This window comes from Cyanistes caeruleus, chromosome 1 (genome assembly GCF_971803275.1).
Source record: "Cyanistes caeruleus chromosome 1, bCyaCae1.hap1.1, whole genome shotgun sequence".
Classification (NCBI taxonomy): domain Eukaryota; kingdom Metazoa; phylum Chordata; class Aves; order Passeriformes; family Paridae; genus Cyanistes; species Cyanistes caeruleus.
In genome coordinates this window covers 38,953,610-39,241,967 of record NC_141701.1, presented here as the reverse complement: position 1 = coordinate 39,241,967, position 288,358 = coordinate 38,953,610, and the positions used below count along the sequence as shown (strand labels likewise).

Genomic DNA, 288,358 nt, shown 5'->3' with positions numbered 1-288,358 from the left:
TGGGATGTAAAGTAACCAAGCATGCATATTCTGATTTTTTAACAGCGCTAGGTTTTCTGAATATGCTTAAAAACCACAGATGTTTTCCAATTCCTACATAATTTTTTACAAGATTTGACGCTCTCAGGTAACATTGAGAAGTTTCTTCATTGAACTACATAAATAATCCATTTCCTTCTCCAATAATATTATTTTAGAGGAGTCAGGGTGACACAGTGTGAGTCCAGCTATAAACCATCTGTCTTGTTTCCTTTATTGCAGTTTCATGCATCTGCCATTCATGACCAGCCAGTCTAAGCTGTGCAAAGAACACAATATCTAAGCACCACTACAGCCTTTACTCAAATGGTCCTTGAGCCTCTAACAAACCTGAAGAGGGGTTGCTTTTTCAGGCTGTGCATCATCTAAATAATTGATGACTCTTCTCAGTCTTCAAGCACCTCTAAACAATGGCTAGCAGGGCACAGAAAGACCGGTTACTACTTCCCATTCTTCCCTTGTATCATCTGGGAAAAATGTCTGGTTTTGCCCCTGAAACTCAATGCATGTTGGAGTATTATGGTCATAATTCTGTCAGTCAGCAGCGGGTCAGTCCTAGGAAAGCTTCTGCCCCTTATAAAGTCAAAAGAGCACCAAAACACCTTTCTATGAACCAGGATTTAGCCCTAAATTTCAGGTGCACAATTCTCATGCTTGCTGAAGTAAGTCAGTAATGTCACTTTTAAGAATATCATTAATTTAAATTACTGGCAGCAAAAGCAGTATGTTTTTAATTAGTACATTAAGTTGATTTGATTTGAAAGAAACAAACCATGCCTTATACTTTTCTTGCAATATTATTCTTCCAGCACCTTTGCAGCAAAGAACTATTCTTAAGGCACCATTTTTAAAGAAATCCACAGTCAGCATGTAAATTGCATGTAATTTAATTTGCATATAAATTAATCATTTGCACACCTAAGCAATAGAAAGGTACACACAAACTTTTATGTATCTTAAGTGACAATTTCTGGGTTCATAAATTTGTCATTGTTATTCAGCCTGTAACCACAAAATAAGTTTCAAAGCAACCTTTTCATTCCTGCCCCCTCCTGAAGCTGACCACTCACATTTGTGCTGTTGTGGCTACTTATGGCATTACCCTCAAAACTGGATGACTTAAATGATCAAGTTTTTTAAATTGTTTCTCTCAAAGGCTTGCTTCAGATATTTCTGAACATGAGGTGAAGATCAAGGCATACGGGGGAGACAAAAGAGAAGATAAGCCAGTGTTGCAACTGAGTAAAAAGTATGTAGGTGACACCTTTATCCATTAAAAGATCAAGGTTGGAAAAAAATATAACCAATTAAAATATAAACCAATTAAAGAAATTTTTTTAAAAAAACACCCTAGCATTCCACTGTCAGTTCTTTGTAGATGACCATATTGATCTTTCAAATCTGTATTTCTCCTTTAGACTCTGCTTCAGCAAAATCCTTAAACAAGTGCTTGGCCTTAGGTATTTGAATGCTTTTATTGGAGCTTATTATACATTAAATACACCTCTCTTCAAAGACTTTCCTAAATGTGGGTATATTTAATTGTTTTTAAAGTTATATTCATCTATGCATTCAGCTGAATCTCGGCACTCTTAATCGTCCGTGCTAGGGACTATATAGCTGATGAATATCTTTGAGCACATCTTATGGAACAAAAGATCTTATTTTTTCTTGTTCAAATGGAATTTTTGAAGGTAGTCCATCAGAATTTTTAGCCCTGCCAAAGCAGACTGTGTACATTTTTAAGATAACAGTGGCCTCTGATCATTGGAATTAAACAGCTGAAGCCACAGAAGATGCTTCACACAGAGATCAAAACAATGCAACACATTAATTCTTTTCAAAGCATTTTTCTATTTAGTATTTTCTCAAAGTAGGAAAGTGAAAGTAACTGTTACCTAAAATTCGATTTTTCTGTCCAGTATCTCAAGGAATTCCCACCAGTTTAAAGTCACATTCCTGATTAAGTGCTTAGTTCTCACACCCTCTTCTTGGCACTTCTACCTTTCTGTTTTCTAGTGGTAGGACTTTTGGGGCCACACAAATCCTCCTAAAAGTAATGCTGTGCATGAAAAAATTGTTCAATTTTTAAACTAGGTCATCTTGCCAAACCACCAATTGCAAAACTACCCAAGGGTTTCTTCTGGCATAAGGGAGAGAAGCAGTAAAAACTATGGAATAGGCACCTGGGAGTGCTGTGGAGGAGAGGTGGGAAAAGATCTCACTCTTGTTTTCCTGTAGGAAAGACTTCCACTTTCCACCCAAAATACTTTATTTAATAGGAAAGCTATTAGTTAAATCAGAGGCTTGGTAGGAGAAGGTCAAATGTAAAAATATTGTGAGAATATCTGAATGTGCTTGAATGAATGAAACCAAACATTTTTATGTTAGAAATGGTTTGGCCAACTTTACTATCATTAGGAAAAACAAAAATAAGGAATTGAATTTTCAGCTACTGTTCTTTACAAGGTCAGGACAGTAACTTGTTTTGTGCTTCTGATATCTAGAGAGAGCAAAGGAGATGCTGAGATAAAGACAAATCACTGCATGTTTTACAATTTTTCCTCTGGTCTTTTCACATACATCCAAAAAATTGTTTTCAATGTAAAACAAATAATTTACAGTGTGAGCTATTAGTTAACAAAAAAAGCAAACTTTGAGACATAAAGTCAATTGGCAGTTGAGCTAAAAATACATATTTTTATGCTCTTTAAGGCCAGTCCTGTCTGGTCTGAACAGGATTCTGTCTTTATTTTAGTCCTGTTGGTTAATGGCTCATTTTCACTGAGCTTAGCTGTGTAAAATCTGAATCCAAACACTTTTCTATGTTTCCTTTTTACTTGGTTCCCATTTTGAGTGACCTGAATCAGCTAGAGAATAGAATAATGCAGAGTTCAGCATAATAACTCTAAAATGACCAATTTTCAGTGTAGTCTCAGCCTCTGAATCACTGCAAGAACCTCCTCCCTACCTTGTTTGCACCTGAGATAAAATAAAGACCATAATTTCCCTTATCCAAACCTGCACAATGCACTCACCTCAGTAGTGTCTGAGCAACTGAACACTCTTCACAGAGGCCCAGCAAGGATTACTTATTTTGCAGTTTGAAGAATAAAATGATTTGCTGAGTTGTAAGGCACAGTGTAGGCATTGCTCCACATGTTGAGTTCACCAAAACAAAAAGGAAAACAAGCTGGAAACCAGCCCTGTTGCCCTTGGCACAGTGGAGTCCCCATGCTTTGCTGTCCTTAGTGCATGGACCCACCTCAGCCTCATCTGGCTGCAAGCACCAGTCTCTTCAATGTTCTAAGGCCAGGAGCTTTTGTAATTCAGCTTTGTGTTCAGCTTTCCCAACTGGTTCAGCCCGGATTCAGGCTGTTAGGGATTGCTCCTTAAGCGTCTTCCTTGTCTTGTTTCATACCTCTCCAAGGCCAAGAGCAAGGGATCCATCTCAGCACTGGGAATTGCACTGCAAAATTCAGCATCACTGAGGACTGAGGGTGAAGTTTTCAGTATAATGTGAGCTATACTTTCTAAGCAGTTTCCAAGAGACTTAATTTCCTCCTTTGAAAGGATGCTACCCTACTTAGCCTGATCACTTTTTATCTTACATCTACACAGCAGCCTCTAATGTTCTCAACAATAGGGTGAGTTTTGCAGTCTGTTATTGTCTGTCAGCTGAGGCAGCAGCCAGCTTAAATGATTGTCCAGCAGCTTCTTCAAATTGAAAGATTATTTACTGGTTTTGATACCAGGGAGTGGGACTAGACTCTACTTAAACCATAGTCCTTACAAGCTTCTACATCTGGGCAAGTCTCCTCATTGTGTTTGGAGTAGTCAGAATCCACAACAGGGTCTCTTCCTGCTTAATTTTAGAAATTATCTCTTCCTGTATTTGCTTTTTATCCAGAGTAACAGCGCACAGCTTTTTCTTCTTACCTCTGTTTCACATTAAAGGAAGATGATTCCAGCTAAATAAAATTAATACCCCGTTTTCATCAAACACAAAGTCTAAAATCCAGGATCCCTAATTCCTGAATCACCATTGTTTACAGGACTTAGAATATATCTCAAATCTGTTTATTCATGGCCGTTTAATTTCTATACTGAAAGAATAACAGGTTAATAATAATGATGGTTATCTGGGCTATGCTGTGGGGGTTTCTTTCCCTGGAAAAGAAAAGAAACACACACTCTTCTTTAGTTTTACTGACAATGAAAATCGATGTTCACTAAGTTTAAAAATTCAGATCTGAAGTGTCTCTTTTTGTCCACTCTAATTTTTCATCCCATGTTAAATGTGAGCATCCTACTTCTTCTGAAGATGCTTATCTTTGAAAGGTTTTTGTAACCTTGGATATTTGGGAGTATTAATAAGCTCCTTGTTCATTCTTAAAGATGGCATTTTTAAGAGTAGTGAAGGACAAGACAGGAAAGACAAGACCTTTTGACATAAGAAGGTCACCAGTAATGTTGCTAATGCTTTACCTGGTAAAAGTAATCATAAAATAAGGATTTCTCAGGCTGTTGAGAGTATCAAAAAATCAATATTTGTAATGCGTTTAGATGTGCACATGACTGTTACCTTGAAATAAGGATAAATAACATAGCCTTAGATGAGTAACTTGGCAGAGATTAATTCTTCATTTAAGATTTTATCAGCAGCACTTAATATCTTACATGGCTGCAAACTACTGAGTCTGCCCACAAAGAGCCTGGTTGATCAGAGTCAGCACTATCAAAGAAACTCTTAAAAATGAGTCTGATATTCCTTTAAAAAATGCACTAGAGAGATTAAATGTTACCTTTGAATGATGTAACCTTCATTTAGCAATTCCAAGCGTTCCATCTGCTGTATAATTCCTTTTAACAGCTGCAATGGCAGTGATGATTCAATCCATGCCATGTTTATCTGATCCATGCTCAACAGGTGCATTTGAGCTGTTTCACATCCATGCAGCGCCTGAGTAGTGCACTGCATCACTGTGTTTACATCAGCAGCAGCTGAGAAAATCAAGGCAGCTTCTTTTGTTACCTTTCCAGAGCAAAGAAAAGGGTTTACTTTGCAAAGGCATTGCTAATCCACAGTGGGTAAAGTGTAGAGGAACGAGGGGAAGGAGAGATTAGCCAGTTCTCACACATGAGTTGGTAAAACGGCTGATCTCTAGGACTTTATTACTGAGCCTAGTGCAACACCCATTTGTACCTACTTAACGTCTGACATGGCATTGCTGTTAAAAGGGATTTATGGTGATGGACGGATGGACGGATGGACGGATGGACGGACGGACGGACGGACGGAGGGACGGACGGACGGACGGACGGATGGACGGATGGATGGATGGATGGATGGATGGATGGATGGATGGATGGATGGATGGATGGATGGATGGATGGATGGATGGCCCAAGGTTTATGCCAGCCACTCAGTGCATTGCCCCAGTATTGCAGTGGCCTGCAGAAAACCGGGCCAGGCTGTGAACACAAGAGAAGACAGCATTGCCCTTTCTTCTGCTTCTGGCAAATGAAAAATGGTTTATTGCCACGTGTACTAATCAGGTATTCATCATGCTTATGTACCAAAATATTGCTGTGTCCCCACTGTATCCCAAATTACTTCCATAAATCAGCTATACTTGTAACTGGGATTTCTAGAGGAGTCTGAAGTCATTTGTTCAAAATTGCACTGAATTACTTATATATATACTATATATATCCTTATATAATATACTTATATATTATACTTAATGTTAGCTGAATCATTTAATATTTGTGGAGAAATACCATGCTTACATTTCAACTACTTTTTCTATACAACTTTCAAATGTTAGGAAAAGTCCTTTTGAAGTCTCTATACAGACTCATTGTTCAGCTTAATTGAAATACTTGTATAAAAATGAGACCAAATCTTTAGCATTTAAGCATTCAACCAGAATATCTATATTTTCATAGCACCTCTAATTTGCTTCTAAATCTGACCTAGTCTGGCTCTACTTAGCTTATAAAATCTTCAGAGGCAAGTATGAAAAAGATCTAATCTCTAGTAAGTTGTGAATAAATCACTGTAAATAAAGTTCATTTACAGTTATGATGTCAGCTTACACTGGCAAATACAAGCAGTTATTATTAATATTTATATTTCATGTTTAATTGGAACATGTAAGCATTCTTACATAAGGGCCAGAGATCCTGAAAGACTTCGTCATAAAAACTTATCATTCTTAAAGTTATTAACTTGTTTTGTTTTAAGCTTGGATCAATAATATGTTGTGCATCCCATTAGGAAGTATATAAGGAGGTCATCTCGCAGCTGTGCCTAGTTTTCTACAGTGCTGCAAATCTGTATTATTTAGCTCAGGTTGTAGAATTGTAGTGGGTTTTTTATTGTTTTTTGGGTTTTTTGGTTTTTGGGGTTTTTTTAATCTATAGTGTTCCACAGTTTAAATTCTCAAGGGTGTGGCCAGCATGGGTATCCTTTTGGCGGTATCAAAATACTTCAGCTACATAGCACTTCAGTGATAGATACTATATGAAACTTTAACATTATAAAATAAACAGCTTACACTTTCTTCAGAAACTGTACCCAACATAAGAATGTGAACAGGACTCATGCACAAATCCAACAGAAAATCTTAGGTAAATTCTTTCTAGTTCTGTAACTAAAAAACAAAATGAGTTTTTAGACTCTAGGGTCTCTCTCTGATATACCTTACTACAGATATTCCTGTCAACTAATGAAAGGTGGTTGTTAGTTTAAGAACACTTTTCCACACCTTGATGACAGTCTGATAGCCAGAATATAAATCAAACAGAGCTTTGTGCCTTGGGCTGTGCCTCTGTAAACCTTACTGTTTAATTAAGCAACAGTATCAGAGATCATCCACATCATATAAACACTGTATTACTTCTTTTAAATATTTACCTGGTACCTGAAGAACACTTGGGAGTTTTTGAATCAAAGAAAGATCAGAATTGGAAATTGACCAGATGTTTGTTAGAAAAAATACTTATCACATTGTTATTTGCATTTAACTCTTCTTATATAAAAAGCCATTTGGCAGTTAAAATTTGCTATGACTGCAAGACTATATTAATCCAGACCAGAGAAAAATAATACAGTTTGCCACTACAGTTTTTCCTATTAGTATATCTTTGATGCTTGTAGATGGGACAACCCTGGAATGAATATCAGCTTCAATTTCCATTTAGCATTCCCAATGAGTAATGTTTACAATCCAGATGGATTATAATGCTTCTCCTACCAAGCCAAATATTGTATTTTGGGCGACCAGATGCAGAATTTTCCCTGAAATGATGCTTTTTTCCTGTGATTTAATTAATTCAGAAAATCCCAAATTCAGTGGCCATGAAGCAGCACTACAAGTTTATGTGTTTATTGAAGTCATATTCTTGGTGAATTATTACAATGGCAATTGGGAATGGTTTTTCTATTGCTTGCTTCAATAGCAGACAGTACAATGTTATCTTGAACATTTCTGCAACTCGTTCCCGTCTTTTATTCTTCCTCATAGACTTGCAGATGAATAGTCAGAGAAACTCTCATATGCATTGGCAGTTCCCCACATCAACAATGGTTTGTTTTGCTGCTCACAGACTGACTTGGAAGGCTGGTCCCAGTGGTCATTAGCAGGGCTTTCCTCATTTAGTTATTTTGTAGATAAAATATCTCAGATCTATGCTACCCTCAAAACAGTACTGAAAAGATACCAATCTGATTGGAATCTGAATGTGGAAAAGAAGTTGCATGACCTATTTACCCTCTCCTGGGAGCAGAAGGCACGAGTTACAGACACTGATTCTTGCAGGGCTCTGAGAAGCTGTGAACTCTTACTGTGAAAGGCAGTGCAGGTCCAACAGGACGGGTGACACGGTTCTTACTGTTCCTCTTTTGTCCTCGGGCAGGACCTAATGAGTAGCTGCAGGTAATTGCTCTCCTGTCATGAGGTCTTTTTAGTATGGATTACAAGTAGATGTGGTGTGCTCACAGCTGTGTGGTGTTCTGTAGGAGCCATACATAAATCCATCGAGACCAAAATGTGATAAATGGAGGAAAGCTCCTAGAGATAGCAAGGGATCTTACTGATACTAGCAAACAGGGATGGCACAATTTGTATCACAGGTGTGTACAGTAGTCTCCTTCTGCTTTGGCTGCCTATAACCAACTGCATTTCCTTGTGCTTTTAGGGCATTTAAGTACAGTGTCTAATCTCACGTTGTCACTGCAGAGCTCAGTCTCTCACCACACAGCAGGCACAAAATAGCTCAGGAAGCAAGACTTCTCCATGTTCTCCCTTTCAAGTAACATGCCAAAACAACAGCTGTTATCACTTCTAAGCTGAATAATTTGGTGCAACCCATTTCTTACTGTTGCAGCTGGTATTGCTGAAGAACTGCCCCTCCATTGGTAACGTTTGTGCATTTGGCAAAATGCTCTTCATTATGAACTTCTGAGCTCTAGGCTGCATCTCCTACATGATTAAGGCCTGTGTTGCCTTATAAACTCTCTGGAAAGCTCATCTTTGCATAACTTTCTTATAGAGGGATCTAGGCACAGGTCTAGGATTATATATTATGACTAGGATTTTTTTTTATTTTTTTTTTTTGTCACAGCATCTGTTGTTGACTGAGGGAGACACTAGATTGATCATGAAATTAAATGACATGAAAATGCCCAGACCATGGGATGGAAACTTATTTCTGCTAAGAATCTTAATAATGAAATAATTAGTAGTTCTTCTCATTCAAGCAATGAATCCTACGCATGTTTTTGACAGAAGCACATTCTATCTACTTACTGAAAGATGTATTTATGACCCATGAATCAGAGTTGGCCTGGCCATCAATTACTGGCAAACAGGGAGGCAGAAAAGCTAGACTTTATATAAGATATCTTCAGTGAAATTATATTGAAATAGGTCATGACTTGCCTGATAAAAAATCTAAAGCTTCATTAGTGCAAACGCTCCTATTGCCACACTTGTTCACCATAAAGGAGACTACTTCTACTTGCACTGCCTGACTGATGTAATAGATGGCATAGTGGATCAGAAACATGCCATTTTCCCTATTGAAGAAATGTATTTCTTTATAAGATGAACATTGATGTGCTGAGCAAGGTGCTGCCAAGAACCAATAGCAAGGTAAGCATCGTAGTCTATTCAAATACCAAACCCTTCAGACTCCATACAATGGAGCTGTATTATTTCCAATAAGACAGATTTTTCCAGATAGAAAGCTCCTTTTTTTTTTCCTTTTCCTAAGCTGCAGACAAGGCTTACTGAGGTAAGGTGTTTTCTTAGCATTCATTGCTACATGCTATAATATAAAAGATACTAAATATGTATTTTTTTCTGTATATATTTTTAACTGGTTGTGTATACTACAGTGTACATTGCTCTCATTGCAGAATTTCCCTGGTGATGAAATTCTGCAAAGGCTACAAGTGACGGATTCAGTCCCTATGACATATATATGCATAGCACCTTTGTTAACCAGTGGGGAAATTTCCTATACAAACCATAGAAATATGTGCATGGAACTGCTACAGGATAAGAAAAACTTGTTGTGTGGACCCTCATGCTAAAGCACCTGTCAGTAATACTTGCCAAAACTAACTGGGACTGCTGGTCCAGAATACAATACCATGACAGCTCTAGGACCTGCAGTTTTTTTAAAGATACCTAATTGCCAAAATTTAACCTAGAACCTTGAGAAAGCAGGATTTAGGGACTTTGAGGGCAGTAGGTTTTGTACACATCCTGTTGATTTCACCATCAATCCAAAATAATCCCTCCTCTTGCAAGAAAATGTCAGTTCTCCATTCTTATTTTCTGGAGGAAACCAGAAAAAGTAATCTAGTAACGAAAGAAGTTCAGGTAAGCAGGTTTAACAGCTTCCTTTTGCTTTCCATTCAAGGCCACTGTAAAGGTACATGTTGAAATTATATAGGGTTTTTAACTGTTTTCTTTTTATTCTTTTATTTCCTTTTATTCTTCTTACAAATGACATCAGCAGGCCTCTTGCCTCAAACTTCATTGGTTTGTAAACAGATACTGAGTGACTGATATACTGAGGGCTTCCATTTTATCATGTTATTTCCTGTGTCTATAAGAAATACATGCAGACCTTCTGACTTTAGTCATCCTGGTTATCTTCCAGTTTCTTCCCTCTTCAACATCTGATGTATTGGTGTGTGCTGTGATAATTGTACAGTCTGAGAAACTGAGACTAAAGTAAGAAAAATCTCACATAAAATTTTCTGTTGCTTCTGCCAAAAGCTCAGTTCAGATGAGTCGAAAGGTAACTTGGTTTTGTTTGATGCTGGTATTTTGTCCTCCAGAATTTCAGTTTAGTTATATCTAAAGTTCCTAATTCCTCTAGTTATCAAGTAAAATGAAACAACTCCAGATGAAGAAGGTGATATGTGCCTGTGGTTGCAGAAGTTCTGAATAAATGGTATTGAACACTGTGAAATATCTTCAATGTGTTGTCAGGTTTTCAGTAGCAGTTATTGAACTGAGACCACTCTGAAAATTTCACTGCTCTTTACGGTGTATAAAAATGAAGATTGGAAAATAAATAGGAAGTATTGTACAGGTAGACATTTTGGGTTGGTCTCATCTTTAGGGAGCTTCTGAAAAGCTGTGTCATCTTTCTCCCTCATCTTTCTGACTGGAACAGCCCATTGTGCAGCAGGAAAAAACCTAACGCTGGCTTTTGTCCACCAGGGATGAGTCAATCACATGGTGCCTGATTCAGCTCTGCAGTCTCTTTGTCCCAGTGGCAGCTCCTCTTCTCTGGAGAACAAAAGTAGATGCATTATTACACCAAAGACATTCAACACATATGGGTCGTGTTTGCAGCCTTTTCTGAAATCTGACAGCTCACATGATGTATATGAAATAAGAACTTGTGAGTGCAATGAGGAGTAACCAGTGGTTTGCAGTTACTTTTGATACATTGTCTGATGACTAAGAAGGGAATTTAGCAGATGGTACATTAAGAATGAATAAACAGATGTAGTTTTCATATAGGGTATATTTAAGGTGCGAGGATCTTCTGGGTGGTAAATGTTAGACAGTCCAGAACAAAGCTGAGAGCAGTCATGAAAGAGCATTGAAGGCAACTGACACAAAATTCACATTTGGGGAAAGAGAGGAGCACAGCTGTCCTATTTGTGTACCTTTCCTTAGGTGACGGATCTGGGCCATTGCCAGAGGCTTCTTGCATCTTTGTCTGAGCCTGTGTGGCAACTCTACCTCCTTAATCTTTCTTCATTGCTGTTTATGTTTTTCTCTTGCTATTTTAATAATAAAAATAATGACTCATTAACACTTTTCTTTGCAGGTGATCAGGTACTTTAAAAATATTTGATAAAATCGGGAATTATCACAAGATAATTTCCGTGTCTGTTGAATCAGCCCTCTAAATATCACACCTTTTCTGATACTTCTCTCAACTAAGCAAAAAGCCCCTTCTGTAGGACTCATCAATGGCTATAACCTCTCAACAGCAAGGTGTAGGTTTCCATCACCCTCATTCCCTTGCCTCAAGGATAGCATGTACTCCTGCAGAAATTAAATCAGCCATCTGAAACTTATCCTAGCCCTAATGATAGTCCTGTCAGGACCATTGTCTTTGAGCATGCTGCCTCAACACCATCATGGAGTCAATCACACTCATGTAAAGTCAGGGGAGCCAGCACAGCCTGTGACATGATTTACCCCCAGGCAGGCACCAAGCCCACGCAGCTCCTCTCTCGCTCCCCCACCAGCAGGATCAGTGAGAGAATTAGAAGGGTAAAAGCTGGAAAACTCATGGCTTGAGATAAAAGCAGATTAGTAATGAAAGCAAAAGCCATGCACACAAGCAAAACAAAACAAGGAATTATTTCAGTGTGTCCCATGGGCAGGCAGGTGTTCAGCCATCCACAGGAGAGCAGGGCTTCCATCACATAACAGTGACTTGGGAAGACAAACACCACCACTTCAAACATCCCCCCCATCCTCCTTCTTCCCCCCTGTGTCTATACTGAACATGATTCCACATAGTCTGGAATCCTTTTGGTCAGCTGGGGTCACCTGTCCTGGCTGTGTCTCCTCCCACCCTCCCATGCACCCCCAGCCCCCTCACCAGCGTGGCAGCACAAAAAGCAGAGAAGGCCTTGGCTCTGCTCAGCAATAACAAAAACATCTCTGTATTATCATCACTGTGTCCAGCACAAATCCAAAACACAGCCACTGGGAAGAAAGTTAACCCTACCCCAGCCAAAACCAGCACAGCCTGCCAGAAGGAATAGGTGAAGCACGGGGAGACACGCACACACAGGGGAATGGTGCCGCAGGGCTGGGCAAATGCTGCACAGTCTCAGCCATACCCTGCAGAACCACACACCTTACCAGCTGGTCTGGAAAGAGCACACTGGAGATAACTTAGCTTCACTGGTAAGCCAACATTGGCCTGTATGGAATTTGCTGGTCCTTCTGTTTTAGCCTGCACAAGGCAGAACATTTTTCTTCTGAACTAACTTTCTTTTTTTAGTAACCCTTAAGGACAGTATTTTCTTTCAAGGCTCCTTTCTGACAAGACATTTTTTAGACTGTTATAAAAACACCATACAAGAAAAAGAAGTGTGTAGATTTGAACTTGGGGGAATGAATATTCCTTATTTTTTGGTGGGTTTTTTAATATTTTAAATTTTTTAAATACTTTCAATGATCAGATGCCATTGCTATTACATTTTTATGTATCAATCAAGTTGAACAATCTGATTTTGCAGAGAGTTATATGGACAGGTTGTTTGCCTCTCTGAATTATACTTTTGTGATCATCACAACACATTTCTGTGAAAAAGGATATTGCATATTCTCAAACATATTTAGTGTCATTAAGAACAGTTCCAGGGGTCCTTACAATGACCCTGAACAAGGCTGCTAATGTAGGAACAGGACAATTCTACGTGGTATGAATAAGGATATATAAACACTGGCCTACCACTTCTCTTTAATTCACTGGACATTAACAAAGCAGTGTATTTTTATCCTAGACTACATGTGACTGGTATAAGTTATGCCTTATCTTTTGGGTGAGAGATTTTTTTTCATTTCATTCTTGCATCTTTGTCTCCATGGAATATGTTTTCTGAAATATCACAGCAGTGCATATATTTGCAGACTTATTGATGGGCTTAAGGCAAAAATAATGACGCTTTCTATAAAATATTCTTGACCACAAAATTATCTTTTCTTCTCAGCAAGAGAACATAGAGCCCTGTAGAACAGGAAGGACCTTTTCTACAGGACTCTATGGGAAGAGACATGGGAAAATGGATTAATCTTGCAACTTCTGGAGGTCATTATGCTGGTTGGGATAGTTGGAGTTTCATAGGAATTAAGGTCTAACTATATGTCCCCAGTCATTAAATTTTACCTAGATATCTTTTACCGAGGACAAAGGCTTGAATCAGATTGCATTTGGTTTCTAAAAATTCCTAACCTGGCTGCATGGAAAGAATGAGATGAACTAATCGTTCATCACTGCCAAGCATTAAAAAAATTCTTAAGCCACATTTCTTAAAGAAGTCTCTCAGTTTTTAATTTATAAAATGAGAATAGAAACATAATAATACTTTACAAGGATGTTTGAGGCTAAAAACTGAGGGAACATTAACTGAGAGAGTTGTTTGATAGCGTAGGCTCTATTAGCTGGAAGAGGAGTGCATACCAAACTGAATTTACTGACACTCAGCTCATATTTGCTTAGGAGATTGTCTCAGAACAGATGAGTGTGAGACATGTTTATTTTAAGTCTCCACAAAATTAGACCTTGAAAATCTTTCTGAGAATTTTTGCATGCTTGTCTAGAGTGACTAGGTGCCTTGCCTTTTTAACTAATACTGTATTTAAAACATATTTATAATAAATGTACTTGCATGCTATCTAATATAAATAATTGATTACTTAGAATAAATATTCATGATCTCAGGCATAAAACTCACTGAGGACTAAGTTGTGAGCTTGTTCCTGGTCTTAACATCCATATCATTGACCTTCCTACACTACCCTGCAGATATTCCATCCTATCATTTTAAGCTGTGAATTTTCATCCCAATAAGCAACTGTCTGCTTTTCTGACATACCCACAGCTCTTCCTCTTGTGTTGTGTTCAGCCAGTTGGCATCCACAGGATGTCAGAGCATATCACAAGTGAGGAGGGTTAACCTTTCAAAACTGTTTACCTCCATATGTGACCAGTTTTTGCAGCAATGCAGTATTGTGGCACAACCTCTAAGTATAGCCTTTAGATGTGTTTCTAGGAACATTGGCTTATAAATAAATACAGTTGACAGTCTGCTGATCACAAGCCTATATTTACCACAGAGAAGTTGACATGATGTCATGAAGGATTTGACAATTAACCTTGAAAATTCCCCAAGTTTGTTCAATATCTATTGACATTTTTTTAAAAAAAAACGAAAAATTTTTAAAATAAGAAACTTACGTCACAGGATTTCTGGATTACAGAAGATAATCACAAACTGTAAGGGGTAAAAAGTAATTTCACTTTCATCAGAATCATGGATAGGATTTTCACACATGTTCTGAGCTTGCTATTTGGTGTTTCAGCTGGGTAAACATTAGCGAAGCAGTTTGCTGTACTGCTGCTTCTTCTGAGCATTTGTATTAAGTTAATTCAGAAGAAAAGTTGGCCATGTCTGCTTTCCCTCCTGGAAGGTCATTCTAATGGTGCTTTAGCCTTATCTTGGATTTTTGACTGAGATCTATTCTTTAAGTCAGAGCTTCAGCACAGAAGAAAAGCAAGTTTGTGGGTGCATGACTGACCAAAGGAAGAAAAATGATACACAGGTGTCTCAGCTGGATAGAGCCCTGGAAACAGCGCAGGAAGCTTTTAACAGCTAGCAGAAAAATACTACTGCTGAAAACACAGTTCAAGTCTCAGGAAAACTAATTTTCCCAGACAGGCAGTGAACAAGTTCTGAGCAAGGGACTGGGTCAATGTGCCCTCAGGTTACATTTCCAAAACTGTAACTGAATTGGAGCTGACACTAAGGATTCAACATAAGGGTTTATTTTGTGCAGTAGGAGTCTTACAGCAAATTTAACATCAATGTTATGTTTGGATGTGGAGATCTTGGCCCACAGGATTTCATCTGAAGTTCTTAATGTCTAATTCTCATTGGCATCAGGGGGGTTAAGCACTTAATTACTGCTGAAGGTTAAGTTACTTTTGAAACTGGAAACCTGACATTTCACAAATTTCTTATGATGGATTTAACATGACTCAAATCCTTTGATGCATTTCCTTTGCACCTCGTCGTACCAAGAGTCAACAAACAAGAAGTTTTACCCCTAAAGTGAAATGTTGGCAAGTACAACCAGCACAAGAGAGAACTGTATTAAAAAAACAGCTCTTTATGTTCCTCAGGAGTATTCTTTTCCTTCTGTGTGACTGTATGCCTCTACTGAAAAACAGTTCTGGTGAACCTTATTTTTCCTCACAGGAAGACTCAAAAGACTCACAAGTGCTTGCTTTCTTTCTTTTCATTGTAGTTTACAATGCATTAAACCTTTGCTCAGATTTCCTCCCTCCCTTACTGTCTTCTCTCACAAGCATTTAACTTAGGTGGTTTTCTAAGGCTTTGATGCTTTGCAGCTGAAGAAAGCCCTGCACTGCTTGGCTGACCTATTTAACAAGCACAGGCAATTACTCCCACCACAGAGCAGCCCTTCATTCACAGCCAGAGACTCCAGAAGAGCTTTCTGGTGTGCAACAATTCCCTGATGCCCTGGAAGGCAAGCAGCTGCTCCCTCCTGTGCAAAGACTGTGGCCTTGGGAAAGGCAATGTGGCTACACTCCTCCAAAGCTTGTCAGCTGAATCAATAATCCTTTAAAACTGTCAGCAGCAAAGGTAAATGATAGCCACCTTTAATTTATGCCAGGATAAAGTGTTGGCAAACTCCCTCAATCCATCCTCCTACTCTGAAGGCCAAGGACCTACATTTCCTATGGTAAATATGTGTGATTATGTAAGTGTCTGTCTTCAAAAGTGCAAAGGGTTCTTTCATTAATTTCAGCCTGGGAAAGCAAAAACGAGCAAGCTAATTATATTAGCAACTTATTTAATTAATGGACAATTTAGCCAAGGTATGTGGTGCTTGCCTTTCAAGGCATCCTGTGCTGTGGATTCCTGCTGCATCGAGCCCACCTGGATTGGCATCCCATTTTTCCTCAGTTCTATTATCATGCATGCCTTATAAAATAATTTATTATACAAATTGGCTACTTCAACTCCTTTTCCTGGATGGTGTTTGCATTTTTAAAATGAAGTGTGGAGTGTTTGCTCATTAGTCAGTATTCTTAAGCTGTCACTCAAAATGGCTGCATGACTTGATTCCCTTCTGGTTAAAAAAAAAATTAACAATGCTGCTGCCAGTCAAGTTTACCAAACAGTCCAACAATAGAGAAACTGCAAGCCCAGAATATTCTCCAATTTCTGTAATTATACACTGAGCAGAGTAATAGAATAATTGACATTCATTACATGAGTTTAAGTGTCCACATTATAGATTTCTATTTTGAGGACATTGTTACCATGCAGTAATAATTCAACTCAGGTTGGTGATACCTAGAATACAATAGCTTTTGTAGAGTTAGTGAAATTTGTTAATATTCTACTTGCAAATATGCCAGTAAAACTGCTGCTTGATTCTTAAAGATGCAAAAGAAGTTTTTATAGAAAAGTGGCAATCTTGAATATTTCAGAAAATAACTGATTTAAGCAGATATAGACAGTGCTGCTATTACATTGCTATTTAAACATCAGAGCATATATCCTGTATAGCTCAGAAGTTCCAGATGATGATGTGGAGAGTGCCATTGGCCAAAACTAATTCAAGTTGCAGTGTTTGAATAATTGTACTGAGTATATCAGATACTTTAAAAAAGGCCCATAAGGGTTTAGTGAACCAAATTCTGCTAATGACCCATAGAATTAATGCTCATAAATACCTAGTCCTCAAGTCTCTCAGATGAGAAAAGCCATTGGAACTTTTACCTCTGCAAAGCTAATCTAAGAATTGTTTCACCTAACAGTTATTGCCAGTGAATTAGCACGAAATCCATTAGAAATTTGTGTGCACAAATGTCAAGTCTTGAACAAATATATCACCAGTGTGATAATCTTGTGAATGGCACATAGGGTTGGAAAAACTCCAGGAAAACGTCTCTTATAGTCACCCAAAGGCATGCCAGTGTTCCCAGCAGGCATTCTCAGCATGCTTGAAACACTGTGGTTAAATGCTGTCTTGGGTGAGCACAGGCACAAAGCATCACCTCCAGATGTAAGAAGATAAACTTCTTGATCTAGAATGCAGAAAGCTGTTAAGTTGGTAAGATAGCTTGATTTATATCACTCTTGAGAAATGGCAGCTGTGATAATTCTGACTTGTACTTGCTAGCCAAGTACTTGAAAGGATGAAATAAATACCTGTCACTGCCCACAAGTGTAAAAAGCATAATTCAAAAACATTCTCTCCTTCATGCTTTCACCTATTTTGAAACCCAGTTACTTTTGACAGATTAAGTGTGACTCAACTGGCTTCCAAAATATACAAGTTGTGTATCTTTTTGGCAAACTGATTGTTCGGGAAAGAAGTTCCTGAAGGTCCATCTCAAAGCTGGTGAGCCAATGTCTGCAGTGCAGGCACAGATTGTAGTGCTGGCTCATGGGCAGCGCTGCTCCGGTCCTCTGATAAACCCAGCACCAATGCAGGCAGATAATTCAGTGTTTGAAAGTTTAGCCAAGGAGTCTGCTGCAAAGTGATACTGAGGTGCCATTGAAGCCATGCTCTTTGTGCCTGGGATAATACACTCTGCTTTAAGACTCCTGGGTTCCTACTCTTGAAAAGGCTTTGTAGGTTGATATTTCAGGCAAATCATTCAGTTCCTTTTTCTGTGGTTCATGCATCGGAAAAACGGATGTCATACTGACATTCTTCATCAGCTATTTTAAGAATAGTGCTATGAGTACAGAGAATACTAAAATATTATGAGAAAAGGTGTTAGATCTGCAAAGAATTGTTAAATGTCCCATTCACGGGAATATGCACATTCTGAGAGCTAACGTTGCTCCTCTTGAAGAGCTTAGAGGAATACAATGGAGCTATAAGGGGAAATTTTGTCACCTTTTCAGCACGGATAAAGGAGAGGGAACCTTATACAGGGGACAGAAATAATGTGTTTTACTAACTGAATATTGTCAGACACCATTTTTTGTACAAACATCACTTACATTTCCCAGAAGCCTCTGAAGTACCCCGTCTGTGAACTCTGTGCACTGAGAATAGGCTGTGTTGAGATCATGCCTATGACTTTATCCATTTTAATGTTAAATTATGAATTTATGGATCTAGGTACTCTGTGAATAGCGTAAATTATTTTAATGCAGACAGGAACACAGTGTGACAGCAAATAATTACAAATATATTCCTGCAGTCTATGTAACCTTACCTGATTACTTGACTATTGTATTCAGAGTTTCCTCACCTCATTATGAGAAAGAGAGGTAATAAAAATGTATAGAGGAACAGGGCATGGGTTACTCTGATGACATAATTTAGGAAATAGGAGTGCTAGTCAGAACAGAAGAAAGTGAATTGAAATGCCCTAGATAATGAAGGCTGCTTTGGAAAAACTAAGAAACAGTGAATATTCTTTCTGACTTGATAGTTACTCACACAAGCAGACTTTTGTCCTCAATATGACATCTTGTGTTAAAATATGAGGTAAGTAACACCGCTAAAACTTTCTTTAAAATTAAGAAGAATATTAATTTCCAGTGAAATTCATTGCTGTCACAGGATCTTTTAACAAAAAAGTTTTTAAAGATAACCCCAGTTAACAGGACTTATAAAAAACTGTCTGTTTAAGGAAAGCAGATGAGCTGGCTTGGGGGGAAAGCCTGAAGAGCGAGTAAGTGTGACCTATGTGTGTGTACTCACAGGCTGGAAAGCAGAGCACTGAGTTGCTGGGACAGGATGCTGCTGCCGAGAGGAGTGAGCGTGAGAGGGAAGCTGTCTGGTTTTATGGTGAACCGCAACACATTGCTGAACCAGACAGCTCTGGTCTCAATGCTCCAGCCATCAAGTGGCTTTATCAAAGTCCAGATACCTGGGCACCCTGTCCTGTTGCTGGGATGGGTACAGGGATGTGGAGATACCAGATGAGATGGACATAGGAAGAGAGGAGGAGTGCTAAGAATCTGGAGCACCTCTACAGAAAACAAATATATGAGTTGGGAAACCTGTGGGAAAGCAAGAAATATAAGGATCATTGGGAAAAGAGCAGTTGGAAAACCTTGCAGGTGAGGTGACAAAGAGAAAAGGACAGTGTTTCAGGGAGCTTTTGGAAGGGATGGGGGGAGGTGATACTGAATCCTTTTGGGGTCAGAAAGAGTAGAAGGAAGATATGTAAAATTGAAATGGACAAGACATTTAATCTATGGCTTATGGTAGTTATTTTGTGAGAGGAGAGGAAGAGCTGAGTATCTAAGATAAATTAAGTCACTCTTTCCCCCCGACAGACATTCCTTTTCAAGAACAGAATAAGGAAAATATCTAAACAACTTTGTATTCATATACTGTTCTAGACATGATCAAAAAACAATTTCTGTCTTCTGTTTCCCAGATCAGGTTAAGATTTGAAAAAAATTAATAATTTAAGTATGGTAAGTTAAAGTATAACACTTTAAAATGCAAAAGTGTTGCATTTATTCCTTGGCTAGTATTAATGCCCATAATATGTTGTTTGAAAACAGTCAGAAGTAGCAATAGAAGAATCTGAAACTCATTACAGTATAACCAGGCCAGAAGTTCCAAGAGATCAAATTAAGTGCTAGGAGCTCAAAATATAATTTATCTTGGTATTCTAACATTAAAACTGTGCAGAAACATAGAGACAATCTATGTACATACTGAATGGATTTCGGATTAATGTGAAATATTTTTTTCCCACCTCTGCTGGAGTGTTTGGAGAAAGATGTTTGTGTGTGCTCTAGTAAGAGTCACAACAATTAAAAAAAAATAAAAAATTGCCTAACCTATTTATTTCATCTCTCTGTGGAAGACCATTTACTCAAATAGATCATGGCACTTTTTTCTCTAACTTCGAAATGTATTTTTGTATTTCCTTTCAAATCTCAAAATGGGGTATTAACTTGTCATGGTATTGGTTTTTATTCTTTGTTTGGTAGTGTGTTCATGGCATGGCTCAGAGGGCTTTCTATGAACTCTGTTTTCTAAAGAATTGTCATGTTTATAATTGACTGAGAGGGATGAGTTATCTAAGTGCAGTAGTAGCAGAGATAAGCTATTTTTCTGCAGGCTGAATGAGGAGTCATTCACAGTTGCACATCCAAACAACTACCAAAGCTGAAGGGAAATAGCATATCATCACCTTCCCCCAATCCAGGGCACGCACACTATCCTGTTTCCAAATCAAAATTAATAAGGTGGGCCAGAGTAAATTTATTCTATTAGTCTAGGATATTCACCAGTAGGTTTAGAACTACTGCTTCTGGGCTTCTCTCAGTTGTCACTACTACTGCTGAGGTTGAGAAAATACTGGATTTTTATATCAAATTGTTTACTTAGGTAACTGTTATATATTGAATGCTTTATTATCGAAATTATCTTTTTTAAAATGCCCTAGTGATGTGAATTGATGACTTCTTGATCAGTGTCATAAAAATGCCTTGCTAATCTGCTGTCACACTTTATCAAAAAAACAATAAATCAAATAAATGTTAGGTATGTAGCTAACTGTCACTTCTCCCTTTGAGTCTGCAGAGAATCTGATTTACAGTCACACTGGTGTAAAACTAATACTCATTTATCTGCACTTTGAGGCAGATGTTCAGTAATCTTTAAAACATGATCTCAGCCTTCGCGTTCCATTTGCGGGACCTCTTTGTGTTCTGCGTCCAGCCCGAACTATATCATGTTCCAGCCTGGAGGACCCTGTCATGTATGTCTGCATACACTGGAACATTACATTTTAACAAAATATTGGAGAAGTAGATGTGTGGAAGAAAAGGAGAATGCCTATTAATATATGTTCTTCAAGTAGCAAAAATAATGAAGCTTCATTTCCTGCCTTAACCCCTGCCTTAAAAATATACCCATTTTTTTCTCAGATCCCCTAGGTTGTCACACTGTGCTGTTGACTCCCTGCTTTATTCTGAGTTCTCTCTCATGACTTTGGGTTTGGATGGCTAAGAGGCAATATCTGCTGGGAATAGCTCAAAGTTACATCTTCGTGAATTTGCCAGCTGCCAGGGACATATTTATTCACTTACTAATTGGTCCCTAGCTGTTGCAATAAAAATGCCTGAAGGCATAAAAATGCCTGAAATTCAGGCATAAAAATGAAATGCCTGAAGTCCACTATACTCTAAGTAGGAACATTTCTTTGGGCCCTTCTCTAGCTGCCATCTTCCCTAAACCTCACAGAACTTAGTATCTTTGAGACATCTGTTTCTGTGTCGAATTCTGTTGAAATCAGCTGGTCGTTCTTAACAATTGCCACAGAGCAGACTGATGTGAAGATGCATAAAGAAACAAATCTAAGATTTTAAAAGGAAGTGAGCACATAAATAAACATTAGTATAGATTATCCTGACTTTAATTCAGCAGAAAATAATAGGAATGTCAACTGGGTACTCAGGTAACAAAGTAGAAGATAGTAGAATTCTTCAAACCTTTGTGTTTTTACTGGATATCAGGTCTTGTTACCCATACCTGTTATCATTCACTGACAAGCTCAGAAATTAGAATGATGACAGAAACCATAATGAATAATGTATAATTTTTTTTTATAAACTTCATGTGACTTATAATCACATGAGATCTTGAAGCAGGAAGGAGTAGAGCTCATACAAAGTGTACTAAAATCTGTCATCTAGAAAGATATGAAAATTAGGAAAGAGTAAGTGAGGGAGTGCTCGGGAGCACCAGCTAAATGCCTGTCCTTGCTCTCATCTTGTTTGATAGCCTTATGGATGATGACATGTATCATTTGCCAGCTGGGTTTGCAGGGACTGGCAATGACACTGTTTTTGCACAGAGATGTGAGGGTAGCTGGTAGTGCTTTCAGGACAGCTGCCATCACAGGCCTGTCTGACTGATTGGTCAAAATTATCACAACCAACTAATTATGGTTTAATACAGGAAAGTGTACTTTACAATCAGAAACACAGACTACACCCATAGGATGGGAAATTCTCTGTCTCAGAAAACAGTAATTCGGAAGATGGCATAGCAGGAGAGAGAAGAGTTTTTCTGTGAGATCTCGGTGTCAGGTTGAGGCTTTGAACTTTATATTATCCAGAGGAAAAAAAATTACAGTAGGCACATTAAAAGAGATCAAACCAGTCTGAACATCACCAGTAAGACCACTGTTCCCTGCTCTGTGACTCACATTTCCTGGAGGAAGGAGCGACTCAAGGAAATTCAAAGGACAGGGGAAAAAATGTCTCAGAGGTCATCAATCAACCACTGGGTTATAAGTCTTTTAGGAACTCATAAGCCTAGAATATTGGGGAAAGACTGAAGAAGTCATTCAATCACTCTCTCTGGGTACTTATACATTTAAAAAAAAAAGAAGCTTAATGGCAGGAGCCAGGAACTTTTTCAATCTTCTAGACAAGCAGGAGAAATGGAAATTGGATTCATTTAAACTTGCAACAAAGTGCAAATTTTTGGCACAAGCCACAGATTGATTTTCCACAGATTGGAAAAGCTTTTCAGAGGAAATTTTGAGTCATTATTTTGCTTGGTATATTCAAATTGCAACAGCTTTTCTGTCTGCATGTAGTATATAACTCTAAATATGCCATACACACAGAATCTGCGTATTACCTGCATACATCATGTGTATATATTCCAACTATATCAGACATAGGTAGATATATAGCTGTAGAGCTTCCTTACTGATAATGAAGAGCTTTTCAACAAATATTGAAGACAAAGATGTAAATATGAGACCTAAAATAATCCAAGCATGGCATGAGCTGGAAGCAGAATTAATCTCCAGAATAAACTGAGTATTCTTCAAAACAGTTTGTTAAACTTTGCTTCAATTTACATTATCTTCACAGTAGGTGAAAATATGGATTTTCTTTTGAGATGGAGAAGAGCTTAGTGATTCCTTTTCCACTGACAGAAAAATAAGTCTATTTAATGAATTATTGTGAAAATACACTTGAACTTTTTCCAACTGAAAGAAACATAGCAAAGAGTTTGATCCAATGGAAACTTCTTCATGTACTAAAATGAGCTAACAGCTCCAATTTTTCCTTTTCTGAGTGGGATTCAACAAATACTAAATTGATTTCTTTTTCATAGTGGCAGTAATTGTGTTTTGTCCCAGATCACCATATCAGGCATAATCCTCAACATCTCTTGTGGGCTTAGAGAAGTTTAAAAGACAAACGCAAAAAAATGCTACATATACAAAATATTTCTTAGAGAAATGGTGTCAAATAAGGTACTAACTTCAGGCCAGTTTTAATGTGCAAGTGGGAGAAATATCAGTTCTTTAATGAGGGCTGAAATTTATCCCCTTTCAGAAGGCCAGTATGAGCCTATGAACCACTGAAAGCCAATCCTAAAATCATGACTTAAGGAGATTTAAGGGCCCCATGCTATCTTTGTGTGGCGTCAATATTTTTTTGCCAATGACCTGGTTCCTTATTATTGATTTGTAATAAAACTTAGTAAAAGATATTTGGGATATTTTTCATGCCAAAATGCATTTTGGCTTCTGGTCTTGTCTGTGCTGGATGCTGGACACAGCAATATCTTTAAAAAAAAAAAACAAATCTCTGGTGTATTTGAAATATTAATTTAACTTTTCCTTTTCCAAATCCTCAGCAGACATTTCTAGACCCAGTGTGAAAGTGTTATTTGTAGTTTAAGATACTCACTGTGTCTTGAAAAAAATACTCAGAAGAGATAGCTTGAAGTTGCCAGATACTATTTCTGATATTTTCCACCATATTGCAACCAGTATGATCATTTCAAGCTGTTTCACTTGTGGGATGCTTGTGGAAAACACATCAGAAATCTTGGTTAATAGTAAAAATATGTATCTTTCTTCAGCTCATTTCAGGCTTGGGAAAATTGTCTTCAGCTATTTAGTACTGAGAGCTTCTTAGTAAAAAAACTGATGCCCTGAAAATATTTAATTTTTAAAACTCTGAAGGTCCATGAAATGTTATCCTTAAGTCATTTGAATGCTGCAGAACTTCAGCCAAATCAGTGGCTGAATACCAAAGATAGGTAAATTCAGACTGAAAAAAAAGAGCATATTTAAAGTCAAGGCAAATATCTCTTGGAAGGAGGTTTTGTCCCTTCTTTGAAACTTTAGAATTCTTATTCGCTTCTTTGAACACAGTTAAAGGATTCACTCAGTTTTCATGATGCAACACTCTGTGTCTTGTATTTTACACTGATTTTTACTGTGCTATCTCACTTTCAATATATCTATCTATGAAGCAAATTACTGAAGTATCAATTTTTTTTACATTTCACTCAAAAAATTAAGATGGTGAATTTGTTGTGACTATGTTCAACTAAAACAAAAAAAAATTATAAGCACTTCCTTTTCCAGAATTTCTACTTTTCTCTATTGAAAAATCGAAAAACTGTATTTGTAGTAACTTTCCAATTATCCCGGGTATTCAGCACGTTCTGCTCCCACATCCTCTCATTAAATCTCAGGAAATAATGTGACAACTTTGATATTCTCAGACATCCATTTTTGAGGCAGCCAGTATGTTGTAGGTCACTGGCAGGTGGCAAGACACCCGTAAGAGGAAAGAGGGTTTTGAGACCCTCTTTGAGAATTTTGAGGAGTGTTTCAGGTGCCCCTGTGCAAGGGGAAAGTAATTTTCTTGAATGGTCCTCGAAGGAACAGGTACAACCTGGTCCCTAAAGCCATGACCATATGTACAGTTTGTGCATGCAAATATATATTGGTGTGAGGTGATTCGTGTGATGGGTTGAGCTTGGGCTGCAGTCAGACACCCACCCAGCTGTTCATTCACTCTGCTTCCTCAGCTGCATAGGGTGAGAAAAGAGGATAAAAAACCTTTTGGACTGGGGTAAAAGTTGGTACTTTACCAGTTACCACCACAGGCAAAACAGATTCACTTTTAATATAATTTATTGCCAGTGAAAACATATGGGTAGTTAGAAACACAGATTAAATTAAAAGCAAGATTTCTCCCCTGTATTCCCTTTTTACCAGAATAAACTTCATTCTTTCATCCCTGATCCTTCTGCCTTCCCCTTCCATGTGGCACAGGATGATGGGGAATGGGGAGTAGCAGTCAGTCCACACCATTTTCTCTCTCCTGCTTCTTTCTCCTCACACTTTTCCTCTGCTTCAGCATGGTATCCCTCCTAAAAGGTACAGTTCCTTCAAGATAAAACTGGTCCAGTGTGGTCTCTCCAAAGGTCATACTTTCCTTCAAGAAATATCCCTAGGCTGCAGGCTGTAAATACTCTCCATCATGGTCCTTCCTAGGCAGTTGGAAATTACCTGCTCTACCATGATTCTCTCCCAGAGTTGCCTGAAGAACTTCATTCCCTTCCCTCTTCTCTCACCTCAGTGCTTATACGGCTGCTCTGTCGTCCTTATTTCCCTCCCTTCTCGAAGATATCGAAGAACAGAATGTCTGTTCTTCGATATCTTTTCCAGGGGCACCAATATATTGGCTGATGGGCTCAACTGTGTCCTGTGGTGGCTCACTTTGGATCTGGCTGGAAACTGGCTGGAATCACCTGTGTCCCACATGGGACAGGCTCTGGCCTCTCCTCATGAAGGCCACCCCATGTGTCCCCCTGCCAACACATGGGCATCTGAGACCCAATTAGAAAACAGTTAGAAAACAATTAGAAAACATTTTCATGGAGAATTGATTAGGAAACCAATAGTGTTTGTAGCACCACCATGCTTTCAATTCAACAGATCTCTTTCCATATTTTGTACAATCTCAGTTCCAGTTTTGTATCATTGCTCTGGGAGTTGTTTGTCCAAAGTTTTACTTTCTTGCCCTTTTTTGGTGTGTGGGTTCAGTCCACACCTGCAGCAGTGCCAAGCCAGCCACCAACATCTGGCAGGCCCCTGCCCTGTGAGCTGAGAAGGCACACCAACCTTGGGGCAGGTGACACAGTGACTTAGAAAAAGAAACAAATGTTAATACTATTTTCCCCCTATTCATGCTTATGCACTCTCAAAGACTAAATACAACATATCTGCATGTATATGTGAGTGTGTGTGTATATATATGTGTGTGTGTATATATATATGTATATATGTATATATGTATTTTAAATTGTGTATTCTTTAATAGAAGACTTAAATCATCTAAATAGCATTTAGGGGGGTGGGGAGGTGGAGGTGGTTCATTTTAATGTTTTTCCAAATCATTTCCAATAAGAAAAGTTCAAGTTGATCTTGTTAGATGCCATAGAATGAAAATTTGTGTGGCTGGTTCCTCCAAATTAGTGAACTATGCTAGGATAGAATTGGTACAGAAGCTGCAGAAGCAAAAGTGTATAAAAGTTCAACAGAGGAGTGCCAGTGAAACCACAGAAATGTGGACCAACAGAAAGGCTTTTCCTCAAGAGTTAAGTTCTAACAGGATTTTTTGCATGTCTAGTAAGTTCCATCTTTTTCTCTTTCTCCTGCTGGGTGGCAGGGAGAAGGGCTGGGAGAATCGGCACTGTGGAAAGGTGTCTGTGCACGCAGGGCATGGGACAGAGCGGTGCAGGTGGAGCTGTCTCCCATAGATGGTGCCCTGCATTTAACTTAGCATTAGGTTGTCATGATGTTTCTTAAGAGCTAATGGCCGGGGGGTTTGTTCTGCTTGGGGTTGCTGTATCCTCCAAATAATCCCTTGGTTTCTGCAAGCTACTTGCAGCAGGCTCAAGCCATTGAAATCTCTGAAATGTAGAAATCATGGAAATGAGCCTGGAGTCAGTGGGTATGTTTGTGCTGCACATACCTCCCTGGAATAAAAGACACCAAATTACCTAACAGACAAGGAGTCAAGCTGTGAAAGTACAGAATCTAAGTTTAGATTCCTAACAGGCAAAATGATCTCATGCTGTCTTGCCAAGCCTGGCAGCACACAGACTACACAGCACACATGAGTACCTGGAGGTTGTCACTGCCAGTGAAGGACTGAACTTGATGGTGGCTAATAAGGACTCCTAAGCTGAAAGTTTTAAGTATAGCACATCTTTAGTAGAACAAGAAACTAACAAATCTTAGAAAAACATATTTGAAAGGGAAGAGATCACCCAGCATATGAGCTAGTAACTGGCCTTAGCTGGGGTATTCTGGCAGTGAGACTTCCATTCCAGTATCTGAAAAAACTGATTACTTCTACGGATAGAGGAGGAGGTAGTGGAGCTTTGGGTGTCTGTGAAGAAAGACTTCAGTTACTTACTATGGTCTTTTGAAAGACAGGAGAGAGCCAACTTTCATGGTTGTGGTCCCTGCAGTACCAAGTTGCCTCTCTTTATCTGTTTTGATTTCATTGATAATTTTTAATACAAGTCCTGAGACATTAACAAAAACTGGGTGAAAGAGTTAGTTTGGATTCAGGGGCAAGGCAATGGGAAACTGTGCTTGATTTTATCTTGAAACAAAATTATGACCATCATCCATGTATTTAAAGCTATGACCAGGACTGCTGATCAGCAGAAGCTTCTCAATGCTGTCTAACACTTAGATTTGCCAGTGTGGATAAGACTCTGAGTGCAGCAAGAGATAAATCATTAGGCAGGTGTCCTGTACAGACCCTAAGAAACTGCTAAAGATACATACAATAAGCCAAACTTTTGCCAGTTGACTGTGGTCCTCTACACAGAGTCCAAACCACTGCTGGTAAAAAATTAGGAGTAGGTAAAATGAATAAGGTTGAAAGTGGCACAACACGTAAAGTATTTCTTGACTCTTAGGGCAATGGTAAGTTGTTGTGGAGGGGCAAATTAACGAAACAGCTGAAAGTTGTCTCACCAAAATTGTCTACTGAAAGCAGCTTAGAGCAATCACAAGAGAAATTATTCCTATATACATGCTAGCATGCTCTATGAGTACTGTGTAACACAAAGGAGAAGTAATATCAGGTGTAATTCTGACTTCAGTGAGGAAGAGTTCCTGTCACCCATTATGCTGCATTAATCCACCTCGGTATGCAGTGGGAGAAAATTAAGCTGAATGTTGGCAAGCTGATGAAATCATCTACGTTGCCTTGAAAATCCGCAGCTATGATTGAAGCCCGTTGCAAACACTGGAAATGTGAACTACTGGAGACTCATCCTCAGACACAGACAGTCCCGTGTTTGTGGGTAGCGAACAGTCTGAGTGTAAAACCACAGGAGTGGGACATTTCAGTAGGGTCCCGTTTCAATCTAGACACAATCAGATATAGTGGGAATCAAGAAAAAAGAAAAAAAGTCCTTTTCTCACCTCAGCAAGCTTATTTCAGTACAACATAAAGCCTTTGATCTTGATTTAGGATTACTAATATATGACAAACTTGCTGAATGGGAACGTAATAGGATTGTTTTGGCAACATGTTTATGGGGAGATAGCCCAGGTGAGGGCAAGAGTTTGTATTGTTGCCCCTTTAGAAAATAGGAACGCATTAAACAAAAGATTAATCTTTAGGTTTCATCTCACAGTATTGGTCAGGGAATGAAATCCATGAGCATGAAACACATACTGATGACCTGGACACATGGCCCTTGATATGACCAAAAGCTTCTCTTAAAGCCTTCAAAGCCTCCTGTGTACTTAACCACATATGGAAGCCCAGTATGTACACCATGGTATACATTGCTGTCATACACTGTGTTTGGGAACAAAAGAATTAGTGCAGAAACACATAGACTGTTGTCAAGCTGCCTGCAAGGCTGCCTCCACGTGAATCTTTAGCTTGTGCCAGTACTTGCAGAGCAGAGGGGCAAAAGATGTACAAATATAGCAAGACATTTTCTGAAGCTGGGGGGATGCAGTCATGATATGCTGTTCCCTAAAGGACTAAGATATGAATATCAGAGATCCTTGGCTTTGATTCAGAGAAGCACCTGGAAGCTTGGATGCATGTAGTGCCCCTTCTCCAGCTGAGAAGGAAAATCAAAAAATACAGACTTTCTTAAAATAATGTTTTGAAGTCTCACATCCCAGGCAATGCTGTCACACCTAGATGTCCTGCTGCATTTGGTATTCCTTCTTTTAGATGTATTTACTCCTGGAAGTGGTGAGATGAGTACAAGTTTTAAAGGAAGGATGAAGTAGACAGATGCCTTGGCAGGAGTTTGATTTCTGAAATAAGGTTTAATGTCAAGGAGCACTTTCTCTGATCAGTTCATTCACTTGTAAGACTTCCAGCTGACTCGAGCTGCTCTGTCCTTATTCTATATAGAACATATGATTAGAAAAAAGTCATTTGTGGATGCAGATATGCCTTTAATCTTTCAAGTCCAAATCATGTTTCTCACTAATGCCACTGAGGAGAATTCCATTGATTCTCATCTAGTTATTGGTGTGTTCTTGCTTCCTTGAAACAATATTACATTTGTGAATATATTCATCAATCTTTCCCATCATATGCATTTGCTTTCACTTGTGAAAGTCATGTGTGTGAGTTTTTTATCTTGTCTTTAATGAGCTGTAGTTCATTGTAATTTATTATGTATTATATTTAAAGTATCCATACTGAAATGCCACAATCTATAAAATGTAAGCACATATATACAAAGAAATTAATAATTTCATGAAAATAAATTAAAATTATGATTCAAAGCAATTCTTTTCTTTATTAAACAGAAAGTCTGATAGACTCTCACTTTGCTAACACCTGGAACTCATCTATAATTAAAAAGATGTCATTCTTTTATACAAATAATTAAGTAATGCAAACCATTCACAGCATAAAAGAGGTTAAATTGTCTTTTTCAGTCAAAACAGATTATAATTAGTTCCTGGCAGAATGTTGCCCTGATACAATGCACTATTTTCTTGCTGTTGTGACTATTGTGGATGGGCTGTGCTGCAAAGGCTGAAAGTGGTATGTACGCTCCCACTCTTTGCTATTTAGAGTATTTCAGGTGTCCGCTTTAGAACCCTACAAAAGCATCTTTTTCCTGATCCAAATTGTGATGTTTTTCCTGTGCAAAGCCTGCATTTCTTTCCTCCTCAGGACAGAAATTTAGAGATCAAATCATATACTGTGGAAAGTGTTTAACGTTTCAGCTTTAGAAAAGAAAGTAATAGTTGCGTACATTCCTGCTTCCTAAGGCCATTTTAGAGGATCCCTGCTTTCCTGTTCTTGTAACAGTCTGTAGTGGATGAGCATATAATTGCTGGTGTATATATTCACTGGGAATTGCTATTTAGTCTTAATTTCCAAGATCAAGACCCTAAATATAAGACTCTTATAATACAAGAAAGTCAAATATGCCAGAAAGCTGCTGCAAGTACCCAAAAATTGTGCAGAGACTGCAGATGATCAAGTGAGAGAGCTGGTTCTTGTTCTTCATGAGCAGTGGCTCCACAGATCTTGTCCAATCTCTGTTTCTGAGTGGCAATTAAGTCTTCCTGACTGCACCTGCACTGCTAAAATTTTTGTTTAATAGTAATAGAAATTTATTTTAGTTCCTCTTTGAAAAAGGGATAAAGAGGTTTATATGAACATATACTCAGCAAATGTATCAGTATATTCTAATTAATGCATTATCCATTCAATGCTACAATAATTCACTTTATTTCTAACCATTCCCAGTGAATTATTTATGTAGTGACACTTATTAGCAAACTGCCATTTGCATCACTTTTGCATCACTCTTCTCATTATTAATTTACTTTCTATAATTCTTTAGTGCTTGATCTCATCAATATAGAAAAATGGATGGAGCCCATGAAGCATTTATCTTAATTCTATATCTCTAATACTATTACCAGTAGCCAAGAGCAGATACATAATATATCAGCTGGCAATTCTTCCCTTTTGTGTATTCCCTTGTCTCCTTTTCTCTCCTGTATGCCAGTATACCTGAGTTCTGTAAAAGCAGAGGATGATTCCCCATTAATGACTATTTAAATAACAGAATTGCATAGCTATTTGCTATGTACTTGCTTCTTTATGTCCCAGACAATGACTATGAATTAATTAGCATTAGAACAGTGGAAATTCCTATGAATTTAACATTATATTCTGTGTGCATTATTGAATGATTTTACACTTCCTAATGCAAAACTGATGATATCTCTACAAACCTCTGGGGGAGTGTGTCATTAAAGTTAGATTTGCAAAGAAAATATATGGATTTCTCACTCACATTATTTTTTCCTGCGCTGATAATTCTATTCTTGAGCTCTTATTCAGAGTGGCTTGTTTGTATTGAAAGAATCTTTATCCTATTCATCTACCTTTCCCAACTTTTCATTTCATGAGGGAAATGAACTGTGTTTTTTCAATACTTAAAACATTCCTACAGGAAAACAAGAACTACATTTTCAGCTCCCAGGGTTGTCATCAGAGATAATGGATACAGAAAGGCAGCCCAGTGTGAAAAAGCAAATATATGTGTCAGAAATGAAAGCACCAATTTATAACGTCTCTTTCCTGTCTTCATTGCTGATAGCTTGTTTTATCCATGAAGGAAGCATCTGCATGGGAATAAAAAATATGAAGTTTTATTAAAAATTCTACCTGGTATCCCAAGTTTGCTCTGTATTTCTGCTGATTGTTTGTTATTATTTTTATTTTTAAAACAAAGGGGTTTTCAAGTCATGGATTCATGGGAGCTCACAACATTACTGACACCCTGCCAGAAAGGGAGAAACATTGGCAAACGCAATCCCTCCTGAAAGCAACGAATCTCTCTATATTACTTACTGAGCAAAATCTTAGTTTGTTATGCCAAGTGAATTGCTGAAATAGACTTTATCTCTACAACTTACTTTCTTTATTTTTAAAATAACCTTTCTTCGTTTTCTTTCAAAGTGAATAACAACATGTATGTAGGCTTAAATTTACTATTTTCTATTAATACAATTTCTTAAAATTTATAGTACTTAAGCAATATATTCTTTATTGTTCAGTTCTAAAAAAAGCTGTTTAATAGGGAAGAAAAATACTGGCTATGCATCCAAAACCAAAGATTGTTGAAATGATTAAGCAGCTTTTAACAGCAGACAGAAGAAATGTTTTCTTCATGTCAGTTTGATTTACTTCAATAACTAGTTCAAAGTTAAGGAACTGCTTAGAAATAGAATAAGCTGAAACATCATTATCTTTAAATGGTCTATGAATAAATTCTCAGTCTGGGATCCTGAGACTTATGAATTCATTCATTAGCTGTATGTAAAATTAGCTTTGGTAGTAAACCAGTTTTAAATATAAAATGCTTGATACATTTTTCTTCTGTATGCAACATTTATTGCAATTTTATTTAAATAACAAATACACTTGAAAGGCAAGGATTTTGCACTTCAATTGCAATTCCCATTTCCGTCCAAAGCAGTTGGATGCAAGTCATAAGCAAATAAAAATTAATCTTCTAATAAAGAAGAATTATCATTCATTTCTACCAGAATGCTATGTAAGTATTTATCACTTGAAAAATTAGGCTGACCTATACCATTTTTGAAACAGGAATGTAAGGTGTTTTTCTGGTAGTATATGGAAGCAACAGATTAGTTTAAAAGGCAGGCTTGTTTCAAAGCCAATTTTTTTTCCCCAAATTTGCCTACTGACAAGAATGAAATTCCCTTGAGGAGAAAAGAATAATAAACATTTAAAATGAGAATAGAAAGGTCTATTTTTTTTACAATTGTTTTACAGTTTTTGTATTTTCACAAAGCGGATGTTTTAAATCTTATGAGAAATAATTTCATCTTGAATGCTTTAAATATTTGTCAGGTTTTACTAAAATGTTATAGTTTAGGGCCTTGTAAATAGGCAATTCTGTAATATTTTGGAGATAGAATGGCTATATAAATTAAAATACATAGCCCCCTACTTTAGGAGCATCTTTACTCACAGCTTTAATTTGGTAAAATTTCCAACATTTTTAAAATAAAGTTAACTTCCAGCTGGAAGAAAATAAGTTCTGACATTTTCTGTTTATTGAAACTCTATTTAAAAGTGGTGAAAATATCAAAATGGGATATTTTTTCTTCCCTCGGCAAGAGTAAGGCAGTTCGTTTAAATTTTGATATAAAAAGAGTAACATAACTTTATCTATAACATATAGATTTATGCTCACATTATTATTGATTTAGTTTTTATGTAGATGATGCTGGCATTTTAATTAGAAATACTTGGTTGCTTTATATTAGGCTTCTTTAATGACTTATCAAAATCAGAAAATTCATATTCTTTCTGAAAGCAATAACCACAGTAGGTTCCCTTAAATCACACAGCTGACAGAGACACCTATTCCCGACTTGCTCAAAGTTGTGCATTAATTAATTTGTTTCAAATACGTGATTGCTGGGGAAGAGGTTCAGAGCGTGGTTTAATAGCTGCTCTTGTTTGTGTGTACCCAGCATCAGGCAATGAAGTCCCAGCAGCAGAGGTTCATTTCTCTGAGCTAAAGGGGAAGGAAGAGGTTTTATTGTGCCAGTGGTGGAGAACATATTTAAAGCAGCAAGGATCTCACTGTTTTCAGCAAAGTGCTGACATACTAATTATGCCTTAACTGCATCTCCTGTTTCCTCCTAGGTCTTACTGCTGCAGCATCCCTTGTATCCCTGGCTTGGGCTTTGGCTTCCTACCAAAAGGCCCTCCGTGACTCCCGCGATGACAAGAAACCCATCAGTTATATGGCCGTTATAATCCAGTTTTGCTGGCATTTCTTCACCATTGCAGCAAGGGTCATTACTTTTGCTCTGTTTGCCTCGGTTTTCCAGCTGTACTTTGGGATCTTCATCGTGCTGCACTGGTGCATCATGACCTTCTGGATCGTTCACTGCGAGACAGAGTTTTGCATCACTAAATGGGAAGAGATAGTTTTCGACATGGTTGTTGGGATAATCTATATCTTCAGCTGGTTCAATGTCAAGGAAGGAAGGACACGCTGTAGGCTTTTCATTTACTATTTTGTCATCCTTTTAGAAAACACCGCCTTGAGTGTTCTCTGGTATCTGTACAAGGCCCCTCCGATCTCTGATGCATTTGCCATACCAGCACTGTGTGTAGTGTTCAGCAGCTTTTTAACAGGCATTGTTTTTATGCTAATGTACTATGCCTTCTTTCACCCCAATGGACCAAGGTTTGGGCAGTCACCAAGCTGTGCTTGTGAGGACCCTGCCGCTGCCTTCACCCTTCCCCCAGAAGTGGCCACAAGCACACTACGCTCCATCTCCAACAACCGGAGTGTCACGAGCGAGCGGGATCAAAAATTTGCGGAGAGGGATGGGTGTGTGCCTGTGTTTCAGGTGAGACCCACTGCACCATCCACACCTTCATCCCGGCCACCAAGGATTGAGGAGTCTGTCATTAAAATCGATCTGTTCAGGAACAGGTACCCAGCATGGGAGAGACACGTGTTGGACAGGAGCCTGAGGAAGGCAATCTTAGCGTTTGAATGTTCCCCTGCTCCTCCACGGCTACAGTATAAAGATGATGCCCTTATTCAGGAGCGCTTGGAATATGAAACCACATTGTAAACAAAGCAAAAACACAGCTTGAAGCAGCTCCGACATCACAGTCCAAATTAAGGGTTGACAGTAGGGCTGTAGGAACAACTAAACTGCGTACTAAAAGTAGAGCAGCAAGCTATAGTGTTCTTAGTCTGGCTATCATCATGATTATCATTTGATCCACTGTGTGCAGTCTGTCTGCAGGACACTGATACAGCAGCATCGTCTGAAAGCCTCAAAAAACCCCACACCCTGACCCACACATACAAATAAGTTACATCAGCTGGGGGAACTCACCCACCACCCCTTACCGCTATGAAACTCTGACTGCACAGTACTTACAATCAAACCAATAAAAAGGCTCTGACCAGAGCTTTCAACTTCAGCCAGTAGTGCATTTTATTTTAAAAATGAATGATTGATATTTCCATAATCAATGACAAAAACAAAAAAACACACCTTTTCAAAAATAACGAAACTGTAGCACACGGTGTTGCTGTTAGGAAAACTGTTTTCTGGAGCAAAAAACAGGAGCTTAGTAGTCTTCAACATTCCCATAAATCAACCATTCAGGTTAGAATAGGTTTGCAAAATAGTTCTTGATTTAAAAAAAAAATGTCATCATATTTATAAGGCTGTCAATGGGAAATAAACTAAATTCTGATTAATTAGGTCATTAAAATTAACACTACCAGAACTGTTTGTTTGCTGTAGAATTTCAAAGTCTTTTTAAAATGCAATTTAACTTCTTGATGTTATTTTCAACAGAAACTCTATGCAGCTCACTTCTGGTTTTGAGGAGAAATAAGGAGCTCTAGCACGTAGTGATATTCATTAAATGATAATCATGATTCAGTGTTCAATTTGCAAAAAAAAAAAATTAAAAGAACAAGGAAGTATAATTTTCATATTCTAAACTTTTCGGAGGACCCCATTCAGCTATTTCAGAAGAAGCTACAAGGAGCTGAACACACTGACACTTCTCTGTTTCAGGACTGAGAATGCATGATTCAGTGTGTGAATGTATGCAGGTGTGACAAGAGACTGACATGCCATACCCTTCTAGTGCCAAACATTGTATAACTGCAAGGTTGATATTGCCCGAGGGACACAACAAGTGGCACAAGCCCTACCGGAAAAAGAAGCAGGAAAGACCAACCAAGCTCTCAATGTGTAGAGACAGCTCTGATTTTTCCCACCCAAGGTGAAAGTGATATCTTTTAAAGGCTTTCAGCCACCTCTTAGTAAGCATATTCACTGAAGCATAGTATAAACAAGTTATGTGGAAGAGCCTCTTCTGCCTGTTCAAGACTGGAGTAGAGATGTGTCTAAAAATTAGAATCTCTTGTAATAGAGTGCTTTTGCTGCAAGCTTTTGGGTTTTAAATACCTCCCTAAATCTAGTTAATGGTATTATACTTTATGTTAAAAGTATCCCCTGATGGTGCTTTCAGATGCATTAAAGGTGCAAGTCAAAATTTGATAGTATTTTTTTTAAAGCTGGTGCAGAGTGAAAAACTCATGGATTATTTCAATATTTTTGTAAAGTAAAAATATGGTATAAAAGGTTACTTTTTATAAACCTCAAATCTTTTAATACATTTCATTCTCTTTATAGCTTAGATTTTAAGAATTGGTCCATGAATTTTATCAAATGGCTTTTGCAGGTTGACATAAACCTGGTTTTCACACATTATGGATTTGTTTTGCAGTGTAATGCCATATGAAAGCCTACATGGGTACTTTTAGAATACTCTATAAACTGTGGATCCTGCTTCAAATGTAAGTGGCTTGTAAAGACACCAAGTGATTCCATGAGAAACAATTTGCTATAACTATTTCCATCCATTTTAGGAGAGCGAAGCAGAACTGAAGAGTTACTGTTGTAAATGGCATTGTCAGGATGGAGAAGACCTGATAATTGGTATTGTAATCTTCACTGTCAGATATATCCAGTGTAGTCATTGCTGTGTATGCTGCTGGGTGAATTTCTGTCTTTCCTATTACCAATATTTGTACTATGAAATGGCCAAGGTTACACAGACTATGTTTATTTGTACGCGTTCAATTAGCCATTTTTAATGTTGACTTTTTTTATTAGTGAAATATTCGATACCTGTTGTTCTTTGCTGGGGCGAGTTCCTCAAAACAAAAACCTGTGGAAGTGCAGGAATCTGCAAAGCAGAGGGAACTTTACACAGATCAGAAAAAAACTATGCTTCAGGGGTTTCTTAGGTATTTTCAAATTAAATAATGGCCAACTGCCTCTATAAATTTTTTTTTTTAATAAAACAAATCTTTGATAGTCCAGGCCTGAAGCTTTTTACAAAGTGATTATCCTTTTCTTCATGGAGAAACAGCTCATTATTCAGAGAAAAGCACTCATGTTTTTTCAGAAAATATACCACTTCAAGAACTGCTAAAAAGAGATTTTGGGAGCAAGTCCTTTATCCTGTCATACTCAGTAGACCCTTCGTCTCCAGAATCAAATTCTAGTTCGCACAAGGGAATTGCTGTTTTTCTTTACAAAGGAGGTAAATGTAAGCTCTGTGATCCAAAATGTGAGGGTTTCTTTTGGAGACAATTTGAAGTGCTTGCTGCTGCTTTAACAACTTGGAAACTGAAGCCTGAGTGAGGCACAGTGAGCAGCCTTGTCAAGCTTCAGTCTCGCACCAGCACCTCCTGGGGAGAGGGGCAGCATCGCTGGTGTCAGCAAGGCTCTTCCTCTTCTGATGTCCCTCTCATCCTCTCACTCTCCCACAGAGCTGTGAGCTTACAGAATTGAAGAAAAGTTGCTTCATATGGAATTTAAAGGGTTAAGGTCTTCACCAGTGCTTGCATTGCAAGGTTTCTGAAGAAGGTTTGGGATGAGTTTATTTGATTTGCTTTTATTTGGTTTTGGAAGGAAAGACACAGGTGTTATTTATCCATGTGGTTTTTCATGCCTAGCATTTCTTTTCCTTATCCTCACAGCATTTTTAATTTTTGTAACTGATGTTTGCAAAAATGTTTATCATAAACAAACTGCTGCAGGGTGTGAGTGCAGAATGACGTATATGTGTGTGTGTTTGTATATATATTTATACATATATATGCAGCACTACATACACACACCTTGTACTCAGAATTAAATCTGGCAGTTTGAGGCAGGGGTGGAAGTTATGCTGCACTAAGTCAAAATTTGCTCTCCAAAATCTTGCTCTCTTACATTCATAACATCAATGTTACCTGCACTGAGAACAGGGCAGTGACTGAAATCTAAACACTCTGATGACTACATGGACAATTTCCTAATTTGCATTGCTGTGAGTAGTCACATTAAAAGCTGTAAGAATTTTTTTTTATAGAAATTTCCAAGATTAAACATAGTCCGTGCTGTAATTCCATTATGGCCTTATGGACAGTTAATAATCAATATGCACTCTTCTTTTTGCCACAGACAGTTCTAAATTCAATAAAGTTCAACTGAGACAGCAATAGCAAAAATAAAATTAAAATAAAGGACTTGTAAAAAACCTGAACTTTTGCTTTTGAAATAATGAAAACATCAGGCCTTTTAAATTTCATTTCAGAATACAGGAAAATAAAAAAGCTCATATTTTCATATTTGCATTCTGGTAAAGAAAAGCAATCACATCTATTTGTTAGAAGACTTATGGGAGCATTGTTCTAATGAACCAAACAAACTTAGCAGCAGACTTAATGGTAATTTATCTGGTTAAAAACTTGGTCCTAAAATTTTGAGAGTTGTGGATTTGTCTGTTGCAGAGAAGACAATTCAACTACTATCACTAATTAAATAAAGGTAATTTATACCCATGTTCATTCAAAAAACATGCAAGAAAATGTAAGAGAAAACTTTTTACTTATTTTAAAAGCTGTTTGTTCTGTAATGGGATAATTCTTCTTTAAAAAGTTCTTTACAAATATGTGCAATACTTTCCTTACATGCATATTTAATAATGAAAAAATTGATTTCCAATTTTGTTTATGTCAATTTAAATATGCTTCTTGTGACAGAACAATATTTCTTTGCTTGGGTTATATGGGCTTGATGGCATATATACAACATTTTTGTTGTCAGACCAACAAATTTTCTATTAATTAATTTTTATAAAATTGGAGAAAGTTTTCCTTCCAAAATTTAATGCTAGGTGGGCCTCATCTGCCTGATTTTGTAAACTTTTAAGCAGAGGAGGAAAATCACAATTTTATTGGAAATTCAATTTTTAATATGTGGTGAATAGCTATTAAACCTGTATTAGTTTAAAACATATGATGGTCTTTCCAATACATCATTATGCCCCCAAAAGAGCAATTCATAAGTGGTACTAAAAGTAGAAGTGCTGCTTTATTTGGAAAGGAACTCCCAATCATGCAATATGCTCATTTACTTTTTATTGGCCAGCAAATATTTGCAACTAGACTGTTGGGGTTTTTAGAACACAAACGAGTTTAAAGTGTTTGTGACTTGATCCTATCACTTCTAAGGAGCCTTAAAAGTGGCACTGTACTGAGATGTAGTTGGCTCTGCCAGTGATTCAGCTTCCAAAGCCACTGCCCTTTCTCTGCTCCCTGCCTGAAGCTGTGCAATCCAGAGTGACTGAGATGCTGTGATTTACTCTGCACCCCCTGCACTGCCTGCACAATGCCAAGGAAAAGACTTCAGCAGATTCCTGGGGTCCTACTGCTGCCTCTCTTACTCCTGTGCACGGAGGGAAGCAGAGTAAATTGCACCTGTGCATCCATCTAAACAAGCCTATGTAAGTTAAACCCCTACAAGATGTCCATGATGAAAATAATCACAACACATGCCCATAAATCTACAAGCCCAGCACCACAATTACTAATTCTGCAGTGTAACAGTGCAGGACATGGGAAGAATTGTCTACATACACAATAAGCCACTTAATTTCGCTACTTGTATTGATTATACTAGCTCACATAGAGCCCGTGCTCTCAGCAGAAAGCCAAATGGAGTAAGTGGCAAACAGCCATTTGTGTACCAGAGGCATTAAGTTATAAAATCATCCCTTGATTGTTTATAGATCGTTTATATCTTTTCATTACAGCATTGAATCCATTCCTCTTTATTCTGATAAGAGAGATAAAATGCAAAATGAGAATAGATTATTTTATATCTGGGAATTAAAAAATAAATAAAAAAAAAAAGAGCAACACAACAGGTTACTGCAGTTAACATATAGTGATTTTTTAAAACAAATTCTGCCATCATTTTCACTTGGCTGCAAATTGCTGAGTGATATTTCTCACGTCTGGTATGAGAAGATTTCATTGCAGGAGAGACAGAGATGACATTACAAAGCCTTGTCCATGCAAAGTTAGGAGAATGGTGTCACTGATGACATTTACACAGCTGTTTTAACACATGAGGGATCCCCTGGCACCATTTGTTTTACCTCAGTGACCTCAGTGCAGAACTTTGGTGAGATTTCTTCACTGGTATGAATATGTAAAATCAGGCCCTGGCAAAGAGTGAACTACATGAATTCAGGCCATGGTAGCAGAAGTCTTCACCTCTTCACTCCAAACTGAACTCAGCTGGAGATTTGTTTAATGCCAAAAAGCCTCCATGGCTCTTGGCACAACCTGAAATACATGCACTAAACTTAGGGCTGACTCAGCATGAATCAAAGATTTCTTATTCTTTCCTTTTTGGTTCAAACATTCAGGAATACATCCACTTTGACTGAGTTGCTGTTCTGTGATCCTTTTAAGATGACTTTGAAAAATGTCTCTGAAACCAGTCTTCTCCAGTGATTCTCACAAAAGCCAGTTCCTGACCAGTGCATTCATTAAAAGGAACTTTTTCTAAGTGTGTGAGCTTCGGCCCTACTTACATTTTGCTCTGAATACTTAGTATTTCATTCTTACACAGAGGATCTTATATACCCATTAGTAAACTGTGTGCCTACTCTGAATCCTAGGGCAAAGAGAACAGATATGCAAGATTCAGGTCAAAAAATCCTCTTCAGCACACTTACGTGGTGATTTGCATGAGCCAGAGAAGTCCAAGAGAAGCTTGTGGATAATTGTAACAGCCTTATACATGCAGTTACTATATTCATTGAGAGAGATTTACAAGAAATTGTGATATAAGTGACCAACTAATCGAAAGATCAAATCTCAACTTCTACATGCAAGGTAATATTAAAATAAAATCAGCCAAGAAACTTTAAAGTGTAACCAAAAATCTCATTTCAAGGAATGGTTGGAGTAAATTTTAAAACGTAACAGATTTGTCAGTGTAACAAAATGCAACATTCATAGAAAGACAGGTAGGACTGCTGTAAGGTTTCCCTACCTGTAGGTTTCAGCCTCTTATTATTGAGTTATTTCAGATAACTCTGGAAGCAATTGCTTCTGACATGCTGCAGCTCTAGGAATGCAAGCAGCTTTTCTACATAAGATCTGTTCTGTTATAGGAAAGTCCACATCCTTTTAACAAAGCATTGAGTTTGGGGTCGTTTTTTGCACTGAACTAAACCTCACAAAAGCATTTTTCAGCATGAAATAGGTGTGTCCACTCAGCCACTTAGTGTGTAACAGTACTGCAGAACAGAATTTCAGAAATCAGTGATTTCCTCAAGGTAAAAAAGCTGCTGGTTGAATGTCTAGAAGAGCCTGCAGAGACATAACACAGTGCTATGGCAAGGCATAGACTGTGTTTGTGTGCTACAAGTCTGCTCAGGGCAAAGCCTGGTCACCGTCCAGCACTCTTTTCCCACCTCATGCACCAAAGAGCTCACAAAATAGAGGAAAACCATGTGCATGAGCTGGATGAAAGCCACAACACTTGGGGGCCTGGCATGCTTCAGCACAGGTGCAGAGGTCGGTGCAGGCACATCAGGGGTCTGAGGCTCGTACTGTGTTCCTCCCAACTGCACCAGCTAGGAGCTCCTGAACATTTCTGATGCCACATCACCAAGGACGTAAAATTTGCCTCCTGGGCTTGGTCAGATACAACTTGGTCTTCACAGCACAGTTAGCTCAGCTCCTCTCTCCCACCTAAGCCTGCCAGGCTCACACCTCTGAGCAGGTATTCTCCTGCCCATCTTACCTGGAAGAATTGGGTCCTCTGTGGTGCTATCAGATGGAGCTTTGCACTGAAATACTCATGAGGACTCTTCCAGCAGTAAATTAGTGGTAAGCAGAGAGCTAGGGAAGAGCCAGATCCAGTGATCTCTTCAGCTAGCAATGATTCATGTCTTTAGCTGCTATTTCTCAGGGGAAGGATATAGGGCTGCATGCAGGTGAGGAGAAGGGCAATGCTCCCTGCCACATATTTTGAACTGTTCTTCCTCTCTGTGGAACATGTAAGTGTGGACATACAAATGTAGACATGTGCAGTATAGACATACTTCTGGCATTTGATGTGTTCAGTCCCTTTGGTGTTGAGGATTCTGAAACTGCACCCAGCCTGCAGTAAACATCTGGGGCAAAAGCAAAATCACTCTGCTCACTTTCCAACCTGACCAAAAGCTGTATGAACATGGTTAGCACTGTGACAAAACCTGAATCTCTACATGCTGCCTTGAATCAGGTCTATTAATGCACTCACTCTGTGCTGCTCTAGCCACGTTCACATGGCTTTTCTTTGGAGCTCAGACAGACTTTGTACAGACACCAGAGCTACACTTGTAGCTTATCTGTCATTCCCTGAGCCCAATTTCATACACTTTGAGATGCCAGTTCCTTTGCCAAACAAAGGTCAGTTTGGGCTGAGCAAAGGGCAAACAGGTCTGTGCTATCTAGAAAAGCATGTGGAGCAGACATAGCTTCTCTGGACAGTACATTTGAACCACAGCTGTGCACAAATTGCCCAGGTTATGGTGAATGCAAGACATTCAGTATCCACAACACATATAACGAATACTCTGTGTGAAGGTGTTTGGTTTTATCATAGTAAAAATAGTAGGACCTTATCTCATGCTTGGGGGCAAATTTACAGTTTCAAATCCATTTATATGTGTGTGTGTGTGTGTGTGTGTGTGTGTTTCTGTATACACATGACAGTGAGTCCTGACATTCTATTGGGATTCAATCTTACAACTCATTTAAATCCTAAGCCTAAAACAATGAAAGGATCAGGAACATTGTCATCAAGGATAACCAAGTGGGAACTGCAAAAAATAAAATTATATCCTTGGAAAATACATTCTAGTCATTATTGGAAACAGCCTTGTGGTTTAGTGTGCCAGCACTTTAAGAAAAAATTATGGAGAAAATATGTCTAATGTTATATTTCATATCTTAAATATTTTGATATAAGAATAGTGTAGTGATAATTGTGTGAAATGAAAAAAGGATTTATCACATTTACTTAATCAAGGAAAAGACCAATCATATAGAAAGAAGGCAAAAGGATCAATTAAACTTTTTCAGGTAATTAATGTTGGTTGTATTTGTTTCATTATCAGTTATCACTGTCAGTAGTTTATGAAGGAAATAACCTGCAATAATTAGGATGGTTTATTTTCATTTTGATGACTGAAGAAAAATAATTAGGTTTGTTATCCAACACATATGCAGCTTTCTGATGCAAGCTGTCAGAAGGAAAGATTTGCTCTTGCACAGATTACGTACTGAATATAATTTTCAAATGCATGTATTTGAAAACAATACTCCTGTCAATTTAAATGTACCATACATATCCAGTAACTGTTTCTGAAATTCTAACTACTGATGCTTTTTTCAATATGTTCTGCATTATTATGTGCCAATCCCAGACTGTTTCTCAGACAATATTTGATGAGAATTAATTTAAAATTTTATGCAGCTGAGGAAGAGACTACTAGCCAGTGAAGGTGCTTGCTTCTCTGAGGTTCACATTTAGATCTAGAGTTCCTGACCTGTGTCACCATTTAGCATTAAGGACAGTCTGAAAAAAACTAGTAGGTTTCCAAGGAGATCTGTTACATGGTCAGAGAGATCTAAAATTGTCGTGACTGGGTAGGACAATGGCAGTAACTACAGAGGAAAAGTTCAAAAGTAGTCACTAATGACTTTCAACATCATTCCCTGAATTTCCACTTTGGGATGCACATTGTGCTCCTGTCAGCCAGCATCCACATGTGTTGGGATCGCTCCTGGCACCAGCACCATCATGTTCACTCTGGCTGAAAGTGAAGACAAGCAGCTCGTTTCCAGCTCCCTGGGTTATTGGGCTGGCCCATGGGACATATTTCACTGAGAACATTTTAGCTATCAGTGAGATTTCCACACCAGTCTGGGCAGGATTTAGCCTTTAAAATGCACTGTATGGACAATGAAAAATCTTCCTTTGTCAGCAGAGAGGGCAGCTGCCACTATTTATAGTCACAAAGTGCCAACATATTGTCATGTATTTGTGGCTGCTATCGATTCCTCCTTTTTTATTTTATTGGAACTGCTTGGAACTTGTCGAGCTGCGCCTAGGTTGATTTGCAGCTAATTAATTCAACAGACATTTTTAATCTTGCAAATCTGTGGCTTGTAATACAGTAATCAAGGTCCTGTGAGCAAACATTAATGAGTTCAGGAGAAAAAAAAAAAAAAAAAGCCATTGTTAGCTGTGTTCAGTGAGGTGCTCAGACTGGAAAGAAAGATCTAGAAGAAATGCAAAATTAGTAAATTCATCCTAGCTAGGCTTTCATCATTTATCTTGTGTAACATTTATCTCTTTTATTTGTTTCATATATGCAAGGAGTTGTATTTTAAAGAGGATTTCTAGGACTGAGACAGCTTTAGTTACAATCAAAGTTAAACTGGCCAAATATCCTTCTGGTCATTTATACTTCTTATCAGCCAAAAAGTCATTCTATCCAGCAGCAGTGCAATTTCATTCCTGAGATGACTGCACTGATTGTGCAATTGTTTATCCTGGAGAAATTAGTGTAACAAAAAGCTTACTGCATTTAGCCACAGCATTAAGAACAGGGTGAATGAATGAAGAAAACATTGTTTTTCATTGCTTTTTACACATAGGTGGATTTTAGCTACTTTGACATAAAGCAGAAGGTAAAAAAAAAAAATAATGTTGCTCAGAGAGATATCTGAATAATGGGAGGCTTGTGATCAGCAAAGCACTTAATTTTTTTCATCATCAGAAACAGTGTAGGTTAGTATACCTGCAGTTTTATAAAATTCAGCAAGAATGGGTGGGTGGTTTAATATTTAACTTAACTCTGGTACTACTAGTAGGAACACAATTACAGCAACATGGGACTCAGCAAGAGCTCTGACTTGGGACACTCCTGATACAGAATTTTCAGGTGAGATGATATCACAGCCCAGTCAGGCTGCACAGGGCACACATGTGACTAATCTGTACACACATTTTATTGTGGAAGCATCTCCTCTAGTGACCTTAACAAGGAGGCCAGAGATCAAAAAGACATGAAAGCAAAACGATGATTCCTCTGGTCAAGATTAAGAGATTTTTGTGAAACACAGTGGAAAAACTGCCCCTGCTGTTTCAATGGATAAAAGGAGGAGCAGAGTCTTTTAACAGCAAAAAAAAAAAACCCAAAACTCAAACAAACCTTGATGCCAAAATCCTATTTATGGTGCAATTACTCTCTCCCCGGGGAAAGACCTGGACTGAGAAAATTCTTTGTGTGTTACAAACCAGCTGAAACACACAGGGAGACAGGGAAAGATACTTCTTAGATATAACTTTGTTCCTATTGACAGGAGTTGTTTGTTAGCAATAAGATACAAAAGTGTCTCAAACTAAGGCCTGGGAGACGAGGATTTTGTATGGCTGTTATGCCAGTGATCGTTAGATTTAGAAACTATAGATCTTTATAATAGATTATGGGTCAGAGAACCTTATTGCCTTCTTTATGGAGGATAAATCTCAGATGGCTTCCACAAGAAATATAAGGTTTAGAATAGGCTCGAAAGATGGTCTCTCCTGTATATGAAGTGTTATAGGCTTGGTGTTGCTCAACTGGTTGTACATTTTCTCATGCTCTCAGTTTCTCACACAGTACGTCCATGAGCAAACAGTGGAATTGCAGATGCGTGTTCATTTATTGCTAGTAGTCCTCACATCCACTTCTTCATGCACAGCTGAGGAACACACATGGGACAGTGTAAAGGCATAGAGCAGGAAAAAAAAGAGAAAATGGAGATCAGTAGATGTGGTAGAAGCCTTATAATTAGGAAAGAGCTGTGAAGCTTTAGAGAAGGTGAGCCTTTGTAGAATTTGTTCATGCTCAGGTATACTGTCACTCAGCTCCTCATGGAAATTACTGCTGAAAGACTTCCAGTTATATTACATGTTATCAACAATTCTTGCTTGTTTAGTAGCAGAAACAGTCTCATCCTGATTTCAGTAGAAAACTGTGGAGTTATCCATAACCTCATGCATGATCTGTGACTGGAGCAGATCACTATATACCTGCTTTCTTCTAAGATTTACTCAGAAAGGTTGGCAAAGTTTACTAGACACTGTTCCAATCTTTTTCCCTTGCTTCCATTTTTCTCCTGTGTGTATGAGTCTCATATGCGAACCTCACCAGTGAGAAAAGCTAATGCTCAGGTTATCTAAGAAACTTTCCTTTCTCATGTCATAGTAGAAAACTCAAGAATTCCTTTGCATAACACCTGGCTATGGAATAACTTCTGTTAAGATGGAAAAATGAGTTAAAAATGCAAACACTGAAGTCATTTTTTCAATTGCAAAGCAGTAATTTTATTGAAGACATATCTTGATTTTACTGTCATATCTTGATTTTACTTCAAATCAGCTGATTTTACCTCATCATTTCACAGCCTTGGTGTATGCCCATAGCAACCTAAAAACTGGTATCTTTTGTTTCTGAGGTAATTTCTGACTTACAGAACAGGCCATAATAGGGATCATGTTGAATTAGCAAACAAGGACCTCCCATTCCACTGCAGTTCTTCTTTAACAAGACTGCAGTTCCTTTAAATCAATTCCCATTGATTCTCAAGGGCACAAACTGTCCCCTGTGTAATTTGTTCTGCTTGAGGGGACAGATATTTTTCTGTCTATTCCCCAAGTTCTGTATTATTAACAAGCTAATGTTTATTCTAACAAATGAGAATCACTGTATCTTCCTGCAGGTGCCATTCCGTGTATAAGATAGTCTCAACAGGAGCAGCCGCCTCTGTTGTTCTTCCCATGCTTGCTCACCTGCCTCTTTAATCAAATGTTAACTTAACAATTATTATTTCACATGCTGCAGAGCCAGGCAAAACCCAATTTGACTTCTGGATTTGACCTGTGGCATTAGCAAATGGGAGATCCATCTTCTCACTGTGAGCAGAGTGCATTGAAAATGGTACCTTCTGGGATGCAATAAATACGGTTCATTATCATATTGGTTTTATAGAAATTTTCCAGAGTACAGCTGTCCTTTGAAACTTTGTGCAGCTCTCTGTAATCTTCTTGTATTAAAAAAAAAAAATTAAAATAAAAAAATAAGAAAAGGAGAAGAGAGAAAAGAAAAGAAAAGAAAAGAAAAGAAAAGAAAAGAAAAGAAAAGAAAAGAAAAGAAAAGAAAAGAAAAGAAAAGAAAAGAAAAGAAAAGAAAAGAAAAGAAAAGAAAAGAAAAGAAAAGAAAAGAAAAGAAAAGAAAAGAAAAGAAAAGAAAAGAAAAGAAAAGAAAAGAAAAGAGAAAAGAAAAGAAAAGAAAAGAAAAGAAAAGAAAAGAAAAGAAAAGAAAAGAAAAGAAAAGAAAAGAAAAGAAAAGAAAAGAAAAGAAAAGAAAAGAAAAGAAAAGAAAAGAAAAGAAAAGAAAAGAAAAGAAAAGAAAAGAAAGAAAAGAAACCCCAGCTTTTAATTGTTCTTCCTCAGCATACATTGTTCTCTTGAAATTTGCAGTCTGCAAGGAGCATGTCAGTTAATTTACATTGGATATTTCAAATTAATTCCTACAAAATACATAAATTAACCCAGTAATAATTAAAAAGAGCATATTCTCCATTCATTACAAAATTTATATTTGGATAAGGCTAACTAATTTGTGTGTTCTTCCACCCTCCGTTTCTTAATATACAGAACTCAAAGTCTGTTTTCAGGTTGACTGATGGATTTGATTTGGCAAAAGTGGCTATTAGTAAAACAAGGGAGTCTTCCAAAGCAATTTCACATGAAGCAAATGATCCTAAAGGACGGACTTGATAACAACTGTGCTTACAAAATCATCTTCAATAATCTACAGCTACGCAAAAAAAATGACCAAAAGACAGTCTTAGAAGACTGATGGGGAAACTTTGCCTGGTGTACATGTCAATAAGTCATACTTACACCAATGCTCTGGACAGGAGCATTTATTATACTGGGATTTGCTTTGATTACAGGCAGTTTATAATCATAAAGGGCTTCCCTGAAGGTCCAGCACAGCAAATGGATTACTTTCTTTTGACTTTAGTGGAGTCCAATAAGCCCCAGGAGAAAGCACATGGGCATTTTGATTTTAAATTTTGCAATGCCAGTCTAAGTAGAATTTATTTTTTAAGGAATTTCTTTAGTAGCTACTTTACAGTGCACTAGAACTTTACTGTCAAGTGAAATTTTCAGTCTTTGTCCACCCTATACTGATTTGGCTAAGTTATTGAAAATGTCTGAGGAAGAAATATCAGGCTTTGTATTGAAAAAAAATACAGTCTGCTGGAAATAATGCTAAAGCATTTCTAGGTCTTCCAATTCTGTTAGTCACTGGATGAAGCCAAGATATCTTGCTGGATACCCAGATAAAATAAAATGTCTGTTTAAATTTTCAGATAGCTTGTGAATATATTAATTTTATTTTAATATTTTCTATGAAATAAAAACTGTCACTTGAGCTACATATTTCAGTTTCAAGACAAATATACATCTTTCTGTAAAGTGCAAGTTACTGGGCTCCAGGGAAAAACTTGGACAAGGTGGGGAAGTGAAATTTTATCCTAAGCTCAGGCAAGAGTTCTGCTTTTTCTACCCAGCCTACTATCCAGCCCTCCATGATACTTGCTTGTCATTCTTCACCACTGAAAGCCCTGAAATGGATCCCTGAAATGATCTAGCATTTGGATCCATTTCATCTCATTCTTTAGTGCTGGGTCATACAGCAACTGGACAGATGCAGCTCAATGGTACAAGGATAGGGATGAGGCAGGTGCAGTGGATCCTCTTCTCTGCCAGTTCCTCCAGTGACACAACTCAGTTGGTGATGGGAAGTGGGGCTGCTTCTTCATGAAGCAGGTGTTGGTTATGAGTACTGAGACCTGGAAATATTATTTGTATTTTGAAAGGAAATGTGGCAAATTAAAGTTATGGCACAATGAAGAAGATGTCTACATATGTCAAGTACTCACAATTCCAACACACTGAAACATCGAGCTGGACTCCCTAGGCTACAACACATGCTAGAGCATTGTATTTTCTGTTGTTTCACATGCAGAAAAATGATTTTTACATCCATTGCAAAAATGTGGCTTTTAGCATCTTTGTGTTTTATGAAATCAGACCTGAAAGAATATTTGTTCTCTCTTTAAAACAGAGCATCTTTTTCTGCTTAGGTTTACATAAAGCTATAAAAACTTGACTTCTCTGAGAAGCTCCCTCTCATGCTCAAAAATTCTGAGCAACTGAGCAGAAATTCCTGACAAACATTTTGGGGAAAGCTACAATATCATTCCACATCAAGAAGTCTCACAGTCCAGTCTCCTAGTTTTTCATCTAGTTCTAGCAGGAAAAATTTCAAGGCCATGATGAGCAGGATGTCCAAGAGTAATTGACCATTACCATCTCTGCCACCATAGTACATACATTCATCACTCTGTGAATGTATGAATTCACACAGTGAACATTAGTGACTCCTCATTTTGGGCTGCCAGAGATTAAGCTGGCCAAAATCACACATCACTTTTGAAAATCATATTTACAATACAGTGAGCTTAGAAAGATAAAATTAAAGGAAAAAAAAAAAAAAAAAAGGAAGAAAGAAGGGAGAAAGGGCTTCAGGATTTTCTTGTTTAATAGAAAATAAAAATAAAAATAAAAGATGGCATATGCACACGTCAGAAGTACAAATCCTACTTTTTCACAGGCTAATTAAAAAAAAATTAAAAAAAAAAGAAAACTGCTCACACCAGAACTATTTCAGTTTGTGATGCTCCCTGTTGCAATGCTCTTCAAGCCAGGTGCAGAATTCTTGACAGTAAATTGCACGTACCCATGTTGTGGCCAACAGCAGAGGGATCTAGCAGTAGGGCTCAGAAGAGCAGGCACATTGCACATTTAGTAATGTGATGGTTTTAGGTTGTTGTTAGTGAAGACAGGAGCACATCTCCAAATTGTTCTGCCTCCTACAAGTAGGTGAATTTCAATCCCAGAGCTTGAAGACTTTCCATGCACCTGCGCACCCCATTTGGGCACTTGGTTAAAGAAATCTGCCTGCTTGTCTTTCCAGACAGGAATTTAAGGGAAAGCTGGGCTGCCTCTGTGCCAGGGGCTGTTGATGGAGCTCTGGGACCATGATGCAAGCTGAAATCCTAATTCATCCTCAGTGGACTCAAGCAAACACTTCCTTGGAGACTCCTGTCAGCTGGAGTGGTAACGCTGTCTCTCTCTCAGGATGAGAAAAGGTCCCCATGAGAGCAGAAATGCAATGGTGCAGAAATGCACAGGCAGGAGGCCCAGGAGGAGCTGTGGCTGTGCTCCAAAGTGGAAGCTGATCCTCTCTTTGGTGCACAGGGTCACTGTCTGGGTTAGGTGTGTACACACCAGTTGTGCAGGAGCATCACGTGCGGGATCCCCCCAACACGGGCACATCCCACATGGGTCCAGGTGTCCACATACATCCCAGGCAGGCTCCCAGGACATCTATCCAGCCAGTCCCCAGGAGGCACAGGCACAGGATCCCTGGCCCTGTCACTCTCAGGTGAGCTCAGTAGAGAATGGGCATGTAGAAGTTCAGCCAAGGTGAGGTGGTGGTGCTTCCAGGCACACATGGTGGCATGTCTTCAGGCACTCGCAGGATATTTCTACCTTCCAGGAGCTTCAGTCCCAGAGGTCAACCAGATCTCATGTGATGCCTGATAAAAAGTAAATGGCTTCCTAATACTATACAAAGCCTGTAAAAAAATGCACATGCAAATACACTCAAATACTTGAAATTAAAATTCCAATAGTATATTCTGTTTTCATTTGTATGTTATTATTACTTTTTTTTTTCAGAAATCATAAATTTTCCTGATTTAAGTTGTTGCCTGATATAAAATTAATTCCAAATGAGTTGGTTTTTACTGTATATGTCCTTGTTTTAGTTTTTTAGTTATTTTTCGTAAATACATTTTACATCTAACTACCTCAGCTGCCTTTTGTTTTGTTTCGGCACATATGAAGTCATGCACTTTCTATATCTGGGGATTTGGGGGGAGGAATTATTTCAATTTTGAATAACCAGGTTCAAAGCCATGTTGATCAATTTATAGAGGAGAACAGTTTAAGAAGACATAATTATTGACAGTCGCAGAACATACATTTTATTTTTAGGTTGTGTTGGGGTATAGTTTAACAAAAAAACACCATAAGCTGCTTATTAATTTGCCTTAAAAATGTATTCTCTTTCCTATTCAAGTTGTGTTATTTAATTCTTCTCTTGTAGACAATTTATGTGACAAAGACTAACATAACAGTTGGCAGATAAACAGCAAATTGAACAGAGTGGACCAATAGTTTCTCAGTTGTCTGTTGTAAACTGTTGCATTATACACTGATTGTGCTAAAAGAATTGTTACTGTGCTTATACTCCTTAGCCACCACTGCAGAAATGAAGTGGTGGAAGACCACATTTGTGTTTATGGAACAGTGTAGACACCCCTTCCCCCCTGCCCCAGTACAAGCACAGTGACTAGAGGTGAATGATAATCATTGCAGAACTTGTGCTTTGACTTGTAAACATTGTAAAAATGTATTTGGTATTTTATTTGAAATGAAGAATCGGAATAGTTATAAAAAATAAAAAAAAAAGAAAAAGAAAAAGAAATCTTCCTGTAAATATATATATTCTGAATCCATGTATACAAACATTCCTTTAGAGTTCAGATTGTGAAGAGTGTCTTTATTGGCTAGAGACCACTGCCTCCTGTGGCAGAGGTTACATGTGCTATAGTAAAGAACACAGTGTGTGAAGTATTTGATGTACTGCAGTACCATAGTTATTTTGGTCTGTTAAGTAAGTTGCAATTTGTGATGAAATGAAGTTGAAAGTAGTGCTTCATACTAACAAATTTCCTTGGTTACAACTTGATTTTTCTTGTAAAACTTAAAAGGGAAACTTGAAAATTTTATATATTTGGATTTTGTAGATTTTTTTTATTTTATTGCAACACAAGGTACCAAAATCATTAAATAAAGTACACTGTGGTCATTTTATCCTGTCTCTTGAGTCCTTTTTCAAACACTTTTATCCTAGTAGATCAGAAAAAGGATGAAAGCCCAAAGCTTTTGAGCTTCTGATATTATTAGCAAAGAAGACAAAAGTTAGTCCAGCTTGGACAATGGTTTGGAGCAGATGATCTCTAGAGAGCCTCTTTGCCAGTAATTATTTTATGCTTCTAGGCAGTATAACCACAGGACCTCCCATCCCTGAACATGGGAGAGATGCAAGAGGCTCTCAGGTTACCCCTGGGACTTGGAGAAGACTTTACCTGGGGCTTAGACAACCTTACAGGTGTTGTCCCAGCAGGGACACCCAGGAAATCATGAGACACCCCAGCAGGCATCTCGCCCAGAGCAGCAGAAGAGGGTGCTCTTGCCACCATGGATGAGGCTCTTTGTGCTGTCTTGAAAGGAGACCTCCAAAACAGCTGGCCTTGCCCAGGCAGGCCAGCTTCCATCACCTGAGATGGGCCCCAGTCACAGGAGATAGAAGAAAGTGCTTTGTTGTTTTTAAACCCCCTTCAGACCCCTGAAAGCTTCACCATTCAGTGATACTCACTGGGGATTGGAGAAGGGAGAGCTGAGCCTCGCTGCAGTCTTGGCATAACTCAAATAATTGGGAAAAACTCCGGGGAAGATGCAAATAGTTCTACCTCTGCCTCCCGGGCTAACTGCTTCAAATCATTGAACTATTGCACAAGTTTCCAACGTCCTTGATAGCCCTCTTAGACTTCATTGCCACATTTGTGTGTGCAATGCCACCTCAAGCAGCAGCCAAGCTTTGTGCAAGAAAGGCAAGCTCCTGGATCCCTCAGCCTTTCTGTCCCACAGCCCTGCTCCCACTGCCTCTTAGACGCTGCTTCTTGGCCATCCTCAGGTGATGAAGAAAGGGAGATGAGGGGGAAACAACCCACAAAGCAATCAAATAACTGCCATGGGTTCAAAGAGATGAAAGAAGATATATGGATCTTGGGTAAGTGAATTTGCCAGGAGGGATGATATGTGACTGATAGATTCCCAGAGGGTTTGTTTCTCATGTGTGTCTGTTGGGTGGCTAAGGGTTTGAAGGGAGTAGATTGTTATTTTAACTCGGAAAAGCATAATGAAGGGAGCAGCAGCCCAGCAGCACTACTGAGAATTTTTCATTGAGTCCTAAATCCTCAGTCCCTGTAACCCTGTGAATCCCCACCAAAGGCTCCAAAACCAGTAGGCAAGTATTAGAAACATACTTTTTTAACTTTTTTTTCCCCCTAGCATGGTTACTACTTCTCTCCCCTAATGCAGGCTGCACTGGACACAAAAACTGGGTGGGCTGCTGCCACAGTGGGGTCTAGTTAGCTTGGGGTAAAAGGGATTTATTTTGCATGGTCTTATGCAAATTATTTACCTCTAGGGAAAAAGCTTTCTTCAGGGGACTTGTAATGAAAACCTACATGAAAGAATCAGAGCAGCTTCTTTTTAGACTGAACAAAGGTAGCAGACAGTTTAATTAGATTCTTTACAACAGAAGGGAAGAAAAAATTTGCAAGTGGCTTGAAAAGTGCTTATTCAGAGAACTTCTTGTCTCTCCTGCCTTAAAAGAGTTGACATGTCTATAGTTTCAAGGGGAAAAAAAATCTGAAAAAATACAGGGATTTGGTAATAAAATTCCTGGGTGTCTTGGCAAAATAATTCAAGTTTTTTTCCTACTTTACTTAGTTTGGGAACTAGTAAGAGGCTGAGCTTAATACTGTGCTAATAATGCACCAAGAGACCTGTGTGTATGGGAAGGAGCAGTGTCTTCCTACTACAGCAATGGGAAACTCAGAAAGGTAGATTAGAGATGAGAAGGTTTTATTTTCCTCCTGAATGTTGCACAGCTATAAACTCATTTGTTCAGTGATTTCAGAAACAAAGCTGGAAAGCAGAAAAGTAAGTAGTGATGTACAGTACCCTGTACTACAAAAGTACAGGACTTTTGCTGTGGGAGTGTTTCAGATCCATGGTCAAGCACACATCTGCAGGTGAATTTGATGTGAAGATGGGCTGGAAACCTGCTCTCGGGCATGGTTTTGGGCTAGTCAAACTCTCAAGTTCACTACTCTCTACAGTGTGTTTTCCACACAATAACACATTTTTAAACTACTTTACATTTAGTGTTATTCTCAGCTGCTCTCGTGCACTCCGTTCCAATGGGAAGAGAGCTCAGTTTGCTGACACAAAGCTCTGGAGGACATAGAGCCAGGCTGACTGGAAGGGTGGCTTTCCCTGCCTTTGCTGCCACCTAGCACAGCGGGCTGTGCATGTCGTGGGCTTCAGGGGCTGCTCTTCCTCTCTCTAGGCTTCATCCAAGGCAGAAGGACTTATCATCCATAAGAGGCTACACAAAAAAAAAATTGATGCTCACTATGTCTTTCAGCAACCAGGTCACTTATTTTAAATCAGGTTCTTGTTAAGTGCTGTGAGCACAAGCTTTGCTGCCATGATCACACCCAAGTGTATGTGCTGCTTCCCACTGCTGTGTGACTGCTACATGTGCTCACAGGACTTATTTTGTCAACCAAGTTGACCAGTTTATAGAAGCCAAGATCATTGATAATGTCCCAAAACATGGAAGGATAAGCTTAAGTACATTACTATTATAAATAATTGGAACTGATAGAATGTATTAATGTACGCAATGTAATATTTATTACAGATATTGTGGTCTGCTGCAGGTCATCACCAAGCTATTTCATAGTTTTAAGCATGTTGGTCTTGTGTTCCTATGTCTGTAAAGACAATAAGCAGTCCAAATTTTGAATTTCATCAGTTCATTAAACTCCACCAATCCTTTCAATATGGACCTGACTTCATTTTAACATCCATAACTAGTGGGGCTCCAGCTGCTGCTAGTAGTTCCTCTATATTTTCACCAGCATTGTCCCTACTTTATTATTCTGGTAGCTCTGTGCACTCTTCCATCAGGCCAGTAGATCCATCACTGCAGTGGAATGAATGTAGTTTCTCTTCCCTCGGTGTAGTTCCTCACTCCTGTAGTGAGACAAGAGGCACCATGAGCAGCCTCAGCTCAGCCAGCCTCTGCAAACCAGCTATTTCACAACTTGTAGTTAAATGAAAGTAAGAGGGAACATCTGGAGTCTCCTTCAGACTGAGTGAGCAGCGTTACACAACTCAGCCTCTCCGTATTTCACATTTATCCCTACTGATCTTTTTTCTTGTCTGATGATTTTGTAACTCTTCCAAGATTCTCCCTTTAAGGCATTTTCCTTTTGTATGCATTTCTTCATTTATTTTAAATGCCCATTTGTCTCTGATATTTGTTTTTGTGTCTTCCATTGGGGATTTGTTTTGCTTTGGGCTCTGCTTGCCATCTGTTATGTTTGAGACTACATTTCAAGTGCTGTCACCTCTCTGTGCTGATTTTGATTCCAGATGACTGTGTTGGCTCAGCATTTGTGAGGAGCTCTGTGGTTACATTACAGGTAACATTTTGTGACATTTTGTCAGAGGTTTGATGTCCTGAGGAATGTTCTAGCAATCTCTCAACTTCCCTGGCTGTTTTGTGAGGTACTCTGTGCCATCTTCTGCCTACAGTTTCACCCCAGGGTCTGTTGTGCTGACTTGGAATTACTGTGACTTTTTTATGTGCCCATAGTTTAAAATCTAGAAAAACCCAACCCAAAATAAGGAGACCCTTCTTTAGCTGTTCCATAATACCCTAGAGCATTCACCATTTCCCAAGAACATAAATAATTGCTTTCCCTGCTTTAGCATAAATCATGTAGCATGTCTTAATGACCTTTAATGACATCTCTAAATATCTTATCCCTGTGAGCAGCTTAGTGCAGGGTGCACTGTATTTGAAGCTTCAGTTCCTTGATATGTTTTAAAGGCAGAAATGGGCTGTTTTGCCTCCTATGAGAAGCACTGATGCTCACACAGGGGTTACAGCTCTCCCCTCTCTGCCCCAGTTGATGGCAAGGGCATTATGGGCTATGAAGAATAATTATGCCTCATGGTTATATCTTTCTTTAAAGTGGTATCAACTCCTATGTGTGACTCATAACTATTAATGAATCAAGTTTAGCCTTTAGATGTGCTTTTGGTTAAATATGTGACACACCTCATATTTAAAGTAATAACTATCCAATTCATTTACATATTTACCAGTTTTTTTACATTTGGTCCCTTCATCTTATCCCAAACTGCTATTCTGTGCTGATTAGACATGAGATTTCAGTGACAGCAATTTCTTCAACATCCTAATGGGACAGGATTTCATTATATTATGTGTATATTTGGTGTATTATCTAGTGCATAAAATTATTTTACCTTCCCTGTAGCCTCTGTGAGGCTTTGTGGAAGAAAGAATTTCAGGGTGAAACTTCTATCTTTGACATCCTTGTATGGATGTCTAGAATCAGACATCTTCAGAAAATATACAATTAAATGAGAAACATTCTTGGAAATTTGGGGATCCAAAGAATGTGGTCCTTGGTATCCATTTTCAGTGCTCAGTTGAATGTCTGACCCATCATGATGATGGTGAGACTTTAAAATGTGGCCTGGGGAGCAGGGAATGGAAAGGAACATTTCTGCTCCTCCCTGAACCTGTCTCCCAGCCCCTACAGGAGGTCATCCCTGGCTCCTGCCCATTTTAAAGGCTCTCATGCCTCCTGCTCAGCACAGGACCATTCCTGCTTTGTCTGGATTCATCTCACCTACCATGCAGCCCTATGGAACTGCACAAGGGCAAGCTGGACCTAGCACTCCTCACCAGTGCATGGTTTGGACGGTCTGATCCAGCACAGCACATCTCCTGACTGAAAGTCACTTCACTGCGTTTCCAGTCGGGTATGCCATTGCCCTAGTAGTGGATGCAAGTAGGACATGAGAATCCTCAGTTTTAAATTTAACTTTTCCAACATTGTTTTGAACACAGATCTCCTAAAACCTCTTCTTTAATTAACTTTTCTTGCATAGATAATTCATTTTTACCAGCAGCCAATGTTACAGGATGCTTCTGACTGTGCACAGAGATAATATACTCTCTTTTTATTTCTGCCTGAAGCAGAATTAAAATAGGAAGTGAAGTTCTGGTTGCACTTTTATCCTTTGGAGTAGTTTTTCTTGCGTGCACATGTGCAACCTCTTTTGAGATTACAGCTCTTATATTTCCTAAAGGAAGACTCAGAAAAAACAGGGCAGCCTTCAAGAAAAACAAAAAATCTTGGAAGAACATAAAAGCCATGTCTTCATTACAGTTTGCCTTGAAGACTTTATCTGACATTTCTCTGAAACCTGAGTTATCAGAAGCAGTCATTTGCTCTGCATTATCTACTACCTCGATTCAAAGGAAGTGCTAAAGCAGTGCCATTTGAATTCAGACAGGAAGACAGGCCCAAGGGAGATGCTCTTGAAAAGGCAGCTGGCTAGGGGGAAGAAAACAGAGAAGCTTCTAGGCTCAGGATCTCTTTGTTATTTATCTTAAACTGTCTGGGACAAATATACAGAGATTCTGTGGCTCTGTGTCAAGGCGTGAGTGCACAGATCAAACTGTGCAGCAGGAGCAAGCAGAGCCAGCAAGGACATACAGCCAGTCAGGCATGGTAGGGAGGGTGAGGAACGGAGCTGGGCACCGTGTCCTGCTGCCTTGCCAGAGCTGAGGGTTTTTTTATCTGTGGCAGGGCAGTGCTCCTTGTTCTGGCACTTTCCAGGTCCCACATGTCTGGTTTTTAAGCAGAGGCCACAAAGAGAACTTTTTCATACTGGCTTTTTCAGTCCACATCAGGCTGCAAGAACAAGCAGCTCCCTGTGTGCCAGCTCACATTGCTGCTGGCTGGGACGGTGCGCGGCGCCAGCCTCGGCACCTCCTGAGAGCTGTCAGGACACGGATGCAGCATCTGGTGTGAGTGCTCAGAGGTGCTCAGCAAGTGTTCAAAGGAATAATCTCTGCTTCAGCAATGTGGGTTTCCACTTGTGCCAAGGCAGAAATGCTTTTAAATTCCCCGTGCCCTTATTGCTCCTGACATTGGAAACACTAACTGCAAACTTAATTACAGCCAATATGCTTGGGGGGAAAAGACTGAAAAAACACAGGCAAAAGTGTTAGCAAACCTTTTCACACTGCAAGCTTCCCTGTTCAAAGATCCTTTCTTCCCTTGCCCACAGATGACAGCAAAGGAGATGCAATGTTTCAGGTTTTCCATTATATGCATTACAGCATTTTTAAGTCTGAACTGAGCAGACTTAACTCCATCAGGTGGGCAGGCTTTCAGGTTGGCCAGGGGAAACATCTTAAGGAATTGGGCATATAAAAAAATTTTCCTTTCCTCTTACAAAGGGAAATAACTGCACTATCTAAGCCATGTTGAGATATCATAGAATATCCTGAGTTGGAAGGAACCCACATCATCACCAAGTCCAACTCCCTGCCCCGCACAGCACCATCCCCAAGAGTCACACCATGTGCCTGAGAGCATTGTCCAAATACTTCTTGAACATTTCCAGGCTTGGGGCTGTGACCACTTCCCCGAGAGCCTGTTCCAGGGCCCAACCACCCTCTGAGAGAAGAACCTTTTCCTGATACCAAACCTAAACCTCCTCAGACACAAACTACAGACCATTCCCTGTCACTGGCCATCAGAAAGAAGAGATTGATTCCTGGCCCTTTGCTTCCCCTCATGAAGAATTTGTAGTCTGCAATGAGGTCTCCTCTCAGTCTCTGCTTTTCTAGGCTGAAGAAACCAAGTGACCTCAGCTATTTCTCATACATCTTGCATTTTAACATCTTTTCTAACTTAAGACAATCTGCCTTGCTAAGTAATGTCTGTGGTAGTGGCAGCTGAAGTTGGTGATTTTATACTAGGATGGTTGCAATGGGGCAACACTGCTCACAAAAAAAAAAATAATGTAAAGAAGGAGGGGGGAAAAAACAGCCCAGCAGTGTGTACAGGATAAAATATTTCCATTCCAGATGCGCTGTTGTTACACAAATGGATTCTTGGGAGAAATAAACCTTCAGCTTTTCTGCTAAAATGTAAGGTAAACCCAGCACACACACACAGCAGCAGTATGAGATGCCAAGAAGGGAAATTTGGGTCATGGGCATATAAATTACCTGGAGCCAGTGATGTTTTCATCATTTGACTTACTAATTTATTTCGTGCAGCTGCCAACACTCACTGCACCTCTTAAAATTGACTTCGCCCCACCCCAGCAGTGGCACATTTATATTGGGCTGAATCACCACCACCTTCTCCAACACATCCTGCCTGTGCTCAGCCAAACATCTTTTCCTCTCTCCAGTTGCAAAATAGTAGCTGATCCCAGCGGTTGAGTATTAAATCTGATTAAATTTGATGGAAGCAGGCCCTCATTCTGTCCCAAAAGAGCTGATACTACAGACTCACGTGTTTTCCTTTGCCTGTCTCTGCTGCTCTCTCTTGCCTGGCGCGCTGCCTGGAAAGGAGGAGGGACTGTTGAAACAGGACAGCTTGCCAAAGAAATCAAGCTTCTTCAGAAGAAAAGCCCCAGTATGAAAATTTCAGTCTTTTTTGGGCCGTCCCCTTTCTATAGGTGAAATACGCTTTTGTATTTGAAAATATCAGGTTTCCTCATTGTGAAATCTGTTATCCTGTGGGGTTTTTTTTCCCTATGGTGTGCAGGAATATCCTGATATACATAATACAAAAAATATTTGTTGAGGTGGAGACATTATTCAGAAACCTGAGTTTTCTGGCTTTATTTGCCCCAATGGGAGCATGCTGTTAACACAGGTGCTGTCTCCTACTTTAGAAATTGGAAATAGGGCCCAGATCCTCAGAAATGGGCAAATTAATTAATAAAAACTTTCTATAGACCTAGTTCCAACAATTGCAGAGATTTGCATTAAAATTAGGAGCTTGGGCTACAGAAATAATTATTTTCTTGCTATCTATTTTTGCTGCATGGTTTGAAGGGACAATCTGTTAGAAATCAGCACATTTACAGACACTGCCTGGTTCACCAGCTAATAAAAATGATTAAGTCTAATAATGACAAAGCAAGCACGAGTGATATCATCTTGACATTTGCAAAGCCCAGGTGGATTGAATAATAATGGTCTGCTATTTGCCTTGCATCAGCACTGAAGTAGGTTCCATGCTCCTGTTTATACAAAAAAACAGGGCATCACAAAAACACAATGTACACTTATCTATGCTGCTGTGTAGAGTCAGAGTATCTGGTCCTGCAGCCATTAATGTAAGATATCATGAGTTAAGAAACTAAGGATGGATTGATGCATTCCAACAGCTGAGATTTTTCTGGCTGCCTTTTTAGGTCAGTTCTCTACTCTCATCCTTTCTTGAAGTGTGTTTTTGGGCCCTGGTGGGTGTTTAGCTGCCCACATGCCAGGCTCTTCTGATTCACCTTGCTGCAGACACCAACAAAAGCCATCCTCCAAATTTAAAAGCTTGTCAAACTGTACATCCACTGGCTCAAAACGAGAGCTTTGCAAATGAAGCACTGGGCATGGAGTGGCCAAAGCAATTTAAAATTGGTTTCAGCACAAATTCAGACCCTTTGCTGCACCAGAAGGGTGGAATAAATCATACAGTATAAGTGTCTATTGGTTCATTTATTACAGCTGCTATGCCAAAAGCTTACTGCCTCCCAGAAATAGTATTTGTGTACTGTAGGATGACAAAAAGATACCTAAAGTTTTTTACACAAAGCTTCCTCTCTTGTTTGAAAAGCAGCCTTCCCTTATCAACTTTGCTCTGTATGAGGATCTTAAGGAGGTGGTGGGACGTGCACAAAGACCTGAACTTAATGACATTAGCTCCTCAGCTGTAACTTCCTGTGTCTGTCTGGCCACGCCTGAGCCAGCCCTGGGCTGAACAAGATATTCCAGGGCACATGAGGCACTGGAAACAGGGTGGTTGGGTCAGCCAGGCTGCTGCCTCTTCCTCTGACTGCTCTGCAAAGGCAGCCCAGCGCAGCACCACACCACACACTGCTGCAGGCCAGGGGAACCACAGGCGCTTGAGCTTGCTTCACCCGCCTCGGAAGGCAAAGCTTGAGTGGGATCTGAGCCTTGTCCTAAAGACTCTGGGGATCACCAAAGGGGATGGCTGCAAGAAAGATTTTGGCAGAGACAAGTGGCAGGAATTGGGTAGCAAGCATGACTTCTAGCTTGCTTTTGAGAGGAAAGCAGAAGCCTGGAGGAGAGAATACCTGATGACAGTGTGATATAGCATTGGCTGCTAGACATCTTCGCTGCGTGCTACTAAGTTACACTTTGCTCCAAACAGGCTGCTGAGGGCTGCTGAGGTCCTCTTCTGAGTTTGCTCTTCCAGGATAAGTGCCCTCACCACTGCTCAACTCAGATGGCAGCCTTGGTCCTGGAAATGCCATCAAAGCTGCTATGCTTCTGTGCTGGTGTCAGGTTTTGCAAGGAGAAAAAATATCAGGAAGTTTTGTTTTCATAAATCTGACTCATGATTGTCCAGAATCAGGATTCCAAAAGTAGTTTCAGGTTTGTGTGTGCTTGCTTCAGTGAGAGACATGGTTTATATTTTAATTAATGCCTTCAGAGACTGAGCCAAGCTGCAGTCAGCCTTTTCCCTCAAGCTTGTTATCACAAAGCCAGATCAAATATCAAAATTTCTCTCTGGAAAGTGGAAATCTACGGTAAAAAACATTAACCAAGCAAGCCTGCAAATGCTGTGCCCACTAGTTAAGAAAATTAATCCACTGCATAATGAGCAACAGAAATTAATTTCTAAATGGACAGGATGCTTCAAAGGTATTGGTGGATCTGTCAAGAAAGTGTTTTTCAGATGGTAGGGAGACGTGATAATTGAAGAAGTGTCTGGAGAACTGACAACCCCACTACAGAAATGAGAACTCAAAAGTGTTTCTAAGTACCTTTGGTAGATTTCAAATAGATCAGGGAGGTTTAAGTTGGACATTGGGAAGAATTTTTTCACAGCAAGGGTGTTTGGGTATTGGAATGGGCTGCCCAGGGAGGTGGTGGAGCCACCATCCCTGGAGGTGTTTAAGGGAAGACTGGACATGTGGCACTCAGTGCCACGGTCTAGTTGACATGGTGGTATTGGGTCATAAATTGGACTTGATAATCTCAAAGGTCTGTTCCGGCCTAATTGATTCTGTGATTCTGTAAAAGAGAACAAATTTTTATTGGGGTCTCCATTTTGGTTCCCACTTAGGAAGTAACTGAAAGAAGTTCCTCTGAGCAAAGTGTAGACCTAAAAAAACACTGAAAGAAACAGAAGAGCAAATCCATCTGGAATATATGAAGATTAGCTACATCTGCATCACCACAAATCCTGTATAAAGACGACACAAAATTGGAAATTCCTACCCTCCCTGATGTTTGGGACATGGTGTTTCTCATTAAAGGAATTGGGTAAAAAAAAGTTCCATTTCTTGGCTTCTGTTTTTTTAAACTTTCAAGATCTTCTCTGAATAATACGTGTTTTGTTAGAGCTTCAGCATCTCATGTTTCCAGAGCATGGCATGGTTTTAGCTGGAAAACAAGAGCCCAAGGTGATCTGATGAGTTGTGCTGCATTCACTTGTTACAGTAAGGAACAGGAACTGCTCTACAACAGCCAACTCAGCTCCATGGTGGGGAAAAAAACATTGGGTCTGCTTTATATATGCAGCCTGATATTAATTCCAAATGGCATCTCACCTTGTAATGTTTCACATTTCACATTCACACAGGCAAAAGCAAAAAGTGTTAGTTAACGCTTTAGGTTTTAAGAAAATGCTCCCTACAGTTCAAAAGTTTGTTACATCTTTCTGACCAATTTTCTGACATAAAGAGATAATTCTAACCATTTGAAAATGTTTCAGGAGGTAACATATGGTATGCATGAGATGTATGCTGTGACAAAATTCAAGGTTTCAAGTGGCAAATCTGCAACCATCTGTGCAACACAAAAATATGTAAAAAATTAAGCAGACAAGCAAATACTGCAAATAACCCATGATGAGAAAACTGTCAGGGAATCATAGAATGGTTTGGGTTGGAAGAGGGCCTTAAAGATCATTCAGTTCCAATCCCCCAGTCATGGGTAGGAACACTTTCCACTAGACCAGGTTTCTCAAAGCCCCATCCAGCCTGGCCTTTAACACTTCCAGGGATGAGGCCTCCACAACTTTTTTGGGGCAACTTGTTCCAGTGCCTCAACACTCTCACAGTAAAGAATTTCTCCCCTAATATCTAACCTAAACCTACTCTCTGGTTTAAAGCCATCCCCCCTTGTGCTGTCACTACATGGCCTCATGAAAAGTCCCTCTCCAGCTTTCTTGTACTGCCTTTCAGGTAATGGAAGGTGCTCCAATGGCCCTCTGGCACCTTCTCTTCTCCAGGCTGAACAACTCCTGCCTTCACATGAGAGATACTCCAGGCCTCTGGTCACCTTCATAATTTTGAGACTGTCATTTCTTTTGACTAGTCCTGAGCTTAAAAAAAATAAAAGTGAAGAGAATAGAATAATGTCATCAGATTGTCTCTTGAAGTTTTAGCAGACACATTTTGGAGAATTATATTACTTAACATGTATTTTCAGCGCTACTATGCTCACGTAGCAATTCTGTGCACTTCCACGTTTACTTTTGGTACAGTAATTTTTTGATGCAAAAATAACACCAAGGAAAGCATCCTGGCGTCTATGATGGGCTTAATAGGGATTAAGCACTGTAGAGCTAACACGCTGTCATCATAGCTGTATCTTCTCCACAGAATAATAGGATGAAGCAACATAATGCTACACTTGTACAGCAAACCCTATACCGGATGAGCCACGCAGTCGTGTTGACAGTGCTGATTAACTGCTCTACCTTGCATTTGCAGAGATTAATTTCATGTGAAAGCATCCTAATAATAGATGTTCAGACTGAGCTCTACTATTACACAACAGGACAGTAAATTGGCCAGTAGGAGATTTGGGTCTTGCTGAGAGATAATGATGAATACCTGTCAGTACAGCAGTTGGTCTACTTCCAAACAACCTAAAAATACATATCCTGCTTATGCTGCTCACATGGCGAAACATGTAATGTCTTCAGTCTATCTAAAGGCTAACCAGACAATCAGTGTTAAAATCACTGCTAAAATTCCCTTGAATACTTCCACTTGATGCACAGTAAAACAAATCAGCTAAAAGGATGCCAATTCTGTAGCCTTGTTAGAGTTTCTATCCATGTCTGCCTCTTTTTCAATAAAACAAAGCAGGCAATCATTCACACCCCAAAGCTGTACAAATAAACCTTACTAGTCAGTATTTATGGCCTATTTTCTGTTGCAGAACTTTTAACTAAAGTGGTACTGCAGTGCTTGTAAAGGTCTTCCACAGCACAGACTGCAACTATTAGACCTTAGTGTTTATGTGATTCTTTTTCCTTTATTCCACTATTGTCAGAATTATTTTTTCATTCATTCCTTCTGGGACTTTGTTCTTTCCATCCCTATTCAGAGACTGCAAGGCAAGAAGGGCATCTCAGGGGTAGGACATGCTGCTCAAAACCACTCAAGGTTCAGCAGGACAGGCCATGTATCATTCCATTTAGTTCAAACACAACACAAAACTTCAGAAGTCTGCTCCAGTTGTCAATTTTATTCAAAAGGTGTCTTCTTATATTTTTAATATATAGAAATAAATATGAAAGGCCTATACAAATATGAACACTTAGTACCAATACTGCCCTTCATTTTTTATACTGATCTTTCAATACTTAAAGGGACAAAATTGCAGCAAATAGCCCACATACTTAATAAAATAAATTTTGCAAAATCTCTGATAACAATGTCCGTTCATATCTAACAGAACCTTTTAGACTGAGTTCTCTTTTACATATATGCAACCTCGACACAAAAGTTGTTCAGCTGCCTTTGAGATGTTCACAACATAGACTGATGTACATTTTTCTCAAGATGGACAGTAAAAAAAAGGTCATACTTAAGTTATACTTCAGTGCAGGAATTCAGCATCACTTTTAATGTTAACAGTATATTTGAAACACAGTCCAAGAAAATAAAAGGAACACAATCTTGCCTTCAAGTAAAACCCAAGTCATTTCAAAAAGTTCAGAATGGGCATTTGCTTTTATACACCATGATTCTTCCCAGAGCTTGAAAAAATTTAACACCATGTAAAATGTTTTTGGTATAAAATGATATCAAAATAAGTACACCCTTTGCTTCTTGTAAACCACTTTTGATAGACAATTTCCCATTATGTGATATTTTTCTAACACAGGGCATCACCCATCTGCACTTAAAAAATGTCACTGATTTACACATTTAAAAGAGCATAAGTATGTGCTTAAATGGTGAGAGGAATGACTACTATATTGAATACAACTTCTCCTTCAAATGATGGTTATTTGTTGCTTTTTTTTGTGGGGAGGGGGTATTTTTTTTTTAGGAAAGTTTAAACTTGTCCTGGAAATTAGAAGAAATATTTCAGATATTTCCTATTTGGACAATAAAACCATAGGCTTTAGCTAATAAAAAATACAATAATATAATTCGCTGTAAGTGCACAAAAACCCAATCTTGCAACTCTCTCCTGTTGATTCAATTGTTTTCACTTAAGGAAAGTATACAGAACTTCCCTCTCCTTCATTATTTAACTTACATAATTAACTGTTTAAAGAATATATTTAATAGTTTACCCACATACTAAATCTAAAGGGTATTTGGGAATGCCAGTCCTGTTTTTCAAAAAAACTACTGCTTGTACAGTGTTGTAACAATTTTCTCTTTCCATCAAAATACAAATTTTTGAGCTCATGTTACTATACAGTACTCTCATCTCTACCTCTTGATGTTTGAATGTTTGGCTCATTGTTCAAAAGAGAATTTGTAGATTCACTGAGAAATAAATGGGACAAGTCTCTACTCAAAGGCAGATATCCATTATGTCTCGGCTTGGAATAGCAGTTGTGTTGTAGGGCTCTCATTCACAGCACCGGAGTGGTTTCCATAACAAACCTCCTTGGATCACTGTAGTTCTCTAATCAATTTTCACTCCTCGGAACCCTTTCTGAGCTCACCCAGCAAAACTAAACACTTTGCAACACAGGTTTTGCAGGCATTGGCAGAGGTTCTGCAGGCCAAAAGTGGTGGACTGTTTCCCAGCAGTGTGAGAGTAACAATCTCAGGAAAGTTTTCAAAAGTGTTGTATGGCAGCCCACAAAACCACCTGACACTGAAGAAGGTCAAGACAGTAAGATTCTAGCTCTGCAGAGGGTCTGACACTCAGGTTAGAGATCCATCATGGTGGGGATGGGTGACAATGACAGATCAAAAGGAAGACAGACAATATACATAAAAGCTTGCAGTACCATTTAGAAGAAAAATGCCAAAACAAACCCAGAATCAACAACCCAGACACTTCCAAGGTAGGAATGCATTTATGAAAAATTAAACTTTGCCCCATTATGAATGATTTGAAGTTTGGGTTACTGAGCTTGATAGTGGACAGGGGAAAGGGTAAGGGCAAGTGACTTCTATCTTAAATTATACAGCAGTATCATTAGGACAGTATTTAAAACCTATTATTAGAAGAATGAATAATTTACAAATGTCACTTTAAGAATATTATAACTAAATAGTAGTTATAGAAGTTTAAGTTCAGAAGACCTTAATCTTCTTTCTTTTGTGTTTGAAATCGTTCCATTAAAGCCCTAAATATATTTCCTGGTATTTTCTGATGTTTTTCTATGAGAGCTTGGACTGCTGCTTTTGTCTGTAGGGAAAGAGAAAAGGTTTTGGTCAGAAAACCTCATCTTAATACTGCTCATATAACAACACAATTTCTAGGCTCTTTTTAATCCTTTCAAATACCACAGAACTATTTCAAGTTCAAAATATTGTTCTTCCATATTTAAGCCCTCAGGATGTGATTGTGGCAACACTGCCATGAAACACACCAACAAACTAGTATCTATTATGTCTAGTAGCTGTGTTCACGAGCTGAATTAGTGATACATAAAAGTCAAATGACAACAGAGTAAATTCATGAAGAGACTTAGGTCTATAAAGCTTGTTAAACACCTGCATGATGTACTGCAACTCCAACTCCTGCCTATGCCCTATGCATCAATAACACCATTCCAGTGGGCATCAACTTTGCTTCTACACGTGCTCAGAAGTGGCACTGGAAACACCACTGTCTCAGCATATTTGACTTGTACAAAATAATGCCCTCTGAACCCAAGGCTCCTGAAGAACTGGTCCTGTGACATGCTCAGGCCACTTAGCTGCAGGTGACAGCAGCCTTCACTTTCACTCAAAAAACAAAAAGGCCAAGGAGTGCACAGCAGTTACTGTTATTATATAAAAGCTCTAAAGCGAACATTCAAAAGCAGGGCAACACACAAAAGCTGTGGTGAGAACACACTTGTATTCTGTCTAGAGAAGCACAGGCTACTGAATTCCTAAGGCCAGAAACAGAACAGAGAATTATTTGCCTCTCTAAAGTGGTCAGCAAGAGCAGATGTTAGTAGAATGTTATTTCCTGGAACAAGCTCTCACTGTTTACATGAAGTAAGTGATCAACTGTTAAGTCCTTGGAGAAGGTCTTTATACAAAGTCTAAGTCTAAGTGACTCTACAGTTCTAAAATTTTGAGCTGTATTTCTTGCTCTATATAATGAAAAAATGCATACTGGGCTGTAGCCCAAAATATGAGACACAACTTTAAAATCCCTCTAACTAAATAGAATTCTAGGGAATTCACATTCTAGGGGCCTTATCTAGCAAAATATGAACTTAAGTCAGACGTAAGTGAGGGTTGGCATAAATGTAAGATGCCAATCATGTTTGGAAGTAACTTAAACACATTTTCTGCTGAAAGCCAGCAGTTCTGAAGTCCTGTCAGAGTGACCCCACAAAAGAAACAACTGGTTTTCATAACCAGGGCCTAAGATATTGCAGACAAACATTTTAAGCATCTTTTTGCAGAGACTTAATCATAGGGTAAACAGATAAAGAGAGATAACTGAACTGACACTTCATGGTCAAGAAAAGTCTCTCTCAAGTGAAGTTTTTGGAATATTATAAGTGACCATCTGTGGAGTTTTCAAAAATACCTATTCCAGCCCACTCCATTTCACTGCTCCACTACTTAACTGCTTTATGTCTTTGCACTGTGAAATCTATTAATAATCTGAATGCACATGAGGACCTGAAAATCCTTTCTATAAGGCATCTAAGTCTGAATAAGAAGAACATTTAGAAGTTAAATTGATAGGTTAGAAGCCAGACAAAATAGAAACATACTAGACAAAGCAGTGAAATTATTTACCTTTTTCTTTTATTGCATGTAATTCCAACAGTTTGTGAACATAGATTTGCTATGTTTGAAAGGCTTCCTTAGTATCCTTCTGAAAACACCAGGAAGCAGAATGCTTCCTCTTGGGTGAAGTGCTTCTCTCTATCAACTGAGAGATGTCTTATCTGACCAAACTTCTTCAGTCTTTAAAGCAAGTTGTTTCTCAGAGCAAATATAGGGTGCAATTAACCTTAAAAGACCTAGAACATCTGCAAGTTGTAGCAATAAAAATATAGTATTTAAAAATGATTTTCAGAGTTAGGCAAGTACAAAACTTACCACGATTCCACCCATTTCTGTAACTGGCTCCTAGACAGGAATCACTTGACAAGACTGTTGCAGTGATTTTTATCAGAACATTCAATATTTTAAATTAACATATATAGATATTTATCTTACCTTTTCAGCTAGTTCCTCAGCAGTCATATTTGGATCATATGGAATGGGTTCTCCGATAAATGTACGTAGCTTGACAGGAAATCCCCCGTACAGAGGAACTACTGGCAATCTAATACGCTCATATAGCGACCTAAGTATTTCTAATGTGAAAAAATGTAGTGGAAAGCAGGAGAAAGAAAGGTGGGGAAGGGAGAAGGGGAGTAGGGAAGGGTAAAGGAGGGATGAGAGAAAGAGAGAGAGAGAGAGAGACAGACTGGGATTATTCTGTAAAGTTTTTTTTCCCCACTATGTCTTAACATTGAAACTGGCTTGCAAAGTAATCTAGCCCCCAACCCAAACTCTCAAACAATGTGTCATCTCAAATCCTATCCTACCTTGACTTTCATTTCCTAAAAGCCGCATTAATGCTTATATCAGATTTATTTCTACCCTAACTTGGTGTGAAATCTTTCCTCCAAAGAGTAGCTGAAACAAGAAGAAAGAAGAGGAGACAAAGTCAATAGCAGCCTCTTTGGAGAGAAGGAGAATGCTACACAATACAGGTTACAGGTTCAGGTCATTTGACAGGTTAGCATTAGAAACTAGTATTGGAAAACTGCATGTTCAGTCCCACTGAGATCTACAGGATCAGAAATAGCCTTATCTGCCTAAAAGTCAGTCATGCTACTATACTGAATTGCTCATTCAGATTACATGCTGGTTGCAGTTAAACAATATAAGAGAGAAAACGGGTATTTCAATCAGAGAAACACAGAGAAACTTCTAAGAGAACACATTCTTCTCCACATGCCACCTTCTAAGCATTTATCCCAAATGTACCCAGAAGAGATTCTTTGAAAAATGTGCACTTATATTATCTTCCTCAATTTCAGACAAGAAACTCCATTAACTGGGGTGCTGGCATAAGAAAATCCTTACTGAACAAGATGTGGAATTTTCTGTACACATCCTATAAAAACAAAGATAAAACTACTGAAACTGGAGTAACTGATCAATAAGCTACACTCATCTACCAACTCTGCTGTGCAAGTAGCATAAATCATTTTGGCTTCGATGTCTTCTGTTTGGGATTCTCCTGAACACAGCAACAATTAATTGCTGTTTATTTTTGTACAACGTGACAAATGTGTGAATTATTCTAGCTTCTGCATCTGATGCCTTGGCTCTCTCCACACAATATATAGCTCTTAAACGGAGGGGGAGAGAAACAGAATGGTGTTGCCTTGTGGCCCTCTGAAAAAGGCGATAATGCCACACTTGAGACAGAAAAAGTGGTGTGGAGACTTGTTCAGGCCCCTCTGCTAGATAGTAACTAAGAGAATATAAAAAAGAGGGAGTTTAACACTAGCAAATGAGCAGAGATGTGGGCATCTAATCATCCCAGACCCCTCAGACAAAAGACCCATCTATTCATGTTCTGGCTGCAAGTTCCATAGAGATAAAGAAGGAGAGGTCCCAAATGCAAGGATTTATTTGTGAGGAACCACAGGTCTAGTGCAGAATAGGAAAGCAACTACAGATTAAATGTAGCTCAAACCACTCAAACTTTAAGTACAGGTAAAAGTGTAAGCACAGAGCTGTAGGAGAACAGGAATTACGTGGCAGTTGCTTTGTTTCTAAACAGCAGAAAACTTAGGATTGGCCTAGCAGATATAAGCAGAGAAAAAATTGCTTTAAATCTTCCTGCCTTTTTCTTGATCCTTTTTTCTTTCTTCTACTGCTTGTGTGAAAGAACACTGTTAGGTGGAAAATAACCTCAATGAGCCAATATCACATCTAATGCAGATATTAAATCCTAGCAACATCTCTGAACTCCACCAGTGAGCAAACATCAAGAAACAATGCTGTGTTAAATCTCTAACTTATATGAGAATTATTTCTACAGAGATAGGCTAAACACATACGGAAAAATAAACTACAGAAAAATAGAAAATATCTTACTTATTCCTCCTAATGTCCTAAAGCCTTCTCGAACATTTTGTGTAAACATAGGAATGATGGGCTAGGAGGGAAAAAAAATAATTAAGAATTTAAGGAAGATAGCACTATCTAAAAAACTTCTACCTCACTTAAAACTCAACAGGAAAATTAATTTCTGAAGTGTTTTGCAGACAGGACAGAGATCAAAATAAATATACTGAAGTTCTTCTGTGGCCTTTTGCCATGTTTCAAATTGGAGAATACCACAAGATTTCAGTGAGTCACTGTTTCAGCAAGCCTATTTTCTCAGAGCAGTCCAGAATTTAAGAAACTATGGAGCATTTAGGCATCCCTCCCCCCCATCTAGCAGTGTTTTCACAGTTGTGACTTAAGTGTTTAAACCTCTTACCTAATTTGTAGTTATGCTCAAAGGGAAGGATTCACAGGATTGGGACACTAAACTTGTCTGATTCCTCTCTGCTATGCTGATGGTATTGCTTCACACTTGATGTGTCATATTCAATACATGTCCATGACTTATTTCTGCTGATGAGTAATGGAATGGTGTTGAATATTTCAAGTTTTTATTGCTGTTTTTAAAACTGCGAACAGCTGTCAAGACTTACAAGAACTGTGAGGGTGTCAGCTACCATATAAAGTTTTTCAGTATCATTTTATAGTATGTGCCCACTGTACACAGCATCATTAAAAATGCAGAACTCTTCATGGGATTTTCATTAACTCAGATTATTTTAAAAGTTTTAAAGACAAGCATGGAGGTGAGCGAGCACATGTAATTTTTCAGACATGCATCAAGTTAGGGGTTTTTTGAGAGGGAAAAAAAGTCCGTAAATATCTACAGAGAATAAAAAGAAGTGCAGCTGCCTAAACAGTATGCATACAAATTTCTTTACTCTAGAACAATTTTATTTGGAACATCTTACTTTTGACATAGAGGTAGAAATTTTTGTTTATAAACAAAATTTCTGGCAAAAATCTGCTGAAATAGGACACTGTCAAGAAATTGAAGGTCCCGGTTTTAGACACATTTTACTGATGTTTCTGACACATTCTTCTTTCCATAAGGAGTTCTGCTTATGATTCAAGGTGACTTAAAAGTTCATCTTCAATCTAAATAAAGATATTTTTCCCACTTTCAGCCAGCCTCTGACTCTCTTTCTATTTTACTATGTCTCTCAGGGGTTTTTTTAGGAGGGATGAATCTACAAGACCCTTGTGAGTGCAACTAAAAGGCAACTAAAAACATATCCAATAAAAAAAAATGCAACTAGTACAATCGTAGTTAAATCTTAAGTATGGCCTTTCACATGCTATTACAATACGTTAGTAAAATCTAAACCTGTGGAAAATACCCATTTAAACAGTGTCATTTTCCTTGTGAGAAAAGTGATGCACACTTGGGTCTTAAAAGTATTCTATTTCTGTATAAAATCCAGAGACTTAACTAGTCTGTCTTTGACAGTAACTAAATATAAAACTCCTGGTGTGAGACTTGCTTTTAAATTAGATACATGCAGACCTATGGACATATGCACACATCTTTCAAGTACAAATCTAGAACGAGAGAGACTCTGAAATGATTACTAAAATAGTTGCAATTCAAATGTATCACATACTGTTGTGCCCTAACAACACAACAGTTGGTCCCCTATGAATAACTACCTGCCTGCTGACCAAGCCCAATACTGTACATTAGAACTGAAGAGTTCACACCAGTGACCAGCCCTGGACATCCCTCACTACCATAAAATGCCAAAACAATACGAAGTGCCAGTGAGTCTATACCCTGGCACAGACAAATACATATTATACCACAGACAAATCACACCACATTTTAGTGACAGAAAAAACAGAAACATTGAGTTGGACTCCATGATCCTGATGATTCCTCCCAGCTCAGCATATTCTGTGACTCTGATGTGTAGGGTTCTTTCCCAACCAAGCTGGTCAGGGAGGGCTAAGCCATCACAATACTAACCAAGAATGTGTAAAACAGCACATGCTTATAAGGAGAAACCACCTTGTATTTCATTTCTTGTTCTTTTAAACTCTGGATTTCCTAATCACAGAATTTCCTATTCTTAGCTGACTCTAAAGCCTTCTTATCAAAAGCAACAAAAAGAATCTTGAAATGTAGTTGTTAGAGCAAATAGACTATCCTTGTGACAGTCAGAAATCTAATATCAAATATATGACGATCAAAACAGCTTTATCTGGGAGAAAGTACTAATAACTTCTGTAACTAATAACTTAGCTTACTTTGCTTCTCTTCCATGATGTGTCATACTTACCACTTTTGCATCAATGGCCACCTGAGCGAAGCCCTTCCGATCACTCCACAAAATAGTATACATTTCATCACTGAAGAGTGCCTCCCGCAGCCCACCTGGGGCAATGGCTAACAGATGGCCCTCCTCCAGAGTCCTGACACAAGCTTCTTTTGGTCCATGTATAACTCCAAATACCTCAAGTAGTATTCTAAAACCTGTAGGGTAAGATAATATTAATTCAGAAAATGTTTACTCATACTACCATTATTCCAGATTCCCAGTACAGAGCACCATGCCTGAAAGACAATTGTCTAATAAGCTGTGGCCCCAAGTACCCAACAGGGAATGAAGCATTAAGTCAAACTTACAGATTTTGGTCTGCAGAGTTGAAGATTTAGGGGTTTCAGTGGCTTTTTGTCAGGTGTTACCCCACAATCAGGACTAAACTGAAAAAGAACTGTCAAGCACTCTATGACACCTTTCACATGTCCCTTCGAAGGAGTTGTTTGACTCAAGAGCACTGGCTCCTTGCTCAAGCTCTACTGTTTAAACATAGCATAGTCCAAACAGAGAGCAACAAGAAGCAATACCAGGAAATTGTTGTGGCTTTGTTTTGTGAACTTTGACAAAGAACAGTAGTGCATAAGAAGGAGAATGACAGAGAAAATGCATCATTCTCTGCATTACGGATCACTGCAGCAATTGACTCTGGTTCAGTCTGTGAGCACCTGGATGGCATTTCATACAGTGAGGCATCTGGTAAGCCTCAATTGGGTACACTCACATTCTGTTAATATAGTTACTGGAGTTTTTCACCTAGGATTACATAAACTCTGCATATCACCTTGAATTTGACATGTCATTTGGACTGTCATTCAAGCATCACAAGGAACATATCTGATCAATTTAGACAGCTAGCCTACTGTTGAAGGACATAACTACCACCGACCTCTGTTTGCAGGAAATATGTCCTGTTCAGTTGGTTCAATAATTTTTAAATTTATACAGTATTTGTGAGCACTGCATACCAAAAAGATAATTTGGATGACTGGGCAGTAAGGGAAACATTACTTCTCTTTCATGAAGTTTCCCACTGAAACAAACAACCACAGTCAAATCAGCCATTGACAAGGAGAAAGAACTGATCTACTTGAGTTTGCCTCCTAATAACAAATTAATAGCTCTGACTATAAACACACATTTTTTACATACACACACATGCTAAAGAAGAGCCCAAACAAAGTTAAGAAGGCAGATTCCTGTCTTCTATTACAGCTTGCATAAATGAAGGGCTTGGGAAGAAAAGCATGAGGCAACACATTATTAGTTTATTCTTAACTTAAGTCTAATCTCTAGCTAGTCTTTGTAGCTGGTGTGAGTATAACTACTCCCAACTCATCTCTACACCAAATCAGGATCTGTCCATGCACATGGCAACAGAACACAAGCCGCATTACACATGCCTCATATTTTGGTGTGCCTGCCTCACACACTGCTGATTATACTCAGTCTTTATCTAGTAACACTTGCATGGAGGAACATCTGAAATAGAGTATGCCTAATTTAAATTAATTTCTTTCAGGTGCTTTTTTTGTGAGATTTTTCAATAGCTGACTTTTTACAATGCTTAACATTCCCAACCTAATTAAAGCTCTCTGAAATGTATCTGGTGGTAAAAAGCTGCCTGTCTCTAAGTCCTTTCTGTCAGTAAGTTCAGGAGACAGACAAAACAATCATGAAATGGGTTGAGATGAACAGGAAAAGAGAATCCAAGGAAACAAAGACCGTGACAACATTGTTCCTTTCTACACTGGATACACTGGGGAAGGTGTGTGTGACAAAGCAACAACATGAGTCTGTCCAGCTCATTTATCATTAAAACAGAACAGAATATTGACAGAATACAGACAAAAAAAAATATAGTTGTCCATGGAGGTTTCAAGTCTTCACAAAATTTCTCAGCTGTATTTCTTCCCTTGACTTTTACTATCAACTTTACATTCTGAGCTGTACTTCATAGACTTGCCAGCAGATCACACATTACTACTGATATCTCTGCTTTGGTACCAAAGAAGAACCTGGCTCCCTTAAAGCAGCTGAGAGACAGAATCTGACACAGTGACCCTGGAAGGACAGCCACGATACCTGTGTCCAAGGCAAAGGTCATCACAAAGTTACAAGAAACACCGGGGTAGTACCAGGTAGCACTGCATGAAACAGACCAAGAATCTGTTTTTCCATTTTAAAAAACAAAACAACTCTCAAAATTATCTAAAGACAATTTTTCAGCCATCCAGAACATGTTCCTCCAGACACCAAGAAGCTCAAACTTAATTTTATTCCACGGTTCAACCTGAACTCTGCCCTTTACCCAGCATACTCGTCTCCTATTTTCCACAAGAATGTGTTGGCAGAAATGTTTGAAAACCAGTTGGAGACTACCCAGGAATGCATGTAACACTGATCTCAACTTGTGCACTATGTACATTTCTCTCTTGGCCCAATGACTGTAACATCAGAGCTGTCAGCTGATATCATGACTTTCCCAGGGACCCCAGACAGAGAGGAACCATTCAAACACAATTCAATGGTCTCATTGAATCCAGCCTTCCATAGTTGCAGGTAATCACATATGTATATCTGCAGAGCATCTTGTCCACACGATGCTTTGCTACACCTTGTGCGTTTAACAGACAAGAAGCCAAAGCTTCTTTCCTCTGGAACATTACAGTAAAGGGACTGTCTTAGTTACATAAAATAGCAAGCAACCTTTTAAAGAGACGTCCCAGATGACTTTAAGAAGCAAAAATGGCCCATATTATAGCAGAGGATAACGGAAAAGAACAGAAGTGAAATCTCAGTCCTCTCTGAATGCTTTGAGAAAAGGCTTTCTCCTAAACTTAGAGAAGTCAATGTACTTCTGAGCACTACGCAGCTAAGAGTCTAGAGGAATCAGAAACCTGGAGTATTTGGGCTGCTTTTCCCTGTTACTAACCTCTAGTAATAAAAGAAGGAAAAAAAAACATTCACATGACAGTATTTTATATCCTTCTCCTCCAGAATGCAAGCAAGGAAAATATACTTACACAATACTGACACAATTCTGACACATCCATGTGTGTCTAACAGACTCCCCAAATGCACAGCCACCCCTTCCCATTTCCCCTGCATTGATCATAATAACTTTTGGTTAAAACATCTTCTGAAAAGACATCCAATTTAATTAAGATCAGATAGCCTTAGTATTAGGATAAAATTACGCAGTCTTTCTGGTTTGATTCACAAGAGAAGCAGCATCCACCTGTATTGCCAGTCATAGATTACTGTGCTTATTTGCTTATTTTGAAACCGCAACATTTTCTGGGCTCTTTGGGCTTGTCTCCCCAAATAGCCTTAATTCCTTCACAGAACCAGAGAATTCTGTAGATTAGAAGGAAGCTCGGGAGGTCATCTAGTCCAGCCTCCCACCCAAAGCGGGTCCAACTAGATCAGGCTATTCAGAGCCTCACCCAGCAGAGTTTTGAAAATCTGCAGGGATGGAGATTCCTAACTTGTCTAAGCAATCTGTTCAGCTGCCTGATCACTCTCATGGCAAAATATCTTTCCACATGTCTAATCAAAATTTCCTGTGTTGCAACTTGTCTCTGTTGCTTCTCAACCTATCGTTGTGCACTTGTGAGAAGAGTGACTCCCTTTTTTCCCCACCCTCCCACTAGGTCGCTGAAGACAGCAATAGTATCTTTCCTCACCCTTATCTGGTACAAACCAAACAAATCCAGTTCTCTCAACCTCTCCTTATACACTGCATGCTCCAGACCCCCATCATCCAATGAACATGCCTCAGTGTGTCAGACAGTGTGTCATTTACCCTGTACTGGGGAGTCCAAAACTGGACACCATATCACAGGATGTGCTTGCACAGGTGCCATGCCAAGGGGAAAAACCTCTTCACTCAACCCAGTGGCAACATTCATGCTAATAAAAGCTCACTATGCAGTTCATCTTTGCTGTAAGGGCACCCTGTCGACTCACATTCACATTGCTGTCCACTAGAATCCCAAGATCTTTCCTGCAAAGTCCCCTTTTATCCAGAGTACGTGTAATAAACGTGCACAGAATTGCTCCGTCCCAGATGCACATTTGCTTTTGCTGAGCTTCATAATATTTCTGCCAGTTGAATTCTGTGAAGGCACTCTGAGAACAAGCTTTAATGCTCAGTATATCAACAGCTTCCCCAGTCTGGTATCATCAGTGGATTTCTTGCGCATGCTCCAGCTCCTCATCCAGGGGTACTATAAAAACACTAAGCAGCAGTGGTCTCAGTATCAATCCCTGAGGAACGCCTGTAGCTGTTAGCTAGATGTTGTACTGCTGAAACCAGTTCTTCAAGATCAGCCATTCAGCAAGATGTTCCTGTAATGCTACTTAATGATATTTGGGGGGACTCCTAAGTATACTCACACTTAGAGCCTTATTTTAAAGCAGAAAAGGAGTAAAACATAATGCCTCATTTGATAAACAACTGTGCCTAAACAAATACAATATGGAGCCAAATCTGCATCATGAAGTAGGTTATATTAGTCATCTGTATGCAAAAGATTTGGTAACTGCTGACAAATGACTCTGTTGGCAAAAGCAGTTGTAGAGGCAAAGCCATACTGTGATCAGTATGAAAAGTTTGCAGGGACTAAGGCTGAAATAAATCTATACCAACAAAAAGACAGTTTTCTTATATGAATTGGTTCCACTAAAAGCACCACTACACTACAGAATGCTCCTTGTAATTCATTTTGTGAATTGACAGACCTTTAATCACAAACCGAACTAGGGAAAGAAAGTGGGTACTACTGTGTTTCACACAGACAAAAAACAAACCCCTCACATAATTAATTCGACCAACTGGCAGTTCATTTCACTAGGCTGTCTGACAAAATCTTGCCCTAAACATATTTTTCATTTTCTACCTGCTTCGCCTCATGTTTCACACAAACACATTAAACATTTCTCCAGCTTTCCTCCAAAACAGATTCTACTCAGAACAGTCTTCCTGGGGACAGGTTCCACTGTCCACCATCCTCAGCTGGGTAAGAGTAGGTAGGGTGCAATAAGAAAATACATTGTCTCTCCAGACTAGTATTCTTAACTTGTAGGGCATTTGTTCCAAACAGTTTAATTCTTAGTCAGTTCACACCACTTATTCTGCCTGTATTAATGAAAAATAAACATCTTATTGAAATCTTTGCTAATGATTAATACAGAGAACACTGCTTCTCCTAAGATCTCCTTCTCTTTGTTTCTAAACACCTTAGAGTCATTGGAAGGTATTGCTCAGACAGGACTATGTCCCATCCTTGCATGGGCCAGTCTCATTCTTGTTTGTAAAGAACATGCTGTATTTCAAAACTTACACTAAATTTGTCTGAATGTCAGTTCTGAAAGCTGTGTTCCTGCAATGTGATTTTTACTAATTACATGATTAAAAAATTGAAATAAGAATTCCAAAACTGCTTGTTTATAATGGAGTATGTTACCTGGTAATCTGAAGACAAAATGATCAGCTACTACGCTGCAGCGTCTCTTCTTCATTATATGAAGTCTAGCTGAGAAATAGATATAATCAACAGGAGTAGCTCCATGATAAAACACAACGAGTCCTGGTCCTTGAGGAATATTTTCCACACCATGAAGCTCATAACCTGTTAGGAGTTAAAAATGTAACAGATGTTAAATTTTTACACAATTCTATCCCAAAGAAACTAACTTGCAGCAAGCTGGCAAACTGAAACTGACACAGATTGAGAACTGCTAAGAGCAAAGCAACTGATAATAACAGGTAACTTGCAGAATCTACAGGAAATACAAATTGCTTCAGAGAGAATACAAGTTTCATTTAAGGCACCACACCTTGAGAAAGAGCAAAAAAACATTAAAACAAAACACCCAGTCTCACTATCTCAAACTGTGTAATTTATCCTTATTTTTTCAGTTCAGTTTTCAAGGGTGCAAAGTCCTCAGAATCAATCATTCAAGAGAAATCAAAATACCGACTGGAGTGGTGAAACAACTATTTCAAGTTATTATTAACCTTTCAAAATTTATTGCCACCAGTGACTGTTTTAGAAGATTTGACATGACAGCATGCATTTTCATGTCTCCTTTTACTCCAGGATATGAAGCTTACCTTTGCTACTTCTCTCCAAGTTATACCTGTTCCAGCTTTCCATCACTATATACTAAAAGCTAGTTGGGACTATATCTGCCTAGCTGAAAAATACATAAACACACACAAGCTTCTTCCTGACCTCATATTTCTAGTCTACAGTGCAGAATATATTTAATTAACACAAAATGCCAAAATGCATCAGTACAGAACATACTTAGTTAAAACCCAGTAGTACTGTTTCAGTATCTTTTTTAAAATAAAATAAGAAAATAGAAAACACCCCCAAAAAAAACCTCAACAAAATCCTGTTAGTTCTTCCAAAGTTAATCAGACTCGCAATACCTATTCCAATAATTTAATTTTGAAGGTACTCTTGGTCCTTCTCCCTCAATTTCACTTTGTATATCTGTGTAGCTGCAACACATTGCAAGTGTATCATCTGTCCCATCCCAAGGGACCCCTAACTGTGCTCCACGCCAGCCAACTAACACACATGGTATAGGCACAATACATGTAAAGTTACACAATCAATCACCAGGTTTGGGGCTTTTTCGTTGTAAAGTTGGTTTTTACCTTTCTTTTTTTAATTCTTTTTTTTTTTTCTTAAATGCTGTTAGATTTCAAGATGGAAAGTTCCTCTTACGATATCCTGATGAACCAAGTTGGGGGAAAAAAATAATTAAAAAAACATTTCATTCTTTAGCAAGACAAGTGTATAGATAAGAGGGAAGCAGCTGGCAGGGCAGAAAAAAGTCACAGCTGTCAATGAGGGACTGGATAAGAATCTTCTTGCACAAATAAAATGTCAGACCTTATAAAAGAAAAGTTACTGAAGATTAAAAGAACCAAGGCCTTAAAAATAATTTTCTTGTGAAAAAAAGTAAATAACTTTTTATTGTGAAGTGAGCATTTTAAGCTCTTTGATGTAACTGTTGATTTTGATGTAGTGTACTTTCCCAGATTTGAAAGTTACATCTTAGTCTTACAAAGCCTATCTGATACAGCTGCTGCACCATCTGGTTATCAATGCCTTGAAAACCCTCTTCCCTTTGACTAGAGAACAAATAGAGATGATTTTCAAGGAGGATTTATTCTTTATGTAAATTGCTCTTAAGTATCTCTCTCCTTTAGCTGCATCTAGACTGACTGGCTCTGAAAGAGACTTATGATTTCCTTAGAGAGAAAAGCCAAATCATTTATTAAGTCTGTCTTTACCAAGAAACAATAGCAGAAGGACAAAGAACAGAGCCCTTAGTTTTGACATTCTAGTAGAGAAAGTAGTAGTCAAAAATATAAAGACAAAATAAAAAAGTAGGGTTCTGTAAGTATCAAGTTATTAAGTTAATTTCAAGAAGCAACTAAGTGCTCCTTTTAGCCATCACTTGGTAGTTTATGTAAGACTGGTTAAGTGCAATTAAATTATCCTACCATGTGCTGGCTGACATACTTCCTATCAGGGAACTGGTATTTAACTTCCAGTCTTCATATAATGACCCTGAAATGATACAGTTAATCAATCTAGTTTTTAACACAACACACATTTCAGGTCTTCATCAAATGAGGAAATCCAGGAATTCTTATAAAAAGCAAAAAACAGAAAAAAAGGCAATTAAAAAAAAATGTGAATACATGCAAGCATAACTGAGATCTCATAGCAGCAAAGGAATAAATGTGTAAGACAAAAACTTACATTCAAAAAAGTCTCAGTGCCTTGTTTTTTGTCTCAAACACCACTGACAGTCACTCATAAAACAAAAAAAAACACCTGGCCTGAACTGGCATGCACCAGCAGCAACGATCAGCCATGTACTGATAATCTTGAAAGCCAGATGAGGAATAAGAGCTTCAGAAGCTTTTAATGAAAGGTCAGATCTCACTCACCATGCCATATTCTTCCATGTCCATCCCATATGGTCGCCAACATTTCTCTTGCACCTATCCAAACATCATGGGAATAAGCTTCCTTTATTTCATTCTTCCTTTTATAAATATGAAGCCAGAGAATGGAAACGTAGAAGAGAATGACGATAACTCCTGGAAGTACAAAGACTACTACAAGTGGAAAAAGCAACCATAAAATGTAGAATGCATAACTCAGATAATCTCCAATATCCTCCACACCGGTCCATTCTTCCAGAATGTAAGTCAGGCAAGATAAGTAGGACATAGATGTTGGTCCTGCAGTACAGGATTCATTTCCACCTGTCATCTCCTGTTTAAAATAAAAATTATAAAAGTACATGAATAAATCTTCCAAAAAGATAGATCTGCTTAATCATATAATAAACCTCTCTGATGCATTTTATTTGTATACCATCTACCCCACATTCCAGCAGCACCTATTAGAAACAACAATTCACACAACTAAACTTTTACTTGATCTTTACAGTCCTTTTCTTTTGTGTACTGGTAAATGTTGACAATTCTAATGGAGAAAGATGGTGCAATTGCTTAATTTCAGGCTAGGATTTTATCTTGTTGGAAACTGTTCAACTTGCACAGACCCAGAACATTTATACTGTTACCAATACCAATTAATACTGAATTTTTTAATTTCAGCAAGCTGTACTGATTAGCTTAATTTATTGTTACAATAAAAGAAAACTTCTCAAGCACTAACTACAACAGGAAAAAGCACAATCTCAAATGCTAAATCTCTCCAGTGCTTTAAGGAAAATGTACTGAACACTTCCACTCACTACAACCATAGGACAACTCAGGAAGAAGACTCTCTCAAATAAGAACGTCTTAGCCCTGGGAAGACCTTTATTTGTACCCAGAAATCTACTGATAGCAAAATGTCAAGGCCCAGAGCACGACACTGAGAGGCAGCAGAAAAGACAAAGGAAAAAAAAAATCACAAAAAGTCTTCTTTAGAGTTTTAACTGGTCTGGCTTTACCGTGTCTCTCCACTCCAGTGCCAGCTCCTAAAAAGTTACCAGTCCACAGAAGTCAAGCCTGCAATTTCAGGCTTACTGTAATTCTGGAGGAACACTTTTTTTCTTAGCTTTGTACAATTTAGGGGACAACTTGCTATTCATTTCACCTTACAAATACAGGACAGCCTGAATGCTTGGCAATTTTAGCTACAGTGCTTGAACAGCAAATCTAATAACAAAAATTATTCTAAGCTAGAAAAAACTGGTTGGTCAGTATTCCAAGTTGTGCTAGTCAGGACCAAGAAGAAAAAAATACTGCAACTGTAAAATAGGCTTGTAGAGAGAAATGGATTAAGAACAGTATTTACAAGAATGAGAAAAATCTAAGCTTGAAGTTGCTGTGTTTTGTTTATTAGAATGTGGCTTACAGCAGGTATGACTGCAAAGCCCCTATGCCTAGACAGACACATATGTCTATCACTCTTTTGCTCTGTTTCTGCAAGAAACAAGAGACTAAAATACAGAAGAAAAAATTGCTTTCAGAACACCAGTGCAAACAAAAATTACAAAGTACATCAGTTTTACTCCACATTTGCTAAGGAACATTGAAACACATACTAGAGTATGTGTTCTAATAGAGTAGAATGAATTTCATTTATTTTCCTATCTCAATTTTCCTGCACATTCTGACAGAGCAAGGATGTCTCTTTTCCTTTGGTTTTGGAAATCAGTCTCTATCCGCATTACTCAAGATAACTCCTGTTAAGGAGAAGAAAGCTAATCTTTGCTCCCACAATCCACGCCTGTTCCAAACTAATTCAGGCTTACAACATTTTCTCAGAGTGTTCTTGAGGGTAGTGTGACCGGCAGCTGGTTTATCTCCAGCACACAGAATTAGTGGCATGCCCTTCCCTGATTTTGTGCACCTGTCTTTGGGGTGTGAATTAGGGGGAAAGGATGGGAGAGAGAGTGTGTGGGAGAGCAAGAGAAAGCTCTTTTTCATTCCAGTTGCCAGAGCTGAACTCCAGAACCTGTCAGGCGGCAAACACCCACAGCAAGTATAAGAAACACAACTTGTGAGACCAAGCAAGACTTAGGAGTAGCATTCAACACCACAATATTTACTAGATTGTTATGACTGGACTTCTCCAATGGCTCCATCTACTACCTGGAGAACAACATGGAGCATGAGTTATGGGACAGAAGCATTTCATCAAAACTGAGAGGTGATTATGTAGCTTAAAAGAACGCTTATAGCTATACTCTTCCACTTATTATATATTTTTAATTGTTTATGGCTTTCCCCAAACCCCAAATCCTCCATCAAGTAAATTTAAAGTCCTGTTCACACATGTCAGTCTTGCAAAATATTACGTGTCCTTCAGCCCGTAATGTTCAATGCAATACCTCAAATGCAATCGCCAGTTTTTAAAGTTTACTTGTATGTCTGTGTGCTAACCTGCAACAGAAATTAAGATCTAACATGTTCTGTGCTACCAGCCACAGAGGTTAAGAGCTAAATCACTGCCTTCCCTTAGGAACAGTCAACTCTACCCTGAACAATGCTGCTTCCTCATCTTGAAGAGCATCACAGGATAATTTATACTGGAATTTATACTGTCCAACCTCTTCCTAACTAACCAATTAAGTCAGGTTTCTCAATGACATGTCCAGTCCAGTTTGTAATATCTCCACGGACAGAGATCCCACAGTTTCTTCGGGCCCCCAATCCAGTGCTTGAGTACCTTCATGGCGCAATTATTTTTCCTCATTCTAGTTCTAGAGTTCCCATTACTACACCTTGTGTCTGCTGCCTCCTGTCCCTTTGCTGTGAAGATTCCCCCTCTGTAATCACTCATTAAGAGCAGCAGTAGGGTCATCCCAATGTGGGTACAATGGCAGTGAAGAAGGCAAGACAGATTATGACCTAAAAAAGCCCAGGAATTCCACATTGAACACAGGTTCAACATAGTTCTTACATGCACCTAACAGATGACGACACTGGTCTGTTCCACCTTGCTGTTGAGAAATTCGAAATACACATTTTTAAGGTCTAACTTGCTAATGCAGCAGCTTACATTTTTCCCTAGTTCACAAAGACGCAATTTCTCATTTGACTAATGACAGCAGACACCGACTTATGCATACACTTCAGGCTTTATTGATGTGGAAACAAGGCTAACACACAAGTCCCTCCACTGACTTCTAGCACATGACCCAGAAAATCCTTAACTAAACTACAGCAGAGGCCTTCAGCTGCAGTAGACAGATGTTGGGATAACTGGGACCCTCCTGATCACAACAGAAGGAGCAATTACAGACACCAAGACGCTCTGCTGTAAAGCACACACAGCACGATTCCAGCATACATATGCAATGTGTAAGTGAAACCTCTGGAGGACATCCCAGTGTTTCCAAACTAGAAAGACACTGAAAAGCAGCAGCTACGACATGTCCCTGCCAACAGAAACACAGAGCTACGGAGGGCGTTTCTACCAGAATTAGCACCGCCACCACAAGCACACAAAAAAAAAAAAAAATCCCAAATAATCGAAAGATACCAGAAGACCCTGATAATGCTGCTAATGTCACCTACGACAGGAGAGACCCTAGAAGTCAGAGGGTGGTTTAGCCCCTGTTTTGGCCCAAGAACTGGGCTGGTTTCTGTGCCGGCTGGTCAGCGATCCCTCCGCCGGCGGCTGGAGGGGGTCGAGGCTCGCTTTGCTGACAAGAAGGGCGCAGCCCCGGCCCGGCTGCCCCCACAGAGCGCCGCCGGCTCCCGTCGCGCTCCGCCCGCAGCCCCTGTGATTAAAGCAAGGCCCCGAGCTCGGCGGTGACAGAGGCCGCCACGGCAAGTCACCTCCCGCCCAGGCACCTGCGGGGTGGCGGCGGGGCCAGGCCCGGCCCGGGCCCCTCCACCCGCCCGGCAGCGCCCGCTCACCTTGCCCTGGCGGCGGCGGGTCCGGATCCAGCCCCGCGTCCCTGCCGGGGCCCGCTTTTACTCTCCGCCCGCCGCCCCCGCGGAGGCCGGGTGCCCGCGGGGCGGCCGGGCCGGGGCGGCTCCCGGCGGCGGGGCGGGGGCGGCCGGGCGCCCTGCGGAGCGGGGGCGGCGGCGGGGGCGCGCAGGGGAGCGGGAACTCCGCGCCGCCGGGGGCGCGGCAGCCGCCCGGACCCGCGTGCGGCACGCACCGCCCGCCGCTTCCGCCGCGGCGGCACGGGCCGCGCGCCGCCAGGGGGCGCGCGTTCGCCGCGAGCGCGAGGGGCGGGGCGGCGGCGGCGGAGGGCGCCGCCTGGCGGCGCGGGCGGAAAGGGCGGGAGCCCCGAACCACAGAATTCCAGAGGGGATGGGGCTGGGAAAGACCCCGAGGTCATCGAGACCGACCTATGGCCCAACACCCCCATGACAACTGCACCACAGCACTGAATACCACGTCCAGCCTTTCCTTCAACGCCTCCAGGGACTCCACCACCCTCTGGGCAGCCCATTCCAATCTCTAATCTGTGAAGAAATCCCTCCTAATGTCCTACCTAAACCTCCTCTGGTGCAGCTTGAGACTTTATCCTCTCATCCTGTCGCTGGTTGTCTGGGGAAGGAGGCCAAACCCCAACCAACTGCAACCTCCTTTCAGGGAGTTGCAGAGGGTGATAAGGTCACCCCTGAGTCTCCACTTCTCCAGGCTCAACAAACCCCAGCACCAAGCACCCGCTGTTCACCCTCCTGCCTCGAGCATCACACACCTCCCAGCCGCCCCTTCCACGGTACCTGCCAGGTGGGTGCAGTCCTCCTTCTCCAGCCTCGCTGGTGTCACCGTGGCAGCAGCATCCATACCTGGTACCCACTCATACCCACTGCAGTGCGCCAGCCTCCAGACACTCTGTGCTTCGGACATTCACCGTGCTGGTAAGGCATTCCTGACTGCCCGACAGCTGTGGGTGTAATCCCTGGATTTACACATAGAAATAAAAAAAAAAATAATGGATTTACTAATAAAAAATCAGTCAAAGAAGTAAGTAGTGCTCCAGTGACAGCAGGTGCAGCTCCAAACACTCGGGTGTCAATGCAGATACCCTACCTGCTAGGACGACATGGAACGCTGCTGCCATGGCTGCACCCTCAGCCTCCGGTGGGATGAACTCGGCCAGCTCTTCCAGATCCCCTCCTGCTGTGTTTTTCTGACCAGCTCTCTTCTACACCTACATCATCTGCATCACCTCAGATGAGCAGTTGCACACAGTTTACTGTGTAACTGTTTCCATTGCCATCCAATTAATAAATGCGCAGTTGCACATTTTTTGTACACTCTTTACTGTGTTCTACATTAATGTACACTCTTTACTGTGTAACTGCTTCCACTGCCATCCAGTTAATGAACTGGTCACAGCCCCAGGTCTGCCAGTGTTAATTTGGACAGGCAGATGGTGTGACACTTGGGGCTGTCCTGTGCAGGAGCTGGAGCTCAGTGATCCTTCTGGGTCCCTTCCAACACTGGATATTCTTTGATTTTATTAATTTACTGTGTTATCAGTATGATATTTTTCCCCAATGCACAATCTTGTAGTTTCAGCTTGTTACACCTAATACACAAAAAGCTACAAAACCAGAATTTCGCTGCATTATTTGCTGGGCAAACTATACCTAACAAGAATCATAAATGCTGTTTTCATTTTGAGGCAGGTACAGGTCATTTGCTGGTTTTCATTTCTTTTTTTGTTGTATGATGGAGAGGCTAAAAAATAAGTGTAGCAAGGGAGTGATTTTATCTGCAATTACATTTCTATTTGTATGACAAGAACTCTAGTTTCTATAACACCAGTTTTTAGTTCTAGTTTTTATAATACTGCTCTAAAAAAGAGCAAAAATTTAGCCACTAAAATAATATAATAACTGCTTATTATTAGAGCAGTACTATAATGTTTCTGGGGAAAAAAATTGTTTACAATTTTTATTAGAAAAATTACATACACCATTCAAAATCCCTCCTGTTTCTCAGTAACAATTTTGTCTATCATCTTGAGACCCCATAAAATACTCTTAGACAACTGTGACAGAAGACAACAAAAAGAAATTATTTTGTACTCAGAGAAGCTGCAGATAATACAGTGGTGCTGCTAAAAGGTGCAATAGCCTGGGAAAAACTTAAACCTTGTTAGAAAATATTAACAGCTGTCTGAAATAGAGCAGAGAGAGACAGAAATCTGTTTTGAAAGATAATCAGTGCTCTGATTACGTATCTCCTACCCAAGGTTAGTGCTCCATTGTGAGTTGCAGCACAGCTCCTCATGTGTCAGAGAACATGGCATTAAAAAGGCTGTGCAAATTCTGATTAATGTAGTGGTTAATTGCTCACAGAGTGAGAGTCATTAAGTTGGAAAGGAAGTTTAAGACCATTGAGTCCAATCAATAACCTAGCTCTGCCAAGCCCACCACTAAACCATATCCACAAGTGCCACATCTACACATCTTCTAAATAACTCCTGGGATGGTGACTTCACTGCCCTGGTCAGCCTGTTCCAGTGCTTGACAACCCTCCCAGTGAATAAATTTTTACTGATATCCAATCTAAACCTCTCACAGCACAACTTCCTTTTCCTCTTGTTCTGTCACCTATTACCTGGGAGTAGAGACCAACTCCCACCTGGCTGCAACCATGCTTTTAGGTAGTTGTAGGTGATGGTCCTCACATAGGCTCCTTTTCTCCAGGCTAAACAACCCCGCCTCCCTCAGATTTTCCTCAAAAGACCTGTGCTCCAGACAATTTACCAGCTTCGTTGGTAACATTCCACTTCTTTGGAAACATTCCATGATGGTATTAATGTACTTGAAAAACAGGACAATCAGACAAATACAAAGAAAGCCTTCAGATTCTGGTTACTTATAATTCCTCTTACTTCTTCATCACTGTCCATTTTAGTGCTCTATAACCTTTTCCTTTAGTTCCTTTTCTCCCTTGGTTTAAGCTCAGGCTTTGAATTTTAGCTTGTATTGCTGCAGTGCGGCATGTAAGACTTCACGGTTTGAATTCCTGCTTATGTCCAGGCATATCAGTCTGCACCATGATCTGCTTTAGTTTATCATCTCCTATGCATGCTGAGCCTCTGCTGGGAAAAAAAAAAATCTTTCTGTCTGTTTACAGCAGTTATAGTTAAGGTGTTCATGTAAAGACTCCTGTATCTTAAGACAGATTTGAGGGTTTTTTTCAGGACAGTATTCCTGTCTTTTTGGTCCAGGAGAATAACTCACCTGTCTATTTTTCTCCCTTCACCAGATGTGCAAGAAATATTTGTGAAGAGGCAGGGTCAGGGAAGAATTTATTTTAATCCAAAGAGCAGATTGTCTTCTACTGAAAAATGGGCAAACATTACATGTATTTCCTTAGATGCTATGTAACCTTTTAGGATGTTGAGAGGAAAAATTATTTACATATTAAAAGTACATGAAGGAAAAATGAGGCACAAAAATTACCTATCTTGGTCTTTGAAGTTAAGACTTGGTTGCATTTAATGGCATATTGGATAGATTACACAAAGTTGTCCCACTCCCACCAGCAACAACATCCCACAGCCTGTAAAAACATATTCTGCCTTGTACTTTCAGTTTTCCGCAAGTTGCATTAGGAAGACAAGACTGCCTTTCCAAACAGGCATTTTGGTTCAATCTATACTGGCAGTGTTGCAGTACTGCATTTTTAGGCAAACCACCAGTGATGATAAGCCTGAAAGATGCATTGCCTAAGAAAGCTCCCCCCGAGCCTGTTCAGTGGGAGATTTGAGTAAATACAGCACAACCATACTGCACACACCATATCCAAGGATTTTCAGGCTGGGGCAGCCTCATCCACTAAACAACAACGGTGTGGTGCAATAGAGCATGCACAAACCAGTTCAGACTTGAAACTACCTTCTACATGTATTTGCAATATTTGTTACACTGGACTAAAACTTATTTTTTCCCCTTCTCTTAGGGAACTGTTTTCTGTGGGGGAGAAGGCTTGGATGCAAATAGTGCTGCTTTCCAAGGTAGGCACTACTAAGCTGATGAGTTTGAAGTAGTCTAACATCTGTTTTAATGGGATTATGTCTCTTTCCTTAGTCTCTAGGAGAATGGTATAAGCAGTAGCTGATTACCTAAAGCAAGACAGTTTGTTCTGACGTTTCTTGCTTGGGGCCCATCAGGGAAGGGTCCCCCCATGAGGTGGGCTCTGGTGGGACAACACCAGCCCTGAGGCTCTGCTCTGAGACCACACCATGCTCAAAACACAAACACACAGATCTAGACAACACCACTAAGGCACTCAGATGTAAGTACATACTTGTTTCAGGAACCAGGAAAATCTTGGCTGTGTGATTTCTTTTGTGGTAATTTAGCTGTTGCATTGCTATTATACATAAATCATCTTCAGCAATCTTTTTTAGTTCAGGATATTCTCAAAGATATGGGGGAATTTTCTAGAGGTTAATTGTTTTCTTCCATCAAATCTGTAGAAATTTGTAAATTAAACTGGTCAACACCAACTATTAGTGACCAGTGATGTAGGACATTGTTTTTAACTGCATGCTGTAAAACCATTGAAATAAACATGAGCATTCTAATCACTTTTACGACGTTTATCAAATCTCTCCAGTAAAGCCTTCCATATGTTGCCTGGGATTGTTTGGTGCTTGCTTATGAGAGCCTGGACAGCAGCCTTTGTCTGAAAAGAAAAGAGAAATTTGTCTTTACAGACCTATTTTATGCATGGAAGAACAGTATAATCACTAACTTCTCAGAGGTTCAAGAGAGAAAATTCACACATAGCTCTACTGTCAGAAAAAAAATGTGTTTTATATTAACTAGCTGTCCTAATGACACATTTCTTGAAAAAGAAAGGAATAAAACAATGACTGCAGTTTGGGTAGGCTCAAATTATTGAGATTTATAAAATGTGGTCATTACTTAGTCAAAGTAGCCTTTAATACATGCAAACATTAAGTCTCTGCAATCTCCCAACCCTGAGAATGATGGGTAAAGTCTGGCTCACCTCATCTGATCTTATAGCTGAGCTATCTTGGACTAGGAGTTTGGAGCAGAAACCTCTGTCTGTCCTTCCCAACATGAATTCTCCCATAACTTTATCATATACAGCATGCACATAATAAGAAAACTCATAATACTCTTTACATGAGATTCAAATGCAAGTTTAGGAAGAGAATCAACACATTATTCTGTATTTCTAAAATAAAATAATAAAATAAGAAATTGTCTCCTTTTGGTTTCCCTCATGTATTTAAACTTGAAATAAGGGTAGCTACATACTCCACTGATCTACCCCAGAGTTATAGTAGAATATCATTGTGAATATAAGAAAAGAGTAGAAATCTTTCCTGATAGATTCATGTCCTAAATCCTTTGCAGGGCAGGATCAGACATAGGTCAGCCAGGCCACTGCTCACCTCAAACCTCATTTAAGTTGCCTTTTTTTTAAGCAATATCAGCCACAGAGTGGCTAACTAAGTGGGTGGTGGTCAAAGGGGGCAGCCAAAGGCTTGCCTTAGTAAGGTAAATCAATATAATGGGAAATTTCAATTTCACTTTTGTGGGTATACAAAATGCTGTTCCCCTAAAACACCAGAATATGAATAGCCATAAGGGCAGTCATATTGCTTCCAGCCTGCTAAAGGTGCTAAGACCAGACTCTACAGCTTCCTGGGGCTGTTCCCTCGTAACAGACCAAACCTGTCTTTCTGGTTTTACTTTTGTGAAGCTCAGAACAACCTGCAGCAGACCCTTAAAAAAGGAGAAAAGAAAACAAAAGAAGAAAAGCTAGCCTTGATGAATCTTTTGGGGGGAGGGGGCGGGCAGCACGGTGTTTTTTAATAAGTTATCTCTGACTGTTCATTTTTTTATGTATTTATAGGTTGTAGAGAATTATTTTTTTCCTCCAAATCCTCCTTTCATCTTCCATGAAAAATTTTAAAGTTGTCTTTTCAGTTTAGCTTAATATTTTGAAAAATGCTTAAACTCTAGATCTATAAACACCTTTATGCTCCTGGGCATCACTAATTTCATCAAACTGTAGGTACTCAAAATATTTTTATATTTTGGATGCAACTTTTTCACATTTTCATTCTGACAATGAGACTGAAGCTCTAGTAGAATTTTGCTTCTAGAGCCCTAGAATCAGTGAAGATTCTCAAAGTTATTTGTTGTTTATGAAATTTATTTTCATAGTAACTGAAAACTGCATTTAAAACATAATTGATGTCATTTCAGATATCACAGTTATTATCAAAGTTATCAAAGGCATGGGAGAAACAAAGTTAACATAAGAGCTCATACATTTCGAAAGGATGAGAGCATCCCAATCAACTGTTACTATATCAATATTTACTGGTAGGTATTTGTACATTAAATAATCCCAAACCTCAACTGCCCATAGCTTTAACAAGCTAGTAAAAGTGTATTTGTCTTTATCCAAGCATGCAAAAGACTGGTTTCAAGTGCACCTATAGTAGAGGGCAAAGTATGTAGTTCAATATCACAAGGAGAGAGAACTTACCTTTTCAACTAATTCCTCTGTAGTTATGTTCGGATCGTAAGGGATTGGCTTCCCAATGTATGTGCGAAATTTAACTGGAAGCCCTCCGTATGGAGGAGTAAAGGGCAATCGAGTGCTTTCATATAACTGTCTAAAAAATCCTGAAATGGTTTATGGGAGGAAAAAGTGAGATTACAGTCACAGAAAACACAATCCAAATGTGAAATCCGATTAATGTAGAAGACTTCTTAAAAATGCATGCTTTATTTGACAGTCAGGAAGTTGTTACAGGATTGAGGCAACTGTCCACCAAAACAAAGCTTGATAGACTTAATAGGCCAGAGAAATAAGGTTACATTAAAGAACCAAATCACACACACAAACCAGTTATGCACAAGCTATTTCCAAATTTGAGCTACCTCTGACCCACAGCAAGTGTTAGAGAATCCAAAGCAAGCAAAAGTCTGAAAAGCCAAGTCTAAGATAAAAGTAAGAGAAATCTGAGAGTAAGGAGATAAAACATTCCAAAAGAGAAAATATACGTTTAAGTTCTTACTTCTTTCTTTAAACATCCTATAGCCTTCACGGACATTCTGAGTATACATTGGAATGATGGGCTAAGGAGGTACAAAAAAAAAAAAAAAAAAAAAAGTGAGAATGTTATACCAGGTTTGAATTTCTGCTTTAATGATTGTTAGTGCAGCTAAGAAAATCACTCAAATATAGAGGGTAATTATTAGTCAGTTAAGCAGTAAAAAAAGAGTCTTGATTTAAAAAATTCCAGAATATAAATAAAATGCTATTTTTCAGCTCCCACAAACATCTCTTTTAAAGTCACTATCTGTAAATAAAATGACTGACATTGTACTAGGTTTTCTATAACATCTATGCTATGCATTTACTGCAATATCACTGACTGGAACATAAAACAAATTTCCACAGTTTTTCTGTGAGTGGTGAATTGGAAAGTATTCAGTTCGTGAAGTCTTGCAGAAAGCAAGCAGACATTCACAGTTGGCTCACCTCATCTGCTTCTCAAACAGGCATAACTGAACAGTAATGCTTGGATAAAATTTCACTGGAAAGGACTTCTGCAGATCCCTGAGACAAAAAAAAGGCAATTGTGTGTCCTCACTGACCTGGACTACACACCTTCTGGAGGGCAGATCCTTTGGCACTTACAGAACAAGTTCACTTCATCATTGTGACTGAAAAGAAACACGCTTGAGATACCTGCACTTGTCATGCCTTACAGCCTGAGGTAAGATTTCATAGTTTGTAGACAAACTGACAGTAATTGTATCCCTACATGCAAAGAGGTTTTTTTTCTCCTCTATTGTCCCTTTTCCTTTTTCTGAAACTCTAATTTGAACAGGTTGTTGGAACAACTTGTCAAGAAGACTTTTGTACTGTTAAGAATCACTACCACAGAACAGAAACTGCAGGATGAGAAAAAAACAAGCAAGAGAAAAGACCTAACTAGACCTTACCAAACAACTCATAGTGATAGAAGGCATTAAAAGGAAAAAATACCCAAGAGAGAACAAAAGTATCAAACATGCATAAAGTTGTAATAGTAAACCTTTCAGAATGCAGAACTAAGGGAAACTGTTAGAAATAAACCTTCAGAAAGTAATCAGTAATGTATTTTAAAAACATATAAGTACTGGACACTAAAAATACCATACTTTGTTTCAGCTATTAATTGAATACTGTACATCTAAGATGCTAAATGTTTGAAACCTGTCTATCACAAAACACTTTAAATTTAAGGAATAGTACAAGAGTAACACATGGTGGGTTATAAAGAAATCTGGCAACTACAGAAGTTACTGTCATACAATGATCAGCCATCAAGGTGCAGGGTAGGCAGCAATGTTCAGTCCCTAAGCTGGAAAACACAGGTATACACATAAAATCTTACATTTGTAAAGCAGCACAAACAGATCTGCAGTAACCCACATATTCATATTTTCTGTGCTGGAACTGAGCTGGATCACACCCAGCCAGCTTGAAAATCACAGAATTACAGGGTAGTTGAGATTGGAAGAGACCTCTGGAGATCTTATAGTCCAAAACCCTTGCTCCATAGAAGAGAATTTTATAAATCAAAGCTCCCAACCTTTCCTAATTCAACTTGAAGGAATTTTTTGGCACAGATAGAATTCAGGGATCTTCAGAAATTATGATCCCTCCCTGCTAGCCATAGACAGAGAGTATATCTGAAGGTCATGGATGAATTTTACTGAGACAAATATATGTACACTGAGTAATACTATTAAATAGTAACAATCTCTGACTCCCGTTAAGTAGAGCAGTTATACAAAATGAAATGTGGAAACTGTACAGATAAAGACTGAGGCTGAAAATACCTTCCTTGTTTGCTTTTATTCAACTTTTTCAGTGGAAGAACCATTGAACTTCTGTAATATTATATGATGGATGGGAATGTCTATTCATATATAAAGAAGGTTTTGTCTTGAAATCCCTATTCAAGTAATCTGTGACAGGTTATTAACCACCACGTAGTCATTTTGATAAAGTGTGTGTAGTTCTTTGGTTGATGGTTACACTGTATGTAAAGAAATTCTTTAAATACCCTTATAATTCTATCTTGCTTTTATTCATGATATCTGTGTAACTATTAGCAAATTTATATTAATTGCTACATAATAGAACAAGTTATGATGTTTGAACGAGTGTATCCCCAGTGTATTTGGGTTTTGTGGCCAGATTTTGGTAGAGGGGGAGGTACAGATTTTGGTAGAGGGGGAGCTTCTTCTGTGAGAAGCTTCCAGAAGCTTCCCCCATGTCTGGCAGAGCCAATGGCAGCTGGCTTCAGCACAGACAAGCTGCATGCCAAGGCCAAGCCTATCAGAAATGATCATAACAACTCTGTGATAGCACACTTAAGAAGGAAAAAAAATAAAAATATTGTGCATATGTAATTGCAGACAGAGAAGAACAGAGTGAGAAAATGTGAGAGGAACAGCCCTGCAGACACCAAGGTCAGTGCAGAAGGAGGGAGAGGAGGTGCTCCAGAGCAGAGATTCCACTGCAGCCCATGGTGTGGCAGCCCATGGAGGACCACAGCGATGCAGAGACCCACCTGCAGGCCATGGAGGAGACCCAGACCAGAGCATGGATGTCTGAAAGAGGGCTGTGTAGCTGTAGGAAACCAGTGCTGGAGCAGGCTCCTGGCAGGGGTCTGCACACCCACGGAAAGAGAAGCCCATGCTGGAGCAGGTTTCCTGGAAGGACTTATGACCCTAAGGGGGACCCTCGCTGGAGCAGGCTGTGTCTGAAGGACTGCACCCTGTAGAAGAGTGACTCACATGCTCATGAAGAACCTGTTGCCAGGGGGATGGACTCAATTTGAAGTTTGTCTTCTGTGGGATGGACCCCGTGCTAGAACAGGAGAAGGACTTCTCTCTGAGCAGTGGCAGAAATAATTGGCCATAGCCTCCATTCCCCATCTCCCTGCACCACTGCAGGGAAGGAGGCAGTGCCAAGAAAAGAGAGGTGGGACAAGAGGAGTTACTTTACTTCTCATTGTCTTGCTCTGATTTTGTTACTAATAAATGTAATTAATATCCCTAAGCTGAGTCTGGTTTGCCCATAATGGTGTTCCAGTGAGTGATTTCTCCCAGTCTTTATCTCAACTCATTAATCTTTTGCTTTATTTTCTCTCTCCTGTCCACTTGTGGAAGGCAGTGATAGAGAGGCTTTGATGGGTGCCTGGAATCCACTACACCCCAGTCTTTGGTCAGCCTGGAAGACTAGTCTGTCCAGTATTGAAAAGGATGCAGCAAGGACAAGCAATCAAACTTGAAATGTGTCAAAACATGGGATCCAGTAACTACTACAGGCCTAACATTATATAAGAAGTGATAAATCAAGGTTAATATTGCCCCCTCTACTGTTAAATGCACAGAAGACCTGTTTGTTTGGGGTTTTTTTAAAGTGTTTAGTTATCTAAGGTTTGTCTGATTCCAGACTTCCAGAAAAATATCAATGATGCTCAAAGTTCAGTGAAGCTTGCAAGCTAATTACAGCAATGTCTACCATAAAGGGATCTGGTCAGAGTTCCTGACCATAAAAAAAAAAACCCACAGAGCTGAATGAGGGTAATAATAAGAGTTATAAGATATATAAGATATAAGAACCAGCAGCACTGTAAAGGCAAGCCCAGGCTAGTAGCTGTCAAAGGATAATACACTCTCTCTGCCCTCCTGGTAACTGTCCTGCAAAGTGCCTGTTTTACCAAACATTACTCAAAGGGCCACAAGACCCTTTCATACTGCAAGAACCTTACCCTCAAAGAATACCTAGTTCATTAAATAAAATCCTAAAAACCTCTATCAAAAACCAACCACAAATTCTGTCAAGAAAAGGAGGCAACAATTTTAGGTACTACTATTCAGTTATTTCCATGTGCTTCTATATTATGGAAGAGTGGTAGAATCAGGAGAATTACTGGCAAGGATTCTTGTGATGTGTTTTGATCAGGGTGGCAATCTATTTAAGGGCACTCAGAGTTTTTAATTCAATTTTTATTTAAAAACACACAACCTGTTACACTGTATTACGTTAAGGTTCCAGGTGAAGGGAGAACATCTGGCAAAAGTTTGTCCAGATGTTTGAAGTAGCTTGAAAGACAGAGATGAAAGCAAAATCAGTAGAAATCTCCCATGTTTTTTAAGTGACAACTCTTTCTAACTGTTTCAGCATATTATTCATTTAATTCATAAGGAGACTATTAGGAGACAAAATGCCCATATGAATTTCACTGAGTTTATCCCATTCACATTCTGACACTTTCCCAGCAGTGGTGGTGTACAGGCCCACACAATATATGTATACCATATATATATGGTATAATATATGAAGTACCATGACTAACACCTACCCTTTCAAGAGAAAGGGCAGGAAAGGGAACAGAAACACATAAAACCTGACTATTAAAAAACCACATAAGACAAGATCTGGAAACAAGATTCCAGGCCTAAAATTACTTTATCAGTTGGGTAAGTGCCCCTAAGTTTATTCTAGTGTTTAATTATCTCCCCACAATAATTTAGAGATGGAGTTATGAAGAAATATTAACCTAAAGTGTGCATCTTCAGATCCTTTGTACTGGGAGCTACAGCACAAGAGACCAAAACAAGGTTTGAGAAGCATCAAATTGGGTGAGGTTCAAAAGAGATAACGGCACAAAAATCTGAAAGGCATGTTAAGAAATTAAAGTTTCATGGGAAGAACTCAGCTCCCTGTACAGCTTCTCCTATATAGACAGGAAACTTTATGTGGAAAGTCTAAGAGCACTAATTGATGAGATATTCATAAGAATGTGAGGAAAAAGTGATGGTTGTGCAATTCATGAGAAAGCAGTAGAAAGTGCATGGCAGAACAGAGAAAGCCTGGATTTGCACCAGGATTGTCAGACACAAAATACAATGCTAGGTCTAAATTAAGGAAGAAAACTTGTCTTTAGAGGTGGTGATGATGAAGAGAAGTGGCAGTCAGGAAAAAGAAGACAGGGTTGCTGCTCTTTCAGATGCATGCCATCCCAAACAAAATAATTTCCCAGAGACTGTATCAGAAAAGCAGTCTTCCACATAGATTTAGATGCAAGTCAGAGCTAGTGGTAGAAAGTTGTATTTGTAGATCATCATCCATATAGAAACTAACTGAAACCTTGGCCATGAGTACATTGGTGGAGTGCAGATCAAGAGAAGCACATGTCTGGAAGATGCTGAGAATCTGACATCCACATTTAACACATTTCAGTGCTCTGTTTTTATGTAGAACTAATTCTTGTTTGGCATCATTGGCTGAAAGACCATTTGACATGGGAGAGTATTAGGTTCCAATTTTGGTTTAGTTTCAGCTAGAAGAAATACAGCTCCAGTATTCTAACAAATTCCTTGATATGAATGAAAGCATGGTGAGGGAAATGCAAAAACTGCTTCAAAAATGCACATATGATTCATCAGGCACTGATGTAGACAAATATTGAGTTAGTTGATGCAATCTTTCACATATATGAAGAAAGGTAAGGACAAAATACTAGAGCCTACCAGAATAAATGAGAAAAAAAAAGAAGGTTAATACATTAAAGAACAACAATAAAATGGTTGGCTAAGTGGAAGTAAGACAAAAATGTAATTTCTATTAGGATGTGAAAAAAGAATGAAACCTTAGGGCAGTGTGGAGAAGGACCACAGTGAAGACTCTTGAAATACAGTCAATATGAAAGACTGGATGCCTGCACGATGAAACTGTAGACATGGAACCACAGAGATGGTTTGAAATGGCCAAGAAGAAGTTTGACAGTTCCACAAAACTTTTGCTCCTTGTGAATTAATGTGCTCGAGGAAGGAGATGGAAAAAGGAAATGAAATCTTTACTTCCCAACCATTTCTCCTGGAAGATTTTCCAACAAATGCTCCTAAGCTGCATTTTATAATGAAGCAGATATGCAGAAAGCATGTGCTGGGATTGGTAACATATGGCACTTACCACTTTTGCTTCTAGAGCGACCTGAGCAAAGCCTTTTCGGTTTCCCCACATGAGCTGATAACTTTCGTCACTGAACAGCGCTTCTCGAACTCCACCTGGTGAGATGGACACCAAGTATCCATTCTTCAGCGCACCAAGACACTCCTCCCTCGTACCTGGTATCACACCTGTCACTCCCAACAACAATTTAAGTCCTGAAACAAATAAGTAGCAAACGTACATTTAATATAACAATATATGTCCCAAATACTGTTTGCATATCAGAGACAGATTACAGCTAAATTAAAATCTAGTAGCTATATATTTAAGCTAAGACAAATTTTTACGAAGGAAGGAAGACACCTACAGAGTAAATGCTGGCAAAATGACAAATATGTGACAATATTTGTGCCCAATATTATGACAATGAACCATCTTGTCAGGAACATTTCAATTAAAAAATTCTTCCACATGCTATCTTCCATAATTATCACGCAATTTATGTCAACAAAACTTGTGGGTCATAGCTAGAAAACTAAAAATAAGCATCTATTCTTCTATCCTTCTTTTTATATATATATATATATATAATAAAGATTATTACAAAAATAAATATCTGACAAGCAGCTATTTTTGGTCTTCTTTTAAAATGTGATATTTAACACTTTAAACATTGAGGTTTTGAGTTGTTTATTTGAGTATTTTGTGGTTAAATTGCCATCTACAAAACTGTGGATCAAATTGAACTGTCCTAAGACTCTCAAGATGCATGAATGACAAAAGCTAGCAGGGCAATTTCAGCACCACATGAATGAATCATGAATGAATTCACCACAGTGAATCTCCTTCCTCTGTTTCCATAACTGGGAATTCTCTAAAAGACAGCTTGAGACCCATAGAAATACTCTACGCTTTCTAATATTTTCTTCATATTTTTAATATATCAGTTTGGAGCTCTGATAGAAAGCAAACAAGTATTTCCACAATCTTCAAATTCCCTGTTCAAACAGCATAGTTTGAAAATATTTTTTTTTATATTAATAAATAGAAGCAACAGCTCTGGACTGACAGAGGTCTGTGACAAAAACTTTGGAAGACAGTGGATAACACAGTGCTGAATCTTGTAATTTAATTGTATTTAGTCTTATTTAGGGTGTCATGCTTGACAGATCTTTCTGTCAAAGGCAGATGTTGACTTTGTTTAATCCCTTTGTGAACTCAGAAACAATTCTGTTTTATCCTAAAGACAGGAATACCATATTTTATTAAGCAAAGAAGTTCTTCATTTGCTTGGCTTTAAAACTTTGAGAATTATAATGTATCACATGAAAATATTATCACTTCTTTTCCAGGTCTCACAGAATTTCTTATTCCTCAGCCATGCAAGGCTTCTGTCTGATGTCCTAGCTCTTCAAAGTAAGCAGTGCCACACTTCTGAATCATCTTTGTCTTTTTTTTTTGTAACTTTATTACTTAGCAGCTATTCTGAGATGGAGAGAGTTATTAATTCACAAGAAGAATTCTCCTGTAACTGTAGTTAATCCTGTAAATAAATTGAGGTCCAGGATATGCTCATGAGCATTCTAAAGAACCAATATGTGAAGTGTTACATTTCTTTGCAAAAAGTAAGCATAGTAAAGCAAGAGAAGGTTAGGGAGAAATTTCACTTTTAGCCACACTCGACTAATGCAATGGGGAAGTCTAACTTTAATTATTTATAGCCTTTTTTACCAGATGTATTTTCATAGTCCTTTTGAAGGCTGACACAGCATTTGCCACCTTTTGTTGCTCTAGCATGAGTATAATGCAATCAATATGTTATGCACACACCAGTCGTCCAGAAACTGCGCAGCTGAGAGTGTTGCTAACAAATGTGTACTTTATATTTGTAATAAAAATCTGTGCTAGGGACACTTCAGTTTGAACATACCCTCTTATTTATCCTTTAAAAAAGGAGTCTCCATTGAAATGTTTTGCTAAACTTTCTCATTTTTTGAGTGCGCTCTTAAAAGCCAATCATCTTTTGATATTTTCTTACTTCTGATGTGCTCTGTGTTACTCAGTATTTACTAAGTATGCCTCAAGAAAGTTATTGTCATCTTTCTAGGAGTGCCTGAATATGGTTTTAGCATCAAATAGTACTTGCTTTCAGGAAAACTTTGTTTCCTGAAGAGTGTCCTTCTGCTTCTAAATAGCGTCCTTTATTCTCTATATTGAAACAGCTTTTAATTTAGCAGCATAAAAGTGTCTTTAAATAATTCCCTTGCTATTCTTTCTTTACTCTTCTTTATGGCTTGTTTTTCTAAAATTTAATTATCTTTGCTTCTCTGTATCTTCTCCTGACCAGATAGCACTGGGTCAATAGTAGAGTCCTATCCAGCATTTTGTACTGAGGGATGACATTTCATCCCAAAATGATTATATCTCTATTTGTTGGCTTTGGAGGGTTTACCAATGTTTTCACTGAAGACAGGATATGCTTCCTTGTTTTTCCTGTTACATCTACCAACTTTTAATTTAAATTTAATTTAACTTTTAATTTAGAAATGTGAAAGCAGTCTTTTAGTTTAAAAGCTCTTTTTCAAGTACAGTAAAGTACACCAAAACCAGGACAGGTTAGGTGAATCCAGGAAGCTTAAATACATGTTCTTACCTGGTAAACGAAACACAAAATGATCAGCTACTGACAGACAAATCCTTTTTTTCCAGAGAAACAGCCTAGACAAAAAGTAAAGGTAGTCTATAGGAATAGCTCCATGGTAATACACAAGAATGCCAGGTCCTTCTGGGAGGTTTTCCACACCATGAAGCTCATAACCTGTTTGGGATGGAAAGCAATACATTGACAATGATATCTGTAAATCATCTGGCAGTTTAAAGAAAAAAATTTACTGTCCTTTGTTAAATGACCTTCAGAGACTTGTGAAAGCCTCTGTAGCAGCTTTCGAAATAATTAAGTTCTGGATGGATCTTTTGGTCAATAGCATAGACAAAGTCCCTCAAACACCACAGCTTATTACTAGACTGCTTTGTTGGTCAATTAAATCATGAGATCAGACCTGAACCTGACATTTTCCCCAGTAAGGGCACTAAAATATTTATTTCCCATTAGGAACTTTTTGTAAATAGTACAATAATAATATTTTTTAAAAAATTAGTAACTAGTGTGAAAATGCTTCATTTTCAGAAACAGAGGCAAACAGTCTGGATACTTTCCTGAAATCTGGAAGTATGAATCTCCATTCTGTGTCAAGGAGAATGAAAAGTTTGGGATTTTCCATAATAAAGTGTTCCTCTTTTAGAGAAGGTGAGATGTTTAAATTGAGGCCATAATATATAAGAATCCCAAAGAGAGGTTCTCTCCACAAGGGTTGTGTGTTCACTTCACAGTGGGAGGGAATTTCCTCACAGACATGCACTTCTATGAATCCTTGTCATGACTCTTCCTACATCTGGTTTAGGTTTTGGGTGGAGTCATACTAGAAGACTAATGTATACAACAACTTGGGAAAGACACAGCTTTTGCCAACTAAAATCTCTGTTCCACCTTGTCTGCCTTCATTTCCATCCCTGCTACAGCTCCTGCCATGAGCCATTTGGATCGGATTAGAGTAGGCAGAGACCTAGGAGGACATGGAGAAAGTTTTATACTGCAGGATGTTCAAAGAAGCCATACAAAGTATTATAAATGTAACTTATTTGCATCCATTTGGAAAAAAAAAAAATTAAAATTTAAACTTCTGTGAATTTATCACTTACTGTAATTCCAAGCTTCAGACAAGTCATGTCATACTTACCATGCCACACTCTTGCATATATATCCCAAAAGCTTGCTATAGTTTTTCTCATATCATTCCAATCATCACTCAAGGGATCTCCTTTTAACTCATTGTTCCTCTGATAGATTAAAAGCAAAATATTAGTAAGGTAAATGAAAAAGACAATTGTTAAAGGAACTATAAAAAAAACTAATATTGCACTAATTGTCAGTGAGCCAACGATCACATGAAAAAGGTATTTCTTCAGGAACTCCACAGCAGTCCATTCTTCCAATGCATAGAAAAGGCAGCTGAGGTTGGTCATTGGTATCTGCCCTGAAGCACAGGATTCTTTTCTACCTATCACGTCCTGCAGGGAGAAGAAAAAAAAAAACAAAAACAAAAAACAAAAACAGCTGTAGTTTCTCAGTTTAGGAAGGTTTCTGATGATCTACCTGATGCTTATTTTGGTATAGCGCAGGTTCAAACATTTTGTGTCTCTCTGTCATGCTAAAATAACTGCTGGCTAGGAGATTATCCATGTATTTATGGAATAGGGGCTGAAACAAGAAGGGCTGGAGTTCAACAAAGCCTCAGCATCCCTGCAACATGGCTGATCAGATGATTTCTCTCAAAATAGGGTAAGTGGATAGTATTTTTAGCAGCATTAGCCAAGACTGCTGCCAGTGTGGGCTCTCTGCAAAGATATCCTCTCTAGAGAGTCCAGCCTGGGCTTCTTCTCCCTCTCACTTTGGCAGCAAGAGGATCAGACAATGGAGTGAGCAGCTGAAGGGACAGCAAGCAAAACCGAGGAAGTCATGGCTTTTTCACAAGGCCTGGTGGTGTCAGGGACAACACTTGGTACTGCTGTAAGCACTGAAAAAAACAGTTTCCACCCCTCATCCATACAACCCCCCTTTCCTTCAGATCTTCCAGCCCTAGCAAAGGCCAGGAGAGCTCCATGGCCCTATTGATTGTTTTCCACATGCAGCTCCCTAGCTAGCCCATTCCTACAGCTGACCCTGCCTGCCTGACAGCAGGTAGTGGTTACACTGGAATGCAAGAGCACTCCAGCATCGCTGGCTGCTTTTAAGATTCTTGAACATTAGCCAGACATTTAAACATTGCAATCCAGCTCAGTAATCCATAACTGAATACAGATTTTCCTTTCCTCAATCAGGTTGCTACTTGTTTAACGAGGGGATTTTTCTGCTCCAGCACCAGAACAAGTACCTACAAGAAACAAATCCTAAGTTCCAAAGTCAGTGCCAAGATCATGAAATACAGCAAGCTCAGACTTCTCTGACTTTACGTCTTCAGCTGCGTACTTACATGAGCAAACCCGCTGTACACTTTTGTTTTCCTTCTTTGAAGCTTTGAGTGGAATATAGGGGTGGACTGGTGCAAAGCACAGCTCCCTTCAGAATTAGGGATGACAAGGAGTACAGCAAACAGCAACACCGGAAAGCAGCCATGAAAAAGCACTAGTCTAACATGCATCAGGGCAAGCAAGCCCCATGGCAAGCCCTGCAGAATAAGTCGCTGCAGTAGCTATAAATTTGGTCTCACACATGCCAGTGAAATCTGTCCTTATCTCAAACCCTTTGAACTCCACACTGGCCGCCAAAAAGGACCACTTGATTTAACCCCAGCAGCTGAGCACCACACAGCCACTCACTGGCTCCCCGCTGAAGTGAGATGGGTGAGAAGATTAAAAGTGAAAAAACTCTTGGTTTGAGGCAAAGGGCAGTTTCTTAGGTAGGGCACAAGCTGGAAGGATAGTAAACAAAAAGGAAGCAAGCACTGTTAAAAGATGCTCCACATGGAACAAACAAATGAAATCAGTATGAAAAAAAAGTAAAATAAGAAAAAGAATTAGCATGGAATTGCTTATATCCTAACAACTGGTGCCTCACTAAGATATGGGAAGATCTGAACATTTTCACTGAAAATAGATTTTATCAATAACATGAAAGAAAAAAGGAATAGTCTGCATCATTCAGATATTAATTTATGTTAGACAGTGTTTAAGAAGGATAAAACTGATGGTGCAGTGCTACTTTATAGTAAGTTATTGTTTGTAAAGTTCTGATAAGAGCAAGGACTACAAATCCTCAATGAGTGCAAAGCATGCTGTGCTGACAGAGCCCAGGAGAAGGGCATTTTAAGGGGGCTTGCCTCAAGCTACTGAATCAGAAATACTGAGCAGTACCTGGAATAACTTGTTCAGCCTGCAACATAGGGTGAAGAAAGAGTGGATTTTGTATTGTGATTGGGGGTTCGGATCTGGAACACAGACTACTACAGCCAGTAGAAAAAGTGTTCTAAAATCACATGCAAAATGTCTGTATCCATAGCAAGTGCATCAATAATAACCCCTATATGATATGGGGATTAATTTGGATATAGATCACTGATGAACAAGAGATCATACAACCTACCAACAAGATTTAAAATTATTCCAAGCATGAGTAATTGCAGACTCAACAGCCAGATAAACTTCTGGCAAGATAACTGAGAAGTTGGTAACTGATGCCACTCATTCTAATTTTATGGGAAACAGACCTTGTAAACAAATTCACCTTCATTCTTTAAAGAAATTAGAGGTTTAATAGCTTGTACAGGTTTCATGCACATATATTTTTAACAGGAGCTCTTAAAGAGTCATTTAAAGTCTCACATGAACTGCTACTTGAAAGTCATCCTTCCACCAGTCCTTCCCGCTATGTTCTTGCCCCCAGCCTGATCTCCTGCAGGATCCCCTGGCTCCCTGCTAAAGGGAGGCCAGCAAAAATGCTGGCACAAGAAAAATCACTCTTGGGAACAGCCCAAACTTAGGTTGGCATATGAGTATTATGCAAGTATATTACCAATGCCACTTGGCATTTTTATTAAAAAATCAATCTCTTTTAAATGGAGCACATATGCAATGAATGTCGTCATCGACTAGAATGACAATAAAATATCCATCAGTACTGGAATCTCTACCAAAGGAGAGCTGAATCTGTGCCCTACATCATTCAGCATTTTCAGAATTTTCTTCCAATTTTAATAGGATGTTTACATTGATCAATTTTAGCAATGTAACATTCCACTGATTGCTCTTCCTCCAACCCAATTTTTATGTAGTACAGAATCACTTTCTGGCTGGAAAACAAATACCCTTAACTTTGTTAGCTCACAGACTACAGTATAAATTAACATCTTAACTTATTAATTTCTGATTATAAGTTCAATATAGACACCAGAAAATAGCTTTAGAAAGAAAGTAAAATGCACCAATGTGCAAAATCATTTTGTTTGTTTTTTTTAACCTACAAAACAGATTTAACAGTACATAGTTGATCAAAGACATCTGAAAGTAATTGTGTAGGCACAGAGTGGGTTCATCTTCTGCCAGGTAGCTGGATGGGTAGGATTCAAGCTAATTCAGCATCATTCCAGCTGAGTCCAAGGGTAGAAAAAGAATAAATTATTGACCAATTGAGGAAAAACTAAAAGCAGCATGGCTTTTTCTGGAAATTTGGTACTGTGGTTCAGTTTCTGCTCTCGCAGTTCAGTTGCACACTACCTCAAATATTTCATAAGGAAAGAATGAATTCCAATCACTGAAACCTGGACCCCGGTATTTGGACTATATGATGCAAATCCAACATGGTAAATGCATCCCTCTAATGTCAGTATAACATCAAAGGGCTACAACAGGACAGGACTTCTATTTTTCCATGGCTATGTCTCACCAATCCTCTGCTGAAACCACAAGTACAATTTTGAAGCATTCTTTCTATCAAACAACATATATGAAATTATTACAACTATATGAGTGCCTATTGCAGGCCTGTTACTAACAACCTCCTTGACTATGCACTAGGAGACAGTGCAGGTGGGTCACCACAAAGCAAACACATTTACTTATAATGGCTTTGGTTTTCCCCAAATGTAAAATTAAAGAGAGAAATTTCTCTTCTGCTTTTATCAAATCTGAGCCAGGAGCAGCTCCAATGTGCTTTAATACTGAATATCCTCTAAAAGGTTAGCAAGTGGGTATAGTGTTGTGTTATTAAAAAAAAAACAACAAAGAAACATTTTTTAAATAGCCTACATTTTTCTCATCTTATCTAGTGATGGACTTGAAGCTACTGTTCTGAGTGGTTTCATTGTTCTTACAGAGAACAACATGTGTGTTGACATGTGAGGTATTTGTTTGGGCTCCACCTATAAAGCATATCGAATTCCAGAGTAATCACTGTATCTACACCTGTAAAATTATAGGTGATGTCAGAGAAAGACAGAACTACTGTGAAAGGTGCTCCCCTTTCAACAAAAGTCTCTTGTAGTACAAGGCATTTAGATCCTAAAGTCTTGCTGAAGCATCATTTGCTGATAAGGATAATCTTACCAACACTATAATCCCAGGGAAGAACAAAGCTGTCACAAGAGACCTATTACAATAAAATTAAAACCTTATCACTGGCTTTCAGCCATGATTGAAGAGTCATCATCTTGGTCCTGCTGCTCAGTAGTTTGTTCTTGGCAATAAGTGTAGCAGAGCATAGTGAGAAGATGCTTTACCCAGAAGCGAGTGCAAAGCAACTGCAGAATTTTGGAGAGAAAATTTTTTGACACTTGCTTTCTTGTGACAGACTCCTACTCTTCACTTAAACTCAATTGTTCTGTTTCATGAGGGGAGTCATCCAACAATTCTGCCCCTTGCTTTTCAATGTAAATGAAGTTCCAGTTTTATTTTCCCTGGACATTTTGTGGCAATTCCATGGAAAGAAAATAACTCACTTTCTGGTCTCAACCGGTCACCACCCACTTTATTTATCTCCATAAATCCACCTATCTTGTACCCTCCTGTGTTTGTAGAGTTTCCCCTGCCTTCAGCACATCCATCCCCAAAATGAAGAGTCTCTCCCCTCCAGACAGAAACTATCAGCAATTACAGTGCTCAATCCATCAGGTTTTTGCAGTCATTCTACCTTTTATACTCTGCAGAGGATACTAAACCCAGCATACTGGTCCCCATTTACAACCTCAGCAAATACAAATAACTGAATCCCCACTTGGGTTTGATTGAGCATGTGGATATTAGGCACTAGCCCTAGCTGAGCATCCTTGCTCAGCTTGGTTGCCAGAAATGTGGCAGGTAAGAGCTAGAAGAATAATGAAATCATAGAATGGTTTGGGTTTCAAGGGACCTTAAAGAGCATCTGGTTCCAGCCCTCCCTGCCATGGGCAGTGACATCTTCACTAGCCCAGGTTGCCCAAAGCTCAATACAACCTGACCTTCAGCATTGCCAGTGATGGGGCATCCACAACTGCTCTGAGCAACCTGGTCCAGTGACTCAACATTCTTATGGTAAATTTCTTCCAGATATTTAATCTAAACTGCTCTCTTTCATTTCAAAGCCATTCCCTCTTGTCCTGCTGGTTACATGCCTGTGTAAAAAGTCTTCCTCCAGCCCTCTTGTAGGTCCTTTTCACACTAAAAAGCTGAAATGAGATCTCCCTGGGGCTTTCTCTTTATCAGGCCAAACAATCCCAGTTCTCTCAGCCTGTCTTCACATGAGAGTCCTCTGATCATCCTTGTGATCCTTCCCTATACCTGTTCCAACAGGTCCATGTCCCTACCGTGCTAAGCACTCCAGAGCTGGATCAGCACTCCAGGTGATGGCTCACACCTGGAGCAGAGTAGAGGGCCAGAATCATCTCCCTCACCCTGCTGGCCACACTTCTTGGGATCCAGCCCAGGGTATGGTTGGTTTACCTGACCTGTGAGCACACATGGTCGGGTGTACAAAGAGGGAGTACAAGGAGCAGCATCTGGGTTCAGGTCTGGTACAAGTGAAACACAAGAGCCCACACCTACATTTGTCCCTTTACTTCACCTGGAAATGTCATTTAACATTTCCAAACGTCAATACCGCGAAGACTCGGGGGTTTCCTCAGTGCCGGGCGCTAAGGGCCCCTAAGAGCAAGCAGATCGTCGCTGAAGCGCTGGAGCGCGGCCGGACCTTCCCGCGGCGGCGGCTCCGCTTGGGGCGGCTCAGGCTCCCCCCTCACCCCCCGTCCCGTCCGGTCCGGTCCGGTCCGGTCCCATCCCCTCCCGTCCCGTCCGGTCCCGTCCAGCCCCCGCCCCGCTCACCTGCCCGCGGCGGCGGCGCCGTCCCGGACCCCGCGGCTGAGCCCCGTCCCGGGATAAGAGCACCGCCGCCCCCGCACCCGGCCCGAGGAGGCGGAGCAGAGCCTGGCAGACACAGCAGGCTCCGCGCCCACATCTCCGTGTGATTCTTCCACGATAAAAATCCCGGGACGGGCGGCGGGAGCTCCGCCTGGGCTCCCTGGGATGGAGGAGCCGCTTCCCATGGCAGGGGAACCGGGGAAGCGCAGAGCCTTCTGCGGCCTCCGCTTATTGGAAGGAACAAGGCTCCCTAGGACGTGCTTCCAGTCAATTCATGTCTACGCTGATCAAGAAAACTTCCCGGCAGTGTCACTGACTGCTAAGTTGAGAAAATGCACTGGTTTTGCAAAGGAAATAACCTCTTTACAAAGATTAAGAGACTTGGGTGTCACACAGACTCAGGATATAATAAAAGCAGAACACAGATAGAACATGCTAATATGACTAAATTCAGTGGAGGAAACCTGAAACGTAATCAATACCCTTATGCTGTACTGTTGTTCACCTTCCTCCTTATCTAGTGGAGGTCTTATTTAGACTGATACAACTGATAGATATCAATTTTGAAGTTCAGAAAATGGTTAATCCAACCTGTTTAAGGCAGGTGATCAAATTTCATTGATTGATTTGATGCAGAACAAGAAATTGGTTCCCATGAAGTAAAATGCATGACTCTAGTACTTTGCTTCCCACACACATGCAGTGCTAAAGCTGTGGTCCAGGGGAAGGGGACACAAACCTGCAAAAAGAGCATCCACCACTGACGCTTTTCTGTTGGCTTCTGGTTTTTATGGCACAAGACAGATTTGTTCAATAACAGGTTTTCTTGTGAAGGAATAAAAAACTTGATACTCCTTGCCTAGCATGAAGCAGCAAATCATTGGAAAAGTGAAAAAAAATCATTTTGCTGGTAGAGAGTTTGAGAGAATACAGATAGAAAGTATTTAAGAGGTAAAAGTACATTTAGATAATCAGTGCAGAGAGAAAAAAATGTACATAATACTTACCAGCCAACACCAAATGCAGCTGAAATTATTTTGTTTTATTGGCATATGTTTTGCTTCCTTGTGTTTGCATGATGGTGTACTATCATCCAAAGAGTCTGGATGGAAATGCAAGAACTAAAACTACTATTAAAGAACAGAACTAAAATAAAACAGCAACGTGATAATGTGGATATTGAAAAATACGTTGGAATAAAAACTACTGAATAGCATTGTGTGAAGAAAAAAAAATAATTGCATTGCTATCTTTGCTTCTCCTTTTTTTTTTTTTTTGAGAGTCAACTTGAAGAAAAAGTGGCATAAGGCTTTTTCAGAGTATTTTTAGGAGTCTGATATGGGCTTCTGTCAGCAGATTTGCATATGAAGGGAGATTTCTAATGACAGACAAAACTACTCTGAGGAATCCATGTAATTACATGAAATCAAAATTTAAGTATTTGGATCTCATGGAATGGGAAAATATAACAGAGATGAAAAATTTCAACAACGTGGAATTTTTAGGTGAAATAATGGCAAAAAATTTTAGAAGGTTTCCAAAATTCCTACAGATACCTAGTGTACAGTGTGTATTATCAAGACTATAAAGATTCTATGAGAAATGGAGCAAAAGGAACTGATTGGTATAATAAACTGTGCCATGTGAATCAGAAGCATATGTTAAACTTCAGCTAAAAATAAAAGCAGTAACCAAGGTGAGATAAATATAAAAAATTAATACGGCTGAAAAAGTACTTTGCTCTAATTTTGAATTAAGGTAATGAGATGGAGAATTGGCAGATTGATCATAAAGATGAAGGAGGAGAAATAATAAAACGGGAATGAAAAATCAAGGTTCAGACATGGTAAGAATAGAACCAGTTCATTTTCTCAATCTATGCAAGAACAATGTCTATCAGATTTAATTCCTGGCCCAGCAGTAAGGAGTTTCTAGTAGCTTTTTGGAGTTTAGAATACCGTGTGACCACAAATAGCAAATTTAACACTTATATTTGAGAAATTAAGAATAATCAGGAGTCTCCTGTATTCTGCACTACCCAGTGTGTTACAGACCAATTAAGTGTTAAGAAAACAGAAATTCAAGATGTGGAGAAATGGTAAACTCATTTCTTTTTCTAATTGTTAATGTTGCCAGGCAGTCCTGCCAATGGCATGAAGCTATGGGAAGGGTAAATATAACCTTAGGGCTTATCTCACAAAGTTCCGGGTAGGATTACTGAAGTGTTACAGCTAACATTGAAGGCATGGCTGAGATCTTCTCTGAAATATTTCATTTAATTCTATTTCTTCCTTGTTTGCATAGATCAATTTACATTGAAACAAGGACAGAAAACAGTCCAAAGAATGAGGCAGAGGCATGTGGCTTTTTTTAACATATCAAAATGAAATTCAAAATGGGATATACCTGTTGCTGTTAGATAATTTTGGGAGTAAGAAGGTAAAAAAGTAACTCAGTTAAAGTTCAGTCAAAGTGCAGAATAAATGAGAGTTAATGGAAATATAACTTTGGCACATTATATATTCCAGTAAGTTTTCCAGAAAGAAAAACTGAAGTTATGAATCTCTTTACAAAAGAAGCAATAGAGTTTCAACTGCTATTTGAAAGTTGAAAATAAATAGTTTACAGAATTTGGTAGTTCCAGTCTGGTGATACTTGCACAACACTGCAGGTGAGTTGTGCTGCGAGCTGGCTCCCCTTCTTCGAGGATGAATCCAGTAAAACATGGAATGATTAATCCTTTCAGTAGCTGATCACAAGTGATGTTCACCAGGTCTCAGTATTGGGGGCTGCCCTTTTTAATATCCTCACAGATGACCTGGGTGAGGGGATTGAGCGCACCTTCAGTCAGTTCACAGACAATACTAAGTTGGGCAGTAGTGTTGATCTGCAGTATAGTTGGAAGGCTCTGTAGAGAGATCTGGACTGGCTGGACCAATGGGCCTAGGCCAGTTTTATGAGGTTTGACAAAGCCAAGTGCTGGATCCTGCCCTTGGGTCACAACAACCCCATTGCAGCTCTACAGGCTGGGGCAGAGTGGCTGGAAAGATGCCCAGTGCTAAAGGACCTGGGGGTGCTGGTCAGCAGCAGCTGAACATGAGCCAGCTGTACCCAGGTGGCCAAGAAGGCCAAAGGCATCCTGGTCTGCACCAGCAATAGTGTGGCCAGCAGGAGCAGGACAGTGATCATCCCCCTGTACTCAGCACTGGTGAGTCCACCCCTCAAGCCCCGTGATCCCTCTTCTCTAAAGCAACAAGCAAGATGAGATGGTGCCAAGTTGCACCAGGGGATGTTAAGATTGGCTATTAGCATAAATTTCTTCAATTAAAAAGTTTTTCAGGCATCAGAACAGGCTGCCCAGGGCAGTGGTGGAGTCACCACCCCTGGAGCAGTCCTGGAGGAATTTAAAAGTCAAGTAAACGTGGTGCATAGGGACATGGTTCAGTGGTGGAATTGACGGTCTTAGGTTAATGCTTGGACAAGATCATAAAGGTCTTTTCTGCCCTAAATTATTGTGATTCTATTCTTAACATAAAATGACAATTTGTGTTGGGAGGCTATAAAGTTTCTTATTAAAAGAAACTGATTACTTGGTTCTAAAAATCTGCCTCAGTCTTGCTTCCTGTCTCTTAATACTTGCTTGAGTATGTATGCCAGAAACTAGACAGGATTAGCAATTGCTACTAACCCCATTCTGGAGCAATGGAAGTCTTTGTGGGTTCTTAGGGTTGGATCCTATTTCAGGCAGAAATGTTGCAGAGTGATGGGAACAGAGACCTGTTTTGGAGGTCTCAATAAACTGAACTTGAGCCCTCTTTTTTTTTTTTTTAACACTGACATTCTAAACATATCAATCACTGATGTGAAAATGTGGGAATCAGGATAATACCACTGATGTGGGATTATTTCCAGGAAGGCTTGGAAGCTTTAGAGGTGGCTGCCAAGGCAAAGAATAATTAGTTTTTATCTTCTTGGAGAGATGTTTCACTGGTGATGAAGAAAATGTGCTTTTCCTTTAGATCCTGAAGGAAACATCTCCCAGTAACATTCTTGGAAAGCTGTTATAAAGATAGGATTTGCTGAATGTAGATGGTGTAAGAAACTATACTGCTCAGACAGGGGTATTCAGACATTGTGTGAAAACTTGTTCTGTTTATTCCTATGTAAAATCAGCAGAATCAAACCAGATTCTGCCAAGGCTCAACCTTATCCTGTGCTTGCAAATATTGCTACTGTCCTGGAGGAAAACATTAAGTCACTTGACATTAAAATTTAGTGGTCTAAAAACTAACTCAGTTCATTTGCCTTGGAGCAGAAGATGATAATCTGAGGAACAACACAAAGTACTTCTAGCTCCAGGAAGAGCTCCTTCACCTGCATAAGCCATTCCTCTTACATATGCAAGATCATGACAGCCAAGGCAACCTTGCTGCACAAGTTTCCCCATTTCTTTTTCGTATCCCCAATTTCATCCTTTTCTCCTACAGCTGTCAGTGTGGGTCAGCTGGCTCTAGATTCAGCATCTAACTACTGTCAGGAAAAGTGGTGTCAGCCTGCAGGACTGGAGACCTCCTAACCACTGCAGCTGGAGGTTGCTGCTTGACAGAAGGGTATCCCTTCACTAATACCACAAGTTTGCATCCTGCCTTCTTGTCATCCATGGTTTTTAGCACATCATTTGCTGCTAGCAGAGATGTGACAAATCAATCAGTATTTTTTGGGTCAATTTATAAGAAAACATGATCTCTAGCAGCTATTGTTATCTTTCTGCATACCTTAATATTCTGAAAGTGGCCTCTGCATTCTTTTCCAATATATGTGCACTCTACTGATGTTCATATCATTTTCCTGCCTTCCCTTTTTTTCTTATCTAATTTCAGTCTGCATTATTCTTCCTCCCTATTTCTTTCCCAGCACTAGTCCTTAGGCTGAGGTTCTCTCTTTTTCTCTTTTCAACATTAATCCAACTCACTTGAATGAGCCCTGCCTTGTCTCCATCACCGTTGTTCCTAGTTTCTTTTCCCAGTTCATCACAGTGTCACCAAAGAAAGTTCCCTTCTATGATTAGGTGCACTCTTCCCAACATCCTTTCATTGACCCCAGATTATTGAATCTCCACAGCCTCATTATCTGGAAATGCCACTGTCGTTCCCAGCTCTTTGGGAGCTTTCAAACACAATGGTTTGTTTGAAAAAAAAGCAGGTCCCCAGCTTCTTTCCCTCTCTCATACCTGTGAAACCCCACTGATGTTTCACAATTCCCACCTTTCCTTCACACAAACATCACTATTCCCTTGCACTTCTCTTTCCCTCCAGTCTGCTGGAATTCAGCAGTTGCCATAAAATTTCATGGCCTACACTGATAGTCTTGTGCTGTTCAGGTGCCTAGAGGCACGGTAAAAAGGATGAGTTTTCTTGTTTTATTATCATTTTAGTCTCATTAACACTATATATTGAGAAAAAGTATAGCATAGAGAGGACAGAGTCTGGCAGATCAGGGAGTCATAGCATATTTTGGTTGGAAGGGACCTTAAAGATCATCTACTTACAACACCCCTGCCATCTAGATATTTAGGTATTAAAAGGTGACACTTTTCTGAACATAAGCACTCTACATTTTTTACTACATAATAGATCAGCCTCGATTCAGGCCAGAAACATCTAGTGATTTCCCTCCATTCAGTCCAGTGTCACAGTGGATTATTTAGCCTTTGAGTCTATGGCTCAAAGCCTAAATAAGCAGTTGGTAATGTAACCAAGAGCAACATATGGGTCAAAGGATAGAAATACTTAAAATTTGCCTCTAAACCATAACAAACGTGTCACACACAACCTGCTGTCATCAAGACCGGACAAGAGGGAGGAAGAAACAATTTATCCCAAATACAAACAGAGGTTCAGAAATGTTTGCAGTAGTTGCACACTGTTTCCGGGGTTGCAACACCCGCGGTACCTCAACAAAACAACGCACACATAGTTTCTCTGATAAAGCAGTGCCATTCTGAGCAGAATGAACCAAGACCAGTGTGATGTGAACAGTCAAAATACTAGTGATGGCCAAAAGTTTATATCTTTTAGCAGGACTGAAGTGTATTTAATGTACTTGCCCTGTGTTGTTGTTACTGAGAGACACACATGCAAATAATATGGCCATTAGCTATTGCATGATTATTTTCTAAACTCATGTACATATAGATACAGTAGAGCATGGCCTTATCTCATTAGACATTTTCCATTATGTAGGGTTGTAAGGCTCATTCCATGGCTGGACTCAGGTCTTCCCTTCAGAATTGTCTGATGGTGCCATTTCTCCTGATATTGTGAACCACTTCAAGCATCATAAACAGCATTTGCCATCAAATCCCAAAATAAACATCGTAATTTAATTTAGGTCCGGATTGTCAAGAGGTTGGATGACTTTGCTCTAGTTATTACTTCAGTTAAATACTGTAATAATAGCATTCTTTCTATTGCAAGTAGTTGAGTGGGTGTATATGTAGCAATTATCTAAGTGGGTAGAATTTGCACAGATGAAAATGAAGTAGATGAGCTGTAATATCAAGTGTGGGTGACACGCCTCCCTTTATACACCCTTTCACCTTGCCCACACAGGAGGTATATACCAAACAGGGCCACCTCCTGAAGGGCTGGAAAGTCATAAAACCTTAGTGGAGCATGGGTTTTGCTGAATGGATCTGTCTAGGATGCTTTATGCTTCAGGAATTTAAGAGAAAAGTACTTGCTTTTGACATTTATGAAACTGTAACTTCAAATATTCTGCCTAAAGTGAAAATTTTAAGAATGTTTTCTTCTGCATAATTAAGAAAAGCCTATGCGAATTATAATCTTGACTAAGCCACAGCAGATAGAAAATGCTAAAACCTACTGCAGGAGTTTTTTGTTTTGGAGATTTTGGGGGGGATTTGGGGATTCGTTTTGTTTTTTTGTTTTTGAGATAAACAACAGCTCTTCTCATAGGGGAATATAGTTAAAGACAAATGAGAAAATATTGTAACATCATTTCAGATTGTGGATGTGTTCCATTCCTAAATAAAACCGGAAAACTCAGCCTGAAATGTGACAAACGTCACCTGTATGTTAACGAGGAGTCAGAACCTGCAGTCAAGTTTCTTACTTTTTAATGATTTTTCTTATGGTGGAAAGTACAACATATGAATGCCTCAATAACATGCTTGGCCCAGTGTCACTGAGACATTTGAACCATCTCTTCAGTAAGCCACTGAACTGGGAAGGACTGGGTCACCTCAGGAGGGGATCAGATTCATCCCCTTGTTTATGGCAGTGCTGCCTGTGTCCGTGTCTACATAGATGTTTGTTTGTATCAGTTTAAAAAAACCCTGGTGATAGATATTACCCCACAACCCTCCAACACGATAATTAATATTATTATTTTGTTATGAGTCTTCTGCAAAGCAAGCAGGCATTTCAGGAGATAGAGGATTGTCTGTTGGAAGGCATTGAAAGACAATAAATTAAAGCACTTTAATATTCCATTAAAATTAGTGGTAATCAGAGATACACATTTTCTTGGTTGTAATTTTAAATGCTCATTGCATGACACAAGAAAAAAATTTAGGAGCTCTTCAGGAGCATGTGAAATACAGTAACCTACACAATTAAACAATAATAAATCATGATTTCAAGTAATTTTGCAAAGGCAATGCTATTAGCTGAAAGGAACCTAAAAAATGGGGAAAACCTTAAGTTTATATTTTAGTAATAAGAAAGTGAATCAAAAGCACCATACTTTATTAATTAGACTGGCTGAAAACTTTCATCTTCCCTGCATGTTTTTCAGTCCCCTTTTCCTTCTAAAAAAGGACCAATGTGCTTTTTGAACTTTTTTTTTTTCCTGGATTTTCAATTTCTAGATTTTCATCAATCAGCCACACTTTGTACCAAATCAAACAAGGATTTTTCAATACCCCTATGACTAGTAATGAATTAAATAGCTGATTTACAACACAATGACCTTATTCTATCATACATTTACTGTTATCTAAGGTTACATTGTGTCATGTTTTAACCCCAGATGGCAACTAAGCACCACGGTGCTGTTGAATCCAACAGCCTACAGGTAGGATACAGAGGAAAATAGGAAAAATTTGAAACCTGTTGAGATAAGAACAGTTAAATAATTTAAATAAAGTAAATAATAACAGTAACAATAACATCCATGAAAAGGGAGTTAACAAGAAGACATAGAGGAATAAAACCCAGACAGACAAGTGATGCTCATTACAGTTGTTCACCAGCTGCTGACCAATGCCCAGTCCATCCCTAAAGTGGGACTGGCACCTTCCAGCCAACTCCCCCCAGTTTATACACTAGGCATGACATTTTGTGCTATGGAACATCCTTTTGACCAGTTCAGGTCGGTTGTCCTGGCCATTCCCCCTCCTGGATTCTTGTGCACCTGCCCACTGCCAGAGCATGGGAAACTGGAAAGTCCTTGACTTGGGGAAAGACCTGCTTAGCAACAGCTAAACCATCAGTGTGTTATCAACATCATTTGCATACTAAACCCAAAACACAAAACTGTACCAGCTACTAGGATGGAAATGAACTTTATCCCAGCCAAAACCAGGACACATTTGTAGCTGCAGTGGCTACTAATAAAAACTTGTTAAAATACTAGGTTTTTAACTTGGTTAAAAATTTAAAATCTGAAATAGAGTCACCCAAGAAGTAAAACGTACCATCCTTTACATCTTTCAGAATAAAATTTCAGTTTGCTAGACCCACTGCAATGTGTTAAACCGCTTTCACTTCACTCACTGTACCACAGACATATTTAGGAATGCTGCCAATTCAACAGAAGCAGGATCCTTAGTTCTCATCCACATATGAACTCTTTTTATACTGCTCTAGCAGAGTGAGGACACCTGAAAAATCTTGTTATTCATATATCTCTAGGGCTTCTTTACAGTCTTAGAATCTAAAATAAGTTTCCTCTAAAAATACATAGTTTACATTTAAAATGCCCTTCACTTAATGAAAATGTAATTCATTTTAGCTGCAGTTCATTTTGAAAATATGTGTTGTATATTCACACATATTCATTCCCCTGCCCAACATGGGAATGTGCCTGTGCTTGGCCACCTCAGATCAAATAATCTGAATAATAAAAATCCTTCTCATCATTTTTTCTGAGGGTATTTTGTAATAAATACTGCTTTGCTTTAAGGATTGAACAAGTTTCCTTTTCCTGTCTGGATAATCAGAGCATTTTTTTCCAGAGTTCACGAAGTGATTTCCCAGAAAATATTTCTGGATATGGATTCTGAGCCACAGAACAGTCTGTTCAAGTCACTGACCAGCAGGAGATAAGATGGTGTTTCCAATTAATGATGCTAGCCTTGATCTGGACACATCACCTTGATGTAGTTGTTTTTTTTGCCTCTTGTTACAGCAATATTGACAGGAGCTAAAAAGTACTAGCCAAAGATATCATTACTGATTGCTGGCTGTGCCTATGAGAAAACGTTGGAATCTTGGGCAATCCAATATGTTCTTGCATGTCATGATTAAAAGTGTACTTGATAATTTATCATTCATCTGAATAAAAAAGAAGGAAGAAAGTGGCAGGGAGATTTCCCTGTCTTTTTCAGTGAGAAACCCCAAGACTTTGCCTTTTTCTTCCCACTTTAGCACAGAACTCAGTGGTGCTCTTCTATTCCAGCCCAGGGATTCCCAACATAAGGATTCATCTGAATTTGTAGAACGCTTTTTTTTTCCTTGTTAAACTAAGTTTTCCTTCTTCTTTCTAACTATAAAGATGGATCATGATATCTGGTTAACAAAATGCATCAGATTATCAATATAATGTGTTCTTGTCCCTTTCCACCTGCTGATTTTTAATCATTCTGAACTCTCAGTTACAACTGAAGGAGTCTACAATATTCTTGGGTCAGACAAAGACTGTGTCATTTGGTAGCTAATCTGGTAATTAATTTAGGCCACTCCTCGGCATTTCTGTATTTCAGTATTTCTACAAATATATATATATTTCTAATAAAGGCCTGATGTCAGTATTTGCAGCCTTCCTGTATTCACCTGTTGAGCTCTTGGAAATTTATTCATTACATGTATTCAGAAAGGTGTTTTTCCCAATGATAAGTTTCCATGAGGTTGGAAGATACCAAGACAAGTGTGGCTGCTTCTTCAAACATAGCATTCTTTTTTTGGTTGGGTACCTCTGAGACAAATTTTTCCCAGATGTTAAAATTTAATCAGACAAATGACCTGTGCTCTTTCCTAAACTTTGTAACCCTGAAACTTAGACTTCATGTTTATGCTGCAGATGCCAAGAAGGCCATCTCTTTTTTCCCTCTGCAACACTATTTTTTCCCAGGTGGACTGTGTAACTACAGAGCAGATTGCATCAAGGCTTGTTACAACACTGCTAAGGTAGACGGAAGTGCACTCTGTCATCACAGCCCACACCACCAATGCTCAAGAAGTATCCTTGGCCTCAGTGTTCTGAGGATATACTGCCATTCTCACATGGCCCACATCTCATCTGTAACTTTCTGTAACTGCATCCATACTGCTTCTCACTGCCCTGCCACTACTGAGACCTCCAAAAGGACTTGCTCTAGGGATAAAGCCTTCCACATTCCTTATTTGCCTCCAGGATTAAGAAACACATAACTCAGTAACTCTGAACAACTCCTGAAAGTCTCTCATGAAGTTTTAATATGAACATAAACAGCCACATGAAATTAAGTGAGAGTGACTACTCCCGGCTGCAGTCCTTTAAAGTGCATTGCCTTTATGGATATTTGCTTCTTGCCGTTCCTCCTTTCTTTTTCAGAATCTGCTAAGAATCTGGATTCTGGGATTTTGGCATCAGGAATTTGGTTGATGCCAGACATTTTCCATCCCACAAACTCATGCAGCAGGCATGGAGGGAGCAGGGGAGATCATGATTGATATACTTGAAGAGTGAAAACTCACCAAGCTCTGCAGACTGGGCATGTCAGCATGTAAATCTGGATCACACACCTTCAAGATTCCAGTTGCGTTGCTGCTCAGAATACCTTACAGTTGGCAGAGTCTGGGTAGTTCTTAATGCAGCAGCAGCAGCTTTGATACAGGACAGACTCAGGACTGTCTCAGGTTGGAAACAATCTTAGCCTACTGACCTTTGATGGCCAAGAAGTTTGTTAATCCCTAAGGAGTGAAATAATTAATTCTGATGGGAGATTATAAAAATAACTATAAGTTTTTAAATACTCTGTTATTACCTCTGATTGTTAGGTAAAAGGCAAGTGCACTCCCTCATTACTTGGTCACGGTTTGGTATTACAGATTTAATCTTGAATTAATGTCCTCTTTCATCTGCCACCCTAGGCTTTGTGACTGCCTGTGTACTACATGACTCAGTACCCCAGCTAAAATCATTCTTTTTTCTAGCCATCAGGGATACTGGCTGTCCACATAACTCCAAACCTAAAAACTGAAACTGCAAACAAAATACCATTGCTCCTGGTAAGATATTCTTACTCCTGTTGTCTTCAGGTAAGAAGCTACTGAATTTTTTACCATTTCCATTTGCAAATATGTGGTTGAATTGATGAGTTAAACAGTACCTGAAATAAAGATGTCCTTTTAAAGGTACTCTTTAAAATACTTGCTGATCAGTGTGTGCAGCTAAGTGCAGCTGTCATTACGCTGCTGTTTTCTATAACTTGATGAACTATAAGTAAATTGCTAGATAGCCTACTCAGTTAACAAGACTTTCAAAAGTTCTGTCTTCTAGTGATAAAGTCCAAAGACCCCTAACGAAACACTTATCCCCTGTACCCTGTAGGGCTTTCAGTACAGTGTCTTTGAATCATTCACCCAACAAGGCAGCTCTGCTAAATGTGCAGCTGAAAGTAGTCAATAAGAAGAAAAAACAGTATTTGTATAGATTTTGCTTTTCTTGGTTTTCTTGCCTCAGTGGTGTGCCTCCATGCACACTGATGCCTCAGTGAAAAAGCATCTCCTGACCTTCAGAAATGTGGTCAGTATGAGAAGCTCCTTTAAGTCAGGGAGCTCTTCGAGATTCAAGATCCCTTTTTATCCTGCTCAGAACTGACCAGACTCATTGGAGCAAAAGTGAGAGAACAAACCACTAATTGATTTCACATCTGTGGGTCAAGACCATTTTTAAAACCAATAAAAGTGTAATTTACCTAGACATTATAAGTAATAGAGCAGATATTATGGTCCAACTTCATTAACAGTTTAATCAAAGTTATAACAAATAATTAACTCTTGCATTAACACCGCCCAGATGTGGAAATAATATTATTAATCATCCTGAGTAGAGCAGTGCTTGTAAATAATCTTGCATAACACTTGACATTATACAGAGCCTTTCTGCAGAGAATTTTTTTTTAATATATTTTATGTGTCTAGATACAGACTGAGGTTTTGGGGGTTGTTCCTTTTCTAAGAAAAATTTCATAAAAATCCCTGTTTAAAAACAAGTTTTTAGAATAACAAAAAAAAAATGCTAATAGGATTTTTAGTTCCTTTAGTGTCTTGATGCATCTGCAATCACCAACTAATATGTGAACCCTGTGAAAGGAAAATTTTGCCTTGTTCATCTACAAAAGAGATCAGCTAATGTTGTAGTATTGAGCCTGAGATTGGCAACTTCTGATATTATATTAGCAAATATTAACATCCTTTATCTTTAGCCCTTGTTTGTAAAAATTACTTGTGCTTGGCACCAGATGTAGCAAAGGTAGCCTGACTTACATCTAAAGCTGGAAAAATCTAGTAAGGGGGTTGCTCACAACATAAATGGAGATTCTGAGGGAAGATAGAGGCAGTTTGAATAAAATTCATTCTCATACTGGACATCTGCTAGGTTAGAAAATTGTGTTCTATTGACATGCTACTATTACTGTGCAAAGTTCCTAGTAGTCCCTCAGGCATTTCCAAAAGTTATGCATATGATAACTGACACTTTTCCCAATCAATTATGAAAACAAATCTTAAATTTTGGAGGGTAAAATGTCTTTTTCATCTCTGACAATTTATAGCTCATGGCCATAAAAGGATTATCAAGATTTTGAAAAAAACAGTTAGGTGGTCTGAAACTTAGAAAAATTCCTGCTGAGACTCATAGCATCCTGATATCAGGTTATCCACCCTATCACTGTCCTCCCAAATTATCACATCATATCCAAATTATGAGCAGGTTGACATAAAATCCAGTGGAATTCTTGTAAAAAAACTCAACCAAACAAACAAAAAAAACACATCAAAAATGAAAAAAAAAACAACAAAAAAAACCAAACAAAAACCCCACCACAAAAAACCCAAAAACAAAACCACAAAACAGCAACAAAAAAACACAAAAAAGCCCCAAAAACAAAACAACAAAAAACAAACCAAACAAAAAAACCCCCTAACCTGAAATGCATAAAATTATAAAATACAGTGCAGAGACTCAAGAGGTCATCTTGTCTATCCCTGCTCCAAAAGAAGTTCAGCCATCCCTCATTTCTCTGAAAGACAGTCATTTCACATGGAGTCCAGAGGGATCCAGGATTCAATCCCATGACTTCCCCTGTAAGACCCAAGGTCCATCACTAGAACCCATTAAACAAAAGTATTTCCTTATATTACCTTGCTTGTAAGAAAGCTTTTGTAGTTCTCCAGTAACAACATCTTGGCTGGCCAAAATCTTACCAGTCTAAATATATCTAAATATAGATATAATATTGATATATATCTACCTAATATATCTAAATATATAAATATACTGAATTAGTAAAAGCATATTTTAAAGTTGCCCCTTGACCACCAGCTCTGTGATGAGTTCACAGACTTTTCCAACAAGATTGGTAATTTCCTGATTAATTGCATAGGAATAACACGAAGTTGCTTTGTTTCCTTCTCTTCCCCAAAATGTATATTATTGATTTCTAGTTTGGGAAACTTTTTTCCAGTCTTCTTTGTGATTTAAACTGTTTTGTCTAAGGCATTTTGGGTAGATATCATTGACTTCTTGAGATACATATTTGTGAAGCCTCCATGGATGCCTTCATAGACACTTGCATGGACTTTCATGCAGCTCCACTAAGTGCCAAGACACCGACCTCAGACCTGATGTTCCTAGAAAGTAAAAATTGCTCCAGAAGGGAAGTGGCATCAGACTTTACAAAAGGGACAACATATGTTCTCTAAGAGAATAGGTCTCCAAATATATTTTGTGGAAGGCTACAATATTACTTTTAATCCACTATTGATTAAAATATTTTTTAGACCATGAGATTTTTGAGATCATCCTGAGACCATGGCAGTTTCTCAAGCAAGGATTGTGTTAAAAAAACAACTGATGGACTGATCTTACACTCCTTTTGATATGCCAGCAGAAGAGAAACCAAGGGAATGGTTGCACTTTGCATAAAGATTTCTTTTCCATCATGTAATTTCTTATCAGAAGTGTGAACACAGTTCCCTAAGTTCTCACAAACTAAATCTGGAATGCATTAACTGGTTTTAATGAAATGCAATTCTAGAACATCTTCTTTTTTATTTTTTTTTAAATCTTCTATAAATTCATATCATCTCTTCTCATACTATTATTTTTTTCTTTACCATTTAAGTGCAGGAATAAGATTAATTTCTACTGAAAATATCTTTTAAGTCCTGTAATCAAAATTTCTTATACTGGTATAATGTGAGGTCTTCATATACAGCTCCACCTTCTTTTGCTTTCCTACTTGAAGAACACTGCTTTGCTTTTTTTCTCTTTTGTAACTTAATGATAATGAATTTAATGTTAAGTACTTTTTGTCATTTTTCTTCTCATTAAACAACATTGAAGATTAATTGCTTAGCAAAAACCAACACAGACAACAAACACAGGAGTACAGGTAAGAGTCACTTAATCTGTCACATGAAAAAAACATATCAGAGTTTTGAACAAATAAATGCAAACAAAAATAAAAACTAGCAAGCAATCATTTTCTTTTTTTAAAAAGTGGGATTTTTAACCTTTGGAAAAAAATTTGATCTGGCTGATTTTTTTTCTTTCTCAAATAATATATGTAAGTTGGGTGGTTCTTCCTCGGTGGCTTTCTTTTTATACTATTCCTTGAGCTGTAAAGAAACTGCAGAAGAGACATGAGGCTGCCTGATTCCTCGGAACTGCTTCAAAGTCCAATGCTTCCTGTCCACAAGGGACCTGTGGTCACCCTTGCCACAGAGAACACAGATCCAGAACTACAGCTAGTGATCTTCTGTACCCATACAAGAGCAGAAATCAATCTGATAGAATGCTTTTATCTCATCCAATCTATATAAATAAATATAAAATATAAAAATATTAAATAGTTTAAATATTTTAAAAAATATATATAAAATATAAAAAAATATTTTACAGCTAGTCCAGATATTTATCTCTTTGACAGCCCCTTAGCACAGTAACATTCTCTATTACAACTCAACTTTATTCAAATTTTAGCCAAATTGCATATTTTATTGAAAAAACATCAGAACTTTATCTGTATTGAAGAGCTGAAAAGCTAGAGGGATAAAACAGATATACACTGTAATTTCATATCTACTTCTCTTACTCCTTAAAATATCAATTCCTTTAAAAATCCATTATCGTTTTTTTGACTAACCACTGAATTAACTACTCTTCTTCTGATTCTGTTTTTAAGTATCTCCCATTTGATTTTCCAAGTATTTTGAGGGATTCAGAATAGTAGTTCACAACTTTGTGGATACTGGTAGCTAATTCAAGCAGGAGGTGAGTCAGTAATCAAGCACGGTTGGTTCACCAGGTGACATCCTTCTTGAGAAATGCAAGATGTCCAAAAGGTAGGCTGTATGTCTAAATCAAACTTGCTTTGTTGCAACATCTTTCCCTCAAGCCTTCCCAGTGATTAAGTTTTCTTGGTCTGTTTTGTCAAGGAGAGCTGGATCAAACAAATTTAAACACGCAAAATTAGATGGGATAAATATTGCTGTCTTTCTGTTTAATTTCCATGGTGTTCAGAAGAGATTAAATTTGTGCTTTCCAGGGGAAAAAAAGAGCCATTAGTGTGCAGAATAACTCTAATAGGAAAAAGCTACTTGACTCCCTTTTGCAATATAAAAATACAGAACTGAAAAGATCTGTATGTATCCAGTCTCTAGAAAACTCTGGAACAGGCTACTGAAGAAGCCCATAAAGCATCTACTCTACTTGCAATGGCACATCATGCTGCCATATCAGCTAGCTTAAGAATTTTAATAAGAGGTCAAGAGCCATAGCAATTAAGTGTAATAAGACTAGAACAGGACAGATTAAGGGAGTTGTCAGTGACAGAGTTATCTGCAACAAGAAGGAATTTGTTGAAGAAAACTCACAGATAGTGGGAAAAATCTGTAGTCCCTGCCAGACTGACTTAAGGAAAGATTCTCTGTTGACTGCAATTCTGACCAAAAGTGTTAATGCTGAACATATAAGGAGTATGCACTAGAAATCCACCTGTAAGGTTCAATGTCAATAGAAGCACAAAGACATTTTGTCCTGCAAACCCAAGGTTAGGAAAGAGGGGGTAAGGTTACAAAAGAGGCAGGAAGAGCCTTTTGCTCTACTCCAAAGACAAGCAGCAGAAACTGACACATAGATCAACACAGTGTTTGAATTCTCATATAGAAATGTTAACAAAAGTCCCTTTTTCTTACTCCTTCAGAGACAGTAACACATGCAGTATATAAGAACATAATTTTCTCCCTGAGAATTTTCTATATAAACCTTCCAAAATGCTTCAAACTCAGTTTTAAAACCCCTTTAGGTTTTTCACATTAAGGACATTATTCCAAACCATGTTTTCTGATACTGTTTCCAAATTATGTGTATTTATTACCAAGATATGAATTTTATCTTGTGACAACACTGCCCTTTAACTGAAACAAATCTCCTTTATGCTTTCTATGTGATGGTTTGTTTTTTTTTCTTTTATTTTATCTAGGTCAAAGGATCATATACTTTAAGCCGATGAAATTCAATTCCTCACTTTTCTTTCTGTTTTATCTTAGCATCTGGTGATAACCAATTTGGCTGCAACATTCACTTTGACCTGTATGTTGCTAGTTCATTTTTTTCATCAATCTGACTGTATATCTCAGGGCAGATTTGAGGGCAACCTGGGCTATATTTGGTTACAACATTTTTCTTGAAAGCAAGATAAAATCTCACCCAATTCCTTCCCAGCAACTTTTCCACTCATACCTGATGCTACTCACCAGAGCTGTTTTTCTGTACTCTCTCCCTGTTCCCTCTCCTCTTCAGGCTCTGTTTTTCCCCAGGTGTAAGACCTAATAAGTATCTAAAAGCACAGAACTGTGAACACAGTTATGGTAAGTACCAGATAATCACAAAAAGGTCTGCACTTGATCCAGAGAGCAAGTGGAAGGTATTTTCAGAGAAAGCAGCAGAGCAAGTAATAACAGACATTTTAGTAGGGCAAATTACACTATGTATATCAATCACAAGTTGTTTAAAGTAGAGAAAACCAAAGGAAATGGCTGTAAGCAAAAAGTGTAGAAATGCTGGACTTCTTACCTCTGGCAGAAGTGGCTACAGGGTGCACCATTAGGCTGGTTTAGGTAACCACATCAGAATTACATTAAAATTAGATCTGATTGCCAAAACAGGATATGACCATCTATGCTTATCTACCTCCTCCAGTTTTAATGGAGTTTCATTTTAATAGTAAGATTATAAGGGAAAGGCTTGTCTTTGAGGCACAGCTTCCCGGCCCTGTGTTTATCCTGGTACTCCCACCACCTGGAGGTGCAATGAGACAGTCATTCTGCACCATATTATTTTGAAGTATAGGCAATGTTTATCCCTAAGAGACCAGCCTCCTGAGTGTGTTTCTTAACAACTTAGAATGCATACATTTCTAGTATCAAGATTCCTATCTGTCAATGAAATTTTGAAATGTCATTAGGGAGGTACTTTTCCTTCTGGCAACATTTGTCCTGTTTTATTTTATTTTCTATATTAATTTCTTAAAATTTTGGAACAAAGAAGTTCAAAATCAGTTCTAAAGCAAATTCCTTGAACAATTCACAGAGATTAAGTAACCATACAGCTCATTTTACTAAAAAGAGAACAATGAGAACTTTTTTACTAAATGAGAACAATGGAAAATTGTTTGGGATCAGTTGCAAAGTGCTTTTGAAGGAAGTTACATTTGACGCATAATCCCAAAGAGCAATCCTGGCATTAACATTGAAGGTTGCTTGAAATCATTAGCTAAATGTTTACTGGCATTTAGACAACAAGGTAGATACTGTCATTTTGTACTAGTGCAAAAGTATGATGCACTTAAATCTTGAGTAATTTTTATAGTTGATGTAGTCATATTTCACAAGGGCACAGACAAGTTAGAAAGGGCATAGGGAAGGGCAATTGAAATGATGAAGAGAATGCAACGTGTCTTTTGAGAAGACAAAAAACCTGTGAGAGTGCTGTTTCAGAAGAGAAGGCAGAGAGGAATGTAGTTGAGGTTTATTGTGTCATAAAGGCAGCAGGAAAGGAGAGCAGAGAACTCCTCATCAACCCCACAGCACTGGAACTAATGCAAGCTCAATAGAACCAGTAGGGGATTGGTTTAAACAAAGATAAAAGGAAATACTTGATTACACAGCAGACACTGGACTTCTGGAATTCCCTACCAAAGAAGCTCATAAAGGGAAAGGTTATCAATGGGTTCAAAAAGGGTTTAGACAAAGTCATGAATAACTGGTCCTTAAACAGGACAGGCAGAAATGTACCCTGTAATACTCCTAATATTTCTGCATGCTGCAGAAACACACAGGTGAAAGAGAAAATGGCCAGACTCACATGGTCTTCCTGAACAGCATCTGCTATTGCCTCTCTCAGACCATGTTGTGCTAACTGGAATTTCTGGTCTATAGAAGTACAGAATGTCTAATATTCTTAAGAAAAAGCAGTGTTTGTGCCCTCTTCTGGATGCACTTGCTAGATGTTCATAAGTACAATTTCCCTTTCTGGTATTAAAGAAAATCTCTGTGTGTAAGATAACATAAATTGATTGGTCCACTTTTTAGAGGTATTGACTGAAACTGAGTGAATCTATAACATAATATAGTATTATATATGTAAATGAGCTATACTTGATAGCTTTATACTATAAGCATTAGATACTCAATTACTTGAAATACATTCATAGAAGAATGATTAAGGATAAAAGCCCAAACAAAACCCAGTTTTGGTCCTAGGGCAGAACTGTAGGAATTATGGACATGTCAGTTTTAACATCCTCAGCTGTAGCTACAGATAAAATTAATTATTACTAGATTATCTGTGCCTCATCCTGAAATAACAGTTCAACACATATCTGATAAGCAGGCTGATAAAGAATTAAACATACAAAATAGATGTAGATTAGTGGCAGAGTACCAAAAAATGTGCAGTGTGAACCTGATTTGTTTGCAAAAATAAAAGAAGTACCTTGTAATTCTATAGAAAAGTGGGCTCATAGGATCTTAAACCAAAGATTGTTTCATGTAGAGGCATGGATGGCATGGTTCTGATATCTGTTTGCAAAGGGCAAATACAGATGTCAAGCAGACATATGCTCATGCTGTAAGAGAAGTCTGTTTTGCTCTCTTGAGGATTCTTGAGGAATCACAAGGCAGAAGGCAGAATTCACACAGCTTTCCAACCAATCCAGCCACTCAGATGATGAGAGACTGTCTCATGTACATACAGCAGATTACAGAGAGACCCTCACTAACTCCCACTCTTTAGGTTTGGTCATATTTCGTCATTTACAGAGAGATTTTAGGAATGCTATACATACAGCTCAAAAATTAACCAGTAATTATTTATTGGTTAACAAAAAGCATGAATAGTTGGGACCACCGCACAACACTGTTGCTTACCATTTTCTTTCAATTCCCTAATTTTTTCTTGCTATTTTCTGTTGTTTACTTACTAGCAATTGCCACCTCAATAATTACACTTTGCCTGTCTTATGACTTTTCTCATCTTAGGTGGCTATTGCTCAGTTCTTGCAGCTCAAAAATAATCTTCTCAAAGCTCTACATCACCAGTGTAATGCACCAAATCCACAAGGACTCAAGGTCACAGAGAGCCTGAACCTGAATCCATGGGCTGAGTTACATCTCCTGCCTGTGTCATTCTTCGAGTAAGTTGTCTCTGAACTCCTCTTTCTTCTGCCAAGGCTGTCCCCTGTTCCTTTGCACAGTTCTTAAAAACTGTATTTGCCTGTTCTTCTTGTACACAGCAGTGTAACATGATGTAATTACTGTATATAAAATCCATTTGTCATGCTGATGCAAAAGGTTATTTAAAATGGTAGACAGCTTTGCTTGCAAATCTGACATCAAATGATTGCAAAAATAATTAAGTAATTAATTCTCCCAGATGACAAGTCTTTGTCTAAATTGAGCATAAATGAAATATCAAACAGGAAAAACAGGAAATCCATCCTGCATATTGTGCTATGAAGGCTGGTGTCTGAACCTAGATTACAAATTTAGGCTCTAAACATCTTATTTACTGCAGAAGTATTCACCTAGTATCCTGCTGATAAAGTGATCAGTTGCTGAGTGGCAGAGGCAGGCTGTGTTAATGCAGGAATCAACCATAATCTCTAAGAACAGCATCATGGTAATAAGCAATAAGCAAAGGTCCTTCCAGTGTGGTTTCTGCATCATGCTGTTCATAAATGGTCAGGTGCTCAGAATGCAAAACTTCAAATCACAGCTTCAGGCGAGGCATCCTAAAGTGTAACTCCTCACAACACGCTGAGGACACAGTAACTGAAAATACACATTGTCAAGATTCAGTGGGCAGTTAAGAATTAAATATTTTCACAATTATCATTGAGTCTTGGCACTCAAATATTTTAGCATGCCAATGTGGTCAAAATTCTGTGAAGAAAAACCAAGAGCATAGCATATGGCATGCTTTACTTGTGTAGTGTTCAGTTTATTACAGAGGTCTAAAATTTGTTGATTATAGTGCTCCTGTGACACTTATGTAGTTATTACAAGCCAATTCAACAACAGCTTTTTTAGCACCAGTTTGTGTAATTTACGAATACATGAATAAATGTATCATGCTATCATCTGGAATTTAAATTCACACTTAAAAATAACACAAACATAAACAAACACATGAAGCAAGTAAGAATAATTCTGAAGTCAAAACACTGAGATTAATATGAAATTGTCACAAGCTGAGCACAGGAGATTGTCCTAGTGATAGAGTTACCCATTCTTATGATCAAAATTTTCATTACACTTTGCAAAGAAGCTACTTAAGAAATCTGCACCTGAAACTTTATTTTGTCCTTGTTCTATGCACAACATAGTATTTCTGCATACAATATAATCAAGTACAGGAAGATACTTCCTAAAAGAGGTATTAAAATTCATGGGATTTTTCCTCTGGTCATCATTATTAAAAAGAAAGATGCATTGCAAATTCATATCCACAGAGGAAGGTGGCCAAAAAATTTACATTTAATTCAGAAATGGTAAAGGAAGATTCCTAATAAAGGAGCAATTCTAAAAGCAAAACATACACGCAGTTTGAAAACTCTTTATTACGAAAAATGTCAAAAAGGCAATTTACTTAACAGTCCTTTTGTTTGTTTTCTAGGTAGCACTGTGACTGACAGCCTCAGGCAAGACTGCATTTCCATTTTCAGCTAAAATCTCAAGAATTCTCAGAGACTTCTGCAGCATCTTCTGAAGCTTACAGAAAGAAGTCTGAACAGTTACAGACTGCTTGGATGGTTAAATTATCTTGCATTTGGTGACATTTTAGCAACATATCACAGGTGTAGAGGCTTTGGCCAGCTCAAAGAAATACTTTTTTCGGAAGAATACCTAACATACAACACCCTTGGAATGAAATCTAATAACTAGATGATACCAGACCATCCCTTTCCTTATGTTTAAAAAAAAATCTCTTACAGATAACATCTCTTCATATTTAATTCCTAATAAAAACAACCATAAAGGTAACAAAATGTTTTTATTCTTAAATAGCAAAGCTATTTTAAAACAAGTTGTAATCACTCGTTACATATTGCTTAACAGTTTAAATAGCAGTGATTTGAAAGAACATTTCCACAGCAGTTCTTTCAAAATTAAAGTCCATTTTCTGACTTGTTGTCATTAACAGTAAGTATGAAAATACATATGTCACTATAAACCTGCACTAATATTAATCTGGAAATTCTGAGTCAAAATTATTTTAAAGGCACTTTACTAAGAAAACCAAAGAGATGTTCTGAAGAAGTCTGTCAAGCAGGAGGTTATAGCCTAGTGCACTGTTGGCTCTTTCTTTGTTTTTAACTTCTGAACACCAGGTTCAAAGCAGCACAGTTCTCCTGCAAATGCTTTCTCAAAATGAATGAAGTCAAAAGTATCCTGGAAAGGAGGCCAGGACTGCTAAGAGTGATTACAGCTAAGAATGTCATTAATAAATGGTAGGATTTACTGTGCTAAGGCATGGATATGAAGAAGTGTTAAGGGAAAAAAAAGGAAGTGAGAGGCAATAAAAGAACATGGTTAAGGCTTTGACAGGTAAAAGGAGCTGAGGTAAATGAATCCTACTGGGAACATATAAGCAGTAGAAACTATGATCATTTCCCTGCAGTCACTGTGGTAACACCCGATATTCCACTATCAGAAAAGACCTCTGAAAGTCATTGGCAAAACCCCTCCTACTTGCAAAGACCCACAAGCTATCTCTAGTACAGACAGCCCTAATCCCATTGACAACAGCAAGGGAGCTGAGCGAACTGCATAGTGAAAAATCACTTTCTAGGATTTTTCTTTAACAGCTGAAAGTGAAGCACCTTTATGCACAGAACTGCCTTGAAAGGAAAAAAAAAAAAATCATGAACTGCTATGCTATTTATCTGATGTCAGCTTTATATCTCTTCTTATTCTGGTCTTAACACTACAAGACTTGTTGCAAAATCTACTGAAGTGCTGCAAGGGTGGTGTTTCCAGAATAGTCTGCTCAAGTCTGATTTATTTTCATCTTAAAAATCAGTTTGGTGGTCTAATCTCTCATCACTCACATAGGAATCCCTGAAGATTAGTGGGATGTCACTTGCAGGCTTTGATTATCAGCTATTGCACTTCCCTGATTCATAAAGATGTCACTCACTTTATCTGATACCATAGATTCAAATGATACCTTGCCCAGAGCATCCCATGGTACTTGCACATGGTGTGAAATATCCTGCTTTTTGCCTGATTTTTCCTCTACTTTAAAGTCCCTTATTTATGCATTTGAAGTTGTCTGTTGTGTACCCAAGTGCCATGGGCCCTCATTTTTCCCAGAAATATTCCCATCACTTTATCAGAGCCAGCTTGCACCCTGAAGCTGAGCCTCAGAAAGGAGGGAGAGGCCAAGAGGTCAAGAAGGAGATCTTCTCCCTTCAAGGCTGGTAACACCCTGTGTTGAAGGTGTTTCTGCTCAGATCCTTCATCTCCATCCTCCACCCTGGCCTCTTCCACCATCTGCTGCAAAGCTCAGGGGAGCAGCACTAGGGATCCTGATGAGACCTCCCCACCCAGCCGGTCTTCCTGGTGGCGGCTTGGTTTCAGAACATATATAATTCAAGTTTATCAGGAGACCTACAATAGCATACACAGCTTATTGTTTTTTTCTCTCCTCAGTCTTGGTTAGCTACAGTTGGTCATGGCTAAAGACAATGAGATAACACCCCCTTTAAAGTGTCATAACGGTTTGTCCCTTTATGACACTTTTTTCTTATCAGAATTACTGTATGCACATATTTATCTGTGAGTTTCATAAAAATATTTTAATCAAAAATATTTCTTAGCATAATCTCATACAATGAGAACATTTCCCTGGATTTTAACTGTGAAATCACCAGCTATGGAGTGACAGAGCCTGTGCCTCACGCTGGGCAAACCAGCAATGAAGTAGGAGTCACCAAGGATGTCTCCATGGTGAGTGATAGACCATCTGGTGTTTCTTCCACCTCCACGAAGCTCCTCACCTGTCAAAACCATAAAATGTTATAATAGTAATTTTATACCAGTTGAGTTTCAAGGTAACAAAGCCTCCTGAAAGACCTGTCTTGAGGAGTAACTCATTGTATGAAAGGAGAGTGGAAACAGCATGTAAACACAGGACACCCAAAACTGCCTGATCTGAGACGTTACCCAAAACCAGGAAATGAATAATGACAGTGCTTGCTTACAATAGGAATCCGTTGGATTAAGCAGCAACCAGGGGATTACCAAGAGGCTTTTGAGAAATGAGTCATCTTGAGAAGTACAAAAAATGAAAGGAAACTTGTGACTGTGGAGTGAGATGTGGGAGTGGAAGGCACTCAGCACAGCAGTTGGATCCCTGGCTCAGATGCTGCCAGAAGTCACCCCCCTGCCATCGTGTCCTGTATCACCCCAGGATGGGGTGCAAGAGCAGAAGAACCCACAGCTTGGAGTCCATGGAGTTCCTTCTCGCCAGCACATGGACTAGCAGGCAGCAGAGACCTGCACTGGTACACATAAAGACACAGGAACCCCTCCCCAGCAGGATAATATGCATGGCCACATCAGAGGGGTGCACTTGTCACACCCTGTCCTGTAAGAGAGGGGTGTGCACAACTAAGTATGCTCCTGTGGGACTAGAAATGGTGGAGATTAGGGAGTCTAGCAATTTATTAGTGTGTTTTAACATCCTGCAAGTGTTTTACACTCTGGTTTATCTGTCAGCCTGTTGATATTGATCCAGAAGGTGAAGTTCACAGACTGTCAGCTAATTATGTGTCATTAATAAATCACTAAACCACTTAGATCCTGATCTAAGTTAAACCACTTAAGTGAAACAAGTCTTGCCTGCCACAGTCCCTGGTGTTAAAAAAGTCATATGCTATTAAAAACACAATGAGCAATTAGCCTAAGTACACCTGAATTGCACTCAAGTTACAATAGGTCTTTAACTTGGATGATTGACTATTTCATTTCCTAGCAGAAATGCAGTTAGAAGTTAACATTCTTCTTCTTGATGCCCTAATTACCTCAAAGACAGTTGCTGGCTACAGTCCTGTGCATTCCTGTGCCATTCCTCTCTTTATGCTGTCACCCTAATACGAGCTTGTATTACAGAAAGGAAATTTCTTATTTCCAAATCACGTTTCAGCAGGTAGTCTCTTTTCACAAGCATTGGTGTAACTTGCAGCCCAGATGTTGAACCTGGGAAAATACCTCCCAGGTGAACAGTCTCTAATTTCTCATAGTTGTCATTCTATAACTAAAGAAATTAAAACTAACTGATGAGCTGAGAGAGTGCAGAAAGAGCAGAATTAAATAAAAGTTTCCTGTTCAACGAAAGAATTGAAAAGTAAAATGTAACTAAACCTTTTGGATCCTCAAGTATGAGCTGAAAAGCAAGAGGCTTCAACGATTAGTTCCAGAGAAACAACACACCCCCTAGAATTTTATTGAAAATAATAATCATGAAATATGGCAAAAAAATTTTAAAACATGTAATTCAAATGTCCCACAAAAGAAATATACATATAATTGCTATGAATTTAACAGAAAGAAAATAATAAAGCTACTGGTCACCTAAAGTTCTCAATCTAAAAAGAAGCTCTAGCAAGGGGTCAGCCTACCAAGGACATCTTTGTATCTGCAGATCAAGACCTCAGCAGGAACAAGCTCAGTTTCAGAGGAAGATCCCTGCATGGAAGACCTCCTTCCTATTATGGAAGGACTAACATTAAACTGCTTTACTGCAGATAGGCAAGGGCACATCCCTAATTTGCCACCCTGTTTCTGGGGAGGTTAGATCCATTTCATTAGTTTTGTTACCCTGCAGTTACTTAAACCAGTAGGATCTTGTTTTGTGGTTAGTGGTGGCTGTTGAGGTGAAAATTAATGCTTTCTCAAAACACTTGCCTATGGCCATATCCTTTGAAATATCTTTCTTTGACACCATTTTTTGGCCAGAAAGCAGAAAAAAGTCTCACACTCTTCATGCAAAGTTGCTACACACTCTTTAGATTAGAAACAATCTTTTCAGTAGATGTCAGATGTAGATGTTATTAAGTATAATGGGTTTATGATTAGAACTCTCATACAATGCCGAAGAATCCACAAACCCACAAGTAAAAGTTAACAACCAACAAGAGAAACATAAAGTTATAATTTTCAGAGCTATATTGGAAAACAGAGTTCAAATAAAGCACTATAAAACTTACTTATAGGAATATATATAAAAACCCAATTACACGATCAATATGCTTTATGATGAAGAAGAATAAAAGCTACACATCTTCAAACTAATTTTCTAAGATGCCCCTGATGGATTCACAGTCCTATTATGTGGCCCTCTTTGGCTTAAACTTAAAAAGTACATCAGCAGCACTTCCAAAGGTGCAAATGAATAGTGGCCATTTGTAAAACAAATTATCTGGTCCATTATCTATCAAGAGCTATGGAACATGATTTAACTGTATTTACTACCACACAAAATAAAAAAGAGAATAAAAAAGTTAAACCCAAGACTACATTGGCAGAAACAGAAGTATTAGGTTAACAGTGTCTGATAACTGGCAAGACCAAATAGGAACTGTTCCAATTAATTACTCTCCCACATGACTCAAGGTGCTTTGACAGCAGCAGGCACCATCAACTGTTCATTTGGGCTGTGAAGACATATTGAACCAGGGACAATCAAATCCACAGTACAAGCATTAGAAAAGTTATCTGTTAGCTTTGTAGTTTTTCTGGCTTTTGTCTCCAAGTGTGAGCTAGAAGATTCTTTATCTAGGAATTAAAGATGTCAGCAACAACCAGTGGGAATCCCCAGTGCTGCATCAAACCAGTTATCTATACTGTGGCAATTTCTCCACTCTGGTAAAATACTACATATGCTTATTTGACCTGATTTGTGCAGACAAAGAAACAGAAAAGATATCACTGAAACAAACAAACAAAAAAAAATAAACAAAACCCAAACCCACAAAAAAATTGTATACACACTGTAAAAAAAAAACACAAAAGCAAACAAGTCAACAACAAAGAAACTCAGAGCCCTTGACTATATTAGAACAATTAAAATTCACATTCTGTCCTAGAGTCACAGAATGTGGAGCTGTGGCTGAAGTACTCTTTATTATTGTTTTCCAGTAGATTTTCTCTTAAACACTTCTGTTTTGCTCTGTGAAAGTGAAGTAATTACTGTTTAACAGTATTGCTGTTTCACTGTAATTGCAAATACTGAATAACCCATCACAGCTAAGGCAACCACAACAATCACAAGAACCCACAGCTCCCACAGATTTGGCTAATGATACAATCTGAGTATAACTACAACATAATTAGAGGATTCTGCCCGTTACTGGAAGGCTGAGACTTGAGGCGTCTTTAAGAAGGAAATTAGGAGATCAAAAATGCACCGTATAGTAAGAAACAGACTTATACAACCTGTCTGGATACCATGTTTGCTCTGTTTCTTTTTAAATGTTTGGCTCATCTACCATCCAAAAAGAATACACAATCTAACTGAGATGGCTTCATGCTCAAGCTGAGATTTCCTTCATGAGGAAATGGCCTCAAGTTGCACCAGGACAGGTCTAGGTTAGGAAAATATTAGGAAAAATTTCTTCATGGAAAGTGTTGCCAAACATTGGAACAGGCTTCCCAGAGAAATGGTTGAGTCACCATCCCTGGAGGTATTTCAAAGACTTGTAGATGTGGCACATAGGAAATGGTTTAGTGGTGGGCTTGGCTGGGTTAGGTTAGTAACTGGCTCAGTGACCTTTTCCAACCTAAAGGATTCTATGTATTTTGAAATAAAAGCAAAAGCTGAACAAAAATAGAAGCACAAAGTTTTCAGGAGGATCATAGTTTAATTCCCACTGAGATTATATTGCCATATAAAATTACTTTCTCATGTGCCAGATCAGTAATATAGAAGTGTCAAAGGTGTCTCACAGACGGTCACAAAATCACATGTCAAACAACCCTGACCTTTGCATTTGATTAGTGGACTCTCATCCAAGTGCAAAGGAGATACTACTCTGAGACCTCTATCTCTGCAAGTGATGAACAGTATTTGAGCATTTGGTTATTTGTACATCAAGCCAATACCTTTTGAGAGGACTGGAGTGTCTCTAAAGCTTAATCCAATAGTATGTCCTTCCGTGTACATCTGCAACTGCTGAAGTGATGTGTCCTCCATCTTCTTTATTAGAGACTATTTCTAAGCTAAAAGAAAAAACCCTCACTTAGCTTGCCATAATTTTCCATACAAGTTCCACAGATGTCACCATCTGCCACCTTCTGGTCCACAGTTCATTGGAATAATGCCCCTTCAAGCCATCCTTTTTCTTATAAATGTGAAGCTAAAGGCTGAAAAGATACAGAGCACCAGGAAGAAAATATTCAAGTGAAAAGACCATTGTAACTGGCATTTTTATCAGCCAAAACAGAACCAGGGCACAGGATGCAGAAAGTTGCCCAGATCTGAATCAATTTATTTCAATATATGAATTACAGAGATTAGAGATTCTCATGTAGGGAATTCAGGTTTACCTATCCCTTCCTGCTAAGAGAGAATGCAATGCATTGACTTAAACATTCTCAGATATTTATCTCAGCTTATCCACCACATGAAGGTGATAGAATTACTTGTCTTTAGAAACATGTAAATTAGAAAACTTTACTCTGTTAAAATGCTGTTCTTAATTTCTTAATCTTATCATCTGCTTACAAAGGGAGATGTTGATAACTATTTGATTGTTTAATTATATTCAGATACATATCCAATAATTTCCTTGAAGGAAACAATATATACTGTTTTCTGAGAGTTCATCCATAAACATACAAAAAGCTTCATCTTGTTTTAGAAATATTTGCCTTATTTGTCCAGCACTATTCTTACATGGTAAGGGAGATGTGAATGTAAGGGTGGAACTCAGACTTATTGAGCAGGTAAGAGTTACTGCAAGAATATGTTCTCTTTTATAAACATTGCATGTATTTGCTTTTATTTTTAATAGCTAAGGGTGTTATTCCCAGAATCCTTCATATCAGCGTTGTTTGGTCAGTATTTGTCATGGAAGTTAGCTTTGAAAAGGGATTTAAAAAGGAAATAATGAAAAGCTTTAAAGCCAGTTGGGAGGCAAGGTCACCTTCTGAGAAACACAGATAAAAGCAGCAAAGCCAGGATCACTGCAAAGAGGAGATCTTCCCTATCACCTAAGATACAAAAAAAAAATAAAAATAAAATAACAACAGCTAGGTCCAAAAAGGGCTTCGAAGCTGAGCCCCATGACTGCATATATGAGCAAGGAGCAAAAAGACAGAAAGAGGTGGGGGAGTAGAGAAGAAGCATTTCAAAACAGGATGCACCAGAGGAAAGGAAGGGTATGCAGGGAACGGCAGGTGGCCTGGGTAACAGGCTACAGCAATGAAGGTTGCTTTGATGTCATCTACGTGGATCACATAAATTATGGCTTTAGTGGAAGGACATACCAGCCCTGCACCAACTCAGTGTGAAGCAGTGCATTATCTTCCCATAAAACAGGGTCCTTGTCAATAACAAACTTGTACTCATTTCGTTACATACGACTTTTTAAATCAGTAGAATCTCATCAGTGGATAATTTTTAAGGATGGCTTATTTTACTTTAATTTAAACATGCTATTTGCCACTGCAATCTAAAGTGAAACAAGTGTTGTCACAAGCATCTTTCTGCTAGTTTAAGTGTCACATTTTAAAGTCATTTGTGCTAGAAATCACAGCCCAAGTGCATTGCCCTGCCTAGGTCAGAATTATGAGTGCAGTCGTGGTCCAAAGGGGGTATCTCCACTAGGGTGAGCACAGTACAAGTACAGTAAAGAAGAAAAGAAAGCAATGGGGGAAACCAGAGATATAGACCAGCTCCCAGAGCAAGAACATTGGATTGCCAGGGTTTGTCATCTTGGAAGAGATTATAAGGAATATGACTGGTATCTATAAAAACCACTAGCACAGTAGCTGCATTTGGATCAATTGCTCACTTATTTTTCTGCTAAGGGAAGCATCATTTGAAGCTGGGAGAAGCCATGGTCAAAATGGAAAAGGTTCCTTCTGATGCAGCAGCTCGTGGGGTAAACTGGACAGCTATCCTGAGAAGAAATCCACTGTCTTACTAAACAGGCAGAAAACATGCCTTCAGCTGCAGGTGGCTGGGGAATGGGAATGGGAATAGGAATGGGAGAGTATTAGGAGGTATTCCCACAGAGCCTTACCTGATAGTGGCTGCTCCTGCAGGCTGCAGGATATTGGGCTGCAGTATTAGAAAAGAAGAGGTATCTTGCTCTTATACAATACTGCAATTCCCTGCATTTCACTAAAAATGTAGCAGTTTTCTTAAGGAGTATCATAATTCTCAAAATATTTTGCAATTCACAGTTCAACTTTTACGTGCAACATTTGGCTGTTGCTAAACAATTTGTGTTGAAAGGTTTTCATTTTACTGCATCTTCACTTTTGAAATATGAAGGTGATATATCATCCTAATTGCAGATGCAGTTATACCCACGTGAATGCTAGAACTGGTGCAATCTTTCCCTGTATTTCTAAAGTATTTCATTACTGTAGTGATAGACATATTCAAGCCATGACTAATGCTGGCATTTAACATTTTTGTTTATCATCATCAAATGTAAGATGGTGGGTGATTCAGGATACTATTATGATTTTTTTCTGTAGATGGATCGAATTTGTTGTTGTAGTTGTGCTGCTGTCACCTGAACATCCTTCTGCCTCCAAACTCCTCTTTGCATATTTTCCATGTGAAATGTCTTATAAATCCTGAGGCCATCTTGCACCCTCATGAGGCTGTACAGCCTTGCTGTTACCTAAAATACACTGATGCAAATGGAATGAGACAGCACAGCAGACAAACTGCACAGCTTATCATGCACTAAATGCAGGTAACATAAAGCCCAGTATGCCAGCTTGCCAAAAACAAACACATTCCAGAGGGCCTGTTGTGGTTTAGGAATAGTAGTCTCCATTTTAGCACTACTGCAAAAAAAATTAACCCTATCCTGGTCAAAACCAGGACAGGGCCTAAAAGTAGGGCAGATATGAAGGCTACATTTCTTTCCCATACTCTTTCACTGTCCATTAAGCAGCCTAGCAGGTAAGAAGAGATCCCAAAGTCCATAGTTTTTATCTGAGAAAGCCTGTCCCAGTGATGCCAAGGCAAGCTTTGTAACAGTTAGAGACAAGAATTTCATGCATCTTTATCTAGATAAAGTCTGAGTAATCTGAGCAGAACTGAACAGTCCATCTCCCAGTGTTTCATGCAGGAAATCTCCCAAACCTAATGCACCATCATATAAATTCTCTCCAAGAGACAAAAGGATAGAATCTGATTCTACAGGGCAGGAGCCTGTGGTCTGCTCATCACTGCACCTTCCTTTGTCTGCAACAAACCTCCTAAACATCCTCCAACTCTCTCAAGTCATCAGGTCTCTCAATGACGTTTTCCCAGGTTATATATTGAGCTATTGCTTGAAGCAAGACCCCACAGCAAAGAAATCTGTGAGGAAAACATGGTTAACTTTATCACTGTACCCTATCACACATAGCTGCCTCCCAATGTTTTCTTCCCTACCCAACCTCTACCTTCAGAGCCTCATTCCGACCTTCCTGCCTCACCCTGCCTCCTCCCAAGCCCCTTTTCTCACCAGGCTTTGGTTTCATTCTGACTCCTCTGCCCATCCTGTCCCCTCTCTCTCACCGTTTTAAGCTCTCCTGTTAATTCCTTACTGCGAGAGTGGCGAGGCACGGAGGTTTCCCAGAGGAGCTGGGGATGTCCCATCCTGGGAAGTATTCCAGGCCAGGTTGGAGGGGGTTTTGAACAAACTGGTTTAGTGGAAAGTGTCTCCGCCCCTGGCAGAAGCGTTGGTACAAAGTGTTTTTTTAAGGTCCCCACCAACCCAAACTATTCCGTGATTCTGATTCTGCTCCAGTCGCTACTCCAAAAATGCCTCGCTCACTTCCGTTTCGCACTCCCGGTTTTACCGGATTTTGGCTGCTGCTTCTTTTATTGCAGACTTTTGTCGCGATGCCCTTTCCCCCGCTCCTTTTTCCCCACTCCGAGCCCCACCAGCACGCCGGTACTCCCGGCGGGCGCCGCAGCGAGCGCAGGCAGCCCCGTCCCCTCAGGCCGCAGCGGGGCGGGCGCGGGAGGCAGTTCCGGCGGAAGGCGGCGGGCCCGGGCCCGGCGAGGGGAGCTGCCCGCAGCCATGGTGCAGGACCCCGGTCCGAGGCTGGTGGCCGAGCTGCTGCTGCGGGCGGGGGCGGCCGGCGGCATCCTCTGCCTCTGCTCCCGCGCCTTCGTCGAGTGAGTAGCGCCGGGCGCGCCCCGCATGTCCTCGGCCCCGCGGCCGCGCTGGGGACGGGCGGGAAGGGCCGCGCTGCTGCGGCAAGGGGGTGCAAGCGGAGCAGGGTTTTGCGGGGCTGTGCACAGAAGAACCCCGATATGTTTGTCATGTTCATCATTGGCGGCAGGGGACAGAAAAGGGCGGGAGGAGCCCCCAGACGCCGGTCTCGCTGCCGGAGCCCGCTCCCTCCCTGAGCCGGGGCTCGGCGCGCCCCGAAGGGGCTTCAGCCCTCTTCGCGCTCCGCATCCGCAGGGGAGCAGCCGGTTCTCAGCGAGAGGAGGAGCAGCAAATTTAACTCCGGAGTGTACTGCAGCGTTATTTTGAACATCTCTTCTATGGGCTTCCCCGTCAGGCTTTAATGATAGCCTTTTCCAGATGTTGTCTCTTTTTAGTTGTTTCGCGTGTCTGGAGTCACAGGGCAGCCCGTGTGGGAAGGGACCAGGAAAGGTCACTTGGTCCAGCCTTTCATGGGAGCGAAGCCTAGAGGAGGTTAAGTACTCCATCCAGTATCATCTTGAAACGTCCAGTGGTGGGGATTTTATTGCATCCCTGGGGAGGCTTTTTCCACTGAATGATTGCTTTTACTGTAAAAAAAAAAAATGTTTCAGTGGTGACTTTCTGCACCTGTGTCTGTCTTTACTTTTACAGAGATCGAAAATTATATAAACTGGGACTAAAAGGATTTTATGTCAAAGATGACAATGATAGTACAGGTAAGGTAATACAACGTGCTATGCAATGTGATGTGCAGTTTTAAAGTGAGTTATGTGTGGTTATTGAAGTTGTTCCTATTTTTGTGTTGTTTTTCAGTACTTTTGCTGTGGGGACAGAAGAGAATAATAACTTAGAATTTACATAGCTTTTAGGTTACCGTAATCTTGATATAGAAGTCTGTGTCAAACCAAGTTCAGTGCTTATATCTGTCCAGATAAACTTTACCACCTCACATAATATTCACCTGTTGCATGGAACAGCTTATAGCACATGTCCCTGACCTGGTCTTAAATCATAATTTTGACTTAATTCAAAATTGATTGCATAATGGAGGGTCTGTGGATCATAGATGTTTGTCTCCTGCTGTCTCTACCCCAGCCTAGGACATTTGCTGTTGCTAGTTAATATGCTGAGGCAGAAGTAGAGAAGAAACAATAGTACTGATGGGGAAAATTATGATTCACATACAGAAGCATTACAGAAGGAGATTCTAAACTGTTTTTTGTACATGTGTGAATGATTTGTGGTGAGAATAATCAGTTAAAAATTGAAAGGTCTCATGTTACGTGATAATTTGGCAGTAAATGTATCCTGAACAACCAAACCAGAAACCTTGAATGTTTCAGTATTGTCAATTGAGACAAGAGTTTTGATTTCATGATTTCTATCCATGTTCAGTTCCATTTGTAATTTTATATAAATATGTTTTGCTTAGCAATTTGATAGAAGTGTAAGCTTGCTGGGGAGGGCAGAGTTGGGCAAAGGGAAAGTTAAGAGGCTGTGTGAGTACTGCTCAGCAGCAGCCAAAACATCAGTGTGCTGTCCACACTGTTTCAGCCACAAATCCCAAACACAGTGCTGTAGAGGCTGCTATGGAGAATTTTAACTCCATTCCAGACAGACCCAGTCCAGTGCTTTCACTGTTGAAGTTACATTTTGATTCCTTCTGATAGTTATGCAGAAATTGAGCTGTTTATGGGGAAGATTTTTAAATGAGAAAGAAAGAATAACAGGCATGCTGTTGCATTGCAGTGTCAGAACCAGGTTGTATTCATGACTATAACTTGTTAACAGGGGAAGAACAAGTGTCTGAGGAGGAGAACAGTTGTCCCAGTGCAAGATTAAAGGTGGATACTAATCATGCCCTGGACCTGGAAGAAGTTGAATTAGACTCAGAAGCTGAGCTTATGAAGAGCATGGGATTGCCTCTTCAGTTTGGTGGGCAGTCAGCCCACAGGGACTTTGTGGTAAATCTTTACTTGCTTTATTTGTTCTCTTTGTGTTGTATTTCCAGACCTAGCGATGTGCCTCCTCTCAGTTATTTCAGAGATGGCAGTTCATGGAAATGTATCTGAACTGTCTTTAAGCTGCCTGCTTTGCATCCTGGTAACAACACACAGCACCTTGATCTGTCCAGGTTGTAAAATCCCCCTGCCAGTTAGACTAAATAGGGTCAGTGCTGTGCTTTCTGCTTTCATATCTATACTGCTCTCATGACTAGAGAACCCTGATTTAAAACAGCTGTGGTAAAGCTGATGCTGCACATCAGGACAACTAGTACTGGATTAGTACACTCCAGTCCAAGCAGGTATTTTCACATTGTCTACTTTAACCATTTAGCTTTTGATAGTAATGTAAACAGCTAGTTTTTCAAAGCCCCCTTAGAGCTGATAAAGCCAGGCTGTTCCAAAAGGCAGGAGTGAGGGTTTGGTGCTTTGCTTCCCATAGGGAGCATTTGGGCTTTAGAAAGGGCCTGAAGTTTTCACAGATGAGAAAAAGACAGTGCAATATTCACAGTGTCCACTTTATGGAATACAGGCCTCCCTGACAATGACACAGTGCTTTTGTGCAAAGCACTGCATGGTTCCAACTTGATTAAGCTGTAAATAAATAGTAGAAACTTGTATGTGATTTTAATTGATAACTTGTAAATACAGTATACAGGCATCCAACTTCAAACCTGAAGTATATATACAATTATTGTTGCTATGTAGTAATATGCAAATAAGTTGAATGGAAAAATAACATTTTGTTACTTGATTACCACTAAGCATTGTACTTTGGACTGTGTGTACTAACATGAGGGATGTGAATGAAAGATCAATGCCAGTTCTTCAGTTTTAACGTCTTTATAGTCCACCTTACACTTTTGTCAGTGTAACAAACCTAAGGATTGCAGCTGATGGGACCTACATTCAGAGTCCTTTGTCCATGTGAGTTTTTTCATCACAGGAAGTCCCTCTGAAACAAGTGGAGCTGTAATTGATAGAATCAAAAAGTTACCTCAGTGTTCCTTTCAGGACCAGGTTTCTGTCTTCTGTTCTACCGGATAACTGTAGTAGCCGAGTTTGTTGTAACAAATGAAATGATTGCATTGCACAAATGGAAGGGACACCTGTTTGGGCAGGAGGTTGTTGTTTCCTTGTATTTCTGTTGGCCAGCTTGGAGATAATTACGGGATGGAAAAGATATTGTCCCTTCTTTTGGGTTACTCTTTTCAAGACATAGAGAGATTCAGCTGCAGGATTTATAGAGTTTTTGCATACAAAATAATGGGGTTTTTTGTGTACAGTGTCCAAAGATAGCAAGGATTTAACGTTCTCTGAGGTTGAGCATTATGTTTGCTATCCTAAAAAGACACTGAACAGTGTTTGCTGATCAGGCAGATACCAGGTAAAAGTTAGGGTTAGCCATCACAGCCCCATAAAACAGATCCTTGGTGTTACTAAGATACTGTTTTGCTGTTGAGCTCAACCTTGTCACCTTTCAATTCCTGACCAACTTTCCTTTAGGATTTTTTAGTGTTTCTTGTTGATGACTTCCCTTCTGAGCTACTAATGACTTCCCACTCAGCAGCCCCACTTCTGTCATTCTGCTTTTTTGTATGTATTTCTACAGACTTTCTTACAGCTCTTCCTTACACCTTCTTCAGAAGTGTCAGTTGAGGTTATGTAGCAGGGCCATAATCAGACCCAGAAACTCTACAGCCTTTTTGGGGATAAAGCTAACAGCAGGGCTGCACTGAGAGGGAGACTTCCAGTGGAAACTGAAATGTGATTGGAGAGAGGACAAGATTGTATATATGTTGTAGACTTCTAACTTTTCCATTATCATTTAGGCAACAGAAAATTACAGAAAGAAAAATAACATGAAGATTATGAAAAAGAAAAAGAAGAAGAAAAAAGAGTTACAGCAAAAACACGAGGATAAAATGGGGCAGGAATGCCAGGACGAAGCTTGTGGTGGTTGTATCCAGTCTGTTTCTGGTGAGCTGGCCCTAGCTACAGAGCAATGTGAAATGAGCAGCAAACCTCAGGCTGTAATTGAAGGGAACTGTGAAAGTTCAGAAAGCCTTGCAAGTGAGGCTTTATCCAGTGAACTTAAAGAAAAATGGGAGAAGTACTGGAATGAGTACGGAGAGGGCCTTCTTTGGCAAAGTTGGTTGGAAAAGCACCAAGAGGTCTCATCATCTGAGGACATCACAGCCTCTGAGCCTTGGAACAGTCCAGATACTAAGGAAGAATGGGAGCAGCATTATAGTGAACTGTACTGGTATTATTTGGAACAGTTTCAGTACTGGACGAGGCAAGGATGGACTACGGAGAGCTCACAGGGTGACAAGGTGGAAATTAATGGAGTTACAAAGGAGATTGGTTTTTCAGGAGAAATGGGCTTGGTTAGCCCAGGACCTGAGCACAGTGAAGTGCTGAGCTTGGAGCTGTCTACCTCCAACACCAGAAGTGAGGAAACACTCCCTTCAAGTGCTGAGCCCCACAGTGAAGTAATCTCTGGGATCTGTAATTTAAATCTGAATTTGGAGGAAGTGGAGCAGAGCAGTGGTGCTCTAACAGTAGACCCCAAGGATCCTGAAGAACAGAGCTCATCTGACAGCAGAAACCGGGATGAGCCCTGTGATGGAGGAAGCAGGAAAAGGACAGCATCTTGTGAAAATAAAAGTGTTAACCAGTCAGGTAATACAAAATCAGATAAAGTTGGTTATCAGAATTCTCTAGGTGGTTGTATGCAGGAAACAAAGGCATGTCTGTATTATGCCATTTTTAAAAAGTTAATTAGGTACTTTGTGGAATGATTACATACTTGATTCCTTTTTCTGCCCTCTTCTTCTTTGGATGGTTTCTCATCCCTCATGTGTATATTGAATGTGTTCTTCAGCCAGAAGTGATTTTAACTGAACATGTACTTCATAAATCTTCACATGTACTACAGAAATTGGTGAGAGATTACTGTTAGTGCATATTTAATTATTTATCTTTGTCTTCATACTGCAGTTGAGACTTTAGTCTGCTGCTAGTGACTTTCTAAGAGAGGAAGAAGCAGGTGTGGTCCCATCTTGATCCTAGTAGAACTGGAATTGGAGAAGTGAAAAGAAAATCTCCTTTCCAAAAGGAAAAGAGAAGAGTGTTTAAATCTCCTCTTATAAAATCTGTGTGAATATCTTTGCATAGCTAATGAGATGGAAACAAGATTTTACACACAAGGAGGAAGCTGTTTCAAATTTTTTACCTTATAGGCATTTTCTTTTTCTTGGACAGATGAGATAATTTGAAGTTAGTCCTGCATAGGATTGTTAACACTACAGTGTAATACTGCAAACTTTATTAGTCTGTTGTCCCTCAAAGACAGGTAAAAATGTGTTTTTGGCACACTAACTAGCTGTAGCTGCAGGGGTGCTTTGGGGACAGGAAGATAAGGAATTGATTTATGCAGAAGGAAAATATGATGTATCTTTTTTTAGATGTGCAGGAGTCATGTAGCTTGAATTCAAATGAAAAAAAGCAGTTGCTGCTTTATGACCAAGATGAAGATGAGGATGAAGAGCCTCCTGAATACAGACATGTCAAAGTGAAGAGAAGGCAAGTCATGAAATTTACATGAGGTTTTTTCTCATGAAGTCCAGGTCCAGGAGCCTTCTGATTCATACTAACTATAGCTTTGATTGACAGTATGAGTTAAAGTGTCAGTACAAAGCCACATAGTCTTTCATCACTGCGTATTGCTTTGCCTCACAACAAGCAGTGGTTATTTCCTATTCCAGTGCTTTATGAAAACAGTGCATGGCCTTGATGACTGTACAAGGTGATGATACCATTCTTGTGCCACTGAAGTATACGAGATTATTAAATTACATTGGGCAGCTTGCTTATTTAGGTCTTATTAGTGTAGACAGTACCAGAACAACAGTAAATAATCTCTGTTGTTTAACTGCATTGAATGCTGCCAGTAAAATGCTCAGAGCTATGGCAGTCATAAAATAGACAGTATCTGCCTTGTCACAGTTTTTTTCCTTTCTTCTCTAAAAATATATAGTCTCAAAGACGGTGGGATGGCTCTTCTTCTCTAATAAATTTGCAGACTCAAATGTGAAGGAGTGGGTGGGATTGTTACCTGCTGATCATGTAGCTTTGGCTTCATTCTAGTATTTTGCTGTTGCTGCAGCATTAATAATAGATAATAATATAGATACCATGATAGATGATGAAGGTAATTTGGAAATAGGGTGAGGAAATGTCTTCATCATGTAGGGCTTGCCATTAAGTATTTTAAGAGGTCGTTCAGAATAGCTGGAATGTTATAGCCCCAGTAGAAGGGCATTTCTCCATAGAATAGGATAAAGAAACCAAACCAACCCAAAAATTCAGTTTGGTTTGGTTTCAGTAGTGTATCCAGCTTACTTGAAGCCCATATTTCAATGTTTTCAATTCACAAGATTTTTAGTGGTGTAGCTGTAAAATGATTGGTTTCTTCACAGTAAGTAACTTTGTGTTTTTCCCTAGCCATGAGCTGGACATGGATGAAAACCCAGTGGAAGATCCTGAGGAAACCTGCTCTGTGTTGGGTTTCAAGTGTGGCACAGGACAAAAGTAATCACTTATGAGGAACTGTGGGGCTTTTCATAGCAAGTCAGCTCTCTTGTTATTATGGAAATAGACGATTCATCTCCATTTCCTTTTTGTTAAACTTTGGAAGCTGATTCCCAGAGTTAGTCTCTGGGAATAATTTATACAACTGAAAGTACCTTACCTGTTACACCTTAGTGTACTTTCAGTTGTAAAAATGTTAAGTGGCTGGTCAGCTATATAAATTTGAGCTTAAAGGCTGTGAAAAGGAATGGTCCTCTCAGTTTGAAGCCCTGTAAGCTGAGATCATGATTTTTAACTATTTTATATTGGAATGAAGTTCCTTAATGCTAGTGAAATGTTGCCATACTAATGAAATGTTGCCAGGTGTTGGCCAGTGAAATTTTTTTTTAGTTGCATTTACCAGAAGGTGAAAGTAGCTGTTTTGGAGAATCTTCACAGCCACCAAAAAGATCTTTTGTTCTGCTAATCAAGATATTTTTTTAATTTCGTATTTTTCAGGCTGGCCTGGGAAATTGTTTTTCATCTAAAGTTTTACAGCTATTAGGAAAAAAAAATCTAAAACTAATTAGGTTAAGAATTTTCAAATAAAAATTTTTAAAATATTCATGAAGGTACATTGCTTTGCAGCGTCACACCCAGTGACGTATTTTAAATGGAGCAATAAAAAAGTGCTTAAGTCGATATCACTTTTTTATAGACATCAACATTCATATTAAAGCTTCTAAACTCAAAATTAAGCAAGTCCTTACGTATGTATGTATTTATCTATTTGTCTGTCTGTTTTCAGGTATGGTGGAATTCCAGATTTCACCCACCGAAGTGTGCAGTACTTGGAGAAAAAAGCAAAACTCAAGTCCAGATTCTTGGATATGCGTAAACCAAGGAAGAGCAAAAACACACACATCTTCTTTACAGAGGAATCTGAAATAACATGCAAAAAAAGCAAAACTTTGAAGAAGGTATGTTTAGTTGCTAACACTGTTGTAATTCATAGATTTATCTGCTGCCTTAGATGTTGTTGTATTATGAAAATGAAAAAAAAACCTAATTGTCCAGAGTATATGGCATTTTTAAATGTCAGCCCACTTGTCCTTTTTCTTTTTTTTTCTTGTTTTCTCCCCCTCCTCCTTGCCTCCCACCAGTGAGAAGAGTATTTAGATTGGGATGGCTATGGAAAGGTATTGGTGGGCTGTGTCAGGAGGAATGTGAACTTAAATGGCCAAGTTATGTGAAAGTCATTCCTAACATCTGTGTGCACATCACTTAAGAGAGGTGTGTGTAGGTTTCTGTTGTTACTAAAAGTATCTTTGATTGTAAATTGCATGTGAGGCCAGTTGTTAATGCTGGCATTTCAGCAGTAACAGAAAATCTTTGTGTAGATTAGTGTATTTGTTGTAACTCCGTTTTTTTAGTAAATTTGAAAGGGTTTTGCTTATACCTCTACCCTACCTGCATTTATTTTCATCTATAACTTTACACCTCTTCTTTTTTGTGTTTTAACTCAGAAATTGTTAAGAAGTAGAAACACTTGTTCAGTGGAGGTTTTAATCAAGTCTTTCTGTAAATCTGAGGGGACAGATGTTAATGTTATTTCACCTTCTTTTGGGATGCTTGGCATTTCTCAAAATCCAAGTGCAAAGCACTTTTCTGGTGGTGGCTGTACATGTTTAATTGAACTCCAATCACATTGCTATAATTTCTGATTCATTTTTGATTTTGTACCTGGGGCCATTATAGTTTGAGGGCAAATTTAATTATGTGAAGGGGAAAAAAGTTACGAATTTCCTCAGACTTCCAGGTAAGGAACTCCTCCAGGTCTAGAGCTACTCAGAGCAACAATAATGTAAAAAGGAGCATCTGCATGTGCCTTTGAGGAGTTTGGAGTGGTGTCCGTGCGTTGGTTAGGAGCTTATGTCGAGCTTTCTGCTGTGCAGCAGAACCCTTTACCACCTGCACCATTTGGTACATCTTGAACGTGAGGCAACTAATGTGTGAAGGTAATTTCAACTGTTTATCCTAAAAACCTCTTCCCTGAGAGGCAGAGTACATCTCTGAATGCAGATTAGAGAAAAATAGGTGTGAGGTCACAACTTGGTCACCAGGGCTGTGGCAAGTGTGACTATTTAGATATTACATGAGAATTATTTACTGAATTTTCCATTGATCTTTTGGCTGGTTGGTTGGGTTTTTGTTTCTCTTTTGGAGGTAGATAGTTCCAAAAGACATCTTGTTTCCACATATTTTTAAAAGGGGGCATGGTTAAGGACTGTTTCAATGTTTTGAGTCTGGATATTTTACTGTTCTCAAAATACACGTGGTAGAGCATGCCTGCAGTGGCAAGTGCTTTTGAACTGTGAGGCTTTTAAGCTGTGGTCTGGATAACAGATCATCATCTGATTATCTGTGATATTTGACAATTGCAGGTGGAAATGTTCCTGAAGCAGGTTAGTAAACCTGAGGAGGAAGACTCATCCCAGCCAGCCGCCCCTCAGGGTGAAGCAGAGGTGTTGTCTGCGAGCAGCAGTGACTCAGAGGGTCAGGAGGGCATTGCTGCCCCACGGAGTGCGACGCTGGATGCTGAAATCCGAGAGCCACTGTCTTGCAGTGCAGCCTGCACAGAACCTGGAGGGAGGAAGCTTGAGGAGGAGGCACAGGATGCTGCAGCGAGTGGCTCCGATGAACAGGGGGCAGGGAGACCCGAGCATGGCAGTGAGCGGCAGCTCGTCCCTCTGGATATTCCTGATTATCTCCAGCCAGAGACGGAGGACATCAGCCAAGGTAAATTGGTTTCCTGCAAACTGATGAAATGAATTGGCAATGGACTTAATACTGCCTTCTCAAGTTACTGTGGCATGCACTACTTACTTATTTTGTTATTCAATGAGACTCATTAGATCTAAGGGGTAATGAAAGAGCTGTGCTAGTGGAATTAGCTTATTTCTGGAATACCAGAATCCCAGTAATGGTAACAGTATTTCTTTATAGATGAACAGTTGTTGTTTATCCTCAACATGGTCTAACAGGTTTGCAATTCATGCCTTTTTTTCCTCTGCAAGGATGAGGGTGATTAAACCTCAGGTGGCTGCACAGACCATCAAGTTTTGGCTTCAAATGCACATTGCTGTGCTCTGGGGAACGTGTGTTGTTCAAATTATTTTCTAGGATTTAAAAAAAAAAACAGTAATATAAATTTTTCTATTTAACATGAAACAAAGGAAAGCAGGATTATTCAGGTTTTTTTTTTTTAATTTAATCCTTCCTATAGTAGTTCAGTTACATTAGATTCTTACTGTAAAACTTATCTAGATTGGGTTTTTTTCATAACTGATAAAAGGGCATTAAATTGGTCTCTGATCCACTTGTTTGCTCATTTCACAGAGTTTATTGTCTCCAGTTGAAGATTAGGGCTCTTAAATAATGGGTGAACAGTGACGATTTTTAGGACTAATCCCTTGAAATACAGGATGCTATTTTTTAATTTAAAACATTTAATCTTCATAATCTGGCAAACATAATAAAGAACATTTAGCAGTGTTTTTGAATCTTAACACTCACCTACCAATTACATTCCCTAGCCTACAAGAACAGTGACTGTTAACTTTTGCAGTGTCTTCCAGCTATAGATGAAAAAATTACTGCAAAGAAGAAGGAGATGAGAAGAAGAAGGAGGAATAAAAATGCACTGAGAACTGTACCTCCTGAGATTGCTGCTGATCCAGAGCTTGTCAAGTACTGGGCACAACGCTACCGGCTCTTCTCTCGGTTTGATGAGGGAATTAAACTAGACAGAGGTGTGTTCAGTACTAAGTGTGCTGCCTTGGTGGTATATCCAAGGATGTATCCAAATCTGTGGTCCTTCTTGCAGTTTATTACAAATTTTCTTAGTTGAGGAACACTACTAAATGTGTGTTTGCACCCATGGATAAATTCCTTTCCCCCCCAGCAAGCAGGGGAGTAGAAGTCTTTGACTTCAGAAGTGCTTTTAGTGTGGGACATCCCTGTCTGCATGAATCCTTACAGTTGCTGAAGATCTTGCTGGATCCAGATTATACTTTGTCAGGACTTGTTCAGAAACTCAATATTTTTATATTTCTATATTTTATAAAATAATTTCATGAAACTTCCAAGTATGCTGATAGGTCTAGTTTCATTCTGTTTTGTTCTGACTCTCAGCAGTCATTTGCAAAGCGACTTTTTTCCATGTTTACTTGTGAACCACTTCAAGTCATAATGTATAGGTAAAATCATAAATGTATAGGTAAAAGAGCAATTAGGATTACCAGGCATTTTTTGCTGGTTGAGTTTGTAAGCCTTCTGTTTCTAATGCTCTCCCCTCGTAAACTTGCAGATTAATTGGCAGACCAGACATTGCGGTGAAGAAAATAAAATGTTGGATAAGAGAGAATACATTTCTGGTTGTATTTGCATAATCATGATGTATAATGTTTTTCATAGCCCGTAGACTTCTGCTTGATAAACTAGAATCCTTAGCACCAAGGTCAGCAAAGCATGTACTGAGATCAAGGCATATCAGTTAACTTCAGTGAGACTTTGTTTGCTTAGTAAATCTCTGGACTGAGCAGAGTTTATCATTATCAAAGCCAGTATTTCCTGGTGGAATGCACTAAGCCAAAATTCTTGGGATTAATGCTAAACCTTCAGTTTTATGTGGGGCTTGGCTGTTTGTTTTTAAATTAGGTGACCTTGAAATAAGAGGTGAAAACAGATTTCTTCCCCTTCCTCCGCAGAGGGTTGGTTTTCTGTTACTCCTGAGAAGATAGCTGAGCATATTGCCATCCGCGTCAGTCAGGCGTTCAACTGTGACATCATAGTGGATGCATTCTGTGGGGTTGGAGGAAACGCTATTCAGTTTGCATTGACCTCAAAAAGAGGTAAGTAGGTGTTGTATACAGTGCATTAGTTTTGTTTCTTCAGTCTTTTTCCTGACACTATTTGGGTATGTGCTCTGTTTGTTGATTTATTTTGGTTTTTGGTGCTTCTGTAAGCAACAGCAGCTGTTTTACTTCATCAGACTCACAGTATGACCTCTCTGTTTTCAAAAAGGACCGATAAAACTGCTTTTCTGTTTTAGGTCCGAGTTGTGTTGTACTAGTCAACGCTATTTTTGTGTGGCATAATACCTGGTCTGTCAGATACTCCTGAGATCACTGGGAAAAGGGGACTTCTGTCAAAGCTGCTGCTTTTTCCAGTTGTTATTGAAGTCTGTGTACTCAAAAACAGGTTCCACATGCATAGTACTTAAAACACTTGAATGGAGTCCCCTGAAGGTTCTGCAGAACCAAGTACAGAAAGTGATGATAACTTCATGTTAGTCTAATGCCAGCTAATGAAATTGTTGTGAAATGTTGAGAGAACTTCCTGTAAAAACATTTCCTGCTTGATACTCATAGCAGTTCATCTAACTCTGTCTAATGTTTGAGCAAGACAGAGGGTAGATTTTACTGCGTTGTTTGGTAGGCTATGATCCAGTCTATACATGTCACTTGGCTTTTTGTTTTCTTGGCTAAATTTTAATTTCTATTATTATGTACTATTCTTGTATCATCCATCTCCCTTGGGCTGTGTTGGTTGGGGCTTTTTAAACTCAATTTTCAGAACTGTGTGGTCAGCCACAGATAAATTCACTCTTCTCTTTAACAAAGGAGAAGAGTGAATTTCTGACGGACATTACCGAGGTTGTCAGGCTCCTGACAAACCTGGGGCAAGAAGGACTTCCTCTCTCAGGCAGACAGTGCCGTGTCCTGTCCTCGAGCTGGAGTGCGGGGTTGTGACAGCAGCAGGTGTCTCACTGGCGGTGACCTGCCGGTGCTGGGGTGGCATTCCCGGTTCCATTAATCCCTGTGTTCGCCGTCTCTCGTGGGCAGTGATCGCCATCGACATCGATCCCGAGAAGCTGCGGCTGGCGCGGCACAACGCGGAGGTGTACGGCGTGGCCGAGCACATCGACTTTCTGTGCGGGGACTTCATGGCGCTGGCGGCCGGCCTGCGCGCCGACGTGGTGTTCCTCAGCCCGCCCTGGGGGGGGCCCGACTACGCCACGGCCGAGATCTTCGACATCCAAACCATGATCTGCCCAGATGGATATCCTTTCCGAGTCACGCCTTGTGGTGGGCTTCTCCCTTTGCTCTCCTGCCTCTCTTGCCGTGGGGTTTGCATGCCCAGTTTGCTGACTGTGGATGATATGGCCGGCAGCTGGAGTTCCAGATGCAAACTGTTTGTTTAGTCCTCTTCCCCACCTAAATTTAAATACTTTTAATTTTTATTACCAAAAAAACAGTGATGAGGTTTTCCTGAAAGTGAAAAATCCATCAGTGAATTGAGTAGCTCTCAACTTAAAACATGAATTCAGCAGTTTTAACTCCTTTAAATTATTTTATTAAAGTTCCCCAAAGTAATCAAATAGCCATGTGATAATAACTAGTTGTGTAAGCTGTGACCTCATCATTAATTCCACTTTTCAATTGATTCATAAAGGGAGTACCTTATTTAAAATATCATACTAAATCTGTTCCCAGTCATAGCACCTTCCTATGACTTGGGAAATCACAGAAGAGTGTAGGCAAAACATTAACTTTTAATTAATATATAGAATTTTCTGTTAGCTTATTAACAGTGATACTGAGCACTCATTCATCTGGGAAGGTATTATCATAATAGTTTCATCATATATGACAGTGTGAAATTTCTTCAGTCACAGAATAATCTTAATTTGTTTCCTTTTTTTGCTAAAATGTAGCCATATGTGTCTGAGTAAGAAAACTTTGTATGCATGTGTGCCAGATTGATTCCACAAAATAGATTGAAAAACAAATATAAACCAAATATAGTAGCTACAAACTGCATTCAGATTTCTCAAATACTTCTCTGTAGTTCAGTTAAATTTTCATAAAAAGTGAATGTTGGGTGGTTTTTTTCTACTTTTAGTGCCCTAATGGTTAAATAGAGTTTCTGCATTTCAGAAGAGAGTGCTGCTCACACACTCAAAAGACAAACTACAATTTAATTGCATAATAGCTGAAATTGAGACATACTTTCAAAATGAATGAATGACTATAAAGAAACTTTTCCTTCCCCATTCTGTTTTTTTTCCTTTACTGGCTTCTACATTTGAAATTTTCAGACTCTCCAAGAAGATCACCAACAATATTGTGTATTTCCTGCCTCGGAATGCTGATATTAACCAGGTGTGTTACAGGATGAGGTGCTGGTAGTGAATAAAATGCTCAGCTGACTTAAAACTTAAGTATTATAAGCACATACATAAGACTTTTAAGTCTGTTCAGCTGAATGTGGGGTATTTGGAGTTTTTAAATTTGACCCTTGTGTTAAGTGATTTCTTTGTTTGCAGTACTTTTGATGTATTTAGAAATGGGAGTATAAGATTATTTCCATGGTTTTGACACTGTTTCTTCTTAAAGCAACAGAATGGGATATCTTTTAGAAGTTTTAAAGCCAATTGCCAGGCACATACATCATTATAAAAATATCAAAACCTAATACATTTTAATCAGCTCTCACTATCTGATAAGTTGGTGAGTCCCAGACTTTGATGGCTCTCAGTTTATGAAGGAGTTGCAGGAAATTACAGCCTGCAGTCACTGTTCCCACTGATGAGTAGATCAGACACAAATGTCATGCCACCAAGAGTGGTAATGTTGGTGTCCACACAGGTGTGTGGTTCCATATAGGCTGCTTGTGTTGAAGTGATTCATGATAAACACAGAATCTGTGGCACTGGTGTGGGGGTTTTTTGTATTACACAATTTTGGTAGAAATTTTTTTTTAAGCAGTTACATGACTAACAATTCCCCTGAGTGTCTGGTTTAGTTTCCTCTGTGTATTTTCTATGTTAATTATGTCTTGTAGCTTTTTGTAAAAAAGGGAGCAGTTGTTACCTGCAAGATATCACAAGACTTCCCAGGACATTTTCCTGCTTTTCCAAAAACTGTGTCTGACTTAGAGTTGGCAGGGTGTCAAGCCATATGATGGCTTGTGGAATTCTTGGTGGCAAACAGCTGGCTTGAGAAATAGGCTGAAATTCACATGGCCTGAGTATTAGAAGACTCTAAGCCCATGCTATGCAAAGCACTATTGCTTTGGCAGGTGATGATTCAATTCCTTTTTGAGTTTTAGGCTGGTGAAATGTCAAAGTGGCTTATGAATCTTTGAACAGGGACCTTAATTTTAGGTAGAGTTTCTCTAATTACAACATCTTATAACTGCATTTTATCAAATATTTAATTCCCATGATGAAGAGTGACCTTAGAAAGTTTTCTGCTCTATTAATGAGAACTTTTTACTGGATTTCTAAATGGCCAGAAATATCTACATTTCACTTGCACTTCCACAAAAGCATCCAGGCCTGCACCTTTTCCTACAGAGGAGCTGATCTCTTGCAGGTAATGGGGCCAGATATCCTGACAGCTCTACATCTTGGTGCAGTTGGCTCTGAATGATGTTTATTACATTCATGTGTTTGGCTTAACAGAGATGGCTGCAGATTAACAACTGTTGCTCAGAAACATGGCTCACTCATTAAAACTTCATGGCTGAGGTCCTGAGTTCAGTTCAGTTCAGTGTCCCAAGCTATGGGCTACTCTCAGGAAGAGAAATCAGCTCCTTATGCCTTTTTTTAGAAATAGTGTCAGTATAAGAAAAAAAACAAAAACAAAAGGTTGATGATCTGAGAGGGGGAAAGAGAATGTTAATCAAACCCATTGTTTAAGGAAGTGTCTTCATCCTGTGTGGACAAAGGTGTGCCAAACACGACTTTTCTAAATCTGACCTTGGTGAATACTCTGGTCCACTGGACTGTTATGGGTTTGGCTACCAAAATCTCTGGCTGTATTCAAAAATGAAGTTTCTGAATTAACTGCCACTGCACTTCCAGGGCTGTGAAACTCCAGCAAAATAAAATAAATAAATAAAACAAAAGCAATTAGAAGCAGTTAAAAGCAACCTTGCAATAAAAATACTGTTTAACCATTAGTTAAAGTGGTTCAAATTTAGTGGAAAATATGTAATTTTATGAAAGATAGCTATCAGATGACTGTGAGATAGAAAACAAAAAATAGAGATATAGAGATCCTGCTGCTGGAGTGAAAGCAGGGTGGTGGCTGATCTTGACCTAGCTGTGTTAGGTCTTGGTGTTCATTGCCTTATTGGTGGACAAGGTATCCACCCTTGTTCCACATGGTTTTATTGCAAAAACAGCACTTACTACTTCTGCATCATGGCCACTTCTGTGTAGAGAAGATGTTGTCTTGTAGAAACCAATGGGATTCTTTGAATTCCCTTTAAACAGTCAATGGAGTTTAGGTCAAAGAGAAGTGAACTTCTGTACTTCTGCCTCGAGAGGGAGCAGCGAACCAGTGCAAGACATCTGGTTCATCTACAAGAAATGTAAAAACATTTCCCTGAATTGCATCAAATCTCATTATTTACAAACATGTTGGAAAATTTGTAATGTATGCTGGTCTTTTTTTAGGTTGAATTAATCTTTAACAATATTCTTTCTAGCTAAGAATAATCAGGACGAATAATTATGTGTGTGCACGTACATTAAAAAAATATGTATGTTTATTACTGCCTGTTATGTAGCTCATAAATATAATTTATGAAGTGTTTATCAAGCTGTGCTCTGCTTCATTGGGCAGAGTGAGGAGTGTGTACTCACCTCTGGGAAACGGAGTCATTCCGGGTAGTCCAGTCTCTTTCACAGACTATTTTCTGTACCGGGTAATATTTCTGCATGTTAATATTTGCAGCAAAGAAGGAAGAGCCTAAAATTTGTTGCTGTAGGACTTTCTTGCTGATGGTGGAATCTGGTTTTTTTAACCCATTGTAGAAGTTGTACTCAGTTACTGGTGGTCTCTGTCTGGTGGTCAGAATGTTGTTAGGATTCATGATGGCTCCCCCCAATAAACTGGTGAGCTGAAATGTTGGTGACTTGGTCTGTTGTGAGGCAGATAAGCACACAAGCATCTTTACCAGGTTTGGGAGGCAGAGCAACGAGTTGTTTATCACTTACCCTGCCTGTGCATGGTTAGTGGCTCACATACTGGATTGTGCCTTAGTGATTGTTTAAAACTTCTTTGAAGACAGGAATACTGTTGTTTGTGGTAGCTATGTCTCATTTTGTCAAACTGTGCTGTTGTTGGAGCTTTTGCTGTCCTAAATGTTGATGTCTCAGACCTGGCTTATATTTCAAATATTGCCAGAATACAGGAATGGCTTTTTGTTTCTTGTCTAGTGTAGAGTGGCTCTATGAGGCTAATATTAAGCAAAATGTTCTGGACCATGATAGTCCTAAAAAAGATACACATTATGCTGGTACTTTTCTTTTTTTCTTATCTTTGTTCCCACCTCATCTGCATCAATCATTTTGAGAAAATTGGGATTTAGACACTGAGACCTTGTTCTGTCTGCAATATTAGTGCCTGAATGGAAAAATGTTTGGTGTGTTTCTGTTTGGGAAGGTCCAATTGTTAAAAATGACTGCTCAATGAAGGGAGTGTAAAGATGGGTAAAACCCATTTATTTATTTGAATTCTCTCTTTTAGCTATGATTTTAAAATGGAGACCTAGCCAAATAGGACTTGCCGAGCAGAATCATCTTTATTTAGGAGTAAATAGAACAAATGAGCAAAGCAGGGAGTGAGAGGCCAGGAAATGAACAGAGGTTGATTTGACAGTATTTTTAAGATGCTTGGGTATTAGGGGAGTTGGCAGGTAAAACCCCGTGGGTTGATGTGTTTTGCAGGCTGATAATTTCTAAGTGAATGTAATTGCACACACTTCAGCTGTGACTATTGTGTTAATAACAACAGCTTTTAAACAGCCCACTTTAAACTCCTGCATTCTCTGTCCTTGATAAAAGAGAAAGAAGTTACCCACAGCATATACCAAGCTAGAGTGATACTTGTGAAATTCAGTCTTCCTAAAGTTCATAGAGTTCGTGTCAGTGCATACTGAATTGTAGTTTTCCTATGCGAAATAAGAAAAAGATAAATAAATGTCTGGCCTGTTAAAGGGTGTCAGCACCACTGTGGCCATGTCATAATTCTTATGCATACCTGTACATGTTCAGAACTGCTGCCTGAGAGCATTTTATTTTATTATGTTCAGTGTAAAGAATACCATTGCCTTCTTTCTCAGATGGGTTGGGTTTTGTTCCCCTCAGATTTTGGGTTCGATGCAGGGGGAGGGGTTTCTTCATTTTAGTAGTATACTGTAAAATTAATTGATTCACAGTGTCCTTGTGTGACTGCATATCAAGTCAGAAAGCTGGTATTTCTCATACCTCAGAAAAGTTTCTACGAGATAAGAAAAAAATATGATAAATTTTTTGTCTACAGTTATGTTAGTTGGTGGCTGGAACAGATAGGAAGTTACTTTACTAAAAGAGTTTCAGTATGGTTAAAAAAATGTAAAAAGCTCTCCAAAACCAGTAGGAAAACCTTCAAAAGTACACCTGAAGAATGTAAGGGAAGTTTGCACCTCAAGCAACTTGCTTCTGAAATAATCTTCTATGTTTGCTTCCCCCTTCATATTTACATCTTTTCTGATGTCTCCTTTTCAAACCTCTCAGCTACCTTTTTGATGTGTTCTGGCTGTAGCTGTGGACTCTTTTTAGCAGTAGCCACTGAGCTGAAGGATGAAGGTGAGAAGTGAGAGGGATTCAGGGAGGTGTTAACTGAAGCTGCAGCCTCTGCCTAGGGACAGCAGTACAGCAAAGGAGGCAGTATGTGTCCACCCAAGTAGTGTGAGTTTGGGCTAAAGAATAAACCAGGGTAAGGAGAATTGACAGCAGGGAATCATTGTACACAGGAAAGTGCAAAATAAATACATTTTGGACTGGGCAAGTTTTTAAAGGAAATTAAGAATCCTTTCTGTATTCACCGTTGTAGTGCACTGCAAAAACAGGAGATGTTTGTTGGTATCTCTAAAAATAGCTGAGCACGTTTGTTTTTCTCAAAGCATCGTTCCTCAATCTGTTGTTATTTTTAGAGGGTGTCCCTCTGCCAGGCCAGCACACTCCTGAAGCTTGGCATGTGGCAGCCTTCCCCCACTACGCTTTTCAGGGTTGACTATGCCCTGCCTAGGAAAACTTGGCAAGTCCTATTGTAATTATTGTAAAAATTGTAATTAAATTTGCAACCTCCAGCCATTTACAACTAAGCATTGTCACAGAGGATTTGCATTTCTCTCCTCTGAATATTGGGTGGGTTAAAGAGCGTACAGTACCAGATCTGTCACAGTAGAGCTTATTCCCATGTGTTTATTTACATTTTTTTCACCTTAGGGTTTATCAAATACCTCTAGTCGTTGTTTGAAATGAATCATAGTTATCCTGGATTTGACACTTAGAGACCAGACACAGCATATGTAAATTTTCAGCTGTCCCTTGTGGGTGGACACCACCCGTCAGTGATGGGGCATCTTGTTTTACTTGGTCTTCTAAGAGGAATGTTTAGTAAACACTAATGTTTAATATCAATGCATTAGTCATACTTAGATATGCTAGTGATACAAACTGTGCCCAAAAAGCAGGAGTGCATAACCCCAAGACACTAATTTCTAAGTATTCTTATATTAAGTTGACTAATCCAGTTAATATTTTAGAGTACCTAAGCGACATCAGCTATAAAGTGGAAAGCCTCTGAATGCTTTTCAGAAGGGGCATTCCAGCTTCTCCTTGTGAAAAATTTAAAGTTCACATCTTCCTAGAAAAGCTATGCATCACCCCACAATGCTTTGTGGATTTGAAGTAAGAGCAGATAAGTTGTAAAATTAACATTCCTGATCACTTGCCAATTTCAGATTCTTGTGCTATTTATAAGTCAGCCAGCCTCTTGTTTTTTTACTTAAGTGGCAGGTTCCTCTCTTACAAAAACGCAGAGCGTTTTTTCCTATCACCAGAAGTTGAAGGATGAAGAAACTGCTCACACTTTTGTCTGCAAAAACAAAAAAATTAAAAGAGAGAAAATCAAAACAGAAAAATAAATGCTTGATTTAGATAAGTGTGTGGCAGTTTTCTGGACAAGTCAGTAAAGGTTCAAAGTGTAATTTAAATTAATCTGTTATTTTTTCTTGATAGTAGGCTGATTTTTTACTCACAATAGAGGAAGTTCAGCTTGTTTATGTTTAAACCTGCATGACAGAATCAAGTCTCAAGGGTCTTTAGAAGTGCTAGTAGCTTAAAGTTTCAGCTGCTAGTTTCATCTTGGCTTATAGATCAGTTAAAATCTCCTGTGTGCTTATAGACCCTGATAACTTTATGTCTGCCTGGGCAGTTTCCCTGCATGAGGAATTACAGAAATAATTTTCCCGCAGCAGCCTGGGAGAATGGCAGCACAGACCAGAACTGGCTGTGGAGCATGGATCCCCTCACAGAACAGGTCCAAAGTGGAAGGGGAAAAAGCAGGCAATGTTCAGTTTTGGTGTTCATCCTTCTCACTGTGCGGTCTCTCCTGATGAGGAATTGATGGCCTGTAAGCTGTTATCCCTCAGGGATGTCCTATGAGGCATCCTGAGGGGAGAATATTGCGTGCTCCAGTCCAGAGTGCGAGGTCTGCTGTGAAATGTTGTCTGTCTGTAATCATTAAGCATTAAAGGTGTGCACCGTGCTCAGTCCAACAGAGCATGAATGGTGAAATTCTCACTCCAGTGAGATCATAAACACAAAGCTGGGACCAGTGCTGCCTGAGAGGCTCCCCCAGCCTGCTGGGGCACTGCTGCCCCCGCCTTGCCTAAGCACTGCCTGCGACTCCAGTGCATACAACAGCTTTTTCTTTGGTTGTAATAGCAGCAACAATTAACTGGAGCCTTTTTTTTGTGAGTTTCTCTGTGTGCTTGGGGCTTGCAGTGCCACCTTTATGCTTCCTAATTCGAATTACTAAAATTTGTTTTACTCTTCACCCAAAATTTGGGGTGTGACATCTTTCAAGCACAGCTTACAACTTGCTTTTTGCTACATTTGGGTTTCTCTAATGCCAAGTACCCTGCAGAACAGAGTTTAGCATCTCTTGCCTCAGCACAGCATGTCAAGTTCTGAGTGTTTCTCTTTGGTTCTGAAATCCTCTTGTTTTTGTGATTTGGGTGAGGAGGGTTTTTCAGTCACAAGCCACAAACGGCTTGTCTGAGTAAAAGGAGATATAAAAAGAGGATCAGAGGCATTAGCTGCCAAGGAACGTTTTCCACCAGTATTAACAGAGCAGAGATGATTTTTTTGTGATTGTTAGTGCATTAGAAGGTTTGGGGGTTTGCCTCTTTTCCTGTGCATTGATTGGTTTGCTTTTTGTTCTTTGTTTTTCAGGTGGCTTCCTTAGCAGGGCCAGGAGGGAAAGTTGAAATAGAACAAAATTTTCTCAATAACAAACTGAAGACAATAACAGCTTATTTTGGTGATCTAATAAGGCATGACATCTCCTGAACTCCGTGTGGATTCTTCTAAACCCAGCCTCCCTGACTGCTGCTTTGCTTAAGTTTTTGTACAGCTGGCTGGTCAAAAATGACTTAAAGCCATTTTCCACTTCAATTTCTGTTTACAGAAATTTGTTCTGTTTATTGCTACTGTCAATAAATGTTTTGTAATAATTTTAACAACACTGTAAATGTAGAAAATCTGTGAATGTATGAAGAAAGATCTTTGTAAAATGCAGTCTTGCAAGATTCAAGCCCAAACCTTGGAAGTGGGGTTCAGGATTCAGGGTAACTCACATGTGCTACTTTTGTGGTTGGTCTGGTTTTGAGCACCGAGAGGGTCAAGAAAAATAGCCTGAAAGCCACAGGAGCTGCTGTCTGGGCTTGAGAAGCAAAAGCATCTGAGCATCAAGTGGAACTAGAGGGTCAGGTGCACCACAGGAGGTTAAGCCCAGTCCACCTCTCCTGCTCCATGCTCACTGAGAAACCTTTTCAGGTTTTCTTTGCAGGATGAAGATTCACACATTAATTCTAGTGAGTGTTGCAGCTCACAGAGAGAGCTGGGTGTGTTTGTGTCTGGAGGTGGGACTCAACCCTCTGGGTATTGTCATTTTATTTTTTATCTCCCTGCCATTCCTCTTCATTGCAAAGATATGTTGAAGAAACCTTCTGCCCAGAGGTTTGTATCAGTAAGCAGAGGCGTTTCTGTCCCCCCTCTTTCCTAGGCCTTTGGAATCCTCACACAGGCTTCAGGGAGGGCAGAAATAAGCCAGCTTTTCCTGGTGAGGGCTCCCTGCTCCCACTTGTAGTTTGGAGGGGAAGAGTGGCCTTTGTGCAGTTCTCAAAGCAGAAGAGCAGGCAGGTGAGGGGGCATGGTGTTCATACTGAAATACTTTACATTAAGTCCCCAAGCTCAATGTTGAGCTTGTTTTTGAGGTAAGAGTATACAAATAATAATTTCAAAGATAAATTAATGCTGCTTCTCCTCTGCTTTGAGTGCAGCAGGATGCTGAAGGCAGCAGAAACGAAGCACTAAACAACACATTAGTGCTATCCAAGAAAACTAGAATAACCAGAATAATCAAAAAAGAGGATCTATTTTCCACATTAAGGAATGAAATCCAACTCTTCAAAACAGTTAAATAGACCAAAGTGTTTGTGTGTGTATGGATTGTTATGACTGAGTGTGAGTTTGCAGTGCAGTAGAATAGCCCTTGGGAAATAGCAGTTTTCTGGCTTTGCTGTCTTTCCAGAACCAAGCAAGTGCTAAATTGTTACTGTCATATTCATGCTTCATGTAAGGTATTTTATGAAGATACTTTGGCTAATTTGGATCACTGCACTTTGCCACAGTGCTACAGCAAGGAAGAAGTCTTGTGCTGGCTCTGCATCATTAAAGGGAATTATTAAGGAAATAATATTTCTTAGAAGTTTCCTATTAGGTCGTAGGGGAGTTTGGCAGGAGTGCTAATACTACAGGAGCTCTATATCTACTGTGGCAGTGGCATGTGAATGTAATAATGCTGTTAGATTTTCACTACAATCAAAAATCCAAGTCTGTGAGGCTGAAGAATAGATTGGTTTATATCATGTATGTCACAGTACTCTATACACTAAAATTTTATTATATTTGGCTTATTGCTGCTTGTAGAAATACCCTTGTCTTATAACTTGGTCCTCTTTTCCTCCTTAAGGAAATGCTTTAGAAGCATTTTGAGATGTTGCTGATGCTACTCATATGAAAGGAAACTGACTGTGAAAAGCCTGAGAAATTACTTTTACCTTCTGGAAAGCAGTTAGGTTGTTTTTGGTGCCCAGTATACAAAGTGTGGAAGCTAAAATACAAAAGGTACAACATTTACCCATTTGAATTTTTACTTCCAGTGTAATGAACTTAATGGTAAAAAAGAACAATTTTTCAAAGGTGTCTGCTGGGCTTTGCAAGCACATGGAGCATCAAAAGCAGAAGAATATCTTCGTTCATAGTTGTTCCTCTCTAATTAAGAGGGACAAAATGGGAGTTTGGGGTATTTTTTTTGTTTGTTTTTGTTGTTGTTGTTTTGGTTTTGTTTTTTTTTTTTAATTACAACTTGAAATCAGAATACCCTCTGCTGGGCTGTGATAAATGTTTGCCCTCACTTCCCACTTGCACAGAACTAGTGAAGTTCCCCAGGGCTTTAAATCTACCAGTCCGTTAAGCCTAAAATACATCTGTGAGTACTTTTAGTTTTTTGTTAATAATTTCAACCAACAAACCCTCCATGGAGGAGAGCTTCAGTCATGACTTGCTATAAAATGTTATTTTGCTTTATATTGGAGAGAAAAGTTAACATAGTCTGAGACACTTAAATTTCTGGACAGCTCATGGCCACTGTTTTAATACTATTTCTGAATTTAGGTAGTATTTTGTAAATGATACATTGGGCAACAAAGAAGTTACATTGCTACTGTAAATTCACATAGAAGTTTGATCTTTTACCCATTTGAAGATACAAAATAAGCTACAGAAAAAGTGCAGATTTTTGTTTCCTAAGGACTAAATGCGGTAAACACGTACTGAGTTCTACTTTCTGGTATGCTCTTGAGCCCCTAATCTCTTTAGGTTTATCTTAATTAAATCAAACATTAAATCAAGCCTATTCATTTCTTTTTCTGGTGCCTGGGATGAAGAGAAGTGATGGAAGATGAAATTAGGTGCATTGCAAAGCTGAAGCTTAATGCAGGGGGTTCAGGAGGACCAGAGCAGAGCATCAGCAGGACTGAGCAGCTGTCTCTTCATGGTAGGACATCACTGTGCCTTTCTCTGAATGAGACCCCATTAGTGTTAAGAGAAAAAAATCAACTGTTCCATGAAGTTTCATGTACAGGTTTTAGAAAACCTCCCCCAAGTGTAGTGTTTCTTAAATAACATCTGGGTCTATATGTGCAGCTCAGAGGTTATATAAGCAAATTAATGTTACACCACAGTGACCATGGTATTATTTAGCAGAGGGAAACCCCGTAAATAGCAGAAGGGAAAAATTACTTGCAATAGCTCATTGAACAAATCAGTAGAAAATTGGGTTATTTTCACTTGGTTTGCTCTCTCAGCTGTCATATGCCTCATAGTCACTGGTTGCTTTAACTGTCCTCCCCTTGTACACAAACCTTTCCATCTTCAAATACCAAGAAAGGAGGGTAATCCTGTCACTTAGTGTACAGTAATTTACTGTTGCTGGTGTAGCCTTTCCAACACAGACATTTTAGTATTCCTGCCACTTGAATACCTTTGTGAGGTCCAGAATACTTAGAAAAAGTTAATTCTTCAATGGTGAAGAAGTTTCAGATTTCTTTATGAAGGCGGTAGAGATATCTTTGTAAGTATGTGTTGCAGTGGCAGAGGAGTCCATGCTCTAAAACCAGGCTTGAAATCAATTCAGACCCTATCCTGTTTCAGCTGTCAGACAATGAAGGTGTTGAGTGGTTCAGCCTGGTCCATCTGGATGGAGAGCTGGGAATAGGCACACTCCAGCAAAGTACGTGTGAGAGTGATGCTGTGTTGATTCAGTTAAATGAAATCCCCCAAACACCAAAATTCATTCATACAAAAAAAAAAAAATTCCACCCAAAAATATTAAAAAAAAAGCCAAAAAACCCTTATTACTTGGGGGGCTGCAGGGGGCTACAGAAGCCATCAGCAGCTGAAAGGAAGCAATGGGACTGGCTAAAGCCAGCTCAAGTGACTGAACCTAGTTAGGTTGGAGATTCACCCAGGGTCTGAAGGTCTGAGCAGCACACACGCAGGGAGAAGGCAGGAGTGAAGGCTGGCTGCAAACAGGGCTTGTCCACTGCAGGCTTTGGTTTCTGCCTCTACTCAGTGTGGTCCTGTGGTGTCTCAGCAATTCCTAAGGTTCTGATGTTGCTTGTTGATGCTGAGAACAGGGCTTCTGCCCAGGGTGGAGGTGTGGAGAGCAGCAGCCCACCTGGGAGGCCTGGCAGCACTGGGCTCTGCTCAAGAGTTTCCTCATCCAGGGGAATTTCCAGTCAAACTGTGAACACAGCTCCTCAAAACACTCCCTGCAATACTTCTGCAGCCTAAGGGGTGTCAGCCCTGGATTTCTCCATATAGAGACCCAAGGACCAGTGTCTTTTTAGCATGTGTCACAACTGAGTATCAGGGGGTGTGGTTTTGCCGCCTGCCCCTTGTGGACCCTTCTTCAAATCTCATGCAAATGTATTTTCTGAGCTCTTGCTTTCCACACATCTCTGAGGTCTTGGCGTGCCACTTTGCAAAGTTTCAAAACCAGAGCAAGTTTCAAGATGCTTCCCCAGCAGCTTTATTGAGAACCCAAAACATTGCTCTGGGTTTCTGGGTTCTCAGATTGCTGAGGAAAAAATTATACTGTTGGAGGCAGTCTGGGTTGATGACAGCACAATTCTTCCTGTCTCTCTATGTGCCTTTGCTCATTCTCTTCCTTTTTCTCAAGGCTGTGCTTCAACCTTCTTGTGAAACCCCTGTGGTTTATTAGAGGAGTGCAATAGCAGCAGCAGAGCTTTAGCACTCTGTAAATATGAGTACAGGGGCTCACAGAATACCTTCAGTGATTTGGAGCTAATGAAATGCCTTTCCCTGGGATTTTATCCTAAAAATGAGGCCAAAGAATGGACATCAGAGAGGATATGCCTCTGCGTAGCCATCACAGGTTGCTGCAGGTTGAACAAACACTGTTATCACATCAGTGCGCTACTACCTAAACCTCTGGGGGGTCTTTCACATTGCCACAGTGTCAGATACAGTGATGGTAACAGTGGCAAGAGCCTTTGTGAAAGGCAGTATTGTGATCTGACAGCAAAACCTGTCCTAAGGTATTCATTAAATTGTTCCAGGCACCGGCACAGCCTATGATTATGTCAAACAGGGGAGCAAATTGTACGCTCTGCTTTCCCGGTATGCGCAAACTTAATCTGAAAGTCTGCCTGGGAAGGTGAAACACAGACAGCTTTGTTCAGGAGAACTCCAAACTGGCAGAGCCCATCGCCCCAGAGGGTCACCTGTGGGGGACTGCCTGTGCCAAAGATCTGTGCTGCTACGGGAATGCTTTCTGTGGGTGCAGGTTGCAGCTTGTCCAAGGGGTTCCCTCAGATGTCAGAACATTTGGACGTTCCCAGCAGATGCAATGCTATCTGTAGCTCAGGCTCATATCTGTACTTCTGGAAAGTGGTCCCCAAAACAGAAGCTGGAGTTCCCCAGGAAGCAGCTGCTGCTGGTTTCTCCTCCTGCGGGAGAAACCACACTCCAGGAAGTGTTTAGTGTGGGGTTTTGACACGGAAAGGGCCGGTTCTCACAAGAATAATGAGCCTTGGGGGAGTTCTAGACCTTACACAGAAATTACCCACCAGGGTATGCCTCAACCCTGCCAGGAAGAGTTGCTGGTAGAGTCAGGCTTGAGAACAACGCTTGTGATCATGTAATGCAGAGTGGGACAGCAACATGCAGAGGTTCCTGATGGCTCAAGGAGCCAGCCAAGGACTGGGAGCAGGACAGAGCAAAGGGCTCACAGGGCCGTGTTCAGGCTGCAGGGCTGAATGCCATAGTGCCTGGGTTGTGGTTTCTACAAGACACACTGCTCGTGAGCACTTTTGCTTCTTACTGCCAGATTTTGTGACTTTACTGGCAGTCTTTTGATTTTTTCTTTTCCCCTGCAGCTTGTAAAGAGCATTGTTTGAAAAAAAAACCCCAACCTTCCTCTGAAAATAATAGTCCTTACAGTTAAAAAAGGCAAAATAAACAAAATAAGCAACAACAACAACAAAAAAAAACACAACAAAAAAACCCCAATAACAACAACAAAAAACAACCAAAAAAATCCCAATAAAACAGCTGACATAAAAGCAAGACCTGGATGCATTACAATAGTACAGAAATCAGATAAGAATGTCCAAAATGTAACTAATTTTAAATTGCTTTGTAGGCAGGTTCACCTCATGTTTTGGCCTGAGGCATAGAGATAGCAGCTGACATGACTTTTCAGCATTTTGGATTGACCATACTGCTTGTCCCTGCTGCTGCTCCAATTTATCAGCTTTGTTTAAAGATCAAAGCATTTAGTATAAACAGATTTAAGTTGGAAACAGTCTGACTTCTTGCATGTTTATTTTCTCTGTTAATGAGAAGAATGACCTAATCCAAAATTATTATCACTTTTTCTAAAAATTCGAAGTGGAGAAATAATTTAGTTGCTTCACAAGTAGAAAAGCAGCTCAAAAATGGATGCAGAGGCTGCAGAATCAAGGTCTGCCAAGAAGAATCCAATGTGTCTAAATTGGCAAAATCAACAGTCCAGATAGGGGGGGGGAGAGGGAGAGAGAGAGAGAGAGAGAGAGAGAGAGAGAGGAGAAAGAGAGAGAGAGAGAGAGAGAGAGAGAGAGAGAGAGAGAGAGAGAGAGAGAAAGAAAGAAAGAAAGAAAGAAAGAAAGAAAGAAAGAAAGAAAGAAAGAAAGAAAGAAAGAAAGAAAGAAAGAAAGAAAAGAAAGAAAGAAAGAAAGAAAGAAAGAAAAGAAAGAAAGAAAGAAAGAAAGAAAGAAAGAAAGAAAGAAAGAAAGAAAGAAAAGAAAGAAAGCTATGCCAGCACAGAAGATGCAAAACCCCCTAGAAGCTTCATGATCTCAACTCAGCCCAGAAAAGGAACCATCAAAGAGCAGCTGTTTGAGAGCTATGAGCCATAAGGGAAGTGAACATGAGTATCTGGTGAGCTCAGAGCATGTTGACAGACATGATGAGTGACAGGGATTAAGGACCTGGGAACAATTCCAGGAGAAGAAATTCCAAGGAGGAGTGGGTCCCATCTTGGCAGTCACCTGTTTGGGTGAGAAATCAAAAAAGCAAGAACTTACAGGTCACAGTTTATTCTGGTCCTGCAAAAATTTCATGAGTTTTAAGAGAGAAAGGAGTGGCAGATTGTCATGCCCAGGCTACTGCAGGTTCTGAGGAATTGCCTGGGAGCAGACCTGGATTACTGCACAGTTTTTGCTTGTGCTAAAGATGCTGCTGCCCTGCACTGCTGCAGGACCATCGTCAGCAAAGAGGAATGGCAAAAATCCATGACAATTTGCAGTAACTTAGATAAAGCAGAATTAAAGAAAGATCAAATTCCTGCTGGAGACCAGGTTTTATTAAGCAAACACTGCCCCTTCCTTTCCTCTCTTCGTCTGTAGTCAGAGTTTAGTATTGCCTTTTGGGCCATAAAGGGATCTTTATTTTTCATTTACTCAAGAAAAGGAATCAGATGACCTTGGTGACAGCTATCAAGTCATGATTTTGAGACCACATGCTGAGTGGCAATGCTAGGATCTCCACCGGCACTATCAATTTCCACAACTTATTGCTGAGGAAGTAAGCACACAGCTGCTCCGTGCTGGCCACAGCAGGACTCTCAATCCTGTAGCACACCAGGCAAGCTGCATTTTATAGAAAAATGCCACAGATGCTTCAACTGGTAGGCCTGGAAGCCAGCTGTTCCATGCTGGGTGTAAAGAATAACTGGCCAGTGCAACCAGAATAGGCAGCAGGGTGGTACCAGGTACCCTTTTTAGAGCATCTAAAACACTTCAAGCCCTTCGTGGGTCTCCAAAGAAAGCCAGGGGAAGGAGGCAGTGGAATGAGTGGCCAACCTCCATCTAGGCAGGCTAGCACCTGCACTGTCCTTTCCTGGTTAGATCTTCATTAAAAACAGGTCAAAATGTCTATGGGCCTTTAGGTGATGGCACTTACCTTCTGGGTGTGAGAACTTAGTGTTCTGACCACAGGAGAAAATAGCAATGCTGCAGTTTGCCACTTGCACTATAAAATTTGCCAAGAGCAAATCCAGGAGCATGGCGGGCTTAACACATAAGAGCTGCAAGTAAACAATTGTGTGGTAAGTAAGAAATGTGTAACAGCTTTTGAATTCACAACTTCTTGCTGATACCTGGTTATTCTAGCTGAATGCTTACTTGGTACCATGGATGGTGTGAGCCCCAAATCCCTTTTCTGTAGCCAAGGAGAGATTCTCAGTTTTCTCTCTGTCGTATTGCCTTCCTATGAGGGCAACACAGATTCTGATCCCAAAATCAGTGTCCAGCCATGCTGGGAAAGTTACTACATCTAGGTCCATATAAGCAAGTCATGCAGCACCCTGGGAAGGGAGCCTGCAGAGGAAAGCAGCCAGTGCAGAGGCCCATGCAGCCACACATCTCTGTGGTTTTATCACAGACCAGCTGTAATTCGCTCCTGTGGGTCGCATGCGTGTTGATGGTTGCAGTGATCTGGCTGTTTCCCCTGGCAGGAATCCGGATTGCATGCTCCAGGGACTGTGCTGCAGTGGGAGCCACAGAAAGGGGGGCAACCACAAAATTATTTTTAAAAAGTGTTTGTGATCTAAATTAAACTACCAGCCTGGAGATACTAGAGATAGCAGGTGCCTTGCCCAGTGCCCTAATTCAGTGCCTTTTGGGGTGACTGAACACCACCCAGCCCAGTATCCTGACACTTTCTAGCTGGGAGAACTGGAGGGCCAAGTGCATCTTAAAAAAACAAGAAAATCACTACTAGCTAACTGTCCTTCTCCATATTTTTGTGTCTGTCTGTCTCTACAGGCAGCAACTGAACACTTCTGTTTTGCATATCAATATCATTTCACTTTTCTTTCACTTAAAACTTGTTTCAGTTTGAGGTGGCTGATGTCAGGCTGGCTGGCAAGCTACCAGTATCTCATTCTCTATGGAATAGCAGTCCCAGTTGGGACTGTACAAGTGGGGGCCACCAGCTGCAGGCAAGGTCCATGTGGATGCAGGGCATCCTGCTCCAAGCTGTGAGGGCTGGTTGAAGGAAAAGATAAAGACAACTGGGAATTGGAATAATCCTGGCATAGCCCAGGACAGGGAACACCCAAATCCTGTCTGCCTTCAAAATGGTAATCCCTTCCCTTCCCTTCCCTTCCCTTCCCTTCCCTTCCCTTCCCTTCCCTTCCCTTCCCTTCCCTTCCCTTCCCTTCCCTTCCCTTCCCTTCCCTTCCCTTCCCTTCCCTTCCCTTCCCTTCCCTTCCCTTCCCTTCCCTTCCCTTCCCTTCCCTTCCCTTCCCTTCCCTTCCCTTCCCTTCCCTTCCCTTCCCTTCCCTTCCCTTCCCTTCCCTTCCCTTCCCTTCCCTTCCCTTCCCTTCCCTTCCCTTCCCTTCCCTTCCCTTCCCTTCCCTTCCCTTCCCTTCCCTTCCCTTCCCATGGCATTTTCTATAGACTGAACCTACATGTCACCTCATGTGAGAGCTGCAGATATCCTTACAGGTGTTGGCTCAGAGATGAATTTGCTAATAAATATTATTCTGTTAATTATATATCTACCATGAGATTTCCTAAAATACCAGATGCTGCCATGTAAACACCACAGTTATCTAGATAGGTTATCTCACACCCTGCCTCCCCTTCTTTCCCATTTGTCTCCATCTTTTGATGCCCCACATGCCCATGGATGCTTGGGACAACACAGCTCTGGAGCTGCAAGGTAGAAGGGGAGCTACTGGGTGCAACTCAGAAAAGAAATGATGCAACTCTTAGAAATTAATGATGATGTAGTAGCAAGTAGGGCAAGATTGTTTTGAAACAGGAATTAATTATTACTGCATACTAAGCTGGATATGCATCCAGGTTGAGACGTACGGAGTGGGTGGGCTGCACTCAGCTGGGAGGAACGGGGCAGGCAGCCAGCCCCAGACAATGTGTGTGTTTGTGTGCCTGGTGGCAAGCAAATCCATCACCCCCTTGGGAGAGTACTGCAAATGGGAGTGGGGTCTGCCAGATGGCAGACATCCGGAAAGGCACAAGGAAATAGCACAGCGTGACTGCATCGTGCGTGGCAGCAAGCACTCTGGGGCTGTCCACAGATGGAAATGTGCAAATCACAGCCCTGGGCAGAGCTCAGGGAACACTGACAAAGTCAGACCCCAACTCCCCAGACTCCTCTGAGAAACTGAAAAATCAGGATGACAGTCCAGATCAATCTCATCTTCTAAGGTTGTCCAGATCTGGAGGAAATGGCAAGCCTAGATGTGGCTGAGCTGATCTTGGTGCAGGGCACACAGAAGGGCTGTAGGAAGACAAACTGATTGTCAGCTCATTAGTTCTGGAGCTAATTAGAGTCTGGATTATAATATGAAGCATTTTTCTCTCTGTAAACCTGTCTATGCACTAGAAAGAATAAAATTCCAAAATGAGAAAGCACAAGGAATGCAAGTATGTTCCCTTTTCCACCCCCAGCCTCCTTTGCTAGTCACTCTCCCTCAGCAGCCACAGGATAAGGTATCCTAGAGCAGCTGAATGCCAATGTGGGATAGGGAGGGGGAATTTTTATGTAGCTGTTTTCTCAGTTGCATCATGCTACTGCTCCCAAAAATGGAATTCCATGAAATGAAGACAAAAATGACTGGAAGAAAGCTTTCTTTCTTCCTTTCTTCCTTTCTTCCTTTCTTTCTTCCTTTCTTTCTTTCTTCCTTTCTTCCTTTCTTTCTTTCTTTCTTTCTTTCTTTCTTTCTTTCTTTCTTTCTTTCTTTCTTTCTTTCTTTCTTTCTTTCTTTCTTTCTTTCTTTCTTTCTTTCTTTCTTTCTTTCTTTCTTTCTTTCTTTCTTTCTTTCTTTCTTTCTTTCTTTCTTTCTTTCTTTCTTTCTTTCTTTCTTTCTTTCTTTCTTTCTTTCTTTCTTTCTTTCTTTCTTTCTTTCTTTCTTTCTTTCTTTCTTCCTTCCTTCCTTCCTTCCTTCCTTCCTTCCTTCCTTCCTTCCTTCCTTCCTTCCTTCCTTCCTTCCTTCCTTCCTTCCTTCCTTTCTTCCTTTCTTCCTTTCTTCCTTTCTTCCTTCCTTTCTTCCTTTCTTCCTTTCTTCCTTTCTTCCTTTCTTCCTTTCTTCCTTTCTTCCTTTCTTCCTTTCTTCCTTTCTTTCTTTCTTTCTTTCTTTCAATTTGGTTTTAGTTTGTTTTGGGTTTTTTCATTGTGGGGTTTGTTTTTTTTCTGTACAGCATACAGTCTGTATTTAACTAAGTTTCTTGCTTCTTTACAAAACTTTTTGTCTTTTTTTCCCTTTAAAGGCTGGCTGAGGAAATATCAACATGGGACTCATGCCTGTGTCCTCCTCCCCTGCCAGGCCTGCCTCAGCTCAGCACAAAGGTGAGCAAGGATGAGCTGCAGCTCTCTGGGGAGAGGGTCCTTGCCTGAGACTTCTAGCTTAAGCAACAAGCCTCTGTGCAACGCATTGAATCACTCCTCTGTGTGATAAATTGGGCCAGTTGTTTAGCTTCACATGTCCTCCAAGTCTTTTTCTTATCTCATACAAGCCCAAATAAGAGAAGGCTGAGACATCTGTCTTGATCCAAGCAAAACCAGATAGCTCAGAACAGTTGATAAATTTACAGCAAGAAACAAACATGCTTAGACAAACCAGTAAATGTTTTTGAAGCCAGCTACTGATAAGTTTTTCTGAGTTCCACCTTATTCCAGAAACAAAAAGACCTTGCAGAAACACCATGATTTGGGTGTTGCTCTGTGACATATTTTAATATCTTCCCTGCTGTAGCTCTTGAGACCACGTTGGGGTGTGTGTTTTTGTCAGAGATCTACAGAAAGGTGCTTTGTAAAGGTACAAGGCGCTCCCACACTGCCATGATATAATGGGTTGTTAGTGACTTGTCAGTTCATGTATTCAGTTACTGTTATTACTATTATTTCTAAACTGTGGGGGTTTCTAAAATTGCTTTATATCAGATAATAAGTATACTCATTCTTCAGTTACACTAATTAGAGTTCTGAGCTTGATTCTGCCACCTCGATGGCTCCAAGAGCTGAGACTGGTTACCATATGCACAAAGCTCTTAGCTCTTTTCCATAAATAAATTACAGCCTTAAAGTTTTAACTCTTGATGTCCCAAAGACCATCTTTCCTACCTGTGGCTTTTCCATGGCTCATTCCTGTTATTTGTTTAGAGTTTCTCTCCCATCAAATGATGTGTCCTACAAAAAAATGTATCTTTTTGTCTGAAATAAAAGTGCAATCCCTAAGCAATATCCATCCTGTGACATGTTGTTGTAGAGCACATTTCTTTGAAACTTCCTGAGTGAACAGCTCCCATATTATCTTCTCCTGAGCCACTCTTGTGTTTCCTCCCAGTTGTGTACACATTTCCTAGCCCTGGGAGGGGACACTGCTGACCATTGCCAGGCTACAGTCTGGAGCAGCCTAAAAATGCTGTGCATGCCCATCTAGCTGAAAACAAAGCTGGTGAGCAGTGTGTAGAGCTGAGAAAAATCCTGCTTTTAAAAACTGCCTTAAATATATATATATATATATATATATGAGTCTGGCCTAAAAAGAAGCAAAGTAGCAGAGCAAGTCAGTCAGAACAAAGAGATGGGGGATTCAATAGCATGGCACTACTGCATGCAATAAAGCTTAATGTAGATTATTATACCAGAAAAAAAAAAATTTCCTGAAATCTTACAGTATTACACAGGACAGAGCTCTAAAGGGGCATTGCAAAGGAAGAACAAACCAAAGAAAGAGAGAAAAAAAAATCCAGACCACATGAAACCTTGTAAGATGGTCTACAAGGACTTGCATTAAAGTGGGTGTAAAAGGGACTAGGTTAACTAATAGAAGTGGCTGAAAAAATTTTAAAGCCTTGTTTAGGAGACTGTGTATGAATTTTATGGTCCAACTCTTGTCTGCAGAATATCATTTTCTCAGAGAAAATCTAAATCTGCCTTCTTAATGGTTGGAAGTTAAGTAGAGCCCAGAAACTGTGACATAAACAGCTCTATTTCATCAAGTTAACTGTCTTGCTTCTCATTAGACTATACTTGCATGTCATTCACTTCCCTGATTATCTTCTCACACAGAAATTTTATGCTCTCCTATTGCCAGATGAAGCATCTCAGCTCAACTTCTTACAGTATGAACTTAAAGAAGCTGCTGCTGGTTATGCATTATGGTGCTCAAGTCACACCTTAGGTTTGCCATTAACCAAGTGCCTTCATCTCCCAGGCCCGCTACAAAGCCTCTCTTTTTCTCAGCACTGATGGAGGGTTTCCTATCTGTGCAAAAGCCTGAATTGCTCACGTAGCAAACACATCCTCCATGGAACCAGAAGTGTGGGGAGAGATGAAATGGGCCTCTGGGAGCTCAGGACCAAACCAAGCCTGGATGGGTGCTTCTGTGTGTTGGCACACAGGACACCTCGCTCCAGCTGGGGTCCAACACCTGTGAACTGGTATGTGACTTTCCTAAAGATTAAGAAAGAGCCAAAGGGATTCTTCCTTTAAACATGCCATGGTTGGAACACAGTGGGATTATTTCAAGGAGAAAAAGATACAAATTTTCCTTTTTCTAAGACATTTCTTTGATATCTATTTGTAGCAAGTGCTTCCATCAACACTGAGACAGCTCCCCAACCTAACGTATCAATGGTCCACTTACTGCATAGAATCAATACATCCTCCTTTCTGAGGTAATTGGATGTATTAATAAAGGAAACAACAACCAAATCATAGAAGTGAGCTCAAAACACTGCTCCTGGCTTGGTTTCTGCTGGGGCCACACTGTAGATGTGATGAACTCAGACCCTTTCCCTTGGTTTTTCACCTGCTGAGAACACATGTCTTGAGGTGCCAGAAATGCCAAAGAAGTTGTTTAAGTCTTCCTTGAAGGCTGCATCCCAAAATAAACCCCCTGTCTTCAGGAGAACATTATTCACTGCTGTTGAGGGAGATTTTAGGTCATTAAGATTCAATGAGTAATATGTTTGAAAATGCAATTTAGAAGTTTTTCAATCATTCATGAAAACCCTTTCGATGCAGAATGAAGCTTGATAATGTCTGTGATTGTGCCTTGACCTGATGAAAGATCTGAATGGAAACTTGTACAGTAGGTAATATTTATTCTGGCAGTGTGTCAGTAGGCAATGTCTACTGCTTTTATTGCTTTGTGGAATAAAAGTTTTGAATTTTGCTCGGTACTGAGCCATTTATTGTCTTGAAATTGGCAGCAGTAACACCCAGCTGGATGCTGGTATGTTTTGTGTTTACGAACAGACTGATCCATGGGAAACAATCTAGCAGACAAATCAACTTCGTTATGAATTAAACAAAATCTTTACTTGGGTATGAGACATTTGAGCCTGAGGGAGCTATTATTTTGGAAAAGGCCCATAAAAGGACTTTTTAAGACAGGGACTTTGTGAGTCTTTATGATATTCTTAGACTGCCTTTAGTTATGCCTTGCTTTGCATAACACAGTGGATTTTTACAAAACAATAACTTCTATATAAATGGTACTGGGGTCCAAAACTCTGAGAGTTTTGAGTTTCTGAGGTGAAAGTCAGAACAGTGACTCAGTGCCTGGCCAAACCAGTGACATGTTTAAATTGTTCTTCTTCTGCCTGTCCCCGGGACAGGAACTGGCATTTCCTATCTGTATCTCTGTTGCATAGCACTGAGAAAATCCTTCTTATAAGCAAAGACAGAGGTAGAAAATTTACCCAGAAATAACTGAGTGCTCAGTACCAAAACTAAGCATAGTACGAAGAGAGAGCTCTGTGTGCTTAAAGCCAGTCCTATCAACTCTCACAGCCTTGTGATTGTCATGGGATCCAACGTTTTCTTAATTCCCCAGCTGATGATAATCAAGGAACCACATGATAACCTTGACTTCACCAACACAATGAAAAAAAATCACACGTAAATAACTCACTTCGTGATTGCTGAGTAAATATGAAGCCAGCCTTAAATCCTAAAGGTAAATAAAATACCCTAATGGTAATTCTGACCCTTTATTCACTCTTCGTGGGTTATTATTCCATTGCTTCTTCATGCTCCTGTAAGTCTTAGCATTCACCCCCAGTCAGCAACCTTTATGATTAATTTTTTGCCAGGCTGGGCCAGAGGAGATGTGACAAAGGGAGGAAGCAGACACCATTTGTCCCCACAGCTGTGCACAGGCTGAGTGCCAGCAGTTATAGCCTGGACACTCACAGGTGAGCAGCCTTGCACTGGCTTACATAAAACACCGACTGAAAACAGCTTAAGGCTGTTAATGCTGCTCTGAGCTGGGGCTGGCATAATAACCATTCAGGGGCATTTTTAAATGGAAAAGAAAAAAAAATAAAAGAATAACCAGGTTCAGTCTATAACCCATGTCAAAGAATATGCTGTGGGAAGGACTTTTGCCAATGATTTGGATGATACCATTTGCTCTCTTGTAGCACAGCTTTCAGAGATGGGCAAGCAGATTCTTGTTAAGTGACTTTCTCTGGACTATGGTAAGCTTCAGAGACCAAGTTTCCTAATTCTTTCCTTGAGTTCATATAGCTTTAGGATGTCACTTAACCATAGCTTTAACCACGTTTCAGAGTTTGAATGCTTGATATTTTCAGGAAGAAATGTGAAAAAGAAAGAAAAACATAATAGTTTCCGATCATCAAATATTTTGAGTGAGTCATTCGCCTGCATCGCCAGATAAATGCAACAGGACATCCTGTGACCGTTGGGCAGTTTCTTTAACTTCTCCCTTTTTTTTCCCTACAACATAAATAGTGAGGTAGGAAAGAAAGTGGCAGTAGAGTCCTGTCTAGGTGTTCCTCTTTGCTTGGATTCTCTCCCACATCAAGAGAGGAAAGTCAGTCACCTCTGGGGTCACTACCTACACTGGTGCTGGGATATACTGATGGATTGTGGTCTGCTCCTGGCCAGCAGCAGGTAATTCAAAGGCAAAGCCTCCTGAGTGAGTTCAGAGAAGCTGATGTTATTTTCCTGAGCCTTTTGCCTTGTGGAGGAGTTTCTTCACTGGAGCTCTTTTGGGAAAGACATGGAAGGGGCATTTCCATGCTGCCCGTCTTTTCTCTCACCCAAATTCAAGACTAATCATCCCCAGCTAAATTTTTAGGTCTTGCAGGCCCAGTGGAAGTATTTCTAAGAGATTTTGCTCATTTCTTTTGGATGCCAGTAAAGGGATACAGATGGCCAGAATACCAATAAGAGTGATGTAACTGAAGTCAAACAAATGCTGCTCCCAACAGAAGAAAACAATAAATCATATTGATATATTTATTTAATATAAATATATATATTCAACACTATAATTCTGGTGTTCTGGATTGTTTGGAGAGTTGGCAAATTTTAAAGAGACAGAAGGAAAAGCCAAATAACTGGCAAAATAAAATACTTCTTTCTACTCTATATGCAAGTACAAACAGAGCTTTGAACCTTAGATCTATAAAAAGCCAATCTGATCTTACGCAAAGGCCTTGGGGAAAAAAAGAAAAAGTCTGATCCAAGGAAGATAAACATCTAGTCGGAAATCTTAGACTGAGCCTGAGAGATGGCTTGCATATGTGTGAGTATACATATATAATCACCAAAAATTAAGCAGACAGCTTTATGTTGACAGATAAAGTGAGAGGGTATTAGTGGAGAGAGAACAAATCAATAAAGCACAACTTTCAGTAATAGTTCTTGGCAGAATTGGAGACATGACTTCACATGAAATAACTGGAATCTCCTGAAATTTATCTCTGTCCTCAAAATCCCTTTTCCAAACTTTTTGCTCCTATGGCACTTAGAAGCTGACAAAACTGGAATAGTCACGTATTAAAAAGGGTTTTATTTGATTTTTAATTGTCTTCTATCATATATTCCCTTCACATCATGTCAGAAAATGGGCACTAAACACTACTTTGTTTATACAGTACCTAGCACAGTCTTCTGTTGTGGCCATGGTTTCAATTAACCCCACTAATAATTACCAGGAACCAAATCTATCAATAAATAAGTCTCATAACATCATGATCTGACAGTGAAATGAAGAAATACCAAAGTCTAACTTCCATCATGGATGTTTAATTGTGGCACTGTTCTTCCCCTCTCTCCCATACACACAGAGCTTCAGCAGGCAGAACAATAAAGATAAGGCTCCTTGGTTTCATTTGATATCTACATCACCATTATCTTCAGGGTGAGAAGTTCCCCATAGTTCTTTTACACACCTCTCATCTGGATTTCTCCCACTCCCTCATTCTTTGAGTATTTTCCTGATCTGGTCACAGGCATCCTGGTAGCAGGCTTTCTGTTCTTTGTATTGGGAAACTTTTTTCCCCCATTTTTCAATCCCTGATTCTTTTCTTCTTCCAGTTTCATCTATTTCACAACAGTTTTTGTCAACAAAACACCTTCTACTCCCTATCTGCTTTCCACATCAGATTCATGCCTTAAGTCTAGACTGGAAGCCTTTAGGGCAGGGACTGTCTCTAGGTTAACATTTATATATATGTTTACTTATCCTCAAAAAGCCCCAGCTTCAAACCTCAAAGTCCAATTATAGTAACTAATATTGGTGTGGGGGGAAAAGGTTTTAGCCTATTAATTCCAGGAACCACTCTAAACACTACTTTCTAGCCTTAACCAAAAGTTGAAGGTTACTTACTATCCATTTCTTCCTGGCCCTCCTAACCCCTGAGCTCTTCATTCATCCAGCTTCAGGCCCCACACCTTCTCTTGAGACTGTTCAAAACTAGTAGAGAACCTTTTATTTCTCTCTTTTATTTGCAATAGCCTTCCTGAATAATTTGGGCATTCCTGGCTTTTCTTCAAATATTATCTGAACCATATCTTCCTCTTCTAATTGCTCTCACATGATTATTTTCTAAAGCCTTTGATTGAGCTGGCTTAGTAAAATGTGCTGTGAAAAAATGCCACAGGAAAAAAAGTGTTCCTTTCTCCCAGATGTTATTTGTATTTCTGTAATAGCTGGGAACTCTATATATAGTTTACCCAGTAACCTGCTTTCAATGTTTGTTGTTGGTGATTGTGGTATCACTTTTCTATTACGTTCTTATCACCTAGTCTGGTGTAATCACCGTAATACTTTACTGCTCTTTGTACTTCAGAGCACACCTAATACTCCAGTTTAAAGTTGTACTTGTTTCCTTTATCTCTGATGACTGATACAGTTGAACCAGTTCACAGAAATAGTCTTTTCTGAGTAGTTAGTTGAAAAATTTTTGTTTAAATCATCCCGGAAAATAAATAGTGGAGCTGGGAAGGTTAGGTTTTTACATTTATGTTTATAATTTTGTGTATTTATTTTTGTAAAGCCTGTTTCAATGTAACCCACTGTGGGATAATGTCAAAAAGTGTAACACTCACAAAGCATGTGCAGCAGCATGTTCAAAGGTGACATACTTGTTTTTGTATGAGGATTGAGTAATTCTCCACCTACTGCCTCTATCTAGCCTGCTTTGTCTGGCCAAAATGCACGTCTGTCACAGAACTGGTGGATGACTTACATGGAGGTCACACTGCCCCTTGCCTTTAGTATGGCACAAACCATCCTCAAGGTTTTGTTTTCAGGCAATGCAAGAGAATGACAAAGGAGCAAAGGAAGCTGCCTGTGCATGGCTTGGTTTTGCCCCAGATTCCTGGGGCTGGAAGTCTGGCTGATGGAGCCTGCAGCTGCAGAGCAGGGATGTCCCAGGAGGTGACACGGCGTGGCCTCCCAGAAGTTGTGGCCTGTGTGCCTGAGGCTCTGGCAAATGCTGCATGACCACCCTGCACAGGAGTTTGCTCCCAGCTGATGCACTCAGCCTCAGAGTGCTGCAGACAGCCGCTGTCAGAGGCAGGTGCACAGTGTGGTGGTCCTGGGCAGGTAGTTCTGACCACCCTGGAGCTGTTCTGAGGCAAAGCCTTGCCTTCACCCACCCAGTCAGCTGAACAAGAACCATCAGTCTCTCCTACAGACAGCTTTGTGCCTCGCAAACGTCGGCCTCTGCCTCTCTTTGCCTTCACACCCTGCTGCAGTCCAGTGTGGCAGACACACTCCCCCTCTCTGTGAATTCACACGTACACAGGTAGCACGAGCAGCCCTCAAACCACAGCCAAAATGCAATGAGTGGATTTATCTCACCACCTTGCTGACGAGGCCTGGCCACAGAGACACAGGGACACAGGCTCTGTTCAGCTAAGTTCATCCTAGGTGGCAGCAGGGAGGGGGGCTGGCTGCCTGCCTCACTACGACAAAAGATGTCTGCATGTCCCTGACAGGAATTCTCCTCAAAACAGGCAGAGGATGAACAACAGTAGCCGTAAGAAGCAGTGTTTTCGCACACCAACAGTTTTAATGTTCCCAGGTTCAAGGTCACTTTGAGCAAAACTGTTCCCTCCTTGTGAATCTTCCTGTTTTAGCCCTTTCCTCCCAAGTGCAACACCCAGGAAAGCAGTCTTGGAATGCTGAGTGAAGCTCACCTCCATAGGCTGGGGGCTGCTTTTCCCCCCAAGCCTCCTCACATTTACACACTCCCCATTTGAAGGTCCAGAAAGTTTTGGGATCCCCTTGTCAGCTCCCTCCTGGCACACGCCACTGAAGTGTGGCTGTTTGGTGGTGAAGCCCTCTACACTACCAAGTTCCTCTTTCCTCTATCTGTCTCATGCAACCTGGCAGTTTCTTTGAGCACTGGGAATCCCATGGGATTTCTTCACAGAGATTTTCACTGTTTTTCTTTTTAAAGAAGTAGCCCATGCTGGTTCCTGTTTGTCTTCATTTGTAGTCTCCACTGTGCAGATAAGGGGGAAGCCACAAGATCAAAAGTAAATGGGCTGCTTAGTCCCTGAAGACTTTATCTGCTGTGCCTGAGGGATCTGTCATTTCAATGACATTTCTAAGTGCCAAAATTAAATATTTTTATCACAGAGTCAATTAGGTTGGAAAAGACATCTAAGATCATCAAGTCAAATCTTCTTATTCTAAGCAGTTTGTATTCTGGACCAATTATTTCACAAAACACCAGTGTGCAAGGTTTCTTTATGTGTTTACAATTAATGAGCAGCCTTAACTTTGCTCTGCATGCCATAAAAGCAAGTTAATACCACTGTTGGTAGTCAAAACTTGTCAAAACTGCTATTTATAACTCTCCTTTCAAAAAACAATATATTAGTGACTGCAGTCACCATGTAGTTCTCAGATATTTGCTACTTGGATTTTTGTTTATATGCAATTAAAATATTTATTTTAATTATACAATTATTGAAATTTTGTCCTTTTTTCATTCATTTTGCCTCATACACAGGACAAATATGTCTAATATCTCTGTTGCTTTTGTGTCATTTCATGAAGATTTTGCTATTCTTGTCATTACATTATATTGGATGTTAAGAGCTATATTTCTAAATCTGGCTTTTAAGTATCAAATAGCTGCACACAGTGGAAGTGCTGTCCTATGCAGACACTGGACACAGCATCAGGGTACAATTTCCATGGGTGAGCTCAACCTCGTGGGCATCAAGTTGGGTGTGAATATTCCATCAGATTTCTTCTTCAATAGATTTCTTCTAGTCACTACCTGCAGATCAGCAAAGAGCTAAAGCAACTTCTCCCCTTTCAAAGACAAGCAGGCATGGGAGACCATGATGGAAAATTGCAGAGTGGAAGGTGTGCACATGAATAAAAAGTGTGGTCTCACTTTGGGGCCAGGTGATGATGGCTGACCAGGTAGGGAAAAAACCTTGACTTGGGTGGGTTGAAGAGACACTTATTTGAGAAGAAAGCCTTAAGGAAACAGAGATTAACAGGTAAAAGACATTGAATGTTCAACTTCCCACTCAAATCAGGGCTAGGTTCAAAGCTGGATCAGGGTGCTGAGGGTCCTGTCTAGGATTTCTGAGTGATGGAGATCCTACAGGCTCTCTGATCACATGTTGCTTTAACTACCCTCATGAAGAAAATACTTTTCCTTAGATCCATCTGGAATTTTTACAGCTGTAACTTTGGCATCTTATCAATTCATTCTGCAAATCCAAAAACCTTCTTCCCTATGACACATGTTCAAGTAGCTGAAGACTAAAATTAGACCTTCAATCAGCCATTTCTTCTCCATGATGAACACAGGAGTCAGCTTTTCCTCATGCATCATTCTGATGCAGTTCTCTAACCATCTTTGTGGCCCTCTGCTGAACTAGCTCCACTCTGCAAATTTTTCACTGATGAGGAAGAGGTGAAAGATAATAGGGTAGGAGAGAAAGTAGGAGAATAAAGAGAACAAGGAGGGAAATCTTCAAAAAGCAAGGCCCAGAGAAACTAGGATACCACGTGCAAAAGAAAATAGAAGGTAGGAAGGCAGAAAAATAGCATGAGAAAAGTGGCCACATAACTCCAGCTGTGCTCTGTAGTAGCTCTAGAGCATCTCAAGAATTTTTTTCTAAAAGCTTTCATCAGAGAGAGCTGTTGTTCCACTGATTCATTTTAAAGGTTAACGTTGATGTGGTTTTCTCATAAAAATGGCTTACAGTGTAATTAATTTTGCAGTAGTGTGCATAAATTATGGAGAACGTGAAGTAGGAGGTTATTCACAGAAGATAGTTGCCCAGAAAAGTGAGTGATACTGGTTTTTGCACCAGACTTGTTCTCTCAGAAACACTCATGTGACAAGCAACCCCTAGACAGAGATGTAGGAGTGACAGATAGTGATTCCCAGGTTCAGATTCCTTTATTTTTTTTATCACAGAAGGCATGTCCATGAACTTTCTGTGCAGCTACAATTCCCATTTGTTTTGAAGAATCCTCATCTTCTGGAAGCCACTCACAAAAGGGTCACCTGACAGTTTTTGCTCAAAATGGTCATCAGGGCTGTAGCTGTCACTAATAGAAATGTCTTCTACTGCTCTGGGACTACTTTGGACCTTTCCTCTGATCATGAGCTTGACAGATCAACTGGCTGTTGCTCATTGACCCCGTTACTGTAGCTGGCAGACATTGATTTGACACATCAGGGCAGGCAGGTTCTTTGGAGGTTGGGTAATATCAGTCCCTGACAATGTACTGCATTCGTCCAGAGATGATAGCAAAGCAGAGCAACATTTGAGTAATGTCATCAAGCAATGGGAAAACAGCCCCCATGATTTAAAATGTGTGCACATTTGCCTTTTTAGAGGAAATATTTAGTGTATTACTCAGTCAATTAGATATTTTATATTTTCAGCAATACCTGCAAATTATGAATCACCTACCTCTGCTGTGAGTATTTTTTCCATTTTAAAAAAATCTCCCTGACTAATCTATTTGATTAGTCATCTAAGTAGATGTCAATAATTTTCCAAAACTGTGACCTATATTGAAATAATAATGTTATCAGTAAGGAATGGAATTTCACCAAAGGCAAGTCCTGCCTGACCAGCCTTGTGACCTTCTGAGATGGAGTGACTACATCAGTGGACAAGGGAAGGTTTACAGATGTCAATTATCTGCCATGGTCCCCCACAACCCCCTTCTCTCTAATTTAGAGAGAGATGGATTTGATTAGCTGGATAAAAAAATCAACAGGACAGTTGATTGCATCCAGAGGGTAGTGGTCAATGGCTCAAAGGGTCACTGGACATCAGTGACAAGTGAGGTCTGTATTGGGACCAGTGTTGTTTAATGTCTTCATTAATGACATAGACAAAAGGATTGAGTGCACCCTCAGAAAATTTGCAGATGACACCAAGCTGAGCAGTGCTGCTGACACACCTGAAGGACAGGATGCGATCCAGAGGGACCTGGACAATCTCAAATATGGGAATCTCAATTTAATGATCTTTAGTAAGACCAAGTTCTGGTGCTGCACCTGGGTCAGGGAAAACCCCTTCCTCAACACAGGCTGGGGGATGAACAGATCCAGAGCAGCTCTGCAAGAAGGACGTGGGGTGCTGGTAGATGAGAGACTGGAAATGACCCAGCAATGTGCACTCAGCCCAGAAAGCCAAAGTGGCCAGCAGGGAAAGGGAGGGAGTTCTGTTCTACTCCACTCTGGTGAGACCACACCTGGAACCCTTCATCCATCTCTGGAGTTCTCTTAAGGAAGGACACTGACCTGCTGAAGCAAGTCCAGAGGAGGCCGCCAAGATAATTAGAGGAATGGAGCACTTCTCCTGTGAGGAAATGTAGAGAGAATTTTTATTTAGCCTGGAAAAGAAGAGGCTTGGGGAGACCTAGTTGTGAACTTTCAGTATCTGAAGAGAGCCTGCAAGAAAGATGGAGAGGAGATGAAGGAACTTTTTTTCAAGAGCAAAAAGTGACAAGGTCAAGGAGGAATAACCAAACTGAAAGAGACCACGTTTAGCTTAGACATTAGGAAGAAATTCTTTTCTTGGGGGTGGCAAGGCAGTGGAACAGGTCACACATAGGAGTCACAGGAGCCCCATCCCTGGAAGACCTGCCCCAGGCTGAATGGAGCTCTGAGCAATCTGTTCTAGTGAAAAGTGTCCCTGCCCATGCCAGGGGGTTGAAACTAGATGATCTTTAAGGTCTTTTTCAACCCCAACCATTCTGTGATTCTATGGCTCTCTGAATCCAGCTGAACTCTTGGTGACAATATCCAAGGTGCTGGGAGTCCTTCAGTAGCCACACATCTTCTGGATGGTTCTGATACACTCCATTCACTTTGTAGCTCCCTATTTAGTAGCCTTCCTGGGAGGTGAAAGACTTGGAAAACATATATTATCTTTTTTAATTTTTGAGCCCAAAATAATGTCATTTTTCCTGTTTACTTTCACCAGCTTTATTTAGCACAAATGTAAAACTGGAAAAACTGTTTCTGTGATAATTTATGTAGAAATTGAAACAAAAGTAGAATCTACTGTGTATCATATTTTAGTTAAGAACATTCAAGATTGGGTTAATTCAGTTTATCTCTGGGACTGCACATTTCATAAGACCACTCACAACTGCATCTGAAGAAATTTTGTTATAGAAAAGCAAATAGCAAATTAGCCATAATTATCATTAAGCCATTTGCATGCCTAATGGAATGTATGCTTTTCTGTTGGTTTGGGGACTACACAGTGCACGTCTGTGTTTCTATCTGTGAGTAAGCTTGACTTACTTCTGAGTACCAGGAAGCTAAAATTTAACCTTCTATGGGCAAGAGGGCTGCCTCAGCAGCAGCAGTGTGTGCACATGCATGGAACCTAATTTCAGGTTGCACTAATGACCTTGTATTAATAGTATGAATGGTTCAACTTGTTAATGAAAGTCGTTTAATAAAATTTAATGTTACTGCATGGACCACAGGAAAAACATTGCCAATATGCGTCTCAATTTACAGATGAAAATTAGTTTAGATAATCTGACATTTCTTAACAGGCATGCCCTCTACAACAACAGCCTAATCACTCCACAGCTCAATCTAAAGTTGCTTTTGATGTTTGAGTTGTGTTTATAGTGCCACCCTTGCCTCCAAGGCTGTGGTCCAACACAACAGTAAACCTCACTTTAAATACTACTGGACCTACATTGCAGTAGCTGCCTAATACAAAACACTGCTCTGATACATACAGTGTGATGTTTTGATGCTTTAAATTTTTATCAATGAACTTTAAGCTGGCTTTAAATTAAGATGGTTGCAAGTATAGATTCAGCGGCTCTTTCACAGCTAGCACCATTCCAAGGTTCTGTTCAAATGCCCTGCTGTCTCTGCCCTGTTCAAGGACAGCCATCCTTGGGTATCAGCTGCAAGCCTGCAGTTTTACTTGTGTTGGTCATCTCTAATGCACACTCACCAGTCAGATTTCTTTGTCATGGATCTTACCCTAGATTTCTGCCTTCCCTCACATCTTTTCTTTGCCTCAGCATTCTCACAGTCTGCTAATAGAGCACCATCACTGACTCACAGTCAAGCCATAAACCTATGTAAGCCTTAAATACAGCTGGTGTTCCTCAGAAATCACCCCTCAGGCTGCACCATACAGAAACTGCCCACAGCTGAGCTGATCCAGCCAGGGCAGAAGCTGCTGGTCTAGACTTTCAAATAACCTTCGTAAAGTTTCATGACTTTTTTAGACAAGGAAAGGACAAGGATTACTTGTATTCACCTTCTGAACCAATTCAGATGACTGTGTCCAAAAACTGAACAGCAAGAACAGGGTGTGCATGGTAGCCAGTAAGCTCAACAGCAAGTGGGTGGATGCAAGAAAGACGTGGCTGTGATACTAAACAGAGTATCCTAGGACATCAAAGAGTGGATCCAGCTGACAAAGCTCACATCCACTAGCATAAGCACAGAATAGATTGATAGCAACCATAGAGAATACCAGCAATTCCTACTTCCTCAGAATTTCCTGCTACCTCAGACTTACCCCTCCTGACTGCTTCATGTCTTATCCTAAACACTTCCACACCAGGCAACTTTACCCAAGGCTCAGCAGCTGCTAAGGAACAACTCCTACCACAGCAGGCAGTGCCAGCAGGAGACACTGCATAAGCTTCTTGCAACAACCTGATCCAGGACAAGAACTCTGGTAGTGCCAGTCCTCCACACTCCATGTGTGTATGGAAATACAGCCTGTGTCCAGTTTTCTTCAAGATATGATTTTCTTTGTCTTTGCTTTTCAATTACTTTCCACTTTTGTTTCCAACCCAAACTGGTTTTTGGGGGCTCTGACAGAAGGGCTGGATGACATCAGAGATGTCCAGGGCTAAAATTTCAAATATTCCAAAATCTGGGGCAAAGAGCTGCAGAACTGAAATGGATGGGATGGCACAGCTGGGATTCCAAAGCCACTAGGGCCCGTCTCCAAGAACGGGATACAAAGAGCTTCATGGGGAAACAAGAACTGGGAACAGGAAAGTCAGAGAAAAGATGATTTACTGCTCATGTCCGACATATGCATGATTTCAAGTTACAGCAAACAGCTGCCAACATACACTCAACAGAAAACAATTAGCCAGGTTGTCCCTGACAACGTGACCCTCACAAATTTCACAGGAAATGATCAAGCTGCAGCTGGTGGAGGGACTGGCTGTAGTTCCACTTGTTACACTCCTACCCTGCCACCATCTGCTCTTTTGGCTCTCTGAGCTTTTGTGAAGGACACAGCCTGCAGACGGGAGCCTGGTTTGGAAGGGCAGTTCTGAAGCCCTCCAGCAGCCTTTTAGACATGCTGCACAGCCATTTGGAAACCCCCACCCTGAGGTGGTAAGGCCAGAGGTCCTAGCAACAGCTAAGTTGCTGCTAAGTGCAAGAACAGGTAAGCAGGCTCATTCAAGATGAGGGTTATTCAGCAACTCTACTGCTCCAAATGGTCTCAGCAGCAGGTTTGTACATGGCATGGCTGCACAGCATCAGACAGGCAGGAGATATGAACTATGTGAATGCCATATGTCCTGCTAGACCTGCCAGCCTCACCTGACAACAGTAAAGTATCTGTAAAATGACCCACACTCAACATTCCTGATGGTGGAAAATTGTGCCAGGTCAGGAGACAGGGAATAAAGAGATCACCTCTATGAGGTTGCCCTTACAGGTAACACAGCCTTCCAACACATTTTCCATGTCCACAGAGAGTGCAGGCTGAGAACTTTGTGGATTGCAGGTGTCATCTTCCCAAGCCCAAGGTGATGGGTAATGCACCAGAAAAAAATTTAGGTGTTTTTAGGTTTCATGTAGCCAAGGCAACCTTCTTGATGTTCAGAGTTGCTCCAGTGATAACTACTTTCTGTCCCAGACAAGAGCTGCTCTCACAAACCCTGTGCAACAAGGGGAGGGGTTTGATAACTTCAATTGGTACCAGTTGTTTACTCAGTGGTACCTGCTGTGACTTCATTAACTCAACGTCCACATGTTACCTCAAGCTCTGTGCTGTCCTGGAGGAAAATGAAAGCTGCATGTGGTCCATGGATGCTTCATACAGCTGTGTGGCTGTGATCAGCAATGGGATTACCTGCCCACTACTGCAGCTGTTCAAGGGCAACCTTGAGGACACTGCCCTGCCCTTACACAGCAGCAATGCTAACAATGGCCCAGTGCCTTTCCACAGGGAAATTTCCTGCAGCAAGTAGCTGATCCTGGAAAAGGAAAGCTACTCTTCAGCAACAGCCCACGGTGGAAAGTGACCCCAGAAACACCATGCTGATCCTCAGCTAGCAATCTCTGTGGTGCAGGACCCGCAAGATGAAGGCTGACTGCCCATCCAGACTGGCAGCAGGAGGTACGATGCCCCAAAGACAAGGCAGAAAACAAACAAGCAAACCAAAATATCACCACTGTGTGATCTTGCTAAATTGAAATGATCACACACACCTGCTCCTGAATTAGCTCAAATCTGTTCTTTCAGGTAATTCAATATTTGTGATCACGGAACTGGGTACTAAGTTAAGCATAAATTAAACACAGTCTTTATTAGTGTGGGCAATCTCTTCAGACCAATGAGGATATCTGCAAATGGCCACATATCTTTAAAAGAGGAAGATTCCTGGAATCACTAGTTGTCAGCTCAACCCTCTCACTGACCACCCAAATGAACTTTGAAGAAACCATCAGTCCAGCTGCTTTTCTTGGCTCTGTAGGGTGATATTCATGAGAACCACAACAACCCTTTAATTGAGCTGTCATTTCTACACAAAGGCAATTGGGATATTCTGTAGAGTGCACATAGGCCATTTTCAATCTCCATGAGAATACTCAGGGTGCTGTCCCACCAACACAACCTAGTTCATTGAATTTGTGGTTCTTAAACCAGCTTCCAGTGTTGGACCTGCTTTGACCCACTAAATAGCAACTTTTCCACTCACAGCCATGAAAAAAGTGGAAACAAAATGGGAAAGACTTCTATGTATAAAAACAGGTAATGGCAGGTGAACAAAATATTTTAAGTCAGCAAAGATGCAGACGAAGCAGATTTTACTAACTTTCAGAATTAGAGGATCTCAAGGAAAATTTCTAATCATTTTTCTATCTGCTGTATTATTATGAGTTGTTCACAGAAACTGGAAGTAACAAGATGAAATTAAAGATGCTGAATTGAGGATTTATGGCCAGAATTTATCAGTGTAATAAAATGCAAGTGGTTGTGCTTTAGGCAGACCACTGCCTCCAGGAAAGATGCCAGCTTTCCCAGCTTTAGCCTATTTAGTATGTGTATTGTTAATCTGAACAACGTGTCAAATGCAAGGATCTGTGCATTATTCCCCAAAGTGTTTTTAAATATTTTCCAAAATTTTAATCGCAAAATTAGTCAAGGCCTTAAATTATTGTGTGATACATTTAAAATAATCATAATGAAATACCTTTAAAAACTAAGATTTTGTCTGTTTGTTTGAATTTCTTTTTAGTGTCACAAAACTTAATTTTCCCAGGCTCCAAACTGGAAATGAGAACAGGAACTGATGAATATCCACATATAAGCTGCATTAACTTGTCTCATATGTGAAAATAAAATAAATTTTCTATATTTTTCTTTGAACAAAAGTAACCCATCTTTAGCACATGAAGAGCATATTTAGAATAAAATTTATAAATATTCTTCTAATAGGTCAACATGACTTTCTTTAAAATAGTAGGTTACAATAAGAAAGGAAATTATGAAAAAAATTAATGCTAAAGAATATACTGCTTTTATTTTCTCCATCAACACTGAATGAAGAATGTCTGCATGACTTTATCATATTTTTTATAATCCACTCTTCATTACCTGTTTAAAAATTGCAACATTATTATAAAGCATGCTGACAATATGCAATTTACTTAATGATAATGTCTTGAGGTAAAATTATGAGAAAAACAATAGTGATGGTGTAAGTGCTGGAACTTCTAAAGAAAAGGCATTTTACTGTGTCTACTGTGATTCCAAATCTCTGGCTCATACAAAACAGCCAGATGTCTAAATGTTTTCATTTTAAATGTGTCTGTACTCTATCTTTCCCTGTGTTTTTTATAAAGAATTGAAATCCTTGCAAATCTGTTTTTGTACAAAGTGATCTTTTCTCTGCTTTTTCTTTAATTGAATGAACCCAGGTATTCCTTGGGATCTCCCTCAAATTATTTCCCTGGTTATGCCACTTATGCTTTACAGACTATTTTTTAGTCTTCTATTAATGCTCTGCTTTTGTATTCAAACATATTGCAGAAAGAGCTCAGCAACAATGAGATTAAGGAATACATAAAATGTAGAGAGAAGTTTATTGCCAGTTTTCATTGTCCATGACAAAGTTTGATTTACTGCCCAGAGTCACTGTTCCCTGCAGTTTGTGCCTCTTCATGCTCCTAAACACAACCTAACCAGGGCAGAAGCAGCTGCCTACACAGGTAGGTAGAGGGATTGGTGTGGACTCTACAAGGCTCATTAAATCAGTAATTAACAGTGCCCAACCAAATATCATTGGTTAATAGACTCCTCTGAGTCTACTGACAAATTGCTCAACTCATTCCTGGCCCAGGCCACTTAGCACTCTCGAAAAATATTCCAGAGCTGGTCTGAGAGTGTACATGGTGTTGTGGTTTAACCCTGGCTGACAACTAAGCACCAGGCAGCTGCTCACTCACTGCCTCCTTCCCAACAGGATAGGGAGGAGACCAGGAAAAAAGTAAAAACTCAGGGGTTCACGTGAGAACAGTTTAATAATTGAAACAAAGTAAAAAAGAATAATAGTAGTAGTACTAGTACTACTACTAACAGTAATAGTAGTAATGAAAAGGAGAGAGAGAGAGAGGAATAAAACCTAAGAAAAAACAAGTGTTTTCCAATAGAGTTGCTCACCACCCACTAATTGGTGCCCAGCCTACCCCCAAGATATGATCAGCCCTGTCCTGGCCAACTTCCCCAGTATATAATAATATATATTAATACTGGGCATGAACAGTTTTGGAACATCCCTTTGGCCAGTTCAGGTCAGCTCCCTCCTGCCTTCTTGTGTACCTGTTCACTGTTGGAGCATGGAAAACTGAAAAGGCTTTGACTTAGGGTAAGCATAAACAACTAAACTACAGTGTGTTACCAACATTATTCTCATACTAAATCCAAAACACTGTACTGCACCAGCTAGTAGGAAGAAAATGAGCTCTATCCCAGCAGAAAGCAGGACACATGGGCCAGTTAGGGGTAGTCCCCATGTTCTGGATGCCAAGAGCATGGACGTGGACTCACTCCTACATTGCCAGCTGGCCCCCATATTGGAGCCCTGCTTTGCAGCCATGCTTGAATCAGCAGCAGAGACATTGTCTGGGAGTCAAATCTTCCCAAAGTGGGAAATCAATTTCTGGGCATGAACACTGGCTGGCTAATGTGACTCACAGTCCTTCCTGCAAGGACTTCCCCTTCAGTGACAGGCTTGAAGTTTCAGTCTTGCCCCATTTTACACCATCCCCCAACTCTCTTGATCTGTGCACGAAGGTATTTAAAACGTGATGAACAGCTGATCTACAGATGTAGTGAGGCTGGAATCAGCTTTTTTTCCCCTTTTGATAAATATATAATGAGAGAGTTCCTTTCCTGCTTATGCTTTCTAAAGTAGATTTTGTACATGTTCTTCTTAAGAGTGAGAATAACGATACATAAACCTATGACATTTCAAATTATACTAACCTGTCTTTTTTTAGAAAAAAATTATAAAGCACAGTGTATTTATTCTCCTCTAACCCTTCTTCATATTAGTTCTTTTAGGGCAGACCTGATGAGTTTGTTCTATTACTAATTAACAATTGCACAGCAATAATAACACCTCTATTAAGGGTAATTCAGCATCTCTTGTATTTTTCCAGATTATTCACATTATAGATAAGATTGCATTCTTCTAGACTTCTGGAATCTATTGTGCATTTATGAAATGAAATTTTATTTTCATCAATGCTTTGTTAGAAGAAGAATTTTTAACTCAGTGGAATACTTGATAATGAAATGAAGAAATAAAGAGGAAAGGGGAAAGAACTAGACAGATACGGGAGCTATGCACCATTTCTTGAAGAGAAAAGGTACAACAAGATCAAGGTGCTTCCCTATAGAGAAAAATGGAAACATGAGGTACTCACAGTGCACTTCCAAACAGAAATAGCTCATTTTACATAAACTTTTGGAATCCAGATTTCCTACCAAAAGAAACCCCCCAAACCCAAGACAATGTATATTTAGTCAGATCTTTCCTTTCTGCATAAACTTTTCATTGGGAAAAAGATTGTTGTCTGGTTTTATTTTTATGTTTTATGTTTTTTTTTATTATTGTTATCATGAAATATCTTTACCTAAGTTGGAGGAAGAGAGAAAAACATTTACCCACTTTTTATTAACAGAACTTGAGGAATTCCCTCTTGTCTCACCCTACAATACTTTTAGAGGCTGGTCTGAGTATTTACACAATATTATTTTAGTCATTGATGATACAATGCAAAGAATATCAGAAACGATTGCCCACTAGATTTTAGAGCTCCACAGTTGCCCAGGGACATCTGGGACTGATTAAGAAATGTAACAGATTATGGTCTCACTGCTTCTATGGACTGAGTCTTCTAGAGCATCGAGGCAGGCGCCTGTGCTGGAGCCAGGGCACTGAGATGGGATTGCAGCACACACCAAGCAGAGTGAAGTGATTGTGCCAGCTGCACATCACTGTGACTGGCAGGCCTTTGCATCAGCATCAGAGATCTGTGAGTGCTATGGACTTTAGGCAGGTTCTCCTCATAAACCCAACAGGGTGTGAGCTGCACTGAGCTTTTTTGAGCTCTTTGGGTGTCCTGTTAGAAGTCTTCACCAGCTCCCGAGTCCACTCCAACCCACAGTTAGGCTGTCCTGGTGGACTTTGAAAGATGTACAGAGGTGCTTTTGAGTGTCTTGCATCTTGTAACACTTTGGCTGTTTCCCAAACTTGATCCATTATCTAAACACTTTCATATGGAAAGCTTAAATGTTTTTCATTTTTAACTCTGCCTTAGAAATCTCTGTGACCTGAACTCGCCCATGTGGTCTGGCAGTACACACATGACACCTTGACTCTAGTTCTTGCAAAGCTTTTCACCTGCATCCTCTGGCCGTTATGTCCATGCATTCATATTTCCTGTTTTGCTGACCTGGGAGATTTTTATTTCACTTTTCACCAGGCTAGTAAATCAGTCTTGAAAGAAAAGAAACATTGAAAGATAAGCATACTTGCTCTTTGTTTCTCTCAACCAAGCCTCCAACGGACCTCAGAAGCTGCTTACAGCGGATTTTTGAAGTTAAGATGTTTTTTTGGCTGTCGGTGGAGCAAGACAGCCTTTTTTCTGCCTCTCAGACTTGGCAAAGACACGGTTTTATTTAGCTGTAACTTCTAGAGCAGGCTCGCTCTGAGGCAGTCCGGCGGGGCTGACCCCCGACACCCCGGCTCGGGCTCCAGCCGGAGGAGCCGGGGCCGCCCCCCGCTGTCGCCGCTGTCCCCCGCATGCAAATGTTCCCCGGCAGCAGGAAGTGCCCGTGCCGGGACCCAGCCGCGGCCGCGCCCCGCCCGCGCAGCGACAGCGGCGCAGCGAGAGCCGCGCTGGGCCCCGCCGCCGGGACAGCCCGCTCCGCGCTCCGGCCGCACGCTGCGCCCCGCTCGCTGCCGCTCAGCTTGCGCGCCGGGAAAGTAAGTGCCTTCCCCCGGCGGCGGTCCCGGCTCGCCCCGCTTCCCCCGCGGGGTGCCGCGGAGCCGCCCCGGCCGCGCTGCCGCCCGGCGCGGTGAGGAGCGGGGCGGAACGGTGAGGCGCGGTGAGGAGCGGGGCGGTGAGGTGCGGTGAGGAGCGGTGCGGTGCGGTTCTGTGAGGTGCGGGGCGGTGAGGTGCGGTTCTGTGAGGTGAGGTGTGGTTCTGTGTGGTGCGGTGAGGAGCGGTGCGGTGAGGTGCGGGGTGGTGAGGTGCGGTGCGGTGTGGTTCTGTGAGGTGCGGAGCGGTGCGGGGACGTGCGGGGCGGTGAGGTGCGGGGCGGCGCGGTTCTGTGAGATGCGGTTCTGTGAGATGCGGTTCTGTGAGATGCGGTTCTGTGAGGTGCGGTGCGGTGAGGTGCGGGGCGGCGCGGTTCTGTGAGGTGCGGTGAGGTGCGGTGCGGTGAGGTGCGGTGCGGCGCGGTGTGGTTCTGTGAGGTGCGGGGCGGTGAGGTGCGGGGCGGTGAGGTGCGGGGCGGTGAGGTGCGGTGCGGGGACGTGCGGGGCGGTGAGGTGAGGTGCGGTACGGTGCGGTGAGGTGCGGTGCGGCGCGGTGTGGTTCTGTGAGGTGCGGGGACGTGCGGGGTGGTGCGGCGGGACCCGGCGCTGCCCGGGCGGCTCTCCCTCGCTTCTGCCCCCGCGAGGAAGTGCCGCTGTCGCCCGATTATTTTACCTGGGGTAAAATAATCATTCTCAAAAGCATGATTTATCTCACACCCCTCCTCCTGGCTTCTGCTGGGATCCGGAGGGCTCGGGTGCCTTTTGGCTGTTTCGTGCCGGGGAGCGTGTGATATTAGCTGGTTAAAGTCTGCAGCCGGCGTTTCAAGCCAAAACGATGGCCTTGACTGAGGTGAGGTGATGTGATCCCTGGGTATCCCTTCTTACACTGCTTTCTTTCTAGGAGCGTAATTTCTGGTGCGTTCTGCAAGTTAGAGCTTCTTCCTCTTAACTCTATGTTCAGGTGTGCTTGGAATTAAAAGAAAGATGAGAAAATGGTATTGTGATGTTTGGTGCCCAGTGTTTCTTGCAGACTACTCTTATAGGTACTGTGTTCCTGAGGAACGGTTCTGAAGGGTTTTCTCCTTACAATTTTAGTTTAGGAGCTGATGCTGTACCTTCAGTAAAGCAGTTAAGAGTTTCTGTTGAAATTGCATCTTTCAACTGCTTGCAGTGAATGGGTTGGCACAAACTCATCTTGCTGCCTTGCTCTCCCCTCTGTTGGCACTAAAGACCAAAGGGATTAACGCTTAAAACTTGTTTAGCCAGGTTATATTCCCACGGATATACGTAGGGAGCACACAGCTGGTTTCATCTGAAACCCCAAATCAATATCTCCTGCCTTTCATTCCCACCTTTGGAGAAACACTGACCAATCTTAATGTATTTTAGGACATTGGAATACAAATTGGAAATTAAAATTTTTAAGCTTGGTCCCATCAAGTACCTGTAAGACTTTTGCAATTTAGGAATAGCAATGTTAATTGAAGGTATCTGTAAAGTACAAGTGCCACGTAGATAAATCTGCACTCAGCACAGTATCACTATAGAGTTAAAACAAAAAGCAGAAGATAAGTGTTGAGAAATTGCAAAGCTATGTTGGGAAGACGTAGCTCAGTTTTACCGAAAGGAGAGTTAAATTGTGTTTGCTAAATTGTGTTGTGTTTGGATTGTTTCCAACCCAAGGACAGAATAGGTGTTATCTTTTTAATATGTACTATCAACAGCACTGAAAGTATGGATGAGGAAAAAAAATCAAATTGTTTTCTCTGAAAAAGTAGCAACAGGCTAGAAATCAGTTAGATACTGTTAATAGGATGTTAAGGAACCTTGGAGAAGGATTGAATGTAATGAACTGTGAGATCAAAAGATGTATTATTTTATGGATCTCTTCTGAGATTTGAAGCTTTTTTTCTTTCTCTGTTTCAACTTTGTGAGCTACAGGCTAGTTAGGAAAGAATTCTTTATTTAATAACATAAAAATCTACTTTAATTGTGTTGAGAGAAATTTCTTTTTAACCATGAAGACACAGAACGATCATCTCTGTACAGCAACTGTCTGACTTCAAGTTATCCTGTTTTTCTCTATGTTTAGAGGTGTTTCCTACAGTAATATACAGAAGACATGGTAAGGTTTTGGTTTTCCTTTTTAAGCCCCTGGACCAGTGGGGTTGTGCAATGACTCTTCCTGACAAAGCAATCAATTGTGAAACTTTACAACGCAAAGTTAAACCCTGTTGCCTTTAAATTGTTTAATACTATGGGGGTTAATGTTACCCTTTCCAAGAGAGTTTCCATAAATGTGAAACTATTCCTTGCAGGTATTTATGAATAGATAGGTGTTTATGAATGTGTAAGTAACTATTTCATAGTACTGTCCCCCCTCAGTTTATCTATGTAATTGAAGTGACCTCTCTTCCTATGGCCTTTTTGACTCCTGTAAGCTAAATGGCAACACAGAACAGCAAGTGTTGCAGTAAAAAATTCCTATGACAGGCAATGAAAACAAATCCAAGGTCTTCCTGGCTCAGCTTAGTACCTGTTCCTCAGTGCAGTCTGTCACCAGATCAGAGATGCTACACCTGGCCCTTCTTGTGGGGCAAATCAGGGAGCAGCATTGATCTCTCTGCAGTTATTTGGGAAAGTTTAAGTGCTGCCGTCTTTAATCTCAGATGTGGTTCCATTGCTGTCACAAAAAGGAGGTGTTTGCCTACCTCTATTCTGCATGTTATTTTGAATCTTAATTGGAATCTTTGAGGTTGTGGGATGAACACATGTTGATCATGAGACGATTTTTGTTCTTTTCAAAGGGCTAGACAATCTGGGAAGGAGATGGGACCTTTCCTCCTTCCCATACGTGCATATCCTGAGTAACTGAGTGATTTTTTTTTTCTTCTGTCCAGGGAGTTGTAAAGCCATTTTTACTCTTGGGGTTCAGGGAACCCTTTTCAAAACTGAGTGAACAGAGAAGACAAACACATGGGGAATAACTAACTTAACTAACTAATTCATGGGGTGGGCATTAGGTATAACCTAGGATTCCTAGCGATCTGCTGTGGTCACATGGCTGTGCGTGGAGGTGGATGTCTGCTGCCACGGAGATCCCAGAAGGATATGAGCTGTCATGTGCTAATGCAGGGGATGGGAGGAGAATCAGTGGGCCAGGGATCCTGAGGGTTGTGTGACCTTTATATGCAGAGAATGATACTTCCTCTTGAAGCTATAGAGCTGAGTGTGTAAATAATTACACCAAACCAGCATTTATAAGCAGCATTTATTATAATATTGCCCCTGTAGGATTTCCATCTCTAAGCAAAAAGGCTTCATACTGTAGAAAAACCAGTTGCCCAGCTGAGAATTGGGATTTTCGTCCTGTTGAGCACATTCCCACTTCCTATTTCTCCCGTTTATTTTTGTCCCCTCTTTAATGAGAGTGGAGGAATGCTAGAGATGGTGTAATAAGAAAGGCTTCCAGACTTGCTAAGCCATACCACAGGAAACTGTAGATAAAAATGTAAAATTACATCTGTATGAAAACAGTCTTTAATGACGCAGAGAGGGTGAAGGAGTCTGCCACCCTGTAAACAGTGATGGTGCCTCCTCAAATAAATCAGCCTGCACTAATGAAAGACAAATGCAATGTAACTGTCCTTAGTGTGACTGTTCCTAGTTTAAACTTCATTGTCCTTTGGGGAAGGATGGAAAGGTCTGTGCTTTCATATTTATTTTTGCCTGATTCAGATACATTTCCTGTTGACATTGTCATTAAATGCTGTAATTTCCGAGACTGAATTATTCACGTTTGAGTTCAGCATCTTTCCTGAAAAACGTGAGTTCATGGAACAAAACACGAAGGCAGAACTCATCATGTGCTGGAAGCATTTCCTCCAAATATTTATGAGATTCTTGTATTTGTTTTGTGCCCTAAAGAACTTCTCATAGAAGTAAATAGATCGGTTACTTTTGTTAGGCAAATGTCAGAAGAGAAATGGTATTTTGACAGTAACACTTCGCTGGGGAGAAAAGAAGTAGGACACTGGGGAAGGGTAGAGGGAGTAATGGGAAGATCTCATTTCTCTGGTGGGTTAAAAGGCTGGACTAGTACTGTGCAGGCCTGCCTTTGCTCTCCCTTAGGTCAGCATTGCCTGTCTTTTTCAAACTGCTGGCATCTTAAGTATCTACAATTGGTTCCTGTGTTTGCGCAGCACACTTGTCTTACGTCTTCTGTTCAAAGGACTCCAGTGATAAACACTCTGAACAGTGTCCTTCTTCCTCTATGGTCTCTGTTGCATGTGGCTGAAGGCTACTTCTTCCTGTGGTTGACCTATTATAGAGTTTATTACTTTAATTTGAAAAGGCCAGCTGTGATAGGAAATAGTGCAATCTTGAGCTGGAACACGTGATAGTTCGCCAAAGGCGTTGAACTATGGGATGCAGCTACCCTTCTGCAATGGCACTTTTTGCAGTTTTCTCTGTCCTAGAGGGCTGCTCTAAGTATGGAAATGATAAAATTTTGAAAGGAAAGGACTCCCTGTGCGATGTACTTTTAACTTCTGCTTTGTTGGTTTAAAAAAAGCTGTTTCAGGAAGTTCATAAAAAAAAAGCATAATCAGTTAAGTGGGCTTTCTGATGTGGTATCTACAATCTATTGCTCTTTTTTCATGTTTCCTTCATTAGTCTGTACACATAGGTGAGTACAAGTCTGTTGGTTTGGGTTTTTTTTTTTATGAAATCTTATTCAGGTTTTAACTTAGGTTTAAAATGAAGTAATATGGTATCACAGGAATTAGTACAGAAGTATATTTGGCTGCTAAGTAGGTTTTTTCTTTCCATGTATGACTGTACCAGGGGCTTAGAACAAAATTAATAGCAAAAGTTAATATGTTTGAGTGAATTCTTACATAGTGGTAACACATTTATAAATCAGTAGGTCTGACCTATGGCTAAGTTCTACTCTATTCAGACAAAAAGAATATTTCCTGGTAGTGTCAACTGAGTAGGGAAAGATCTGAATAGTAGCACATCTACTGCACATAAAATTGCCTGCTCCAATGTCCCTTGCCGGAATCATGAGGTTTATATTCATTAGATCCAGTGCACAGAAAATTATTTTCTCCGGGATAGCCCCAGTCTTGCCATGTGTTTTGATGGATTTTTAAAATCCTTCAGTAAGTACTAAATTCCCTGGGGAGCTGTGATTCAGGTGTGAGTGGACAAAGACTGGAGAACCAGGGTTAAGTGATTGCCGGAGCTGGTGTCAGTTTCACTGAGGAAGTGAAAGTTTTTGGTAAACAAACAGGAAGGGGATGGGCAGGAGAAAGAGGAAATCCTATACTGGATGTTCTGTGTTCGCCTTGTTCAAAATACATTGCAAGAGTCATTTGAATGTGCTGTTGTGATGTAGCAGAAAGTGCAAATGGGATTCAAAGCACATTTTTGTAACTCCAGGCTTACCATTGCAAAAGATGTGCTGAACTGTGCAAAGGCTGGAGGGAAGCATTGCAGCCCATGAGGGGTGTTGGAAGTCCTGCCTTTTAAGCAACTCTTCTGCTGGATTGCTGGTGTGGCAATTTCTCCTCCTTTTTCAGTCCAGCTGCATTTGCACTGGCTTCAAGAGAGATTGCAGCAGCTGTCCTGGCACCAGTGGAGAAGCAGCAAGTGATACTGAGGTGAATTCTAAGCCCATTTCTCTTGGGATGTAGATGGCATGATTGATGGCAGGCACTAGACAACAGTGCTCCCACTATGCCTGGCCAGGAGAGCTTGTCTCATCTCAAGACCTTCTCCTAAATTTCCTTGGGAGCAGTTCCCTTCCCTCTGCCATAATGCTTACCAGTGTTTCCTAAAAAGTCCTTGACCACACTGCTTCAAATGTCTTCATTAGTAATAATGTGCTGTTTGTTTGAGGATTTTTCTCCCCAGTTTCCTGGGAAAATCCACGTTCCAGTTTCCACACTGCTGTAGGAGTACTCTCTACCATGATTTCCTTGTCTTCTCCCATCTCTTTTTTTTTTTTTTTTTTTTCCCAACATCATTCTGCTGTTGCTTTCTCTCCAGCTTTGTCTTCAGGACTGTCAGCGTTATAAACTTGTTTATTTCATCTCTTGGTTTAGATGTCTGCAGCATTTTTATTTTTTTTCCCCTTTCTGGAAGAGTAAGCCTTAGCACCTTTCATAATCCAATTATCATTTGTAAACTACTTATCAGGGAATACTTATCCAGAAATACATACCCCCAGCCTCTTGAAGAGATATGAAGTCCAGTGGAGTACCAACCTGGCAGTACTGACATGGTCTTCGAAGTATTTTATGGCTGTGCTTTGTCTAAGGGCAGCTTTGTCCTTCTGTAGGTGGTCAGCAAGACTCTTCTGTGTAGAGTGCAGTTTATGTGTAGGTGTAATGGATCTTTATAGACAGCTAACTGCTGTTTGACACATCTGATTTAGAATTATGACCTCAAACTGACATAAAATGGGTTTCTGTCCTGAAAATGGTCAGTGTGGATTGTCCTCTGCTGCTTTGTCTGCCCTTCTTGTGATGCTGCTTTCACCTTCTCTGGCCAAGTTTTTTTTCTGTTGCATGCAGGTTTTTGTGTACTGTGTAGTGATGCATGTAAAATGTTTTTGAGCCAGCATTGACCCTCCTTGTATACCCTTCTGGTTCAGGGAAGCAGAGCATGGATTTATCAGCATGTGTGCTGGCCTGTGGAGAAGAAATCAAGTCTTGGTATTGTGGGGATGTGGTGCTGAGACAGCAGCTCTTGCTCCAGGATTATCTTCTGTCCTCATTGGTCTTGGTGTTCCCCATACAGTGACCCCACAGAAAGTGAAACTTAAGGAATTTAGCTTTGAGAAGGCAGTGCAAGTGTAGAAGAACCTAGTTCGATGAAGCTGGCACTAGCAGAAAAGAGTTTTGGTAGAGTGAACAAGTGGGAAAAGGATGCTTCAGGTAGGATACTTCTACTTTTAATAGAGCATTTAAGCAAGGCTGCAAGTTTCAAAAATGCATTTGAGTAGCTTATTCAAATCAGATGTATTGAACTAGGTTTGGATGAATGAAAGGTCCTTCATCCTACTCCTGCAATAAAAGCAGGTGGTTTGTGTGGTGTGACACAGAAAAGCAATTTCTCCTTGGAGCACAGAATCCGTATGTTTATTACATATTCTGTATCCTGTCATACTGATTGAGAATATATGTTTTCCTTGGAACTATAATTGTCTCTACCCAATCAGTTTTTTTTATCCTTTGCATTCTTATTTGATTGTTTTTTCTCTTTTTGTCTCTTTGCTTCTGCAGTCTTCCTGCTTAATTTGTTTCTCAATATTGAAATATGAATTCTTAGGGATTTTGGCCTCCTCTCCTATACCTTTTCTCATATGGTTTGTGCTGTCCTGAGAACTTCCCATGCATGGCCAAAAAAATGAAGAAGTTTTTAAACCAGCTTTTAAAACATCTTCTTTGCACAACACTTAATACTGTGGAATTAAAATGCAAGTTGTGGACTCATTACTGTTCTCCTGAAGCAAACCTGGATAACCACTGTGAACACCGATTTGGTTTTAGTTCTTGCTTTGAAAGTCAGCTGCAGGGGCCATGAGTGCTGGAGTTACATTTAATCACTGGGGCTTGTGCACAATCTAAGGCAGTTTTTCAAAGTATAGCATAATCACATGTCCTGCCTGTGAGCTGCATACTTGAGCTATGTGGAGTTACACAGGTTACAAACTTTAATGAGCAGCCAGTGTGGCTGTAGGAATAGCACTGTGAAATTCTTGCAGTCGCAGTATGAATGTGAAAATGATTATTGTTGTGGTCCTGCAGCTTAGCGTGAGTCTAAATCTGCTAGAGTTATTGTGAGTGCTGGCCTATTTTTTAAGGTCTGTGTGCTGCCCTTGGTGCAGAAAGCCCTGGTGTGAGTCTCCTGAAGTCTGTCAAGCTCCTGTGTGCTGTCACCTGCAGGATCAGAGCCTGGTTCAGTGAAACTTGCTGTGATTGTCACTGCTAGGTCTTCATCTGCTGCCAACTGACCATTAAGCAGGACTAGAAACAACACAAAATACTAAGTGCTGCACAATCCAGTAGTGGAATATTGTGAACACAAAAATGTTGGTTGTTTTTAGAGTGAGAAAACAAGAAATTTCAAGGCAACGTTAAAATAGTAGCAGAGGTCAAATTATTAATCAGTTTTTGAAAATGAAATAAATTAGCATATTGAGCAAATGCAATGTGCATTTTTAGATCAGTCCCTTAGTCAGATCTTCTGTTTAGTATAGAATAATTTCTCTCAAATATAAGAGAACTTTAATCAAGTTAATATACTTGCATAGCTGATGTCCTGGTAAGATGAGAAAATGTTCATTCTTGCCCTTGAGAAAGATCATCTGTAAAGACATACCTGTGTTTAAAATTGAAGCACTCCAGTTCTTCCTTAGAGCCTTTGCAGCAGGAACAGTCAAATGACCTGTCACACCAGGTATTTGCAATCTGTCCTTCAAATAGAGGTTCCAGATTCTCACTCTCACTCCTTTATGAAAATAGAAAGCATGTAAAATATTTCTAATTTTGGTTAACTTTAGAGAAATTTCTTATTCGTGCTCATATGTGCAAGAAATGTGAAAAATATGCTTAGAAACTTGGATGTGAATTCTTAGTCATGTTCATTCAGTGACATATTTCCTTCAGGGAGGTATTTCCTTTTACACTCTTACTGCCACCCCAGCTTGAGCATATAGCTTTACAGGACTTCAGCTAGAGCGTGCTTCCCTCTTTACATGACAGGCTTTCAGACCCAAGTTGGTGAAATTTTACAGCCTCTTGGGATATGTTTGGTACACTTAAGAGAAATGTCCTTGTATCTATGAAAAAAACCCCTCTGATCTCAAGGACTTAATCTTAAAACCTCCCAAAATAGCTAATCATAGAGCTCTTTAAGTTCTATTTATCATGTTTTCAGCAAGCTGTTGGTTCAGATGATACCCTTTGGTGCTACTCTATGTGTGACAAATGGCAACAGTTGCTTGAAACAGTTTACTAAGCTGGGTGAGAAACCAACTGGTACATTCTTGGTTTAAATTCATGTGCTTGAAGGAATATAATTAACACAGAGTTTAAAACTAAATAAAATAAATGAGTTATAAATAGGCTTCTGTAAAGTGCCAGAACCTGGAGAATATTCTTACACCCTTGAAGTTAAGAAAGGTTCTGCTACTTAACATCAGTGAGAACAAGACAAGGTGGTTCCTCCTGTGGATTCTTCAACAGTTAGTGCTGAATGCTGATCCAGTATCTCTGCAAAGATTAAACAGAAAAAAATTTAATTTCTGCCATGTAATTTAGTGGCACCAGATTTGACACTGATTTTTTTTTTTTGAGAGCTCTTGCAGTTTCCTCTTGCAACTTGAGTGAACTTGTCCAATGTTTGCAAACTTTCAGGAGGAACTCTGAGTGTTAGCTGACACCAGCATGAATGATTTAATCCCAGATTTTTATCTGAGCATAGAATTCATTCTTGAATCCATATTACATAACCCAGTACAACGTCCTCTGTTTCAGAAGAGTTCTGTGTCTATCTAGTGCTGTAAAGCTAATGAAACACAATACGATCTGCTGGAGGAGTAAATTTTTTTTTACAATTTAAATGTATGCTGTTGTTTGAAGATAGTGAAAAAAAAAAATCTGCTTCTCTTTTGTGAAATTCAGTGCTTTAGACATGCTCAAGACATAATATGATGGTATTATAACAAGAATACTATTTTTTAGTTACAAGTTTAGTGATGAGTACATATCAGCTTTCAAACATGGAGTTGACAGCGGACAGAGAAGCCTTCTGACCAATGAATGGCAAATGCAGCATGGGGCAAAGTAATATGAGTTACACAGTGGCAAGGCTATTCCAGTTAAGATCCATTGACACAGAAGTCATTCTGCCCTGGTTATGACATGGATGTCATAATCCATGATGAAAGTGGATTGTAGAATACATGAAACCAGGTAAGGTTTATAAAAATTGATTTATTCCCTAGGGATATAGTTACCTGAATTTGAAAGAACAAAAGTTAATATGCACTTAAGTTCTGTTCCCCGTTTCTCTCTTTTATTAAACACACTGAAAACAGAAGATAAACCCAAAGGAGAAGTGGCATGCTTTCTATGAGACCACCCTCAAACCCTTCATCAGGGCTTGCTGGCTGTGAGTTTGCTGTCCTCCGTCATGTTTTTATTGACATGATGAGGGATTGGGACAGACTGGATTGATGGTTTGCATGAGGTTCAACAATACCAAATAGTGGGTGCTGGTGTTGGATCACACCAACCCACACAGCACTAAAGGCTGGGGTGGAGAGGCTGGAAAGTGGCTTGGCAGGAAAGGACCTGGGGGTGCTGGTCAGCAGCTGAACATGATCCAGCTGTGCCCTGGTGGCCAAGAAGGCCGATGGCATCTTGGCCTGCATCAGGAATAGTGTGGCCAGCAGGAGCAGGGCAGTGATTGTGCCCCTGTACTCAGCACTGCTGAGGCCACACCTCAAATCCCATGCTCAGTTTTAGGTCACTCACCACAAGAAACACATTGAGGTTCTGGAGTGAGACCAGAGAAGGGCAACAGAGCTGGGGAAGGGTCTGGAGCACAAATCCTATGAGGAGTGGCTGAGGGAGCTGGGGCTGTTTAGCCTGGAGAAAAGGAGTCTCAGAGGTCTCTTATCACTCTCTACAATGCCCTGAAAGGAGGTTGTCTGCAGGTAGGCTTTGATCTCTTCTTCTAAGCAGCAAGCGACAGGGCAAGAGGAAATTGCTTCAAGTTGTGACAGGGGACATTTATATGGGATATTAGGAAAAATTTCTTCTCTGTCAGTATGGTTGGGTGTTAGAACAGGCTGCCCAGGGCAGTGGTAGTGGTAGGATCTCCATCCCTGAAATACCTCTCTAAATGTGACAGTAGGACTTGATGATCTTAGAGGTCTTTTCCTACCTTAACAATTCTGTGATTTTACATTGTGATAATTTCATTATGTTCATGATCTTTGCATGCTATTTACAATATAGCAATGGGTTTGAATTACAGGCACGCTTCAAAGCAAGAGATCACATCTGCATAGTAGCTGTTAATAATTTGCTTCAGCAAGAGTCCCATCAATCCATTTGTCCAGGCATGTGGAGGTTGAGCATTAGGCTGCCTTGCTTGAAGGAGAAAAAGGTTTCAAGTATCAGCTGCTACCTGCAAATATACCTTCCTTTGCACCTTCTGGAGAAAGCAGAGTAACAAATTTCAGCTGAAGAGCTCATTATGGTGTGGCCTGGTGATGATTCCCCAAACTCATTATAAAAGTTGCTCACTTTGTCCCTTCTTATCTTCTGAGGCTCAGTGAAAAGAGAGAGAAGCTCTCATTTCTCTTTCATGTGTAAACTGTAATTGCAGGTATGGGGCTCTGCACAGTAATACTTAGATGATTTGTTTGGCTGTACCTTTGCTTTCCAATACATCAAACAGTATATTGAAATCAACACCTGAGTAACGCCACTGTGGTCTGTGTCCAGACCTTTTGGACTCATAAAATGGATGGGTTGCACATATCTCTACTGTACCTTGTTTGGGGAGGCAGAGAGTTTGTCAGTGAAGGAGAAGGGGGGGATGAATAGCTGGGTAAGTGGGGAGTGAAGAAGGATAGTTCCCAGGTCTGTGTTCTCCAGAGAAACTGTGTGAAGCTTATCCTATCCTATCATGTCGCTTGTTATGAGGATGAGGACTTTTGGGCTACTTCTGGACCTCACTCTAACACCTTTGGTTTTTTATAGGTTTCTCATTTTCCTGTACCACAGTTACTGCTCTAATCACTAAAAAGGAGTGAAAGAGGATCCTTATCCTAGTGGCAGGCATAGACATACATAGCGTACATAAAGTGCAGGGCAAATATAGACTACTGAAAGTTTAGCACACTGCCATTATTGGCCAAAATCATCAATTTAAAGCTAAAAAAAACAGTATATGAGTCATAGATACACTCAACTTGGAAAGTAGATGTCGTCCTTGGGGTTTGCTAGCTGGACTGAGACACTTCCTAATAGTTAGGAAGAATGTTGATCCTTTTCAGTGTAGTGGTTTGGCCAAATTTTTGTTTGGAAATGGAAATTTGGTTATATGAAGCTGCTGTTTGTCATTACTGAGAGTTTCTACCAGTCAAGAGAATGACATTTTCATTTATAGCTTGCATTACAATTTAAAGTCTTTTAAGTATTTTGGGAACCTTTGCTTTTAGTTGGTTAATGTGTTGGCACAGCTTTTCTGTTCCATGTCATATGATCTCTTTGAAGAATTTGATAGAAGTATTTATTCTGTTATGTCAAATTAAGATGTTATTTGACCTTTTCCCCTACCTTCAAAAGATATAGTACAGTGGAAAAAAGTTGAGGAAATGGAAGATGTGGTTGCCTGAGGCTGGCAAAGTGAATTAATTCATTGTTGATATTGACTGAAAATCCTGGAGGATGCAGTTGAGGCAAATGATTGTAATAAAATGAAGCAAGTATTATAAGGTCAGAAAACAGATGTTATTTTAATGAAAGACTTGGTTTAAAATTAGTGCCAAAAGTACTGACTAAATGAATCTGGAACATTTTCATAATATATAAAGTCTATTATGCAATGTTAGCAAAATTACAGTCTTCTGTTGATTAACTTTCTTGTGTTTTGGTAATTTTTTTTTCTTCAGTTGAATAAACAATGATCAGTGGTTTGTACAAATTCCACTTCATTTCAATGTGATATTTTGTTTCAGGATTTTATTTTCATCCTTCTGAAAGCATTATAACATCATTATACTACCAGAGTGACATTATTTTCAATGTTTCTTGCTGGTTTTTATTTACTTTAATGCGTTGTTTTTTTTTTTAACCACTGCCAAAATTCCTGCATGAAACAAAGAATTTAATTAATCTAGACAAAACTGTAGTGAATTTACAGAAAAATAGAAGATTTTTTTTTCTTGGCCAAAGCTTCCCACCCCTGTTAGAACTACCTTTCATGTCATCAACTATGATGATATTTGTTATATGTGGTATGCTATCATTTATGAGCAAAGAGTCTGTATTTTAGCCAAGCACTGGATAAAGTTACTCTCTCCCTGGACACTTAAAGGCAAGGCAGGAAAAGGTTGGAAAGTGCCATTTGAATATAGAAAAATGTTTACTTTGATAGGATTAGTTTTACCAAAGCACTCCTTCCTATTGGAAGTTTGAGATGCGATAACTTAAGTCACTTATTTGCCATTTAGTATAGCAATGTGTTAGTTTGTGTTGATTAGTGCATCACTAAAGAGCCTCATCTAGTAAGAAAAAAAAAATTAAATAGGGAGTATAGGAAAAAATACTTATATGATATATGGTATGATATATGATATGATATTGCTGCTCAGAACGGGTCTGCCAGAAATACATCAATACAGCATCAGTACAGCAACTCCAGATATTTTATCTCACCAAAAGTTTTTGGTTCTTGTGTCAGCTGTTGTGGGATTTTTGCTGAATGACTCCTCCTGTCCTGTAAAGAAAGGCTGAGTGATGTGGGGATGTTCAGCCTGGAGAAGAGAAAGCTCCAGGGAGCAGCTTTCCAGTACCTATAGGGGTACTGCCCACAAGAGAGCTGGAGAGGGACTTCTTATAAGGGCATGGAGTGACTGGACATGGGGGAATGGCTTTAAACTGACAGATATATTAGGATTAGATATTAGGAAGAAATTCTGTACTGTGAGGGCAACTGAGACACAGGTTGCCTGGACAAGCTGTGGCTGCCCTATCCCTGTAAATGTTCAAGGCCAAGTTGGATGGGGCTCCACTTGGTCTAGTGGAGGGTGTCCTTGTTCACAGTGCGGGGCTTGGAACTAGGTGGTCTTGCAGGTCCCTTCTAACCCAAACCATTCTATTGATCCTAATCCACAGTCCACTTCCAATATAGCTGTATGGCAAGCTGTATAACAGTTTGGCCCTGTTGTAGCTTGAATTTTTATTTTAAGGAAGTGGACTTGAGGTATGAATATTGCAGAGTCCTAACCCCACTTTTCGGTACAAAGGCAATTGTGGGAAAGAAAATCAGGACACCAAACAAGGGAGGAATGGGTGGTGAGAATTTCATTGAGAACAGTAGTCACCTTGGTAAAGCATTCAGGGAAGGTGTCTTCCAACCCAGATTGTTTTAGCTGGACTGAGATATCTGTGCATTTCTGTTGGGAATCAGGGCTCTGAAGAGGAGAAACAGAAATACTGGTGCAGGGCTTCCCTGTTGCAGAGGAAGTAGAAATGTGATAGGTGTATGAGTGTAGTAGGAATGCAGGTGTTTTGGAGCATGTGGTAGGGTCATACTTTCTGTAACTGATATAGGAAAGCATAAAAATAATCTGAGCTAGCATGGACAAAGTAGAATTTGTCTTGGTCTTAATTGCTAAGGAAGGAATTGTGAAAGAAGTGGAAGAGGGGGAAGTGCAGCAGACAGGAACTACCAGTCTCTTAGCGGAACCACTTTCTGTTTCCTGGTGTTACATTAGCATTACATTGAGACTTTTGAAAAGTACTTTCATTTGCAATGAAAAAATATGGGCCCCCCTGTGATATTAAGAGGTATTAGAAACACACAGGTGGCTGAGAATACCGTGCATAATGAATAGCCTGGGAAAACAATGGGGAGAAATTTAATATCAGGGTGTAAGATAATGCCACAGGAGATAGGAAAGTCTGCTGTAACAATAGTTTGTTGTTATGAAAAGTGATATAAACCTGGATGTCTTATTGGATGGCCATATGATTATGAAAGGCCAGTGTGATGAGAGTGTGAAAATCATAAATTAATTTCTGGGATTTATTGAGTGATGTATTTCAGTAGATGGAAGAAATAGCAATACTAATTGATTCAAGGCACTGCTGAAAATCATCTTGAAACACCTGGGCAGCTCCAACCTCCTGTAGTTAAGAGGGATAGGTTCAAAGTGAACAGATGTATAGAATTGCTGCTAGAGTAACCAGTGGAAGTGGAAAAAAATGAGAGGGTTTGGTCTTTAAAATCTAGAAGAGAGGCTGAAAGAGATGTGATTTCTTCCTAATCTCCCAAGAGAATGAAGGCCTAAAAGCTGTTATAGTCTCCAAAACATTTTTAAGACTGGGACTTAACTTGACAGCTTCCAAGCCAAGTGGAATGAGGTTCTGAAACCTTTCAGCAATCATATTTTGTTCTTCCCCCCGCCATCACCCATTAATCTTTCTAAAAGTGGATCATGGCAAACTCACTTCTGAGCTTGTGCAATGTGATTGTGCTGCCTAGAACAGCTCTGTCTTTCCCAGAGTAATTTGTAGTCCTTTGCTCTAATCATGGTTGATAAACTAGAAAGCTATGTTGTCTTGCTCTGACAGACATGCACCCTTGGAAAATTTGAGGGATTGACTTAAGTGAGACCAGGTATGAGGAAATTTTACAGTAAAGTGCTTGGTGCATACTTTTCCACCACAGTAATGTTAGTTATACTGGGGATTAACTTGTTTCTCTTCTTCACCCATTTATATATACATACATATATATGTATGTCAAACTATTATTTCAACTTTGTCTTACCTTTTCCACAAAGAAGATTGAAGCAGTTAAAATAATTCCCCCATTATTTTTCCATTTTCTTTTAAATGCTGGCAGTTGGACTAAGGCTTCCCACAGCTGAGGAACAGTGGAAGTCTACACAAGGCAAGTCTGCCATAGCCACCACGGAGTAGATTCAGGTTATCTGTGCTCCTTTCTATAAGCATTGCATGGTGCACATGGTGACTTGTGCCTGTGTGTGTCTGTGCCCATGCTTATATGTATCATATAAGGGATAAATTCCATCTGGGAGACACAGAGATGGGGTGATCCAGACCTACAGAAATAAGCTAAATTTAAAAAGATACTACAATACACGCAGCAAGAATTGACTGAGACGTACAGAACCATTTTAGCAGAAAGGCAAGGGAGGAAGAAACTGCTTAAGTTCCCCTAGCTAGTCACCAGTGCAAGAACAAGATGTAGGAAGTGAAACAAGCTTGAAATGAAAGCTGACCCCAGATTTCTGCATTTGCATGCATCTAATTTGATGAAAGTTATCAGAAAGTCAGGACTTACAGTAAAATTGAAATGTGTATCTACGTGTATCTAAAATACGATTATATTTTATATTATTAAATCAATATATAGCTATAGATATATATGGTGAATTTCAGGTATAAGAATAAGGCTGAACCAGCTTAAATATAACAGCTTCTGATACCAGTGAGGAGCAGAAAACAGCTTCTCTTCAGTTGCTTTCCAGTTGATGCTTTCATATTGCTCCCAGCCACAGATAATTTATTTTTGTCACTCTTATTCTCACTGTGGTCTAGTGGCAAATCTTCACTGGCACAAATATGTGTAGATCAGTACTGATAAGCCATTGCTGAGCTTTACCACCTCTAGTTAAACTCCTGCTCTCTATTCCTTGGCAGTTGCTTTGCCATGTGATGGTGGGTCAGAAATGAACCTAGGTTTCCCAGAAACAGTCCTCTTTATAGTCCAAATAACAGAGATAAAAGAGATCTTTGAAACACTTGGGTAGCACAGATGATGTGGAAGCAGATCAACATAAAATAAAAGTAAGCACAGGAGGTTAAGGTAAATTAGGTCCTTTACAACATTTAATCATTAAAACATTAACATCTTTACAACATTTAAGATTCCTTAAATTCTTTTTTCATAGAATTATAAATTTGAACAGTTGATTGAAGTGACATAGAATATTGGATTAGCTTCTAAGAAAGCAGGTGTTTGTGTCCTTGAGCAGAGCAGGTTTACAGTCCTTCCTCCCCAGCAATTTAAATTTAATTTAATTTGAGGCACTTCTGCCTTGACCTTGAGGGAATACACAGGAGTTCAGGAGATCTGATGAAGGATCACTGTGTTACCTCTGACTATAACTTGTGAAGTAGTAGCAAACCAACTGGCATTAAAGGCCAGAGTGAAACATCTAAAACAGAGGAGGGCAATGTTATTGTTTTCAAGTTTTGAAAGAGGTATTAAAATAAAACTGTTTCCTCCTCTGCTCTCTAAGCCCCCTTCAAAGCTCCAGGTGGGAAACCAGTTGTGTTTTTATATATAGATGTAAACACTTGCTTCCTGTTCTTCGATTCGGAAGTTTAAATATAAAGCAATATTCAAGACTCAGAGTAGGTTGGGTGTTGTAATATTGTTTTCTTATTCTTTCGCATGAGAAATTTGTGGTTTAAATTAAGAGTTTACTCTTCGTACTCAATTTAATACAAATTTATTTTATTTATGTACCTGTTAAAATGCATATGTATATGTCTGTTAAAACCCTAAGCCATAGAGACAATTGGTGTTTAGCTACATGATTACTGACCGTTTCAAAAACAGATATTTTTTTGATAAAATACATACTTCTTTGATAAAATAGAGCTCATATGCTCAGTGTTGTAGTTCTAATTATTTTAAAAGTTGCTTTATTATTGGAAAAGCTGAAATATAATTGCTGAAGATTTGAGAATCGTTGCCATGAAGACATGACTTTGATCAAGAAAAGACCAGACATGTCAAGTAGGTTTTTTAGGAAACTATTTCTAATATGCACCATATATGTTGTATGTAACAAAATCACAAGGAAGAGAATGATTATGAACACAAAATGAAAAAATGAGATCACCTTTTTAGATGATACAAAGGGTGAGCACTGGGACAAAGTGAAACCCCAAGTGCTGCTGATGGTGGATGGACAGGTGATGGTCACATGAAACTTGGCTGCTTGCAGTAGGAAGACTTGTGTCTTTAGACACATTACTTTGCTGGAACTGTAGAAAAAGGCATATAAAGCAATTTTGTTTTGGGGACAGACAGCAGCTATTAGCCCTGGAAGAATGCTTCATTAGTTTCTGACTTCCACTCCTCCCAAACCATTTCAGAATTAAGACCCAAGTGCTGTAGTATCAAGATGAGATAGGGGATTCAGAGGGAAAATTCAAGGCAAATGTAGACATCAAAATCAGTGTCTTGGAAAAAACCTGCTGCAGAGGCTCTGTGTAACTCCTGTGGATACTTCTGCGGCTTTTTGAAGGGTGCCTGAATCTAGGCTCTTGTCACCTTGCTGCAGCTGTTAACCTACGTTTGTGTGTACCTTTTAGCCATGAACTACAGTATGCTCTCTGTTAAAAGAGAAGCTGTTACTTTTTTAGTTATCTATTTATAAAGATTAGCAGCTATGTTAGATAGAATTTCTTTCAATTCAGTGTTTATCTTCCATGTCTAGAGATGTGGACAGGACAATAAATGAAAAGCATGAATAGGAAGTAGTGTCTCCTGTATTGCAGAACTGTTGGAATGGGAAACATCTGAGTAGCAACTGGCAGCATTTTCTCTGATGTGTAAATTATTTTTATCTCTGATAAAGAATAATGGAGTTTGGTTTGTAATGATGCTGGGATGTCTGTGTTGCTCCTTGCTTACTGTATTCTCTTTCTATCTGCACAAAACACTTCCTTGTGACACAGCAACAGAGCGCTAGGCAAATAAACATTTACAGCAAGTGAAATGTGTTATTTATTTATACACTCCTCCCTGCACTGTCATTTTACTTAGGTCAGGATCCCACTCCTGGAGCTGTTGCCCTCATGCTAAGCTGTAATCTGTGTTATGGAGCAGAATTGGAGTGCAAGAATGGGGGATGCTTTGGGAGAATGCAGTGTGGGGCTCACCTTTGGGTAAACCCTTGTTATCAGCTGGCTCCTACTAGATGTTCAATTCTTGGAGCTATACTGGGGTAAAAAAGGGCAGTAACCCCCTTGAACCAGCTGTGGGGCTTCAGCATTGACTGTTGGGGCTTTTTGCTCATGCTAAATTCTGTGGGGACTGTGGACTTCCATCTCTGGACTTTCATTTCTGGGAAAAGAACCCAGAAAAAACAGTGCTTCATGATGAGGCTCAGGATCTTTTCTTTGTTTGAATCCATCACAAGGGTGGTCTCACAAACTGTATTTGTGTGATTTCACATGACATCAAGTAAACTTCTGTGTGACTTCAAAGCACCTCTACATAGTTATTACTGATCAATTGTTACTGTCATGGGCAAGTGCCAACCTTGAGCTTATCAGCACAGCCTCACAGCAGGTTTAACTTACAGCTGTTCATGTGCTTTCAGCTGCAGAAAAAAACCTGAGTAAAAAATGCTTTTCTCTGAGTTTACACTGACACTGGGCATGCTGCAGTCTCTAAAGATGTGCTCAGCTTTCTTACAGGAACAGGGAAAGGGATTTTTGGCTGACAACTTAGATCAAATTACTTCATACCCTCCACTTCAGCTGTTTGTTCTGTAGAAGCAGAACTATTCAAGAGCAAAAAGGTTAGAACTTAAGTGGATAAATACCTGATCTTGCAGATACAGCAGGTAATTAAACACTGGCCTTCCTGATGTCTGGGGTGAGTTTGCGAACACCCTGGTCTGCCCATGGGTGTACAGAAATTTCCTATGAACCATTAATGACAGAACAAGAGTCATCTACATACCCACAGTTATAAATAAATAAAATAAATTAGAAAATCCTTCTCAGTATTGCAAAACTGTTAGTATGTAACCCGTATGGAGCTGAGCATTATAAAAATTAAAGCTTTAAAATTAAGCATTAAAGATGTTTGCTTCAAAGGGAAGCTCCTCCATGAAAATGTGCTCCAGTGCTTTCAAATAAGTGTGGGAACACTGAAATGTTGGCACTCAAGACGAGAAAACTTATTTTCTGCCTGATCAGTGCCTATTGATTTTCTGTAGGATTCCTTTTATTTTTAGTTCAAGAAAAGACAAGAAGGTGAGCAATGGGTTCTAACACTGCTTTAAAGCAGGATCACAGATCACTGCTGAAATCTTATGGACATCCAAGATGTGCTGGCAATAGGTGACAGATAATTTGCAGAAATGGTAGGAGAGGAAGTATCCTCCTGTCATATTTAGAAGAAAACACTCCATGTGGATAGGACAGTGCCATTATGTTATTATGGAGTGCTTCCTCAATGGCAGGATAGGACATTGAATGAAGGTGATGGTGGAATTTGAGACTTGCCATGTGTGACTGCTTGTTGCCTTGGTTTATTTTTGTTAGGATTGTGATTATCATAGGTATTGTTACAAAAGTATGAGTCTTAATTTGAACCCAGGTTAATCTAGTTAATTTTTGTAGCTGCAAGGCCCCGTCCCATTGAAACAGTTGTGTCTGCCAAAGGACACTTCTACTACTACTTTACTTCTTCACTACCATCAGCCTTTTCTATCCTAGAGATGAAGGTGAAAGTGGGATGAGAGTCTCACAATCTGCTTTAGCTTCTCCAGCTGTGTTTGTTTACTTGAGCCTATATTTGCACCGAGCTCTTATTTTAGGTTTTACATTGTTCTTCAAAGAACTGGCTTTAAAGATTAATTAGGGCGGGGGGGGGGAGTGAGACTGTGTGCCTGCAAGGGAAAATGTGACTGTGAACCTAGCATTAGAGCACTGACCTGAAACGAGGGAGAGAGGAAGGAAGGAGAGAGTTGAAAAGCATTCATAGTGGATTCTTTGAAGAGTAAGTATAATTACTCTCCTCGGAGGGAGGATTGTAGAGATAATGTTGTATATATATTTGCTGGAGTGCTATGTAATTGTATCACAGGATTAGCAGTCAGGTTCCAGTCATGCAGATGCTAACAGCTGTATCTCATCTGATTTAGCGTGGATGCACATCCTAAGAGAAGGATTAGCCTTCTAAATTATGCTGAAAAGGAAATCCTTGTGTGGTGATTTGCCATCACTGGCACACACATCGGCTGTCTTAGGCTGCTGTAACACGCCTGTGTGAACAAGGAGATGCAGTACTGAAGGTCACAGTAGCAGCATGTCTGCCATGGAGCTGGGACTGCACAAGTCATCAGCCTCATGTGAGACAGGGATTTGAATCAAACAGAGCTCCCTGCTAGACTGGCATCTGCAGAATGAAGTGGGGAGATACCGGTGTTGCTAGTTCCAGCTGCAGTTCTCAGAATTTGGACAGAAATGTTTTCCTTTGTTTTCCTAAAGAGTCTTTTCTTTAAAATGTACAGATAAAAGTTATCTCTACAATAACTGCATTTTTGTTATATCTATTCCAGAGCTCAGAGAAGTATCAGAAAGATACAAGGGGTTTGGGCATGGAAGGGTAGATGGGGAGAAAATATAAAAAAATCTGAAGAAATGGTAAATAACTATTTACTTCATCTGTTGATTGAGACAAGGTAATTTCTTTCCCTTGCAACAGAAAAGAGATATCAGTGTGTGGGCCTAACCTTCAGTTGTTTTTCCCATGAACTTTTTTGTATTAAAATGAAGCACATTTTTACTGTGTAGCCCAGATGATTTCATGGGAAAGGGCTTGGTTTGCAGCACAATGATTTTGTTTAATACCTTTTTTATTTCAACAGGAAATATGGGGTGTATAAAATCAAAAAGGAAAGAGAATCTGCATGGAGATGGGCTAGATTTGAAGAATCAACCAGTACGTAAAACTGAACGAACTATTTATGTGAGGGATCCAACGTCCAATAAACAGCAAAGGCCAGTAAGTAGATAGTCTCAGGAGAGAATTCCTGTAGCAAGAACAAAGCATGACTGGCATAATTTAAATTTCAGTCCAAAGCATATGCATGGAAAAATTCAATTTATCATTAATCCACAACTGGGCTTTTAGTGTTGGGCAGTTCACCCTCAATGAATAAATACCTAGAGGAATAAAAATTAAAACATGGTGGTTTGCTACTTTACATTTGTCTTAGTTTTCTGCATAAAAAAAATAACTTGGCAATGCTTGAGTAGATATAACTATGTCTGTAGAAGAATGCTAGATGACATTAGAAAACCTGAAGTAGTTTAGATTCATTTTTTAAAGCATTGGTGTTGGGTTTTTAGTAGCTATGGGATCCAGGTGTTGGTTATTCCAGTTAAAGGCTGAAGTAATCATTCTTTACCACCTCTAGTCAGCTTTACTCACTGAAGGCCACCACTGGGCCTTGCCTGAGGTGTGTATTTATTTATAAATAAATTAATTATTAAGGCTGGGAGGGGAGAGCAGGGTGCAGCGGTGAAGGGAGCAGCAGGGAGGAACAGGCTAACGTGTTCCATGTGTGCTGCCTGGCATAGGAAGGAAAGGTGCTGGGATGGGGAATTCTGCTGGGTACCAAGTGGGTTTGCTGATTTGCAGCGTGACTGGTACCATTTTTTCCCCCCATCTTCTCTACTGTGCTGAGGAAACTGTGTCTCCTGCCTGCCCTTGTTCAGGGACCTGCTCTCTGCAGGTGTGAAAGGCTCCCTGCTCCCCTCTCTCCCCAGCTGACACAGTGAACTCAGTGTGCACTCAGTCGATGAACACACATCACAAACTACTTTTTTTTTTTCTTAATTACTTTTTTTTTTTTCTTGCACAGTCTTAGTGGCATAACCATGCTTGTAGTTCTTTAGCATGACAGCTACATGGTAATAACTGTCCTGCTTAAGTGCCCTACCTAAAGCCTTTTCAGAAGGCCCAAAGCTGTGAACTTCCTCCCCACGGCTTGTGCCACAACTTCACAAGGTGTGAGCTGCTCAATTTAAAATCTATACATTTTTATGCTACCATATGAATAATATGTTTTTATATATACTACATATTTTGAAGAATGGTGGGAAAAGAGCTGAGTATTTCCTTTTAAGACACATGAGATGACACCAAAGCAACTGTATAATATATAATTGTAATTTAAGATCATCACAAAGATCTAAAACTGCTTAATTAAAGACATATTTTATTGTAGGCAAATCCAGAAGCACAGCTCTTACCAGGACAGAGGTTTGTCAGTCAAGGTATGTTTCTATGGAAATCTCACAGCTGCGTGCTGTGCCCGTGTCAGCCTGCAAAGTGATGTGAGTGTGCCTTTGTCATTCTACTTTTGCAGATGCAGAGGAGCATGGAGTGATTGTGGTAGCTTTGTATCCCTATGATGGCATTCATGAAGAGGACTTGTCCTTCAAAAAAGGAGAAAAACTGAAAGTTATTGAGGAGTAAGTATGACATTATTGTTGTATTGCACATTTTCTTTGGGCTCATCTAATTCCCTCTGCAATGCTTTGGTATCCTACTTATACTATGGGCGTATGCTTACATGTGCTAATAAAAATGCTTTATGGAGTTATTTTAGGTTGGATAGGATTTTGACCAACCTGCTGCAATGGGAGGTGTTCCTGCCCATGACAGAGATCATCTTTTAGTCCCTTCTAACCATTCCAACCATTTTTGAGTCTGTGGTTCCCTGATTTGGCAGTTGGCCTTAGTAACAGTGACCAAAGTTTGATCCAGTGGAGCCAGTGGCTACTCAGGTTGCTTGACTTCAGAGGAAAGATTGTGCTTCTCTCTGCAGCCTGGGAAAAGCTCTCAGCAGACTAGAACCTAGGTAATAATTTATCATTTTCTTTTCATGTGAACACTACTCTTTTTTGTTTTTCAGGTCTGGAGAATGGTGGAGAGCAAAATCTCTCACGACGAGAAAAGAAGGTTTCATTCCCAGCAACTATGTAGCAAAAGTAAACACCCTGGAAACTGAAGAGTAAGTTCTCCCAGTCTCCAAATTCTGGCAAACTTCTTTACCTTGGTAGTGTATCCTTTGTGGGTGGGGAAAGAGGTGGTTCTAACTCTTTGAAATACTTTTCAGATGGTTCTTCAAAGACATAACCCGCAAAGATGCTGAAAGACAACTCCTGGCTCCTGGAAATGGTCCTGGAGCTTTCCTTATAAGAGAAAGTGAAACATTAAAAGGTAGGTTTTGGGGTGGTACTTTGGAATTGATATAGAGATAAAAACATGCAGACAGTCTACACAAAAATTGGCATTTGGTGTGGAGTAGTTACAGTGCATCCTATTGTGTGAATTTTCTGCAGTTCCGTGGGAGTGAGAAGAATGAGAAAATTACCAGAAAAAGAGGGAAGAGAGTTGCAGGCTAACACCCAAAGCTGAGATAAGGGGGGCAAAAAAAGTGTTGTGTGTGTGATTACACTGACAAGAAGTGGAAATGAATGAAGTGGCATCTTTTCTCCTCTTAATATTTGTGACTCCTTTATTGAAAGACATATTACTGTAATGGTAGCTGCTGCATTCTGTAGTCTTCCATTATTGGGTCTGTATCCATTGCTACAAGTTTAAAATTGTAGCTAGTGTATAATGAGGGTTTTCACTTTTACAGTGTAGTGGGATTCTTTTTAGAAAGCTTTTGGTAAAATTTTGTGCTGCAAACAGAGCACTTTGTGCTGAAAAGCTTAGTGAACTCTCCAGGCTCTTCAGCCTTTGAGGAGAGCTTGGGAAGTTCTGCCCCAGCCTGTGGACACTGACTGTGAGTCTGGATGGATATCCCAGCTGGATGCTGTAACACTGCATCCTCCAGAGGAAGACACGTGGTGCATTTCAGCAGGTCATGCCTCTTCACAGGGTAATTTTTTTGGCTCTAGTGCCACAGGTTCTTGACTAGGTATCATCTGTAATGGGCTCATGTCATTGTTCTCTCAGCTGAGGACTCCTAAATGAAGTTCTCAAGGGAAGTGTTCTAAATTCTGCATAGAGTACTGAGAGTAAGGCAAAGTACCCCCCAGAGTCACTGGATATGTGTGAGGAGAGGTAAGGGGATGAGGTCCTTTTTTATCCTTTGAAAATGGACAAGAATTGTACAAGTAGAAGAAGCAGAGTGCTGTAGCTAAAGATAGATGCTCTCCTGCCCCAGTTTAAATCCCAGATGATGTTAGGCTCCCTAGAACTGCCTTGGGATCAACAAATATAGCAGATCAACAGATCTGATCTCCCTCCTCTGTGCCTGAAGCCATCTCCAAACTATCCTTTTGCTAGTTGGACCACGACAACTAGCATGTTCCTTTTTCAAAATGCTGATCTCCAGGTTTCAGCTTCTGCCTGAGTAGGGTGACAGCCCTGGTCCTCCTCTCCCAGCCACTTCTACTCGAGCTGGGGGCTTTTCTGCAAAACTGGGCACTGAATGTGGAGCTGCCTAGAATATGGAACAAGCAAGTTTGTTGAATAAGACTGAAAAAGAAAGTGTGGCTGTAAGCATTTTGGTGACCAGTTCAAGGCTGATTTTTGGCAACTTCCTCCTGTGGATTGCAAAATTCTTTTTGAGGAAATGAGAGAGTAAAAAGAAAAGCAGACAAATGGGTGATTTTCTTAGGCTCAACTGTGCACGTGTGGGCTCTGTAGATTTTTGCTCTCTGTTAATGAGCATTCCTTCTTTATCCACAGGCAGCTATTCTCTCTCCATACGAGACTATGATCCAGAGCATGGCGACGTTATTAAGCACTACAAAATCAGGAGTCTAGACAATGGAGGTTTTTACATCTCTCCAAGAATAACTTTTCCTAACATCAATGATATGATCAAACATTACCAAAGTAAGTTAAATCATTTAAGGAATTACTTTATAGAATGCAGCCATTATTTCCTGTGAAGGAAAATAAATTATTTCTTCTTTTGTTTCAAAGATTTTATTTTTTCTTTTATTTTTTTTTTATTAGTAACTTGGGCATGTATGTTATCAAAGAAAGTAAAATGGATTGGAACCCAAGTATTGTTACCATAACCAGATCTAGTGGTGGCTGCTCAGTGACATAGCATTGTGAAATGAAGATTAGCTTTGTAATACAATTCATCCAACTTAGGGTGATGTGAAGACATAATAATGATTACCTGCATTGTAAATAATATTTTATCTGTAAATATTATTTATTTTTAATTAAAAATTATCGTAAATTTTTATTCATAATCAGCAGAAATACATATAGACCTGTGAATGTTGTCTTGTACCTAGTGTTGAGTGTGAAATTGATTTTATTTTTCCTGTAAATGTGTTTGTTTAATTATTTATTTTTAAAGGAAGAAATATTCCATATACTGCAAAGAAATAAAATTACACCCACATAGAATGTATACATTTATTTTAAAAAATAAAGCGGGGGAGAGGAAGGGATAAGTCTACCTATGTTTGAGCTGCAAAACTGACTTCTCATTTTGCATAACCTCCTGCTGGATACCTCCAAAATACAAGCTTTTTAATCTTGTAACTGGGAATAAAGATAAGACAAGAAAAGTAGGACATAAAATCACATAGAAATTTTGCAAAGCCATTCTGAGGACTTGGCCATGAAAATTTTCTGAATAGATAGATATGTATGCTAGCTGTTCAGCACATCTGGAAAACCTGAGAATTATTCAACATACATATATATAAAAGTTAGAGCTGGTCAGTGTCTGGAGGAAAAATAATGTTGACCTACTTATGCTTGCATGCACATCTTTCCGAAACCATGTTGCAAGAAAATTTAATGACAAACTCAGAACACAGATCCCAAACCTGACTCCAATGTGAATCTTAATCAACATAGTGTCAGTAATAAGATCTGATCTTGTATTTACTTGGTGCAAATTGTGCTAAAACCCCTTAATAATCTGACAGCAACCAGATGCATGTGATACTTTTTTATTAAATTTGTCTCTGAATGTGAAATTTCATATCAGAGGCACTTAAAGCCAGAAAGGCTACATTTTCATCATAACATCGGGTTATTTTGAACATTATTGTGGGCTGGTTAGTGCAATTAAGCAGTGTTTGTCTCAAGTTGTTTGGCACAGGAGTATAATGTATTTTGTATTTTTTTTTTCTTTGAAAACCAGGGCAATCAGATGGCTTATGCAGAAAGTTGGAAAAAGCTTGTATTAGTCCCAAACCTCAAAAACCATGGGATAAAGATGCATGGGAAATTCCACGGGAATCGATTAAATTAGTGAAGAAACTTGGAGCTGGTCAGTTTGGAGAAGTCTGGATGGGTAAGTTTATTCTTTTGAAGTGAGTATTTAACTGAAGGAAATGTCATTTCAGAGTCATTCAAAAACATAGTGGACATGAACCTGATCCTACATACTTGTAAAACAGCAAAATCAGCCCCAGAATATGCCATCTTGTGAGGAGAGAGGGCTTGTAAAAGGGTGTAGATACCTGACAAGGAAGTGGAACAAATCCTTTGGGTGTCTCCTAGAGGAAAAAAAATAGTGAGTAAGCACTCTTATTCGGGAGGTCAAAGACAATAGAGTTTTTTGCTATGTTTTGAGGTGGAAATAGAAGGTTCTAGTAAGATGTGTCTCCTGAATCTCAAAATCAATGAGCCTCTCAGAACTTTGTTTCAAAACAGAAAGTATTAAAGAATAAGAAATAGAAAGAAACACTGTATTTTATTGGATTGTGTAGAGAGTTTTCATTATCTGTTCGTGAAGATACCTGCTGCAATGTAGTGCATGGGTGAAAAAAGGTTACCACTACTGGGTGAAAAAAGGGAGCAAACTTAACCCAAGAGTGTTGTCTGCCAGTGTGCTGCTTAGAAAGTCGGTGATTTATGTAGTAAAAAGACTAGAGATTGAACAGCCCATACCCTGAATCATCAGGTGGGACCCCAATAATAAAATGGTCATAAGACCTACAAGTTGTAAACATTAATAATTACCCAGCAGAAAATGATAGCATTAATTATTATAACCTGAATAAGATGCTTTCTTGGCTAATAAGCAGTATTTCCTCAGCCTTAGTGACTTCCTATTGGCAAGGGGCTATGTCCAGTGTCACATTCAGGGAAAATCATCTTGCTTTTGAAATGCTGTCTATTCTGACATCAGAGTATTCTTTTGGCTCCCTCATTGCGTGTTCTGTGTACTATTCATTGCTTACACACTTTTTTGCCAGTTACCATCTTATTTGAGTTGAACTGTGTCTTCCTCCCAAAGTCTTCATTAAGATGTTTTTTCAGGCCAAACCATTCTCTTAGACTTTCCCCCATCTCTTTTTTGGGACATTATGTTTAAGTAGGAATAAATTTGTTATAGTTATAACAAAAGATCAGATTATGGTGATGATGATCATTATTCATTTTAAGACCTAAGATTCTATAGGCAGAGCATTTCTGAGCAACTTAAAAGTGTATCCCAAATCTGGCTAGAAGACACAAAGCTATGAAGGGGTCTGTGATAATCCATGGGAGTGTGTCAGTCTGACAGGAATGTCATTGCTTTGAAGAGATGTTCTCATTTAGAAAAGCAAAGCACTGACTGGTGCTGAGTGGCAAATTATACACACACAACTACAGTGTCAATCAGAAAGCTCTAACTGAGTCTTAGGTGCAATCTTTTGGTATAAATCATGTAAAAAGTGTAAGCAACACATCTCTGTAATATAACATAGCCAAATTCAGCCTTTTATCTGCCTTCAGAAGAAAAGGCTTAAGAAACCCTCTAGCTATGATATATATGATTGACAATTTAGATACTAGTCAGGACAAGTGTCAACCATTGTGCAGTTATTTCTGTCTCATAAACCAGGGCAACAAATGTTTAACTTACACTGAAATGCTGTGGAAGTCTGTGGTAGGAGCTAGTTACCTGCTTGAAGATGCAGATCATTTTGGGAAGTGACTACTTCTGCACATACACACAGAAAAGAATAAAACTTTAAGAGGGTGTTTCTGCTTCAAAATGCTTCCTCTTGTTTGTGTCATTATTTTAACATCTAAATTGGGCCTGAACTCTATGTCAGAATTGCTGCACTGTGAGAAAAACTAACGTACTGTGAAAGCAATTGCTGCATTTCCTCTTCTTTGCTTTCTTTCTTATGTGAGAGAAGATGATTTGCATGGCACAGATCCTCTCAAATCAGGAGCATGGTTCATCTTAGAACCAAGGAAAAGCATATTTCAGCTGTGTGGTGCAGGGTGTCAGCAAACACTGAGTATTGTAATGATTTAGGGATTTAGGGAGTTATGTAGAGGTACTGAGCAATAATCTGGTTGCTGCACTCTCCTGATTTGAGAGCTGGTTGTTACACTGCCTCCTCACAGAGAACAAAATTATTTTTCAGCCATCATGTGAATTAGAGAGAAATATTGTTCCATGGTTTAATTACTAAATAAATTTCTTCTTGATAAAAGATACTTAGAATTGTGATTTCAGAGGGAACAGTGTCCCACTCAGAGGAATTATGCTTTTGAGTAAAGAAAGATGTAGAGCTGCTGGACAAAATCCAACAAAGACCCACAAAGATGATGAGGGGACTGGAGCATCTCTCTTTTGAGGAAAGGCTTAGGGGGATCTTATGTATTTAATAGCTGAGGGAGGTATGCAAAGTGGATGCAGCCAGGCTTTTCTTGGTGCTGCCCAGTGACAGGGCCAGGGGCAATGGGCACAAACTGGGGCACAGGAGGGTCCTTCCCAGCACTCGCTGTGTGAGTGACCAAGCACTGGCACAGGCTGCCTGGAGAGCTTGTGGTGTCACCATTCTTGGGGAGAATCAAAAGCCAACTGGACACAATCCTGGACAGCCAGCTCTTGGTGTCCCTGGGGGTGTTGGGATTTCTCAGAGATATGGGAATATAGAGATAACGCTGACACTGCAACGTGAAGATATAGAATTATAGCTTTTGTAGTCTTTTTAGTATCTCAATAACTACTTTCAGGGCTTCCATGTGGACATCTTCCTCTTGAACAGTTTGGAGGAAATTAACTTATATTACGGAATGAGTAAGAAAATCCTAGGAACAAAAGTCAGGCCTCCAGTGCCCCAAGCACTTGGCTGTGCTCCTGTATGACCTGTGCAGAGAATCTGTTTTATGGAATGGGCAGGTGAATATGCTCCAGCTCTGAAGAGTTGCTTTTACATAGAGAAAAGTTGCTATCAGTTTTCCAGTTTTTTCTATCAATACAAGTGCTATTTTATGCATTTTATAGAGATTTTCTGGGTTTGTGCTCCCAAGTTAGTGTTTATGTGTGCATTTTGTTCATCAGTTGTGCAGCCTGGGCTTTTTGCCTTCACAGGGAGCCCTTTAATGGGCTGTGTGGAAATGAGTGAGGGATGGAGCTGCTGCTGCATTTTTCTGTTCTGCAGCTGAACCGTGGCTGTAGCAGGTGAAGGAGTGAAGTGCTGGCGTGCAGTTGGATGCAGAAAAGCTGCTGTTCCTCAGACTCTTTCCCAGTACCTCCTCCAATAGTAACTGCTCCAGCCATTGTCTGCCTTCTAGCGGTGTCACATCTCCATAGCTCAGACAAGTTGTTCCCAGTTTACCCTGCAGGGAATTACTGGAAAAGCAGAGGAAGGAGAAAGCTGAATATTAGAGGCTTGTTCAGAAAGCTCTGCATCTTGAGTCCTGTTCAGAAATGGTAGGTACAACCTCAGTTGTCTGTTATAAGTTCATCACATCTTGGCTTGATTAAGCCCATGCAAGACTCTGGGGACAACCTGGCTATGCAAGATACTACTACTCTGTCAAAATAAGAGTAATCAACTCCAAAATAAATACCTGAAACACTATTTTTTTTTGAGAATTCAATTCTAATATGTAGAGAAGAACATGGCTCATTGTGTGAGACATCATCACACAATCCTCAGACTTTCATACTATTGATTGCTTTACATTTGATTTTTAACAGTAGCTAAAACTGCAAAGAAACTGACGTCCTCCCATGGTATGAAAGGGTTTTAGACCATGGAGTTCAGTGCATCTGGGCAGCTACTTTAATGATGTGATGAACCAGAGCAGCACTGCAAGAACAGGGTCTATGTTTTATGCATTTTTGCTCTTAGTGTGAACTGATATGATGTGAATTATGGTGCTCTGTGGTATTAATAATCGATGAAGAGAATTCTCAAGCAGGGCTAAGAGGAAAGTTAACAAGGCAAATGCAGCAATTATGATGTAGTTTATTAATGAGACACATCTTGCTTGCATCTCAAGTGTAAAAGATTCTCTTATTCAATAAGCTCTGAATTAAAATGTAAGTAATATGTGCTTTGAAAGTGTATTTTCTTCTGCAGCTGTTAGAAGTAGCAGAGTGTGCTCACAGAGCTCATGGCCACGTTGTTTTTGTGTCCCATCCTTCCTTTTCATCATACATGATGAAACAAATGAACATGAGAGAAATCTGAGATCAGGTATTTCTAGTGCTCTCACCAGTTATTTATTTTGTACATTACCACCAAAGGGTCAAGGTAGACTTTTTTACAGAAGAAAACCTCAGTATTACAGAGATTTTGCAGTAAAGCAAACTATCTGTAAGAAAGACCTGAGTTTGAAGGATATCTTTAGTGAATGTAAAATACTGGTACATAGTTAATGCTAAGTGTGTTGGGCATAATTGCTTCACTGAAATAGTTGTGTGTTCAGTAGAGAATTCAACAAATTGAGAGTGGAGCTCATGCTCTGTTTTAGGGTGTGGGATGGAATAGTGGAAATTATGCAAATAATCTTTCTGCTTCCTAAACAGAGAGAAATATTTTTATTATCTGTTTTTCTGATAGTTGTAAATCATAGACCTGAGCTTTAACAGCAGATTTGACCTGTATCTGTAATTTCTTACTATTAGGTAACTTAGAGAAATGTCTTTGCTATGTTTTGACCTGACCATGTTTGGAAAAATAGATTTGATAATCATGCAGGTGAATATTTTGTGATTGTGGCATAGTGGCTTTTCTCAGGTATTGATCCTTCTTCAAAAAAGATGCAGTGCTCAGAGCAATCACTGAAGATCTGGAAGCTAGGTCCTTGGTTTGCCAGTGATTTCTTTTGTTGGATGAAAAATAGCATAAGGAAATGGTAGATTCCAGTGTAGAGGTGCATCCATCATGGCAATGATCTGGATTGTTGCTGAATAAGGAAATGAAGCCATTTTGTTGAGTCAGGAAGGCTTTACCTCTTCTGAGAAATATTTCTACAATGTTGCCTTGGGTATGGTGGGGATAAAAGTTGCATTTATATCCCACTCACTCTTTTATTTCTTTTATTTTTCAAATTAAATTGCTTCACAAGATAAACTTTAGGATCAATGCTTGCTGCTCTATTTCTTAATGCTATTTTAACATTTATTTAATGTTTGGTAAGTATTAAATCTGAGAAAAATTCACTGTTTTCTCTTAACTGATAGTTGCTTTTTATATAATTAGAAGGTTATGTTAGAAGGTTTGATAAACAGAGACATGAACCACAGCCACAGTCTCCTCCACTCCTGGCATGGGCTGTGTGATAAGAAGTTATCACATCTTAAATCTTGTGCTGAACACTGCAGGATTGCAGTCCTGGCAGCGTGTCCTTGTTGGTCACGAGAACCATTTGACTGTACTTTCCTGTAACGCTCCATTTTGAGCACGAAGGGTTACAGGAAGGATTATAAGCATGAGACTGGCATGCATGAAATAAGTGTAATCATGGGATTTAAGATACTTCAGAATCTTCCAGCCAGTCCTTGGACTCTTTTGTTCTGGGGCAGTTTTAAGTGAACATTCATTGAAATATACCTTGACCAAGTATTTTAGGAGCTACTTGTGAATGGAATACATACTTAGTATGAAGTAAGATCATTTGCTTGCTTTATTTTTTTTAATCTAAAAATAAGGAATGGATCATTTTTCTCTGCAGTGCTATATAAATTGCAAAATAAAAAGGAATTCTAGCATAAATATTTGTGCTACATCTGGTACTTGCTTTCAGGCTCTTAGCTATTCCTGGAATCCAACCTCACCTGCTTGACAGATTCCTTGACTCTGTGGGCAGCAGAGTGACTTCAGCACACTGATCATATCTCCTCCTTGTAGGTTACTATCATAACAGCACCAAAGTGGCTGTGAAGACTCTGAAGCCTGGAACAATGTCTGTGCAAGCCTTCCTGGAGGAAGCCAACCTCATGAAAACACTTCAGCATGATAAACTGGTTAGGCTTTATGCTGTAGTGACCAAAGAAGAACCTATTTATATTATAACAGAATTCATGGCAAAAGGTGAGCAAAACCTTGGACCTGCATGCTGATTTGGGCTGAAGGAGAGTTTATTTTCTTCCCAGTGGCTGTATGAGGTTCTGTTCTGGGTTTGTGCTGAACACAGGGTTGATAATTCAGAGCTGTTTTTGTTGTGGCTCAGCAGGGCTCACACAGAGCCAAGGCCTTCTCTGCTTTTTGTGCTGCCACGCTGCTGAGGGGGCTGGGGGTGCATGGGAGGGTGGGAGGAGACACAGCCAGGACAGGTGACCCCAGCTGACCAAAGGGATATTCCAGACCATGTGGAATCATGTTCAGTATGTAAAGCTGGGGGAGGAAGGAGGGACATATGGAATGGCAGTGTTTGTTTTCCCTAGTAAACATTACATGTGCTGGGGCCCTGCTCTCCTGGGAATGGCTGAGCACCTGCCTGCCCATGGGAATCACTGAATTGATTCCTTGTTTAGCTTTGCTGGTGTGCACAGCTTTTGCTTTTTCCTCTTCCCATTAATCTGTCTTTATCTCAGCCCATGAATTCTCTACCTTTTACCTTTCTGCTTTTCTCCCTGGGTGGGGAGTGAGTGAGTGGCTGGCTGATGGCCGGGGTTAAACTATGACAATCTGCAAACAATAGTTTAGTGAACGCTTCTGGTTCTCCTAAACTAGGTCCCTTTCTTTTTAAAGAAAGGAATGATAAAGTTATTTTTAAATGTTCAAATATTAAGGGAAGGAGCACCTATCCTTAAGATGGGCTGGGGCTTTAATTTTCTGACTCATTACTGCATTTGTGAAATAAACCATTTTTAAGGATTTCTTAAATGCAGCATTTTCTATTGTTTCTGAACCAGAGGATTACACACAGAATAGCTGAATAGCTCTGGGTCCTTTGGACTTGCTGCCTAACTCTTTTTTTTTCTGGTACCATAGCAAGCCAATTGAAACAAATCTTAGGAGTTGCCTTATGTGGTTCTTGAATTGATAAATGTGTGTGTAATGAGGTGAGTGAGGAATGGTCAAGAGTGGCTGCACTACTGGGAAAGGACTCTATAGAGCATTAGTGCACAAAATATATGAAGTTTCCTTCTCAGATTATCTTGGGTAGTAGCTTTTCTTGTTTTGTTCTGTTTTCAAGTAATTTTGCTGGTAATTTAATGAACAAATATTGGGGCACTTAGTCTGTATGACTTGTTTTGATGTGTGTGATTCTCCAAGACATCTTTCCTGATGGTCCATCCAGTGGGGTCCTTATCAATCTCAGCACCACTGAACTGAGTTGTGGTCTCGTGGGAGTTTCCTACAGCTGGGGAAATAGCAACACTTGAATGTCTGACATGTTGATTTGGGTGTTCCTGTCGTTAAATCATGCAAAGAGACTGTCTTACTGTAGTCAACTTGAAAATACATCAAAATACTTCACTGCATTTGTTTTGTTATCCAGAAAATTGGGGAACCAATGTGACTTTTATTTTTGTAATAAGATGCACTGATTTAATCTTTCTCTGTTTTAACAGGAAGTTTGCTGGATTTTCTAAAGAGTGATGAAGGAAGTAAATTGTTGCTTCCAAAGCTAATCGACTTCTCTGCTCAGGTAAAACTTAAAAAAATACATTCAAAATTGTAGGGGGTTACTTCTCTTAGAGTCTGAAACTCATACTGGGTAATTTTATCCTAAGGATTTTTAACATTAAAAAAATGCAATTTACACATCAATTTTGAGTAAATATGGATCATTGAAAGGAGGAGATAGATGGAAGAGGTTTCAAAGGAATATATGGTTAGGCTTAACTCTTAGATACTGCTGGTGACGTGTTTAGATGGCAGCAGAACCCAGCTGCCTTCCTTTGTGAAAGAGTTGCTTTCAATTTGAGTGGCTATGAAGGACAAGTCTGTGAGTTTTTGCTTAGCAGATTTCTTCAGAGTTAATAAATGTGTCATTTTTTTTTACTTCTTAAGTTAGGTTAACTGGTCAAACTCCTCTTAACCTCAGTGTACTCTTTTTGGTTTCAAATTCTTAGGTAAATTGTTGTGAAATGGTGTTTCAGGTACTAGTCTATGATTTATGAACCAGTATGATTGCTTAAAAATACACAAGTTACCTCTGTCTTAAATGAAATCTGAAGAGAGACCCCAGAGTGATTTGTGTGTCACAGCCTGAATTGAAGGTCCCACAGCCTGGTGGTTTGTCTTGGACAGTTATCAGAATTAGGTGTCCAGGGAGGCATGTAACAAAGATAGAGGAATAATTCTACTTTTGCAGGTTGTACTCTATGTTAATAGTAGGTAATTATGGCATTTCTGGTAGGTTATTGTTAACCAACCTTTTTTGGGGTTGTTTTTTTATTGCAATAGAGTTTACAGATTGTTGTACCCTATTATGTTAACTTGTTATAACTCGTGAGGAAAGATGGGAAAACATTAAAAGGTATAATAAAGCATTAGGAATCTATACCAAAAATTCACAGTAAGAATATTATATAAGTGTTTTATGTAATATTGCTACACAAATAATTATAGGATTGGATATTAAGAAGTATTTCTTTACCAAAAAGATTTCTCAAACACAGGAACAGGCTTCCTAGAGAGGTGATTAATGCCCCAAACCTGTCATATTTTAAAAGTCATTTGGTCAATGTCCTTAATATATGCTTTAACTTCTGGTTAAAGTGGTCTGAAGTGGTCCAGAAGTTGGACTAGATGACTACTGAAGGTCCTTTCAAACTGGAACTATTCTATAGTATATATCACATATTGTTATGTAGATGTTCAATATATCAAATATAGGTTTTTATTTCACATAGACTCAATTGAAGAGCTATTTTTCCTACAATTGTTGATTTAGTGTGGTTATAAGCTCTTTAAATTTTTTGAACTCTTTAGGTAATTTGTCCTTAAGAATTTATTTTTAGTGGAGTAAAAGCTTTGCAGATGTGGAAAACCTGCTGGATCCCAGGTTGTTGTCTGAAAAGATGAGTAACAGTGGGGAGAATAGAAAATAAATAGCTTTGAACATAGTGTGTACAATTCAAGAGAGAAAAGAATATCTGTGAACATTGATTTGAAAGGAGACCCGAGATGGGGAGAGAAAAGCACATGTGGTTTCACAGCAGATCATTTTATTGGAGTTAGGGGTGTTACATTCATTTTAAATTGATACTGTGTTTTCAGAAATTTAAGGCTTGAAAAGGGTAATGAACTAAAGAGAAACTCTGTGTACAACTTGGGTAAATCACTTCAAGATAACAAAGGTCAGAGATTGTCATTCACAAAGCTCTGAAGGTCACTTCAAATGGACATCCCTTGTCACCCTGATGTGACAGCAGCCTCTCAGAGCCAGTTCCTGCACTGGGCCCCAGAGGCCACGACCTTGTGCTGCACAGGTGATGTGACAAGTCCCTCTTGTCATATAAGATGTAGACCATCAAGGGAAATTCCTGAGACTGGCTTGCAGTCACCCTCAAAGGATGTTCAGGAATGCCTCTCAGAGGATTTCTGGCTGAGGCCCAAACAAAGCTTTGGAACAGAGATACCGGGATTTTTCTTACGAAAAGAATTTGTAGGGTTTTTGAGCACATTTTTAAAGAGCCCTTATTGCCATTGTGTGATAACAGGGCTGTGTGGAATAGACTTGCAGGCTCCATGTGTGTGGTTCCAGACCAGAGATTTCCCTCTGACCAACACAGATGTTCCACTGGTCTTTTCTGTCTCTGGCAGTCTGAATTAATTATAGATCTTTTGGGCAAAAGATGGACAAAAATCTTTTCAGACCTCTGCTAAAGTAACCTGTGGATCACAGATGCTCCTGACTGTAGGCTGTGTGTAAAGGAGAACACAAAATGTGTGTAGTTTTTTGATGTGACTCTGGTTTTTACAAATGGGACACTAATTTATTCTTACAGAAGTGATGTTAACCTCTCTGCAGAGTGCAGGGACAAGAAATTTGGTGAGATGTCTTTCAGAAGAGGTTAAGATTAACATGGAAGGAAGTTTGTGGTGAAGATTCCTATTCTTAATGACTTTTTTTTGTCTTGGCGGACACACACTTGAGCTCTTCATTACTCTCTGATCACACCATTCTGGAAAAGCACTTCGCCAGGCTATCCCAGATTCTCAGGAACACTGAAAATGCAAGAAATGGTAGCTGAACATTAGCTTATTTTTGCCCTCATCCGTCTGTGATGTTACAAGACACAGGAGGGACTGAGAATGGAGGAAAGGGAGAGGAGGACATGGTCTCTGTGACTTTTAGCTGTTTAAAGAATATAGTACAGGCAGTTGTACAGGAAACCCCAGCTGAAGCTGATTTTCCAAGAGCACTGTGGGTTGTTGTTTGCATTGCCAGGCTGTTTAGTGCTTCATTCACTGAGTTCATTACACCTTTGCCTTGAAGAGTCTTGAAAAAAATATGTCTTTGCAAGAGGTGAAACATTCTGACTTTGCAAAATGAGAACTGCTCCTCCTCTAGATGAAATAAACTACTTTTTTTAAGTAAGTTTAAAAAGGTTTTTCAGGCAAGTAATCAGATACACTCCTGCTCTGCTGCTATACTGGTTTAGCTGTCCAGTTAGGTGAGCACACCTGCTGATGGACATTTTTGGCAGAGATAGCTGTTACTTGGTTACACTTATATCTAGTGCCTACCTTAACTTACAGCTGTGGATTCTGGACTTTGGTGATTTACTTTCTGTACTAATGGTTGTGATTTATGAAATTTGGTTTGTGGAGAAAATGCTTGCTAGGAAGGTGGTCCTGTCAGTTTCTAAAGCAACCTGCTTTCTGACAGAGCTGAAGGTATCTCTTGTGTTTTAATCAGCCCATATGAGTAGGGGCTGGGGGAATTTAATGTTAGCTGTGCCTTGGCACACAATTTTATCCACTGGAGATGGATGTTAGAAGTCTCTGAAATGAGGATGTTTTAAGGGAAACTGAGTTTTGCAAGCATAGCTTCAAGCACATACTATCTGCACTAGTACAAAATAGAGCTGTGGTATCTCCCCTAGAAGTCAGCACCAGCCTGGCTCCTCCAGTTCCTGAAGCAACTGGAAGACTCAGGGTTTTGCTAGTTGGTTTCTGTCTTGCCTCAGAGGCAATTTACCAGAAGAGCCTCTAATTCTTTGTTTCACATTTCCTGAATTCATAGTTGTTCCTGCTTGATTAGATCTCCTGAAAATGTATGACACAAATTCAGCAAACTTTTTGTATGTGTAAACTCTTCCTGCTTCTCTTGCAAATCCTTTACATTACCTTCCATGTAGGATACACATCTGTAGTGGCTGTGGTTAGGAAAATTATACCTGCTTTTACTAAACAAACTCATAACTTTCAAAAGGGTCAAAGCTTTGTCCTAAAAACAGTAATTTCTTTTTCCTCATGCGGTGCTGATATTTTCATTAACTCTTCTGTCATCTACAGCTTGACTGGCAACTTCTTTCTGTCTTCTAAGGCTATAGTGCCATTGAAATAATAGTAAACTTAGAATAAAATTAATAGAGATTTTTGATGCAGTGTTTTAATCCCCCTCTACTCTCTCTTTTAAAGTCATAGTAGAAACTCATACCTAGATTACAATTAATTTTAAGTCTTATTTGGCATTGTGACATTTCCACTGTGTATTCCTTTTTATGCTTCTTTGGTTTTTAATGATACACTCTAATGTTCCAGTGCATAATTATATACATCACTTTTATAATATTTTTTTTCCCTGTGAGTCTGCTTTAACTACATAGCTGCCTGAAAGGGGCAAGAGGAATATGATTTTGCAACCTTTCCTGACTTCACCTTTAGAATAAGCACTGCTGCAAAATGAAAATTGTTACTACACTGATGTATCATTTGAAGATATGTGTCTTTTGCAACAGTTTTCAGTGGCCAGATACAAAGGGTCTACACCCTCTTCATAGACAAAGGAATCACATGAAGATGAACTGTCTTTTTAAAAACTCTGGGATCGAGAAGTATGTTTTATTTTATTATGCATCTGGACTTTATTGAAAGGTACAGTTATTGAAAGGTACAGTTATTAAAGGCTGATCCTAGACCAAAGACAGCCCTGTACAGATCAATAACACCTCCACATCAAACCTTTCAAAGCTGCAGGCTGTTTTTAGTGAGGCTTCTCCCTGGGAGCTGAGAGAATTGCCAGATTTAAGGCAGTGCGAAATTCAGGGTATGCTCCATTATTTCCTCTGCTTAAAATTCACCAACAGGATGTTTGTGTCCACCCTCAGCGTTTTGCACTCATTTCCAGTCTGGTTTTTGGGCTGCTTTACCTGCTTTGGCAGGAGCATCCCACCAAGCTGTGGGCCAGAGCAGCCCACGTGGGCAGCTGGGAGTAGCTCTGAGGCCACTGTCCCACCTCCACTTTTAGCTGAAGCTTCACAGTGACAGAGGTTGGCTTATGGAGTGATGTATTTCTCCTGGAGGACTTTTCTTTCATTCCTACCCTGGGTGCATAGATCCTAGTATTTAGAGGTTTGTTTGGGTTGTTTTTAAAAAGGATTTAATTGGGCTGTTTCTAAAAGTGTATGTCAGTAGTTCATTAAAGGTGACAGGGAACTGCTCCCTTCTTGGCAGTAACACTTGAGCAGTGTAGGCAGAATTCTCTTTTAAAGGCCACAAAACATATTCCTGAAGCCCAAATTAGCTTTCCCATCCTGCTCCCAAATAGATGTTACATGTAGCTGAACAGTCTTGACAGGTACCAATGATCATTAAAAGAGAGGAAAAAAGGCTTTAATTTTCTTTTGTTCGTATGAATTTCTCTAGCATTAACATTCCATTTGGCAATGAAAACCCACCAATAATCACTAGAAGTTGTCACGTGGGCTCTGGCACCCATTCCCTCAATCAAAAAAAAAAATCTCTTTTTTTTTTTTCTTTCTTCTTTTCCCATAAGCAAAGTTTTAATATGACCAGATGTGTGAATTCAATTGTTTGGTTGCTGTGTTTCCCCTCATTCTCTGATTCAAAATTCCTTGCTGTCAATTTTTTCCTACTTTGGAATTTTCTGAATTTTTCAGTGAGTCTAGCACAAAGAAGAGGAAATAAAATCATCTTTCCTTTTCTTGGTTGGACTTGGAAACTAAATATCACGATCACAAATGTTTCTTTTGTGAAGTGATTCTTCATTCCCCATCCAGCAGTTTACCCAAATGTTATATCTGTGCAGGGAAGACGGAGAGAGGCTGATTCCTCTGTAGTGTTTGATGTATTTTTGGTGGCATTACCAGACCTGTCTGTATTTTGGGTGTATCTGCCATGCTGGCCAGTCTAAACTCAGCATCAGTCTTACAGCAAAACCTTCCCTTTCATCTCTGCTTCCTCCCCAAACCCATGTAATGGCATGGAGAGGAGAGAGAGGCAGAGCAGACTCTAAATTAAATACTGCTCTTCTGTTGTGCCTGTGAGTCACTAATAAGACTCTCTGTGGCAATTATTCACTAGTAGCTACTTCCTTCATTAGTAAATATTTTACTTATTTCTAGAATATGTGAAATGCAGGTGTTGCTCATTCTCTTCCATCAGAGTTTCTTCTTGGTTTAGTGTGACAACCCCCCTGAACTGTACAAGGGCAGTGTCACACTTCTCTGAAGAATGTATTTGACTGTAAGAAGAGGTTTGCAGTGGCAGGAAGTGGGAGGGCAAGTGGCTCTATTTTTCCATTGCTTAAACTGAAAAAGAGGAACAAAGACCGTGCCCTGGCAGTACCCCTCGGGGACTTTTTAAAAACGAATAAGCAGAAGTGATGCTCATGTTCTCTTCAGATTTGGTCAGCTGCTCTGCCTGCTGAGCTCGGCCCAGCTGAAAGGAGCACTCTGGTGCTGGGGAGGGATGCGTGCACTTGTCTGCTCCTCAGGTGGAGAGGAGAGAGCCTGTGCTGGAGGTGCAGGGACTGGCACTGGTGAAGGACCCTTGCTGCTTTACTGCTGCACCACTGGCAGATCTCAGGGCGTGGCTGTTCCCCAAATCATGAGGCCAAGAGGGGTCTGTCACCTCCCACAGACATCCCAGAGGTACCTGTGGCACAGGTGGAACCTTGACTGGCAATGTCCCATCACCAGTCTCACAAGAAAGATAGAAACTGATAGCTCCCAAAGACAGAGTTTCTTTTTCTTTTTTCTTAGCTCCTCTTCTACTTTTGGACAGAATACAGTTTACACATAAATTTTATTACTCTGAGTTTAGAAACTATTGTTTCAGTTTCTTTTTTTTACTTTTTTTTCTTTTTTCTTTTTTTTTTTTCCCCCTGAAAAGGAAAATGTTTCTCTTCAGGGGAAAAAAAAAAAGTAACCTGGAAATAAAATCATCCCCTGTGCATATTTTGAGGTTATTAATCCTCTTTAATTTGGCTTGGAAATCAATTTGGGCTGCTGAAATGCAGATTATATTTACTCATGATACTATCTGAGAGCTGGCTGTTGCCAAAAACTCCTCATGTATGAACAGGTACACATTGTTGTAGAAGAAAATGAAGTTGTTTCCCCTATCTTAGTAATTGCTTCCTGATTGTCCAGGTTTATACAGGGCAGATGGAAAGTTGTTGTGTTTTTTTAACTTTTCCTGCACTGTTGCTTTATCAGTACCTGGTTCATCAGAACACCTATATCCTAAGTGATTAATTCCTTCTCTTTCTTAGTATTTAGAAAAATAAACTGGTTAATAATTTAGGAAAGAGGGTATTTTAATAGAAATCTTAGGAACATTTTATTCAAGATTCTGTTTCAGGAAATGTCTTTCATACGCATCTAATCCTGCCAGCTGTTATTCACCCAAATAATTCTTTCAGAGCTGCTACTGTAAGCAGAGTTTTGCAGGACTGAATCTGTGCATAGGTTTTCTATGGCAACCCCCCCTTTCCTGCCTTCCATCTAAAAAATTCCCCAAAAGACACCAATAATGAATAAATGGATGTGGCTTTGCTGATATCTTCGAAGAGGGATCAGGTCCTGCTAATGGAGCTGTATGGTATTGAAATACCAAAACAGTTGTTCTTTTGGTTACAGATTGCAGAAGGGATGGCATACATAGAAAGAAAAAATTACATCCATCGAGATTTGAGAGCAGCGAATGTTCTGGTGTCAGACTTACTGATGTGCAAAATTGCTGATTTTGGACTGGCGAGGGTGATTGAAGACAATGAATACACAGCAAGGGAAGGTATGTATTTTTATTTTTGTCTTTAAAACTTCAGCCTCCAGGAGGCAGTGAGGCTGTATCTAACAGAAATATGGTCACCAAGGAAAAAAAGTACTGTAACAGCTTCCTAGGGGCAGCATTAGAACTTCTGAAATAAATAAAGGAAACAAATAACCTTTCTGTGCTGCCCAGGCTTTTTGACGAGTTTATTTTAAATAAATTTGTAAGAAAAAGACAACCCAGAGTATTTAACTGCACACAATTTTTTCCTAAATTGAACAAAATAATTTCACAGTCACAGCTACTGTCTGACAGAATTAAAGGCCAAGAAACTGTGGTCTTATATTCTCCCAACATCCTCAAGTGCCGTTTGGAGCTTCTTTCACTTAGGGAAAGGAAGAGAAAGCAGTTCTGGTAACAAGAAAGCAGTTGCTGGTAACGGGAAAAGCTTTAGCAGAACTGGCTACCTTTGGAAGCTGTTTGAGGATCTGCAGCATTAATTTGCATGTTCAGCAGCATAGCAGGGACACTGCAAGGCTGGGTCATGTCCCTGTTCAGCACATGGATGGGAGGTAACAGGGTCAGGACTGGCAAGAGGAAAAACATGCTATGAAAGGTGCTTGTCTGGGCTTTGCCATGAGTGTTTTGCTAATGCTGTCAAGGATCCTTTCAAGAAGTGCCTTGTTGGTTGTAGTGAAAAGTTTTTATTTATGCTTCCATGCATAAGGGTGACTTTCCATAGTGGTTGGTTGGCTGGCTTTCCCTTCTCCTTTTAGAGACACTGCCTCAGGTTTTCAGTCTGCATGGATACTGTGGTAACATGGGGCGAGAGGGGAAGAACTGAAGTATGGAGAAGAAAGAGAACAGTGCACTACAGCTGAGATTAAAGGAAGATGAGCTATTCAGCAGTCACTGAGTTATAGTAATTCCATAGATCAGCAGGAAGGGTCTGATAAGCACTTTTCAGAGGTACAGACCAGTATCTGTGGGTTTTAGCTAGCTCTGGACATTGTATATTGATTAAATTAACTTCTCAGGTTATAAATTTTTTATGTCAAGTTTCTTTGATGTGTTTTCTGCTATCAGAAAAGTTTCCTAGCTCACCTGGTATTTTGTGCCAAAATGTTAGAGCAGGCTAAAATGGGCTTAGAGAGACTCTGCTTGTATTACTCCTCGTTGTCAAATGAATTAATGTAGTATTCCCAGCAAAGGCTGCCTGAATGTTTTTATTTAACTGAAAGGAGTTTGCTTTTATGTGGCAATTTCTGGAATCAGTTAGTTGGATATGAAAGGCAGTAGTTTAAGATACGACTTTTAAGGTATGTCTTGCTACTGCTTTTGCATCTATGGCTGAATGTGAAATGGATTAAAGTGACTATTTGAGACTGTATTTTTTTTTTTTTTTTAGGTGCAAAATTCCCTATTAAATGGACAGCACCAGAGGCAATTAACTATGGCTCTTTCACTATTAAATCTGACGTGTGGTCATTTGGGATTCTCCTGTATGAAATTGTTACATATGGAAAGATTCCTTATCCAGGTATGGCCCTGTGGTTTTACTCTGTATTGATATTTTGGTGCTAAAAGGCAAAGGAAATATTCAGGGAAAGAGCTGGCATCTGACAGTAGTGACACTGCTGATTAGAAAAATGTCTTACAGGTAATTTTACTGCTTTGAAAACTTAGTCACTGTATGTGTAAGGCACATGCCTCTCCAGGGTAGAATTTAGCAGCCAGACTAGTGGCACCATGGGTATAAAGTTATTGTTATATATTGTAAAGGTTACAGCTGCAGCAAATGCAGATCCTGTATTTATGACATCCCTGTTTTGTGGACAGAAGCACAGTCCCATGGTGAGGATGCAGTGCTGCAAGTTCTAACAGTGCCCTGTCAGCTGCTGGGGATTTTAATAACATCATATGTGAAGATACTAAGAAAGCATGTTTTCACAAGCAAAGAGGCTGTAAAAATTTGTCAGTGCTAGCTAGTATAAACAAATATGAAAGCAGACCCTAAAGCACTGTTGATGTACCACTAGGAATGTTTACTATTTGTTGTTCCATACAGTCAGGAGCAAGGCCACAGAGATGTGCTCATCAAATGGAGCTGCATTAGGTAGATGTGAGATGGTCATGTGCCTCATGTTTAATTTTTCATTCTTAAACAAAATATATGTTAAGGTTTCCAGCATGCAGAGACACCTTGTATGAAGGGTTTTTTTATGCACATAAAATTATTACATCTCAGGCAGAGATGATTAATTCTGGGTAACAGACTGCATTCATTTAAACTTGCTGAGGCAATAGGAAATTGCCCTAAATTCCCTTCTCTTGTGGGCAAATGGGGAAAGTACAGCAATGTTCACCTGTGCTGCACATCTCATAGGCAGAATAACTTCTGAGAAGAACCTTGGGATCCTGATGGGAAAGGGAATCCAGATATTTAATCCAAGCAAAGCTTTCCCAGTGCTTCCAGTGCAGCAGCTCTTGCTGCTTAAACAGTGAAAACATTTTCACCACTTCATGAGCAGCTGGAATTCTGCATCCTGAGCTGCCAGAGGCAGGCAAGAGGCAGACCTGAGTCCCTGAAGTGACAGTAGGCAGAACACCTCTGGGCACAGGGAGATGGGAAATCCCACAAGACTCGGGCAGTGGGAAATGGGTGATGGCAGCCAACTTCACCCTACTGTGGAAGAACATCATGACTTTCCATACAAGAGGTAGAACCAAAGCAAACATTCTCATGGCACAGTGCTAGGCTAGGAAAACACTTTTTAGCTCAAGACTAGCCCCATTAAACTTCAAGAAGTGATAGGGCTGCCTGCACAGCTAGGTGCTCTGGGTCAGTTTGTAGGTGAGGGCTATGAAATACTTGACAGCACAGCAGGTCCTCCTTCTTAAACAGTGTTCATGTCCCAAGCAAGGATCAGAGGGGAGGTGTGTGCAGCCAAGTAAGGCATGGCTCTTCCCACAGTCAAGATACCATTCTTCCCTGTTAGCACTTGCCTGTCTGTACAGACAGTTCCTGCACTGAGCTGGGCTCACATGATTATTTCTGAAGAATTTCTGCTTAGAAAATGCTCCTTCTCAGAGCAAACCTACAAGGTCACCTGGAAACCAGCACCACAAAAATACAAAAACCAATCTTTAACATGAATACAAACCCCAAACTTTATTCTGCAGCTAAATCTTCTCTCTCTTTACCTTCATTTGCCATATCATAGTTTTATTCTAAGAACCAAGTCAATCTGTACAGCAGACATGGTACTGCTGCACTGCTGTGGGAAAATCTCTCTTCTAGGGAAAGTCTGGGCAATATTTTTTTTTAAATGTGGGAGCATTTTTATGAGCACCATAAATACTCCATGCACTGTGGATTCATTTATCAACCAGCAGTTACATATGGAAGGCTCTTGACTGCATATTAGAAGATTTTGATGGTTTGCAGATATTGCTTGCATTAAAATGGAAGAGAGATATATAACTATTTCAAATAGAAGTATAAATTGAAATAGCCTGTTAGACTGAAAGTTGATTCTGAGAATCAGAATCACAGCAAAATACATGGGTGACCAATCTACCTAAAGAGAAGTGGCAGATTTGGGCAAATTACCCCAGCATGGCAATAGTAACCTGGTGATAGGTGGTAACCAGTAGCCACTGGACAAAAACAGTAAATTGATTTTTCACATCTAATGGGAATGCTTCAAAATATTATTTTCAGTTATTAAACAGCTCTAGCAACCAGAGTATTCAGCATATAGGCTATCTGCATATGAAGCAGCTGGAGTTGAAACTGGCAAGTAGCTACTACCTGTACTCAACTTGGTAGGAAGCATTTCTAGCCAAGAAACTTGGAGCTTTTGTGATCTTTTTTCTTAAATTACACCAGCTATTTCTCCTCCTGAGAAACTCCATTAGTGGAACTACAGTCTCAGGAATTACATGAAACAAGTATCTGATTCTCTGGGCACATAAATTGAATTAGTAGTTAAAACCTAATTTCTGGGTGATTACATAGTGTGTCAGTACTGGCAATATCCATAACTGCATTCCAGTTATGTCTGCTGTTCTTCACAAAGTATGACCCTTTCTGACAGTGGCATTCTTCCTCCATACCACTCTGTTCACATCTTTTCCCAGGCCCTAACATAAAGAAATGTGTCTTTGTGAAACCTAACAGGTATCACAGCATAAATTAACGGACATGTACCAAAACTTTAGCATTCAAGAGGGTGTAGGTGTGATAAATATGTATGTGGGATACATTTCTTTTACTGATTAGGATGTAGATAGGGTAAGACAGGTAATTCTTTAGCTACAAAAAGAGAAAAATTTGAAGCAATTTTAAAAGGTAAAGTTAAACAAGTAGCTATTTTGAGAATACTGTTTAGACTGTGGGTAACCCTTTGTTTTAAATAAAACCCCAAGCATATGTTTACTATGGCATACTGATAAAAGTGTTTTCATTTTTTTGCTTCTGACCTCAAATGGATATTAAACAGATAGTTTTCCTGCAGGGTAGCTGAAACATGGGTTTTGTCCTTAGCATTCACAATGTAACAATCAGTCCTGCAGACAACAGATCTAAGCATAATCCTGTAAAGCACTTAAACCTAAAAAGTCATCCCCATTCTGCACAAAAGCCCAGTAGCAGCAGTCTTCATACAGCAGTACAGTTAACTAAGATTTTCTAGGGTAGGAATAACTGTTTTACTGTATATATTACAGTCAATCCATTTCTTTAGGTTCAAGCAGTCCAATCACTGTTCTCTATAAAATGGTTTATTGACTTTCTTCCTGTATTTAATTTGTCTCTATATAGCAGTAACTCCTTATTCTGTTACAACATGCCCTTCCCCTACTTTGAAATACTTCTTTCTGCACACAGGCAGTATTAGTTCAGGAAAACTTCCCTTCTCTTCCCAAAGGGGAACTGAAAATACAAAAGATGTGCCCAAAGTAAGCACTTTGATCCAGACTCGGGTTACATGGCTAAGGGTATTTTTGGAAAAGCTTAAAGCTAACAGGCTTGAGATGAAGTCAATTATATGAACTATGATAATTTTGAATAATTCAAGTAGTTACACTGGATAAAGTTATCATTTTGTTGTAATTCAAATGTGTCCTTACCTGCCAAGTGGCTTGAACCATAGCAGTCAGATGATACAAGGTCTGCACAGTCTGCAGCAACAGAGCTGCACCAAGGATTCAGGGAAGCACCACATCTACATCTCCACTCTTGACCTTGCTCAGAGCAGGACCCATCCTCTATCCTCTCAGCCAAGCAGAGCTGCTCTCCCTGCACCTCTGGGGAGCTGGTGTGTGCAGGAGGATGTCCTGCATGGACCTGACTAGAGGCTGAATGGCCTGAGAAAACCTCAAGGAGCTGTGGTCTTGGGCAGAACTGTACCACGTGGAGCATTTAGCCTGAGTGGCTGAGAGGCCTGGGATACCCTTCTCAAAAGGGAAAGCCTTCTGTGATGAGCATGAAGCTCTAGGCTGAAGCACAGGTGCTTCCTGCATGCCCAGCCATCAGAACAAGCAGCAGTCACTGAGTACAGAACAGAGTCTGTGTCCAGAGAAGGTAATGCAACCATTTGGTTTAGATTTGTAGAGGAAGGGACAAGCCCAAAGGCAGGTTTCTGGGTAGGAAGTGGTGAGCCTAAAATAGCAAAAGCTGGCCCTAGCATAGCTGGCCTTCTGAGACTAGGTGTTGAAATAGTTCTGTGAACCACTCTCAAGGGTTTGATAAAGGGGGGGAGGAGTGACAGGAAATTTCAAAAAGGGGGGAGGAAGATGGAGTTCAGGACAGGACTGTCTCATGTGACATTAGTTGGCATGTGAGACACAGGATGCACTGCTGGTACTTACAGCCCTTATCCTCTGAAAGAAAAACCATAGCAGGGGAAAAAAAGCAAAGCTCAGCATAGCTGGCAAGATGGTTTTGCATGACAGGAATAGGACAAGAGGGGAAATTGCTTATTACAATTAACAATTTCATGAGTAACTGTCCAGTAACTTGCAATCAGTAGCATTTACACAAAAGCTGACGTAGGAAAAAAAACCTGAGAGTTTTGGGCAGGCTGACTGGCAGTGTGGTCAAAGAGGGAGGCTGCTCTCCATTCAGGATGGATGGGTCTCCAGCAAGCAGAGCAGTAGCTCTGAGGCTAGAGATGAAGGCTGGTGCTGAGAGTTACAACAGCACAGGAAACAGAATTAGTGGGTACAGGACTGATCAGAAGGATGGAACAGAGCTGGTTCTGGAGATAAGAATTGTGATTTTTCCCACAGCCTTGTTAGACTTGGCACCAAAGAGGTTGTGATGCTCAACTGTAGAAATGGAAAGGTTCCCACCAGGATTTTCAGAGCAAGTCTCTTACTGCTGGTGCATACCTCAACCTTGTTTATTGAACTCATGCTGGGAGCTACCTTTAATAAGTAGCAGGGGTCTTATACTAGAGGGTGAAGATCTTTAGAGTGAAGTAAAAAACAAGAAAAAATATTTTCTCTAGGAATGAAGATAATTTCATCAAACTTTTTTTTTTTTTGTTGAAGGGATGAGCAATTCTGATGTGATGGTTGCTCTTCAGCGTGGGTACCGAATGCCACGCATGGAAACCTGCCCGGCTGAGCTTTATGATATCATGAAAACATGCTGGAAAGACAAAGCAGAAGAGAGACCAACCTTTGATTACCTACAGAGTGTGCTTGATGACTTCTACACAGCGACAGAAGGGCAGTATCAACAACAGCCATAGAACAACAAACACTTTTTCTATTGCCATAGACTATCTTTACAACAGACTGCTCAAATGTCTTACCAGTTACTTCACTGGTAAGACATCTGACTGGTTAAGACATTCAGATGTCTTAACTGAGTGTGGAAGCTGAAATGCTGAAGGAAAGAATGATTCTGCAGAAAAATAATGTTTTTATTTGGTTAAAACAGTTCCTCTAAAACTTCAAGTTCTCCTTAAAGGCTCTTTGTTTTACATCTGTAGAAACACCCCAAAGCAAACAGGCTTTCTGGGGTGGGGAAGGAGAAGGAAGGAAAACAATCATGCCCTGATAGAGCTTGACAAGACCTTCTTAGGATCTAAGTCATGCAATATATTACCAGGAGACCTTGATAAAAGGGTTGAGAGGATGCATGAACAGCTGTTTTCGAAACAAAAAGTTACAAAGGACAACTAAGATTTAAGACATGGTGGTGTTCTTAAATCATCATTTTTGAAATACAGCATATTGCAAAAATTATTTTTATATCCTTGTTATTTCACATTAGTATCAGGCATACTGTCACCTCTTGTAAGACTTTCTAAACAGTGTCAAGGTTTCCTTTGAGGAAGAGTTATATAGGTAATCCTTTACACTGAAAAAAGTTCTGTTTTACTGCTGTAAAACCCTAAATTTAAAATCATTTTCAAAGCATTGCATCACAGATGCAGAAGAGCGAGATGAACACACATGACTGCAGATGTGGCAGCACACCTCACCCTGTGTTCAACCTTCAGCTTCCCACAAGGCCAAAGTCATCATCTGAAGTCCATGGAAAAGCGCAGGATGTTGAAGGAAGTTAATACTTTCATTGCAGTCACTGAAACTGTTACCAGTGAAAATATTTTAATCTTCATTTTTAATCCTCTGTGGTTATTCAAGAATATTCCTTATATTTTTGCTGCTTTAATCAACTAACCTCAAATCTGTTTGAAAGCTAAAACTAGCTTTAGCACTATCAAAAACAATTTGTGGAATCATGCAATAGGATATCAAGTTACATTACAGTGACACTGGCATTTGTTGCTCAGTATTACAAATCTAATTCTTAAAGTGAATTTGTTAGCAATTTGCTAAGCTCTTTACATTGAATTGTTCTATCAAATTACTTACCCAAACAGATGAGCTGGTGCAATTGCAATGTAACCAAAGCTCAGATTTTACTTCTTTTTCAAAGTGACACTGGTTCTTGCAACTGAAACCCAGTACACATCTTTGCCATCCTTCAGCCCAGTTATTTAGGCAAATGGTACTTAGCAGAAGCTTAAAACCTTTCTGAGAAAGCTTCAGTGTGCCTGCAGTTGAAGCTCAGCAGCAGAAGTATTCATGGCTTTTCTTTTCCAGTGGCTTCCTTCAGTCAAACTGTGCAGTTTAAACAGACTATCAGTTAAATATGTAAATAGTTTCTATTGTATGGTGATTTTTTAATTTTAATAAACACTTAATCTGAAGCAAGTTGTATGGTAGTAATTTGAGATAAAACAAACGGCTGATGTTCTATCCAGCAGCAGCTTCACGTGGAACAGGGGAATCTGATTATCACCACTACCAACATTAATGGATTCTGCTTTCCTTAAACCCACTCACTTTTGAGAAACAGAAAAGGACCAAACTAACCATTGTTGCATCCTTCTGTGGTTTCTTGTTATCCTGGATGGTGTGAAGGGAAGAACCAACCTTCATCTGTTCTTGAAAACAGCTTCTCAAAAGCCTTTCTTATAATAGCTACACTGAGCTTCAGCAACTCTTGGGAAAGCATGAGCAGTTCAGTACTGACTAGTAGTTCACTGCAGGCTTCATTTTAATTTTAAGACTGAAAAAAAAAAAAAATAAAAGGAAGGAAAAAAAGCTCAAGATAATGTAACTTTGTCTTTCAAACCATTTCATGTAGCCAGCCAAAGAGCTCTGGGAAGTTAGAGGGAACATAGAAAGAACAATTGCTCAGGGAATAAGAGATTATAGTTAGTGTTACATAAAGTTGCTAGACAGGCTGCCAAGGTGTAGCATGAGGTAGTTTGAAATGATATAATGGAAATTTTCCAGTATTAGCTTGTTCTGATGATTTTTAAGCTTCTGTTTTAATTGCTTTTCCTAAAGCAATTTGTACATAACAGCTTTCTTATTCAAGAGATCAGCATTCAGTGTCTCATACAACTACACCAAAATATTTTTAATAGATGGAATAGTTTATGTGGGAGTAGAAAAATATTTTAGAAATTCTACCTTGCAAGGGATTATAGGCCTTCAGAACAACTAAAGCCAGATAACCCTGTATTTAACAGAAACAGTCAAAACATGAGAAAAGCAATGGCTGAAGTACAACCCCCCCAGCCTTGTTAAGTAGATGTCAGAGCAATTACTGATCACAGACCAACCCAAAACTCAAAGACTTGACAAGAGGAGTCACAGCAGAGAAGGGCTGTCCTCCTGTCACTGGGAAGGCTGCACCAGGGAGGGTGAGGTTCTTACTTGGAACCCCTTCCACTGTGAGAAACACCATTGCAGGGACTGATCAATCCAATTTACTTACGGGTTCCACAACAAGCCTCCAGCAACTACAGGCATTGCACTTCCACACCAGTTAAACCCACCACCTTCACTGACTGGAAAGGGCTATAGGAAAACTATTTCAAATTTTATCATGCTCCAGGTCCTCCATCCTTAAGCTATTAGATAAAATCTAAGTAATAGAATCAAGATTATGACCATTTCAAATCAAGATCATCCTATCAATCACTATTATTATTTAGGTTCTAGTTTTATGATCTTTCCTTATCTTGGTTTTGCTGATTTATAAAATCTAGAATCAGAGCTGATCAGATAGCAATAGAAAAATTTATTAAATACATTTTTCAAAGTTTAATACAGATTTCTAGAGGAAATTGAAATTTTATTAAAACAAATTTCTTTACAAAGCCAAGTTAGCCAAAAAAATAGCAAGGAGCCAGATGAGATTTCATTTCATTGCCTTCTTTAGTGGTTTGCTTAGTTTGGTCCTAAGAAGAGATTCTCCAGGTCAAAACCAAAATATTAACTGAAGAACCATGCTATTTTAGCTACTTAGGATTAAGTTTACAAGCCATCTGATTTCTAGGAATCAGCAATGAAATAAAATAACTTAAAAACATAACGAACAGCAGATGAGGGGCATCCCACTTTGCATGAACAACACATCAGTATAGAGGACCATGATACTTTACTCCAGAATTAAAATATATTTCTCAAATCACATCCCTATATCAACAGTACAAGCACATGTCTAGACCCAAACTTTTATAGCTCAAAATTCAACACTGATTCAATTATAGATCTGTATTAAACATTTTTCTGTCAGTCAACATGACATTGAAGATGGCATCTAGGAGTGAGAAAGAGCTACCAACAGTTTTAAGACTATTAAAGAAGCCCAGTAAATGTACACTTTGCTTTATTAAATATTATTCTTTTGTTTTATGAGGCAAAAGTTTTCCTGAAAAGGGTGAAGCCTCTTCATTCTTCCCCCAGCCTTTCCCAAGAGGTATATTAGCAGTGGATGCTACTGTGGATTTCAGGTTAGCCAGCAAACCTCTCCTGGGTTTCTGCTGTTTTGACTCCTCTGCATAGAAATGCTTTTTCCGTTCTTCAAGCTCTCTTTGCAGGGAAGACACTGTTTCTTCAAGCTCAAGAACACGTTTAGCCCAGTTCTGAAGACTATCCATTTCTTGATCCTATGAGGTTAAGGTTGTGTTAAGGATGTAAGCACTGCATGGTCTCTCTCATGCAGTTAATTTTCTGGTTCACATTATTTTACTAAACCCATAAACACCCTTGTTATTACCATGTCATATGGCCATTCAGTACTCATTTCCTCTAAATTACATCACAGTAATTAAAAACCCAGCACATAAAATTTAGTTAGAGACCAAGTCTGACTAAGAGGCTGAAGCTAAAATGCTTTGCTGCATTATGCAAAGAATTGAAGTTGTTCTAAGAACTAGATAAAGGTGGCTTTCCTACCTGGGAATTTCTGGAAGCAAAACTGGCCAAATCAAAACTCTTATGGCATAACTCTGCTACAAATACTGAATATATAGGAATATAAGGGCTGAATAAATGCTTCCAGTGGGCAGAATACAGAGCTTTAAGTACACTCTTAAATACACTTGCTAATCTGTGATTAACAAAATCCCCTTCCTATTAAGAATGGATAGGAAGGTAACTTCCAATTAAAAAATTTAAGTCAAATAATTTTCAGTCTCAGATTTAAACTAAAAAACTAGAAAGCAATCTAATGTTCAAAGGAAGACATCATTAAGCAGTTATTATAATAACTAATCTGCAGATTACAACTGAGGCATAGATTCAAAGTGCCAAGAGTTCAAAAGTTTCAGTCTTTTTTGTTTAGGAATCTAGTTGATATCTGAGTTCAGATGCTGTAAACATGAGGAAGTCCCTGCTTTTGAGGGGAAAACGTCTGTTTCTGTATTTAACAGTTTATCTGCCTGTATCTCTCATCCAGTTTGGCCACCTCTGGCAGGAGTGTCAGTATAGCTTCAAAGGCATTGAACCTTCAGCCTTGCTGCAGTAACATTTGTGCAGTGACACGTTGCTTGCCTCAGCAACATGCCTCATGATGAGTTCTAAGTAGTATTTTCTTTGCTTGACAATAATTCACAACATCTTTAGATTAGCAGGCTTTGTCAGCAGAGTTACCCTATCAATAGAGTCCAACACTTAAGTTGAAAAATGAGTTTTGTCTTACAAGATTCAGAGTCAAGCAATGATACACAAAGGTTCTGAACTCAATTCAGGAAGTTAGGCACAGAAAAAAATGCTAATATTAAAACAAATTGCTAATTTAAAAGTGGCTTTACATGTAAAAAGATGCAGAAGCATCCAGTCTAACTATAGATACAAGCCATGTTAAAGTTATTTTCAAATCATTGACTAACCTTGAGCATGATTGTGTGCTTCAGTTGACTGTTCTCTTCTGCCATTTTTCTGTAGCCTTCATTAGCTTCTAGCAGAGCTTCATTTAGTTTCTGTATTTTAAACTTCAGAGATTTTATAAGCTGAAAATAAAGCCCATACACATGGAAGTTCAAAACAGCATTGTAATGTTTTACTTTTTTTTTTATGACTAGAACAGTGCAAACTGCAAGATCAAAACAAGAAAGTCTGCTTCTTTCAACCTCCTGTGTCTCAGCTCATCATTTTAGGTGATAAAATACAGCTGGAGCATTCAAAGGTTGTTGTGTTGAAGCTACTATGATTTACAGACCTGCCAGTCAATGAACAGTAGCACAGACTAAGCTACATCTGGAACAGCCTGCTCCATATCAGTAAGAGTAATTAAAAGATCACTTTTGTCTCATTAACACTGTTCATGTAAAGAATTAACACAGAAGACCTCACCTTTCTGATGGGAATATTAATGGATTAAGCCTAAGCCCCAAGAGGCAAAAGAAATTGTGAAGCAGAAAAGTAGATGTTACTGTTAATCTACTTCTATGAAGTTGCTAAAAAATACTCACACCTTTTGTCCATGTTTAATGGCTGAATGGGAAGAAAAAAGTATTGAATTACAAGTCACACATGCACTGATCTTTGAGACAAAGCAGAGAAAGGCACTGATAGAATCAACTGGTTTAAGCCATTCTCGCTTCAGATATTGCCCAGACTCAATCTCATAATATGAACACTTTCTAGGCACACAAAACCAGCAGTAACCATAATCATAACAAGAATAAAAGCCAAACTTTCACCAAAACTTGAAAGTGACATGGAAAAACTATGTAGAGCTACCAAAAACAGGAGCAGAAACCAAATGTTATGGCTATAGCATGAGACATTAAAGATGTTAAGGAAAGATATTTTTAGAGTATTCTGTCTCAATAGAAAGGGATTTAAGTTCATTTTCCATTTACATGGTTTATTAGAACCAGCTGGAACTATTTCTCCAATCCCTACTCATATTTGATATTAGATAAAGAAGCAAGACCTCTCTCTTCCCTTCTCCCCATCCTCTTTAAACATGGGAAATGAGCTGTATCTTTACAAGAAGATCCCTCAAGGAATAGAATAAAAATCCATACTTAAAAAATAATGTTTTCCATAATTCCCATCTCTATATGGTATTCAGAACACAGATCTTGTTTGAAGAACATAACTTATTCACCTTAAGTTTAGGGTGATAGTGGAGTACTCCCAGAAAGGACTGCTTTATAAGGCACTATTTTGATTTTAGATCTAAAATCTAAACTATTACCAGATTCTGTAACTGTTCCCCTATGCAGGCAGCATTTCAGGAAGAAAAGCATGAGGTCATGGCAGCAATATTTACAATAGATTCCAACACAAGACTAAACATACTTCCTTACTCCCAGCTCTCTCCACATCCACCATGACATGTTACAGTAGCAAATGGTTTTACAGACCAGAATAAAGCCAGAACAGTCTCTGGTAAAAGTCACCCACAACTGAGCTTTTATTAAGGGCTTTTATTTTTCATAAGCTCAATGCTTATTTGCAGGAATCTTCATCCTTTTGTCTACAATGCACATCTTTAAGCATTGAGCCATGATAGAGTTTACAATCATTATCCCCAGATAAATATTAAGCAAGAGCTACCTCTTCCTTTTCTTCACACTGTTTCTTCAATCCTTCATTTGCCCTTTTCATTGTGCTGTCTGTAAGACCTATAGGCAAAAGAAAAGCTTGTTTATGCACATTACCTAACTAAAGAACTAAGTTCTTTAGTTCTGAGTTTAGTTCAGAACTAAACTGAACTTTGGATACCCAGGGTACATTCCTACCTTGTTCCACATTATTTTCAGTAGCTGGAATATCCAAGCTCAGACTTCCCAGAGCCAACAGCCTCCCTGACTGCTCATCAAGTTGCCTCTCCAACTGCAGTATTTTCCTCTCTCTATCCTAAAAAAAAGTTAGGGCATGTGGTAGAATTTGTCTGCACTTCTGCTTGATCTGTTGCATTATTGCACATCCTTCAATTATACCACACACACTCATGCAATTTTGAATTATTTCACAGATTATGGTTAGGAAATCACAGTAAGGGATAACACTCAGGTCACCAAACCATCAAGGAGGAAGTTTCTTTACACAGGAGTCAACTCTTCCAGTCTGAGGATTTCCAAACTGTATTAAAAGTAACCATATGGCAGAAAGGAAACTTTAGTGTGTCTGTGCTAAATATTGCTGCGAGTTAGCTTGCTAACTAAGGAAGAACATACTTCATAGAGCTACATTTTCATTTCAAACTCTTTTCCAGTATCCGTCAGATTGCTGGGGTGGCATTTCAGAGTGAGAAATCAAGGAAGTGGCATAATCAAGAGAAGTTATTCATCTAATTCTGGTTCTCTGAAGCTGCTCGCTCAGATTCATGCTGGGCTCTCCTTTGTCAATTAACCCTTCTACATCTCAGGGATTTCAATAGTTTCTTATCTGTTTTGCTACCAAAAGTATCTTGCTCTTTGCATCTTCCCTTATTCAGCCTCTTGGCCAGCATAAGAGCGCTATCAAAATTATTTTTGTCCACGCTAATATAGTGTATAGCTGGGATTTAACTGAACATAGAAACAGAGTCTAAGTGAGGAAAAGACAACTGTGAAGAACCTGGAAAACCACAGGCCATTACATAATATGGTGTTGCTTGTCAGCAACTGAATGCAGAGCTGTAAAAGCAAAAACATTTATATACCACAATCTACAAGAGAAACCCACTTTTCATGCCTTGAAAGGAACCTGCCTATCCATGGAATGTGATGTCTTATCTCCAGAACAGGAGAGTGCAGTGAGAGCTCCTCTTGTGGACACCACAGCTGCTCTATTCTTCCACTAAAAACCTTTTGAAAACAAGACCCACAGGGCTCATCTGGAGCCTGGATGCACTTAACCATATATTGCAGAGGTTAGAAAACTGAATTCCTCATAGCTAATCTGGGTGCATTGCAAGAGGAGTAGCAATTTACTAATGCAAATTCTGAGCAATTCTATGTTTAAGTACATTCAGGAGATTCAGTTCTCTCCTGCATCAGTTTCTTATCCTAAAATTCTCCTACCTCCTCCAGACCAGAGATGAGTTATAATTAAAATGGCTAATATGACTAAAATAGCTATCCTATAACAAATTACCCATCACCCTTTCAGAGTAGCATTTTACTCCACATCCTATGATCCCAAAGGTCTGTAGGAAGCCAGACTCCTGTACACACCATTCCCTCAGGTGTTCCAGTCATTGCACCACAAAGATAAAGCTGACTTGGATATAACTGAACTGTGCCCTCAAAGATCATGAGGTTTAGTTGTGCACTACAGGTGGGGCCAGAGAGAAGACATCTGTATGCTCATGGTGAGCACCGAGTACAAAACAGCAAGGCTGAACTACAAGTTATTTTCCTTGTTTACATTCAAAATCCCAGAGTGATTATGTTAAAGAAAAGCAAAATTTACAGTTAAGAAGCTAGAACATATTTTAATGGCTGTCAAGTCATACCTCAACTTTCTCTTGTTCAGCTAGAAATTCTTCTATGGGAACATAATGGTCTTCAATTTGTTCCATTGCACACATATATGCATGTTTCTTAATGGCCTCTTTATACATTTCAAATTTGCTCTCGAGTTTTTCTTCATAACTGTCTTTCATATCTTCCAAGCGGTTGCTGAAGAGAACATGTTAGTTATTTATGAAATGTTTGCATTCCAGCTACTACATTTGATTACATGTATTCAACTGTCAACATTAAAGTTATTTCTCTAATCACAAATAGTGAAACAAAAAGATAAAAAAGTGCTTTTTGCTTCTGAATTGCAGTGATCCTACAGACTTGCACCAAAATGTAATTTCTATTTGATATACCAAAAAAAGTTCTGTAAAAACACACACTTAACACCTGTGAAAAAAAAAATAAGAAAAGCTACCAACATAGAGCAATAGAATTGACCACACTCATTTAGACATGATATTTGAAGCATATATCCTGGGGGTATCTTTCACTTTGGGTTTTGGTTGGTTTTTCTATTTTTCCATTTAAGTTAAATGCCAAATTTATTTTCATAGAATTATAAAATGGCCTGGGTTGGGAAGGACCTTAAAGATCATCTAATTCTGAACTCCCTGTCATGGGGAGGGACACTTTTCATTGGACCTTTCCAACACAGCCTTTAAACAACTTCCAGGGATGGGGCATCCTCAATTTCTCTGGGCAACCTGTTCCAGTGCCTCATCACACTCACAGTAAAGAATTTTTTCATAACAACATATCTAAACCAATCTCAGTTTGAATCCACTTCCCCTTGTCCTGCCATTACATACTCTTATGAGAAGTCCCTCTCTACCTATTATTTCAATACATTACACATTACTCCATTAAAATTTAAAAACATGCCCCAACAGTGATGCAGATCACCTCAATAGAGGAAAAAGCACCAATGCTGACTTGTGTTTGGCCAAAGGCAACCAAACAATTTTAAAACTAGTGCAGGTGTTAAACCATAATGTGCTCAGCTGGCAATCTGGTGTTAATTTTTGTTAATGATTCAAACAGCAGGAAACTGATTTAAAGAAGAGTTAAGAGGAAGTGAATTCAACGTGAAGAATCTGGACTTGAAAATAAATAAATTCCTAAATTAACATCAGTGCAGGGAGCCACAGCAATTCATAAGATAGCAAACTAACTGTGGTTCATAAGTCATGCAGAGGAGCTCAGAAGAGATATGGTTCAAACTACCTTATGCACACACATGCATATTAATATGACAGAGTGTGTTTTGGAAAAATCAAAAGTCTCAGTGGGGTACTTTTAAGAATCTTCCACATCTGCAAAGTAGTAACAACAAGCCAGGACAGGCTCCACTAATTACAAATTAAACAGGGAAGTTCAACAGAAAGCAGCATTCCTCTTTCATTGTAAATATGAAGAAGCTGCTCTGTACAAGTCCAATGTTCTTTCTTCCCTTTTTTCAGAGGTTTTTAAACTGTTCAGCCCTATCTTCTCTAAAACATCAGTAGGTATGTCCTGAATATACACATGTATGTTTACACATCCATATGCATGCATTTATACATGTGGAATCCTTTTAGTCTCAAAGCAGGCTGCAATATGACTTGCCTCCAGGCTTCCTCTGTTTCCAACAGCTGTCGAAACATTGCTTCTGCCATCTCTTTACGGATCTTCACCTCCAGAAGGAGCTTACTTTGCCTTTCTGCAACTACCTTCTCCTTTAAGTCCTCTGCAGCTTTCAAGAGCTCCTAAATTTAAAATATTTCAGTTTAAAAATCAAGACTGAAGCACATACTGACGTGCATCTCAAACACATTATTCACACAGGCAGCCACCCACAGATGGCTTTTTACAAGCCTATGTTTTTGGGGGTTTGGACCAAGTATTTAATATTATTTAATAAATATTTAAATATTTTCAAACATGGATTTCTACTGCAAACACATCCTGTGTCCATCTTGATGGTGTCTGCTATCAAAAGTTTATTTCTGTTTTGGCATTTAAATATTAGTTTGTATAGCATAACAACATAAAGCATACTTGATTTTTCCAGTTTATCGCTATTAGAATGTATATCTTTGTTTTTAAAATGCTGCCTCTTAATGCATTACTGTTGTTACCAAAAAAAAAAAAGGCAGGAGAAAACGAAATTATGTTATTTTAAAGATATGCACTGCTTCCTTAGTCTTCTTGTTGGGCAATCAGTTGAATTCCAAATTTGACACTTAATTAGAAAGCCACAGGACATCCTTCCACAACTGCACGGGGCTAGGCCACTCTAAGTCTAGTTAGTCTGACACTGAACAGAAACTAAAACTTCCCATTTGATGCAGCTTCCAGTACAACTCTTATGCTAAAACAATATTAGATATAATAGTAGCAATTGCTTTCTTGGGTGCAGTTCTAAGTAGACATGTACTTACCTCATGACTCAGAATGGTGATGTCCACTTCCTCTTCTGCAGAGGTTTCAGTATTGTCAGCAAAGTCATCTAAAGATGTGTTAGCATCAAAGTGCATGATAGGTCTGCCATCACCTCCAACTAGCTTTGGTGGAAAGCAACCAAAATTTTTGGGCAGGATTTTCTGGATAACCTGAAAAATCCAGAGTTGATTTACCAATGCTGTCAATATTGCAGGAATCAGAATATCAGGAAGAAGTGGCACGAATGCATTGCTGTATTTACACAATATTTGATTACATGAATGTAAACAAAATCTTACATGCCTTTTAGCAGGAAAAAAAAGGAATCTGTCAATACAACATAATTCTTTTATAAATATAAGACTTAAGTGCTCTAAAAAGAGTGAAAATGAAAACATTATCTGCTAGCAAACTTAGCACCCTTGTCTAGACAAGTGGTTTCTCTTCCCCTAAAATATAAGGGTTTTGGTGTAGTTTCCTGCAAAGTTAATGAAAAGCAGAAAATCCCTACAATATTTCCTCCTTCCTAAAATACTGTGACCAGGATTCAGCAATTCATGCTATTTACATAAAGATTTTAATTAACTATGTCATAGGATAACATATCAGAGAAGTTTGTCTCCGCAGTACACACTTATAACAAAAGTCACACCTGAAGAGAATTAGAAAAATCTTCCTCTCTCAGATCATTTTAGACCTGCTATTAAAGATTTGTAACACCACATCAGAACTAATCTGTGGCTCCAGACTAAAAAAATTACTATGTTTCTGCCATGAAGCACAGCATAGCCCACCATCCTACTCCCTGCAAGAAGCAGCTTCAGGGAACTTGAATGAGGTTAAGGCCAAACATCAACCCTAAGTCCTGAATTTAATGGGAGATTGAGTCAGGAGCAGAATGAGGCCCCCAAGGAGGAAATGGTCACTGACCTGCTATAGCACATAGACACACACAAGTCTATGGGGCTGGGTGGGATCTACCCAAGGCTAGAGGAGGAGAGGAGGAATCTACCCAAGGAGATGGAGGAAAAGCTTGACAAGACACTTTCTTATTATTAATTACTTGCATTTAGCCTAATAGGAGCAATGCAGTTGCAAAAGATCTCATTTAGACTACAAAATAAGATGATTCTCCTTTTACTACCACCAAGTGTCCAAGAAGTTGTGAACAACTCATCCTGTGCAACGAATGTTTAACTGCACTCAGGTTAAGTAATTCATCAAAAGTTTGAATTGAAATCCTGCATTTGCTCAGATATAGGGTATAAATCAGTCACATCTGAAAGTGCCCTGTGTTTTACACAGAATGTCAGTGGTGTAGAACTGAACAGCAAGACACCTGCAGTTGTCTTCTTACCACAAATAGGTTTGAAGATGGGCAAGACTACTAGAAGCCTTTTAGAGAGAAGCTGCATGCAGAACTAATATGATGAGTCAAGAACCCAAATCACACTCAAATCCATACAACTTGATCACTTCATAAATCATTAGTAACAACAACCAAAAAAACCAAAAAAAACCCAAAAACAAACAAACTGAGCAGAATAGCAGAGAAAGTAGATACACTCTTACCTGTTTGGCTATAGCTGAAAATTTCATTACATGCAGCGTTTCATCATATGTGGAAGTATGCTGATTAATGTTTACAATCATACAAGCTTTGCCTTTCCCACAAAAAAATGGCTGAAACAGACGAGTCAATTTACTCTCTCTGAATGGAATATAGCTTGGCTTCATCCTCAGGGAGGGAAAAAAGTTAAAATTGTGAAACAAAATTAAAGTTGTGGGCTATTGTAGCTTACCTTAATTTTGTTTCTCTCTTTCAGGAAAGAGAACCAGTAAGACACTTATGTTTAAGCCCAAGTTATTTCACATCAAAGAGCAAGGTCTTTCCTGGATTTTATAGTCTCTCTCCAACAAACTGCACTATTTAGAAGTAAAAGTAGCATAGTGTCTGCATCACAGTTCCCTAGTGTTCTAAAGCAGATAGTGGAACAAGCCAAAAGCTCAGTACAGGTCATCTATCAGCTGCCTGATGAATCTACCTGTATAATTTGCAGGTGGAAGGGAAGAAGACAAAACTAGAGCTTTGTACACAAAATGTATTGTTCATATACATACACTAAAAATAATTTGGTAGTTTGCTGAAAATTGCCTTTTTTTTGCTCTCCACAAACACCAGCTATGGAGAAAATGTTCTTTTTGGGTATTCCAGTGACAACTATAATAAAGACTTAAAAGAGTTTGTAGATTTCTGTTTTAATCTGTGCAAATTGCTTGCAGAAACATAGAAGTATATTTAGTGTTTCCACCTAAAACTTGACACGTAAATAACTTGTCACTTACTTTGGGTTCTGGTTTTGCTTCAGAGCTGCAATGCACTTTCCAAGGATGTGAAGAGAATTATTAATATTCCCTGCTTCTTTAAGTCTGTCTCCAAAGACATGTGTTTTATTACACCTCTCTGAACCAGCCAAGTCACAGAAAGACAACCTGCATGAAAGAGTTACCAGAACACTACACATGAAGTCCTCCCCAGCTCACCTTAGAGCTCTTTGCTTAGCTATAGCAATTATGTGCTACTAAACTCAGAACACTGAATTGTCCCTCATGGCACAATAGGTTATAATCAGAAAATCATCATGGATAATCAAGGAATTCAGTAAATTTTACTTCCTGTTAGGAAAGATGTTGAAATACAGGAAGCTCTGGAAACTGGATAATTTATGTCACCAAACCATTACTCACACATAAATTTGTTTAAATAAAATAATTTGTAAGATCATAACCTTTCATACAGCTGAAGTCCTATATAAATTGTTTAGGCACATATTTCAAAATGTATGAAAGCCCTATGTTCTTTCTAGCACAAGATAAGAAGTTTTTTTCTTCCATAAGCAACATACAAACTCTGCCATTTACCTAACAGCTGCTGCAAGCTTTGCCAGGGGGTACACTATGACAGAACAGCAAAAAAGTATGGATGCAGTCATTTTCTCAAGTTATCTTTTCTTAAGGGTATTTATCACTCTAACATCTGACATTTAAAAGTGTTATCTCACAGTGAGGTGTATTTATTACTCTGTGCTCAGCAGAGACAAGAGAAATCAGTAGGAGCTAGGGCTGAACTAAAACATTCTGTTACAGGCTGTCTTCATTTTTCTGTATCAAGCTAAATTAATCAGAATTAAAAAAAAAAGACATACCATCCCCACAAAAAAAAAGCTATCTAAATGGCTCCAGGCCAAAAGATTAGGCTGCTTCCTCTACACTATAAAAGAGCAGAGACTTAAGTGTAAGGATTTAACACTGCTCTCACATGGTGCGCTTACATTAGCATTTCATATTAATGCAGAACAGTTTTTAAGCAAATCATTCGATGATCCCCTCTTACTGTACATTGGACCATGGAGCATGAGATCATGTCACCAGCATTCTTTTGGGATGATGGATCTTAATTTGCGTTTTAGGAGCAGACCAAATGTGTTGTCACAAACATTCCACCCATAAAGTCTAGTCTGGTCCCAGAGTAGAAAGACAGACTGGCATAACTTGCACCTTGAGCCTTCAGCACCAGCTGCTTGCTTCCAGCTGTAGAGATCACCCTCTGTCAGCCAGACACTTGAATTCTGCTTCCCAGGACATATAGTCTGGTGCTGCATAGTCTTACTCTGCCACCACCTCCCCACTATGTGAGACAATACACATTTTACTCAATTTACACACTACGGACAGAGTTGCTCCAGCAAAAACCTTAGAGATGGGAAAACACTTCTGTGCTTGTCCCTGTTGAGCTTCCAGTCAGTTCATAAGCTCAGTGGAGTTCTGATTTCCTTCTGAACTCTCAGAATTTTTTCTTTTTAATTAGAAAGCTCACCAGTTTGGCATGCTTACACCTTATTAATTTTTCCAAAATATTTACATTATTGGTAATCACATGAAGCATTCACTTACTCAGATACTCCAAGAACACGTGGTTGATGCTCATCAGTTAGCTTGAGTAGCCTGATGGAAAATATACTGTGACTGGAATGGAAAGAAGTCCTTTTTAATAATCAGTTATGAAAATTAAGCAGTCACTGAAACAAAGTAAAATTTTTATGCTACAGAAAGCTCAGTGCTGAAGAAAGGAAAATAATTAATTCACTAGTTACCTTAATATAGTAGTTAATTTTGCAATGCATTCATTAAATAGCAAAAACCAGCAATTTATGACTTTCTATTTCTTTCCACACAGGAAAAGGAAAAATATCACATGCAGCCTACAAACCATCTTGGAGAAAAAAAAAACCTAAGCCAGTTCACTAAAGTCTACAGATCAAAAGATGAGTAGTCATGAAGCCACTTCATATAGAAAACCTTAGGCAGTATCTGAACTCAGCAAATCTGAAGGATTAATTTAGAAACAAATGGTGGGGAGAAGGGAATAAGGTCAAGTTTTACAGTCACGTAATTTTTGCCTACTTCAATATGTACAGTTACTAGTTTGGTTCTGAAATAATCCTGTTTTCCAGAGAAGTTGAATTTGTAACACTTGAAAATCCAGTAACTCTGGTTTAGACAACAATTTACACAGGCAGTGGACATGCTGTCTAAAACTAAAGAGAAAAGTCACAAAACCAGAAGTGCCCAGTTTTTCTGATTCATCAGGAAGCACAAACTTCTTTAGTATATACCTTAAGCAGTGGGCATTCTAGGCATAAAGCTCTGTAAGAGGAACATGAAATGTAACAGCAGCTCTTTAGCTACTACAGAACAACACAACTCTTGCTTTTTAGAGGAAAAAGCAGGCTTAGTAACACTATAATTGCATTAGCTATAAGTAAAACACTGCCCTTCCAAACTTAAAGGACAAATTATTAAGATGTCGTTAAAATCAAGAAAGGAGGTGTTTTCAATAGAAATTATACAACCTTCTCTATTTCCTCTCACTCCATCAAAAGTCAGATTCTCCTTGATCCCTGTCTAGAGCTGGGTAAAACTAGGAGTTTAATTCTTTAAGATACCAAATAAGCTCAGCTTGAACACATCAATCTAAAAGCATCTAGAAAATCTAGCAGCACTGCAAGATATCACATGAATTGCTCCTTCCTATATCACCTAATGACAGGATACAGGTTTCCAAGAATTATACTGCCAGTTATGAAAAATTAACCAGCTTTTCCTTCAACTTCCTCACACAGCCATTCTCACTCAGCACCATAAGCATTTGCTAAGATGCATAGCCCTGTTGGCACTCAAAAATGAATATTATTCCATCTTTTTGGTTGTCCAAAAGACATGTATAGCAACCTGAATCCAGCTACTATTAGTCACAGTCTCTCTCCTAGTTTTCCTTCAGAGAGAATTTCATAACAAAACCAGAACAATCAAGGGATGTATTAAACTATTGTTGAAGAGTGGTTCATTACACACATATTTTAATTCCCCTCCCTTCCCCTCAAAATGGACAGGGTATGCTTATAATTAGAGGAACAAACCTTCTACTTGATTGCTCATTCATTCTAGTACAGGCAAAGCTTCGGTTCTTGTTTCCTATTTTTAGAAGTCTGCAGGCTTCTTCAGGGCTCTGAACATTAATCCACTTCAAATCTGCAAAAAGAGATCTTTTACATACATTTCTGATCATCAGAGAAATTCTGTGGAACTGCCTACATCATAAAACAGTATTATTACCTTTAATGTAAAAATTTCCTCCTTGATCCTCACAAATCCTTAAAACTCTGCGCCTTTGAGTTTTTGATGTAGATAGAATATTTAATAGGTCGTACACATACTCATTATAAATTTCACAAAAGGAAATCCACACAGATGCCTGTGTTCTTTGGTGCATATTAGTCCTTTGAATGTCAGGTGGAACCAAGTTCTTCTCTGCTAACCCAAAACAGAGGAAGAGTTCAAAGATCAACTCATTGACAGATTTTAAATCAGTATATGGAATCTTCTAAAAGGACCTATAGAATCTGCTAAAAGGAGAAGGCTTAGATACATCTGTGTTGTACAGTTAGATACACATGGATGACTTTAGCTTTATCCAAAATGTTCAAACTTCTCAGCAGTCATCTGCTACAAGAATATGCCCAAATTCTAAGCTGATGGCCTCACTTCATCACAGACTTCCAGCAGTTTATACACTATATTTGCAAAACAGTCTCCCCCTTCCCCCAAAAAGGGGTGAAACTATTAAAATATTTTTATATAGTTGCCCTTTCTCCAGAGGAAAGGGACAAAAATTTGGCCAAAACCTATATATATTTACTTTGCAGTATAATACAGTGATTTTTTTTTATCCACTGGTAGTTACCCACTAGTATTTCTTAATTCATATTATGTTTTACCCCCACACAACAGTTTTCCACTTTACCTAGTGAGTTAGAAGGATGATTGTCTGAAGTACAGCTAGAAGAATCCAACTTTGCATCACAGAAATTCGTTACAGTATTTGAGATGCTCTCTGCCTCCTTGAGAAAATAAGAGACTGTTAAATCCACATCAAGATGATCAGAAAGGCAGAAGTTAAAAATTACAGCAATTCCATTATTTAAGAACTGAATATTGAAGTAGTATTACATGGTAGGCCATCTTTACTCTGGCTGAAGGTGAAACGTTTTTAATAACACTGAGCTATAATCAATAAATGCCCTTTCTGTCACATGAATTATTGCTTGCTGCTACTCCCAGCAACCAGTTTTGGTGGCCAGTTGCTGCTAACACTGGAGACTTAACTTCAGAGTCCTAGGAGGGAAAGGATTCTGTCAGACTGCAACAGCCCAGAATGCCTTTATGAGCTATTGACCAAATCTGAACAGTGCTTCAGTCATCCAAAAGAACTGTAGAAATTTCCTCCAGGAGTAACTGCCAAGGACTTTAATTATGATAAACCAACACTGTATGTTGCTTTAATTCAGGCTGAACTAAAAGGCCATGAAAAATAGACAACAGCATGGTTTCTTTAAGTACACACATTTGCTGAGTTTCTTTACATCAACAGAATTGTTTTAAACCTGCCAAGATTCACCAAAGCACTGCCTTTAAGTTACCTCTGGAAAAACTAATGTAACAAGGTAGCAACTCCCACTAGAGTCCAGCATCTTTACATACTACCTCTCTTCATATTTTATAGGCCCCTATGAACTGGGACATTCACCCTGATTTCTCTTTCCTGAGAGAGGGTCATCCTGCAGTAGAAGGCAACAGATCCAAAGAAGCAAACCTTAGTGTTAGGGCTATTTAAATGCAGCACTAACTTACCATGGATTGACTACTGGTGCCAATGTTTCCCACTTGGGATATACAAACCAGAATTCTTACAGAGAGGCACAAAGCCATACTTTGAGATCTTCCATTTTAAAGAGAAATAGCATAGAATAGAATGATTACAAAATCATGCAAGTGACCACTCTGCAAAAGCTGCACTGTCTATATGATTGTGCTTCTTGAGCACTAGAAGTCTAACCACAGCAGGGATCCTATTCACTGTTTGTGAAGCGCCAAGCAGGACGTGGGACTGACACATGGTATCTCATCTATGCATGTCAAAAATGCAGTGGAATTTAGAAAACCCAGTACCACATCACTCGTGCATGTGATAAATTTTTGTAAAGGTATTGTGAGAAAACTGAATGAATTAACTGTTGCTACACTGCTCTTCAAAAGAAATACAGAAAAAAAGCATGAAGGTGATTGCCTAAAAACAAATGGGAACAGGAACTGACTTTGTTTGCCAACAACAGAAGCTGACATTTAATAGAAAATACAAGAACAGTAAGAATATGAATGTACATAAAGCATCTTTTAATCCAGTAAAAAACAGTATTTAATCCTATTAAGACAAACAGGAAAGGGAAGGAAAGAGAGGGTATGAGCCATGCTAAGCAAGAGTTGTTGCAGCAGTACTGCATACAGAACAAACAGTAGGACATTAAGTGATGCAGTAACTTAGAGCAGGGAAAACAGAATGAAAGGAACAGCAAGCTCTTTCTGTATGACATGTAAACTGAGCCTGGGAAACGAGCCTACAGAAATCCATGTCAACCAAAGCCAAGCCCACCAAACTGTATCTGCTCTCAGATTACAGCTTGAGAGAGCACCCAAACAGTGATGCTATTCATGCAGAAGCTATCAAGAAGCACAGCTTCAGAACTGGGGATCACTGAGCTATCTTCTATGGAAGCGTTGTAATACATAAACAAGGTCCTGTCATGTATAAGTTTCCTGGTTCATTTTTACCTGTCCTTCCTGATGGTGGAGTGCTGCTCTCTTTTCACTGCAGTGCATCAGCATCTAGATCACCTACTGCAACATTCAGTTACTGAGCTATAAGTAAGTCAAACTGTGACTTAACAGAAGGAAATATTTTTATAGAGTTATCTTCAAAATAAGATACTGACTTTTTGCTCCAGACCCTGGGCTCCTGCTTGCTCCTCTTTTCAAGGCTGCAGGTTCCATAAAATTTTTCAAGGTATTTATTTACTTACTATCCTCCTAACCACCTCAACTTTTAAGACCCCCTCATTCTCTCTGAGCATGCAAATACACAGAGACACTTTCAAAATAAATATGTAATCTTTCAAATCTTTTAGATTTTTCATCCAAAATATTTCCTCAAGAGTTAACCAGACTCAGACTAAACAAAGTTTTGGGTTGCAGAGTTTAAATTAAGCAACAGAATTTAGAGTGGAACTTTACATATGAATTTGAGTCATAGAAGGATATTTTTTCAGGGTTAACTGGAGTACTTCAACAAGGTTAGTAGTAAAGACCACAAGAAAAGAAAACAAATCATTATTTCTATACATCCCAGAATTAATTTATAGTTGCTCTGAATGATAAGCAGCTGAGCCTACTGTGTTCTGGGATTAGGTGCACAGAAATACAGTCCAGGAGAAAATGTTCTGAACAAAAGGAATCTGACAGCAAACTGCAACTGGACTTAAAAGTATAAAATAGTCCCAAATGCATGGATGCCCCTTTTCTGGTGAGACAGTTTTCTGCCGTAGAAACAGAAACTACTGGATAATAAGAACAAGAGTGCGCCACAGGAAGGACTTCTCTATTCTAGCTACAGTTTTCAGAGACCAGCCTTAGTCACATACTATCCCCTAAGGCAGACAGAAATCCTTTTAGGATATTCATTTTGTGGCGTCTCACTTCACTTGCTGAATCAGAAAGTTTCTTTACGAAGTTACATAAGTCACAGGTTTATAAACTTTTTCATCTTCCTCAAGACTGTCTTCCACCAAAAGGAGCTCTCTCTGCCCTCTTCACTGCCTCTGCTGAAACAGTGCCATCATCTCTCCTGAGCTAGTACAAGCTTTTGAATGACTGCACCAAGATCCAGCCTTAAAGAGCCCAACCTTAAAGAAGAGCTGCTTAACAAGAACCAGGTTTTAGATAGGTCATGTAGCTCTCAAACTTTTCAAAGGCTATGTCACCAGTGTCAGAAGTGCTTCCCTAAAGAAGAGGCTTCTTCTCTCTAAAAACTGAGATTTAGCTTTGTGATGGTTTTTGGTTGGAACTGTGTGCTGCACAAAGTTCTTCCAGTTTACCCTGAGCTCCAAAACTAGCCAATTGTCTTATTATTCCAAGGTTTACCAAGTACGTATACTTTCGATTTTTATATATAAAGAATCAATAGTGGAATAAAGACTTTTAAAACTTCCAGTCTGACAGAACAGCTTTAAGAAGCATTTGGTCACTGACCTCTTTCAGTGATGCAAGAATAGCAGTTTTTAAGGCTTCTTCTTGCTTAACTTGTTCATCTTCTAGTTTCTTAACATCATTGCTCAAATATGGTTTGAAGTTCATCTTCGGGTAATGTCTTCCTCTTATGTGGTTAAAAATCACATCAAGTGAGCGAGGTAAAATACCAAGATCTTTTGAAGTACCTTAAAAATATTTAAAAATTAAGTGTAGACATTCATGTAAGCTTGTCATTGGATTTTACTTGGTTTTTATACACACAAATATTGTATACCTTGGATAGTGAATGTCTTGCCTGCGTTTGTAACTCCATAAGTAAACACCAGTCCATTCACTCCATTAACATATCCTCTTACAATATCTTTCATTGAGCCTTCAAAAAATTCACTCTGAGTAGTTTCTGGTCCAAAGACCTAGGATAAGGGGAAGAAAGAAAAAAAAAAAAAAAGAGGCAAATGGCACAAAGAAGTTTAATAAGGCAAAATATTAAGTACTGATTAGAAATTACTAATTTTTCAGAACAAGCTGGGTAGGAGACACCAGCTTAATTTCCTGTCTTGCCTGAACACCTTCTGATTTCTGCTGGGTTCTCACAGGATGCCTGCTTAATTCTGAGAGGCACTCAGGCTTGCACTCATTTTTGAATATTTTCCTACTCCTAAAATAAACTGCTCAGAATTCTATTGGGCACATGCTGTTCAGTGGATACTTTCAAGAGCTCTGCCAGTGATGTAAATCTCCCTCCTCACTCTTCACCAGTCACCCACAACTGACGAGAAAATCAGCATTATAATGGTCTAAATAACTCAATCTCTGGAACTGTTTGTCTTTTGGTACTGTAAGAACGGGACTTTTTGCAGTAGGCAAAGTTAAGAAATTTGCTTCCAGTATAGAAAGTTTAAGCAGTTAAGCTGCTATTCTTTCAAAAGGAAGTTACTAAATACATGCTTACATAAATTCCTACAAACATAAGGTTTCCTGTAACACTTCCGAGATAAAAGCATCTGCAGGAACAGCAGAACCACAAAGTTTGTGCCTACAAGAAGTTTCTGTAACATCTAATCAAAGAAAACCACAGACCTGCCAAAGAAGCTTTCTTGTCTCATCTAATAGGCACCTCCATTGTAATACAGCTTTCCTGACAGCTTATCAGTAATTATTAAGCACTTTTTTTAAAAAAAAAATAAAGGCAAGTACCACCACATGCTATTAAAAGAAGAAAAATCACATTGCATGACATAATACAAAATTCAACTTTCATTAGAGTGAAAAAAAAAACAAAACCAAGAATTTGAAATAATTTGGCCTACCTGAGAAAAGGTGAAGCTGTGCACAGCATGACCAATCCCTCTTTCACTGTTTTTCATTGCAGAAGACTCTTTGGGTGCATTAAGAATTACTGTCTGGGCATCTTCAATAGTTACACAACTCTTAAAAAACAAACCAAAGTAAACCAAAACAAGACACAAAATTATTCGGGAAGAAAGCTATCTGAACAAAACAAAAAACAAACACCCACTCCAACAACCCCACAAAATCCTTTTGTCTTCACCCATTTACCAGAGCTACAAAAAGTCTCACAATGTACATATATCATCTTGAGGCATGTCACTACAGAGATACTCACTTCACATGAAAGCCAGAGTATAACCAGAGAGCCAAAGTCAAGGCAATCCTCTGGGATTTTCTAAGAGATAAAAACTTTTACTAGCATTCCTTCCAGCAACTTTTCCTTGGGAACACTTTCTAAACCCTTATATTTTGTGACTGAGTTGCAATCGCTAGAAAAACAAAATTACATAGAAAGCTAGTGGTTTTCCATATCAGTCATTTTCAGTGTGAAACAGACTAAGAGAAGAATTAACAAAGCAAAGTCTGAAGTATTATCCTTTGACTGATAAATAGTTTACCAGTAATGAAAGAAAGTGATTTAGTTTCAAGAAATTTGATTGTTATTTTTTGATTAAATAAAGGTGAAATACAATTATCAAACACTCACTAGCTAGATAAAGGTAGGATGCAGTGTTAATGGAAAATTCATTTTATACCAGATTCGCTACCAAAGCAGCAAAGTGAACTCCCAGTATAGCTTAATGCTATCTTGATGCATCACCTGAAAGGACTGACTGTAACTTAATCTGACATTTATGTTCACAGACTGGCCAGAACTTCTAAAACCAATAATCCACATGTGCTACGAACAGAGGAAGTACTGTTGTTCCTAGGAGCCTCAATTAACAAGTCTGATTATTAACTGATATAGAAGATCTATGCAAATAATTAACTGGTACAGACCTTATAGCAGCCTACAATTTGCTCGTGAAGAAACAAGAATGGGCAGGCACTGATCTCTTCCCTCTGGTGACCAGTGAGAAGATATGAAGGAATGACCTGAAGTTGTGCCAGGGGAGGTTTACTTTGGAAATTAGAAAAAGGTTCTTCACCCAGAGGGTGGTTGCACACTGGAACAGGCTCCCCAGGGAAGGGGGTCACAGCACTAAGCATGACAGAGTTCAAGAAGCATTTAGACAGCACTCTCAGGGCACATGGTGTGACTTGGGGATGTCCTGCGCGGGGTTAGAAGTTGGACTTGGATGATACTTGCAGATCTCTTCCAATTCAGCTTATTCTGTGATTCTGAGAGGCTGTAAGAAACTGCATTCTAAATTTAGACCAATCACCTGCTCACTATGCCAGGCTCTGAACCTATATAGTCTTTAACATTTCTCCCACATCACCAGTGACAGGAGTGCAGGTCAGATGTACTAAACCCTAGAGAGCTACAGAATAATCCAGGATCTGCAGCATCAGCTGCCACCAACCTCACAGAAGCCTATAGTGTAGAGGCTCAGAGTAGTCAGACCTGCAGAGATGGAAGCCAGCTGGGAACAATTCACTCCACTTTTCTCCCCCAGCTAACCCTGCAGGTAAGTTGGCAGGAGCTGGTCTATTTCTGGCACTGTACACAATTTATATCCAAAAAACACAGCTTCCTGCTTTCCCACAGGTGACTCTGGAAAGTCGCTGGCAGGAGTACAGAAGAGCTCTTAAGCTTTATTTCCATAAATCATTATCTCTATAAGCAACAACTGATCATTTAACCAGTTGATTGTCTTTGTTTAAAGCATCAGCCTCCAGCTATAAGAAATAGATCTTGGGTTCTACTTTTTCTTTTTGTGCCACATATTTGGAACAAGGGTGCTTTCCTGAAAATTATGCATAGCAGGGAGGAATAAAGGACCTAAAAATTAAATTGACCCATTTGATTTAAAGATTAGGAAGTAAGGTTTATTTGACTGTTTTGTGTAGGTTTCTTTCATTTGTTACAAAGCATTTCCTTCTTGGACTAAGGTGAAACAGAAAACACTGAAAATGTTGAAAATTTTTCAATCATTCTGTTTTTGAAGGCTGAGGAAAAAGCCTTAATCCCATGCAAAACAGATTACACATATTATATTATTAATTATATTATAATTATACTGTAATAAGTTGGAAGTTCAACTATTTCAGCCTGAACAACATGAAAACAAAAAAATTAGTACAAACTTCAATGTTCACTTTTTTCCTCCCTGCTTTTAAGAAACGTCTCACTCCAAAGAGGAATGTGCTAAACAACTCACAAAACAATTCGATTTTGCAAATCAGTTTACACTTGGAGCCAGCTCAGACTGTGGAATTTACCAAACTGGAAGCACTGTAGAAGTACACACTATCCCAGGAGAGCTGACTACGCAAAGGCAAAGGGAAGTTTGAGTGGAAGAAAATGTATTGAGGAAATGTAAAAGAATTATCCAAGTGAAAATGATACAGAGGTTCCATCTCTGGCAGATGAAAAGCAAGAATGCATTTTTAAACAGCAATTTGCAAGAAGCAAACAAGGACTAATATTAAATCCTTCTTAGAGCTCTTCAAGATGACCTTTCAAGACTCAGAAAGTCTGCAAAGATAAGGGCTGAGAGATGTGATATAGAGACCTTGTCCTCCAAAGACAGCTAAAGGAATTCTTTGCATTGGTGATCACAATGAGGGGAAGGAGAACACTTCTAAATGTTTGTACATGTGTGTGCATAAATTCTGAAGCATCTGAATCTGACAGAGTAGAGGTTTTGACAGGCTGAGCAGGAAGTCACCAGGATGAGGAAGGAGATTATTCAAGCATTTCAAAGAAACTAAATGGTCAGATACTCCAGTTATACCTTGAATTGCATAATCTCTTCCATGGAACTCCTTTGTATCTTGAGCACTACAGAGTTGACACCAATTCTTAAATAACATACCCAGAGGAAATTTGAAGAGCTACAGGTGTTCATGTCCATACCATACAAATCATTAAAAGTTAGGGGATGGAAAAAAAAAAAATTTGCATCTATCCAGATGCCAAATAAATCCATGTGGGGGCAGTACATGGCTTATGTAAAAGAAAGTTCTGCCTTACAATACTATGTGTTGTTCAGGGGAGAAGAAAAACATTATTTCATAGTTTTACAACAAACCTGGGACTCATGGCTTTCAAGCTCTTCTATAGAAAAGGGCCTCACTCGCAAGAAGACTTTCAAAGGCTCATATACCTATTCATTAAAAAGAAGAAAGACACAAAACACAGTTATAATTGCCACTTTTAAAACAGAACAGCCCAAAATCATATCAGCATATATATCTGATAGTGTTTCCTATTTTATATTAATGTCGCACATTTTCTTTTCATGGCAAGTTCAGACTCTAAGCCTTTATTTGCTTCTTTACCTTCTACTGTCCTTAAGTAACCCTTTTTTTGTGTGTGTGTCCCCCACTCCTCTCCCTTTAGCATTCTTTCATGACAAAGCCAGTAGTTTGATTTTAAAAGAGCACACTGTCAGAGTCACAAACTACAGTGCTTCCACCTTCTGGTCTCCTGCTGTACTGAATTCAAACTGTGCTAGTTTAACAGCTGCTACATAATCCTGCACTTTCATTCTGTATGGAGCATGTTCTAGCACTGACTGACACACTCTTAGCCTCGGGAGACCACCTCCTTACCACCATCCAGGCACCAGACCCTCATCTTCCTCACAGTAAGAAGCAGGCAGCTGTTCTCAGCTGCTCAGGTGGCCTTTTCCATCCGCCAACCATTACCCAACAGTCTCCCCACCCAGGTAGAGCAATAATAGCAGGGAGCGTTTCAGAGGGGTCCCAGCACTCCCTCCTTTCGCAGTGAGCTTCAGTTTTTACTTTGGCAACGTTTCCTTCAGCAGATAGATTTACTCTCCACAGCCCTGTCATGACCTGCACTAATCAGAGAAAATGAAGTCACCTGAGGAAAAGTCACCCAGGAAACATATCCCCCTAAAAAAAAGCATAGTTGGGTACATTATCTTCTGCTCGAGCACAGCAGGGCATTATAGATTTTTATTTCCAAGCACCTAATGAGTTTTCACATCAAGGACTCATGTGTTTTTTAAAGCTTATTAAAAAGAACAGTATAGTCTCATTGCATTTAAATTGCAATTACGGAAGTCCTTTACTTTTTTTTTCTCAGAGTTTAGCACATCTCATCGCATAGCGCTGACCATGTATCTGCATTTGGTGCAGGCTATGATCTGTGTGAGAACAATAAGAAATAAGCAGGAGACTCAAACACATCTCAGGGGCAGAGTGCAGAAGCTCTCACCAAAGGAAGATTTGTTAAAGCTTAAAAAGAACCCCAAAATCCACTAAAAAAACAATCCAGCATCACCAGAAGACACTTTGTAAGACCAATGCACACCTGCTGTTCCTCTGTATTAGACAATACTGTTGACTCCAAGGGTGAAGGTTTACCCTCTACACTCAGAAAAGAAAGCGATTCCAACACATCACACATTTCCGTGGAAACATAGTTTTTCCCCTCATCAGCCATCGTTCTCTGCAAAGGAACTTGGAAGGAAAGGAATAAAAAATTATATATATATATATATAAACAAAAACCCATCATTTTCTCAGAGAACGGGCAAAAATACACATGGAGCAAAACAAAGATGGGGCCAGCTCGTATGCAATAAACAATCACTTCCGAAGAACACAGGGTAATCTAGAGAAGTTTGGGGAGTACAACCTTTAAAAAAAAAAAAAAAACACCTGACAGGTTATACTAAGAAACACTCAAGGGAAGGTGCGCTAACAGCCTCAGCTGGGGACTGCTCCCATCCAGCTGCAGCCCCCTCCCCGGGAGGCTGAGCACCCACAGGCAGCCGGGCCCAGAGCGGCCCCCGCTCCCGAGGCCGCCGAGCCCCGCTCGCCCTTCACAGGACCGCCGCTACCTTGGCGCGCGCGGGAAGCCACGAGCCGGGCCCGCCCGGGCGGGGCATTTTGGGTGGGGGGGCGAGCGCTGATTGGCTGAGAGCGAGGGGGAGGCGGGCGGTGATTGGCCGAGCGCGGGGGAGCGGGGGGAGCGCGGGCAGAGCTCCCTGCGCCCGGCAGGGGGCGCCGCCGCACAGCGCACGGCAGTGGAGCCGCCGGCTCCTGAGGGAAGGGGTGGGGGGGAAATGGGGGAACCGGGATGGAGCGGAGCGAGCGGGACGGAGCAGCGTGTGCTCCAGGTGCAGGGTTTGCTTCTCGTCCTCAATAAGGCACGGCGGTAAAGAAGAGGTTTGGTCCGACAGCCGGGCGGCCAGAGGAGGAGGGTGTTCTGCCTGACAGAGGGGGAGGAGGAGGGGCGGGGAGACGCGGGTACCTAAATGTTTCCATCCGAGCGAGTTATATAAAGTTAGCGTGGGTGTTGCGTAAGCGTTCCGGCACGGCCGCGGTGTAGAAGCAGAGAACGATGTAGAAAATAAATACAATCGCGGAACGTGCGCGTCACGCGAAAGGCAGGAGTGCGCAGGCCAGGGACGGCGTGCGGCAGGGAAGGCGGGATGAGCCTGGAGGAGCTCCGTGGCAGCGCCTTCCCGGTAACAAATGTAAAGCCCTCCTGTGTCAGCCGGCCTGTTCACTCCCTAGGCGGGCAGCAGTATTTCTGCACCCAGGAACAAAGGTAAAGTTGCATCTGTGTTTATGGGTAAGTTGGAGATGAGTGAAAAGATGACAAAGGAAATTGGTCCTTGAAGTGCCACAGCTGAAAGAAGATCGGTGGGACTTCAGCTCGTTTAGATGTGTGTCAGAGGTACAGGCAGATGTAAGCAGATACAAAACTCTTCGACCAGTTTTGACCAACAGGGAAAAACCAAAGGCAGAAATGGTGTCAAACCCAGCCAGCCATGCCTGCATCCCTCTAAGTGCTTTCAGTCACAGGGCTACTCTGCTGGAAGGAAGACAATACTTGTGTGCAAGTAACTTTTATCAGTGAGTGTAACCTATCTCCACGTGCTATTTGTTTGCCCATTTATTCCTGTAAAGAGCAGCCCATATAATACAAATAATTTTAAAATTACAGCTAGAAGTATTTGTCAGGCAGCTTATATTTGTGGCATATTACCAGAAATAGGCTTTAAGGAAGACACAGCTGTTTTGTGTTGGGGGGTATTTTCCTTTTTGCTCAGTTATTTCTCAAGGAAGTAGGCTTGACACAATCTGCTCACATTAACTCGTCTCCCTTCCACCAAAGCTCCCAAGCCAACCAAATGGAGGGTCAGAATCCTTGTAAGGCCTTAAATTTAAGGAAATTGAAGGCCTGTTATAGCTCTTGATTAAGAAAGCTCAAGCTTTGGTCAGTTTTAGATCTTAGAAAACATAAACAGGACCTGAAGCTGCTTGCAGAGAAGCACCACTGCTTGTTTTAATTAGAATTCAAGTTCTCTCCTATGCTTGAAGCAGAAGCAGCAACACGATCCTTAATGGATTAAACAAAACTGTTTTCTGTAACTCTGGGGTTTTGGTTTTGTTGGTTGAAGTATTAATCACAGCTCCTTTGAGAGACTTAAAAGCAGCAATAAAAATGGCTGTTTTGTTGCTTTACATATGAAGCTTACTCTTAACACTAATATCTATGGAAATCTAAATCTGACAAGACAACTAAGTAGTTCCATAGTTCAGTTTTGTGACTCTACATGCATGTCAAAATAAACTTGATAAATTCAATGTGTTGACAAAATTTTGAAGTTTTATAACTAGCACCCCCAGGATCCTTTGATTGTGACGCACATGGGAGGGGGGAATCAAAATAAGCTAAGCGTTAGCTCAGTCTTGCACAGCAAGAACCAAGAATTGAAAATTTGGTAATTTTACCTAAATATCAATTTTAATGCAAGTACTTGTCTGTGTATAAACTAAGATTTCAGCCTAAATCAAACCCATAAATTATTAAAAATATGTTTTTCATAAAGTGCTGCGCAACCATATAGTTGCCAGCCTCCAATGAAACCAGGATGCCCAAGTTTAATTTTCCTGGTATTTACAGCTGGCATACAATCCTCTCACACAGCATTCTGATCGTGGTTTCTTCACAAAAACCATCACAGAACTATCTCTTGGCACACATAATAAAAGAAACGAGTTATGAAAAGTTGTAAATCAACTTTATTCAATGATAACCATCACTTAAGCATCGGCGATAGTAACTTCAACTTCTACACCTGGTTCGATGCTGATGGAAGTGATCTGCTTGACGATCTCGGAAGGGCTGTGCAGGTCAATGAGCCGCTTATGGATACGCATTTGGAAGCGATCCCATGTCTTGGAACCCTCACCACAAGGTGTCTTCCTGGTAGTGATCCGCAGCGTCTGAAAAGTCAAACACCAGGTATTTAGCTGATGCACTGAGAGGAGTAATCTACAGTCCTATAAAAAGATGATTGCCTACAAATACTGTGTGGTATCTATGCCATTAGAATATGGTCTAGTGGTGTTAACACTCCTTCCCTACATATTTAATTTCATTTTAAAAATGAGTTCATTATCAAAATGAAGAGAAAAGCCCCTTCCATATCCAACATATTTTGCACTTAACGGTTACACTAGGTGTCAGAGCAACTTGTCAAACCATCTTTTTAATCTGGGTCACCTTCAGTTTAGTAACACTGCTTTTCATCTCATCTTTTGTTCTTTAAAAAAATATGCTTTTAAGCACACAGTTGCAGAAAGAAAATCAACTTTTAAGACAGGAAAACGGTGTCAAGTACCTTGGTGGGCATGCGAACGGGTCCCTTCACCTTCAGGTTTTTTTCCTTAGCACCTCTGATCAAGTCAGCACAGACTGAAAAAAGACATGCAATAGAGGCTCAGGCTTGCAGCTGTTTTTCTTGATTTTTTAAGCAAGTATTTTAAGCAAGATGTTGGCTCAGAATAGCGTATGAGTGATCACTGCCATTCATTTAAAGCATTATCCTCATAGCCAACCACGTACAGCTGGAAGCGTTGTGACATGATGAGCAAAATCATGGTGCAACGATAAGCAAAAGCCATTACTACAAGTTTATACCGTATTTAAGTTGTTATCAGCCTGAAGCTCCTGCAAATAGGAACTTTTTTTTACATTTTTGTTATATGATTAAACACTGGCTAAGCTAATTCCTAAACAAGATGACATTTTTTTTAAAGAACATTATAATGAACTCTTTATAACACAAATGACCAAGTATCAAGAAACCAGTGCCTTTCAGTTCTTACACATTCAAAGCATGAGAACTACTTCAAAATTCTCCGTAAGAACTAAAGGGAAGAAGCTGCACTCTCTTACACTAGTCATTATGACATAAGTTTTCTTCATAATGAAAACCCCCAAAACACTAACTTTCATTAAAAATTAAATCAGAATGTACTTTTGGATGTATGAAGCACCTTGACGCCAACCTTGGGTTGGCTTTGCGAGCCAAGGCACATACAAAAAGGCAAACAGTAACATCTTTAATTACAACTGGTTTCAATATATTATATTTTGCAATGCCTTACATGGCACCTATTATTCATTACTTGACAAGCCACCCAAGTAAACAGAGAAGTACTACTCACCCTTCTCCAGTGATTTTACATTGCGACTTGTCAAAGTAATTCTGATGCGATGAATGGCCACCTCTTGTTCCACAGGTGCTTTGCCAGTATCTTTGAACGCCTAAAATGTTGAAGTTACAAATATCAAACACTACAAGAGAACACCAACTAACGCTATCCACTGCCTCTTGGAAACGGATTTCTAAAGTAAAGAACAATCTAGCTATGGGACTATTTAACACTATTGACTAGAACAGCTACCTGCAGGGCTTGGCAGCATAGTAAAAATAATGGGAAGAGAATAAAAGGGCAAAGTCCTAACTCTAAGGTAAAGCAATTTTTTAGCGTCTAACTGCTTCTCAAGGTGGGAAGCTGGAAGCTCTCCTTTCCCTGGTTTGCCTGCATACAGCTGGCACAAATATTCCTTTTCCTCAAAAAAGAAAAAAAAAAAAGTATTTCAGTCATCATGTATCTTTCATGTCAACACAAATGAAAGACTTGATCAACAAACCTGCAACAACTCACACTAGGAGAACAAAAAGGGGCACTTGGCCAGAAAAACTAATTCGGCCACTCAGGAAACTGATTTGAGGAGCTTATGCCATTAAATACTTGCAAATAATGGGGCGCTAACGTGAGTTAAGTGAGCTGATGAAATAGGAGTAAAAAAACAGACATAGGAAGGTCTTAACAAAAGAGTAATTAATTATATATACATATGTCTCCATGAAAATATAAATAGGGGGGCTGCCCAGAGGATGGAGCCAGGCTCCATCCAGGCTCTTCTCGGTGGTGCCAACCAGTAAGACAGGAGACAACAGGCAGAAACTGATGCACATTAACTCTACCTGCACATGAAGAACTTCTTTACTGTGCGGGTGACTGAGCACTGGAACAGACTACCCAGAGAGTGTGGCGTATCCCTCACTGGAGCTATTCAAGAGCCGTCTGGACTCAATCCTATGCCATGTGCTCTAGGATGACCCACTGCGGTTCCTTCCAACTTGACCTATTCTGTGACTGTGGAACATGGGATGTCACACAGACCATGAGGTGCTACCTGCCGCATTAATTGACCACGTCCCCTAACGAGGGCCGCCTGCAAGGGCAGAGACACGAGGCCGGATCAGCACCGCTCACGCTGGGCTGCGGCCGCCTCCCTTCGGCCTGCGCTTCCCCGCGGTGCCGCTCCTGAAGGGACCGGCACTGCCGGGCCCAAGGCCGCCCTCCCTGCCCGCCGGCTCGGGCTGAGCCGCGGGAGCCGCCCCAGAGGCCGAGGAGCCTTCGCGCACCGCCGGGAAGAGCAGCGCTTTCCTGGGGCCAAGGGCCTGCACGCCCGGCCGGGCGCGGCGGCCCCGCTCCCTCCCCCGTCCCCGGCTCTCCCCCGCCTCACCATGGCGGCAGCGGAGCCTTCCTGACCGACTTATTCCCGGGCTCTGGCGGCGCGGGGCCCAGCGAACAGCGGTGAGCCAGGAGGCGGCGGCGGCGCAGGAGAGGCGGGCGCGGCGGCGGCGTGCCCTTATATAAGGGAGCGGCGCCGCCTCCATCCGGGCGCTGCGGGACCTTTCACCCGGCCGCCGGGCGCGGAAGCACCGGGGCGGGGAGGCCAGGCCGGGGAGGCTCTGCTTCCTGCGGGCATGGTGGCCCTGGAGTCCCGGCTGGTGGAGAGTGGAGAGGGGCCTGGGGTCGGCAGCTGCTGTGCCCGCTCCTCGGGCTCGGCCCGTCCTGAGGGACACAACGCCGTTCCCGCTCGGGTGCCGCGGGCATCTCGGGCTCCTGTTTGCCTTTCCGGGAGATTTCGGCATTCTGCGGGGGGGAGGGCCGGGATTGGCGCACAAGGGAGGCTGTATCGCTTCCTGAGATAGCCTGACTGAGCCTTTGGGTCCTCTTCTTTCATCACTGAAAGCGACAGGATGAGAGGACACGGTCTTAAGCTGTGCCAGGGGAGGTTTGTGTTGAAGATTAGGGATTTATTCGCAAAAGGGTGATTAGATACTGGAGAGGGAGATGGTGGGCACTGTTGCTGGGGGTGTTTAAGGAAAGACTGGATGTGCCACGGTCAAGTTGAGCGGTGGTGTTCGGTCACAGGTTGGACTCGATGGTCCCAGAGATCTGATCCAGCCCAGCCGATTCTGTGATTCTGTAAAGTGGAGGTGCGAGAGAAGTGTTAAATAAAACCGCTCCTTTTATTCATGCCTAAATTTAAGAACTTAGATTAACTTTATTTATGGAAGTTCCATTATCTGTTCAGGTTGGGCATTGGAAGGATATTTTTTTACTGAACATTTTCTTTGATTTGGGCTGGACGGTGGTAATTGTAAATCCTAAACCAAGCGTTTTGCTGAAAATAATACCTGTTTCAAGTTACATCACTGGAGAACCAGAGAAACGTATTGAAATGATGGCCTATAATAGGGTCACTATGACTGCCTTTTAAAATTAATAATTAAATTCTAATTTGGAGTTCTTTCTAGGAATCATAGATGTGTATAATGTTAGCATAACTGCTGCACCTCTGGAAGCTTAGTTATTACTACAGTTATTCAAGAAAGCTTGCTTCTTATTTTAAGATGAGCTTACTTTCAGCTATCCCACTCTGCTTTAATACATAAAAATATTCTTCTCCTGCCAGTTGCTTTAGAGGTTTTCATTTGGTCCTTAAACCTCATGTGATGCAGTTAACTTTTATGTGCCAACTATTCCATTATTTAGGCTTATTTTCACTTGGATTATTTGTACTCTTTGAAATCTCAAATTGGCTAAAATATTCTAATTCACTAATATCTACTTTGAAAGTATCAGGCTGTATTCTGATAAAGCAGCTCCAAGAAATGTGGGTACAGAAGTTGTCATCCTGTTGCCGTTTCCTGAAATGCAGCAATGTCTTTTGCCAATGGAGATTAGTACTTGAAAAATCTGTTTAGATGATAGTCATGTTTCTCTGTTCTCTTCCTCCCTGCAATGAAAACATCATTTAGTTCTAGTGGTTTGTTTTCTGAGACATTTAATAATTACATATATACTGGTTTTGAACTCATGCACAAGGAACCCACATTTATTCTGTTACCAGCTATTCCAGCTACTTCTGAGGAAGTTTTCCATCTAAGTGTTTTAAATTCATCACTTTTAAATACATGACCTCACACTGATCATGCTGAAGCACTTAGTTTTCCAGTAATCCAGATGGTTCCCAATCAGCAGTCCTGCTGCACTATTTACTTAGAGCTTTTATGAATGTTCTTAGTAAACTTTATTTCCAGATAAAATACTGAGCACTTTGCTGCCAAGAACTAATTCCTGTGGGGCTCAATTAGAAGTATGTCTGACTGACACAGACCTGTAGCCTTAGTTTTAATCTGCTTGCTATGAACTGTATGTGCACAACTGTGCCGGTTTCTCTGTGTCCTACTGAAAAAGTCAATGTGCAAATGTGGTATATCAACACTGTTCCTATTTGTTCCAAACAAATTCTGTAATTGCATGAGAAAAAAAATAAATTCTGAAAATATACGTTTTCCATACATGTAAGCTGTGTACTTTAAGTACAATTTGCTCATTTATTTCTTGTTCCTATATGAAGAAGTTGGTTTGGGTTTGGTTTTTTCCCCCTGGGATTAAGGCGAGGTTGACTGTAAGTTCCTGAATTTGTTCCTTTCTTACTTATTTTCCTAGTATTGGCATTACCTCAGCTTTCTTTGAGATTTTTCTTTTTTTTTCTGAGCTTCTCCAGATTTCTCAGAGCTTATGGAAAATCCACATTAACAGCACACAAGTTGCCTTTGCCAGCTCTTAAAATTTTTGGATGCAGGCTATCTGGAGCTGCTGATTTAAAAACCGCCTCACTTCTGTTCCTATGTTTAAGGCTTTCCATGGCTATTGTTGGAATTTTCTGATATATGTTGTTTTTCTCCACAAATGTGCAACAGAAATTTATCTAAACTTTGTTTTCTTTGAAATACACTATATATCAAAAAATGCTCCTTCTTGTCATTCATGTGAGTAAAAAGCTGTTCTAAATACAACTTTTTGCTTATCTTGTATTTTGTCATTCTGAACTTCTAATTAATATTTTGTATTCTGCCTGGTTTTCCCTTGATTACATACTGCTTTTCATGTAGGTTTTTCTCCCAAGACAATGCTAACTTTAGTTAAGAGATTGTGATTCTGTGACTTAAATTAATACCCAGCATCCTCTGCTTTTTAGATGAAGCTTCTAGAAATGTTTCCCTGATGTCAAGTAATTACGAAGATAAAGGATTAAAAAGCAAGGCATACTTTTGACATGATTTAGTAGTCTGTAGCAGAAACAATTTGATACCTAATTTAATGATTTATCATGCAGAGTATCAGTCCATGTGCATTCAGGATACTTTCTGACTTTTGTTTTGGGGTTTACAGATTTATTTTTTTTTTTCTCTCTTCCTTTGACTAGTTTGTCTTTCAGAAGAGTTGATCCTGGGATGAGTCTATCTATGTGACAGAAGGAGCTTGTGTGCATGTAGTCCACCAAGTCTTCTGCAGTAACTTAGTGAAATGCAGATTTTTGTTGTCTTCTGGGAAATGTTGAACCTTTCTCATCCACCTTTGGCTGGATCAAAGGACAGACATACTCCCCAGGCTTTGCAGCTTGGGTTGTGAACACCATTCATTTTTTTGGAGTAGATTTATTCTGCTTATTTCACACTGGTGGCAGGTGCCACCAGTGGATGGTTTTGGCAGGGCTCACAGTAGCTTCCATAAATCTGTTATGTCACTTTTCATAGCAGTTATTTCATGTGGGCAGCTCCCTGGAAGCTTGGTTATGCCATCCTAATACCTCTAGTATTTCCTTTCAGTGGTGATTAACATATTGCTATTTACTTGTAAATCTTTTCCTTCTCCAAGGTCATTTGGATCTCACCACACTTTAAAGGGTTTTGTTTGAGCATCTGGTCTTCAAACACCTGTGAAGCAGGATCATACAAAGCAGGCTTCCACAAAGGTCATCAATAGATGGTTGAGTCTCTAAACCAGTCGGGAGAAAGCCCACAAAAGCTATTTTCAACCCTTTTAAGAAAGGCTACAGCATCTGTTTGGTCTTAATTGTAGCTATCTGCTGATCCTCTTGTGTTAAGTTTCTCAGTTGTATCTTGTTGTAGAACTCTCATCCAAGTTTGTTGCTCAGCACTTAGCTTTCTCTACAAGTGCCTTACTGGAACTTCAGAAAAAAACCTGGAACTAAAAAATACCCCCCTTTAAAAGACTGATTTGTGTAGATGGGTAGCTGCTAACTGGCGTTGTTCTCTGCAGGTAGCAGGCAGACAGAATGCACAGCTGGCATTCTCATATTGCACCTAGCCTGTCCATTTTACATTTTCTAAATTTTCATGCCAATTTTAGCATAAAGCTCAGCATATAAAAATGCAACCACCTCTCAAAAATACAAGTCTCTCTTTACCTTAAAAATTCCTCATGTAAGCATGGAAAACATGAACTAAGTCTCTGATTCATAAAAAAGAGCAATTGTGCCTTGATGGAGTCCTTTACTGTTGACAAACATGGCCACAAATATTGATTGTTAGGAGATGTTTTCAAGTGGGCAACTTCATTGTTATCACCACAAGCTCTTTCCTTCTAAACATGTGCTTTATGCCTGGCAGATAATACACTTGGCTTCCATTATCATTGATGTGGTTAGAGCAAAACTTCTCCCTTGTCAGCCTGTTTTGCCTTGTTTTTCTGACAGATCACTGTGACAAAAAATACAAAGCTTCTGATATGCTACAGCATTTCTAGTGTCATTGAATTTTTGATACATCATTACAATATCTCTTCAAGCACTGGGGGCTGAAACAGTATTGTCTGTCTGGGAAGCTTTCAGGAGGATATTTGAATTCATCCTGTTCTAGTTCAATCTTAATTTTATTTTTTTTTTTTTTTCAAACTGATGAATTATGTGTTCTCTGCTTTCCTGGAAGACTGTTTTCTCTCCACTCCTTGCACTGCAGATGTGATACTTCTGTCAAATCTGTAATAATGAAAAAAACACCTTTTGCAGAAAATTACTGTGTAACTCACGCAGCCAAGGTTGTTGATTGATTAGCAACATGTAATTTTCTGGTAATCAATTAACTATATATTGTGCATCAGTATCAGTACTACAACAGAAATCACAATACCAGAGGCTTACAAACTGCTGGTAGGCACTTCAAACTTTCATACCCTTCTACAGATGATCCTGCTTATATAATCACATATTTCTTATATGCACCTCCAATCTCTTGCAAGAAATGTGGGTTACAATACACAGTCCCACTTCTAGAAGCCTGTGCAGCCATTCCACATACCAGAAGGGGTGAGTCCCTGTTATTCCTTCATCCTGTCAGTTCCCCCAGTCTGTACCAGGAGTGGGGTGGCAGCTACTTACCATGTCTGATGAGGAGGGTCTTGGAAATATTAGCACCTACCACAAGTTCTATTATAAATCACAAATTCTCATGCTGCTTTTCAAGCTTTTTTTTTTTCTCCCCCTCAAAAGGCTCTTGTTAATCTAATTCCCTGATTACCATTTAATGTGGGTGGTCATTGTCTTAAGCAAGCTTTGTTATTATTTATTTCCTCTTAGTTTTATCAGATTTTGGGCAAACATCCTCTCAGAACATACCAGTTTGGGTATTCTGTTCACACACACTATTTATACTCTCATTCCTACCCTATCATTGTTGTTACCCAGGCCAGGTTACTAAGAGTGGGGGCATGCAATTCCTGTACAAAAAATCCCCAGCATCAGCCCAGCGAAAGCAGAACTAGTGAGCATACAAACAGAACCGTGTTTTTTTTTTTTGCATCCAGTCTTCATTTTGGAAATCACCTCAGAAGACTTCATGTGGGGAAAAGTTAATCAAGTATAAAAAATAATAAACTACACAAATCTCTCCAGTCTGGATTTGGCCACTAGAGGCAGCACCGCTTGGCTCTGTTTGTTGTGATCTGTTTCACTTCGTGAAAGTAGTCCAAGAAGACTGCAGTATTTCGCAGAACACGTTGAAAATTTGCACCTACTCAAATAATATCTATGGGGCTCTTTGAACAGAACAAGCTGTTTTAACACCAGAATTTGAAATGGCTTCCAGGACAGAGTTCATTTTGCTGCTCTTACCTCGCTGGCTTCTCTATAGACGCTTTGTACTGAGAGTATTTAGGAACTAGTGGCACAAATTGATGCATACAAACTCTCACAATAATGTGCTATGGAAGACTTTGGAGTTGTCTTTCCTCCTCATATCTGCCTCCTGCAAAGACTTTTTTGGTGCCAGCTGCAGGGTATTAGCATGGTTGGATGTCTGTCCTGAAGGAAAAAAATGGTGTTTAATTTTACATCAACTCTGTTTTCCAGTATATGTTTGCGCATATGTTTTAGAGCCCAGTTAGGAAGTCACTTACCTTTTTTTTTTTTTCTTTTCATCCAAAGACCAGTTTAATCTAATGTAGACAGAGTATTAAGGAATTGTTTCATGGTGCTTATGCCACTTCTCTGTCATGGAACAGGGATAATTTAAGGAATGGTTCTGGCCTCACACTGCCTTGTTTTTCTAAGAAGAAAATTTTCTCTTGATTTGGAATGCATCACTCCTTCATGGTTAGGTTTTTTGTTCCTGAAGTTTTTCTTCATCTCTTTAGGACTGGTGTCCTTTTGTGATACTTTTGATCCAATGGGTTTTCAGATGGTGAATGTTTGCAAGCACAAAATTTAGCAAATGCTTGCCACAGATGATGAAGAGACTTAAAGCAAGGGGTGATTTCCACCTTGATGTTACAGGACTATTAGAGCTGGATATTAGTTGCAACTTGCAATTTTATCTAGATTACATCCAGGTGCTGGCCTTCTGTGAGATTTGAGGTGCCCTTTGCAGCCCTGGCATCTGGAAAGAAAGATTAAACCAATTCAGCAATGCTTCTCCTGTTGTGACCTGACCCTCTGTGAACTAGCCAAGCTAAATTACTCAAAAGCTGACAGAAACAGGAATAGTAACATAGAACTTAGGACCTGGAACTAAAGGAGATACTGTGGTGTTAAGGATGTGCTTTAGAAACAGGAGTTAGTAACCACTGAAGAAATCACACTGTGATTGCTCAGAACAGCTGCTCAGATCCACAACATAACATGAAAGTGATCCAAGAGGCATCAAATATGAAGAAGTTCTGGTTTCAAAGGGTTTACTAACTTCTCCACAAGGCTAATGTGGCAAAGTGGCAGCTGCAGCTTACTGCATGGAAGTTAGGAGGTTGCACTAGCAGGGCAGGAACAAGAACCATAGAGTTTGTAATATTATTCATAGAAGACCCAGAAGTTTTGTTTGAGAGAACATCTTACTAGGAGATTGTAGCAAGTCTATTAAACTTATCTTTCACCTAAATGCGTGCCAGAAGTTCCTACTTCACAAAAAGTTCCTACTTCATGAAAATGGGGCTTGTGCATGGCCTTTCACACCAGTCTACAAAATGTGGTTGTAAATATGGAATATAGTTTGCTATATTTTTCCCCTAGGAAATGGTATAAAATAGAAAAGTCTTTTTCCCCTGCAGCAATCACTTAAATAATGTAAGAGCAACTATATGTAAATTAATGTGCACTAATGTGCAAACCATTGCACATCCAACATTCCTGCCTCCGTGCACAGTGAAATCCCCAGCAACAGGTTTTCCAGATGTGAATCAAGGGAAGCAGTATTTTCTACAGGTTTAAAACTGAGGAAATGATAGTATTAACATTTAACAGGGTTGTGGTCAAGCGCTCAGTTTTTAGGCAAATAAAATTAAGTATTCTGGTAAACATAGAAGGTGGGCTTGAGTATGGTACACATGTCCCTTGGAAAAAAAAAAAAAATCAGAAATACTAATACTTGTCATTTTTCCAGCATTATGACCTCGTGTTTTTAGTTTCTGTACGAAAGACATATGTTTAAAAATATTCTTTCAATAATTATGATTGTTGGAAGTTGTTTCTGAGAGTTGTTTCTGGAGTTGTTTCAGCAGTCACTTCATCCTACCAATAGCCCCTTACCACACTGCCACAGGTGTATGTCCTTTTTGAGAGTCCCTGTACAGAGGAATAACTTATTCTCATACACTCTTGTGAAATGTTCCTGGTGTGGGGTAAAGCCAATCCCTTTGTTCTGGCAGGAACAGATGCTTATGTTAATACCTAGGAATTGTTTCTCATTTTTCCTAGGAAAAAAAAAAGGCGAAAGTAGCAACACACCTTTGATACAGAAAATGGAATTTCTTACTCTTAAAATCTTCCATATAAAAATGAAATTTCTTTTCCAATAAAAAATCTACCATTACTGTGTACTAGCATACATTGCTAAGTCATTGGTGCTACTTATATATAGCACTAACTAATCATAATTACTAATAGTGCAATTGCAAAGAAAAGGAAATAATCAGGCAGTTTGGGGACTGGTAATGGCTTGCAGAACATTTAAAGTTAGATAAGTTTTCAAGACCAGTTGGGGTTTTGTGGGGCTGGGAGCGAGAAGAAGTCTCTGCTTCTTTCAACAAACCAAGAGACTACTTTGACCTGGTGGAAATACATGACCACTCTGAACTGAATCAGTGGCCTTGTCTGATTTTAAGCATTAGTTCAAGATCCTAGTTTAAGTCATGCAGGTTCCTGACAGTCCAGTGGGCAGATATCTCCAGCATACAACACAGAAAGCCTCATGTTGGTATAATTTTATTTTTCAGTGAGAGCTTCACCAATTGAAAAGGTTGTAGCAAATAGGTTTGGATTTTGGGATGTCTCCTCTCCCTGTTTCTGGCTTATCTCCTTGCCTCCTCCAGCCCCCTCCCTTGTCTCCCTGGGCAAATGCCTCTTTTGGTCAGGTAGTACTGATTTTTATGATTAAGACACTTTTTCAAATGATGTTTGCAAATCGATATACAACTTTTTAAACAAACTATGTGACCATGAAAACATTTTAAAAAATGTAACTACATTTGTTTCCTCTGAAAGTCAGCTGTCAGCAGGAATGATGTATTAAACTTTAGGAATATCTAGTTTTCCCCTTTCAATCAGAAAACATTTAATAGCATTCATTTCACTCCCAAAAGCTATACAAAGATTGACAACTTTAGGGAAGGTCTGGAGTTCTGTCACTTCCTTAACAAAGAGAAATCAGTGTGACATTCATCTAGCGGCATGTTAGTGCGCTGATATATTCCTTAAAAAATTTTGCATGTAGCTTTTGTGTTAGCTGTAAATAATTTTATTGGAACTGTTGGATAGAGAGAAAAACAACGATGTGGAAAAGGTGTATGGTATCTCTCTAAACTTATTGTATTTTGTAATATATACTATTAACTACTGTTAAAAAAATCCAGCCTCCCCAGCCTATTAGTTCCCTTATTTACATTCAGTTTTTTTACAACCTCTGTTCAGGTGCAACTTTCTGCACTTGTCTCTGGGATCAGCTTCATTTGGGCCATATCTGAATCAAAACCCTTTCACCATTTTTAAGTGGCTGAGAAAAATACACAGCTTGAAAATAAAACTGGTTTTCCTTCTGCCCATTTACATTTCCAATTTGCAGCCTACTTTGCTCTTTGTAGCCTGGCACATGTGCAGTAGAATATTTATTAAGTTATGAATTGCCCTATTATCCCAGGTGCCCTGCAAAGGCAAATGCAATCACCTCCCTGCTCTGCTGAACACTCAGGCTATTGAACTTCAGGGTGGGTCGACAGCAAAACTAAGCCTCGTGCTCAGAGAAGTCCAGGGGTGGATGGTGGTGCCTCTACTGTCAAATTGTCCCATGGCATCCTTAGCTACTGGCAGACTGGGAGAGATGCCAGTAACATTTTTTGTTCCATTTGCCTTCTTTAACTTGTTTTAAGGCTTTTCTTTGACAGGCAGACAAATATTTGGCAGCTGGGTTAAGTGAAGCATAGAAAGAGCCTCTTTGAATGCTGCATGAAGGTATTTGCAGCAGATAAATAGCTAGAACAAAGTAAAAGTAGAATATTCCATGTACAGTGAATTTTAAAAATAACCGTTCATTTCCTATCCCTATTTTCATCTTGTTGTAGCAGATGAAATTATGTACACAGATGAAAAAATTGATATACAAATCAAATAGTAAGCATCCACTTAAGTCCCACTGAATTTACAAATATTTGTGGTATATTGTGTTAAACAGTTTTTGTTTGTTTTCTTTGCTGTGGTATATCTTACCACAGAATACAGAAGCAACCCATACTTCTTCAGACTTATGTTTTCATGCTTCCTATCCTACCTTCTGAATTGAGGATGTTTCCCCTTCCAAGTTATGGAGTATTTTTATTATTTGAAAATAGCCATGTTGCCACTTTCTTTCTGGGTTGAGATTAAGCATAATTTAAAAAAAAAAATAAAAAAAAAAAGTAGAAAGAGGAGCAAACAACAGAACAAGCCAAATAAAAAGCCTAGCATCAAGCATTGTATCTTATGCTAACTTCTTTTAAAACCTATTTTGAAATGTCTCTTGATATTTCTACTTGGGATCCAAGACATTAAATCTTCAGTAATAGCTACAGTAATTTAAGATTAATACAGAATTATAAGCTTCCATGCTTTTTCTTTTCCTTATTTCTTATTTTTTGTAGAAACTCTTTATTACAATCGCATGGTTCTCATACTTCTATCCATCTTTTCTCGTATTTCTTGCAATCACTTAACTGCTAAAATAATTGTTGCACTTCACAGAACTCAGGATAGCATGTAGAAGTTGCTTTTCATTGTAAGGCATGAAAAAAAAACACTTTTTACCTCAAACCGTTCCAGCACTAATTAGTATTGGCTCTTATCTGAGGATGCAGTTTGAATTAGGTAAAATTACATAAAGTCTCTTAAGTGTGTCCTGTCAAGCTTTACACATGTGCCCATTGGAGGAGGAAGAAGAGACTTGTGTGGGGGGATTGGGATGGTGAATGCCATTTGTTGCAAAATGAAAGAATAAAAGGCCAGAATTAACTCATTTTAGCTCATGCTTTCCCTTAGTGGACAATGCTGTCTGTATAACCAAGAAAGCACAAAATGCAACGCTCTAATATGGGTAATGTGCCCAGGGCTACTGCTGTTGGTTACTACCCATGAGAATGCAAGCACTTCGCAGTATCTTCTTTAGATGTACTTTCCAAAATTAGGAAATGCAACCAGGTTTGGTAGTTAGCTACTGGGAGATTAATGAGAAAGGGCTGAAGTTCCCCTGCAGGCTGTGGTTACCCCAGAGTGCTATGAGGCAGGAGCTAACCCACCCAGTTTTGAATAGTTAGCTCTCAGAGCTGCCAAGCTGGAAGACTGAAAGGCAGCTTGGGGTGCTTAGGGACAGAGAACACAAAACAAAATAAAAAGCAGCTCACCTTGAGAAGCTGGCTACTGTGACATGGCATCCCAGGGTCCCAGAAACAGCACTTAGGTTGCTGCTGCTAAAAACAAAACCCCAAACAAACGAAACAAACAAAAGTAAACACCAGAATAGTTGAGTTTCCACAGAAAATAATGATATCAAGCTGTGAAACTCAGTTAATAGTAAGACATGAGAGATCTGAGCTTTACATTTACCACCTGGGAGAAATGAGGCTTTGTTCCTTCCCCAGAACACAGTCAAGACGCGGGGTGATTCGTATTTGAGGAGTGCACTTTTACTTGATGTTCTTAGCACCAGATAACCTATTCCTTGAATAGAGCATACATGACCATCAAAGACATTCCAATACCACCATTCCCAGACTTCCACCGATGCTGCATCATCTGAATCTGTGCAATACTTCAATAAATCTTCTGTTTAGGCTGATGAAGCTACTGGCAATCAGTTCCAGAAACAAAGAGAATAAATAAACTAGGTACAAGTAGCCCTTAAGGTTTATAACTTATAAGCATGTCTTGCTAAACATCTGGAACTGTGTTGCATACATATTTATGGGGAAGGAGAGATAAAGGACAAAACGAGTTTCTAGAAAGGAAAAAATCTGGATGAACAGAATCTCCTTAAGAGTTGTGACACAGTTGTCTGCAACTGCTCTGCTAGCATCATGTGCCTGCTACTAACACTTTATTTGGAGGTATGCAAGTGTGACAAGAGCAAAATGCAGCTACACTCATTAGCTCATTCCAACTTTAGAAGCAGGAAAGAATCTTTTTAAAGAATTAGACCCTGAAGCTGGGTCCAGATGAAGAAAACAAAAAGGATAAAAGTCTGGTGGGTTACATATAAAAACAGAGAGAAAAACATCTTCAAGGATGTTGAACATAGACTAACATAAACTCCATAATTTTTTATTTTCAGAATATCAAGAACAAGATATCTGCCAAGACTCTCTGGGAGGTCTGTTTTTGTCAGGTTTTTAACAGAAAAACCAAACAAAAAAACCTCCCCCCAAAAAGACCAAGACTATCCCCACCCAAACATTTTAACCTGTTTCCCCCCCAAGACCAGGCCATGGAGAAGAAGCAGAGTGATCCTTGTGTGTACGTTGTCTCTGAAGGAAACACAAAATAGGCTCAAGCTAGAAGGATTTCTGTAGGACAACTCAGGAGATGTGTGAAATTCAAACATCTAAAAATGTTATTATAATTGCAGAACTTCTGTGGTAAAAGTGACCTCTGGAGGTCATGTCTAGTCCAGCCCCCTCCAGAACAGGGTCAGCTAGAGCAGCTTGTTCAGTATCATGTCAAGTTGGGTACTGAATATCTCCAAGATGAGGACTCCATCCTTCTGAACAACCTGCTGCAGTGTTTGACCATCTTCACAGTAAAAATGTTTTCTCTTCCCTTTAAATGGAGTTTCCTGTCCTTCTATTTGTGTCCACTACATCTAGTTCTGTCACTGAGCAGCACTGAGAAGAGACTGGCTCCACCTTTACTGCCTCTCATCAATATTTCTACAAATTGGTAAGATCCTCCTCAGCCTTCTTTTTCCAGACTGAACGGCCCCATCTCTCAGTTTCTCCTCTCATACAGAAGTTCCAATCCTTTGATCAACTTAATGGCCCTTTGCTGCACTCCTGGTCCAGTACATCCCTGACTTTCTTGTTCCAGCAGAGTTCCGAGGCGACCACGTTGCCCCAGATGTGTCTCACCAGGGCTGAGTGAACACCGGGGAATGGTCTCCTCTAGCAGCGAGTGCTCTGGAAGAGCTGGCAGCAGTTTTTGGAGTGCACCCCAGATGCTGTTGGCCGCCTTTGCCGCAAGGGTGCATTGCTCGCTCATGTTCAGCTTGGTGTCTGCCAGCAGCTCCAGGTCCTTCCTGCACAGCTCCTTCCCAGCCGGCTGGCCCCGGGTGCGTCCTGGTGCTCGGGGTTATCCAGCACCACGGGCCAGGCTGCAGCTCCCTGCACTGCCTGCCATCAGCAGGTTTCTCCAGCTTGGGAATGTCTGTCTGAACACCAGCACAACCGTCCAACACAGCGACTGCTCCATCCAATTCTGTATCACCTGCAAACGTGCAGGGGGTGCTCCATCCCATCAATCTCTGGCATACACCACTAATGTCTGGTCTCCCACTGGACTACATGTCACTGATCACAACCCTCTGAGCCCAGTAGCTCAGCTAATTTTCATTTTCCACTATTTAGTCAGTACTTGATCAGTTTCTCTCTGAGGATATAGTGGGGAACAGTGCTAAAAACCTCCCTAAGGTCAAGATGAGCAACCACCACTGCCCTCCAGCAGCCAGTAATCTCATAGCCAAAGGCTACTAAGTTGGTCAAGCATGATTTCCTCTTCATAAATCACTGATTGACTACTCCCAATCACCTTTTTGTCCTTCGTATGTTTACCAATGGTTTCCAGAGTTATTTGTTGCACCAGTTTTCCGAGGATTTAGATGAGATTGACTGGCTTTAAGTTTTCCAGATCCTCCTTCCTGGCCATCTTGCAGAAAGGAGTTGTATTTGTTTTCTTTCAGACTTCAGAATTCTCTCCTGAGCACCATGACCTTCCAAAGATAGGCAAGAGTTGCCTGGCAATGACATTGCCAAGCTCCCTCA

The 288,358-nt window shown here is 39.7% G+C and overlaps 7 protein-coding genes, 5 long non-coding RNA genes and 1 other non-coding gene across 33 annotated transcripts in view; 6 read left to right on the top strand and 7 right to left on the bottom strand.

The window, feature by feature from the left end:
• XKR4 (XK related 4) overlaps positions 1–35,533 on the top strand; it is a 211,851-nt gene extending 176,318 nt beyond the window's left edge. Inside the window, exon 3 of the mRNA XM_086888017.1 lies at positions 33,884–35,533. Within this exon, the coding sequence (XP_086744143.1) occupies positions 33,884–34,830 (947 nt within the window). The 3' untranslated portion in view covers positions 34,831–35,533. The remainder of the gene's footprint in view (positions 1–33,883) is intronic.
• On the top strand, positions 15,794–20,897 carry LOC147655446 (uncharacterized). Its single transcript, XR_015286545.1, has 2 exons — positions 15,794–15,988; positions 19,082–20,897. It is a non-coding gene; the product is annotated as an uncharacterized LOC147655446 (long non-coding RNA).
• Positions 35,534–64,796: 29,263 nt separating the features above from the next.
• Positions 64,797–87,881, bottom strand: LOC111924722 (DGAT1/2-independent enzyme synthesizing storage lipids-like). 9 transcript variants are annotated; one of them, XM_023921034.2, is made up of 8 exons: positions 86,264–87,881; positions 85,954–86,132; positions 81,193–81,523; positions 78,680–78,844; positions 73,170–73,363; positions 70,879–70,939; positions 68,938–69,077; positions 64,797–66,952 (listed from the first exon to the last, which is right to left on the bottom strand). In XM_023921034.2, exons 3-8 carry the CDS (start codon positions 81,518–81,520, stop codon positions 66,848–66,850), a joined length of 993 nt encoding a protein of 330 aa, XP_023776802.2. In that variant the 5' UTR covers positions 81,521–81,523; positions 85,954–86,132; positions 86,264–87,881; the 3' UTR covers positions 64,797–66,847. The 9 variants fall into 9 exon arrangements, with proteins under 9 accessions (XP_023776802.2, XP_086744042.1, XP_086744019.1 ...); XM_086887916.1 differs by lacking the exons at positions 85,954–86,132; positions 86,264–87,881 and adding an exon at positions 85,132–85,239; XM_086887893.1 differs by lacking the exons at positions 85,954–86,132; positions 86,264–87,881 and adding an exon at positions 82,992–83,092.
• Positions 83,119–84,533, top strand: LOC147655445 (uncharacterized). The gene is made up of 2 exons (XR_015286541.1): positions 83,119–83,416; positions 83,729–84,533. It is a non-coding gene; the product is annotated as an uncharacterized LOC147655445 (long non-coding RNA).
• Positions 87,882–88,482: 601 nt separating the features above from the next.
• LOC111924721 (DGAT1/2-independent enzyme synthesizing storage lipids-like) lies at positions 88,483–140,176 on the bottom strand. 3 transcript variants are annotated; one of them, XM_023921032.2, is made up of 8 exons: positions 139,973–140,144; positions 102,212–102,334; positions 102,004–102,103; positions 100,860–101,024; positions 98,228–98,421; positions 92,262–92,322; positions 91,727–91,866; positions 88,483–89,881 (listed from the first exon to the last, which is right to left on the bottom strand). In XM_023921032.2, the coding sequence occupies exons 1-8, from the start codon at positions 140,051–140,053 to the stop codon at positions 89,777–89,779; spliced, it is 969 nt and encodes a 322-aa protein (XP_023776800.1). In that variant the 5' UTR covers positions 140,054–140,144; the 3' UTR covers positions 88,483–89,776. The 3 variants fall into 3 exon arrangements, with proteins under 3 accessions (XP_023776800.1, XP_023776799.1, XP_086744115.1); XM_023921031.2 differs by having other exon boundaries at positions 102,004–102,334; positions 139,973–140,176; XM_086887989.1 differs by lacking the exon at positions 139,973–140,144 and adding an exon at positions 108,113–108,238 and having other exon boundaries at positions 102,004–102,334.
• Positions 126,752–130,208, top strand: LOC111924723 (uncharacterized). Its single transcript, XR_002861819.2, has 3 exons — positions 126,752–126,878; positions 128,200–128,354; positions 129,836–130,208. It is a non-coding gene; the product is annotated as an uncharacterized LOC111924723 (long non-coding RNA).
• LOC147655444 (uncharacterized) lies at positions 129,756–136,587 on the bottom strand. Its single transcript, XR_015286538.1, has 2 exons — positions 136,327–136,587; positions 129,756–132,221 (listed from the first exon to the last, which is right to left on the bottom strand). It is a non-coding gene; the product is annotated as an uncharacterized LOC147655444 (long non-coding RNA).
• Positions 140,177–140,419: 243 nt separating the features above from the next.
• On the top strand, positions 140,420–161,839 carry TGS1 (trimethylguanosine synthase 1). The gene is made up of 13 exons (XM_023921030.2): positions 140,420–140,578; positions 141,267–141,331; positions 142,407–142,579; positions 144,451–145,303; positions 146,089–146,206; positions 147,128–147,214; positions 148,002–148,173; positions 149,638–149,992; positions 150,832–151,005; positions 151,963–152,106; positions 153,100–153,316; positions 154,341–154,419; positions 161,553–161,839. Exons 1-13 carry the CDS (start codon positions 140,481–140,483, stop codon positions 161,667–161,669), a joined length of 2,652 nt encoding a protein of 883 aa, XP_023776798.2. The 5' UTR covers positions 140,420–140,480; the 3' UTR covers positions 161,670–161,839.
• Positions 161,840–193,855: 32,016 nt separating this feature from the next.
• Positions 193,856–244,294, top strand: LYN (LYN proto-oncogene, Src family tyrosine kinase). Of its 6 annotated transcripts, none has more exons than XM_086887856.1 (13): positions 193,856–194,034; positions 215,549–215,622; positions 216,914–216,962; positions 217,055–217,160; positions 217,604–217,702; positions 217,808–217,911; positions 219,394–219,543; positions 220,823–220,975; positions 226,773–226,955; positions 228,443–228,519; positions 235,931–236,084; positions 237,472–237,603; positions 242,622–244,294. In XM_086887856.1, exons 2-13 carry the CDS (start codon positions 215,554–215,556, stop codon positions 242,822–242,824), a joined length of 1,479 nt encoding a protein of 492 aa, XP_086743982.1. In that variant the 5' UTR covers positions 193,856–194,034; positions 215,549–215,553; the 3' UTR covers positions 242,825–244,294. The 6 variants fall into 6 exon arrangements, with proteins under 6 accessions (XP_086743982.1, XP_086743971.1, XP_086743976.1 ...); XM_086887845.1 differs by having other exon boundaries at positions 193,866–194,034; positions 215,549–215,685; XM_086887850.1 differs by having other exon boundaries at positions 193,913–194,146; positions 215,549–215,685.
• Positions 244,295–245,659: 1,365 nt separating this feature from the next.
• On the bottom strand, positions 245,660–269,785 carry LOC111924718 (kinesin-like protein KIF20A). Of its 6 annotated transcripts, none has more exons than XM_086887809.1 (19): positions 269,746–269,785; positions 269,214–269,362; positions 267,964–268,038; positions 264,781–264,900; positions 263,745–263,883; positions 263,471–263,655; positions 260,133–260,229; positions 259,445–259,642; positions 259,249–259,360; positions 257,723–257,794; positions 256,115–256,261; positions 255,341–255,506; positions 253,768–253,938; positions 252,953–253,092; positions 251,338–251,503; positions 249,638–249,755; positions 249,453–249,520; positions 247,775–247,894; positions 245,660–246,550 (listed from the first exon to the last, which is right to left on the bottom strand). In XM_086887809.1, exons 2-19 carry the CDS (start codon positions 269,343–269,345, stop codon positions 246,281–246,283), a joined length of 2,496 nt encoding a protein of 831 aa, XP_086743935.1. In that variant the 5' UTR covers positions 269,346–269,362; positions 269,746–269,785; the 3' UTR covers positions 245,660–246,280. The 6 variants fall into 6 exon arrangements, with proteins under 6 accessions (XP_086743935.1, XP_086743957.1, XP_023776794.1 ...); XM_086887831.1 differs by having other exon boundaries at positions 259,445–259,639; XM_023921026.2 differs by having other exon boundaries at positions 259,445–259,639; positions 269,564–269,769.
• Positions 269,786–271,916: 2,131 nt separating this feature from the next.
• RPS20 (ribosomal protein S20) lies at positions 271,917–274,940 on the bottom strand. The gene is made up of 4 exons (XM_086887798.1): positions 274,743–274,940; positions 273,371–273,470; positions 272,542–272,615; positions 271,917–272,143 (listed from the first exon to the last, which is right to left on the bottom strand). The coding sequence occupies exons 1-4, from the start codon at positions 274,743–274,745 to the stop codon at positions 271,961–271,963; spliced, it is 360 nt and encodes a 119-aa protein (XP_086743924.1). The 5' UTR covers positions 274,746–274,940; the 3' UTR covers positions 271,917–271,960.
• LOC111945309 (small nucleolar RNA U54) lies at positions 272,693–272,756 on the bottom strand. Its single transcript, XR_002871598.1, has one exon. It is a non-coding gene; the product is annotated as a small nucleolar RNA U54 (small nucleolar RNA).
• A 4,294-nt stretch (positions 274,941–279,234) lies between the features above and the next one.
• On the bottom strand, positions 279,235–281,250 carry LOC147655443 (uncharacterized). The gene is made up of 3 exons (XR_015286497.1): positions 280,772–281,250; positions 280,488–280,676; positions 279,235–279,356 (listed from the first exon to the last, which is right to left on the bottom strand). It is a non-coding gene; the product is annotated as an uncharacterized LOC147655443 (long non-coding RNA).
• Positions 281,251–288,358: the final 7,108 nt, after the last annotated feature.

Excerpts from the sequence above, each read along its gene's own strand:
- LOC111924722 (XM_023921034.2), bottom strand. The coding sequence starts at position 81,520 with ATGACAGGTGGAAATGAATCCTGTACTGCAGGACCAACATCTATGTCC. Across the intron at positions 78,845-81,192 it reads ACATGGAAGAATATGGCATG|GTTATGAGCTTCATGGTGTG; the intron begins GTGAGTGAGATC and ends AACTCCTAACAG. Across the intron at positions 66,953-68,937 it reads CTGAGGAACTAGCTGAAAAG|ACAAAAGCAGCAGTCCAAGC; the intron begins GTAAGATAAATA and ends CTTTCCCTACAG.
- LOC111924721 (XM_023921031.2), bottom strand. The coding sequence starts at position 140,053 with ATGGGACATCCCCAGCTCCTCTGGGAAACCTCCGTGCCTCGCCACTCT. Across the intron at positions 92,323-98,227 it reads TCGCTCTAGAAGCAAAAGTG|CCCATCATTCCAATGTATAC; the intron begins GTAAGTGCCATA and ends GTACCTCCTTAG. Across the intron at positions 91,867-92,261 it reads TAGGATGTTTAAAGAAAGAA|GATTTTTTAGACAGTTATAT; the intron begins GTAAGAACTTAA and ends AAACCATTTCAG.
- TGS1 (XM_023921030.2), top strand. The coding sequence starts at position 140,481 with ATGGTGCAGGACCCCGGTCCGAGGCTGGTGGCCGAGCTGCTGCTGCGG. Across the intron at positions 145,304-146,088 it reads TAAAAGTGTTAACCAGTCAG|ATGTGCAGGAGTCATGTAGC; the intron begins GTAATACAAAAT and ends ATCTTTTTTTAG. Across the intron at positions 151,006-151,962 it reads GGGAATTAAACTAGACAGAG|AGGGTTGGTTTTCTGTTACT; the intron begins GTGTGTTCAGTA and ends CTTCCTCCGCAG.
- LYN (XM_086887845.1), top strand. The coding sequence starts at position 215,554 with ATGGGGTGTATAAAATCAAAAAGGAAAGAGAATCTGCATGGAGATGGG. Across the intron at positions 220,976-226,772 it reads GTTTGGAGAAGTCTGGATGG|GTTACTATCATAACAGCACC; the intron begins GTAAGTTTATTC and ends TCCTCCTTGTAG. Across the intron at positions 228,520-235,930 it reads TAATCGACTTCTCTGCTCAG|ATTGCAGAAGGGATGGCATA; the intron begins GTAAAACTTAAA and ends TTTTGGTTACAG.
- LOC111924718 (XM_086887809.1), bottom strand. The coding sequence starts at position 269,345 with ATGGCTGATGAGGGGAAAAACTATGTTTCCACGGAAATGTGTGATGTG. Across the intron at positions 249,756-251,337 it reads CTGAACAAGAGAAAGTTGAG|GATAGAGAGAGGAAAATACT; the intron begins GTATGACTTGAC and ends ACTTTTTTTTAG. Across the intron at positions 246,551-247,774 it reads AGCACACAATCATGCTCAAG|GATCAAGAAATGGATAGTCT; the intron begins GTTAGTCAATGA and ends TTAACCTCATAG.
- RPS20 (XM_086887798.1), bottom strand. Across the intron at positions 272,616-273,370 it reads TGTAAAATCACTGGAGAAGG|TCTGTGCTGACTTGATCAGA; the intron begins GTGAGTAGTACT and ends GTCTTTTTTCAG. Across the intron at positions 272,144-272,541 it reads CCGTTCGCATGCCCACCAAG|ACGCTGCGGATCACTACCAG; the intron begins GTACTTGACACC and ends TTGACTTTTCAG.